Source organism: Pseudopodoces humilis, chromosome 1 (assembly GCF_049639895.1).
Source record: "Pseudopodoces humilis isolate 2021_Gansu_Grassland_sample_001 chromosome 1, ASM4963989v1, whole genome shotgun sequence".
NCBI classification, from domain to species: domain Eukaryota; kingdom Metazoa; phylum Chordata; class Aves; order Passeriformes; family Paridae; genus Pseudopodoces; species Pseudopodoces humilis.
Genome location: NC_142200.1, coordinates 64,531,898 through 64,806,425, shown reverse-complemented (window position 1 = coordinate 64,806,425; position 274,528 = coordinate 64,531,898). Strand labels below are relative to the sequence as shown.

The window sequence follows — 274,528 nt, the reverse complement described above, 5'->3', positions numbered from 1 at the left end:
TTGGGCTTCCCCTGCTCCCAGAAAGCAGCACCCTCCTGGCTTCTTGCAGGCCAAGCAGCCACCACTGGCTGGCTGGCTAAGGTGAAAAATCCTGAGACAGGGATGTCTTCTCCTTCAGTAAGGTACACCCTATTGCACAGTTCTTTTTGTGTAATGCCTCGCTGGTGCTGCTGGCAGGGCCACCCACTCACAGCTGTGCTCACCACAGGCTGGAAAACAGGCAGCACAAGTAGGCCAAAGGCAGGCAGCATCCTGTCTATGTTGGCTGCCACCCCCATGGACTCAGGACCCATGACCAGTGCTTGTCACTATATGGTCAGCTGCTCTTCTCTTCTTTAAGATCCTCTCTGAGTGGCAGCTGTGGTCATTCACCTTTAAAAAGGTCCAGACTTCAGGTGGGGTAGTGGCCAGGTTAACTTGGTGACCTGTGTTGGAGCTGTGGGGTGTCAGAGGAGTCATCAAGCCAACACAGGAGCTTGCAGGCAGCCCAAAGAAAACATTGAGAGTAGGTCATTCCTTAAGCATGTCCATCTCAGGGCAGAGTACCAGGAGCCACTTATCTCTTAAAAATGTGCAATTCTTTACTGTCACCTGGAGACTGATGCTTAAAATTCTTGTGTTTTCCTCCCTTTTGTATTTTTGAAGTATTTTGCTGTTATATCTCAGTAGCCAGCTCATCATACAGGTGACAAAAGGCTGCTCCGTGCTCAAGACAACTTAGGCCAATGTCTCTCACCTCTGCAGGCTGTAACATGGAGAGCTGGAACTTGGGGCACTCATGCTTCTCCTGGAGGAGCTGTGCATCTTTCCATGGCATTGCTAAGCACCAGCTGGAGGACAGAAGACATCACAGGTAGCCCAAGGCCAGTTTGGTCTCAGCATTTCCCTGGGGAGAGGGGATGGTCTGCACTCCATGCCCTTCCTCTTGATCTCAGATCCCGCCTGCCTGTGCACAAGCTCACCACCTGTAACCACTGCGGCTGTACAGAGGCAAATTCAATCTTGTGCTCTTTCTCGGCCTCAGTTAACATTCATTTATCCCATGCAAAGGGAACAGCATAAATATCCTCCCTGTGCCTCCCTGGAGAATAGCAGTTGCAGACATCCAGCCCTTGTGGCACATCCCTGGGCAGGAGTTTGACATTGCCCTCGGATCAGGCTCTGCTGGTGGAACAAGCAGAGGAGCACCTGGCCTGTGACTCCACAGTGGAGGGAGATGTGTGATAAGGGACTGGCCCTTGTGCTGCTCAGCATCATCAAGGCAGGAGCATGTCAGGGCATGCTGAGAAGCAGAATGTGACAACCCTGAAAAATGCGAGTTTGGGAAATACTGATGTATTCAAAATGAAGTTGCTGTGTCAATTTTTCGGGAAAGGAAAGTTACAGCAACAGTTCTTCTATTGTTTGTGAGCAGTTTGTGGTATCAGTAAATACAAAGTAGATACAGTGGTACCAAGAAGTGTTTGAGCATTATTAGATGTAAGAAACATAATTTTGTACTGAGCCATGTGACTGGGTGATGATTATATTCCTAAACCTACAAGACACAAATGAGTGCTTTATAAAAGAAAGGGGAGAAAGGTGTCATGCAAAAGGGGAGAAAAATGTCATGTTATCTGTTGGAATTGCTGCAACGTGATGAAAGTGATTTGCAGAAATACACACAACTCACCAAGAAATACTGCCTGTGTCTCATCCCATCCGTAGGAGAAGAAAGCTGGCATGTGTAAAGCTTCTTGATGAAAGTACTGAGCACATCCTCCTCCTTCTCCTGCTTGCCTGGTGGTATAGCAAAGCACGTTTAGCTTTCACTGAAATCAAGAGCTGGGGTCATTTAACATCTACCTGAAACATTTTGAATCTTGCAAAATAAGGTACTGGCAGGCTTTGAGGTTTGTTTTTTGGTTGTTTTTTTCCCCCCTTGCTGTGCAGGATACCTGCTAAAAGCAAGTGCTAGAAAGCAGAGGCAGAGGTATTTTCTGGTATTCTCTGGAGAGGTTGAGCTTTAGCTCCAGCAATCTGTGTTTTCTTTTTATAACAGCACCTCTCACTGTGGTATCTTACCACTTGCTAAAAGGTAATCTCAGAGAGTAAATACATGTCCACTCCTCTGAGTTGCCTAGATTGGAATTTGCCCTTTAATTCCATGTTCTGGTGTGATTGCTTATGTAACAGATTTTTTTTTTTTTCTTCCTTAAACTAAGGTTATAATTCCATGGTACGTACAATTAGGCAAACATTTCATATCATAAAACTACAGCCTGTGGGTGTGATGGGCTTTGGGCCAGCAACTGTGAACAGACAAATGTTTTTTGTCATTTTGAGGAGTTAGGAAATCAGACAGATCACACAGAGATGAGAAATAGTAAATGTGTTTAATTAAAAATTATTTTCTCAAGATGGTTTCAACAAAAATATTGAACATTAGAAATGTTGTTAACATCTTCCTCAGCATTACAAATGTAGGTCAGCAGGCCTGTTTTAAAAGAGTGTAAGGGAGGAATAGAAACAAAAGTGGATAAAAAGTTTCCAAAAATCCCAAGTGTGTCTCTATTTCTTAGGGAAGCCATGAGTTTAGCACACATGTTGATGGGGAGGGTGATACACTTTCTGTTCAGAAATAGGATTCTGCAGGCCCAGTTTGAATGGCTGCATGAGGGACATGTGCATAGCATCATTTTGGTGTCTTGTGCTAGGGTGGCTTTCCAAGGAGCAGTGGAAACCACCCATGAGCAAGCTGGTGAGCTGCCCTCTCTGATTCTTCACAGAAATGCTCATTAGACCAGCTTGAAAGGTTGGTACAGGCAGGGTGGGTCCTCTTTCTGGGCAGCATCTGTGGAGTCTGACTGAAAACAGCTCACCACTTAAAGAGTGAACCCCACCAAACCCTGGCAGGGTAGTTCCTTCTAGTACCTCTATTCTATCTGCTTTCTTCTACCTTGTGGGTGAAGGATGAAATTAGCTTAAAGCAGTGGATTACACATGCAGAAACACTGCTCTGGTCAGCCTCACCACTAGAAAAGTCAAATCTTTGGCTCATGGTGGAGGGGCTCTGTGTCTCTCATGTCCTTGATGGCTCGAAGAGCAGCTATCCCATTCACCTGGGATGAGCTATGACTAAGGCTGATGGAGCAGTTGGCATAGGGAGCAGCACCACCTCCCAGAAACAGCCAAGCCAAAAGGACACATGAGCAGATTTTCAGTAGTGTGAAAAAGGGCCAACACTGCCTTTCAAAGATGAGAGGGGTGATTAATTAGCTGCCCAGGAACCACTGTTGTCCTCTCTAAAGCAGTCTCTCCTTTAGAGCTGGGAAACACACTGCTCATTCTGCTTAATCACTCGTTTGGGGTACCAAGGTGCAGGCTCACCACAGCCCTGGGAGGAGTTAGGACTTGGGAGGGTAATGCCACATTCCCTTACTGTTATCCCAACTCTGGGCAGGTTCTCTGTGGGGCCATAAGCTGGTCATTTCTGTCTTTCTACCTTCATTTACCCAGTTGATTGAATGAATGGATGAGCTTTGTGGATTAGTTGTCTAATAAGTTATATTGCGCTTTACATACACCCCACATGATTTAAGCATCCCCATGGCACTTCAATAAAAGCCCTAGAGCAGCTGTATAATAACAGGTAAGCATATACATTTTGGCAGCCCCGCTTTTACAGATACATCTGGCTACAAACAGAATTTAATGTGACTTCAAATAAACCATGTGAAAACAAGTTCTTCCATTTGTCTGGATTAGCATAAGCTCTTCCTCCCGTCATCTCATTTCCTGCATGTTTAAACTACAAATACAGCTGAATTTCAATGTAATCCTCATGTCTTTACCAACTCATCTTCACTGACAAAAGCACATCATTAAGAAATAGTAGTGTAAGAAGTGGAGGGGGATGGACTAGCCTCCCATTTTTAAATGTGATAAAAGCAAACCCATCCAAATCTGTGTTAGTGAGTAAAAATTTATCCCCTAAGCACAACAAAATTGGTATTACAGAGCATACAGGCACAAGAAAAAAAAAATCTATCTTCAGGATTACCGAAGCATTTCTGTAAATTCAGGATGCCTTTCTCAGTTCATAAACACTTATTACATATAAGCAGACCCAGTGCCTGGAGAAAATGTGCAGTTTAACCTATTATTGATTACTTTAACAATCTTCAGCAGCAGACAGATTGTATTTCAGGGCAGAAATGGAGAAGCTGAACATGCAGCGCGTACTCTGGAGAGCTGCCAATTCTACCTGTAAGGTAACAAGGGCTTGATCCAAGCCTGGTGGACCTGGGCGAGGCAAGTGGTCATAACCTGATACCCTGATCAGGGTAGCATTGTGCAGGCAAACTGTGCATGTTTGTTTTGGGGATGGGGGTTTTTGGGGCTGGTACAAGATGAGCTGCTGCAAGAGACATTTCTTTAAGACAAGGATGAGTGTCTAGAACCTGAAGCAACTTATCACCTGGAATTTGTAGAGACATCCCTGAAGACTGACCCAGCTGTAGCTTGCTTTGCCCTGGAGAAGTCTGGGACTGTGGGAACTGCAGCCAGATGTACCACCAATCAGACCTGAAAGTGATAAAAGCGACTTCAGTATAGAAACCTAAAAATCACTTTTCAGGAAGATTTTGAAAACCCCTCTTCCCCAGTTTAGATACTCCTCTCTGTTATTGCCTGTCCTGCCTTGGAGAAGATAGTGACCACTGAAAGAGATGGTTACTGAAGGCACAGAAATGTGTAGCTTGATCATATATCCACTGCCACAATAAATGCAGAGAGAAGCGTGACATCAGGGTTGGCCTGGTGCAGCTTTTGTGCTATGGAAAGAGGAAATACACAGGGAAACCTGTGGCATGTACACATTGTTAGAGACACCAGAGTGGCCATACTGAGTCAAACTATTTGCCAATTTGACCCAGCACTGAGTCTCTGGGACACACAGTGGACACAAAAGCAAGAGGGCAACAGGTTATGTCTGTTTTCCCAGAATAACCTCTCAGCCTTTGAAAATTTGCAGCTCCTGATTCAGAAGAGTTATTCTGGCATTTAGAAGCTGTAGATGGTGTTTGTGAATTCACCCAGTTGTTTTTGTTGCAGTGTGAATATTTTACCCTGTGTCTGTGAAGAACTCTCCTTTTGCCAGTTCTGCCCTAGCTACTCTCTGGTGTCACTGCGTCCTGTTGGGACATCAAACTCATGTGGGGCAGCCAACAGTCACTCCTTACCCATCCTTCCTTGATGCTTGGTGGACCTAGAGCACATCAGTCCCTGGACATGTCCTTCCCTGGGCTGAAGAGTTCTGGTCTCTGTGGCTGTTCCTAGTGTAAAAGCTATTCCATAGTTCTGAGTATCCTGGTTAACCCATCTCTGAATCTTTTCCCATCCTCTTGTTTTTGGGATGAGGACAGATGTGCCCTTTGTGGAGCAATACTACATTTATGAAGAGCCAGCACTAGCACCACATTCCTTGGTGGTTAGCAGGGTGAGCATACAGGTCATTGTTGCTGAGACCAGTCTTTTATCCAATACTAGTCACTCTTCTGAAGATGTCTACCACCTCTGCAGCTGAGAACCAGAGCACAGCTGGGCTACAGGGCACGCGCCAGCCCCCAGCAGTGATTTTGGCAGGGGGGGACAGTTGTGCCAGCCCTGTTTTTCCTGGTTCAGAGTTGATTGCAATAGCAGATCCCTGCAAAACTGGGCAAGCTGGGGACAGGACAGAATTCAGAGAGGGAGGTTCTTGAAGGATAAACACTTCTGAGATCATCAGCCTTTTCCTCACAAGTTTAATACTTGATGGTATAACAGTAATCTTTTGTCCCCCAGCATGCCAGTCCTGTGAAATGAATGAAACATCCTTTTCATGTTTCCCAGATTCACAACAATGAGCTTCACTTTTGCAGGCTGCCCAATCTAATTGCCATGCCATGCTGGGAGCTTACAGCCAGTTTCATGGCTTTGCTGCACATCTTCTCACCCAGCACTTTTCCAGCATTGCTACTTCCTAAACACCTCCAGCCCCATCAAACAGCTACATGTGTTTCTTCATTTCTTCTGGGTGTATTAGCTTGTGTTGTTCAGGTTGGGTTTTATTGCTATATCCTCCAGATAAGGCTGCTGCCTCTATGATAAAGTTTTTGCCACCTACTATGAGATTAGCTTCAAATTTAATTTGAGAGCTATTCATCTCCTCTTGATTCCTACCATTAAGAACAATAAAAGTAGAAATCACAGCTGTGATTCCTAGAACCCTTCGGGTACCTGGCCTTATTTCAGTATACAATTGTTGATTGTTCAGTTTTATCTATTTACAGTCCTTCAAGTAGTGTTTGGTAAACAGAGCAGCTCTCTGACATGCTATTAATCACCTTCTTTGAAATGACTGTAGAAAAGATATTGGGCCAGGAGCCAGCAGTTTTGGGATCATGTTAACGGTTTGCTGTCATATTTCACTTGCACTGTGCAAAATAACCCAAGATGTCCCCCACTCAGGGTATTAAGTATAAAGATTGCAGACCCTGTGATAAGGGAAGATTCTCAAAAACATTAATCTGAAGGGAGCAATTTGGTGGGAAATAAAGGGAAAGAGCATTGTCAAATGACCTGTTCCTGCACAAGGATAGCATTTTTTGAGTGCATGCACTTTTTAGGAGGAGCCCTGTTTCCCCATCATTCTGTCATTTCTACAAATATTGGGGTGCATTTGGGTGGTTTTCAACATCTAGAGCTTTCAGTTTATACAGATTTAGAAAATCCTTAATTAAACAACAGAAGGCATATTATCCTGTCTCCTTTCATCAGCTTGGTACCCATCAACTACAGCTGGCACAAACCAATTATCCCTGTGGCAACCACAGCTTTTGACAGCTCTTGACACAGACCATTTTCAATTGGTAGGCACCCCATGCTATTTTTATGCTTCTGCAGATGATGGATGGCTGCACCGTGCACCTTCTTCTCTTGGACTTGCAGTGCTGTGGCAGTCAGGAGGGGGCTTTGGGATTGCCCTTCACCGACAGCAGCAGCCAATGCTTCCAGGGCAGTGGTCACAGTGCAGTGCCACCCTCATCCTTGGGAAGTGGGGTGTTCCCATCAGGCTGAAGCTGATGATCCAACTTCCTCACAGCGGCTGTCATTCCCTGCAGCCCAGCACTGCCAGGGGCAGTGATTGCACCCTGAGATAAGCCTGTGTGATGGAACTGCCCTCCTGTCACACCCATTCCACCGTGCAGGCTCTGGGGTACTGTCTCAGACTGCCTCCAAAGCGCTGCCATTGCCTGTCGGCTGTGGAGCAGCATGCAAGGTGACGGAGACCTGTTGCAATATTTGAGAGAAAGGGGGAAAAAAACCAAACCGTGAGGTCTTTGAAGCCAACAACGTCAGTTCACAGCTAATTAGAGGGCGGCAGTCTCCTAGTGACCAGACTGGCTCTGCTTCATGGCCTGACAACAAGCCACAGATACCTGGGAGCTCAGGCTTTGGGCTGGGTATCACCACCCCACTCAAGGGCAAAGCTGCCCAGCAGTTCAGCAGTCGCCTCCCGTGCAAAGATTGTCTCCCAGCTGAAAGGGAGATTTAGCATTTTTCTTAGTTTGATCCATTTATCCTTCTCCAAGAGCCCAAGCCAAAAGCTGTTGACTTAAATGGGCTTTGCATTGGGTTTCCAATTTGTTGCAGTGACACACATATGAAATCATCCCAAATTTCCTCATGTATAAGAGTCTTACTTATGTTCCTTCTGTGCTTAGTTCTGTGATCTAACACAAATCCGAAGCAGGTAGTAGGAGATAGTTACTGCCTTTAGGACAGAAAATTGTATTTTTCTTTGCAACTTCTTCCCACGGATTTTTAGTCCAAATCTCTTCTCGTGGAAATCAATGAGCATTTTAGAAGTGAGATCAAGGAGGATCCAGAGCAGAGTCCCTCAACACTTTTTGTTTACCTCAGCTGGGCTGCAAACCTGGGTTACTTTTCTCTCTTCTTTCAACAGAACACAGTGTTGGCACATTTTCTGGATAAACCTGCAGTATACAGACTTTTAGGGAATCAATACAGAGATTTTCAAAGAGTCAAGAGTCGTGATTTCCCACACACACAGAGGATGGTTTGCTTTGGGTTTGGTTTTTTTTTTTTTAATGAAAAGCAGAATACCAAGTAAGAATCTGAGGAGTAGGAGAACAATTGTATTCTCAAATGCAGAACATCCCTAAATTCCTGGCATTTACCTTAAAAAGGAAATCTCTAAGAGCTTGAAGTTGGTATTTTATGTTACGTTTGTGGGTATTTTTTAAAAAAAAAAGCTTTTAGGAAAAATTTTCCCCAAGTATCTCCACAGGTAATTAATTTGATTTACCTTTGAAAAATTGTGTCTTCAGTAGAAAGATAACACTCAGTAAAGTTCCATATTTAAATTGTATCCACTTTTGTGAAGTTGGAAGACACCATCAAATGTTTGGATACCTCTTTAATACACTGGTAATTTAGTCTCTATAATTTTAGCCACTGGAGGGCTCCCCAATTTTTTAATTAATTTAGTAGGACACATAGTATGAAAGAATGGAGAGAGAACACAAAGCAGGGTGGTCCTAGTCACTACCATCATCTCCACAAATACTAAATTTAATGTGAATTCCAGGTATTCCTTGGCATTCCAAGGTATTCCTTGCTATTCCCAAAATACTGGGAGAAAATAATTTTAATATTTTTGGTAGAATAAATAGTCCACTATGAGTTGACCAACCAGCAAGACTGGGTGTAATTTTTTAGCTAGATAAGCATAAAAAATGAAGTTTCAGGACTTGGTAGCATTACACAATCAGGTAAATTCCCACAAAACTTACTCTAATATATCAATACGTTAATGTATCAGTTTTTCATGCGAATGGTATAATTATCATTGCAGCTTCTCCATGCTCCCAGCCTAGCAGCTCACCTCTATACTGCCACTTCACTGATACCCTTTCCCAAGGCAGCTGCTCAGAGAAACTGCCTTGGGTTTTTTAAACACAGTTATCTACACAGACATTTTTATACTGAACACGGCTGCTCAGCCAGATCCTAGATCTGGCTGCATGACAATATCCGTGCCTGCTCCTGTCGGAGACCTGGTGATGTTCTTGCCACAGATGACTGCAGAAGGATAAGCCAATAACCCCAACCATGAAACATTTGCTGGTGAGTACAGGAGGACAGGTCATGGGCAAGTCTGTCCCACTGGCAACCATGTCATCAGAACTAGGTTTGAGCAGTTTTTATAGATAGTGTTGCAATCCTCTCTGTCCCACTGACCTGCTAGCTGCCATCCTGATCAGACACAGACCCAGGGTTCTGGCATGGTTTGGGTGATGCAACTACACATTGGCTGGTATGTATTGCAGAAAGCAATGTGAATGGAAAACAAGCTGAGCTGTGAGACTCAGGCTTGCAAATCAAGGCACAGAGAATGCAAATCCTCATCAGTATGGATGCATTTGGTGCACCCTTAGGAAAGAGAAATTAGTGGCACCAATTGTTCCCTCAAATCTTGTCCTTCCTACTGCCTTTTTGCAAGCTAAAGGTAGCCATACCTCAGCATGGTGAGCAGCAGTGGTAGACTCCTTAGCAGAAAGGCATATTTGCTGCTAATAAAATATTAACCCAGATGAAGGGCTGGTAAAATATTTAAATATCCAACATTCCTCTACTCTTCAGCTTCCCAGCTGGCACAAATCACTACCATGATTTGGAATCTGATCAAACATGTTTCATCGGTACAAAGAGGCTAATTTATAAAGAAGGATTAAACCCTCTGCAAGACCAGGCTGGTTGGAGTTTCTCTTTCTCCTTTTCATGCTGTAAGGCTCTTAAACATTTTTCCACACAACGCTTTTCACTGACTTATCTTACAGCCTTTTGAGGCCACATATTTTAATTCAGAAACCTGAGGGCTGAAAATTCCTATTTATACATAAGGCAAGTTCTATTTTGCCCTTGGCCCTATGAACAACTTTGCAGTGACCCTTCAGCATACTTCGAGCTTGACCCATAGAAGGGCAGACAAGGTTACAGCAAGTCTTGAGACCAAAACAGGTGATGACCAAAGGTGGAGAGTCATGCCAAATGTAGCGCAGATATCTAGAGGTGGTGCTAATGAAGTTTGCCTGGGACATGGCAAGTGAGCAGAAACAAGGGGAGCACATAGCAACCTTGGCCTCAGGTAATGCAGGTGCACATACCATGGTGATGAAGGCCACATTTTAATTAGATGTGGTGTGGAACAGCATTGCTTTTTGTGTTAAAAGTGGGCTGCCTCGACATTTCAAGGGGTGCCTGTCAGCAGTCTGAAAAATGGGACAGAGGGGGAAGTTCCTGTACTTGCCCTGTTGTGGCTTTGCTGGTTGACCTCCCTCTGTTCTCTACTTCAAGCTGACAGAAGCCAACTTAGCTGGTACTGAAACAGCAACATCACACAGAAATGTCTTAAAGAAAAGCCATTGTTTCTTTGGCACAGGCAAGTCTGAGTCTTCTGTGGCATTTTGAAGAAAGATACCCCCCAAATTTTGCCATGGAAGCAGACCAAATTTGCAGCAAATAAATTATCTCAAAGGAATGCTGTGGTCTGAAAGGTGGATTTTTCACCTCATCCAGAACCAACAACCTACCCAGCTTACCACAGTGTCCTGGGACAAGATCCATGCCCCACTGCATTTCTTGTTCTACTCATCACCGTTGCAGAGCTGCAAACACATAAACAGATGCAAGCATCTTCCAGACATATGCATTGATCATTTGCTAGGTAAAGTAATTTAAACAACAACTTGGCATTAGACCTTTCTTGGAACTTTAAAATCATTAAATGTTCAATTATTTCCTAGGAAAGCATTGAAGAGGTGCAGTTAGAGTCAGCTCTTCAGCTGCTATCAGTGAGCTGCAGAACATGGCATTTACATACTCCTGGCTTGGATGCTGGCAGCTTTCCTGTCTATTATTTCATTGGGTCTAGGTGCAGATCATGGCAATGATGTAATGGTTTGTCAAAGTGGTTTTTATTATTTGGTTTTAAATTTACATTACAAACACCTCTTAAAGAAGATCCAGTTAATCTCCGCTTGGCCTGTTGCCTGGGAAATTTTCTGTGTGGTGTTTAATATTAAATATAACACTTGAAGATTTCTTTATTTTCTGAAGTGTTTATAATTATTTCTGTTTTCGTCACAGTTTGAAATTAGTTATTTCATGAGTACACAGGTAAGAATGAGGCTCTTCCTATGCTTCATGCAAAAATCACCATTGTTTTGTTAATCACTGCAAAGATGTTGCTAATACAATAGCCTGCAGAAGATGAGAAAGGGAGAACTGAAAGGTTTCTGTAAGAATGCCTAAAGAAATGAGAGAAACATGATACAGCTTTCAAACACAGACAAGGCTTCATTCTTTCTGTCTTGTTTGATAAAAAATGAACCACATAGTGAATGCTGAAGCTTCATGTTACTCCTGTCAAACCTTTAGTAAGTGGGTGTCCAGGGAATTAGATCATAAGCAGAGGGAATATTCCTCTCATTTGAAAGGTTTCTCATTGTGTTTATCAATTTAACCACTGATTTTAAGAAGGCAAAATATGCTATTTTCAAAGGGATTCAATGAAGTGATATCTGCCTGACCCCTTTACAGGCTACTCTGAGAGACACTTATCCTATGTATCAATGGAAATACCCAGAGAGAATACATGTAATATAATTATTCATAAAAGAGGGCTAGATCACCAAGCAGTTGCACATCACTTAGGCTGAAAATATCTTCAATTAAGGTAGGAATGAAGTAATATCACATTTTATGCAAGTTCCCATCAATAAGCCTGACACATGTCAGCTCGCATTTAATAACATATTTTACTTCTAATAATTCTCCTTTTTTTCCAGGTTCAAAAAATATCGAAGAAGGCTCAACTGTTCACAGAAATGAAATGTGGTTGTAGGAGGAATTAAGGTTTCATGTTTCAGGGCACAGAATAATCCCCTTCTGAGGAGGTAAGATGCATTTTCCTGTTTGGAAAGGAGCACCAACATCACTAGGATGCTTCATGACCGGACTCAGGAAATGGGAGAAGTGGGAGCAGAGGTTATAACCAGCTTGACAAGTCCCATGGTTCATACACCTCCGTTTCTGTCCCCAAAATGTTTGGGTCGCCCTTTCTGCCTGAGCCAGTGCTAATTACCTCACGTAAGTAGACAGAAAGGGCCATGAAATTCTGGCACACAAGTGTTTCCAAAGCATTAGGTTTTTTCAAATTAAGTGAACAAAATGCATCTTCATCCTGAGTAGCAAATAAGAAGAGAGACAAGTGAAAAAAGCAAGGTGTTGGAGATGGGCTAGGACTGGGAGTCATCCTGAGTGGTGGGTTCTGGGCAACCAGGGCAGCATTTCCTGCCCAGGCAACACCACAGCTGGTGATCTGGAGAGACAAGGCTCTTTGCCCTGTCCATTAAACATCCTAAACATTTCTCTTTCCCATTAAACATCCTAAATCCTGCTCTGCACAGGTTGCTGAGATGCACTGCATGTAATTCCCCCCACCCCAGCACCTGGATCTCAGTGTCTGCAGCAAGGAGAGAAACCAGGCTGGGAAGGGAACCAAGAACACATAGAAGCCTTTCCCACGGGGAGCCTCACTTAATCCAACCCCACACAAACACGCTCAGTCAGGAAACAGAAGGGCTGCAGCTACTGCCAGGCTGCTCTAACAGCAGTGTAATCAGAGGGAAAAATTCAAATCCATCCTGTGGCAGCTCTTAAAAAGAAGCTGCCAGGCTGCAAGAGCAGCAATGTAGGCAGCAGGAGTTAGAAACATGAATTTCCATGTCAGCATCTCAGGCTTCTCTCCCTCCATTATTTCCCTTAGTGAAAGGGTTGCAAACTGGGATTCAGCTCTTTAGGTGTGCAGTGCCATTTTGGGCACCCTCAGGCTGCAGAGGAGTTTGCAAAGCACTGGCAGGCCCTGGGACAGCCACTGGAGGCCAGGTGGGAGGGCACAGAACATCTCGAACAGCATCCCAGTCCCATGTTAGTTAGGCAACTAACTCAAGGTAAACTCAGAGAAATCACAACAGAAAATGGATCTAAAATTAAAGGCATGAAGGGCAAAAATGCAATGAATTATTGTCAAAACTGCTCTCAATTTAGTTTCTGTAAACATAGACATAAAAGCATATTTGTATAAAGAAATAAAAATAAAAAGTATTTCATAATGTACTATTACCTATTATGAGACACTTTAAATCAAATGAATGGGAAATACAGTGACTTCTGCATAGCAAACACATTTGCTGAGACATTTTCTGATGTATCTTACTAGTGCTGCCCTTCCAGAAGAGACTTAGATTTTGTAAGCTGTGTGGCAGGAATGATTTTGTTATTCTCTCTGGCCATTTTTTTATGTATTGGGATATGCCAGCCCTATGTACAGCCTGGCCTCATTCATCTCACAGATAGAAAGTTACTTTTTAGTTCCAGTGGCAGTGCTGTCAAATTTCTTATGATTTTAAGGTATGGGAAGAGTGGGAGTAGAAATTGAGCTTTTCTTTCTGTCTTGCTTAAACTTATTCATATTGATATACTTTCATCTGTAGCTTACTGGTATTTCATAACAGACCACTTCTCCCCGTGCTCATTAAAGAGAAAATATGGAAACAAGAGAGACCAAGGAAGCTACAAATTAATGCTGATGAAAATGAAGAGGACAGAGGGTATTCCAACAAGTCTTTCCTATCTCTCCCAAGATGTGCTCCCACAGAGAAATAATCTGACCCTTCAAACTGCAATCTAACAACTGCAGGATTCCTTTCTGACTACAAACTACACAGAAAGCCCCAAGTGTGACTCTTTCTATACAGCCTTTGGGAATGTGATGATTTCTTAAGTAGACACTGTTTGCAACAAGTCACCATGTCGAGGCAGAAGAGATTCTCACTGAATGATTTATGGGAATTTACATTACATTTCATATGGCATAGCTGTAAATGAAACTAACCACAAATGTAAAGAAAGAGAAAAGTCTTTATCATGTTGAAATGAATTGCTCACACATGAATCGTGAGAAAATTATTAAGTACCAAGTCAACATTTCTCAGAAATCCAGGGTAATGCAAAATTTTAATTTTCTTATATCGCGGTTCCAGTTTAGAAGGATTTTCCCCCTTGTATGAAATGGCAGGATTGTCCTTGTAAAAGACATTCGGGTTCCCAGCAAACTCTGTTGTTGCTTTGTTCACCTCCCTTTCCAGTCTCACGAGCTAAACAAATATTGTTGTGTGTATTAACTCTGCTCTCATTGGCATGAGCCAGTTTACTTCACCTGTTCAGAAATCACTTAGAAAATGCGAGTTGTCTCTGAGCAAAGGCAGTGGCTTTCTTCTGTCATTCATTACACCACATCTTCACGGTGGGCAGAGGCAACGATTTCAGTGTTTATCCTTCTTGAATAACATTAGAAGTCTTCATGGTCTGCAGTCGTGAACTCACCTCTGTGCAGCCTCTGGATACAGATATAATGAATATACCTGTATTTACTGACCTGTAAACTGGCTTTAAGATACACCTGGATAACCCCTCGCAGCTGTCCTCCATTGCTGTTCTCAGTTATATCCGCCTGGTTAGGAACAAATGATCCTGATTTCTCTGGAGCCTTGGGATCTGGTAAATGAAGTGTGAATGTGATTTCGCACTAAATGAGTCTATAAAAGTAATGATTTAATGCATGACGTTTGTTTATACCTTAAAAACATCATAAACCTTTGCACAGATAACACAGCCAAGGCCCACAGGGGCCAGTGTGTTGCAACAGGCAAATCTAGGGAGCGAAGGCACAGAAACGGGACTGCTGTAAGGCCAGCAGGGAATTCCTGGAGAGAAGCATGAGGGCACACATTGCATTCCAAATGCCCTGGAGCTGCTGCCAGCATTCCTGTGAGCTGATCAGCAACAGGCAGAGGGTGCCTGCCCAGCACCTCTGGACATCTGCAGGCAGGACACAACAACAGCTACTTGCCCCTTCAGAGTGGGCTGAGCTCTTGGTATTTCAAAAAAATACAGAAATGACAGGGTGTCAGGCACAACCCTGGAAGAGGAAGGAGACACAGACATGGAAATCAGGTTCCTAAGGAAAGCTCCCGGTTGGGGATTACTTGCACACCCCTCCTGGTTTCCTAACTGCAGCTGAAAGATATAGCGTTTATTTCTGTGGAAAACACTGCTGTCCTTCTTGGGGGTTCCCCATCCACATCAGGTGCCTTGGCTCCAGCAAAAACCTTGGCAGTTCAGTGCCAAGGAAATCAACTCTTGGGTTTACAGGTGGTGGTTTCTCTGGTCTGGGGCTCAAATGGCCAAAAGCTAAAAAACTGGGGAATATGTCACTCAGAGTTTAAAACTGCTGTGGTTCTGTGGGATATACATTATTTTTAGTGTAGAGGATATATTTTCATGGGCAGTGCACATTCAAAGAGGTTCCCGTATGAGTTCCTTTACCACAAGTCATTACTTTGTTCTGATGAAACGTGGTATACAAACAGGGCCTATACAAAATCTATAGTGAGAGAGGGCAATCCTGTAACTGGATTTACAATAAAGAAAAGAGGCAATAGGAACACCAAAACAACTCTTTAAAAGTCTCATAAAGCAAACCAGATTGAAAATCGTTAGTGATAATACCAATGTAATTCCAGTTTAACTCTATTACACTGAGAAATTACCAATAAATGACAAAGAAGTGCTTGCTGCAAGCCAGAATGCCGAGACAACAACAGATTTTTTCATCTTTTCTTGCATTATCTATATACAATACTGCTCAGCTTCTTAATGGAAGCAAGGTTTGAAGCTGATTTTGCTTTGTTCCAAATAATAGTAACTCCTGTTGGTGTGGTATGATTGCTAGGTATTTTTTCTTGAATACATACAGTCAGTTCCTTCTACCTTTACATTTAAAGGTGTTATTGATAAAGACAATGTCCCATAAAATTGTATTGTAGAATCTATGACTACATTTGAGTTCACACATTCCCTGGATAACAGTGTAATATATTTGTTGGAGGTTCAGTAGTCACAAACATGTTTCTCTCATTACCTGTTGGCAGATTTGTTTGCTGTGTACCACACACTATTTGAATGCCTGTCTTACATTTTCTGAGAGGCTGTGTATTTATTTTAGCACACCTGTACACACTGTCAAGCAGCCAGATTCAGATGGAAATTTCTTTCACATCAATGGGTTTTTCTTTGTTTCCTTTTTTTAATAATACTTGAGAAAAATCCACAAGAGCACAGCAGTGTAAAATGGGCATACATAAGCACATGTATCTAGTCAAGATTAGAAAACAAGCTCCCAAAAGCATTCAGAAGGAAACAAAGAGACAAGGCTACCCTTGAATCTAACTGCAACCCCTTTCAGCAGTGTGAGCAAATACTTTTCTGAAATATGAATATTTCCTCTTTTCCAGGACCAGTTAAGAATGTTCGGTTCTGCTCTGAAAATTGCCTGATATTGTATCTAATTTATCCAAATCTAATTTCTCCATCACAGATGTCATGTGTTTGCTTCAGGAAAAAAAAAATGCAAGCTGTGCACAGAAGAACTCTGAACTCGGAAAGGCTGCTCTTGCGTGCGTGTGTGCAGACCTGCACGTGTGCTTGTGTGTAGGCAAGGGGACATGGCCAGGAAGGCAACCAGATAATCAAGCAGTTGGGGAAATAGGCCTAAGTGTCCTTAGTCAGACCTTTGCAATTTCCCATCTCCCATCCCCACTGTCACCAGAACCCCCAGGGACTCGTCAGAGCAGTTCCCCCACATTGCAGGAAGCAAAGCTTATCTACCACAGACTGCCAGGACAACTCCCCTCCAGGCTGGGGCAGTGTCAGGACCTGTGACAGGAAGCCCACAGCAAACCTCATAACCCAGACCAAAGGCTCAAGCCAGGATGTAAACAGAAACTGGTTATGAAATCCAAGTCTGAATTTGGTGGTTAGTGTGAGTTCCATAACCTAACGCTGCTCAAAAACTGGTCCTTGGAAACTGGATGCCTTTTAGAGGTGCTAATAACACCAATACCATGGGTTTGATCCCTGTAGTGGCCATTCACTTAAGCATTGGAATTGATGGTCCTTGTGGGTCCCTTCCAACTCAGACTGTTCTGTGATTCTGTGACATGCACAGAAGCTGACTTTGAAGGATAAGACTCACCTGTCATCACTTGGGATGCATCCCAGTGTAGTGCAGCAGATGGGCACGAAGCTGGGTAGGTTTTTGATGGAAAGGTTCAGTTCATGAGGGCAGGGGTGCAGTGACCCAGCACCAGATGCCTGTAGCCACAGTCATCCTCAGGGAGTAAGGATCTGTGTGGCCCAATCAGAGGATGACTAGGCAGTGGCTCTTCTCAGAATGGGGTTAATCCTCTTTAGGCTTCTGATTTTGGCCTGATGAAAGCTTTTCTGATGGCTTCACTGGCACCATGTAAATTTCCATCCATTGGGCTAAACAGGGAGGGAAATGTAGTATCTCAAACAGCCGCCTCATGTTGGAGCCCATTTCAAATATCCAGGTCTTGGTACAGCCCTAGTTGCTTCCCTAGGTGCTGGGGAATGGAGGAGCAGAGAGCAGTGGCTGGTAGCTGCTCCAAGAGTTCCTGTGACCTGGTCTAACCTTCAGTACGGATGTCATCCATAGGTGGGCTGTGATAGATCATGTGTAGGGAAGGCATTTGAAGCAATCTTCATGTTAAATGAAGATTTTTTTTTCCCCCTGTAATTACCAATTATCATAACAAAGAAACTGAAGGGGCTGATCAGATTTGTGTTGAGAACAGTTTTGTTTCCACCTCTTTTCTCTTGTCTTGGCAATAAAGCATACAAAGTACCAGGGAGGAAACTTTCTTATAAATTGTTGAATTATAACCAAGCATTTTGGAGGTCGCTTATATATCTATGTATACATATATATGTAAGAAAGCAAAGAAAAGCATCAAGTTGACAGACATGATTTATCTTCACCTTATGACTAATGTGTATTTTTCCCTTTCTGTATTTTGCCATCATAATTTCTCTTACACTCAACTGCCTGCCCCTGCAAGCCAAGTTAACAAGTCAAAATCCTGAGCTCCTCAAAGAATCCTAATTACTGTGCCACCCCACCACCTGGGGCAGAAAGTGAGACACATGAACTCTGTGATGCCTTTGAGTTTTACCCCAATTACTATATAAGCAATAATGTCAGAGTGCTGCAAATACAGATGAGGCAATACCTGCTTCCTCCTTCTGCTTTGCTTGTGATCAAAGCAATCCCAGTTTCCACCTTGACTACTCTTAGGACCTAATACAGCACATTGTATTGCTGTGGAGCTGCTGCTTGCTGGCCTCCAGTTCTGGTTTTCTGGAAGTGCTGCATCAGCTGCACTGGTGCACAGTAGCCATGCAAGTGGCTGGTCGGTTTATGCAACAAGGTTTTGGTAGCAGGGGTGCAAACATCAGCTTCCCATGTGGTGCCACCAATGGGGCTCTCAGCAGTGCCAGGAATCTGGAGGATCCTGGCACCTTTGGCCAAGCCAGGTGGAATCTAGAAACATTGAACTGTGAAGTAGTAACAGCCCTCCATGTCTATATTTTTTAGAAAGAAGAAAAGAAAACCAACCATATAATCAAAGAAACATGGGTGAATATGCATTTTTGGAACCTACAGACTTTTCTACTTACTTTTCTTCTTTATCCCTCAGGTATTTGAGTTGCATCAAGGATTTCTTTCCTTTCTCATCACTGATTTTTCCATTTCTTTTTGTGGGTAATTTTAGGCCCACAAACTAGTTTCCCTTTCTCTGTCTAACATTCAGTATAACTTCAAATCATCCAATTAACTTCCTGTGCTTGTCTTCTTGTCTACCTTGCCAGTTCACCATGTTTGTTCTGGGCTTTTCTGACTTCTCACGGATGTCCTGCTCTTCCCTGCCACTTCTTACACTGGCAGTTAAAATTAACTCCTGCCATGTACCTTACCTTTCTTTCCCCTTCTCCTCTCCTGATTCTTGTAAATCTACTTGCCTTAGGGCATATTCCTGTGACAGAAGCTGTCCCTCTTCTGTGACCCTCAGCATTACATCTCATGGGCTTCCTTTGATCAAAGTGTCTCCAGGGGAAATGGCTTCTCTTCACTGTTCTGTGAACTTTAGTCAGAAAAGCTCCAATCCACACCTGCTTGAAGAAATTGAAATAATTTGTATATGGGCAGCAAGAACACTGTAAACATCATCTTTTCCATAGAAACGTAGACCAGCGAATACAAAGTTGGAAGGTAGCTCTGCCCTTGCATTATTGGGAAAGTGTGCACAAAAGGACACGTGATAAATACTTACAGCTCTGTAATGGACTCTGGCTACCACAGGATTTGCTTATTTTCCTGCACTAATGTACCCTCTCTGAGGAGCTGAGAATGAAATCTTGACTGGGCATGGGTGCATTTATAACAAACTTTGTCTTCTTGTTTGTCTGCAGATACTTATTCTCAGGCAATTAACTTTCCTAAAATAAGTTATGAAATTTGAGAAAACATCAGTTTATTTGGCACAAAGGATTAAACCCAAAGAAATTAGGCACTTTTTTAGAGTATTTATCAATTTAGCTGTGTTTTCTTTTGAAGATTCTTATTAAATAGTAACCACATTTGAAATGTAGTCTAATTAAGAACAATTCATGAAAGAGAAGGGTAGAGAGAAAGCTTAGACATGGTTGGTAATTGATAATAGTTTTTTTAGAAGCACATTCTAATTCTGTATCATTTGCCACAGCTGCAGAATTGAAATATCTGAGCCTTGACTTCTATGTAAGAAGTAATGCTAACTTCTATTCTTGCATAGGTGGTGAACAGTGTATTTGAACTTATTTTGGTGTCTGACCAGCAATCCCTCCACATGGCTGAGTGGCTGTTCCTTATTTACTACATTCCCTTCAGATGTATCAATTTTATATGTGAATAAATGTCTTCCTTCTGCTTCTGAGATTTGAGACCAAGAGCTGCAAAGATATTGTGAAATACCGACTTCAAGTACTTTATCTGTTTTAGACAAAAAGGATTTTAGAGCTTGCTCCAAAGCCTACATCTCTGTATTTCTGCAGTTCTTTATTATTCTTACTATTCTTCCAGGGCTACTTTGACTGCTCAAAAAGTTTTACTATTTTTCACAGTTATTTTCCTCTCTTCTTTCCCATGTTTCTTATAACTTGCACCCACCATTATCCCCAAGTCTCTTCTTTTAGATCATGGACCTGCCTTCAGGGCACCACAATTAAAAATATAAATAGAAGGGAAAACCTTTTATTTTTGGTGGCATGTGGAAGTCATCTCTTTGGGCATCCTACATATTATTGATGAATGACATCTCAAGACCACCATCACATTTTTGTTGGTCTTACTGTTGTTTGTGTGTTATAAAGCATCCAGTGTGGTGTTTGGTTGATGTGACAAAATCACTCTAAAACACAGCACATAATACAGTAGGGTCACTTATGACAGAGTGATGACACTGTCTGTTCCTGCTTCTCTTTTTCCAATTCCATGCTAACTCAGGTGCATTCATCAGGACACTATACAGCTATTTTAAGAGATTTTCTGATAATTCAGGCTGGGTTTTTTTTAGTAGATGATCTTTCTCTTGTAGGGACAAAATTTCAGTGTTTTCTAGACTTTGATGCTCATCTGAATTCAGCAGTAGCTCAGAGTTGAAAAAAACAAATCTCTCTAGAGGAGAAATATAGCAAAAAGAACTTCTCAGCCACCCCTTGTGTATAGCATCTAAGCAAAATCAGGAAAAGCAATTGGAAAAAAAAAAATACTGTGGTCTACCTAAATATCTCTACTAAAATAGGCTGCTAAAATAGATGGCATTTTCATGCACAATATATGAAGTGATACTGATATGGAACTATTTTGTCTTTCCCGAGGGAAAATGTTGGTAAGGTGAAACAGAACTTTTCCATGAAAAGGTTCAATTAACTTGGGATATTGATCCAGAAGGCTTACTAAGCCCAAAATTGATTCTAGGAGGTGAAAGTGACTGAGATTCACACCAAACAGTACTTAATGATTAAAGTATTCTCCTGAGATGCAGGAGGCACAAAGTGAAATCCTTACCTCTCCTTTTAGGCTGGTAATTATTTGGCTAAATATATAAAACATGGTAGTTTCATTTGGGATGTAAAGCTGTTTTTTCATAAATCAGTTTGTCCAAGAAGCTGGTTGAATCATGGTAAATGCAGGAAGACTTAGTCCTGTGACCATCACATTCAGCCGATTTCTGTCCACAGAGTAATTTCCAGCTTATTGTTTGGATTCTCTTGTCTGTGTTCTCTTTTCTAAGCAAGGTGGTTTTCTTCTCACTGCTCAGAATGGAAATTTCAGACTCCCAATTTTTTAAACAAAGAGCAAATCTCCTCAGTTTTCTGGCCTGAGCCAAGTTAGATCTGTGTAAATGGCTAAAGCCACAAGAATACCACATTCTTTTGATGTACCCCTGCACAAGACTGAACCTATCAAACCTGAATAGCATAACTATCTTTTATAAATGTACTTGAAGTGGCGTTTCTGTCTCTCCCATAATACTTCAGCTATCTCACTTTTTGCTGCTCCTCATTACTCACAACAATTTTTTTGTACTGCTTTCCATTTATCCTCTGGTCAGAATGAAATCCAGGGCTCTGTAATCCTTTCCCACATTGGATGCTCCCAGTATCACGTGTGGCCCTGGGACATATGTCCAGAGAGAGCTCTTGTAGAAAGTGCACAGTCACAGGGATGCCCAGGTGTTGGCAGTACATGAGAGAATGCATTTGAAAACAAAATGGGTAAATGCATTAATGTAAAGAACCTGCAGTACTGGGGACAAACACCTTCCACGAGCTAATGATCTCTTGTCTAACGTGGCAGTGATGCATTTGGTTGATGTGCTCCTGCTTGTCTTAGCTAAGTCCTCTGAACTTATGAACTGAACCTTTGTTTTCAGTGTTAGCATTACCAGACTTCAGGATGGCATGAGTTGCTGACATGTTCAGACACAGATCTGTTATTGAAAAATGTGCCTCTCCCTGAGCCTGACTGGTAGTCATCATGCATTTCAGAGGTAAATAGCACCTATGGTGAACACTGACTGAATCCAGCCAGCAGGAGCAAAGAGTGTTTATTAAATCAGCATTTGTGCTGAGGTGGTTGCAGCAAAACCAGATAAATGAGTTCCATTGTCCTCTGTGGTGCCTCTCTCAAGATCCTTTCTTCAATGTGCTTCTAAAGCCCTCAATTATTATAATGACGCACGTGATCTGTCTAATTTGAAAATTAATATTTAACCGCATTGACTTGTTTGTAGTTGCATAACAGACAGATCCTGGATCCCATTTTGACAATGGCAAATGAGAACAACAACAAAAAAAATGGCTTAGGTCTGTTTTATAAGACTGTCATCTGAAACGGTATTTGTGCTTGCATTTTTAGAATGGGGGAGAAAACCTTGTTATACAGGAGTGGAAGTCTCCATCCTCCATTTTAGAGATCTAGGATGAAAGATCCTAAAGCAAGCGCATGTCTAACTGTACACTGTCTGTGAACATAAATCCTACCCTATATTGTAGTAAAAATCATGGTTCCATGCCTGGCCAGATACCAGGTGGTGGAAATTTTCTACGTGTGTTAACATGGAACTAAAGTCTAAGGAGTTATGCCTACTTGTACATGCATAAATAGAGAAGTTAATTTCTGCTTTCTAAATACTGTATGTAAAATAAACAAACAGAACTACAGCATGACTACTCAGTGACTTATTGAACAGCATATCAGAAAAACAGGATATCATAGTCCTCGTTAAAGTTCTCATTTATCATAGCAGACTTTCATCAGATAACAGGATGCTGCTGTGCCTTCTTCTTCATATTCTTCTCTAAAAAATCAGGACAGATACCTGTCTTACAGAGTTTTTGAGGCAAAGATTTGCTATAAGTCCGTAGATCACTTAATTAGAAAATGCTGCTATTTAAAAAAATGCGCAATCAAAACATGTAAAAACTGTAATTTACATCAAGAAACATAAATAGTTTTTTTCAGAAATATTCAAAACTCCTATAGTGCTGAAGTTGTTGTGAGGATAGATCTAGGAGTACTTTACAAAACCCAGATACTGTGCTGAGCAGGACAAGTTACAGAAGTTTCCTTATCTCCTCATGACTTTGTTTTGAAGCTAAAGAGGATAGTGGTAGTGGTAATTGAACGTCAGAGTAGGATGCACTCAGGGATGAATGCTATGGCTGTCCCAGGGTACCCAGAGATCAAATAGCATGGCTGATGGCCTTCACCAGCAAGTACAGCCTGGCATCTCCAGTGAGAGCCCACCTGTGGCCTAAAGATCAGCAGCTGAGCAGGTTGTCATTATGGAGAAGAATCGGTGCTTTTTTCATAGCGCTGCTGCCCTGTAACCCCCATGTTGCTGCCCCTGGGGCTCTGTGCACCCTTCTGGTCACCTAAAATCATGCAGAAGGGGTTCACAGTGATGTTGAGCATGCAAATGTGATGGCTGGGGAAGGTAAGCATGGGTACAAACAGCTGGGGGACAGGTCACAGTGAAGTTATAGGACGGCAGAGGGAAGATAAAATGGGAACACAGGAAAGCTGTGCAAAGAAAGAGCTCAGGTGGTTGTTCCCTTAATTAGGACAGGAGCTCACTGCCACAAGAACTCAGTGAGTCATTCCTAAGATAATTGAGCTGTTGTAGGTGGCAGATTCTGGAAGAGATACAAAACCTGTTTCAGACCACAAGGCAATTTTGGATCACTGAGGGCCTACACCTAACATGGGTGCTGTTCACTTCAGGTTTACACAGTTTTAGCACAAGCAAACCACACTCCCTCAGCTATGACAAGACCCTAAACTGGAAAGGTAGCTGGAGCAATCCAGACAGATCACTATATAGCAAAAGCATTTTAGGCAATGAAGATAAAACTCATGTGAGTAACAGAATCAGCTTTTGTCATTACTTGCAATGAAACCCAGGTGACTCATCTACCCTCAAAAATTTTTTTCCATGGTACTCTCAGTGTCATTTTTGACTGTTAAAGGTTCAAGTGAATCATTTATGAACATATTCTGGCAACTCAGCCAAGGGATATTCTTCCAAGCCCGGTTTCTTGATGAAACAAAAATGGAAAACTAAAACCTGCATCGGATCAAACTAGAGCTTTTTTCAAAATTTCACCTCAGCACAGAAAAATTGAGTTCAAAAATCTCCTCTGGTCTAGGGCCAATTCAAACTTAATATCTCTGCCTGTCAGAAGGGATAACATATAATTACCTAGCTCACCCGGGTATTGCAAAAATTAGTTATTATTTGCATAGAGTGGTTGAATAATTTAAGAATCTTCATCTCAGCTCTCATGAAAGATTGTCTTTCTAAAGTAAAAAAAAAATTATTAATAATTTCAAATTGTTAGTAGAGGAGAAGACAGGTTCCAGATCATAAGCTGAGTAATTCAGTGATGCCCATAAGAAACAGGCAGGTACCAGGGTATAGATGGGATCTTGTCCTAGGGTGACTTTATGATGCTTGAATCCCCAATCATCTGTTCTGTTTATGCTGGCTATTAAGTTCTGCACCTTTAAGACTGGCTCTGAGAGCAAAGAGGGGAAGGAGAAGCCACAGTTTGTCTTCAGAAACTGCACTTGCTCCTCCACATCCAGCTCCTGGACTGTGCTGTCTGCAGCATGGACAGTGGGACAGAGCTCTCCTTTGCTTTTAGTTAGTGTTTTTTTAGCTAGCTGAGGCAGAGAAGTTCCCTAGACTGTGGCTTTTCTTTTTCTTGGAACTGATCAGCTCTGCTCTGGACTGACAACCCAGACAAACCCCAGGAGCTCAGACCTGTGGCTCATTGGGGCCTGGGCCTTGACGTTTTCCAGTGCAGGAGGGACTGATAAGAGCCTGAGTGTGCTGAACTACACACAACAACAAGGACTTTCTGAATTTACCATCTCTTCAGAACAGTGAGAGATTTTATTGTATAATATTATTAATTTTTTTATGTTTGTGAATACTTTGCTTGTTAAATAAGTAGGTTTTTTCCCACTCTTCTCCACAGAAATCTTTTCACAAACTAGTAAAGAGAAGGGATGCTTGAACCTGCTTTATAGAGAGACCCCTTTGAAAGTTTCCTCCTAAATCTGCCCTAAACCAGGACAGATGTGAGGGACCAGATAATCTTCAGTAGCAGACCTCTTCTTGTAGGATTTGGGACCTATTTGTCCTTCAGATGGTAGACAGAAGTATTAATTAATGAAAACATCAGGAAGCTGCTTGGGTTTCTGTTTACAGTTCAACTGCCCTGCACTTTTATCACAGCTTTCCCTCATTTCTTAGTTAGCCACACCTAATGGAGCCCCTTTGCCCCCTCTGATCTCAAGGGTTGCCTGTGCCCCAAGTGCAGTGAGAAAATGCACATCTGCTGACATCCCAGGATTTTGTGCTGCTTTCACCTCACACAGCAGAACTGCCGTGACAGGGAAGCTGTAATTTGGTTTTAGTATTTAGATTGCACTTATCAAAACAGTTCATTTGCATTCACAGTCTAACCCTTGATGACAGCTGATATTTGAAGTCCATTATATTTGAAAATGTCTTGTCTGTCACTTGCAAGATAGGAGAAACAAGGTGTTCTGTGTCCCCAGAAATTGCACAGCAAAAATCTCTTCTGTCCACTTACTTCTTCAATTCAGCAGCTTCATGTTTCCATCCACTCTGATGGGGGTGGCACATCAGGACTGAGCACAGCTATGCAGGAAAGACCTGCTCCAACTGGTTTTTAAGTGCCATGTTGCAGTGCCAGTAGCTGTGGTCAGGACCCCATGCTCCATGCTCCACACTCACAGGATGAGGATGCTGGGTCCGCATTGGGGTTTTTAGGATAGGGATTTTCCAGTTAGAGTGTTAGACTTTCCCAGATACACAGTGTCAAGGAAGCCTGACTAGATTTCTTTCTTGGATTGTCTGATTCAAAAGGAAGTACTCAGAATTCAAATTGTTAGACACTTCTACTATGATTTATTTAAAATTCTTGTATCCAGGTTTCCTCCATCCTTAAGACAAGTGACCCTTCATTCACACAGGGTGTCACCATGCTTTTTAACCAGGTGAGATATATTACACAAGGCTGCAGATATAGTGCCTTGTATAGGTTGGCAATAAGAAAGAACTATTACAATCTCAGTGTAGAAAGTTTTACAGTTCTATTTTGTTGCCTGTGTGTTCATAAGCTACCTAAACACCCTTAAATCACTACATAAAGGGTGAAGGAAAGAAGACTTCCATGGACGGGACTAGCATGAGGACAGGGTGTTGAGGAATCTTCCTGAGGTATGGGAACACGAGTTTGATCTCCTAGGCTTGTGCTGTCTACTCCAGTATGAGTTTTTGTGATTTCACCTTCACTTGGGTCTGTAAAAGTGAAAAAAACAGTAAATACAGGGTTTTCACTTTTCCTTCCTAGAGAAGACTCACAGATATGGTTTGGTTTCATCATTCACACATTTTATCAAAACAATTTCCTGGCTTGGAGTTTCCTGTCTGAGTTAGGCATGTATCATCCCATTCCATGGCATAAGTATTCCTGTAGGAGCATAGGGTTTTACATTGAGTTTTGCTCCTCCTTCCAGGACTACTGGAAGAAATTAGAAGATAGATAAAATAGAGAAGCAAAAAGGGACATAAAAAGGAGATAAAAATGAGCTGTATGCTCACCCTGTTAACCACTAAGGAATATTCCTTCTTAATTGCATAAGCATTAGTTTTATTATCTCATTGCTTCTCCCCCTCTGTCTCCCTTTAGCTTTGTTTGGAGTTGGGATTAATTAGCATAAGATGTTAGAGCATACGAATTGCAGCAAACTTTTGCTTTATTCCACAGCTGGGGTGGCCAAGGCACTTAAAAGCAAATTCTCATTGATGTTTCTGGGAAGAGGTTCAGAAAGGATTTTAACCTACATAGTTTTGATGTGTAACAGGAACTAAAGGAAAAAGGATTACATTAAAAGAAAAATATATCCTTCTCTACTCACCCAATCTTTCAACAGTTCATTTCAGTATTTATATAATGAAAAACAATAGTTCCAGCAGAGAGGGAAATGTACTATGAATTTTCCACTTCTGCATATCTACCCCCTATGGTAAAGTTCATACCAATGACAAAGAAGCTACTCAAAAAGAACAATTCTGGTTTTTTTGTTTTGCATTCACAATACCATTTATAACTAAAATCCCTCTGAACCTTATTAAGAAATTAAAGCAAAGATTTTTGCTTCAGTTTCTCACTTATATCAGCCCAAAGGCATAAATAAGAAGCTTATGCTTACATGTGCATCTTATGCATGTAAGTGTCCTTGGGTATCTGCATTCACATGAGAGCCCTAGGTCTGCAGGAATATTACCAAAAGATGATACAGTTGTGAAAACATCAGTAAGAGTACCTTTTGAAAAGCAACAGTTCCTGAATGTGTTCTCGCTAATAAGTATTTGAAACTAGATTTCAAGACTGGAAGCACTTTTCTTGTGAAACTGGGTTGGTTACACAGAGATCTGTGTGGCTGTTGGAAAAGGAAATGGTCCAAATGTACCATTCCATGAAAGACCCCCTTATGCTCTTCCTATTCTGATAGATGTTTCTTTTTTTCTTTTTCCCGAAGCTATTTCCTTCCCCTTCCTTCTACCTATGAATGAAAAGTATGCTCGTTAAGAGCCGTGAGATCTACTTTTCTTCATTAAAAGTAAATTAAAAAAAACACAAACCAGAATTAGAGCTGCATAATGCAGTCCCCATCACATGATAAAGTACCACCAAAAAGAAATACTGTTATCAACCCTGTCTTATATTCATTAAGCAAACACTGCTTGAGATGGTGCTCAGATTTTCCTCATTTTTCTATTACATGATCCATCGGACTTTATTTTCTTGTGATTATGGAAACAACTGAACATTACACCTATAAGTTCTAGTTGCTTGCTCCATCATTTTCTTTTAATAGGTTTCAACAGCAAAGAGAAAATTAAACCAGGGAAATCTTGTAACAGAAAATGAAGAATACCTGATAATGTGCATTCAGCAATTACTGAGGAGGAGGGGGTGGCACTTTGTAGCTCTGTGTAGCTCTTTTTAAGCTATGCCTACAGGGCACTTCCACTGCACTGGTACATAGGCATGCAATTTGCCACTCACTCATATTATGTGAGTGACAAACTCACATTTCATGTAGAATACCAAAGCAAGACTTTGCTTTGGTACATGCTTACCTGAAATGCAACAGGGACTGGGTTTGCAGATTATCCAACAAATGAAAATGGACTTAGACTTCAGCAAAATTCCAGCAAGAGCCAAAAGGCTATCTCTCACGTCTTGCCTGTCACTGCCTTGAAGGTGCCTAGGTCCACTGTGTCTGACTGAAAACCTGCACATGCGCTGGGCATCGTCCCGTGCTCCTCTCCCAGCTGGGCTAAGTGATTGTGCACTTTGTTTCTGCTAAAACTTAATACAGTTCAGGAGATGAGGATGCTTCTGTCCATGGAAAGGAGTTTAATCAGAACAGGAAGGATGCAAATGCCTGTAGTGTCCATGGGGGATTCAGCTGAGAAGGTGGCTTTGATTCAGGAGGACTCTCAAGACTGCCACAGGATTTTAAGCAGAAGCTGCAAAAATAAACAAATGTACCAAACCAAACAAAACCCTACTGGTGAGAAACTCCTACTCCGCTCTGGGTTTCCTTTAAGACATGGATATAAGTCACCATCTTCCCCCATGATAATGTTCTAGATGGCAGATGGAGCTTCTGCCCTATAGCCCTTGGTAAGTGCCTTAGTCTGACTCGACTGCTGCTGCAGTATGCAAATTTGGCTGATTGCAGGTGACTTGCAGCTCCCCAGTCAGGCTAGCAGCTAGTGCTAGTAATTCAACAGGATAGGAAGAATAGGCATGCAGGTCTCTCCTCAGAGGCAGAGAGCTTCTTATATATTAGGTGCTGCAAAGGTCACATTTAGCTTTTGGTCCTACTGTTACCAATCTCTGGGGCCTCTCTAGAAGCTCAGTACTACCTTAAAGGTGAAATTTAAGTTCGCTGCAAGCAATCTGCAGCAATATAAAGAAACCTGACCCTAAAGGAGAGTCAGGCATATGTAGAAGATATATGTGCAAAGCTCTGCAGGTTATGAAAGGACTCCTTGGTTCCAGCACAGCAGCTGGAGATGAGCTACCACCATTCTGTTTGTTCCAGGACAAAGCCTGGTTAAGCTGAGCTGCCCTCAGTCCTTTTTCTTGATGGAGGTATCGTGCTGCAATAAATTTATATATTCTGTGGAGGAGAAAATAATTCAGCTAGAGATTTGCCTGAATTCATAGTAGCAACTGCATGCTGATTTTTACCTCTAAAATTGTCCTTGTTTTAAGATCTACCTAAAATCATTAAATGAAAATCATCTGGTCTTGTAGCTGGAAGGAACGTCGTCCTACCTTCTTCATGAATAGAGAGGACTTGGCTGTTTGTTTCTGGAAAATGTCTCACACAAGAGAAAGAGTCTTATGTCAAAGTAACAAAGCTGAAGGTAATCCTCGGCTCAGAAAAATGTGCCATGAACTAACTCCACTCAGCTCTTCAGAAGACAGAAAAGAGGAGTTTGTGCTAAAGCATCTTGCTACAATACATATCAGATTGTTAATCTCACTTTGGTGCTGAATGCAGAAGCAGCATTTCAGTGCTGCTGACTAAGAGGTAGAACAGCTCTGCAGATAAGCAGCCTCACGCTGAGAATATGTGTGACCACCCCACTACCCTGTTCTCAGATACTGCAAGAACTCTCTTTCTTAGGCATATCTCCAGGGCTTCAAGGACCATTTATGAAGACATTCCTTATAGAACTGCCATGCTTTTCAATTTGGGAGAATTTGCTCCTTTGTTTTCCCAAGTAGGGAATTATTAATGCATGTTACTGTAAGAAAAAGAAACAGTCAGTTCAGAGCATACACGCACCCTTTCCTCTGCCACTGGCATTCATGTACGCATAAAGGACTGTTTCTTTTAATCTCACATGAACACAAGTTGTTTGCCAAACGCTGGCTTTAAAATCAGCCTGTGGTTTTGGGCAAGTACCACAGCCAGATTTGCTGTGAGTGTTGTAGCTGCCTAGAGTGCCTAATGGAGAAGAAACCAAGACTTCAGCACAGCTCCCTCATCTGCCTCTCCAGTCTGTTGCAGCTGTAGCTGTATCCTGCTGACTGCTCTGTTGCTATGCCAGCTTCAGTCAGAGGTTATCTGTGTGGTAATACACAGCTGCTCACAGGCAGCAGAGCTGCTTTAATAGACTAATACAGAATAAATGAACAAAATAAACATAAGTTGTTGCAGGACTGCAGGACACTTTCAGGAGCAGCACAGAACTTGCCACTCAGACAAATAACCTGTGCCGTGGCTGCTTGCTCTTCCTGGGCATGGGCTTGCTGTCCAGAGTTTATTGGCGATGCCAGCACATCCACATAACATGCAAGGAAAGTTATATGTGTGTGTCCATGCGTTCCTGCCCTGGGGGCTTGGTTTCCAACCTAGTTATAATTCATTGGGATGTTCTTCTCATACTCTGACCCCCAACGTGGTCACTCCTGATGATCTCTGTGGGTCTCAGGCCAGTGCCTGTATAACACATGAGAATTAAGGTTCTGCCTTCTGGTCATTGCCATTTAATGTTGTGTTGGTACCTCCACTAGACATTACTGTCCTAGTGACAGAGGCAGTGCCACTTTCCCACAGCTCCAGCAGTTCAAAACCCCAAACCACTGCTGATTTCAGCTTGTTCATATATTTTTAGCAGCAAACTGCAGTGGATGAGGAGCAGAGGTACTCACTGTTCTGCTGCCTTAGCTGGCATGCAGTAACTCCTGGGAGGTGGCTGGGCATTATTCCACCTCAAATTCCCCTCCAATATGAATCCTTGTGCAGTGGAATAATAGAATTCTTGAGTTTGGAAAAGATCTCTAAGGTCATCAAGTCCTACCATTAACACAGTTCTGCAAAGTCCATGTCACTATACCGTGTTCCTCAGCGCCTCATCTACAGGTCTTTTAAACACCTCCAGGACTGGTGATTCAACCTCTTCCTTGGGCAGCCTGTACCAATGCTTGACAAACCCTTCTGTGAAGAATTTTATCCCAATATTTAATCTAAACCTCTTCTGCCACAACTTGAGGCCACTTCCTCTCATCCTTTCACTTGAGATATGGGAGAAGAGACTGACCCCCACCTGGCCACAACCTTTTTTCAGGTAGTTCTAGAGCAATAAGGTCCCCCTGATCTTCCTTTTATCTAGGCCGAACAACCCCAACTCTCTCAGTCACCCCTCACTATTGTGCTCCAGACCCTTCAGCACCTTTGTTCCCTTTCCCTGGACACACTCAGGTACCTCAACATCTTTCTTGTAGGGAAGGGCCTGAAACTGAGCACGGTGCTGAGTACAGGGGAAGAATCAGCAGTGGTCCTGCTGGCCACACTGCTTCTGATACAGGCCAGGATGCCACTGGCCATGAAAACTGCAGGTGCCCAGGAAAGTCAGGTTAGGTTGGTTTTGGGTTTTTTTAGTTGACAAAATTACATCTTAATAGAAAAAATAGAAGCATCTAGTGCCTGATTTTTAACCCCACAGCTTTCAGTGTGACCCAGAGACACACACTGGCTCAGGCCACACAGGTGGCAGGATGTTCTCTCTTACAAAGTTTGTAAGACCAGCAGATTGATAGAAATTGCTGCTGTTTCTCTGTGCCCCACTGTTCTTTCTCTTTTGCTTTTGCATGTGTGTTGGCATTCTTTTATCCTGAATCTTTTCTGCAGTTTCTTATACATGCTGGTGCCCAGTACAGCATAATACAGCTTGATTGGCTCATAATCAACACTTCATAATAAAAATCACGTACTATTGTCTGATATGTTATAAGTCAGACAGAGTGGAGAATAATTTAATTTTTTTTTCTCTCTCATACTGAGAAATTTGAGGACACTTTGGCAATTCTGCTATAATGCTGTGTGTCACTTTGGAGACCTTCAGAGGCCACTGCATTGCAAATAGCTATCAATTTGTGAGACTTGAGTAAGTTTTATGTAGAAGTTTTTGCATATAGCATAACTGCAATAAGCACCAATTTTGCCTATAAACAGGTACTACTTCCCATTCTTTAGGGATTTCTTTGGTAGGAGGAATTATATTAAAAATAGACACTTTTAGTTTTGCAATTATCTCAGAAATCAAGTCTAAAATACAGTTTTAAGGCTAACCCTTTACTGACAATGGATTTTGCATCAAATTTTCTTCTCTGTTCTGTGCAGACTATTTTTAAGCATTGTGATATGTTATTGCTCTATGAGGTCAGCTGAGATTTTGGAATTAAAGTCCTTCACTGTGTAACTTTCCAAATATTACTCTCCATTTTCTTGTCCTTCCTAAACTACAGGCTGCCTTCTTCATCAGGTTTTTATCTTCAACAATCAGAAAATACACTTCAGTGCCACGAAGACTCAGCACCACAAAATTCAGGTATAGTCTTGATGGTGTGAAGATGTGTCAATCTCTTTTCTTAAAAAAAAAAAAATTAAACTTTAAACAAAACATACTTACATTGGAAATTTGTACTAAAATAAGGGAAACAAACTTCTGCCTCCCTCAAGAAGGCTGCATTACTTAAAAGCTGCCATTACCTAGGCAGGCAGAGGAGTAACTTACCCACACTGCACAAAGACTACAAAGGCATCTCACTGAAAGATGCTCTGTGCCCAACACTTTTGAATGGGGTATCAGCAGACCTTTACCCACCAGTTCCCTCTTGAGTGGCACTCCTGTGGCTTCTAGGAAAGGTATTGAGCTGACATCAGACTTTAAATAGTTTAGCCCCAGCTGGCAATTAAGAACCAGGGAACTGCTCTCTCACTCCCCTTCTTGCCCTTCCCCCAGTAGGATGGGGAAAAAGAATTTTAAAAAAAAGGATAAAACCTGTGAGTTGAGATAAGAACCCAGTTTAAGAAATGGAAAAGAAAAAAAAATCATCCTACTCATCATCATAATGTAACAAGAATGGAGGTCACAAAACCAGAAATGAATAAAACCCAAAACCATCGTGCAGTTGTTCACCACAAGCTGACTGATGCCAGACCCTGTTCCTGAGCAGTGATCAGCCCCTCCCAGTAACCCCCCAGTTTATATAGTGGGAATGATATTCTGTGATATAGAATATCCCTTTTTGGGGAAATTTGGGACAGCTCTCCAGGCTGTTTCCTCCCAGCTTCTTGTGCATCTCCTCCCTGGCAGACCACGGAATGCTGAAGTCCTTGACTTGGGGTAAACACTGCTAAGCAACAACCAAACCATCAGTGTGCTACCATTACTCTGATGCTAAACCCAAAACACAGCTCTGTACCAGCTACTAGGACAAAAATTAACTCTATCCCAGATGAAACCAGGACACCTGGCTAAATATAATGCAGTAAGGTGAAATAAGAAGGAAACTTCTCTTCTGGACATTTAGTCAGCAAAAGCAACACTATAAGGATCATCTAAGAGGAAAAAGCCAGACACCAGTCATTATGGCTTAGCATTAATCAAAGAGCAAAGCAAAACTGGAGAATTAGCCAAGAAGTGAAGTCATGCTGAACAGCACAAAGTCACCTTCTAGATGAAAGCCTTATGCAACACCACTGCTAGTATGTCCCATGCAGGTGGCATGGTTCTCCATGTCAGCATCCTATCAGATGTGGTTTTTCTCTAGTCTTGTACAGGTTAGGCATTAAAAAGCCTCTCATACACCATGAACAGGACTAAGCTGGTCCACAAGCGCTAACATGACAGAGATTTTTAGAGAAAGTTTCCAAAATTTCTGTCTTGCTTTTAGAAATGGCCAGCTTCTGTCAGATAAGATTGGGTCCCTCCTTTCTTCAAACAAGTAAATACAAACAAGTTAGTCCAAGGCAGCATAAAAACCATCTCATCTTCATATTTACTGTCAGACAAGCTAAAATAATTCTTTGTACAAACACTAATGAGGACCTGACTGGTAGGAGGAGACTTAGATGACAAATAATAAATTAAAAGTCTAACAAGGAAGAAAGGCCTATATAGACTTGTCTCCCCTGCAATTAGGGTGAACATGCAATGTAGGAGAGTCTTGTACCCCATTTTTTTCTCAGTTTCTGCTGTGCTTAGGCCAATTTTTAGTTTGGGTTAGGAGCAGTGTAGTCCCAGTTTTAGAGGCACACTAGCTGAAGCTGTCCCTTTAACTCAGGCAATACCATCTACCTGTGCTATTCATCTCCCTTAATGATTTTTGGCTTTGGCTGGTGGCTGAGCAGAAAGAGCCTCACTGAATTAACTCATTGCTTTTGATACTCTCTGCAGAACCAGGCAAGATCCTGCTAGATCTGACACTCACTGGGACAGTCAGCCCACTGCTGCCTTCAGCTTCAGAGCCATCCTGGATCATCACCAAAGACCAAAATCAGGAGAAATCCATTATTTTATTCCCTATTACAATTAGTTAAGTTACTAAACCAAATGGCATGTACTTGGAGTTGTGCAAAGCCTTTGACACTGCTGACACTGGACAGGTTGCCCAGAGAAGATGTGGATGTTCAAGGCCAGGTGGGATGGGGCTTTGAGCATCCTGCTCTAGTGGGTGGCATACATCTTTATGGCAGAGGGTTGGAACTAGAACACCTTTGAGCTCCTTCCAACCCAAAACATTCTATGATTCTGCAGACTTTTCTGGCAATGTCACAGCATAAAAAGCAAGAAATCCTTCAGAAGAAGAAGATCCATTCAGTAGTTGTCTTGTTCAGTGCTCACCAGGCAAAGAAATCTCTATAGCTTCAGGCCACATGGCTTGGCTCAGCAGTCAGTTTTCTGAGCCACATTTAAAGGTATTGATAACTAACTATCTGTCACTAGACATTAATTTTGGGGTAGAGATTGTACACTGGAGTTTTTAGGAGAATGCTAATATTGTAGTGGTAGGGGAGGGGGAACCTTTTGATGCCACAGGAACTGAAGAGAGAGAAATGAAGCCAAAATATTACAAACCAGTAATGAATTTAACAAACCAATACAATCAAGTGGAGCAAAAATCACTTTAAATGGCTTTGTATTTGCATTCACCATCAAGGTCTCATTTATTGCAGAGGAAAAAACATAGTGATAATTTTTTTTTAAAATATAAGAATAATTTTTATAAATGTTATAAACAGGGATGGGCTGGAAGATTTCAAAAACATTTCATGATCCTGAAGTCTGGAGCTCAATTATTTACCAGCAGTGGTACAAATTCTAAATCTCACTCTGCTCATCCAAATCACTTATGAGAAGGACACGGTTTACAGTAAATTCCTTTCCCTTGGAGCTCTGTCCTGCATTGTCCATCATCTGCAGATATGAGAAGTGGGCGAGATTTCTGGAAGCACTGGGTTCCTAAAGAAAATGATTATGCATTAGGTTTTCAGAAATATCTAAATAGCTTGTAATTTATTTCTGCAGATTTCAGCTCACTGTGATACCTCTGCAGACCTCACCAGATATGTATTTGAATCCCAAATGTCTTAAAAAATATACAAAAGATACTGCAACCACATCTCCCAGCGTGTGTTACTGAGCATTTCATAATTTATCTGCATTTGGGAAATCCTTTGCATACATTTTAAGAAAATATATTTCCGTGAAACAATCTCCAGCGATGAGATAAGTGCATTTCTGAGAAACTGTAAGAGAACATGGGCAGATCTGTGTCAAGTAGACTGCTGCCTTTTCATGGGGAAAAATGGTACCCGTTTCGGTTTCAGGCTCAGTGCATCTCCTGAGCTACAGGGAGTTTCTGTCCAACCAGTAAAAAAGTCAGCACCTCTTTTACAGTTTTAACATAGGTAAACTAAGCCTAGATTGAGCATTTATGCTATTCCAGCAAGTTGTAATGTACGTCAGTCTGTCAGTCATGCCCCCACACAGATCTATTATTTCACTTGATTGCCAGATACAAGCAATTTGAAAACAAATGCTCCTAAAATGGTTTGATTGCTCTTCTTGTAAGTAATCAATTACTCCTTAACTGATTAATAAATATATGATTTTTTTGATGTCTCTTGTACCGTCTCCCTCTCTGTTTTGTCCATGTGCTCAAAGTATGCATCTGCCCTATGAAAATGCCTTCTCCTTGCAAACAGCACAAAATGATCCTCAGCCAGCAGCTGAGATTGCTTCCAGCACAGAGTAACCTAGTGACCTTTGATAGCCAGCTCTGATCAGCAAAGGCCTAGAAATCCCTCTGAGCATGGGAATTGTTGGATTTCCGATGGGGCTGGGATAAACGCTATTCATATCAACCTGCTCAGCAGCTCCTGAGGGTAACAGGGAATATACTTGATGAAAGATAGTTGGTGAATCAGTCATGAACCAGCTTGTTACCACAAATGAAAAGATAAAAAATTCATGTTTTTAGGATGTGATCTCCCCTGGGACAAAAGGTCATACCTCAATGGACCACTTCTGCTAAGTGTCTGGGAATAACCTTGTATAGTTCTGGAGAGTGCCATTTCTATGTCATTTCAATCAGATCTAGGACTGCATTGCTGCTGAAAATGGTGTCCTATTTCCTCTTCTGACTTGGGGTTTCAGGTCCCTCTGCCTGACTTGTAGTAGTGCAAATAAAGGGGCAGGAAAACACGAGGCAGGGAGAGGAACTCTTTCTGACTGGGGTTTGCCTGGTGCAGAGCAATAGCCAGGCTGCCAGGCTGAAAGGACAGCACATGCTGTCTGGTCAAATACACAAAGAATCACACTGAAAGCTTTCAAACTGCTAATAGCACAAAATAGGCGTAGCAGAGATCTCCCTTCTGCAGTGAGCACTCCTGCACTGTCTAGAGGGAGTCAGCTGCAAAGGCAGAAGTTGTCATGGCAGAGAAACAGAAGAGCAACAGCAGCATGCTAGCACCGAATTCAACTTTCAATAAAGGGGAACTGGTTAAGCTTGATGTCTTAAAATCAGCTATCTTGTTGTGGTTTTGCCTTTGAAATCTTTGGTGTGGGAAAGAACAATAGGTAAAGTCCCAGCTACACTCAGGAAATGTGATGTTAAACTATTGTATTTGAAGGAAATTAAACCATCCCCTTCTCAAGTACTGATCCACAAGCACACTCAATTTCTGCCCTTCTACTGCACAACTTCAGACCAGATCCATATCTTTCCAACTCCTCTGTGTGCTGCTTTCTCACTTCCTTGTGTTGAATCTCTGCCCAGCATTCACCCTCCAGGGTGAAAGACTTGTGGGAGGGAGTTTAGTCCTGGCAAAGGGTCACTGAGAACAAGCACAGGGACAATGATCTACCCCTCACAAGGGACCGAGTTAATGTGTGCAAGCAGCTCCATGAGAACAGCCTGCAGCACCTTTCTCTTCATCTGGAGCACATCTGGGCAAGGTAATTTAGTAGCTGAACTGTCTTTCTGTCTTCTCAGGACAAATGCCAGTGCAGAGCAGTTTCATAGGATGCAGTAATTCAGTGGGGTGAGGGTGCCTGGGCTGCCTGGGCTGCCTGAGCTTTCATACAATCACAGGGACAGTCCCTATCTGCCTAAGACTTGCTTTGGAACAACAGAAAGCACATCCAAGCCTTAGCAAAACATGGCCTGCTCAGCCCTCTCCCCATGGAAAGATTGGGTGCTTAAGGCATCATAACAGCCTTCAGCAAAAAAACAAAAACAAAACAAAACAAACCCCCCCCCAAAAAAAACCAAAACCACCCAAACAAACAACTAACCAACCCCACAAAAATCACACACAAAACAACCCCAAAACAGAATAAAACCCCAAAAAACCACTAACCCCTCCAAAAAAACCCCACAACACAAAACACAAAACAAAAAATCCCCAAAACAACAAAAACAAAACCAAAAACAAACCCCAAAACCAAAATAAAACCAAAAAAACTCAAACAAAAAACCTAACTGTCCTGGTTTAGGGCAAATTTAGGAGAGAACCTCTGAATGGCGTCCCTCCAGAAAACAAATTCAAGTAGCCCCTCCCCAAATTGGCTCAGGAGATTTCCTTGGACAAAAGTGAAAAAAAAAAAACAACAAAACAAAAACCCCAAAATAAAACCACAAACCAAAAAAACAAACAAACCCCAAAAAACAATTACCCATATTCCAGAAGGATTTCACCAGGGAAGTCTGAAATCAGCAGCTCAGATGCTCTTTCTACATCAACATGTAGAGCTGTTATAGAAGTTGTTAAGCTTTCTGTTACTTGTCCTGCTCTTCTGCTGTCACTTCCAGCTTCAGGAACTTGCTGAGCTTTCCTGTAATACATCTTCTACCAGAAACAAGGAGAAACAGGAAAGCAGCTTCAATCGAATATAAAGGTTGAAAGCTGTAACAGCAATGCAGAATCTCTGATGCTGGTTCTCAATCCAAGGCATGCATTATCTTGCTCTTCCCAACAACCTTTTTCTTATTCCTACCTGCTGCTGCAACCATAGCCTTGTTTACCATTCATTTAGTGCACAGTCTTTAGGAGAGGATGTTTATGAGAAAATTTGTCTCTCTTCATATGCATAATAAAGAATAAATTAATAACTACATTAATAAAGCAACTACATTATTATAAGGTCTTTTTTTTATTGCTAACACAAATCATGAATGTCCCTCCACCAAAATTATAGCACAGAGCACAATTCTTACTCATAGCTCAGAACTTTCAATTATTTTTTCAATTTATAGCAACTTGCCTTCTCTACCTTCTATGTCCCCAACAATTCTATTGCCTGCAGACACTAACTAGGAACAAAGCATGCAGTACAACTTGTAGAAATCACATTGCTACTTCAAAATTTAAGTAAAGCATTAACAAAGTTATACATATCAAGAGGTGAGTTAGCACTACATATTCCTTCTCAAATGATTGTTTAATTAGTCCTCATCAACCACCAGACTTCCATACCAACAGCTGGTATTGCTTTCACTATTACTTCCCAGCAGGTATTGTGAATGATGACTACAGAAATCCTGTGACATTCAGAACTTTGACATGATGAAAATTAATCTTCATTTTAGAAACACGGGAGCAAGCAAATGTGAATGTTAATGTAATTAAAGAATTGCCAGTTGGGGAATGTCGGGCACGAGGCCTGAACTTACGACTAACATCACTTTTTCATGGCCGTGATGCATGTGTTTAGAGAGAAGAGCGATGTACTGAATTCTAAACCATTTAACATTTGTAAATAGGTGTCATGTTCACTCTGTGTACTTGGATGCAATTCCAAATTAAGCCACCAAACCCTCTTCCATCTTATAAGTGGGATATTTTACCTGCCTTCACTTCTACATGGTGCAGGTGTGCTAGTCCCAGTGCTGGAGCTGAGGGGAAACCCTAAAATCTGGAAACATATTTGGTTTTCCACATTGTTCTCTATTTTGATCCTATAAGTCAGAAGGGAATTTCCTCATCCCAATTTTCTTTGCTTGTGGCCAGCAGGAGAACATACTGCAGAAAAAAAAAAAAAAGACATTTCATACATATTAACCTAATCTCAAGCACAAGGAGTATATTTCTTCTAAAAAATCTCTTAATGTAAGACTGTAACAACTAATACTATGCAATTGGGCTAAAGAAATCCAAAAAACCCAAAATGATCCTTTCTATATATCTACCAACATTTCTGATTTGGCACAAGGAGACAGCACATGAGTGGGTCACAGGATGTGAGGTATTCAAACACTGAAATGCTTGGAAACACATGATGCCTGGGAGAAAATTTATTTCCATGCTAAGTGTTTCACAGGCATTTATTGCATACCCAACATACTGAACTCAGCCTTTAGACAGACATCTGCCCAGAAATACTGGCCATTACCTCCTTTTCATTTTATTTCAGGCAGAAATTAATTCATTAGCAGCTGAAGATACTCAACATTCATTTCCCAGCCAGGAGAGGCCTAGTTGAAAATAAAAAAACTGCTGCTGTCTTTCAAGGTCAAAGGCATGCTGTCTCTGGGGTTAAATGTGTAACTTTACCAAATATTTATCTTCTTTCCCCCAACCCAACCTTATAAGTCTATGAAGAACAGGGTGTGTAAAAGCCCAAACTGGAAATGCCACATCCCGGTGCTCAGGAGGACCCCAGATATTCAGTATGTTGTGAATTTAGGTCATGTTTCTCTGATATACTTGCCTTATAGGCAGCAGCTCTCTAGTCTTCCCTCCCAGTCATAGCTTGGCCCCTTGAGCTTCAGCAGAGAAAGAAAAGTGGACGAATCTATCTCTTTGAGACTGAAAATGGGATGTGATTTCCCTCAGCCAGAAAAAACAGGGAGGTCTATGGACCTTAGGCCCAGTCTAACTTTTCTCTTCACTCCTTTACCTCAGGGAGGATGACAGCAGTGGGGAAGTGCCTGCCGTCAGGTAGCCTGGGGCAAGAGTAGGGCACTCACACCCTGAAGGGACTTTTCTTCTCAAGGGGCTTCAGCACTGACTTTACCCCTCAAATTCCTTGGTCCACTTCTGTAAGGAAAGGGAGTGCAAACATCACCTCTCCAGAGAGGAGGTGGAGGGATAAGCAATAAGAAAGAGACTGCTCCCACCAGTCCTTGAGGCCAGCCTTGAGGAGAGGAGACAGAGGACCAAGGACACCCTGGCCATCTGTTCAGTTCACTCGATGGGCACCAACAAATTGCAGTGGGATGCACAGAAATGGAAACACCCTTCATCTACTCTTCCATGAGCTATGTTGTGGGATCCCTCATTTCTCCTCCATTCTTCATTTCTCAGGAAAATGCAGGAATGGACCTCATCTTCTGCAAAGGGCAGTTTACCCCCTCTCAATAAATTTACCTTACTTGTAATGAGTTTCAGCATACCTTCATGGAAGGTTTACATGCACTTAGCTTGGTCCTCATCTTTTTCAGTTCATTAAACCAATAATGAAGATGAAGCTCAAGTACTAGGACTGCTAGTGAGCTGATCATGGCTAAAGTGGAACACCCATTAAAGCCCAAACTAAATGCTTCAGGTAGACTTTCTAGTTATGAAACTATCAATTTAAAGATTTCACCATCTTAACAAGTCCTGTTGCTTTCATGTACGTAATAAAAATGAATCCATTAAACTTCAACGTGCATATCCCCAGAAAGAAATGAGCAGGAAAATTTTAATTTTCAATCAGCATTTCTAGTGGATGAACACAATTAAGTACTGTCTTATAAAATATCTGTGATAGCTTAAGGGTGTAGAGTAAAACTACATTAATAAATGAAAGAGCCAGGGAATGAATCATAAAAACTTACATATAAACCACTGAATTCTTCTTTAAGATAATAACTCAGGATTAACCTAAACACATGCACATATTTGTGCGTACATACCTATGTGCTCAACCTGCATTTCAAATCCTTTCAAAAACATCCACCTCTTTTTTAACCAGTGAGCATACATACAGTGAGTTGTGTGATGTTATTACAAGCAGCAAGAAAATGCAAGTAATCAAAACATTATGGTAAAATATTTATAAAAATTAATTTAGAAATATACAAATTCTGCCCCATTTCCTATTGCAAAGGCTGTTCCACAAGGCCAATTGTAAAATCTTGCTTTCCATTATGTCCCCCATGTCTTCTCTGGGCAAGCTCCAAGCTCTCCATGCATCCTGGACAATCCTGGCGGAAAAAATTGTGATTTAGGTGAACATGGGACAAGTAGTAGACTTGTAGAAGAAGTCAAGACACAGCAGCTCTGGGGCTGCCTGGTCACAGAAGTGGGAGAGGAGGAGAAGCTGAAAGAGATGGGGCAGGAGCATCAGGAGCCAGTGGGTAATGTTTTGACAAGCAGGAAGGATATAATGAGAAATAATCTGCAGGGATGAAATCCTAGGACAGAAACAATGACAGATATAAGAGAGATATTTAATGTTGGACAGGAGCAATAGGAAGTAGACAGGAGAAGAGGACCAATGTCCCTGAACCAAGACAAGAGTGGGGTAGAGCATGGAGATCAGATGAAGATTGGATGGGATTCACCAAACAAATATGTGGATAAAAATCAAGTAATGAGACTTGAAAAAGATTTCTGTAGATAGGTCCAAAGAAAGAAGATGTGTTATAAAGTGGTGTTATAAAGCAAAAAAAAAGAGATAAAACATATCTCTACATGCAAATTTATTTGGGTTTCATTGCACATTTTTAAGAAAGGTGGGATAAATTTTTCATTTCTATTGAACATTTCTATTGATTAACTTTTTCTTTCTCTTTTTAAAGTATTTTGGTGCATATAATTTATCCTCTGCACACTCCTGCAAACACATGTACCTATGTCACAAAGAAATTAACTGCTGAAAGATAAAAAATACTAGCTAAAAAAGTGTTAATGAATTCTTCAGAGCTTTGAGAAATGATGAGTTACAACCACCAAAACAAATATACTCTATGCAGAATGTTTTTAAACTGACTTTCACAGAAGACTTTTCCCAGACATATTTATTATAAAATACTGTGAAGTGGTTTGTCTGGATTTTGAAGAACAATAGCCTGGAAGCTAAATCATAACCAAGTCTGTAATTTAAAAAAAAATTAAAAAAAATAAAAAAGTGAAAATAAACCATATTAAAATTTGTTTATTACATTTCTGTATTCTCAAAATGTTTTTTACTGCGTATTTTATCTTTCCTAATGGTAGATCCACATTTTATTTTTCCTATCTGTCAAAACTATTTCACTTACAGTATTTGTAGCTTAAACACTTTCTCAATGGCGGCAATTGTATTTCTCTGTTGTCTCATCATCTGCTCCCATTCAGGTATAAGTTTTAGCTGTGGCAATGTAAAGCTAAATGTGCTTGAATATTGTTTCAGAAGATCTATGGAGGCTTTAGATTCCATTAAAAGTTTATTTGTTCCACTGAATATATGTAATATTTCAACAGTGTGAGAATAAAATTCATATATGCAAAAATCAGTATAAGGGCTGCTAACAGTATTTGGCTCATTAAGAGTGGATTTGAAATGAGCTACTCAAAATTACTATTTACCTTCATTTTAACTGTCACAGAATGCTTAAATTTTAAAGTCTGTGGCTTTTATTGAATTAAATAAAGAATAGGATGTCTATAAACAAAAAAGATACTTATTCTTTAGTTGAACAACAAATCAAAAGTTCATGTTCAGGTTCTAGCGGTGCAGAAAATAGAAGCAAATATATTTTATGTTTTATGCCATATACAGCAAGAGAAGGCAATTTTTTTCCTTCTTAGCAAGTGCATCTGCCCATTCCTGATTGAAACGGGCACATACACCTAAAATGTGCAAGAGTGGCAAATGTCACAGTTTAATATTTAATAATCCTATGATCAGACTGGTTTTATACATCCTGTAAATGGAATCAATTTATCACTCATTACATTTTTATCTGATATCAAACACTGGGGATTTATTTCAATACTAGTTGATGACGAGATGATGTCTACCATTCTACTGCAGACTGCAGACAAAATTTGGGTCAATCTTTAATGGCTGATAGAGATCAGCAGTCTGATACTTGAGAAATTTTGATACTGAACATAGAAGCAAAGTTCCACCAAACTCTGCTCAAGTGAGGAGGAAACTTTACCACTCTTATCTGGTCATCAACTGTCAGAACAAATTATCAACACATGATGGAATAAGATTTGGAACCAAAATAGCAGAAAAACCAAATATGAGAACATCTTTTTTTTTCCTAGTTTTTAGTGCTAGTTAGTCCTTTGCAAACTTATCTCCCATCAAGGCCTTGTATGTGGAGGTGTCTTCCCTGGAGTAAGTCTGCTGCAAGTGTTCAGAGGACAATATGAGCAGGAAAAGGACTGGACATGGGGCATGTCCTGACAGCCCACAGCAAGATTAAGTGTTCCCTGGATGAAACATTCTTCTTGAAGACCTGAATTTTTTCTAAGTGTTGCATTTTTTGACAAGAAAATATGAAATCTTACCTTCAGTCAAAGTCACTTGTGAAATTCTGCAGCTCTGACTCGCCCAACATTGGCTCCTTCAACCTTGCAGTAATATTGCCTGAAACAAGAGCTCCACAGGAATCACAAAGGCTTTGGAATAGAGTGCTATGCTCCTCCACAAATATCACTAAAGCCAAAGGTGTGTGTGCCTCATCTCAGACAGCCTCAAGAGCAGACCTTGTGGCTGAAGTATGGAAATGATCTAGAAAAAGCTTTTGGTTTGATCTCTTCTCTACCACTACTTCTTCCCTGAGGGAGTTCTCTGTTGCAGTTATCTTTGCTCTTTTTCACTAGCAGGGAAATGTATGCAAAATCCAGTCCAAGCAAGATGTTTGGACTGACTGAATATTTGCAAATGATCTGCAGAGGAAGCAGAATTGCACCATACTGCCCCTTCAGATGTGATTTTGCCCTGCAAGATGTGGCAATATCACATCTGAAGCCACAATTACAGCACAGAAAACACAGAGTAAAGGGTACTTTGTGTTTCCAGGGAGCTGAGGACAAAACCTTAGCTCCTGAGATGATGCAGACTATGGCTGAACATAGGCACAGAAAGGGAGCATCAGGCAGAGAAGGGGATTATATGGTTCAACACAGAGCTTGAACTGAACACTGGTGTCTGAAACAAATTGATGTGGAGGACCCACATCCATCTCTCTACAGATAAAATTTGATAGAGAAATTGTATTCCCACCAAGGATGGCAGATGGGGAAAAATATGGATGTACTTGTATAATTTCAAGAAGGATCTGACAATTATTAATGTCTTCAGATAGTATTTTACATTTATAAATCTCAGTATAAGCTGTATTTAATTAATGATAAGTCCTTAAATACACTGGAGTTGAACTAATGCAGCTTAGAATGACTGATGCATGAAGACAGAAGAATCATTAACTTTAATGAATCATGTTTGGGACAGTGGATGGAATAATTATTAGAAATAAACATGGACAGCATGTGACAGGTTGGTAAGATAAAAAATTAGTCACCTAACAGAAGCTTTTTGGTAGTATTCTGGCTTCTGACTGTTTTCCTGGTAGATTGATAGCCGTGGGGTGAGTTGAGGTTTCAGTGTGCAGCCATAAGAAGATACACAGTGCTTGCTCATGATGTCACAGGCTCTGGTTTCCTCTGTCTATTGCTAGTACTGCCAGGGCACTTACTGATTCCTGAGGGTTTTAACAGGTGCAGAATCAAGTTTATGAGTAACCATTACATCACTGTTACTTTCAGGTTTTTGGATTGGGACATATTGGAGCACTACTAATTAATGTGTATCATTTTAACATCACTGATGTCAACATAGCAGAATCTAAATGAAAGACCTGAATGAAGACCATCACCAGTTCGAGTAGATAACCATGATGATTCTGTGGTATGAAATTAGTAGAAATGAAACTGTTGCCTCCCCAGTCAGGCTGAGAATGATTCTCCTCTGGGTAGAACAGCACTTCAAAAGCTTTGACCATCCATTAGTTACAGGCACTGCATCCTCATAAAAACCCTGCAAATCACTGGCTCTGTGCCCTGTATTGCTTTTCGGTAATACCAGACACTATCTCAATGTAATATATTTACAATTGCATTTTGAATATATCTAGAATGACTGGTGGACAGATCAATTTTTTTGATAAAAGTGACTTTTCTATATTAAAAAATATATCTGTCTAAGCAGTCTGCATTTAAATTTTTCTATAATATATTGCTGTTAAACTTTCTGTGTCTGCTTCAGTGTTTATAAGTAATACCATTATCCCATGACCTGATAAGCACTCTTCATTTTCCATTAAATTTTCTCATCCTTAGCCCCTTGAATTGAGGGAAATGGCAGGCACATCTGATTCAGAGGTTGCTAGCAGAGGCTGTAGCTGAGTATCAAGTCACATGAGCACTGATTACCCACCCTTGCACCCACGGGTGCCTGAAGGGCTCCTCACAGCCCTGCTGTTTAAGCTTCCTTATCTCTAATGAGGCAAAAGCTTGGTTTGACTGGCATCCGTTACCGACTCCAGAATTCTTGCACCAGGATGAAAGTCCTCAGGTTGTTAAAAAAAACCCCTTTCCCAACCACACAGTTTTTATTTAACTGCACAAAAAGCCATGGCCTACACCAGGACAGCAACGTCCAGATATAATCACACTGATTGCTGTGGTTAGACATTCCTATGTTTCAAACTTATATGCAATTACTAATAAAATCATAAAGCATCTTGATACCATTCTCATTTATTTAAGTGATCTACCACCATAAAAAAATGTTTATTCTTTCAGTCATGTAAGATACAGGGGCTTTGCTCCTTTGTGCTCACATCGATTAACTACCCCCTGCAGAAGCAAACAAGAAGAGGGCACAGCTCTTGCTGTAAGTATGGGTAGCTTGGTAGCTATGGTAGCAAGACTTTGTAGAGTGAGCCCTGTTTTGGAAATAGCAGTGCATAGGTTACATGAAGCAAAATAAACACAGTTTTGCTTACTAGTAAGCTGCTGTGATAAACAGAAATGAAGAGGATTCCTTCATTCCTTTGGGAAACGTGTATCTTCTTCATATTAATTACGCTGACAGTAGCTTATTAATGCTGTGTCAGCTTTTGCTTACAGTTTTCACAGAAAAAGAAAAAAGAGAATTATTACAACAGAATGTGAATACAGGCATTAATTTTTTTGCTCAGTACATGTTTCAGTGATTATTTAAATAAACAAATGAAGACACCCTCACCATTATAAGATAAAGCAGAAGAACTGAACTAAAATTATAACAGAAAACTGTCAAAGCTACACATTTGGTGCTTGGGGAATGCATAATACATGTAAGATTTTCTTTGTGGAATCAGAAAATCATCTTACTCAGTTCACCTTCAATCTCATTTTCCCTGGTGAAGTTTCATCTTAATTTTTTTGAGGGGACATGAAGAGCTCTAGGTTCTTGAGAAGGCACACTTCTTGCTCTTTTGCTCAGCTATGAAAATCGTCAAAATATGTTTATATTATAAGGATACAGAAAAGTCTGTATTGGTCCCCTACAAGACATTTGTGTTCCATAGCCCCAGGGAGACACACATAACCCTGTGCCCTAACACAGCAGGAAAGGCCTGTACTGAGGTCATGCTGTAGCATGTACACGCCTGCCAAAGTGAGCAAGAAACACGGGAAACTGCCTGGGTTTTACAAATACAACAACAGCAATCTGTTCTGTTTAAGAGACTGAAATGCTGAGGGGAGGGCTAAAGAAATGGGTTGTGTTTTAAATAAAAAAGAAACTTAATGTTTGATCAGATCTCTGTTCTAGTATATGTACATAACTCTGGTCTTGCCTAATTTTGTGTGTAGCTGTATCAGCAGTTCCATCAGGACCCTAAGAGAACAGTGGAAAAAGCTGGTGTGCAAGTGTGTTACACCATAAAAACCTCCTTTCCAGTTGTTTTTCAGTTTAGTTGATTAATCCTTATCAAACTTCTTCAACTTTTATTTTCTCTCTCAGGAGTTTGTTGCTTAGCTCAGTTGGTTAGAGCATGGTGCTAACAATGCCAGTGTTGTGGGTTTGATCCCCATATGGGCCATTCACTCCAGAACTGCATTTGATATCCTTGTGGTTCTCTTCCAGAATAAATATTCTGTGATTCTGTTATCCTGATTCAGTCCAGATGGGAATACCAGGGATCTCAGTGGCATGTACTGCACTCACTAAATTTGGATCTTCAAACTGAAAATGCAGTAATTTTATTGCAGTCTTCCCAGCCTGGGATATTAATCATGCATTGTTTGTGGGGGTTAGGACTTACTGCTTTGTCATGGAACAAAATCTAAAAATATAAGTACCAGTAATAAAACCACTCCGGCTGGCTGAGACGTGCTGCTGAGGTTTACTGTTGGAGGGACAGGGAAAGGCCGCTGGGTCCAAAATCCATCACCCTGAGTTGTCCCTGGCATGTTTCCCTCAATACTCCCAGCACCACGGTGAGTCAGCCGCCACTCCTCAATTGCCAAACCTACGTCAGCCGCCTGGGGTTAGTCAGAGAGGAACATGGGGAGACGTCTGTCCCTCCCCACACCACTGCCATTAAAAAGGTTGTGGCCTGAATATGGAGTGCTGCTGCAGTGGAGAGGTGGCCAGGCCTCGGGAGGCTCCAGCAGATGATGGTCCACAGCTTCCACAGGGCCTGCTTGTTCTTAAGTGCCACCATCCTGTCTCCTGCCTGTGTCACAGGGTGTCCTGGTGACAGGACAGGGTCAGAGATTTGGGGGTGCCATCGGAGGTGAAGAAGGTGTCATTCTTTGTCCAGGAATAGGCCCTTGTCCCAGGATCTGGGATCCTGTGAAACCTTTGTGTTGTGCTGTCTGGTGTGACAGGGTGCACCTCCACCCCAGCAGGGCAGAGCACTTTATGTCCACCAACTTTAATGATTCGCAGGCTGGCACCTCTGCTTCCCAGGAGATTCAGGATGATGCTTCTGAGACCACGGGGATTCATACCCAAATCTCTGGAAATCCAATGGGACGAAGTTTTCTAAAGAAGTGGCCTTTCTCTAGAAAACACCTTATTATACTGGTGAATACTCAGATACCTTTTAAAAAAGGCTGTGAAAAGCAATAGAGGAGGAGGTGTGTTTGCACACATATACTTATAATGTAAAACAGATGTTAAAGACCATTATTTGATCTCATGCAAACATTTAAAATGTTCCCCTAGAAACAGACAACCTTCTCTTCTTTGGCAATTAAATGCATGTTTGGCTGCATTCCTATACATTGAGAGCATCTATTTTTCGTCACATAAACAACTGAGTTAAAGAAATAAATTAAATTGAATAGGAAATGATTCCTCACTTTTTCTTGTATTACTTATAATATTCAGCAAGGAAACTTCCCAAAATCCTGTGTATGTTGCTGGTGTTGTATAATGTTTAGAGTTTTGAGAGCCTTGTTATTTTAAGCATATACAGATATAAAATAGCAATATAGTGATACTGAATATTTGCCATTACTGTAGATGGTTTTTATTTATAGAAATCCAACTGCCTGACTCCTATTTTACTCATATTTGGGTGGATGCTCTGTCACATATTAAAAACAATGACCTGATCATACATCAAACAGATGGGTTCAGTTCTTCTAGGTCTGGATTGACATTTATTGCTTGTGGGAAATACAGCATGGCTTGTCAACAAAAGTTTTCTTGCCTTAAGTTGCCACGTGTATCCACAGCATATGGAAAAAGGGAAAGGAAGGGATAATTAAGGACCACATGCCAGAAAGTAAAAAAATATTAATCTAGCTAAAACCTCAGAAAAATCCAATGGTTTTAAAGTATAAATCTTGACAAGTCAGGTCCCTTCAATGCTAACATATCATCAACGACAACTGTGTCCTGAGTGGAGTCAAAAAGGGGAAAGCCCATAGAATACTTGTATTTTTTTTTTTAGACACAGAACAATATGGTCATCAGGCAATAATCAGCCTGACAGTAATCATTCTGGCTACATGAGAGGACTTTTCACAGTGCAATATGAAAAAGGCTGCCTTTTGATACTCAGTATTTAGCCTTGCCGTTGTCAGGGTGACTGGAAAAGAGCTGTGTGTAGAGAGGGAATAAAAGAGAAGCAAAATTATAAAACTTTTTTTGAAGAAAAAATCCTTCTTATAGACAGAAAATACTGGCTTCAAATCATACCAATCATGAAAAAATTTACTAGAACTTAAATTTAGGGTAAAAGCTGAAGTCTGACATGACAAAATGTTTACAGAATGATTTTCTTTATTCTAGTCAACATTAAATGAGAGAGAAAAGAAAATTACTTGAATGAAGGAAATGAGGGAAAATAACATGTAATGACATTTTTGAGTGACTTATCAGTTGGGCCACTCCTCAGATCTCATAGCTCCTAGTCTGTAGGATTTCACTTACTTCAGTGACCAGCACGGGCAGGCCTTGTGCAGCAAGTTTCACAGGTATCCAGCTGTGAACCAGGGGCTGCTGTGCTGCTGCCTCACTGCTGGGTGTCCTACCCTACTGCTGGCCTAGTGCAAGACTACCCACTTGAAAAGCTCTAAGGGCCCTACACCCTCCCAGAGAGGCATTTCCTTGGCTTCAGTTACTAACTTAGACCAAAGACATTGTGTTTAAGGCCCAGTGCTGTGGCACATGGATTTGAATGAGTCATGTAAGTGAGTAGGGCCTTGTTTTATCCCTCAGCAGTGGTGAGGGGGAAGAGAAACAGTCTCGCATTTTCCCATTCATATTTTAAAAACCTAAGACATGATATAATAGACCTTCTAGAATTAGGTAACAAATAAAAGGATTGAAGTTTTAAAGTGAAATACCAAAGCTTGTCTATGCTAACACTGAAATCACCAAAGAAATTTAAAAGTATTCTACTTCCTTACCTCACTTCTATATCATATTGCTGATTTGTCTCTATCATGTCTTGTGTGTTTTTCAAAAATCTCTGCTCCAGGATGGACTATTCTGTGGAACTGCTTCTTTTAAAACACAGCTTTTAATCTGTGATAAAAACCAGTTTGTGGGAAACCTGCAAAGCAAGTTATGCAGCAAGGGGAACAGTCCCTTCTGTCCCAGTCCATCTCAAGGCCACAGATACTGAATGAAGTCCTCAAGGGCTGGTTTCTCTGCTGAAGAAGACAAGCCAAACTCTTTTTTGATAACCATGAACTGTGGAGTCACTACTGCCAAAGTGCATCCATCAGGATGGTCCCTCTCTAACCAAAGGAGCATGGCAAATAAAAATGTTTGTCAAGTGCAGCATAAAGGCCCACAAAACAAAGAATAACTCATTTCATGTACAGCACTTGGTAAATAGCCTATTAAACAATAAAAGCAACAAAAATTTATGTTTATCCATAAACTAGGTACTATCTGCTTTGTGTGCCAGTTACAGTTTCCTGGGAATAAAACTGCGGTCATGCAACAAAAGGTTTTGTTATGTGCACACAGGGATGACATCCCTTCTCTTTCTACCATTGTAGCTCTCTACTTGGCAAGCATCATGGCCCTTCAGCACTGCCTCCCGTGTACCCTCATGTTATATATTGCTGTTTTCTGACTCAGCACAGGACATGCAGACAATGCGGCTCACTGAAGGAATAAATAACGTAAGAAGGTTTTTTCACCAAACTGAAGGAGAGACGGAAACAAGCACAGAGAAACAGTGCAAATTCGCAGGGAGCTACATGTGACCATGGTATTGCCAGGTGGTTGTTGATATTGTCCTCAGATAACCTGTGCTTAGAGGGGGCTGAAGCCATGTCCAGTTCCTTGGGAAATGAAATGATGTAAGGATGTAAGGAGCACAGGAAAAGAGAGTCAAGTTTGGTCAAAACAAACTCAGGTTACTTAAAGCACATGATTGGTTTTCATTTTTGGCTGAAACAACTCACTGAAAATGTGTTATGTGATGACAGAAAGAGGGAAATTGCCATCTGCTGGTATCCAATACAGCCAACAATATTTTCCTATCCAAGCACCAAAACTGCTTTTGTGCCATATATGCTTGAGCAGCTGGCAATCGTAGCAGAGCAACAAGCTGCTTCAGTGCTTTGACACATGGTTAAATGAAAACAAAATGAAAAAAAAAAAACCGTGAGAAGACACTGGAGAGTGATTAGAAATTGGCAAGTTGTCAAGCACTAATCTATGTCTGGACCCCAAATCAGAGTGGTGGGTCAAGTGGATCTGTGGTTTGGCTCACTCCTTTCAGAAATGTAAAATTCATCTTCCTTTCACCATCCAGCTAATACACACTGGAATCACCTACAACCCAACAGATTTAGCACTGTCTTTGTGTTTATGTGCACTTATGCTCCCAAGTGACTGGTATGAGGAACTGCAGCAATTTGCCGCTCAGCCCTGAAGAACACCCTCAGCTGCAGGGCAGGAGAACTGCGGTGTGTTCCTCACAGGCAGCCGTGACATTCATTGGTACTGTGACATGAGTTACTGTGAATGAGCAGGAAGGCGCAGATACCTCTGCAGTGTCATCTCTGTGTCTCCATTGGTGTTGGTTGTGAATGACATGCAGGAAGAAGGCAGATGAGACCCTGGAGAAGCAGCCTCTGCAAAGCCAATGGATATGGAAAAGCCATGAGGTTCTTACTGTCACAGACAATGGACCAGTAGATGACACCTAGTATGCCTTTCCTATTTCAGAAACTTTTTTAATTTTAGGGCAATCTTTATAAGACAAGCCTGCATAGCCTTGCACTTTTTGATAAATGCTATAAATAGCAGGTCTGGTTTTGTTTTCTTTTTTTAACAATGCCTGTGGTTTTGCTAGCAAGTCTCTGAAGTTTTCTGTTTGCTTCTGCTGCTGATATCTCAAATCGTCAGATCAGGAACCTGTGTCTGTGTCTGTGTACTGGTATAAGCAAAGAAACATATAAGCTTCAGGTGTGAACTTCCAGAGCTGCTTCTTTCTCCAATTTTAGCTGTCTCATAATATATGTTTTCCTTTTATCCTTCTCTCAATTCCTCATGTCACTTAATGTGAACTTCTTTTCTTTGAAATCACAGTATCACTGAATTGGTAGGGTTTGAAGGGATCTCTGGAGGTCACCCAGTCCAATCCCCCTGCTAAGGCAGGGTCACCTAGAGCAGGTTACACAGGAATATGTCCAGGTGACTTTTCAATGCCTTTAAAGAGGGGGACTACATGACCTCCCCGGGAAGCCTGTTCCAGTGCTCTGCCACCTTCAGTGTAGAGCAGTTTTTCCTTATGTTGAGGTTGTGTTTTAGTTTATGGCCATTGCTCATCATCCTGTCACTGGACACCACCAAAAATGTCTGTTACCATCCTCTTGACAGCTATCTTTAAGATATTTATATGTATTAATAAGATCCCCTATCAGTCTTCTTTTGACCAGACTAAACATCCCCAGCTCCCTTAGTCCCACCTCTTTAGAGAGATCTCATTGGCTCTGGGGCCTTCACTGGACCCTCTCTATTCCCCCCTTGTCTTGTGCTGAGGAGCCCAGAACTGGACACAGCACTCCAGATGTGGCCTCACCAGGGCCAAGCAGAGGAGCAGGATCACCTCCCTTGACCTGCTGGCCACACTCTTCCCAATGCACCCCAGGATCCCACTGGCCCTCCTGGCCACCAGGGCACTGCTGGCTCATTGTCAACTTGCCAAGCAGCAAGACTCCCAGGTCCAGGTCCTGTTCTGCAGAGCTGCTCTCCAGTAGGTCACAGCCCAGCCTGTGCTGGGACTGGGGCTTTTCCTCCCCAGGTGCAGGACCCTGCACTGGCTCTTACTGAACCTCATCAGGTTTCTCTTCACCCAACTCTCCAGCCTCTCAAGGTCCTGAATGGCAGCACAGCCTTCAGGTGTATCAGCCACTCCCCTGAGTTTTGTACCATCAGCAAATGTGCTCAGGGTACATTCTATTCCTTTGTCCAGGTTGTTGATAAACAACTTGAATAAGACTGGAGCCAAAATTGATCCCTGGGAAACACCACTGACACCTCCAGCTGGATTCTGTTTTGCTGATCATGACCCTCTGAAGTCTGCATTCAGGCAGAGTTTGCCGATAAAATATTGTAAGCAAATTTGCTCTCAGAAAAGACAAGCTACAAAAGGCATAACCTGGAAAAAGAAACCACCACTTCTTTTTCTTGCATTTGAGAAAGGAAAACAGAGCCTATTTTCAATTTTTTCAAAGGATGATATCACTTCTTGCTTCTTTTATGTTTTGGAGGTTTCAGAATATCTGGGGATTGACTATCACTGATCAAAAAGGACAGTGTGTTAAGAGGGGTGGTGGAGGTATGTGGTTTCCCATATTTTTTGTTCACTGTATCACATTTTCAACATCCTGCTGCAATATGGCTTTTTCTAGCTGATGCACACTGTTAAGTACAGTTCCACTTGGCAGCCTAAATTCCTTACTAAACATGAGTACAAAGTGCAGCTATATCTGGCATTTCAATTTCTATTGTGGAGAAATCTCCTATTGACACAGAAACTAAAGAGAAGCTCCCTGTGTCTAAAAAAAAATAAAAAATAAAAAAAATAAAAAGGTTTTCATCTTCCTTGAAGAGCTGGAATAATAGAAACTTTCAAAATACTCCACGGCCTGTCATTTGTAAGACTCATCTGGGTGTGTGTTTCAAACACAGTTGGTGTGTCTCCTCCTGTTCTACACTGCAAACTCTCAGAACTGCAGCTATTGGAAAAGGGGTCGTTTTCTGACAGAATATGCAGCAGAGATATTTCAATCGCTTAAACATGGGCTCCTATTGCCTTTTTGGATAGTACAGAGCATCTTGGATAGAGAAGGGGATATCCATCTATTAGGACTATCAGGATATGACTCAAACCTCACAGGAGACCCCCACACATCTGGGGAAACAGCTGAGGACCAGGTAGTTTGTAATACCTAAAATGATGCAGGATCTGTGTGGAGAATGGAGCCAAACCTTGTAGTCTGCACTATGCTCAGCTACTTTTTTCTTTCTTTCTAGAACTTACTTCCAATGTAAGAAGTAGGCAATGCTTTCTGTGCTACCTAACGTATGTTTGTTTCCAGTAATTTTGTTTCAGAAGCCTGTCTGTCATTTTTGGTTTTCCACTTGGACTTACAGATGTTTGAAATATCAGCACCTAACCCTAAGTTACTTGCCCTGATCCCTACAGTCCATATATCCTCTCTGTGCTCCACAAAGACAGGCACTGTCAGCTGCTTGAGACCAGAAGGAAGAACTGTTAAATGAAACTACCACCAACTGTATGAGAGAGAATTTGGCTAGGCTAGACACTCACTTCAGGTAGTTCCAAATTAAATTAGAGGTATCTTCCAATTTGCTTAAGACAAATATTACAAATAAACCCTTCTGTGCTCTACTTCTATCCTGAATCCTGGTGTTTCCACAAGTTGCAACAGAAGATTCACTCTTCAGAAGCAATCAAGCCCTTTCCTCATACTTTGGGAAAGTCCAAAGTTCTTTGCCTTGCTAACTTCATTATAACCACTAATAGCACATTTAAATACAACAATATAAAATCTTCGAGTCCATTAGTTAAGGAGGATGCACTCACATCTATTCAAACACAAATAACACAGTGCTGTCTCTGCAAGTATTGATTAGAACTTGAATGAGGAAAAGAAAATGGATCTTGGATTCCTGGAATTATATGAAATGCTTAATTTAAAAAAGTCTCATCCATAAACTGAAAGCTTAGTTTTCATTTCTTGAGATGCAAATTATTTTTAGTAAGCAACAATGATGGCTGTTTATTTAAAATGGTTATTCCAGCAAGCTTCTTATGATTTTAAGGTTTTCCTGACTATTAGAAGTTGACAAAGATATATGGAGATTTGGGCAACTTTTAGGCTTCCATGCTTTGCTTTATTTACCAGTGGAGAAAGTGAAATTGTGAGAAGATCCTGAACATGAACTACTTTGAGAAGAGATGCAGGGCTCAGGTTCACAGTTCAACTCTATTTTCCATCTGTTTGTTCCAGGGCTGGGAGGCACATCCAGCTGGGTAAAGTGTCTCAGCTCACACACAGGTGCCATCTGGAGGCATATTTAAAGTTTCAGCCTCCCTGTACTGTGGGAATCAGTTGGATTCCTCATCAGCTCTGAAAGTGGTGCCTGCCATTCCAGTGTGGTGAGATGCCTTATACCAGCCTTGATTGTTTAAGCATTTTATTTGGAAAATAATTTGTATTTACACTTGTGAATAGATCTGGCCTACAAAGAGCTCTTCTGCCATGAATTATGATCCTGACACAGAACTTCAATGTCCATAGGAGCCTCAGACTGCTTTTCAGCCCATCTTTAAGCTATGAGGAAAGATGATAAAGCACCAATGATAGAGTTGGTCTTCTCTGCTCAGAGAAAGTCAGTAAATAAAAATGTCTCAAATAAACATTCCAAATAATCATTGCTAAAATAAGAATAACAAGGAATTAAGACAGCATGATTATTTGTAATGCATGATTTTCATTTTTCAAAGAAAAAAATAAAAGTCATTTGCCAAATATATCCAATTTTATGCAACAGATAAAATTCACACCTATACTGTATAGTATAAGAGTTACCCACAGAAGTGACTTTGGCCCATCAGTGTGATCAAGGCTTTGGGTCACTCCAATAAGTATATCATAATTTGTATTTTTCTCCAACCCTCCTCTTTTTTTTTCTCATATGAGTCTGCTGAAAGTTTCAATTTGAGTGATCCAGATGCTTGCATTTGCAGTGGGTGGTAGGATGAAAGACAGCATGTGTAACAAAGAGGCATTCACCTGTCTGAAAAATCACCTGTACAAAAAGCCAGCACATAACTTATGCTGCACTTGTGTAGACTCCAGCTCCATAGGTGGAAACCTAGAAACCCTTAGCTATGGACAGGGAGATCCAATGTTAAACAGAGTATTCCCAAATAGAGCGGGAAAGACTCCGTGGCAGACGAAACACCATTCACTTCAGTGGCTCCATAGATGTAGGTAGAGAAGTAAACGTGCACAACTCAGTCAGAGGTGGAAGCACTTCACAATGCCAGATTATTTGTGAGAGGGTATTTTTATAGTACCTGTCAAGTGAATTTGGCAGGATACAACACTGAACATGGCTCAATCACTTAATTACCTACCTAACCTAACCATCTAGTCAGCTTTGTAATTTGTATGTCACTAACTTTTAATCATACAACATCTATGCTAAGATGCAAAGGAAGAGAAGAAAATACCTTGGTGCCCACATACTGGTGGATGTGCCTCACCCATTTTTTGATTTAGCAGATAGAAACACAATATGCTAACCCTTCTCTAACCCCTCTCTCTAATAGTAAAATTAATCATTCCTTGGGGAAAATACCCAAGCTTTGTCCTATTCCTCTTCCCTTCCTAGATGATCCTAGTGTTACCCTTATCATGTCATAGATTTACCCAATACAATCATTTATTTGCGAAGTAAACGTTCTTAAAAACACACCATACTCAAATGATGATAGTCAGGAGCTGATTCTGGCAAGCAATTTGCACTCAAAGAGCAACTATCTACATAACTACAAACTTTCAGAATAAATTACCTGGACATAGAATCTGGTTCTCACTTTACCTGCAGCAGAAATTCTAGGATGTATGTCAAAGTAATGGGAGGAGACGGGAGGAGACGCAAAGCAGCTAACAGCTTATAGATTAAAAACTGTTTCTAAATTCCCAGCAATAAACTCTTTCCAAAAAGGTCCTCTCAGGGAAATGGGCCTGCCTTTTACTTAATATAATTATCTCAGAGTATGTCTTGATTTTCTGTCTTAATAAATGCTATACTGGCAAAGGCAATCAGAGAACTAGCACACAGAAACATGATACCTTACAGGAAGCTATTGCTAATAATGGAGACCTTTCAGAGGAAAAAAGAATAGGTGTACCATGTGCAAATGCACTGTAATGTGGAATCAATGGAATAAATATACCCAGGGATACCAAACATAAAAACTGGATAAGTCTGTATGAAAGCAATGTGTTCTGTGTGATTTCTAAAAATAATCTTTGGTGTTACCAATTATATTTGAGGGCGATACCAAGCAGATAAGCAGCTGTGTCAAAATTATCCTTCTTCCCATGTATTTTTTTAAACACATATACTCCTCCCTACTATAATAAGTATTTACACACAAGATATGTCACTGTCCCAGTACGACTTGACTGTACATCAGCTATGCTACCAAGTAAAAAGGGATGTGGAACAGAAGCAACCTGATAGCAGGCTCTTACCTTTGTGCCAGACACATAGAAAACATCTCCCCTAGCTGATGTGTATACTGTATCATTTTCTCTCCACCCCATTATGTTTCATGCTTCAGTTTTCAGCAGGCCCTTCCTAAATCCCACCCTTGCCACAGGCAGAGCAGATTATTCCGCCTCCCCATACACTTCTGAAAAATCCAATTCCTCCTAGCTCAGAGGAAGTGGTGCTGAAGAACCAGCAGTGAGACAAGAGTAGAACATGAAGTATAGACTAGGGAGGCAAACAGCGTCAGGTATAAGACTGGGATGAGAAGGGACCCACTAAACAAACCACTTGGATATTCATTTATGTTAACCTTTGCCAGCAGCCAAGCATCCACCCAGCGACTCTTGTTCCTCCTTCTCAACAGGGTCAGGGGAGAAAAAATTACGAAAATGCTGGGAGGTTGAAGTAAATACAAGGAGATTGCTTGCCAGCTGCCATCACAGGAAAAGAAACCTGGGGATAATTAAGCTAATCTATTGCCAATTAAAATAGATTTGGGTAGTGAGAAACAAAGGAAAAAAATACCAAAGCAACCCTTTCTGCCTATCTATATCCTACTTTTTTCTTAGACTCAGCTTCACTCCTTCATAACTGATTCCTCATCGTCCCACCCCAAGCAGTGCAAAGAGTTGAACTGTCCATGATATGCCCATCACTGGCTGATGTACAGCACAGGGCAGTCACTGGCTGTTTCTTACCATGTTTCTAGGAAGGTTTTGAACAGTTAATAGATAGGCATCTGTGCTGGTAACACCTTGCCACCTACACCCAATCCATATTGCCATTGGTTTTACTTAGTGTTGTCAACAGCTGAAATCCAGCTTAACTGAGTGGTAGGTGGAAAGAGGTAGGGCGTTGCATTGCATGGCTCTAACACAGTATTCTCTCTTTATGGAGAGTATCAGCTTATTCTCCCTTGCTGACCTTCACTGTCATTAACACCCATAATGCCAAACAGCCACTCAGCAGCCTCATACACACAATTCAGCTTAAAAAGAATTTAGGAACTCATCATCTGCTTTTTGATTAACCTTACTGTGCCTTTGCAATGAGACCTCTCATTACCATTACTGTTCCCTGGCACAGAACCCAAAGTGCCATTTGCAAAGATAGCTGTGTCTCAGTCAAGGCAGGGTGAAGCCAGAAAACAACACAAAACAACACTTAAAAAGTGCCGAATTTGAGTTTATTATGAGCAACATATGCAGAATCCCCCTGAGTCCTGGAAGATGGAGTCGTCCTAAATCCCTTCTGATTTGGTGCCTCTGCCTCCACGAGCAAATACAAATAACTATTACTTCTTAAATGAAGCAGATGAGAATTTCTTGGCTTTAGGGATCTTGAAAAACATACCCTAGCTTTCCCAGTGGAATATCTCCACTGGTTTATTTTTTATTAAATGAGCACTAAAACAGAGATTTATATTTACAGCATCTGTGTAAATTTTTAAAATAAACATGTACTGAGTAGGAAAGCAACACCTATCATTATGAAAAGATTTGCATTGTTACAAAGCTTTCCCTCTAAGGATTTCAAGCCTGTTTCATTTGCAGTCCCTGTAGCTTATCCCTGGGGACCTTCCCCCTGTGTAAACCTGACGGAGGTTGGAGGCTTGGCTGGGTTACCACTGAGACATGGGCAAATGTAGTTAGGACTATGCCTGGATGATTTTGATTTATAAAACTAGGTTGGAAATATTCATCTCTCTCTGGAGGAGTGAACAGCAGCTTGTCACTGCTTTTAACATCCCCCTTTCTGCGTAGGGGGTAAATACATTACATTGGATGTTGCAAGGTGAGCACTTAGAGTAGGGAAATACATTTTGTTTCTTTATAATATGTACATATCCTTACTCTTGGGTGAGCTCCTGGGACAATGTTACTTAATTCTAGTGAAATATTTTCAGGTTTTTCCCCTTGCAGCTACATCCTTCTCCACAGCTCATGTTCACAAGTACTCCTGGTTTGTAGACTTTAGAAGTCTGTGTACCCTACACACTGTGAGTTTCCTCTGTCCTTCTGGTGCTGTGGCTCTGAGTTGTAACCAAATAGTGCGACACGGGAGAGAGGATCTCACTTCCAGAGACAATGACTCCTGATTCAGGCTTAATCCACCCCGTGAAGGCATTGGAGGGAAAACATCACCTCCAGGCCTGGCTGAAGATACCCTCTAACTTTCTGGCAGTGGTCCTCGCAGAAGGAGAAGAGAATCTCCCGCTTCAGGATTTGTACAGTTTATACCACTCACACTCTGCTACCTCTCCTCTTCTTGCAATTCTATCCAATGAAGATGGCTGTAAGAAAAAAAAACAACAGCTGCTGAAATTTTGCTAATTTGATGTCCTTCATTGATTTATTGTTGGTGATTATAAAGACTCATTTGCCATAGCACTGATATTAGAGATATCTTTTCCTGAAGGAAAGGAACTTATTTGAGTCTTTTTAATATTTCTGCCCTGCCTAAATCACCAAACTTGTTATAAAGATTTTATGTAGATTATTACCAACAACATTAACATTTTAATTATTCCTCTGTGAATTCCTAAAATGTTAATTCACCACATACTGCTGATTAAAGAGGGCACAACTATGAAACTAGGCAGAGACTACAGTCCAGTATCCAACAGAGTTTTCTGTTACCTGACAAATAAATCAGCTTTCACTTCTTTTTTGATACTGAATTGAAAGAACTGCCTACCTTGAGTCACCAACACATAGTGGCTTGTCAAAAATAACTTGGCGTCCTCAGGCTTGTTCTTAGTTTTGCCTAATAAATGTGGACTCCTGGATATCACTACATGCTCTTATTTCACTCTTTCCAATTCTGGCTTGGTTTGGAATCAGGAAAGCAGGGATAATTATCTTTGTGTAAGGTTTGAACTATAAACTGGACCATTAGCAATCATGGACGAGCAATTTGACTTGGATTTAACTTTAAACAGGTGTGTCATGTTGCATCCCAGTGCACTGGTTTCCAACTCAAAAGCCAGTTTCATTTTAAGGTATGTTTGTGTTAAGATTCCAGTTTCATTTACAAATGCTTTATCAGTGAACTTGGGAGAAGAATCACTACTGCCATTCTGCAGTGAACTGGCATCACCAAACCTCCCTTTTACCTTCCTGTTCAGAATGTGTCTCCAGCAGAACCAAGCATAATTGCTGGTGGCCTACAGATCTCCATAGTTCAGAAGAGGGAAATTTCCAGAGCCTGTAACCTTCTTGTCTCTAAGTAATGTTTCAAGATCTATTCTGGTCAGAAGGGTGAAAATCACACCTGAGGAGAGGCCCAAGCTCAGGTCTGAGACTCAGAGATGCACACATAACACAGTGTTCAGAGATTTTTGGCTCATGACTGTTTAACTATCAGGTGCAGAAAATCCACACCTGCTTCTGATATGATTCCCTTTTTTTGCTAATTATTATGATAGATTTGTGTGAATACATCTCCTTATGGTTTGCTGGTTTGCCACCCTATGTAGCCAGCTAATTTACCAAACTAGCAAATTTTGTGAAGAAAACCCCAACCTGCTCTGAGGCTTTTCTGCAAGAGATTGCAGGAGATGGGAAGTTTGGTTACCAGCTCTATGTAGCAGAAGCTTGCACTGCATAACTTCTCACTCAAAATCTCAAAGCTTGGTTAATCAGACTGCAGAGGCAGGTTCATGTTAGAAGCTCTCCAAAGCCTGCTTTATCTCAAAAGATGGACTGACTAGGTTGAAAAATACCATTAATGGAAGCAAAGAAAGAAGATAATGTACTCGAGAGAAGAGAACATCTCTTTGTAGACTTGAATGGCTGAAGTCTGCAGAACAGAACTGAACAAGCCCCTTGGCTTCCTGATCTTGGACAGATACAATTTTTCATAGAATCATGTGGTCACTTAGATTGGAAACAACATTTAAAATCAGTGAGTTTGACCACAAATCAAGCACATGACGCTAAACCATGTCTCTCAGTGCCATATCTACATGTCTTTTACATACCTCCAGGGATTTTGACTCAATCTCTTCCCTGGGCAGCCTGTGCCAAAGCCTGTAGACCCTTTCAGTGCAGAATTTTTTCCCTAATATCCAATTTAAACTTCTTCTAGCACAATTTGAGGGCATTTTCTCTCCTCCTGTCCCTTGGTACCTGGGAGAAGAGACCAAACCCCATTTCACCACAACCTCCTTTCATGTAGTTGTAGAGAGCCCTCCTGAGCTTCCTTTTCCTCCAGATTAAGCAATTCCAGGTCGCTCAGGTGCTCCTCATTGGACTTGTGCTCCAGACCCTTCTCCAGCTTCATTGCCCTTCTCTGGACACACTAAGCCAAAACTGAACAAAGAATTCCAAATGCAGCCTCTGAGTACACGGCTGAGTACAGGGGTTTAAGTGCCCTGCTCCCACTGGCCACACCATTGCTGGTACAGGCCAGGATGCCATTGGCCTTCTTGTCCACCTGGGCACTGCTGGCTCAAGTTCAGCTGCTGCCACCAGCACCCCCAGCCCCTTTTCCTCTAGGCAGCATTCCAGCCACTCTGTCCCCAGCCTGTAGCACTGCCTGGGTTTATTGTGACCCAAAGGCAGAGCCCAGCAGCATTTGCCTTAGTGGGCCTCACATCACTGGCCTGGTTCCATTGACCCAGCCTGTCCAGATCCCTCTGCAGAGCCTTTCTGCGCTCTGGCAGATCAACACTCCTGCCCAGTTTGGAGGTATCTGCAAATTGCCTGAGGATGCATTTGATCCCCTTATCCAGATCGTGGATAAAGGTGTTAAACAAGACCAGGCCCAATATGAGTCCTGGGGAACAGTGACCCCCTGATGTCCCACCAGTCACCACCGCTCTCTGGGCCCAGTCATCCAGACAGTTTTTAACCCAGTGAACAGTGCACCTGTCTCATGGACAGACAGCTTCTCCAGGACATGCAGTGGGAAATTGTGTCAAAGGCTCTAATAAAGTCCAGGTAAAAAAATCCATAACCTTTCCCTCATCCACTAGGTAGGTCAACTTATCATAGGAGACCAGGTTGGTCAAGCAGGACATCCCTTTCATAAATCCTCATGGGCTGGACCTCATCCTCTGGCTGTCTTGTGCGTGTCACGTGATGGCACCCAGTATTATCTGCTCCATGACCTTCCCCAGCTGATAGGTTTGGAGTTCCCTGAATTCTGCTTTGAACCCCCTTGAGGAAAGCTGTCACATTTTCTCACATCCTGTCAGCTGGGACTTCACCAATTAGCCAGGACTGATGGTAAATGATGGAAAGTGGCTCAGTGAGCACATCTGCCAGCTCCCTCCGTATCATCAGGTGAATCCCATCTGGCCCCATAGACTTGTGAGTGTCTAAGTCTCATGACAGGTAACTGATCATTTCTCCTTAGATTATGCTTCATTCTGCTCTCCATTCATCTCCCAGCTCAGGGGGTTGTGTATCCAGAGAACAATGGCCTTACTATTGAAGATGGAGGAAAAAAAGACATTATGTACTCAGCCTTTTTGTTGGCTTGTTTCCCCCCACATGCAAATTTTTCTTACTTTCCCCTTTTTTACTCAAGGTAATGTGAAGTTGTATTTATACTTGCTTCTAAAGAACTCTGGGATCCTCCAATGAGGAGTGCTGTAAAAAGTTCAAGGCACTGTCAGACTGGGAATTATCTAAATCACAGGGAATTAACTAAAGAAGATAAAGCTATTAAATGTTCTATAACCCAGTTGTTTCAGGGGAAATGTGGAGAGATAAGTATTAATGGGGTTTTTTAGAATATATGAGTGAATAAATTAAATACTGATAATATGTCTTTTGTCCCTTAAATAAGAAAAATGTGTGTCCAGAAAAAATAGAACCCCTTTTTCTTAGACATGAAATTACAACAGTTACAGAAAAAAATCCCACATGCATGTTATTCTCTCATAATTCCTAACGGGACTTGAAAGCATAGTTTGAAATTCTGTATTTTTGGTAAAGACACAATAATCTTTGCAAATTCATGGCAATGTTCCATATTTAATGGAAGCTTCACCAGACTCAATATAATGAATATATTTCTTTGACATATAACTTTGCTTTGCATGAGGAATATTGATTCCACTGGTCAAACACAGATGGTTTGATGAGAGCAATGGAAAAAACAAGACATGCACACATAGCTCACATGAAATTTCAGTCGGTTGGCTTACACGACTCTACCAAAAGAACAGAGGACTCAGTAAGCAGAATGATATCTGAGTTAATCTGTCAAATAAAAATAATTTTTATAAACCATCACAACAATACTGTAGGTCCCAACTCCCTTATAAGTACCTTCCCAGCAGAAAAAAACATGTAGTACAAATCAAGCAAGCAGAACCCTCAAGGCTCTATTACTGCTGCACCTGCTAAAGCAAATGCAGTCCAATTTTAAAAAGCATGTCGGCTACGGTACTGGCTCTCTTTAAATCAGTGTTCATATGCAGGTCTTCTTTAGGCTGCAGTCAGTATTTTACTGGTACCATAGAGATATACCTTTCTTACATAACCCTTACAGTTTGAAATTATGTAGAGAATCCTTATTAACACCTTATGAGCAAGATAATGGCAGTTCTTTGTTTAAGGCATTTATCTGAGTACCACGTTCCTCTTCTTATGAGGGGATTTAGCCCCAAAGCTGCCTGAGTGCCTCTGTTTATCAATTTCAATATGTTTAAAAAAAAAGACAAAGTAGTGTATCTCTTCTCACGAATATAACCCATTTTAAGATCACAGCCAAAGGACATATTTTAAGTCAAAGCTGTGTGTGATCCTGCTGAAACCTCCCTGGTTTTAATGGTTCTGCTGGAGTACCCTTATCTAGCAGCTATGAAAGCATAAGGCAAAGGTACTTATTGGGAAGCAAAGTTTGTAACTTCAGCTGAAGTGAGCCTTTGGCTCAGCATGGCTAAATTGGTCTCTCTGCATGTCAGCCCCTCTCTGCCTGCTGGCACTGACATTGCTGTGCTCCTTAGTGCTGCTAAGAGCTCATCCTTCCCCTCCTCCTCCTCCTCTCCCTACACACATGGAAGGCAGGAACATAGAAACTATAACAGAGGAGATGTACAACTGCAAATGCCTCTAATCCATTTGTTGTAAAAAGCACAGAGCAACCAAAATCCAACTTAAGCACGACACAGAATACAGGTCCTGGAGCATTTTGGAGTCTGTTTCCTTCTCTGCATATGAAGTCTCAACAGGCAATCAATTCACAATGGCATCAGGGGTAGATTAGCTGGTAAGCTGCCTGCTCAAGACAAAGGAGAAGCTGAAGGAATTGTGGCCACATAGCTAACACTCTAATAACTAGCATTTGTAGTAGCCTGACAAATATATTTAAGACCCCAGATTACTCTGGAGGTACCATGCAAGACTACCAACACCTAACTTGCTGGCTGCACCTTGCCCGTAACCCTGAGCAAGAGGACTGTGTAAAAGGAACTGACTGTACCCCTGGGATGCATGGTGTGGTCCTGATCCTCTACATATATGATGTAATCTGCTTTTTGGCACTGTTCCCTGTGCTCCAGCCTGGGGGAAACACAGTTTAGAAGAGTTTTTCTTCCTGCCTTCTGATGTCTGAATGCAAGGTCTAAAGAAAAGCCATTCCCACAAGGCAGGTTGGAATGCTTCTTCCTGCAACCCTCTGTCCCAGAATGGGGATGTATCACTTTGAAAACAGTCCAGCCTTTAGAGCATATCTTTTCTGGAACTACAGATGGAGGGAGAATAGTCTCAGCACTTGCAGAATGAGATTTTTTTAATAATAACTGAGAGTATGTTAAATTCTGGAATGGAGTTGGGGAATCTGATGACGAAGAGAAAAAACTGACACAAAGAGGGAAAACGATACAGCTAATGTATTCATAATGCAAGACTCAGATGTCTCTCCTGGGACAAAATGAAGATGAAACTACCCAAAGCAAAAGAAAGAAGCCAATTTGCATAGTAAGAATGGGAAAAGCTAAGTGTACAGTAGTGTGTCATACACTTTCAGGGCTCTAGTTGAAGTGTGGCTTGCTGTTTCCATTGGAATTTGCCAATTTCAAGTTCTATATGGAAGGAAAGAGAAAAAGAGGCGGCAAAAAAAGAGAGAGATGTCCAGGGACAATTTTTTTTTAAATTTTATTTTCCCATCTACAATCCTCAGCTTGCAGATGAACTTCCTTCAGTGACACGTGCCAATTCCAGGCCTCACTTTTGCTTCCGGCTGGGAGTAACTTGGCTGCAGATCAAACAATCAAGTGCACTTTCATTAATGCAGGGCTGAGCTGCCTTGCCATCGCTTCTAACCTTGTCCTCTGACACAGAAAAATTTCCCTCTCACCACATGCCCTGGGTAGCACAAAGATCTGCTGCTTGGCACCAGGGCGGATTCCTAAAATTAGACTCCATGTTCAATAAGCCCAATGGAGTGGAAATGGCCTAGGTATATTAGTAACACTGGCAATATAGAACTCATGGAGAACAGCTTTTTCAGCTTTGAAGCTGTCATTAGTGGAAAGGTCATCATGCTGTCTGCAGACTGAGCAATGTGACAGGTCAAACAGTTTAGCATTTTGAGAATGGTGCTCAGGAGAAGACCAAGTGTCTGGCATCCAATAGTGTCACTCCCTGTGGGCATTCCACTGTGGTGCTGGTCATCACTGCTCCCCATTTTCCCAAGATGACACCACAAGAGAGGCTTGGAGAAGACAGTCGGTGACCAGGGTAACACACCAGGGTAAGAAACCTCCAAGATGAGCTTGACAGCCAAGCACAGCACATTGCACAGCTAAGGGTATGTTGCTGTGGTACTCAGTAAGGGCATCAGCAACAGCTCACCTCTATGCACTGCCCTTGTGTGTGGCCCTTTTGCCCACAAGACCTACATTAGATCAGTTCATTGCAAATTTCAATTCCAGCTGGGGCTGAAAGTGTGTAAATTGTTGCACATGGGTAATGCAGAGAGATTCTCCACAGGTCCATTTATACCATGTGTTGATGACAGGTTGAGTAAGAGTCAGCAGTTTATGTTTATTGATGAACTGGAAAACTGCAAATATATTATGGAGATCAATGAATGCATCTATTTCACATAGCCCATTTCTTCTCTCCTAGTTAGAGGAGAATATATCCCACATATACTGTTCTCTCTTGAAATTATACTACCAGTGAGGGCCACTATGCAATGCATCTGATGTCCTGATAGTGCATACTCTCATTAGGCAAATCCCAAGGATAACTCAGAAGCTAATGAGAATGGTTACAGATGCATTAACAAGGTCACTGATAAGAATATATTCACAAATCACCTAATTAGGAGGAGGAAAAATCCAGGCAAGCTCTTTTATATTTCTGTTCTACAAATGACTCTCTGCAGCCAGCTGCTAGCTATTGCTTCTCTTTCCCCTACCTGTACAGATGGCTGCCAGAATACCTCTCCTGAGCCTTGAGACCTCAGAAAAGAGGAAGGAGCAGAAACTCCTGAGCTGTGGAATTTTGATCCAGTGAGGAAAAACTAATTTGTGATTGATTCTGAGACTACCTCTTCAGGCCTGCTTCTTTTGTACCCTGAAGGGTTGCTCACATACCCCTACTCCTCTGCCGAGTCAGTCTCATTCTGCACTCATTTTCTGTCACAGGACATTGATGGGGGTGTGGCACTCTTTACACCGAATGCAAACCCCACAGAAATTAAGGGAATTATTAATCGGTTTTTCATAAAATTGAACCTCAGTATAAGAGAATTAAGGTCAGTGAAAATCAATTCTGGCACCACTAGGAAATTTTGATTTCTCTGGGTTCTGTTTGCTTGGCTAGAACCAGGACAGAGAAACAGACACACTGGTATTCCTACGGGACAGAGTAAAAATCACATTCAGATCTGATTAAATGAATAGGATGGAACCTAACACTGACATAATGCTGTCATTATACAGGAAATATAAAGTTGACATAATCCATTCCAATTTAATCAAACATTCTATATTTCTACAAGGTCAAAATAAAACCCACATCAACTGCATGAAAATAAAATGTTTGAATTTAACCAAAATTTTTTAACTTATCTGAATCAGCATCTTTTGAAATTAAAAAAAAAAGAAAAGTGCTTTTATAAGAGTTTTGATGCTACAAAGAGACACAAAATAACAAAATGTCCTGCATCTGCAGCTGTGCTTTAGCTACTGCCTTACTGTTAATGGGCAGGAGATTTCTTTTACTCCTAATGATGAGAATTTACCTGTTAAAATATAAACTACTACAACCCGATTCTATTTTGGGTTTATCACACAAATAGTTTGTAAAATTGTGATAATGCATTCTATATGTAGTTACAATAATATGTATTCACAAATATAGAATATTATAAATACTGAATACACATATTTATAATAGTTGTACAAAACCTAGACCAAAATTCTAATAATATATTATAATATATAATAATATAATAATATTATATAAAATATATAATAATAAGTTATATTGGCTGTGTTTATATAAAAGCAGAATATATATGCTGACTCTAGGAGAGGACAAAGCCTTGAAAGCAGTGATACTATACAACCACAACATGGCCTTAAGATACAAATTTGTGCCCCTCTCTATTAATTCACTAAATTCTGCTCACTCTTGCTCGATACAGCAAATTTCCCTACTATTCCCCATCTAGTGAGGCAACTTCATTCTCTGCTGGCACTTTCAAGGTTACTCTCTGAACAAATGATACCCATGCTGTCTTTTCCTGACTTCGACAGAAATCATCTTGTCCTTCATGATCTGTGTGCAAATGTGTGAGCACTAATAAATAACAGCACTGCTCATTCAGACAGCGTCCTTCAAAGGAGCACTTTCCAATACAGCAAAATTAACATCAAACAAAACCCTTGCCAACTGGGATATAAAAGCTAAACCACACACTGACTGCCTGAGTAAGAAAAGAAATCAAGGTAAGGAATAAATGTGGAAAATTTATTCATACATTCTGAAAAAAATTAAGTGGAGGTCTTTTGTAGCCTGGTAGCAAACTGCATGGGGAGCCATGCTGCAATACAATATTTTTTTGGGTGCCCTGAGTCAGGTCCCCCTACCCACACAGGCAACACATGCAGACTTGTTTGTGGCAGGGAGTTTCCCTGTTGGGACAGAGGTTATTTTATCCTCTGGTAGCCAGGGAAGCACAGATACTGTCCTGAAATATTAAGGCAAGTCTTGCTCTCAGGCAGCTTTTAAGGCCTGCCTAGAAGGCAGGGAGGGGAGGGGAGCAGGGACAATGCCCAGAGCAGATACATAAGGAGCCAGTTGCTGAGTCTGCTCAGGTCTGGAAGAGCAGGCTGGCAAGACTTTCAGCTCCTGCTGTAAAGTGACTGGGTGGGTGCTCAGCTTGGTGTTGGTAGCCCAGAGGCTTAGGCAGAGAAGAGCCCTGAGGGTCTGTAAATGTGCTCAGCAGCTCCTCCATATTTTAGGTCTGACCCTGCTGCTGGCTGCAACAGAGCTTTAACACAATGGGGAAAGGAAGTTAAAAGCTAGCAAGAACTTACCAATTCAATGCTAGCACTACTTCAGAGCCAAAGTTCCAATTGAAATCAAAAGAAATCAGTAGACTAAGAAGGAATCTGGATATTTTCCATTCTCGAAGATCTTTATACTGCTTGGATGAGCAGTACATTTAAACTACCAAGTACATGAGTTAGCTGGAAAAACTGTAGAACCAAAGATTACCTTTAGAAAAATGCCAAGTGCCACAGGTAGTGCTGCTCAGAGCTGCAGTGGGTTGGTGGAGTATAAGCAGCCAGAAGTGTCTGCTGCAGCAAACACTTGGGTGATAAATGAATAAACAAGGGAGCCAGCACAAGACTCTGAGTGAAGCCCATCAAAAGGCAGTATTCAAAGGGAAACACAAATGAACAGCAGCTTGAGAAGCACAAACCAGAAAATAACAAAACACAGACAATCCTGAGTGTATTTTGGTGCTAGTCTTGAATGTCCCTCTCTCCACCCCTACAGACATCAAAAGATGATACAGGATTTAAAAGCTATAAGAAGCACATTCCAAACACGTGGCCCAGCTTTTCCAGCCACTGCCCCAGCCCCAGCCTCAGCAGCAGCTGCTGGCTAAAGGCATGCACCCTTAGGGGCAAGGAGGGGAGGACAGGGGCATGGAGGAGGCAGCTGGAGAGGCCCTGCCATTTTCAGGGGATATATCAGCAGCACCTTGCTTGGAAGAGTCTAAGACACCAGGCATATGCATATACAATTCTGCATATGATTATTTCTAGTTCAAATTAAAAGATGAAATAAAGTAGGAAGTTCATCAGTGCAGAATGAGACAAAGAATGAGCAATCATGCCTGACAGCCACAGGTTTGTGGAAACTTCATGAACTGTTGCTCTGAGCTACTTGCAGAGGTTTGCACCCACGTCCTCTCATTGCTACCATGCAGCTCCCATCTGACTTAATTTCTGGATGCCCCATTTATGCTCTGTAGTTTTAAAGGAAAATTAAGTATGTTGGAAAATTCAGACTTTGATCTCTGTCCTTTCCTGTCATTATGAAAGTTAGTGTATGTGCCTCGGTGCTTTCTATAAGAGCTGCTATAATCAAAGCTTTTCGCCTGGTTTTAGAATACAGATGTATAAGCCAAACAAAAATTCTTCATTGTTGTTGTGTTCTTTTTTTCTTTTTCTTTTTAACATAGATGTTTTAAACAATATTGGTTGTAAGACCAAGATAAGTAAGACCTCTCTTTTGCAGCTGGCATGCAATAGAAATCATGGATTCTAATTTAATCTGTTTGTCCAGCTTGCCTGATTTTAGCTAATCAAGTAGAAAAAACCCAGTAATAAAAGTTGCAGCTAGAGCATAGTCCTTCCAACTTACTATCTCCTCTCTTCCTAAAACAGTAATTTATTCCAATATATACCTTACAGTTTGAAGGAACAGATATTAATTTCTCCTGGATCTGAAGGAAAATATATTGTGCATTGACAAACCCTTTGTCAGCAGGGAAAAATTCAGACTGCACATTAACCCTAGGCCTGCAAAATACTGTTTAGAAAAGGGGATGTAATGTTCTTCATGTGTGAAAAACACCCTATTCTTCTAACTGAATCACGTTTATTTTCACAGACAGGTCAATATTTTATCTTGATTTGCCATATTTAGTGTTCCCAGAATGAAAGTGGGTAAAATAGAAAATCTCCTAATTGTCACAGATTCTGTGCGAAGCCACAATGGCTGTATGTCACCTTGAAAAGCAGCTTATCCAGTACAAGAGACCTGCATTCACAAATTAATGGAAATTATGTGAAAGCACCAAGGAGTGGAACACAGGGCTATTATTCACTGAAAGGAGTGACTCACAGTATTGCTGCTGGAGTAGAGCTCAGAAAAAATCCCTGCTCTTCAAAATCCCAGTTTTGGTTTCCTTTTGCAAAATACTGTAATTCCATTTTCTAATGAAAGTAGATTTGGCCTTCAATTCGTTGGTCTCACCATATTAAAAATTGATCAAATACAATTTAAATTAATATTTTATTCCTTTTATTCCCCATGGCCTTTCCTTTCTGAAGGTAGTTGCACTCTGGTGTCGCTTGCAACAGCAGTGTCCTGCAGGCACTGACCCATCCAGGCTGCAGGAGCACCCACTGTGATGTGATGGCAGAGCTCCTGTTGCCTGCGAGGGCTGGGGGAAGAGCCCCACACCCATTTTGTAATTCTGTGGTAGAACATGTGTGGGTTTGTCCTGATGTCATCTTGCCTGGCGGGTGCAGTTTGCTGTGGGCTCCCTGCCCTGAGGAATGCACAGTTCCCAGCCCAGGAGGCATCTTACAGGTTTCTGGGCTAGCCTCCTTCACCCCAGTGCATGACAAAATGAGTATCTAGATGAACTCAGACTGGAGTTTCCCAGCATTTCAGGGGACTTTATCCACTGAGCACCAAGCTCCAAGTTCATCTGACACAAGCTGCATGATGGAAAAGCTCTTCCCAGCACCGGGCCTCCAGCCAGTCAGGTGTGTCATCCAGGCTGCTTCATGAACCACAGCTTCTTGTGCCTAACCCTATACTGATTTCACATGGCACATATTTTTTCCCCCCACCAGATTAATATTGTCTTTTTTCCCTGAATTATAAACAGTGGGGAAATGCTCTAGTCACAGTAAAGTTATGCTTTGCAAATGTTATGTTGCATGTTCCATTGTCACTTATTAAAACCAAAATGTCTCTGGACTTCACGAATGTATGCAGCACTCAGAAGCTGCAGGCAGTTTTCTTCCATCTTCTGTTTAGAAATTCACTAACAGCTGGTGAAATCCACCTTAAGTACTGTGTTCTTTAGGCCCCTCACTGAAAAAAAGGACATTGATGTGCTGGTCTGTGTCCAGAGAAGGGCACTGAAGCTGGTGAAGCGTCTGGAGCACTAGTCCTGTGAGGAGCAGCTGAGGGAGCTGGGGTTGTTTGTCCTGGAGAAATGGAGGCTCAGGGTTTCCCTCACTGTATTGCCCTCTATAATTACTTGAAAGGAGGCTGTAGTGAGGTGGGGCTCAGGCTCTTCTGTCATGTCTCAAGCGAAGGATGAGGGGAAACGATCTTCAGTTGTGTCAGAGAAGGTTCAGTTAGATATTAAGAAAAAATATTCACTGAAAGAGCAGTCAGGCATTGGAATGACTTGCCTGGGGAGATGGTGGAGTCACCGCCTCCGGAACAGACTAGGCGTCTGGATGTGGCACTTGGAGATATGGTTTAGAGGTGATGGTGGTGGTGTTGGGTTGACAGTTGGACAAGATGATCTTGAAGATTTCTTCCACCCTCGATGATTCTGTGAAAGAGACTCTTTTCTTTCAAGTTGGAGACAGAATTTAACTGCAAATGAGGCAGAGTTTATTAAGCATGATTTGTCATGCTCTTGTAAAAAACCCAAGTTCTATATCAGCAAAAATTTAGTGTCTACCCATATGAAACACGTGCATGCTTCTCTCAGTCTTAAATGCTTCTACCCTTATTTTAGGATTCATATCCTAAGGCTGTCCACAGCCTCTTCATGGAGTAGCTACAGATCAGCCTCTGACTTTATCTCCTTTTTTCTTTTTCCTCCAGAGCAGGCCTTCCCTCTGCTCTTGCACTTGGACATACCAATTCTGGGTCAACAGGCTTTTTGTTTGGTTAACTCTTACTAACGGCACAGTGTTTTTGTGCCTCCCCAGATCTTCCATCTGGCTCCCCTTTTAAATTTCTGTGTTATCATATTTAATTTTAACTTTATAGGATTCAGCCATTAAAAAGAATTGTACAGTATAATCTATAAGATAGATATTTCACAAAATAAAAAGCTAAAATGCATCTCTCAGGAAACAAAAAAAATGTTCAAAGATGATATGGTCTCTATTTAAGCTATTTGCCATTTTTAAAATGTTTTTTCCTCTGCTGCAAAAACTTCACCCACTCTTGTATTCCAGCCCACGGCCACTGTGAATAGTTTGGAGCACCCACACACATGTTCAACTTCCACAGGTCTAATCACAGAGTCCTTTTCACAGTGATTTTCAGATCAACATAGATGGAAAAAAATAATGAAAATTTAAAAATCAAGGTCAATTCAAAATCCTGAAAATTTCCAGGTGGTTCTGCAGAAGTTGAGTCAGGCCCGACCATGAGATAAGCAGTGTCACAGAGATGTCGTGCTGTACCTGCCTCCCTGATGGGACTTTCCAGTCTTTGATCTTTGTGCATAAATCCCTGTGACATTGCCATGAGCAACTGACATCCACAGATCAGGCTTGTTATTTCTTTTTTATACCCTAAACTGTCTTATCTTTTTACCAATGGATGTAATTTCAGACGAATCAGCTTTAAAAGTAATGGCAGTCACTCTCTTGCACAGTGGGAGGAGAAATGAAAGATAAGATAGTTTTTCTCCTATCTGTCTGTATAATGACCATGAAAAAAAGCCTCTGAAATTAGCTGAATGAATCTTGGCACTTCTTTCTTGGCTGAGATCATAATTTCATAGTTAATTATTCTGTATCTAAATTCTCTCTGGTTGCAGTTTCCATGAACTTTTATTACTTTAGCAATATTCCTGGTTATCAAAAGTCTCAGTTTCTGTTTACTAAGGCAGCAATACCCACACTCAGGACAATGTCTTGGCTTGACTTTGGACTGTCTAAGTCTGGGGCTTCTTTTAAGTGTACAAGACGGCATGTGGGGTTACATATCTTTTCTAGTTGCATTGTAGCTATTGAACAGCATTCCTGTGGGAACCAATGAATTTTTGTTTCTCTTAAGGGTACAGTAACTTAAAATTAAATCTGAGGAACAAGTTTGGGAAGCATCTGTCTCCTCTTTGTCCATCACACTGCCAGCTGGGCTTTGCCATTCCTGAAATACCTTTTTCTCCTCTATTGATGAGAGATGCAAAAATTAAAAATTTAATGCAAAATACAATTAAATACTCAATCTGGAAAAGTGAAAGTGGGGGTTTTTCTCTTTCATGTATTTCAGATATGTACTATTTGCAGTAATAATTTTTTTTTAAAATAAAAAGTCTAGTAGACCTATGATTTTAAGCTGTGTGTCTCTAAAATACTGCAAGGAGAAACTTATATTTTCATGTGAGTACTAATGAATACATGTCAAAACCCACTTTGCACAACAGCTAACAATACAAACACTCCCCACCCCAGACTGAGTTTGCTTTTGAATTCTGCTGCAATGAACAAGAAATAAAATTTTAAAGTCCAATATTTTTTCCCCTTGCCCCATTCAGAAGGGCTTTTTCTCCTTGGCATTACTATTGGCTGAGTTGTTTTAATGGGGAAAAAATAATTGCCAGTGTGGAGACAATAATTCTGAGTAGCTGGGACAGGATCTTGTTCTTGAGCGTTGCTCAGGAAGGGCTCTTACAGTTTCAGGTGGATCTAGCTCATGGCTGAATGTGGATCTGACTGAAGGCCTGAGTGGCCACAGCCACTTCTTGACCCAGCTGTGGCTTTCCCACAGCTGCTGTCCTAAAGCTGTTTTTGCATTTTAAAAGGAGCACAGATAAGTAGTCACAGACTGGTGTCCCCCAGCAGAGGCAGCTCCCATTTATCCTTGATGTTGGAGGAAGCTGAGGGTGCTCCATGCACTGCAGGTTCAGCGAGTTAATCAGCTTTCTGCATGATTTACAGGAGAATATGTTTATCAGTGCTTGACACTGTCCCTACCGTGCACACTCTTGCAAGCATTTGTGTAAGAGCTCCTTGGTCGCTCGTCAGGTGCCAGCAGAGATTGTTTTGACAACACAGCTATTCATGATGATTCCCCCAAATGGAAACATTTCACAGCAAAGTTATTCACGCTCCGGGTGAAATTTCTGAGCACAACCAGCACACCCAGTGGCTGCTTCTTGAACCATTGAGAAGCTGTTCACTGACTGACAGTAAATGAGTAATTGGGGTCTAAGTGTGGCACTGCAGCAGGGTGGAGCAGAGAATTGAAGCTGGGTGTTTTCCTCTTAGATGAGTTTTCTAACCATTCCTGAGCTGGTTAAGAAATATTTTCACTTTTGTGAGCTAAATTTGCAGGTTTCTAGACAGGTAGAACAGGAAATATCTTGAAAGTCATGGGATGAGGTACTCTTTTTTTGCCCAGTCTCTACATCAGAAAACTGCTTTTCAGGTGATAAGGAAACATACTGCATTGTTAATATGACTGTAAAAAACACAGCCAAAGATGGATATACTAGCCCAGGAGCACAAATATTAGTGTCCAGTAGACCAAACTCATGCTGGGATGCACAGATGTGCTGCCTGAGGATGCACCTTCTCACCATGTAACTCCTCACAGTCTCTGAACAAGCTTCTTTTTTCTCTCTATGCAAAAATAGTAGCTTTTTTAAGGTAGTATGGCAGACAATATGGCACTTTATAATCATAGGCATCTTCAGAGTGCAAATAGACATCAACAGCTCTGTACTCCACACTGAAAAGTAAACAGACTCCAAGAGGACAGAGCCAGTTAAAAATAGTTATAATAACAGTAAAGTAGTCATAAATTAACATTATGGAAACTAAAGATTTCTAACTATTAAAATGGCAAAATTCTGGAACAGCTCTGCAGAGATACTCAGACTAGAGAAAAAATAAGTAAATGAATAAAAGAAAAAACCCTGCCAAAAAAACTAATGTTAGGTTACGAAACTTCATAAAGTTAACAAGCCGTAGCCCTTAGTACCACAGAGCTCATCCTTTTGTTGGGTATTTTTACCTCTTTTTCTGTCCTTGGAAACCAGCAAAATCCAAGTTATTTCTCAGTATTATTTGCTTTTTGCTCATTTTCTTCTTTTTACTATAGGGAATAAAAATGGATAAGTAAGTATTGCCAGCATCAGGTACAGGCATGGTGTTAAAAGTCAAGGTAACACAGAGAATGAACAATTTAAAAAAGCCTTCAAGAAAAATCATTCTTGGAAAATGGAGGTCAAGCATTCAAAAATAAAACTTCTTTTTGACAAAGTTATATTGGAAACTTTCTTGTTTTTTTCTTACTTTGTTCTCCTCAAAACCCTGTATGTTGAGGGCCCTACTGAAAATTAACTACTGGAAAAGACCCATATAGGCTGTTTTGATATGGAGTGAAATATTCCCAGTGCAGGAAGGCATTTCCCCAAGGAATGGCCATGCAGATGCCAGTGGTTTAAGGGTTTGCAGTGTTCTCCTAACCAGAGAATAACTTGAGGAATACCTACACAGCAAGGCAGGCAGATGCAGAAAAAGCCTTGCCATTGATTGGTACCATTCATGACCCTTGGGAGACAGAAAATATTATGTAGCAGGGAATGGTGTGCAATCCACAAATTTTCCTGTGTGTAGGGTTCCTGTGTTCAGTGTTTAAGCAGCACTAAGCTGGATGGTGGGAACAGAGCTGGACAAGAGCTCGTTTTCAGTGCTGCAGAGTATCTGAGAGAATGCTGGCTTGCTGAGTTGCTTGGCTAGTTCTTACAAACAGGAATTATTTTCCCATGTGTGCAGATTTTGGTCTCTTCTTTCCTCATGAACACACAGATGTACATATCATCACTGAAAGGCAACCAATGAACATGAGGTGAGAAAAATACAGCCGATAACTTTTGGGTCTCTTCCCTTATTCTGTCAAATGAAAAACTCAGTCAAGAAAGGGAACTGATAAACCTTTGAGACAGACTAATTCATTCAGCCCATCAATAAACGAAGAGATACACACACAGCCCCATTCATCCTGGTGCCCTTGCTGTATATTAATAAGAGATGTATTCACCCTTTCAGGGGCTGCCAATACATCCTTTCATTTTGTACAGTGCCTCATTCACCTTCTCCTGAAGTGCTTCTTTCCAGTAACATCAATCTAAGAGGCCATCAGCCCTGCATACTTGATAATTTCCAATTAAAACAGTAACATCTGCATTGTATAGGAGGAAAAAATGCTGGAAGACTAAGGAGGCCAGTTTCTAAGTTTAGCTATCAGAGGTGAATGTAACCTAATTTAAATGTGATGAAATTAGACTATTTGCCCTAATTTTCATGCATTTAGCATTATCTCAAGAATACTGATGAGGATAGAATGAACACCTGAGAGCAGCTGGCAGGCAGCACGGTCACTGTGCTTCATCACTTTCGGGGTTTGATTTCAGATGGAAAGATAGAGTTATAAAACTGAGGGATAGAGGTAGGCTATCTGGCTCTCCAGCTTGTTTGGGAACAAGAGAATGCCAGCATTCTCCCTTCAAAACCACACTGATTTCTTCTTTTTTTTCTGCTAGCCTGCTCTGCCTGTGTATTGAAATAAACTCAATACTGTTTATTGTTTTAGTGGAGAGGGTTGCTCTTTGAGAGGTGTTGGTGGGAAACTTGGGATGTGGGGGATTGTTCGCTTGCATTTTACTTTTTAATTAAATGGAGGTAGGAAGAGGAAAGCATTGCTCCTTGAGTCAGTCCATAAGTAGCAAAGACACTACTACTTCCATCTATTGGTAGAAAAGTAAAAATTATTTTACTTACTTTCCAAAGACAGGAATTACAAGAATTTCTAGTGCCATCTATGAGTGAACACAGAGAATTGCCAGTATTCCTATCTATACCTTATTTTACACACACACACACACACACACACACACAAATATAAAATACAGAAATGCACATTGCCCATCTTGCCTCCTCTAAGTCCACACAAGATCTTTGTGAATAAAATCCTTTCACAGCTATTTAATACACAGGCTTGAATAAATCCAGTTGGAGTTAACAAAACTTTAAAACTCATCCCCATAGTCTAAGGTACTGTCGAACCAGCTGGCATTCAATCTGTCATCACAATGCAAAGTTCTTAAAGGAAAGCCTAAAGGAGATACCTGTGCTCAAGTTTCTAAACTTCCTAAATGGCAGCAATTCTGGGTCAAATGCAATTTTGTGATACCACACTAAAGAGAAGCAACTTCCCACCACCCCTGTTGTAGTTCAGGTTTTTTTAAATACATCCTAACTCAAATCCAGCTGAAAACTACAAGATTCAAAATCCAGTTGTTGTCCTCCACACACCCCTGAAAAGACAAGCACAATCCACCAGAAATTCCCCCCTGGATATTACTGGCAAGCAATTTAAAACCTCAGAAATATAATTATCTTTTTCTGATACCCTATAGGTTGAATTTAAAACGCTTTTGAATACCCATCATTAAAGACTGTTAGAAGCAGGGATGTGGGATATCACATACTGTAATATTTCCTTTTTGGATGTTCCCAGATGTATCAATTTCAAAAAGTGCAACTTATGCCTGAGAGAGACTTTCTAGTTTATTTCTCCTCACCCATAGCTCAGTCTATTTCCTGTGCTTTTTCTCTCCAAAGAGGACAGTAGCAAAGACAAGTGGCAATCCAGAAAATAAAGAATAGTTATATTGGATTCCATGAGAGAAAAACATTGAGAAAAAGACTACAACATATCTTGAAAAAAACATTATTTTCCACTGGGGGAAAATTTAGGAGTTCACATTACAGCAATATTCATTTGCTGAACCTTCTTAACACAAATTTGCAACATAAAATATTATAAAGGCTGTCATAAAAAGTGAAACACCAAGAAAATATTTCCTGGTATTTTTTTCTACTATGGTTAAAAAAAAACAGAGCAGAACCCCTCATCAAGCAGAGCCTGTGAGATTAGCTCAGTGCCAGCGTTGCCTCTCAGCTCTCTGCAGGGATGTTCCTCGTGCAGCAGCACAGGCAGTGTGGACATTTCCATTGCAAGTTTCCACATCCATGTTGCCCAAGAGAGACTCAAGAGAGTCCAGCCACCTGGGCCAAGCGATGTCCTGGGTTCTCATATGGAAATAGCATCTCATTACACTGTGGAGAGATGTACACAGAAGTAAAAATTGCAATGTCTGCTCTGGTTATGGAGTTATTTTTAGTTTTAGTTTTAGGGGAATGTTCAAAGAAAAACCTTGTGGAGTATGACACAATTTCTACATTAAACAGTAAAGAAAGGGTATTATTCATTTTGTGCTTCCTTCAGTTTCTCTTGAGAGCAGAGGCCAAAGGAGACTTTCATTAGCTGAGGACTTGCATTTTCTTGATATCAGGTTCATGGTAAAAATACAGCTAAATATGGATTACCAAAGGAGCACTTAAACCAAAAAATATCCCCCAGAAACAGAATCCCAGCAAGAAACGTACGTAACAGTGCATTTCTCATCACTGGGAGGCATCCATGGAAAATGTGAGGGGAGTAGAGGGGGATGTTAGATCCATTGTATTTTCACCCAAGTATTTTCCGCTGGATAAGAACACTTTATGTTAGTTTAAAAATGACATCTGATTTATAGTAGACCTGACTGAACTAGGGACCAGTTTCCAGAACCAAGCACAAAGGCGAGATAAAAATTGAACTCCAGAATTTTTAACTTAATACATTTTAGTTCAGAGAATGTGGATGTACAAAACCATAAAAAGATATACATTTGGTTTTCAGTAACCAAATGTCTGCAAATTACTAAGAAGGGCGTGGTTACAGCAGAGTCTTTGACTGACACCCTTGTTTCAAAGCAGGTGTAACTTAGTGCGTAAGTTTGTAAGAGATGCTGGCACAGCACTGTGAAACACACTCTCCTGCTCTGTTCTTTCTCTTGTCCTTATAATCCTTCAGATTCTGTAATGTATGTATGTTTCCAGAGTGTATGTACCTAGATTTTGTCTTTATTCCATCACATTGAGGATCAGTTGGGAAAATATCAAGTACTCCTGGTCATTGGGCTTTCCACCCATGCCCTAAAGGCATAAAGTTCTTCTAACAAATCCATGTGCATCAGTAATTAAAATATAATTGCAGATAGGTATTTCCCCTACACAGAGACACTATTGCATGCCTCATCTTTCTCTAAGCCAGTTATTACAAGACAGCAAAAACTTTGATTTCTTCAATCAGGATTTATCTATCTTCTCACCTCAAGAGTCTGTGTGGATACACAGTGAGAAACAATGGCACAACTAATTGTAAATTTGTTATTTACGTGTTACAACAACTTCAGCACATTTCCAAGCAATAATGATAAGTAGGTTTTTAACAAAGGTCCTTTATCTGATCTGATTGCCTGAGAAATTACCATTCTTTCTGTAAGATACCACCATGAAAAAGACAAGGTCTGGTTCCTCAAGTGGAAGAGAACAGGAAGAGCTTCAATTTTCTAATGCACATTACTAGGCTAACTTTCATTTTTCTAAATGTTGATAAGACTTTGTTGGGGTTTGGTTTTTCTGGGGTTTTTTTGATGGGGTTTGCTTTGGATTTTTGTTTGATTCTCCCTTAGTGTTGGGATTTTTTGGGGGGGTTTAGGAGAAGAAGAAAGGACACACTTTCTTTGGTATATTAATAGAAATTTGGCTATGTTGTAATTTCATGTTATAGTTTACATATAGCCATTTTTGTGCATGCTAAACTGCATAAATAAAACTAATGAGAAAACATTTGATTAACAAAACAAAACAAAACATATAAAATAAATTTGATAAACAAATTTTGATAAACAAAACAAAAAATATAAACACATTTGAAAAAAGCTAGGAGAGACCTTCAGAAAATACATTTGCAGGCAGTGACTACCATGCACATTTCTTCACTGTAGACCTGAGCCCAGAAGATGCACTTTGGTTTTGCCCTTGAAAGTAGTGCATCAAGGGAAGAAAATTTCAATTAACTAGAAAGCAGAAATACAAGTTTTTAGAAAATTCTTCTGAGAGTTATGAAAATAAACTTTATTTTTCTCTTCTTTATTATTACACACTGCTTGAGTTGATGTAGAGTTATAACAAAATTGACCAGAAATACAAATCTCTACTAAAAGAAACAAGAAATACAGAGAAAATCAAATTAACACCTTTTGCCAAAAACAGACATTAGGGGACCAGTTTGTTTTTGCTTTCTCAATAAGAATATAATAGTCCTTTCACATTATCACCTGGGCATAAAACTTTTAAACGTAAATTGTGAAAATGCATCCAAAAAGTAACGAAATAACCCCCAAACTTCACAGAGCAGGATACAAAAGGCCTTCTTTGGAGTCAAACTGATGAGCTTTTTCCCCCATTTCATTTTAAAGTAAAATGACCCAAACCAAACAAAAAGAAGATGCAAGAGAATTATTTTTCCCTCCGAATTTTTAGTTTAGATATCAATTTCATTCCCCTTCCCACTCAAGTTCCTTGCTCAGCTCTACTTTTGACCTTTTATTTTTAAAACAAAGAGGGAAATAAAAAGAGAAGATTCATGCAAAATAAAGCTACCTAATTTATTAATGCAAACATTCATATTTAGAATCCTGGAATTGACCAGCATATAAATTTGTTCCTGACATTGAAATTAGAATGTGAAAGAAGGGTATCTCTCCCACTTGCTTGAGATTCAAATGTGTCATACCTCTGCACACGTCCTTCCCCTGCTCAGGCTGAAAAGGATGAGCAAGAGTAGTCCTATGAGTCAGTGTCTTCCCTGGAGAGCCTTCAACCATGGCATTATAAAGGTAGTAGTTTTGTTAGCTCAGTCACAGGAGTGTTTGCCTTCAGCCACTAATGATGGCAGAATGAGTCATTCCTTTCACACTTTAGGAAATCCACCCTTTCTGTCCTCAGTGGAGTCAGGTTTGGGGAGGAAGTTTGACCAATCTGTACCAATTTCTCCCCAGTTTCATATCCTTGACTGCACAGCTGGTTTGGCTCAGTCTCCTCCCACAGCAGAGAGCACTCCAGCTGGCTGCTGGTCTCGGCATGGAATAATAACCTGGTAAACCACTGGTGCCTGGACAAAGAACCTGCTGGTTCTGCCGTGGTATTTCCATGGCCCAAAGCAGTTTGAGTGGCAAGGGCTGGAGTACAGCAGTGGGGCACTCAACGAGAGTACAGCTCGCTGCTGTGCCTGTGCCAAGAAAATCCCTAAAAGTTAAGGTCCCTACACTGGTCTATTAACGGACTCATGACAGGAATGGACCAAATAAAAGCCTGTTGATATAAATCAGAATGATCTTATTCTTGTCACCAATACAGAGTTAACAATCATTTGCACCGGTTGCAAGACTGGCCTCTGGTGTAATGGATGACACAACACAGCTGCTGGGGAGGAAGAATAGATATGTCCTCCCACATCTTTATGAAGAAGCTCCATTCTTTAAAATGCTCCACAGATAGAGGTGACTCCTAAGAAGTCAGCATGCATCATGATCAAAGATCTCAGATATTCTGCTGGTAGGTGATCATTTTATTTTATCTTCAGCTGTCAATGTTAGTCAATTGTAATGCTAAGTAAGGTTGCATCACTTGCTTTCCTCAGGTATAAGGAATGTTTTGCACAGCTCTGCGCAAATTTTTGCTACAAGCTTTCCAGTAATTCTGAAGGCACACTTTGAATTTAAAAAGCCTTTCTACATCTAAGGGCTAGGAATGTGTTCCTCTTTGAACAGACCTGATTTATTCCCATGGCTGGTATAGCTGAAAGAACAGAACCAGCAGCAAATAGCTACATCCAGCTCAATTTTCTGTATATTAAAAGTTTGCTAGTTGTTTTCTCCCTGCAAACATATTCCAAACAGTTAGACAAAAGTTTTCAGGCAATAAGTCTCTTTGCTATGTGCTAGTAAAGCACATAGAAGTTGGAGCTGGATCTGTCTGCCATGAATATCATCTCCAAGAGCTATGAAAGCTGATTTAAGAGATGTCTGGCACTCCTGCAACAGAAACTAATGCTGGGATGACTTCTTGGAGTCACCATCCTCAAATGTTTCCTTTCCACAGCCCTTTACTGTGACAGATCAGACAGCAAAACCTTTCATTTCAGCATCTTCTGGCTTCAGCACTGCTATCTCAGCAGGATGTGAAGACAAGATAAAAAAGCCAGCAGTGACTTTGCCTGTAGATGGGTCAGGGAAAATTTTTGTGAAAACAGCTTACATTCCATCTGTAAGATGGAGTTCAATGACTGCAGTACAGACAGGACCCAAACTATTACAAATATCAGTAAATGGCTCAGACATTAATATATAGCAGATATAATCTGTGGGGTTTTTCCTTTTGTGTTTTTTTTTGTCTGCTTGTTTGGGGGTTTTTTGGGTTTTTTTGGCTTTGATTTTTGGTATTTGGTTTGGTGTTTTTTGTGGGTTTTTTTGTTTATTTGTTTGGGTTTTTTGTTTTTGTTGCTGTTTGTTTGTTTGTTTTTTCCTTTTGCTTACTTTATATTTAGGATTTAGCTCAAAAAGGATTTGCAAATGTTTCTTCACAGACCCATGACACTGGTTGGGTTCCTGCTCCAAGTACAGTATACTTTTCCAGTGATTTAATCCTCATGAGGGGCAGCAAAATGAAATTTAATATTTAAATTTTATAAGACCTGCCACTACCTTTTTCTAACTGATCCAGAAAAATCAGGGTACAGCAACCAGCACTGCACTGAAGTAACACAGAGCAACACGGGACTGGCCCAGCCTTTCCCAAAGCAGCACTATGTAGAACAAAGAACTTAAAAGAAAAGCCATGTTTCAACAGAGGTAAGTTTCAGAAAACAAATCTCAGATTAGATAAGCAAATGCCCAGCTCTTGATAGCTGAAGGTGAAAAGCTCAGAGACTCGGGTTGAGCTGAAAGCACGGTGCAGCTGTGCCCACCCGGTAATGGAAAGCAGCGGAGGAGACAGCCAGCACTGCTGGGTGAGTGCCCACGAACAGCCCTGCTGAACAGCCCAGGGACAGCAGGGTTTTCTGTGGGTGCAATAATGGTGGTGCAGAGGGGTGAGCAATCTCTGCCTCCTGCCAACCTCTGGCAGGCAGCTTACAGTGATCATTCGAGCCCCAGGGCAGCTGCAACATCCAGAGGGAAGCTGCTGGGGGCTTTTTCAGGGTGTCTGCAGTATAAATGCCCAGGACCTCATGTTCAAGGTGCAGAATGGGCAGACTGCCCACAGTTTTATGCCTGTTTTGAGTCCTCTGAGGATAGCTAACTGCATCAGAAGGGGACGCAGATCATTTCCACCAGGCCAACTCTGAGCAGCTGTGTGTGTTTGTGAAGGGATTTCAGATACAATGCTGCAGCAAGGATGACCTTGCCTGCTGTGTTGTCCAGCAAGTGAGAGCAATCTCTGAAGAGCCCATCTGTAAACGTGGCAGCCTGTGTCAACCTCCTCCCCCCTCCATGCCACAGCAGAACCATTGTGAGGATGGCCATTAGTTCAGGATGACATGCATTTGTTCAGCATGCATGTACATTTGGCTTCAGTCAGGAAGGGTATTTGCTTTATACCAAACTGCTTTGTAACAATAATTTGTACAGGCCCAACCTACTTGCACTGAAAGGGATCCAGGAACGCAGAGATAAAGCTGAAAGGTCTCTTCTCAAAGACACAATATCTGAAGAATAACAAAAGTATATTTCTGCATCAGTGGAGTGGAGGTCACAGACTGGAGTGTTTTCCATCCTCAAAGACTTCTTAGCCCAACAAAGAGGAGCCTTTTTATAGCTGTATCCAAACACAAACAACAGAACTGGGGAGTTTTGACCTGAATGAATGGACATGTGGCCAGTATTTTCCCTACATTACTAAACGGCCAAGAAAATTGCTCCTTATCCATTTCTAGATGCAGATAGGAAGATAGGCATGGTTCTGTCAGTGAACTCATTACTAAAAAAAATCACTCCTTGTGATTACTATCTTGCAGTTATCTCTGTTACAATCCTTTGCCATGTTGGATTAAGCATTCACAGCTGGTTCAAAATCTGTAGTGAGCTGCACAGTCACTAATTAATCAATATTAACAAACTGCTGTGTCTTGAGTCCCTTAAAAGGATCAGAGGAAAAGAGATAGCAGATTTTTTTGCACCACAGTGACTCAGGGCTACTGCTCTACGTGCTGAGCAGTTTGTATTTTCCAGAGAACATCCACACCTTTTCATTTCAACAGGAACCTCCAGAGAAGTGCTCCTTCAGTTGAGCACACACTCCACAAATTTCTCACATAAGCCTGAGAGAGAGGATATTTAAGAGTCATACACCTAAAATGTGCCTTGAATACTTGAAAAGGAGAGGTTTTGATGTGTGTCAAAATATGAACTATTCAGCCAGGAATTGTCAAAGTGAGAGCTTAAATCTTACAAGTTTAGCACTTCCACCTAGAAAAAGAAACACTAAAAGAAACTTGAAGACCACCAGTAATGTGGGAAAAAAGCCCTCCGAGCCAGTGAGGACAAGCTGCAGTGGCTCAAGGAAAAGAGACATAACCTTATTTGAAGAAAAGGCTTCATGTGTCAGGAAGAGAATAATTTTGGAAAGTAGAGGGACAACAATGTTTTACTGCTGTGACTTCCAAAATTTGGGGAAATTACACAGGGGAGGCAAGCATCAGGGGGCAGGGCTGGAGACACACACCTGTGCGGTGGATCTCTTTGCTGAGGAGGACCCTGCAGAGACTGCTGCCCATGAAGGACCCAAAACAGGATGAGGAGCAGTAGGTGGCATGGATCAGCAGAAAAAAACCTGTTGTGCACCAGCCCAACCTCATGGGTCACCTGTCACCTCAGAGGGACAGGGAGGGATTGAGTGCAACATATAGGGAAGTGGGGACCAGGAAAGGTGCAGAAAAACTGCTGGACTGAAGATCAGTGAGGGGAAAGGGGAAGAAAGACATTTCCCTCAGGGTTTGTTTTATTGATCAGGCCCTTATAATTCCCCTCATTAGCCAAAGTAGATCTTAAAATCTTCTGTTAATCGGAAAATAATTGAATTGAATTAAACTAAATTACAATCCATGAGTCAAGACTGCTGTGCTTTTGATGAGAGGACTTAATTTACTTGGCATTTTCACACAGGTCTGGGCTGCTTTTTTCCTTTTTTCTTTTTCTTCTTTTTTTTTTTTCAATCACCACAACGTGCAGATAAGGGATATTTCTTCTTCAGGGTAGGAATGCTCAACATGCCACACGTGATGCCTATAGAAGGGGACTGCAGGACGATGAAAATGTTGGCATTTCCTGGCTATCACTTCTGAGGACACACTGCCTTTTCCCTGCCACAGTCCAGACTGACCTGGGGACAAGTGGCAAAAGCAGCTGTGCTCTAGCCTGTTTCTGAAAACAGAGTGTGAAAGGAGGCTACCACCCTTGTTACTTCATAGTCTTGCACCTTGGTTGGGAGCAAACCATAAACAGCAGCTTTTCTGGCTGCACCACCCACACTTAGTGTGTGTGTATTTGGGAAATCCAGCCTCCTCAAGAGGCAGTCATGAACCTTGCAATCACAGCAAGAGGCTGGGTGCATGTACAGCAGTGAGACCCACTGCAGCCCATGAGGAGTAGCACTGTTGTGAAGCTGCAAGTGACAAACCCAGTCATCATCCACATGACAAGGCCCAAAGGAACTTCTGCCTCCTGAAAGAAACATAGAGCTTTTGGTTCACACACAAAACACTATCCTCTCCTATCCATAAATCGTCATAGCTCAGGAGAAACTAGTGCCTGCATAACAAAAGGATTACAGAGTGTTCCTTATGAGGTCAGGAGAGTCCAGAGAGTTTCAATCAGCTCTTTGATATTTGCAATCTAGGCAAAGTGCCAGGCCACTGGTTTAAGGATTAGAAAAAATAACAGAAATATTTCTTAAACTGGTTTTGAAATCTGCAAATGTTTTATGCAACAGGAAGACCAGGCTCCAGGAACAAGGCAGTGCCAGCAGCCTGTTCAGCAGCTCAGGAGATTGTGTCCATAGAAATATTTGGTATTTTTGGGTGGGACACATCATGGATACAGAAGACAACGTAGCTGTGCAAGGCCTTCACAATTTGGCATCAAGACCTAAACACTCACTTAAAAACGAAAGCTGTATTGATTTCAATTAAATATTACATGAGTGCTGAACACAACAGCAGACAAGAACACACTGAGCTCCATAAACAGTTTTCCACTGCTTGAAATTGAGTTCTATTTCCAAGATTTGCTGACGACACTGGGCTGTTTTGGGTATATTCCAGAGGAACCTGGAGAAAGGTGGAAAACCACAGAAAATGTTGTCACATTAAAGGCATGCAATTTGAGCTGTTTCCAAATTATACTAGGTACTGAATTGAGTACATCAGTTCAGACGAGACACCAACGTATTTTTATAAAGAATTTAGTACCAATCTCTGGACAATCTGCCTGTGGCAAAAAAAAAATAAATAAAATAAAACCAACAAAAAAATCCCCCCAAAATCTAAAAGGAAACAAAATGTTACAGAAGATAGGCTTTCAACTAGCTCATCAGACAAGGGAGCTAGTATTTAGCTAATCATTCAAATTCTGTTTATCTTCTTTTGAGCAATATAAGGCAGAATTTGATGACATCACAGAATAAGTGTGTGAGTTCCGCAAGAAGTTAGACTGATATAAACCAGTTTTTTAAATAGGCTACTCCAGGACATGTGGCTTTAAGTGCTGGCCATATAAAAGAATAGCCTTGCTTGGGAGTGGTAGTTGTCAGCACACAACATAAGATTCTTAAAGAAATCAAATTATATGAGTAGCTGCAGCAAAATTTACATCCCCACTGAGCAAATCACTGAAATGCAGTTCTCTCTGTCTTCAGAGAAATGTAAAGCATCAATGCTGCCTCAAAAGTTTCTAATCTGTCAGACTCAGGAAGGTTCAGAGGGCCCAGGATGCTGAGGGAAGAGATGTGGGAAAGGTACTTTTAGAGAAAAATTTACTTTGTCATCTGTCACCCACAAAGGTAATGGCCATAGGAAAGGTTCATCCATCTGCCTTGTAAAGTCAAGGTCCTTAGGTCATCAGGGATATGGAAAAGGCTTTCAGGGAGGAGAACCCTCTTCAGGATGGGTTCCATTTAACATATTCTTGAATGACTAGAAAAGATGAATAACATGTTCACGACATTTACAGATGCTGATTAATTAGAAAATGAAGCAAAGAGCTAACGTGCAGCTGAAAGACAGTGAGAAAAAAGTACTGGTGTGTGAGGCATAAGCATAGAGTCAACACACACACATATTTATTTGAGTGTGCATAACAGCTTGCAATGAGGGCTGACATGAACTTCCAGTGAGGGAAATTTTTTTCTGAATTACTGTTTTCATTGATATTGGACTCACTCTATTGAATGGCTGAATGGCTTTTCCATCAAGTGCAACCATCTAATATCTTTTACTACTGTGAGCAATACTGTTGATCTAGTTCTTTGCTTCCACAAAGGTGATTTTAATCAGATTCTTGATAATGTTTTTTCTTCCTAACTTCTTTTCTATCTTTTGTATATCTGTGTTGTAAAAGCAGTATGTGAAAGCATTTCAGGTAAAGTCCAAAAGGGAAAGGGTAAAAGTTCAAATTAAAACCTGTTAAATTTTACCTGAGAAATCAAAACTTTGGTTGAGATATGTCCTGGACACGACCTTGTAGTGAGAGGAGGAAGCTAAAGAGGTGTGATTCCTGCAGGTGAGCAGTGCTTGCAGTGACTGTTGGAGCCGGGTCTCTCTTCCAGGAAAACACACCCAATGCTTTCACTCTGACTGGATTCCAGATGGGGCTGCCCACTGGATGTGATAGCAGGGGAATGGCAGCCTAGGCCTGAATATCTTCTCACCTGCTTAAGTCTGGCAGGATGGTTCTTTTCTTTGCAGTTGCTCTGTGACCTAGGAAAGAAAAGTTTTTTATTTTTTACTTCTGAACATTGGGAGTCACGTCCATTCACAGAGTGCAAGTGCAATTCAACCACTGAATTATTGCTTATTTTCCATTGTTTCCTTCCTCTGGAAAAACAGCTCTGCCCCTTTTCACAAACTGCTTGAAAGTCCTGAGTTTGATTAGCACTGCCAGGTATATCTGCACAGTCACAAGGATGAGGATATGAGGCAACAGGGTCACCTGCAAGCAGCAGGGAGAAATATCTGGAACATTGATCTGTGCTATGCACTCTCACTGACCACATATTTTACACTCTGATACACTGGGCCAAGGAGGCCTCAGTAAGATAAAGACATCTCAAAACATCTCACAGGTTTGAGTGGGGGCAGATTTTTAGTTCTTGAATATTAAGGCTAACTGTATATAGGGTTGGAGGGTTTTTTCCACCTTCACATACTTCAATCTGAAGAGAAGAGGTTCTTCAGGAAAAGCCAGCAACCTTCACATACACACATTCAGAATGGGTTGGACAAGTTGTTTCAGGGGATTTATTTTCTTTGAATCTTTCTGTTTACAAATCCAGCCATGTATTCTAGGTTAGAGCTGCCCTGTGAACTGTCACAGTTTATTTGGGGCAAACCAATCACTCAGTCTTGCTAGGGCTGGGGCAGAAGCTCCTGTAGCAGTGAGTGCTGCTGACCTCCTGCTTCTCCCCTGTTCCTCATCTGGGGCTGCTCTCCCAGGTGACCTCTGTGCAATTCAGCTCTGGTGTGTCACAGGAAATGTAGGAAAAGGAGATGCAACTCTGCAATAGCTGGGTGACAAAGCCAGCTGATGATGTATCCAGGGCAGCAGGTCAGATGGACTGTGAATCAAATCATATTGGTTTTGCTGGTGTGGCCTGACTAGAGTCATTTAACACACTGGGTGGCCTATAGCACATCCTTTCCTACACCACAATTCTATATATTCAAAGTGCTATATATTCAAAGGGCCTGAAATTTCCCTGGCATAATTGTCACAGAAAAACCTCTTGGCCTAATGAAATCATTAGACTTTTATAAAATGGCACGTACAGTTTTACAAGAAAGCCTGACAATCTGACTGTAGGAAGCAAGAATTAGTGTGACTTCGTTAGCCTATTTTCAAGGTGTCACAGCAACAGAAACACATCAGCATGATGTCCTTGTAACTCCCTGGGTGTCAAATCAAGCTTCTTTCAGAAGGCAACATAAAAGCACACACCACCCTCCATTTGCAAAGAGAGCTTTAATGGCATCTCTGTTTCTCAAATAGTTTCAGACTGTGAAAACCAAAATCCCCAATCTTTGCTCTGATAATAGGGGTAAGCGCAGGAAAGCCTTTGTGCATATCTGTACTCAAAGCTTGACCTTTCTGGCTGCTGGTGCAAGAACAGACACAAGGTGAATGAATGGGCAGGAGCTTTGGTGAAACTCCATCTCAGCCAAGAGGAGTCACATCTCTCCATTCCTGCTCAGCTGCCTTCCCCTTACACCCAGCCAGGTGCCCTGTCCAGGAGGCTCTCTGTCCAGGTTCCAGGCATTGCTGGCTACTGACCTTGCTGCTTTATTGGTGTTATCAAACGCATCTGCAGCAGAGCAGGGCACGTCCCTCAGCCCTTCCACCAGCAACCACAGCATGGCATCTTACTGCAAGGCTGGTGTGCTGCTGTGGCAAACGCTGAGCAGCTGCCTGCTCCAAAAGAAAGGAAGCTGCGTTTGAGCGAATAGATCTAAACCCAAGTCCAGTAGCTCATTTTTGATACAATACCAAGATGTCTCACAGGCATTCATGTTTCACTCTCCACTGCACAGCCCTCGATGCAGTGCAGTCTCCCCTGGTGCAGCCAGAGTCTCACTGTGGCAGCTGCAGCATTGCAGAACCTCCCTGTGCACAAATGGCTTGGTTTTGTCCTGCCACACAAACAACAGCAGTCCAGGAGTAATATCTCCTATGACCACTGACAAACCAGCAGTGATATTTGTGACTAAAACCACTGAAGGAGAAGCATTTCATGGCTAATTTGTAACACAAAGTCCTTGTCTGCTTTGGAGTTTATAGGTCTTAACCACTGCTTGACCTCTGTATGGACCTGGGAGATGCACAGGACCCCAGCAATGTGGTAATTCCCTACCTCTCCTAGTTCTGACATGCCACATTTCCATCTCTCTTTCTGCAGGGATGATTACAATCCATGCACCCCATTTGCATTAGCCCCATCAGGCTATGTGAAACTTAGCTAAATATCAAATCCAGCTTCTGCAATTTTGCTTACCTAAAAGAAATAAAGCTGAATGAATTGAGGAAAAGGTAATCAGCTTACATTATTCTGATACAAAATACTTGAAGCTGATCTGGGATCACATATCTGGGTTACTATGTTGGTATTTAGAGTGTTGTGAATGTTGGGTATTGGGTGCCCCAGTAAAACCCTTAATAAGGGAAGTTGTGACTGCTGCTTGTTTTTAGCTGTGTGGCATCTGAGGTTCGCAGCTCAGTAACTCTGAGATCCCAGAGTCCAGATGCAGCAGTTCCTACATGCAAAAGACAGAAAAGAGAAGCATGCTGGACAACAGCTGGCCAGAGGAATAGTTTTCCAGAAATCATGGAAAATGTTATTCTTTAGGAGGACTTGATGGGACTCATACCACCCAAAGTCTTGCTCCAGCTGCTAGAGCAGGACACAAACTCAGGGTCCTGGTCATTTGTCTGACGCTGCTGTTGAACCAGCCCTGGGTGAATCAGGCAGCATCCATCTCTGCCACTCCACTGTCCTACAAAACAGATGGTGACTGCATTTTCCATGGCATTGGGAAACAGAAAGAATGTGATCATGTCTTTCTAGAACCAAAACTCAGATTAAAAAAAAAAAAATCTATTTAAAGATTTACTAGTGGAGATTTTGTTCTAAGTAATGAAAAATATCTGATCAAACATAATACTCCTTTGCAAATATTAGTGTAAGAAGGCAAAGAGAGCACAGAGTGAAACTGCTAATTTTTTGAAACTGCTTCTTGTGGAGCAAGAGACTCTGAAAACTCTTTAATTTCAATTTACCTATAATTAAAAGCATGGCCAAATAAAGCCCAGGGCACTTATATCTTTGCACTTACAAATCTGTACAAGTGCACATGTGACACGCACAAATATTTTTATTTGAACTGTGAGTCATAGAGAAATGGAATGTAACAGTCAGCACAAGGACAGCTGAATGAATTTTCATCAATCTCCTTGATAATGATGTGATAAATTGTCATCAGGGCTTCCTCCTGTTGCCAAAGAAAGCCCCATGACCCATCAGAGCAGTAGAAACCCCTGGCAGAGCCCCTGCCAGGTCTCAGCCTAGGTACTGTAAGTCCTTGGTCATATTTGATGAAAGCAGCTTGCACATGAAGCGTGGGCTTCATCAGATGATCACTGAAACCAAATTTGCTCCTTGGAAAACATGCACACATTCCCACAGTCCCAGGAAACAGTGGGCTACCAAAACAGATTGCCTTGGCTGACCTGGCCCAGCTTTATCCTAGCAGAAAACACTTATTGAAGATCTCTTAGACCAGTTTGCCAGCTTCTGCAAAGGTGAACACCTCGTGGCCTGTCCCCATCTAATTCATTGAATGGGCTCATAACTGCCCTGCCACAAATGCTGAGGGTGAGCAGCCAAGATGATTTTACCCACCTGTCTTCCTGCAAAAGGTGAGTGACCACAGTGCCCAGCTAAACAGCCCATGTGGAAGTTCCATGAGAAACCAGTGAATCTGCTCAGTGTTTTAACTCTGTTGTCTCAAGGCTTTTTCTTGCTTCCTTGGGCGTGAATCCTGTCACACCTACAGTTTCATGAGTCAGGAGGTGAAGTGCATCTGGCTGCTGGGGAGCTGATAGAAGTAAAAGGCTTTCCTTGAAGCATAGCTAAGTGCCAAGCTTTTAATGCAAAGCTGCAGCCTGCAGTGTGCTAACCACACTGCCCTTATGGGCACAGAGAAATCAGGCAGCAAAAAACAATAAAATGGTTTTATGGTTTGCCAGATAGCCTTTAAAGAAAAGGAAAAAAAGGATAAAAGCACCTGGGTTTAGTCACAATTTTGCCTTGAAAAAATGTGGTGACCTTCCTTTCCAGAGAAGGTATTATCTTCAGCTTTGGGAGGTGGGTTCTGGTGCAGGCTCTTTCACAATGCCCATGTTTGGTTTCTTCTCCCTAGAAACAGCATTAGTCCATGCAGACCAGGGGCTCTGTTTGAGCCAAGACACTGTAAAGATACCTCTGAGGCCAGTTTCTGATGGGGCCTCCAGAGTGTCCGGGAACACAGGCACCAGCTTGTCTTTCTTGCTTCCTCCTCATCTGCAGGAAGCAGGCTGGTGATTAGGCTGGGATCTGCTGTGGTCCTTGCTGTGCCATGTCGCTGAGGATATCACTAGGTGGCCCTGTTAGATTGTCTATTTCTGATGAGCAAGTTTTAAATCTTCAAAAAAATATTGTACAGTTAGGCACTGGAGCTTTTTGAGCTTTCTTTCTTTCTTTCTTTCTTTCTTTCTTTCTTTCTTTCTTTCTTTCTTTCTTTCTTTCTTTCTTTCTTTCTTTCTTATAAATCATGACATGATTATGGGAGCTTGCTGGGAGGTTTATTTCCTGTATTTTGACAGAAACCCTTCAAAACCACTGGGCTCAAAGGAATGAACTTTCAGAAGAGGTTTCTTTGTGGTTTGAGGTAACCTTTGCTCTAAAGTTAGTAAATGCACATAAATAAAAGAAGATGGGCTTTGAGCAGCTGATAATCTGGTGTGCTTCAGTGGAAAGGTAAACCAGAGGTTTGCTACAGTTTGGCTCAGTGTGAGGAGGAAAAGGACAAGTTTTTTCTCAAGTGGAAAGGCTGACACATTTGCAAGGACCACTTACATTTACCTGGGACTACACAAGGAAAACATATCAGTTTTCAATCCTGTCCTATATTCCTTGTCCTCTGAAAGGTTATTTGTGCTTCTGTGAAAGGCCATTGCAACATTCAGGTTTTCATCGCAATCCTTTCCAATTAGAAAAACCAGGAGTGTTTATACAGTGAAGCTTGTAACCACTTGTACAGCTGCAGCATGAAGACAGCTTGGGAGCGAAACAATTTGTAACTACAAAAAATCCCACAATCACATTTCCCAGCACTGAGGATCTGGAGCAAGGCTCAATGTTTCATTCCTTGTACAGCTGCTTGGCTACTCAGCATTGTGAATTTTAAGGAGAGCACAGACTACCACCATATTGTGTTGAACTTCTTTTGGGTCTGCTGGGAGAAGGGAGACATAAAAGGTCAGAAATGAAGAAATTATTAGTGCCTGGGAGAAATAATGGGAGCAGAGGACATGCTGCATGGAAAAGAGTGATGCAAGCTCTCAGAAGTGGTTTTTGAGTTATTGATGATTTATTTCCTGCAAGCAGCCACCTCTGCTACCAAAGAGTGGTTGGCACTCCACCAGTCAAGGAAAACCCAAAGACCAGTTTGGCTCTTCAGCAGTCTCAACACTTGAATAACACTTGATAATTGCTGTAATTCAAGACTGTGCATGCTCCAGAAGACCAGCTGCCACAACAAAAGTCATGGAGATGAGAAAAACCAACCAGCAAAGAAGCCCACACTTCTTCAATTTATTCACCAAACTAAACAGCGCAAATCTTCATCCTCAGCAAGGTGTCAGTGAAGAGGGGAGGGAACAGCTGGCACATTATAGCCAGAAAAACAGTGCATCTAAAAATGCTCACTGTCTTTACACAGGACAAAAAAGCAAGGGGTGGGTTTTCTCCACTAGCATCAAGTCAGCAAAGCCACCAGTGACATCTGCCAATGTCAATGGAGGGAAATCTGTCCTGGATACTGCAGAAATGGTGGTGATTGCTCTTTGTATTACAAAACAGCATCAGCCCCAGTAAGAGAACAAAGCCCAAGTTCTCAAAGCAGAAGATTTCTGTTCTGAACATCCTGACTAACAAAAACAAAACTAACAAAAAATGAAAGGTTTGGCTTAGGACTCAAAAAGACCCCATCTCTTTTTTGAAGCCATTTGACTTTCACATTTCTCTGGGAATTTGCTGGGAGGCTGTTAGGAAGACTCATTGCCACATGTAAGATTAGGCAGCCTCTGGGATCCCTTCCTTTCCTAAGGACACAGCTTCCAACCAAGAAGAGCTTTGAGATGAACCCATGACCACCTTGCTGATTATAGCTGGCCATTTGCAGGGCTTTCCAGGGGTCATTTGCTTGCAGTTGAATAAATTAAGCCATCACATTAAGTGGCAGAGACCACACAACATCTGTAAAACCTGCTGTCTGAGAATCCCCTCTGCTCACCCATTGTTGCAAGGAAGGCTTTGCAATTAGAAATAGCGAGGAAATTTGGCACAACAGGAGGCATTTCCCACTTAGAAATTCTCATGATTACATGGGATCAAGTGGTGTGTCCAGCCATACACAGCCACACATGGGATGGTGACAGAGTTCTGTCTCAAGCACTACAGAAGCCAGCTGGCCTATAGCTGTAAGCTCTACAGTGACATGTCATCTTTCAGCCACTGTTCTTAAACTTGAGTGTGTGCCCCCTGTGATGTGCCAAAATGTTACATGCAGCAGAAATAGAAATTAAAGGATACTTAATACAGGAAAACCTCCCAGAGAAGAGGTTTCTGCTGCATGCATTCCTTTATTCAACAGCAGCATTTCTCATCCCAAGAATAAATCATCCACATATTTCTAAGCACAGAGACAAGCAACAAGGGCTTTTTACATCTCTCCCAGCCTTGTCTTCTCCATACAACAGTTGTTTTCAATTACAGCCAGCTTCCATCAGCATCTCTCACTCTCCTTGCTTGCAAGAGACAAGTTAGATACTGACTTTGTATTTCCACCTTAGTTGTTCTCTGGGTTGTGGGGGAGGAAAGGGAAAGAAAGAGAAAGTGAATGTAAGTGAATAGCAAGAACTTGCCTTAGATAAAATATTCAGATCTTACAGTGAATAATACATGGCAATGGAAAATATTTTTCCAGCTATGTGCAAGCCCAGTGCACTGTAGCACAGACCATACCAACTTGGCTAGCAGCACCTTGCAGAGGACCAACAGAGGCAAAAAATTTTGCATAGATTCTGTTATTAACTAAATTCCCCTTCAACGATGCAGCAGACACAGACACAAGCCATGCATACACTCACACTGGCATACACATGTTCTTTACATGTTCTTTACTCCAGCCCCAGCACTTTGGGTGCTGTGTTCACACGCAGCAAAACAACACTAGAACTTTGAGAACTTCATCAGAGGTTTCAGCTGGAGCCTGGGCTGCTCTGTGCTGCTCATCAGCAGGAACTATCCCCAAGATGATTAACAGAGGTTTGCTTTGCAGCTGCCATATCACCACCACTCTGCACTCCTGTATGCCCCCCCCTCCACTTTACTGGTGGCCATAGCAACATCCCCAACACTGCCTGCAGTGCCAGCTCTTCCCTCCTTTCAAGCAGCCTCCGCTCTAGGAAACGATCCTCGTGAGTAGCAAACCTGTGTTCTCCACACTTACAGGCTTTTAAATCTGTGACCATTTCCCAGCAGGATTCTGGCATTCAGCAGGTGCCAGTGGACCTGCTAATGCCCTGCCCTCCCCTGCCCATCCCACCACTGCCTGCTGCTGAGGAGCTTCCCAGGAGTGTAACACTGCACACACCAGGCTCAAAGCACAGCTGCCTTATTTGCTGGCAGCATTTCACAGGCACCCTCTTGGAGCCACTTCTGCCCTTCACAGAGGGGGTGAGCCTGGCCTTGCTGCAGCTCTGCTCCGTACACTGGCCCAGAGTGTCTTGCCTCTCCTCTCTTTGTTCCTCTCTAACCAGAGAGCTGATTAAATCCTGGCAAGTCCCTTTGTAAGAGCTGCTGAATCAACCTGGGCACCAGCTGTAGCTGGGAAAATGTCATCCCCCTCCACTGGATAGGAAAATGCTTATCTAAGGATATATTGTAACCTGGGCTGCCTAAGCATTGGTTTTATGGGTGCCACAGTGCTGTGGGAGCTGCTCATCTCCCTGCTCTGACAAGTTGCAGATGTTTCCTTCAGTGTTGTTCTAGTTTCAGGCACAAAGTGCACAGAGGCTGGAAAATAAGTAGCCCTAAGGGATTTTGCGAACCCCCCCACACCCATTTTTTTTTGCTGCCTCAGGATAAACTTGCACCCCTGGTGTCTCAAGGCACTGTGTACATCTAGAAACCAGGGAAAGGAAAGGGGGAAGGAGAGAGAACACAGAGGCCCTCCATTCCCACTCAAAGGCCCTGGGGAGCAACTCAGCACTTGTATAAATGCAGGGACAAGGGCCTGCACTGCTCAGCAGTAAATTTGGGTAATGGCCATGCCAGGCTGAAACTGCTGCTCTGGATCAGCTCTATTCACAGCATTCCTCTTCCCAATGGCTGCTTGCACAAATGTTCCAACAGGCTTAGCTTTCTAAGCACTTACTGCTGCTTAAAAAAACAAAAAACCACAGACTGTCTCTAGGGCTTCCAGAAGCACACACACAGCTAGAAGGAAAGATTTTGTTTACTTTTTAAGCCCTTCACTGCTTTAAGACAAAATTCATTTATGCAAGGAGATAAAAATGTTGCTTATTGCAGGCCAGCGTATTTCCAGACAGAATGAATCATTATTAGCCTTTCTGATTACTAAGTAAACAACCTGCTTAAGTATTGATCATAGATCTACAATATTGCTTGGATTCATTTTAACTTGATACATTAATGTCAGCTGCTGTGAGACGCAAATACAACAGATTCACTTTCCAATTGCTTGTCAGAATATTGTGCATGTGCTGCTGCAGTATCCCAGGCTCAGATATTGCATTCCTCCCCTGAGGTCTAACAAACAAGACTTTCAAGAGGGCAGCAAATGAATTTCTAGCCCGAGGGAAAATGTTTGATGAAAAAAGTCACATTGTTAATAGTTTTCATGGAAAATGAGATGAAAGTGGGGTTGAAAAAAAATAATACTGGAGTGGTTTCAGCTGTAAGTGCCACTGAGGGCCTGATAAGAGCTGTACCTTGTCATTTTTTAGACTAGTCTCTTTTGCACACTAGGGCTCCCACTCAGGCTCAACACAAAGCGTTCCTCACTGGGTACAAGGTAGGAAGAAGACTGCTGCTCCCTGTGGGCAATGTCAGGAAAGAGAACCTGCCTGGTAAAAGCTAAAATATAATTCAGGAAGCATTATGATATCTGGATTGACTAAAAATCATTATTTTTATTGGAAGAATTCTTTCTCACGGTGAGAAGTTCTTTACTCCTGTGAATAGCTAGCACTTTCCACTATAACTGTGAAAGCCCAATTTATCCAATAGAAATGTCGATGGAAATAATTTGGGTCAGCTTTCAGAATACCACCTTGCACTTTGAAAACAACAAGCACAGTAGCCTTCCTGTCTTATCCATCAGGAATCGATGGCAGACAGACCAGGTGGATTGGACAGCAAGTGGGTTTTAGTGCACAGAGCTGCTGCTCAGCTCATGGCTTCATCACCAGTTGAGGGAAAAGATGTATTGGGACTTTAAACAATCACTGCATGCATTACCACACTGCCCTCTTGAAAGTGAGGCATGGTGCCTACAGAAACCCACCTGTATTGTTCTTGGATTCATTATGAGTAGTAAACTGATGTGCAGAAAACCCCCAACTACAAGCCACATATAAAATCCAAGCAGTCCTAAAGTACCAAGAGATTTTGCAGGAGCCCCTGGTGAGGCAGGATGCAGCTGAGGTAACCTGCTTCTCCAGCCCCCTAATTGCCTTGATCCATTTTCAAGGAAGAGGATAAAATGTCACGATGACATATTTTACTTGAGCTAATCAATGCTGCAGGCTGCAAAGCAAAAGAAAACAGCCCCATTAATTCACAATAACCTTCTTCTGAAACCTTTTGGGATTTTATGCTTAGCTGCTGCTAAACAGAGGAGGTTAAATAACAAAACTGCAGAACCACTTGCTTTGCTTCTCACCTCTGGTGGGCAGCTTTCAGAGCAGGCACAGCTACAAACCAAATGCTGTGGTATGATCCAGACCAGACACAGCAGCTCCCTCAGGCTTCTCTGCCAGCTGCATTGCCAGTGCTTGCATCAGTCACTGCTGGGCTTCCTCCTCTATCCTCAGGAAGCAGCAGCAGACGTGGTCTGAGGAGCAAGGGAGCCTGCTGAGGGGTCTGCACTGAGCTAGAGCTGGAGCAGCCTTAGGGCTCAGGGCAGCTGGAAGGCTCAGGTGGTGAGCAGGACATGTCAAACCATTCACTGTGTGCTTCCTCAAGGGCCTGCATGAATGAAGCAAGTCAGAGCTCTTGCTGTGGGATGTTAGTTTGTTTGGAGGTTTGGACTTCTTTTGTTAAATATGAACAGAGGTTAGGGCTTTTCAGGGAGAAGGTCCCTTCTTTCCCAAAACTGTCCTCTTGCCCTGATACAACCAGGCTTTCCCTGCCTCACTGCCATACTCAGAGGCTTCTCCCATCCCTTTGTATCAGGCTCCCTCTGTGCTCCATATCATGTGTGCACTGAGAGCCCAAAGAAAGCCAACAGCTTTCCTAGGATTAATTTTTAGCAAAAAATTACTACTTTTTAGCAAAACTTACTAACTTACTATTACTACAACTTACTAGTTTAATTATTTTTTTATTTTACAAATAAAATATATTTTTAAAATTTATTATTTATTTTACAAATTTATTTATTATTTTAAATTATTTTAATAATTATTTTCATTTATTTTACAAATAAAAACACTCTGAGGAAAGCTTCCCTTTAAAAAGAAAACAGACCAATAATCAAAGAGTTAAACCAATTGGTTTCAAAGCAATTGGAATACCAAAAGCTTGATAGGTGACACCTGTGGCTGGACTATTATGGAATAAGTTTATAGCTGTTTAGAAATGGCAAGCAAGAGTAAAATAATTAGTTTGGTATGTCAATGAATAACTTTTAAAAATATATCTATTGTTTTTAGTCTGACAGGACACAGGATAAACTTTGAAGTCTCTACTTAGTAAGGAAAATGAAAGAAGCAGCCTGGGACATATGAGAGGTCTGCTACAGGTTATCTAACAAGCAGCATTAGGTATAGATTTTAATTTCTTTTCTTTTTTTAAAAAAAAAATCATTAGCTGAAGACTTTTGTAGCCTTTTCCCATCTCAACACAAAGCTATTAAACAGGCAAGAGAGTCAAGAGGTGCTTGGGATACCATGGGAATGATTTTCTGCAAAGTTAAAGGGAAGAGGGGGGTTCGGAGGACGGGTAGCTCTCTGAAGGAACAGTATTAAAAGCACACACACGCTCTGCCAGTGCGGAGGAAGCATAGCAGGAGAACAACTTGGCTCTGCTAGGAGCTATGAAACAACCTGAAACTTGAGAAGAATAGGAAAATAGGACATAGTGGAAGTTATTCAGGAGAAGTGTGATGGAAGAGCATGAATTTATGAGGGTAAAATCAAAGGCTAAAGACATAGAACAGGCCCAGAGAACAGCAATATTTCCAGGAAAGTAGGTAAAATAATACATTAGCAAGAAAACAGAGATTACTACTTGGTGGGAAGGGAGCAGCTAGCCCTGAGGAATGGAGCAATGCATTCTACTTTGCACTGAAAAAGACACATCCACTAGGAGTGGATGGGCAGAAGGATAACACCCAGGGAAAGGGTCAAAGAGCCAAGATGATACCAGAAGAGAACAAGACATAGAGTACTGTGGTAAGGCAGAAAATGCCTGAAAGCTTGTTAAACTGGTTAGACCTGAGAAAATGTACCCAGAGTGCTCATCAGCCTATGGGAGAACTTCTTGTCATGAATGACAAGAAATTTTTGTTGAGCACTTGGAGAAAAAATGTCACTGGATAATGGGAAACAGAGGAGCAAAATGGTCCTTAAAATAATTACCTAAATGTCCAGTGATAACAGAACAAGTGGCTTCAATTGCAATTCCTAGAAAAGCACTGGAACAACTTACCTAATTATATGTGAACATGCAGCAAAACAAACATGTTACAAGCAACCAACACCACCAACTCATTAATAAAACCCACATCAAATCAATCTAGCTTTTAACACATTGCCATACCAGAATATAAAATCAGAGAGAGGCTTGTGGGCTTGGTTTGGGGATTTGTTTGTGATTCCCTCGCCATCATTCTGGGTTTGAGCTGGTTTGGCTTTTTTTCCACATCCATCTAGGTTTGGAAAGCAGAAATAATTGGTAAAACAATCCCTCAGGGGACTTTGGTAAAACAGGAGCTTAATAATGTGCCATGAAATGAGATCTCTTTAAATATTTTTCTTTATTTGTATATTTTACATTCCCTTCTTTGTATGTCTAGCTATCCAGACCACTCGTGCTGGCTCCCCACCATGACACAGGTGCTACGAAGTATTTCTTTAAACAGCACAGTAGGAATAAGGTTTACAAGGAAATCTGGGGATCACAAATGCCAGATGAATGTAAATACGCATTTCTGTGTGCACATGAAAGCGTACTGCAGTGGCATCCAGAGCTGTTTTAAAAATAATTATGTGCATTAGTCATGGGGTTGAGCAAGGAAAGGTTTCATAAAGGCAGAGTTGTCAGCCTCCATCCACACACAGCCGAGTGTGGGGAGGTGCAGGCAGAGATCTAATACGTGAAACTGGCTGATAATTACCTTACACCACCCAGCAAGAAAAATTAAGCTGTGAAAACCATACAACATATGTGAATTATCACCCCACATGGAGAGTGGAGGTCTTGGAGGACAGGGACACAGCACATCAGCCCCTGGGGCAGGGGCTGGTAAAGAGATTCTCAGTGCTACACCCGCCTGAAGAAGGACTTTAAGGCCTAGGTAAGTTCTGATGAGGGGCATGAGGCTGAGAGATTTCAGGGATCCACAGGACAAACCTAGTGGGTGGCTGCAGGCTTTTCCTTGTGAAGGAATGCGTGCAGCTTCCAGGCCGTGGTACCAGGCTGTGCAGGCATGGTGTGAGGGGCAGCTGACCTGAGTAGGGGTCTTGATGGCAATAAGTGATGGGGACATAACAGAAGAAGATGGGAGCACCTGGAAGTTGTGGACTTTTGTTCAGAAATCTGGGTACTTGAATGCTGCCAAGACACGAAAAATCACTGGTTAGCTTCCTCTCCTCCTTGGGTTACCTTGGCTCAATACACGTCATCTAAATTAACCAAACAACTGACAGCCACTGGCCACTGAAAAAACCCTACTAACTAACCCCAACTTTCCAATTGTTCCAATCCAAATAATTAAGAGAAAAGTAACTAACCTTTTCAATAAAAACTCTAAATTTTCCCCTTTTCCTTTAGCAACCTCCTACAACACATGAACACAACTAGTGGCTGCATTGCAGACACCATCTGTTCCAGCACAACAGCAACTCACCCACTTCTACCCACTCAGCATGACCAGAATTTAGCAGTGCATGCTGCATGTGCAGGGGAGGCACATGTGTTGTGAGTGGTGGAAGAGAGCAAACTAGGATAAGGAAGGGACAATCACTGCTAGAGGGGGAGCAGAGTGCAGTTCTGGAATGAATCCTTCTTTTTGACAGGATAGCAAGCTGGCCACACTCAAGAAAGGTGAGAAAAATTATCCTGGGATAACCAAATGTTTCACCATCTTGTAAACCACCTAGGACTGATGCAGCCATCCAAACCTGTCGCTTCCTTGCCACCAGCCACAGCCAGCAATCCAATTATTTTTAGTGTGAAAATCCTCTAGTACTGTGCTTCACAGAGTATCTTCCATGGGTACAGCATCCCATGGAATATGGGTAAATCATTTTGGTAGTCAGCCTGGGAATTCTGGCATCAGCCCTGGCATAGGCAAAGTACCACAACTTGGCCCTCAAATTTTCTTCCTGCATCCAATAGGTTTGCTCTGTGGCAATGAGATTCTGCACCCAGCCTTGGGAGAAAGATACAAATAACTGCATCTCACAGGGCTGTAAAACAAACTTTGCTTGTCAATAAGACACTTGCAGTACCTCATTTGTGGGGAGCTATACAAAAATGTATCCTCTTCTGCTGAACTTCAGCTCTTGCTACTTCTCCCCATTGCCCCCCATGGGGAATGCATGAAGTCTACCAAGACCTTTATCTGTAAGAATTTTAAGCAATTAGCACATTTCCATCAAGGAGCAATTTCTATGAACAAGAGGAACACACTGAGAACAAGGTTATACCAAGGGTTCCAATTCTCCTTGCAGAAAGGGCTCTGCACTGTGGGCTTCTACTCAAGGCATGTTGCCAGTGCTGTTCTTCCAAGTTTCTATGACTTTATGCTCTCTTGCTTGCTATACTTGGATAATCCAGATTCCATGTAGTATCTTTCTTTTTGCACTTGGATGCTTGGTAATTCCATCAGTTCACACAGCTAAATTTCTGCTCTTTAAATATCTGCTGAAATTATAACTGTCTCATTTCTGTAATTGAGCAGTTATTAAAGAAGTTATTTTTTCCCCATATTTAACCCTTGTATCCCACACATATTCCTTATATACCATTGCTTAATTGACTGTGCATGTATAAACTGTTTTGTCTCTGCTCTGAACTAACCTGAAAACTCATTGGATGTGGGATTGCATTTGATAGTTATTTGCTCAGCATCAAGCGCCCTAACTATATCAGATTACAAACTTGAATAATAATTGGCTTGATTAGGGCAAAAAGCATGATAGGTAAACCAATGCTTGAATATACACTGAATGTAATCATTGCTACATAAGGCGTTTTATTTTCCCTATTCTCTGCCATCTAAACTCCCTGAAATACCAGAAAATCACTTTACTAAGCCATTGCCCTTAAAATAATCCTCAGTCTACATAACCTTGTAATGACAGAAGAGTAAACAGTTTGTGCAGATGGCAATAAAGCAAGCAAGATTCAGTGTTACTTGAAGTTGTAAATTATGCATGTATTACAGGAATCGACAAAAGCAAAATCCTATGCATATAAATAATAAAACCAACTTATTTACAGATTTTTTTTCAATAGGTTGAATCAAGTTTTTACTTCAGTAAAAAAATTAATCATACGCTAGAAAAAGCCCACTCCTTGTTTATACATATGATGTATATCACCTGAATAGCCAGCTTCATTTTAGACTGACCCTTTTTAATACTGCTTATGGCTCAGATGTCAAACTGAATGCATGTGTTCTTTGCCCATTTTTGGAGCTACTTTTGTTATTCACTTAAACTGTTTTCTCTTTCTATATATGTGCTCACATACACATCTCTCTCTCTCTCTCTATACACCCCCTCCCTATCCTGTCTTGATAAAGAGATAATATTTGAAAGTAGTGCTATTTAAACAAATCTTTAGGACTCCTGCAAGAGCACTTGCCAAGATGGAGTTTCTTAGTTATACAGCTGAGGAGTTTTAAGCCAGGACAGTTCTGAGCAGTTGCTGCTGTAAGGGGTGAAGTTAAATAACAGAGGCCAAACAGTAAAAACCCAGCATCAGGCCATGAGAGAACAGATGACTTTGTAGGAGTGAAGAAACCTTCCCACTCCAAAGAGAGCTCAGACTTGCTATGGAACTCCCTGCCACAGGGACTGAAGACGGAGAGCCTGTTTCCCTTAGTAAAAATCCAAGGGAAATGGGGAGGAGGAAGAAGCATAGGAAGCTCCTTGTAAATGGTTATCCTACAGTTTTCAGCAGGCCTAATAACACTTGGCTCTTGTAGGTTTCCTGCATAGCATCTAGGCTATGTTCAGTCCTAACCTTCCTTCAGCTGGAAATTCTACTTCTCAGTTCCTTCTTTACTTACTGAAGTGATAGAGCAGGCAGAGTTATTGAGGTAGCAGAGGTGCAATAGCACAGTACTGAGAGCTGTTCTCATGGAGGATGGAGGACAAAACAACATCCTCTATTCAAAATGCAGGTGTCCTCAGCAGTAAAATGTGAGGAGAATTTCATGTAATAGTCTTCCTAAAACTACAAAAGCCCAAAACAAAACAAAAAACCTCCAAAACAAAACATGAGAATCACCACAAAACAAACAGAAAATCAACCCAGTAGCACAAATGAAAATAACCCAGCCCTGAGTCTTCTAAAAAAAATAAAAATTAACACTCACAACCAGTCAAGAGGCAGCAACAGGTAACTTCATAGACAAAATGTATTTCAGTTTTTGGCACGTTACCTGAATGCCGGAGTCACTGCATCCTTTTAGGCTAAGTAGTATACAGAAGCAAATTGGGCCCATTTGAAAGCAGCAAGCTTATGCTATCTTGGAATCTGTACAATTGAATGCAAAGCTAAAGAGCTACTCTATATTTCCATGACATTTGTATGAACATGCATGGGCAGAGTTACCCAGATCAGAGCTGAGGACTCTCATGCTCAAAAAGGACAAACCACTTAGTAAGGAGTAACATTCACTATTTAAATGAGAATTTATTAGGTCCAAGAGAATAGGGCATTTGTACTGACACAGAAAGCTCTGAAGGCCAAAATTACACTTAAACAGGAACAAACCCATCAGTAGTCAGCTTTCCTATTCCCACAGCACTTAGCTACATCAAGATATACAGTGAGGGTTTTCACACACCTTTCCACTCTGTTATTACCATCTGACACCCTGGTTAACACCACCATTTGTGCCAGTGCAACTTGACTGTCCCTGAGCAATTAACCCTCAGGCTTGAGAGACAGCTAGTGCTGAGGAAACCTTTTCCTATCAGTGCCAATTAACTAATTTTTTAAACTGTAGCTGATGCACAGATGATCTAAAAGGCTCCCGTTATAAATGATGTTGCATCTTTAGTGAGTGGGTGCTAAACTCAGTGGAACAGGAGTAAATCAGAACACCTTTGCTCAAAAATAGAGAGTTGCAGAGCTCCCCAGCAGCAGTGTCAGGTCACAAGGGTACACGAGTGTACAGAGGAGTCTGGCCTTCTGTCATGCTCCAGCAGAATATTGGTGCCCCTTATTCCTGAAGATGGACCTAGGAATCTGAACTGGCTCTGAACCCAGAGACCAGCAGCAATGACCCCAGTCTCACCAAATGACTTTCAGTTATTCTCACGGTGTTCATTTTAACAAATTGTGACCTTTGAATTTTGCCACTCAAAATGAAGAAACAAGTTTTCTTAGCAGACTGGCATTTGCACATGCCACCTTTGCATACTTAAGTACATGAAACCCAGTTTAATTTCATTATACTAGGACTGACAAAAAAAAAAAAGTGAACTTAACCGAATTTTGCCACTCAAAATGAAGAAACAAGTTTTCTTAGCAGACTGGCATTTGCACATGCCACCTTTGCATACTTAAGTACATGAAACCCAGTTTAATTTCATTATACTAGGACTGACAAAAAAAAAAAGTGAACTTAATCACAAATCAACATGAAATCAGATATTGATAATTGTTATTACATTAGTTAAAATATTTTACTTTGAGTACTACAAGGGAAAAAAGCTAAATTGAGTCACTGCTTCAAAATGTTTATGTCACTGAACTAAGGCATGAGAAAGCTAGACATGAAAATAATACATATACTGGGGAATGCCATTTGACATTTATATTCCCAGTTGTTACAAATTTAAGCAAGGCTGCTAAAAGGGAGGTTTCTCTTGCCTGCTCATTGGTAGTCTTTGGAGTTACAAAAAGGCACTCCTTCCATACTCTGGCTCCCAGATGGAGCACCTCACTCCTCTGTGGGGTAGCCAGTACTATAAGGATTTTAAAGGATTGCCTTGTATGGAGGAATGGAACACCTTCATGTCCAAAAATCATGTGTAACACTCAGCAAGTTAAAGCCCTCTTTTCCCCTCTAGTAATCAGCTGTGATTCAGCTACAAGTTTGGAGTTTATTTCTGCCTTATCTCCTCCAAAAGGCCCTTTTTGCACCTTTTCTTGTTATCAAGCTGTGAAGATACCAGTACATCTTTCCATAAACTGCTTCATTTGGGATTCCAGAAAAACCTTCATCTTGATAGGTCTCTATGTACCTATAAGAGATTCCAACATGCACACACATCCCATGGCTGAGATGTCCAGACAGTTGGTTTTGGCCTTGCGCTTCCTTTCACTGATTTTATTGAATTCATAACTTCATCATGAAGGGTTATTGGCCTCAAGCTTAAAAAGACTAATCAGTAGGCAGAGCCATGCCTTGTAAACAGCAAAAAGTGCTGGCTAACAACCATCCCAGTTCTTAACGAGATCCCAAACATATTTTCAGGTCAATGCTCTATCCATCTGTTAGTGTTTCATTCAATGTGTTCTCTATTTTAAAACTTATGAACTTGCATTTTAATGTGCATGTAAACAGAAATAATTCAACAGCAGCACCACTGGGTTTGTTGTGAAAAAGTGACAACCACCATGGGGCAACAGACGGTGTAGAAGATTACTCAGACATGCTTGGTGAGTACCCTGAGAACACATGAAATCCCAAAAGGAAGGACAGGCTGCATATTTCATACATAGGAGCAATAAAGAAAATCTGCACTTGAACAAAAAAGAATATATGAACAAAAACAGTTATGTGGCCTTTCATGACACGACTGCAAAGATTTATTCACCTAATAAATCAAGACAATCCTCTTTCATAAAACTTGTTGGAAGTGAAATATTCATAAGGATTTGTGACTAGCTTGTGACTCCTTTTTTTACTGTGGTACATAAAGCAGACATTTTCCATACAAGCTTGATTGCTTAGATAAAATTCAAGTTGCATCCATGTGTGATTTCTTAGATGATTCCCATCAAAAAGGTCAGTAACTTTTTAATGCAATTCTTATTTTCTTTTTTAATAAGCCACAGTAAAACCATATAGGCAAAAAAATCTTTTATTTCACCATTAGCCGTACAACCAATATGCATAAAATGGTGGCTGTGTTTTGTTCAAAACAGTTCCAAACCCGAAGAAAGCTCTACTGAAAACATTAACCAAAACCCTTTATTCCTATAAAAATAATAAAAAAAATTACACATTCAAGAGGTGTCTACACTTTTAAACAATAAATTAAACTTTGTAATATCAACATCAATTTACATTTCAAATGATTTAAAAGAACAGAGTAGGGTACAAAATAATCTCATTCCTTACCTTCCAAATACATCAAATACATTCTTTTATTCCTTTAATGCACTGGCACCTAAGATCTTAGAAGAAACTATAGAGTGCTACAGGAAAAAAAAAAAATAACCCCCCCCCAGCCAGAATCCTTGGATATTACCTTCTAAGATTTTGCTGACAAAAACACTAACTGAACTTATATGAAAATACGAGTTTAGTGACTAGAATAGTGAAATCTTCAAAACTTGCAAAAAAACCCAAACAACTTTGGCTTTCCCAACTGTTATCTAATTTATTCCAGTATTATAAACACATTTCCATATCAGCTGTAATCAAGGTCAGTTTTAATCAGTACATCATTTGTGAGGATGAGTGGCAGGCAGGCAAAAATAAACCTTTTATGGGATCGTCCCCATTATATACCTTGTATCTCTCTATTAAGGTTACACAATGAAGTGTGAAAACCTAAATAAATTATGTTTAGTGCTCGCTGCAGAGGTCACTGGAATGTAAGCACTGATACCTGTCATTTATTTTGCAAAACCTGGATTAGAAATAGATTTACATTTGAGTGTATATTGTAATTCCCCACCTAATTTCTACAGGCAGTAATTTAATTCCTGCTAAACCCCAAGTTTTCAGTCATGTATGCAAATCTCTGAATTAGAAGGGCCTGACCAGGATTAACCCAAGTGCTGCCACACTCACCTGCTGCTTAACTAAAGCAAATGAAGCCCTCTGTAATTAACACTACTGGGCTGAGCTTTTTCTTTTTTTTGGAATGGAGTGCTTTGATATTCTTGCAAACCCATACAGATACACTGGATCTCACTTTGAACTAGACTGCTCAGGTTAGATAATAAAAATACAATCAATTTAGGCTGTGGATTTACTGTGCAGGATTTCAATATCTTTTCCCAAGGAAGGCAGCCCTTTTTCCTTATTCCTGAATCAGGGTCACAACCAACCACGTGCAAGCAAGTTGACAAATAATCAGGAATTTGGGCTGATGATGCACTTTCTGTGCTTTAGTGGCCATACAGCACACTAGCTGAGAGCCAATTTGCTTTAAGACAAGCTGCACCCATTTCTAGCAGCTAACCTTTGTATTTCTGTATTTTTGCAGAAAACTTATTTTTTTTTTCCTTTTAAAAGGTATGTTTTGTACAGAATTTGGCAAATAGTGATTCCTTACTTGAAGATTCAGATCTTAACTTTTTTTTTTTTTAATTTTTTTTTTTAAAGCATAAATTCTAGCTTGGTGCAAGACGATTTCCTGACGCTTGGGAGAGCAAGCTCCCAGGAATATTTACAAAATGTTTATTCTGCAAAAGGCTGGTAGAAATATGATGCTACTCTGGCTTAAGTTGGTAACTGATGTTAGGTAAGGGGTTTAATAGCCCTAACAAAACATCTGCTTCCTCTTAAGCATGCAGGGAAACCTCACCAGTTACCCAGCCACATGCAGGTTTCATTTATGTCTCAGAAAAAGACATAAAATGAAAACAGCCAATATAGTTTTTAAAAGGAAAATATTTAAGATTTTTTTTGATACTACTTAAGAGCAAAAACCAGTAGATGAGGAAAATGTTCCGCTTAAAATTATTTTCTAGGTGGGTTTGACAAAAATTAAATCCTATGGCCAACAGTATGGCTCTTTACTAAAAAAATTGTTCCAAGGGAAATAATGTGTTTGAAACAAGGAAGTGTTTTAAAGGAAAAAGAGGAAAAAAAATTCATATTTCCCACCCCTACTTTATCTGTTAAAAGCATTTTGATGTTCACAATGTTTGATTTTTTTCCTTTTAATATTTAAGTTAAACCCAGGTCTTATCTGCCCTGAAGAAAACATTTCTTACACCCTTTTCCATATATCTTTATGATTTCTACCCCTGCTAGCAGCACTGTTTAAATTTCTCTGAAAGGAGATCAGTTGAGACTTGTCTGAACACCACACTGCCTCTACAGCAGTTGAAAAAAAAAAAAAATCTTTTCTTAAGCAACAGTAAAATCACTTCGCCTGAGACAAAGCCAGTTTCACACTTTCACTTTCCTACACTTGTAGGAAACCTCAAAGTGATTTTATAAGGCAAAACAATGACATTTCAGGAAACAAAATCATGAAAGACAAGTAAACACAAGTCAAGACAGTTAACAGTACACTGAAGTGTTTCACTAATGTCTATTAAAATAAATGCTTTAATATTTTAAATACATCTTTAATGAAAGGTTTACCTGCAGCTAAGCCCAAAATAAAGCACAAACTAAGACTACTCTTATCCAAGTAGTCTGCAAGCAAATGTCCCCTCTTGAGATGAATTTGACTTAAAAAAAAAATAAATTTCATGGTCTCTTATAGTCCATACAATTTGTTTTTTTCCATAACATTATTGATCCTCAACATTTGCTCTTTATATGAGTCGTAAGAATGCTACTGTCACAGAGCCAGTGTGAGCTGAAAAATGGTTAAATCTATTGATATTATGTGGAACTTCTTCCTTTTGATTCAGAGAAACTTTTTTCTTTAGAAAGACAGGCTTCAGTGATTGTAGATGCTACTGTTTGAAGCTTATACAGTGTTAAAGTACACTAAAACTAAATCATATTGCATTAGACATACATTTAAACTGTTAATGTAAACTACGGTTAAAACTGACAGCAATTTGAGACGGCTGAGCACTATCAGTGTCAGAACTTAAATGCAAGAAACCCATATAATCAAAGCATTGTTTTATATAATGAATTAATCATTCACTTGGCCTTTGAACAAAGTATTTAATGTTTACTTTCTATATAGCTTCAACTAATAAATGCTTTTAACCAAGTAGACTGGTTGCAGGTTACTAATCAAAATACAAACATTTCCCAGCACATGTTCTCTGGAAAGGCTGAGAGAGTAAAATAAACTTGCACTTAAATGCTATAGGATAGAAAAATAAAGCCATTATCAGTGAAATAACTATGTTTAAATTATAATTGACTGAATATTAACCATGTGCATCTATTTTCAACATTTATGCATTTACTCTGACACAAGAATACTGTCTACAGGGAAGAGCTTTTTTGTAAAAAAGTATCATATTATACTTGTAATAAAGCCAATGCAAGGTTGATGATACAGTTGAGAACTGTAGTTCTTTTAAAATACATATATATTTAACCAAGTACTGCATAGTAGGAAATATGAGGGTAAAAAGGAAAACCAACAGTTAAAAAAACTGAATATATATGAAGACTTATTGCTGAATTCGTGGGTACACTTTGACTGCATATAATTTAGTATCAACAGGATAAGATACTACAAAGACAGGATAATTAAAAGTAAACCCCCGGATTACAATTTTTTCTTTTTTCAAACACCACCACTGTTCAAGGTTTGGTTGTATTTTAATGATTTGTATTTCATACATCTGATTACACAAAAGGAATTCATGGTTTAGGGCACTGTTTTTCTTATTTTTAGTAAATTGCAAGACCTGACCCTTTCACCTCTGTCTCAGAAGTGTTCCTATGTGAGATTCCTGTAGACGCGCTGAATAGGCAGTTAAATTATTTCCATATAAAATATAAAGCCACTAAGTTAAAATTTGTTTAATTCTGTAGAAATAAATGTTAGTGTATTTCACAGTGATGAAAACCTCAAGAGTTTATTGCTCCCTCTTCAACCACCACCACACCACCAGATAGTTTGAATACTTATTTTCAGGATCATGCCAGCACAGGAGAATCTGAGGGTAAAATGTTTATGAAGGTTATACAGAATCTTGTCTTCACAGCATTTTCTACCATTTGCCAATTGCTTGACAAATAAAAACTTTGTGGTCACAAGTTTTAACTCCCCCCAAACCCCACCCCCCCAATCTAATCAATTAAATCTAAGTCTTCGTGATTTCTTAACTTTTGTCAAAACAAAAGCTGGCGTTAAGATGTTTTCATAATTTCATCTTGCTTTCATTGCAAGATCAGATCTAAGGCATACTTCATTCAGTGCAAAGGCATCACACACTACAGAGAGAAGACAAAACCCCTTCAATTCTCCCCTATGGACCCTACAGGTACCTGTGCAAAACCCAGCAAGACTGAAATAAAGATGGACACAATATACAAGATATGTGTGAAGTTAATATTTCCTCAAAGGCATTTAAAGAAAACAAACAAATAAGCTTACAGAGATTACTATTTATATAGCTTTGAGTATTCTCTCTGTGGCCAGCAATTTCAGTCAAGTTATTAAAATCCAAGAGCTCCCCAATGGTATGACCAAACCCATCCAAGTTTACCAGAACAAGAGCAGCATTTGTTGTCACAATATGACAGTCATCATTTAAATGCACACATACTGACCCAAGTCAAGCCTATACCATATATCTTGAGACTGGAGTTATACAAGAAATACATTTACAGTGCTTTGGTAAATACATATTAAACACGAAGAAACATAAATAGCAGTTGGAATATAGGAATAACCTTGAACACAAAAAAACCGTGAGTACTTCCATGAAAGACACAGATGTCACAAAGATGCTCTAAACATTTTCTTAGAATTTATTTTCTTGCCTTTTCTCACTTCTTGACAAACTATTAAATGCAAGTCATGCCAACTGCAAGGGATGACTGAGACCAGGGCAGAAGAAAACTTAAAAAAAAAAAAAAAAAAAAAAAAAGATATTTTAACAGACAGGCACACACGTAACAAAGCTTCCCAAATAACATGTGCATGTCCACTATCATTTTACCTTTGGATTCACACATATTGAGATACCTGGTGCAATTTAGCAAGAAAAGAGCGAACCAGTCTTTTGCCTGCTAATCTATGCCCAATCAAGCAAGATGACAATCATCCAAAATATTACAGAAAACTCCAGTTGAAGTGAAATTTGGAATGCAGTATCTAAGGATGAGCACAAACCTAGCCACCATTCAACTTAACAAAGCCAAGAAGGTTTCCATGTTGCCATCTACTCTGCACATCTCAATTGAAATTCTTTCAATCAATAAATAGTAACCAGGTATCTTCTTCAGGTATAGCTAAAAATGTAATCTTGGATAAAGGACCAAGCTTACAAAAGTCAAGTCAGCAATTTAGCTCATCCTATGTAATCTTTCAGTAACATGAGAGATGCATATTGTACAGCTGTGATAGTTTCTATAATGAAACTCCAGCTATAAATGATAATATCCATAATACAAACCATAATTCTGAAATACATCTGAATATGTGTGTGCATATATAGCTCTCTGAAAAAAAAAAAATTATCTAATTTTCTCTTTTATACATATAAACATCTGGCTAATATGCCCCATAAATTTTTTCCCTATTTAGAACTAATTTTTTAAATAACAAAGTTTTAAACAGTCCCTTAGAATATTTTTCAAACACTATTAAAAAATGAATAACTATCTCAGGTTAATCAAAAAGCACACACAAAATAATTTAACATTATACAAATGTGGTTATACTGTTCAGAAAGTCCAATTCTCTCATCTGAAATGAAATAGAGACCAGTGTACCTTAGGGTGAATTATTCATCAATGTACAAATTCATTTTCTCTTTCCATGTAAATCTTCAGGTGAATTTAACTGCATTTCTGTATAAGCAAGAAACACAGTAAATCTGGAGAACTCTTGCAAAAGGGAGTCGTGTTTCGCTGGATAAGAGTGCTTTTGCTGGAGGGCAGCAAGTCAACATTTTATCACCATCTGAACACTAGCAACACCTGTGCCCTTGTAAGCTTCACACCTTGAAATAGCAGCAACATATTTGATGGGTTCAGTAGTAATTTTTCTTCCAGTATTGGATTAGACTACTCTGCATATACAGTAAGTCAAAAGTCTAGTACTTGTGTGCAATATTAATCCACATTTACATCTGAGAACTCATAAATACACATGGAAACAAACATGACAGAGAATTAAACCTCGTTTTAAGTTAAAATATTTTCAGTCCACATACAGAAACAGCAGTGGAAAGTATAAAGGAGACAGCAGAAACAGAAGAAAAGGGGTGCAATAACTAAAACTGTAAGAAGTAGGTCCCTGTCAAAAGGGCAAGTTGCAACTAAAATTGATCAACAGAAGATGTAGGCTGTACCACCTGCATAAATGCCTCAATGCAGCATTATTTTCACATCACATACAGTAGATGTGATTTCTAAGCAGCATATTATAACAGCTGGCATACTCACTAATAGATTTACGGTAACTGAATACTAAATTTCTCCAGCTCAGTGTTCAGTAGGTATGCATAAGCCTTTAAAGCTCTTCGTCAGCCTTTTAGTCAAGGTTACAGTTCTGTGGATATTTAGTATCCCAAAAGGAAAGTTACAAATATTCACCTTCAATGAACTTTCATATGATACAAATATATTAAATACCTTCTTAAGATGACTTATTTCAATAATAGTTTTCTTCTTGCTATTTCAAAGGAAGCACAAGGAACTTCGTAACTTCCAAAGTAAAGGGTGTCTTAAGGCAGTAAAAGATATTTGTTAAGGTTTCCATGATTGTTTATGGTTGTTTATGTGAATAATGTATATTACACACAATTGCCGTCATATATCTATGTGACTTTGTTACACTGTACATGATTTAGCAATGTTCTTGAGAAATTTAAAGTGCCACAGTTCAAACATGCTCATCTGTCTTTTCACGGGCTTCTAGTCCATTCTAGTTGGTTTCAGAAACAAGCCCTTGCTCTACTTAAAGAGCAGGTTTTTTAGGCAAAAAAGGAATTCATCCTTCACTGCTGTGCTAACTGGAATCCAGTGGTCGAACCAATCCTTCTTTGTAAACACGAAGAATAGCTTCACAAACAAACTTGTATTGACTCTGTGTAGGAAAGAAAACACAAAAACATTTATGGATGTTCAGTCAAACTGCTGATTAGACAGCATTATTGAATAGGACTAACAGTTCCATGGCTTCCTTTTTTCCTGAGCAATGACAGGAGAGGAGCTACAAGGATGGGAGGAGAAAATCCTACTCTCCTGTCTGTGTCCACAGTAAACAAAGCTGACATTTACTCTTCCTTGAAGGACAAGCACTAAAAATCACACACCAAGGAAAATACAGTTACCCAAACTAAAAGAATACATGCTTAATTTTCAGGAAATAGGAATTATTTGTAAAAACTATGCATGACTTTTGACTAAGTTTAACTTGGTATTTACCTTCTTTATACATCTCATCTATTTTGGGGTGGGGGGGGGGGGGAAGAATTGTTAGTTATATGATTATTACAAGTATTTTGAGCTTGCCAGTCCTGCAGTTACATATTACTGTGCACATTTAATTACGTGACCAAGGCCACATTTAAACTTGCCATATAGGATCTATAGGTGCAACTACCTAACTGAAGCCCCCCTCCCTTTTTTTTTTTCCAAACCACCTACAGTACCACAGGAGTCACTTTATTTTCAATTTTTGATCAGACCACATATCTCTTTTTGTAACAGAAGGGGATCAAAACCTTTCTAATTAATATTTTTGAAGAGCAGCATCCACATTAATTCTTCTGTCACTCAACATTTTGATCTCAATTAGATCTTAAAATCTTAAAAAATTAGAGTTTCTTTTCTACATTATACTATTACGAAGACTAGGTCTTCCATGACCTTGTAATATAATTATTTGTTAAAAACAATTAGCCTGTAAGCCTCTGCCTAAAAAGCGATACAAGGAGACATTATCCGTAGGACTAGTGCAGAACTGAAAGTCCAGCTAGCCTGAATAAATTTTTAAGACTAACACAATCCTGAGAACACAAGATGATTGAAATTTAAAAGAACTTGCAAAGATCAAAGCATCCTCACTTCTGTCAAAGTACTATTGTCAAAACCCCAAAATGAACCCTTTTCTCCAAAGTTCCATGTCATATATTCAGAGAAGCAAAGCTTCACATTTTTTACATCCCTTTGTCCATCTTTGAAATGTTCTCCCAGCTGCCCTTGTATTGACAGTTCCCATCAACTCTTCTGAAGCATCTGGAAACATTCTCCCACTATCTCCCAAAGAGAAAGGCTAAAAGATAACATTTGGACTGTGAAGGACCTTAGGTTGCCTTTGTATACCAGCAGTTAGGAATGTTATTCTTGTCCATAACATAACACAACACACTTTCTTTTAAGTACAGAAAAACTTAAGGAAAACAAGAAGGTGGAAATGTGTTTTCTGCATCTTGATTTATCTGGATTTTCTTTCAACCTTTCAGTCAATTACTCCCACCTTCAATATCACTTTGTTCTTATTTCTTAATTACCTTCACTTGTCTCTTCATTGTTATTGTCATTTCCATATTTCTACTGCCTGAACAAGCCAGGTGTGGTATTTAGCTCTCTGTTCAATACTTCTGTTAACTTGTGTGTTAACAAGTTACTGAACAAATAAAAGAATGAGCACTTCAGCATTGCTTCCTCTGACTCAATCTCTGACTACTTGTTTTCTTTACTCTTATCTGTTTCACGTATTCTTATTGCTCACTCTACTAGCTACCTCTATTATGTACATCCTAAGCACTGTATTCTGCATTGTCCAGATACCTAATTTCTCTTTATTGGAAGAGAAGGATTAATCTTTCCTTTTTTAAATGAAAAGCCATACAGTTACACCAACTTTGTTATAGCTTCATCATTTTGGTTGAAGTTCTTTTGCTGCTCAAGATAACAAAATCACTGGTCTTTGAGAAACTACAGCATTCATATGATTAACAACAGACTCTAAACTGACCAAGTAATAACTCTGATCAGCCCATTCTTTTTGAGTGTGCCCTGTCACAACATGCATCTAGCAAATCATTATCACCTTAGAATTGGAGCACACACAGAGTGTGCCCCACAGGGCAGCTGAACGTGCTTTAGGCAAAGCTATTAAAACTGAACAATCCCTTTATTACAACTGAATAATCTCTAATGGCTTCTCCCAGAAATCCTACGTGGGATATCAAATATGAACAGTGAGGCTAGGTGGCATGCAGACATGGGAATGCAATAGAGCACCCAGGATAGATCCAAATATTAACATGCAGCTCTCTGGTATTCTGTTTTCTCAGAGCTGAGTGCTTGCTTCTGTGTCTCATTTACAGCACAATATGCCAATTTTGCTCACTGGCTTTTCACAACAGTATCTACCTTCTTCAGAAATAACACATGAATTTAGTTTCACAGTATTGCTGCTACAGATCATCCCTCTCCTGATTGTGCTGACAGCAAACTGCATAACACAGCAAGCAAGGTAAAGAATCCTATTTTGGATATTCATTTTCCGTACCAGGAGTCTGACTGTAGCTGTATTTATTACTATTCCCTGTATTCTTCTGTTATGTCAAAGTGTGGAGTGAAAGGACAATTCTGTCTGATTTCTGTTGTAACAAAAGGGATTCAGTCTTCTGGCAAGCTGAAGTTTACTTCAGGTTTTTACATCTGATTCTCAAGAAGAGGATCAATTCTAGAATGCTGAAGCTTGAACTTGTTTAGGTAATTTTAGAAACTGAGGGGTGTAGACAGGTGCAACTGCAGAAGTTAACATTCGGCTTCCTTAAACTTAAAGCGAGTGTTCTTCATCTCATGACTACCTTTGTCATCAGCTCAGCTTCTACTTCAGCAGGGAACAGGCAGGGCACCTTTCAAACAACTGCCTTGTCAACCACACAGTCCAGATCCCCTTCCAGAAGAGTGCACTTCTGCTGCAATGAACGTGAATCCCAGCAGTACGCACGCACAAGCTCTGCTCACTGAGCGCTCTAATGGTACACAGGCAGCTGCAGATTCTGACACTTTCATGCCATTTGATGATGCAAGATTTCCCCCACATCTAGTCATAATGCTAATACCTGCATTCATTAACCTGCTAATGAATAGAATTTGTCTTTTAAGTTTTCTGTGATCAAATGGATTTGATTTCAATGCATTTTAGGCATTTTCTTTGTAAGATGAGACAGAAATGCCCAATTTAACTGTGTGGCTTTCTATGTCTAAACACCCTTTCATTTCTCATAGGGCATTCAGTTCTCCAAGATAACCCACACTCAGAATTTTTGTCATCCAGCCTCTCCTAAAGGAAGAACAATCTCTCATTCTTCATCCTTCTCTAATGTCAATATGTTCATTTCCAAAGCTGACACAAATTTGCTCTCATGAATTCAAAGTTGCCTCACTTTCATCTTAAAATCACTGTCTATTTTCATGTTTCAGCTACTGAGGCTACACAACTTGTCCGTATTTTTTTCCAACTGAGTAGTGGCAAAATTAAAAAAAAATCCGTAGTACATTCTTATGGAATTTCTGCTCTAAAGTGGCCTTTCGAAAAGCCACTTCCTTCTTTTCAAACCAGACCACAAACACTTTGATTTTACTTTCAACTTAGTAACTTCCTATAGTACTCTGTACGAGAAAAAAAAGCAAAAATTTATTCTAGGTTCTTGAAGAGAATTTAGACAAAGGACTGTGAACAGATGATCAGTACAAGTCTGACTTTGGGCATTCTAACTACTTACAATGTATCAAAATCAGTTATCTTTTCCTGGCAAGATAAGAAATATTTTAAAAACAGATAAATACATACCTCATTAGCAAAACAGCCTTTGCCACCATGCTACATTATGCTAAATTTATGAAGTTTGAAACACAATGACAACTGAAGATTCAGACTACTAGATCCTTTAAAAATATTTTGGACCTGTTTTATAACTTGACAAGTGCAGTAGATATACAGAAAAATATGCTTCCTCTCCATCACTTACTGATGTTTGCACCATCATAGCTCTCTGGTCTCTCATTTTCCGTACAATATCCAGTGGATAAACAGGCTGGTTCCTTTCAATTAGGCACATGGCTGTTTCCATAGTGACCAACACACCAGTGCGACCGATTCCTGCACTGTGAAATGCAACAGGAAAATAGTCTATAAAATTAGGTTATTGCAATGCACCAAATTCATATCACAATTTTAATAGTAGGACAACCTTGGAAATTACAGGAAGATCATAGTAAAATTCAAAAAGAGTGCAAAGTTTATTTTTACAGCAACTTCAGTAATATTTTCTGGTAATTACTGAAAAGAAAATATTTTTTAATATAAGTAAAACTAAAACCTCACCTAAAGTAAAGGCATTTTTAAACAATTAAACTGTTCAAACTTCAATGGTTTCATATTTTTGTCTTAAAAAAGGTCAGATCTAATTGACTGCTTTTATGACACACACTTGAACAGCAGGAAAAGAATTTTTGCAGTACCATTCAAAATGAGATTATAACAGTGGTAGAGGATAAAAACCAGAGAACAAATTAAATTGCAGATTATCAGATCTGTGATAATTATGTGACTAAGCCATTTCACCATTTCAAAAGGTTGCAGGAGAAAGGGAGACAAAGTAAACTCATCCTTTAGATATAACATCAGTGTTTCTGTCTTCAGCAGTAAATGCTCGTATTGCATGGTTTAGCATTTTCATCTAATTCAAGGAATCTCCTGTCCTGAGAAACTTTTCCCACCAAATGCTTATTCTAAGGCTGAAGCAGATCTATAATCAGAGTTTTAAAACACAAGTACCTGCAGTGAACAAGAACTGGCTCATTCTTTACTCTCTTTGGCCTCATACAGGTCACAAACTCCAAGAAGTCCATGGAGTCATCAGGAACGCCATGATCAGGCCAAGCTACGTACTGGAGATGGGTGACGGTGTGTTGCTGTTCTGTCTAAAATACAGTAAAGTTTTCAAACAATGGCCAATGTTATGACTCCTGTATTAATGTTTACTAGATACAAGTCATATTTTTCACAGCAAGTGTTTTCTGCAGATGCAATAAGAGGTAGATGGTGTAGAAAACATTTGTGATTTTAAAATTCAGTGTGAAGTATGGACAAGTAATAATTCATAAGGCATAACATTTTCTAAATTAGTGAAGTATCAAGTTTAACTTCTGTGAACTAAGCATTTTAATTTTTTGATTTACTGTCTGTTAACCTATGACACTTTGACATCATTGATTCACCTGAGCTAAAATGCTACAAGACATAAGCATAATAGTATTATACTATAGCACAGAACTGCTTGGAAAACTGAGAACAGCAGAACTACTGAGAACAATACTAATATAACAGGGGGTTAGGGCTATTCAATCTATTGCAAATATGTGCGTGCACACTTAGAGATTCAGGTATAATAAAGTTGCCTGCAACACTTGCTAAGTCTGGTTTCTATTAGAAAAGAGTATATATACATATATATCATTCATACACACATTCTCATTGTACATATATGAATGACATCTGTATGATCCACAGGAGGATACTCTTCTGTATGGAAGCAATATAATTAGTTAAAAGATTCTGTTGTACAAAGAGTTCTTTTTTTGAATCAATTATTCGTAAAAACATCACGGTTTTACAGAAGTTCTTTCAGTTTAGCTTTTTGTTAACTTTGATTATGAAATCTCTCAATCATCTCTGCATTCAGATTGGGCTGAACTGTTATGTTACAGATGTAACTAATGGTTAGGGTGGGAAGAGGCTCGTGAGCTCTGCTGCATCATGCAGCAAAGATCTCAGTCCTTACAAACTGCGTCCCCATGTTCCTTAATTCCTTCCCCATGTTTTGCAATAGCTAACCCGTTACCGGCATTTATTTTCTGTCCATTGCCAGACTTCAAATTTGGCAGCCTTCTGAAATAAAACTCTCCTTTTTGGCTGGATTAGTCTGTAAAAGCTGGCCGTTCCCTAGTGGTCCACACAGGAATGTTTTTGTGATGCTAATGACTTTTAAACTTTTTTCCCCCTTTTCTCTTATGCTCACAACTGCTGAAATATAGGACATGTTTTAAATGTCTTCAACTGCTTGTTTTCCTCTCCCACTTGAGGGTGCTCCACTCCCAAGGAACAGGCTAATAGGACACAAAAGATGGAATAAGTACTACCTATGTACTAAGTAGAGTTTTAGGGAATACATTTATTCCAGTCAGAGCAATTTCAGAAATTTACAGTTGTCCACAAGGACAAAAAAAAAACAAACTACACAGCTCATACTTTGCTTCTTAAAAGCAGAGCCTGAGCAATCAACAATTAAAAAGGGCCAGCATAAGACCCACATGGACAATATAATCTAACATTAATGACCAAGCTCACCACAATACAAGTTACATCAGGATCTACCATCCATGTCATCAAGAGATGCACAATGACCAGGATCTCCGCGTGAAAAAGCATGTATGGCCTTTTGTTACCCAGCTCTACTGAGTAGAAAAAGTTCACCTTGACCAAATGATTATCATTCACATTTTTCTGAAATGCCACGGATTAAAAAAAAAAAAATACAAAAACATGTCTAAAAATGTCTTTAAAAAGTCCTTTAAAAATCTGCACATGCTTCATCAAAACCTCTTCAAAAGGGAAATGAGATAAAGAAGCAATTACATGTAACAGTTTGAGCTCATTCTCTTAAATTAGAGACCTCTGAATTACAGCATCCTGGTGAAACAAAGACTTGACTAGTTTGAAAATTATCCAAGACAGAGTACCCAGTTGTCCTTCACGTGCTTCAAGAACCAAAAGCTATACAACATGGATAAGTGCCAGTGGCACACCTGAGAAACACTGACAGTCATCTGTAGAAGCAAGAAGTTATTTTTCAAGCTCAGAACAAAGGAAAGAACTGACTTAATTTTTACTTATCAGTGCTTCAGGCTCAAATAGAGTGAGCTGCATTTATTAAATTGTTTACAGACATCAGGTACAAGAAGTATGTTACATAAGACTTATTCAGAGTGAGAATACACTAAGAACATGCAATTAGCCCTCAGAGCTGCTGCTTTTGGTGTAAGAATCTCCAATTTCTGTTAGGTGCCCTAATCATCCTTAGAGACCAATATAGGTGTTTGCTAATTATTCCAGGTATGCTTCGAGCCTCAGTGTAGCCCTCTAATTATTTGTGCTTCAACACTAGCAGTTTTGATTCTTTTGTTGAGTTCTTCTGGGATGATTCAAAATGCTGAAGCTTGACTATTCTGTCACTTGCTTTTCAAAATGCACATTTTAAAACACTTTATGCTTTATTAGCAATTTAAACCTGACGTAAGCAGTAAATATATTCATTTATATTAGAATTAGTTTTTCTATGTCTAAGCTTTTATGTCTCATGCAGGAAATGTCAAAGCAGTACTTTGATGAAGTCGCAATTTTTAAAGCTATTTTTAGAATTTTTTTTCTTTAAAAAAGTAATATCTTCAAGTCTAGTGAAAATCAGTTTTTTAAATACAGAAAATGTCAGCCAGACAACACTCCACATGGAAATAACTTGCATTAAAAGATCACCAAAGTTACTAAAATCTAGCACTTATACATGCAAAAATGCTAGAAGTATAGTTACTGGTCCCATAGTTAGCCCTACAGTACATGTTCAGCTATCAATACCTAGTTTTAAACACTATTCCTCCCAGCTCTCCCTCCTTTGTATAAACCTTGTAATGGAAAATAAGTAGCAACTTCTCATTATACTCATGTATCAAACCACTATTTTCTGCAACTCAGTTTAAGTATTTTCCAGAATTTTTTCTTTTTGCACACAGGTTTTCAACGATAGTCATCCTAATGATTGATAAATGTATAATATTTCTTCATAAAAATCTGGCTTTATTTGTTCTGTTTTATGAGTCTTAGAGAAAGTGAGCCAGTAAGAGCTGCTTATGGCTTGGTTGCTATTTTTGCTTAACTTGACCTTGTACACCTTGCTATTCCAAAACTATTTAATGATTTTTTTTTTTTTAATTCCTGTGGACTGATTTCAGTGGAATGCATGGATTTGATATTTCTCCAAATCAGTTTAAAAATTATGGATTCAAATAAATTAGCCCAGACTCCAGTGACACTTCGGGATTATGTAATTTTCCCATTTTATTGTCAGCCCTTTGGCCAACATTTAGCTTCTTCGTGGCATTGATCCATATTTAATTAGTTAGGAACTGCAGAAGTCTAAGACATCATGTTAATCCTCAGCTGTCTGTTGTTTTGCTTCTTCACTGTCATTACAGTGAAGTTGTTCAGCAAAAAATTCTCCAACAAACCTATGTACTTGTCCCTACCCATCCTGAGCAAATTTAAGATAGGTAACTGCAGCAGCAGCTTCATTGTGGTTAAGCTAACATCCTAGATTTTGCTCAGAAGCACATAATCTTTTCCAGTGAGTCTGTCACTGGGGCTGAAACTCCTGACAAAGAATAGGGCTGTCACAGGCAGTGCTTCAAATGGCAGCTCTAACACTTGCAATATTGTACTGACAAGACCTTCAGCCACAAAAATATCCATTCTTCATCCTTCTGCAGTTTGCAGACTTGCTTATTATAATTACATCAAAAAGCAAACTTCCTTGTTTCATTCTCCTTAAATGATACACTCTCCCTGATTAATAAAAGATTTGTGTGCTCTTCAGAAAATCAACACACAGAACTTAGAATAACAGTAATCATATAGATAGTACGAAATTTAAACTTGAAATGTCAGCCTTAATTCTTACTTATGTTAAAAAACAAGCAATTGATTTTACATTTCAATCATTTCAGTTAATGTCCTTTTTCACAGAAGTTATAACATAATCTTCAATAATGAGACAAAACAAAATCACAGTGTAGAACTACGTTAACTCTGAAATGATCTTTTTATCTTCCAAGCAGGAAAAGGCACGCTCCTTGCCAGTGAGCTTCACAAATATATCTTGAAAGCTGAGTCTGAATGATCAGAGTTAAAGCCAAGTTTCTAAAGAGTAGATACTCTGGCAAGATGCATTTGGCACGTCTTGGACAACTTTTCACACGTTATTATGCTGCTGTACACACTTGCCATAAAACGTCTAACTTACTTTTGTTCTTCGGCTCTTTATATTTCAAAACCAGTGAGATTTAATGGCAAATCATATATTGCAAGGTATTTATGTCAAAGGAAATGGAATGAAATTTTGTTTCAGGCTTCTTATGTTATTTTGTCAAGGATCATAAAGAAATACGTATCTTGATTTACAAAATAGTGCACTATGTGATGAACTCTGCACTTTCACTACATGATTTCTTTCATTTGGTCTGTTTGTTCTGGTCCCCAAACTGTTTTGAAGCTTTTTTTAAAAAATGAAAAGCCTCAACCAACCCCAAAACGCCTCAAACTTAGTGCTACAGTATAGCTTTCAATCTTTGTATTGAAAAAAAAAATGCAGGAAATTAAACCTTTTTCATTTTATGAGACTTAGAAAGGTTACAAATAAATAATTTGAGTGACAATGACTAAAACTTTGGGTACATATAGTTGCAGTACTACTTTTATGAGGTTAATTTCTTCTGTGTTGACATTCAAGTTTATCACTTACAGAGGAATTGTCCAAAATACAGAAACAAATGTCATGGTCCTCCCTGACTGAGCAGTTTCTCATACCTAGAAAGAGAAGTACTGTAAACTGTCTTAACTGAAAAACCTTTAAGTACTTACATCTGACATCTCACATGTTTATGACTGCAAAGAAAAATTTAATCACACTAAAACAAATTTGGATGCACTGTCAAGTAAGAAAATGTCAAGTCACAAACATATGAGATTAAAGGATTGGTCATCTTGCTGTAAGAACATTGATTAAATATTATATTTTAAAACAGATTTTGCCTTTTCCTTGCTTACTACATACTATTACTACTAGGTAACAGTAAAAGCTACTTAACAGTACAGAAGTCTAAAAGATAGACTGCAAATTAGCCTTTGATCAGTATACAGTGATTTCTTACACATCTTATGATAGCATAAACCCTTCATCTTTTTAGAAAATACCTGTGGCCGTAGAATTTTGGAAAAGAGATGAAGGGGAATGTATAAGAAATGCAGGTCAACTTAGAAACAAAATCCAAACTTCAACCCCTACAATTCAGGTTATAGGAAGTCCAAACATGACCTGAACACAGATTTCACAAAGATAAACAAAACACTCTGTTTTGCCTTCTCTTTGTTTTCTAACTCACTAGACATTAGCATGAAAGTATTAGCAGTTATGGAATATAAGTATTTTTCATAAATTGAACACATTTCAACTGAGATACATATGAACTTTTTTCTTTTTTGAAATCTGACTAAAGACAATGAAAAGGAACTGGTGAGATTCTGCATCTTCTCAAAATAACTTTATTATGCCTCACTTCTTTATTAGTTGTTCTAGCCGCATGTGTTATTAACCAAGTGACACATATTTCATCCTTGAAAGAGCAGAGTTACTTAGGAAAAAAACTCTCATTATCAATCAAATCATTATAAATCAAAGTACTTATGAAGAATCAGTGATTGCAAAACCATTTAAAGAAAAGCACTAAACTTCCTTATGATGTTACTGCAGTACCTGTACAGCATAATTTATTATAGAACTTCAAAAAATGTGTCTTTGAAGAAGCTCTAAAGAAATAATCATACCATGTTGATCCACATAATATAGGCGTATTCTATTTAAAAAAATGTGTGTGTGTGTATATGGGCACACATCATATCCACACACAGAGATATACATTGCCAAACACGTAGTCTTTATCTACACATCTATAAATGTATTCATTCTTCTTATTTGGGGATAATTAAAGGCAAGGGGCATTTACCTCAATATTTGTAATGACCATTTTTCTGACAACATAAGCAATTGTGCAGTCTTCAGAGTGGCATCTGACACGGAAGCAGCCATATTCCATGACGTCTGGTGGATCAGGCCAGTACTGATGACATTTGGTCTGTAAAGACAATTAGGCACACGTCAAGATTGTTGTATACAAGGCCTTCCGTTTCCAGCCTTCCTTCCTATGTTGTGGTTCAGGGAATTCAAGGAGTGGTACAAAATCTGTTTTAGTTTGCTGGTGAGATTTGCCTCCATCCAAATTGAAAAATAACAGGACAAAATAGCCTAAGTTCTCCATAAACTTCTGCTTTAGGGATTTAAAATAAATATTCAGGTAAATTAGAGGCATGATGCTTTGTCCGCTGATTTTCTTAATTTCTAGAATGACTTGTCATGGCATAATGTGTGAGAATAAAGATGGATTTATTCTGTCTTAAGAAGTGCAGGGGTTAAATTTGAAACTAACTTTATCCATCTAATAGCAGGTTACAGAAAAGGAAAAGCCACACTTTTCTGAAAGTGAGCAATGAAAGGACAAGAGGCAACTGTAAAGAAGCAACAAGGGAAATTTGGACTGATGTTGGCAAAAAAATTCCACAAAGAAGGACAAGCACAGAAACAAGAAGCTCTATGAGAGTGTGGGATCTCCACATGTGAAAATAATTAAAACTTTGATGTGACACTGCAACCTGCACAAAGTTCAAAGTTGTTTTTGTCTGTAACTTTTAAATTGATACAGAGTAGCACAAGCTGGAATTTTTTAAAAGTTAGAATTTCTTAATTTTACCTTTAATAGAACTCAGTTTTTAGAGGCTTAAAATCCAGATTATAACCATTATGCCTGAAAGTTTTACTGTGGTTTATCTTAACTACTTTCCCCTTCAAATTTAAAGCAAAACAATGTATCCATTTCTGAAAAAATGAACAGTACTCTGGAGAAAAAAAAAATCCTATCATACAAATCTTAACAGCATTGGAAAGAGATAGTCTGGAATGTAAAACCTCCACGGACTAGGAAAACATTTGGAATTTGCCAATGGAGAGATTATTGACAAGAAAATACATCTTTTTCTACATCTGAAAGTTCACCCACAAACTGGGCAAGTTTAAATAATTTCTGAAAGCAAACAAATCTCATAAAAGTGTCTGGCATACTAAGGCACCAGCAGGATGATTAAAAGTTATCAATAATTGCCTTGAAGTTTCTAATTGACTGTATGAACTCCAGACTACTACTAATCTGTGTTTCTCCTCAATACAAGGAAATGAATACACCAATAGAATCAAAAGATGAAGGGAGCATTTTTATGTCAGCTGATGTTCAATAGTGTCTGCTTCCATGAGCAGCTACATAACATGACCATGGTTAGAACCTAATTGTTGCTTAACTGTACCTCCTTACATCTCAATCTTTATGCTGCTTAAGACTTAAAATACTCCCTTGTTTTCAAAAAACACTGGGTTTTGACTGGGATGCCAGATAAATTTGGTAATGTAGGACAGATCACATACAAAATACAGATAAAGGCTACAGTGAAGGAATACAGGAGACACCACCTTCTCCACCTCATAAAAAATCCAACTGTCAAGTTTTCAGTTTCTAAAACTTCAAAACCAATACCTTCCCGTTTAATCTAAAGACTTAATCTTTAAAATTACAAAGGACAAACTAAATCAAAATACACCAGAATTTTACTGTGCTATTCCAAAATTCAAGGAGAGACAGAATTAATCTAAAAATAATTAAAAATTATCAAAGCAATTATAGGAAGGAAAATGAGATGTAAATAAAAATAAGCAATCTAAATTCTGACCACTAGTAGATACCACAATGGCAGACTCATTTTTACAGCTAAACTACAAGGTTTGCTCAACCCATTCAGTGCTTCCAGACATTTGCTGAATCTTTTGAAGAGAAACTGCCACATGAAGGCCAATACTCAGGGAGAAATACAGCAGGGCATAGTACCCATCTGACCAGCACAACAGAGTGAATGCAGATTTCTGTTTATCAGGAAGCTGGTTTGTTTGCAAAGCAGCATAACAAAAAGGAAGTTGAAGACTATCTGCTGTGTCTAAGTAATTCAGAAAGCCTGGCCCTCAGAAGAATAATTCAACAGAAGAAGTTGGCCCTTTTTAGGGTTATTTAACCATAACAATGGAAAAAAGTTCAAAGGTACAGTACGTCTTCAGCATACAAAGGACCTGGGTACTTACCCGTCCTCGTTCAGTGAGAGTTGTTAACATGATGATCAGTGATAATTTGTGATCCCAGACTACTTGCCAGAAGTGTGCACATGTGTGTGGAAGAGGCCCCTGAGTAGCAATGTACCGGTTCACAATGCCAGCAGAAGGAATTTCCATCTACAGAGGGAAAGAAAAATCCTACGTTAAGTTCACACTCACTACTCAAGTACTTTTTTAATTCGGTGTTTCACTCAAACAGGAAGTTTTGACGGAAGATTAAGGCAAAAAGCTAAGTAGTAAGACAATCAAGATTACAATTTGTTATATAAAAAAAAATTAAATCATTAATTTCAAACAGATGTAAAGCAAAGATTCTATAGTCCTTCATGCTGAACTATGAGCAGAGGATTAATAGTGAAAATGTACTTGAAAAATTGAAACTATAAAGCTTTCTATATTTTGTAAGGAATGATGGCAGGGTATATACACCAAAGGTATAGCAAAAATTGTTTATTGTCTGATACTAAATACAGGAAGTTAATAACTGATTCTGTAATTTAGGTACTTAGCTTATGTATCTGATAGAAATATATACACATTTTCCCCTCTTTTCCCTGACTCTCAGACTACATGTGATTGATGAGGGAAATCAAGTCTCTAATTTATCTTCTGGATCCTTCATAACATAGCCGGTAGGTCATAAATGGTTCTAGAGGGAAAAAACGGCTTAGTTTCATGGAGACAACCTCAGCATTTGAAGTATATGGAAAAATGAAACAATTTTTGCTGGTTAAAGACTGTGCATGTATCACAATGTATCACTACATGGTAGCACCCACCGTGTATTAGGATGGTTACCTGTTTCACAACAGACGCTATTTTTTAGGTTGTGAAATTTTGCATCTTTCACACTTACAAATCCCACAAATTAAAACAAAATGTCCTTATTCCCCAAAAAAGACAAATTTTGTCTGCTCTAGTAATATAGAAAGTGAGTAAATGCAGGTCTCTGTATGACTTACATTCACATAATTTGCATTAATGTAATCTTCATCTCCTTGCAATATTATCCTTGTGGCATCATCTGCACACACACAAGAAAGAGGGAATAAAATTAGCAATTAAGAGACATACTTCCCCTCTATTAAGTTAAAAAAACCAAAACAACAAAGTAAGAAATTGTAGAAACACAAATGGCAGAATACAAACAGAATAAATTATGTTTTAGAAAATAAAATGACCAATTACATTACTTCAATTATATAATAAAATCTTCAATCAGCAAGTTCAAAACAGCAGTTTTAAAAAGCAAAATAGGCAGAAACTATATTTTAGACTCACAAGGTAGAACATCTTTGTATCTATTCTTGTCCATATTCTGAGGTACCTTTGCACATGTAACAGCCAATCCTGGTTTCTTTCTATAAAGTTGCTGCAAAGTAGAATGAAAAATTATAGGATTTTGAGGGATGTGATTCTGCTATACACACACTAATTACATTCACACAAAAATACATAGACTGAAAAAAACTCCATATTTTCTTTAATGTTTTTCCCATCCTTCTGCAAAATTTACTTGAGAGGTTTTTGTATTTAACATGACAAGAATTTCTATTAATGTTAGCCAATTAGGATAGCTAGAAGAATTTATAGGAAAAAAACAAAAAACAAAAACAGCATGTGAGCATCATTGAAATATACTGTTGCTCTACAAGTTTGTGTTTTGATTTTAAAACTACAGACCAGAAGGACAACAGTGGTTGAGGGTGGAACAAGGGAACAGTGAATGCATCAGAACAAAAAAAAAAATACCTGCAGACTTATTCTCTGGAATAAACTATAATACAAAAATTTCAGAAAAAAATTTATTCTCTGGACTAAACCTATCCATTTCAATCCTGCAAGTACCTAAAAACCCAAAACCTCAATGTATCACAATTTCTTAACATGTGACTTCTTTGCTTTTGGGCCAACCACTATGTTGCAGACTTTATCTGGAGTAAATTTGGACATATGAAATGGGATATATATAATGTGTGTATAACCAAAATTTTGAAGTTGGTGTTAGTTTAATGGCTGGACTCTATGATCCTGGAGATCCTTTCAAACCTTAATGTTTTTTGTTTCCAAGTACATCAAACAAGACCAAAAAAAAAAGGCACAGAGGGGGAAAAACAACAACAACAAGGAAAAAAACCCAAAAAAACCCCAAAACAACAACAAAAAAAAGCAAAAAACACCAAACAAATCCACAAGAATTGTAATTAAACAACTATAGCTTTCGTGTATTAAATATACATGAAAGCACCTTACAACTGAGTTATTAATCTGGCTGTGCCAGAATTTTGCATCCTTCACTGAACACTTACCAAGGAGCTCATTATGTCTTACATGTTTAATGAAGATTTTGAATATTGTTCCATATATAAAATGGAATGAAACAAATAGGAGGCTAAAATCCCCTATTTTCTGCTTGAGAGAAAAAGAGTGACACACAAAAATAATTATTCTACTGAGATTTGTTGGACCTTAAAATGCTGTATCACAGCTCACTGCGCTTTTCAACTTATACAATATAAACAAGCCATGTGAGAAGAGAATTTGATAATAGATGTAATGGAAAAACGTTTATCTGTTGTAAATGAAGTTCTGCTTTACTAGAGCCAGGTTGCAATTTCTGCCTTTTTTACGAAGACAAGGAAGAATAATTTTAAGTCAAGTAACCATTCTTGAGATTCATTGTTGCCTGGCAAACATCCATTTGCTACTGACAAACTTCTTAACTTCTGACTAAATGGAGGAAGATATTCTGGAAAAACTTGATTATTCACAGTCTACTGGCTAATTATTTACTATTTTACTAAAGTGAATGAGGAATTTGAGTCACCAAAGCTGATGAGGAGACACTGCCATTGCCTCTGCTTCTGAAGATCACTAAACAATGAACGCAAAGCAAGAAGGCCACTAAGCTATCCCCTTTATTAGATTTCAAAAAGCTTTTGTGCTTTTTCTGTAAAATTGTTCTATAAACAGTGCCATAAAAAAGGATAAAATACAGGATCAAATATCCTATGAATATTAGAATATCATAAAGGATAAAATATCCTATGAAATTCACTACAGGAAATTTGTGCACAAATTTACTTCACAAATTTGACAATTATGAAAGTATTGCAAGGTCAGTTCACATTTCAATACACACTTCAATAGCCAACAACTTAATTGTAATTGCTGCGTTTCATCCAGTACTGTGGATTTTGGAAAGCAGTTATGAACTATTGTCTATAACTCCTTAAAACCAGGGGAATTTTAATTCTCAGAAGTCATAGAAATAAAGGAAACCTCATATAAAGAGTGGTTATGCAATAAACAATACCACAGCTCTTCAGCCATTACCATTAAATTTTCCAGCTTTGAAAAAACAGTGGAGAAAAATATCAAAAGGAGAAAAAAATTATTGCTGTTCTACAAGTTTTCAGTGACAGAAGGGGTTACTTCAGAACTCAATGCAAATTTTAAAAATCCTAATAAACTAGGGTTTTTTTAAGAGCTACTATAAATGTTTGCATTTACAACAGTAAGGTAACCACAAACATACATACTGCACTCCCTTGCCATTAGAAAAGCAGATGAACTATCCTTTGGAATTTCTTACACTAACACTGAAGGAACTAATTTAATAAAATATAAAACAGTTTATTAGTTTTCTATGACCTTCCTTGCTAACACATTGAAGAGCATAGAAAAAGAAACAAAGTACAAGACTGATCTCTGTCAAAATCCCACTATTCTACTCAGTAAAACAACTGTAAAAAAATACTAATTTAGTGAACTTTGGGTACTTGAGCCAGAAACATATTAATTGAAACACCTTTTTCTCAGATGGTATTTTGTGTAAGTCTTAAAACTAGTTCTCCCCTATTCTAAGTAGTGAAGTGTGAAACTGATGGGCAAGTCAAATTGTTGCTCTCTTGAGATAAGATTGAACAGGAACAAAGAGATTTGTAACTAATTACAACCCCTCCATTACTCTCTGGTTACAGCTATTGTCCTACACTAACAGCATTACACAGTTGAGTATTACCTACCTCAAACTGAATAAGGACAGTCCCACTTTCTAGCCCTCTTCTTAGCTGCTCCATAGACTCCTCCAGTGTATCACCACCATATTCAGAACAGACAGGAAGAATAGATTCTGGCAGAATGTGGGAATCAGCTTCATCTTCTGATTTGGTCTCCACAAACTGTTTAATTACTGAAAGATGTGTATGAAGTTATAATCCATTACATGGAGCACAAATGTGTTTTTAACAGATATAAAAATTTACCAGCTTGAAATAACAACAGAGTTTGCAAAACTTCAGAAAAGGAAATAACAACACATTAAATCACACTTCTTTCTGTACTATATTACTATAGAAACTATAAAGAGTAAAATGTCCCTATAACCTTTCTGAAAGAAAAACTCCAAATACCTGTTTATGAAGGCAAAGAACTTGAATTCCTAGCACAAGGAGGTTTTTGCAACCTTGTCTTACAGAATGAACTGCTAAAAAGGCAAATGAAATACAACATCCACCATGGTAAAAAACAAGGGAGTTTTACCTAAAAAAAGTGTAGATCATAATTAGTGGATTATCTCTACAAGAAACTTCTATAAATTTGGACCTCCAACAGCAAAACAAATGCAAAAATCCCTTCATCATACTCCTTTGCCATTAGAGAAGACACAGAATTATTGTTTGCAATTTCTTATGCTAACATTGAAGGAACTAAAGATGAAAATAATTATTAGTCAGTTTTCTACAACATTCCTTGCTACTGAATAACATGACAAACATTAATGAAAATCTGCATAGCAGTTCTAACCCTATGAAATGTATCACCAGACATGTCCAGCTGTGGTTATTCTCTGCAGTGATGGGAACATACTGCCAAACTTCGGAAAATGGGGAGCTGGTTATGCTCACGCCCATAAAAATGACTGGTATGGGGCCACTGGTTATCTTTAGACAAAAGCAGATTTCTCTTATCTGCAAGTTGGAAGAGGACTAGAAAATTAAGGGAAAACTAAATGCTGCACAAAGCCAGTGGAAAACAAAATAAAGAGCCCATTTGTCTTCTTAGAAACACAAGTTCTAAATAAAGCCAGTGTTACAGAAGTTACAGTGTACATATCACTTAGGCTGTTTCATTCCCTCCTGCTTCCTAGTGATGCATAATCCCTTCAGATTTTTATGTCTTCATGCAATCAGAAACTCCGTAATTGTGTAATTGTGCTAATGTCTTACCATACCTCTTTAGGAAAGCAAATAACAAATTAAGAGTTTGACATCATCTGAAAGCTCTTGGGATCTACAGGTGTTTAAATATGGAGCAAGCAAAGACAAGCTGGATGAGTTACTAATTTTTAAACATACAGGCTTAAGACCTTGCACATTTCAAAGACTGTCTCCTCTCTGCAGGCAGCAGTTCTGCAAGCAACTAGCACAAGTTTATCACAGTACTGTCACAAATGTCTACTGTAAGAATGTGGTGAGGAGCAGCTTATTTGGCTTGTTTCATCACTTTATTGTGCAGGGGAACAGCCCACAAGTTTTTGTGAATATGCAATTGGGAGATTTTAAAATTATGCTTTACTTATGAAAAAAACCCAACACCCCACATCACCAAAAAACTCTTTCAAGGGACAATTTATTCTCATAGATTTTTAGACCAAAAAATAAGAAGAAATTCTGACTTGCTAGATTCTTTGTTGCAGTGGTAATAACCTATATAGTTGAAGATACTTGTACTACTAATACAAATTTAGTGAGGACCTACTTTTTGCACAGACCTATTCCAAGTGCACTGAGAACATGTTTATGCAAACAGAAGTGGGTATACCACCAAGCATAAGAACAACAGTCTCAAAAACAACAGAAGTGAATAAAATTAGCCCAGTTACCTTTCCTCCTGACCAAAAGTGCAAGCTCTCTTGTGTGAGATTCTCTGCTGGCTTTTATGAACATGACCACCTGGTCATGCGTATGCTCTGAGATATCTCGGCCATTAATTAATACTATCTGATCACCTTCATTCAGCTTTGGAATGCATTTATCAGCCTGTTACAAGACCAAAGAAACACATTAATGTCATCACAACCAGTTGGGCAAGCAGGAACATAGCAGGATATTAAGTACATCGTGTAAGCAAAGTCTTCACAATTCTCCTGACAAAGTTTCATACTCTGTATCAGAGGATCTATCCAAGGTTTCAGCTCTAAAGCTCTCATGCTTCAAAGTCTCTCCACGATGATAAGGAACAGTTCAAACAGCATACTGATAGCTTTAAAAGGAATTCAATAGCTTTAAAAGGAATTCACATTAATCAAACAGCCATCATCAGATTGCTCTCAAAGATCTGTATTTCAGACTCCAAGCCTCAACAACCTCTGAATTTCTGGAGAAAGTGTTTTGGGCACATACGATAATCCATCTCACTTTTTACGCAGTGAATACTAAGAAGTATGATTTTCATGAACATGATTTAACTAACATGACATTCCCCAGGCATGTGCTTTTTAAATTTAAAAAAAATCCACACACATTTCATATCTTTGTTATTTTGCAGAGTCTTGTTTAGATTTAGATTAACTGTTGGACTCCAGGGTTTGTTTGTTGCTTTTTTTCCATCAGCATTCTCAGTATGTTTAGCCCTATGTCCAGCACAAAGCAATTAAAGCTATGGCCAGAATATGATGATGGTGATAATGCTACAAAGATGTCTAAGGGACTAGAGCAGCTCCTGCATGAAGGAAGGCTCAGAGAGCTGGGATTATTTAGGATAGAAAAGAAAAGGCTCAAGGGGATCTTGCAATGTACATAAATACTTAAGGGGAAGGCAGAGAGAAGATGAAGCCAAACTCTCTGCGGTGCCCAGTGACAGGATCAGAAGAAAAGGGATCAGACTGAAACAGAGGAGGCTCCATTCAAACATCAGGAAACAGTTCTACTGCTGTGGTGACTGAGCACTCTAGTAGCTTGTCCAGAGTTATTGTGGACTTCCCACCTTGGAGCACTCAAAAGCCATCTGGATATGGTCCTGGGCAACTAACTCTAGGTGACTCTTGAGCAGAGGGGATTGGACAAGAGGACCTCCAGGACCCTTCCAGCCTTCTGTGGTTCTTTAATAGGAATGTGTAGCAGTCTACAATCTTTAAGCGTCAAGTAATCCATCAATTTTATTTTCATTACTATCCTAATCTTTATTTTGTCTTTGGAAGCCTCCAGCTACACAAGAGTGATACATATATGAACACTTAATTTCATTTATTGTGTGACTGAGACATAGGCCTTTACTGTTTTTATGTCTTCATTGATGCTCCTTGTATTTCCTTAATAGCCAGCACAGGTTCCCTGAGCTTTATTCATTCAACACCATTAGCCCTACCAATCAACAATTACCAATCCCCCATAAACAAGATATTAAACTTAAATCCAATCGTGATTATGCCCTGCACCGATGGCTCCTAATATATTGATATTACCAACTAATAAATAAGAGATGTAAAGGAGAAATTATAAAGAAAAAAAATTCAAGATAAAAAATGCAGAATAAAAAAATAGAGGCAAGAATATGAAGAAAATAAATTGGGAGTCATTTGTACCAGCAAACAAAGTTATAGAAAAGGAAACTTATGACCTGTTTTAGTGCCACAAAACAGAAAAAGAAGAAAAAGAAGCAAGAGAAAAGAAAGATGCACGCAAGACGAAAATATCCCATGCAGAAAAGCTGACTAAAAATTTAAAGAAGGAAAAGTTGCCCTCAACTTTTTCCATAGAAATAAGGAAAGAAAATAATGAAGGATAGGGAAGATTGACAATGATTTATAAGAAATGTAAACAGAAAAAGAATGGGAATTAGGAACAGCCATGATGTTCTTCAACGCTGCTTTAACTAGGTATTCACAGCTCCCCAAAAACACCTGTGACATATTTTGTTCAATTTACAAAGGCAGGACTGAAGAATGTAACTATGAACGACTGGATAATTTAATCACTCTTAAATATTATTAAGTTATTTTCTCCGAAATATAAATATTTGAAAAGATAGGTGATATTAAGACCCTATCAAGTCAGTCTAGGAGAGTCAAGACGTCAGCAAGAACTTGTAAGCAATGGTTTCTGAGCTCCTATATTTGCCTATACTCTAGATTTCTTGGCTGGCTGCCATTAGTCTCTATTACAGATGTAGATTAATACCTTTGCTCAAACAAACTTTGTTCATCATGTGATATGTTAACGCATCAGCTTTCTTATTTGAATCATCTGACTATATAAAATATATCTCAAAGAAGAATTAATTCCTTCTGTGCAAGCACAAGTTATAGATTCTTCAGAGTCTGAGCTTTTCCAGGCAATATATTATGTCAAAGGCTCTCTGTCCTATTGATACACACAACGTGCCATTTTATGCTAATCACCTTATATTGCTCCAAGAAGCATGAAGTTTTTTTTTCCATTACAAGCTCTATTAACTAAAACCATAATGACCTCTTTAGCACCTGAGAGCATTAATACTATTTGTGAAAAAAAAAAAAAATCTGTATAGAACTTTAATTAAAAAAACACCCTAAAACAAACAAATGCAATAAATGGTTGTTCCTTCACTAAAATGTGCTCTCACAAAAATTTTGGCTACTCCATCCTACAATTTGCCCAGCGTGCTACATTGCTGCTTTATTAAAGGATTTTTTTAGAAAGAACTTTAGGATGCGTAAATGAAAATGCTACCTTAATTTGGGGAGTAGATTTGCTTCCCCTCCTCTATAAAAATTGCACATCTTTTTCTAGGAAAGTGGGAAAAAGGTGACCTACAAACCTGAGATATAATCTTAGCAAATAGTAACAGCAAATAGCATCCCTGAAGGCAATTTACAGAGTAATAAGTGAATCTAGAGCACGTTAAAATAGCAGAAATGAAGGTGAAGCATAACTGAGCTAAAATAACATCAAAATGCATTTCATACACCTTAATTTGAACTTTGAAATATCTACATTTCAATGAACAGTAAAGAACAGGTAAAATTTTCTTTATGGAAAACAATATAATCAATGTTAATACTGCTGTTCTCTAAAAATAAGTATATTATCTTCCTCTTGTTAGAACATGACTTGATTTCCCTAAAACTGCTACTGAGTATATTATATTGGATAACTTGTTTCCAATTTTTTTCTGTGATCCTGGTAACTTGCTGACTTGATGGTTTACTAGGCTGGAGAGATAATTGATCACTCTTGTCCATGCCTATGACACCAAAGGGAGAATGAAGTGTTTAAAGTTAGAAGTCCAGCCCTTTTTCCATTCAAGAGAAAAAAATACAAATCAATAGTATCCAGAAGACCATCTGAATCTGTCAAATGAAATGACTGCCTCTGGAGAAAGATCTTTCATTCTCTGATAGCAAAATGAGTGTTTGCCCCTATATAATTTCAGAATCTCAAATCATCCTTAATATTTGCTAGGTTGACCATGAAATATCTTGGGGACTGTTTTATTTTCAATTCCTAGATGTAAGTTATAATTTCCTGCCAAACATTTTTTCAAATAATTATTATAGTTCATAAAGAAGTTCTATGAACTGTGTAAGACAGGCCAAAAATCATAAATGTGACAAAAAAATAACTTCTCAAGCAATCTGTTTTAGCTTGATTTGCATCATGACATTTAGATATCAGTCCTGTGACTGCTTATCAAATTTCAGAATAGTCAGAAGATTCAGAGTGCACTGTATTTTTAGGATTAAGTCAGTAATATTTCCTAACAAGTCTGCATTGAAAGCATTTCATGAGAGTTAGGAAATATAGTTTGAAAAAAGGCAAATGAAAAAAATGATATAACATTTGTCCTCACAAATTTATGTAATAATTATATAGAAAAAAAGTTTAAAAATATTTTATATTCCTATTATCATTTCACAATTCAAAAGAAGAACTCAATTACTCTACTGATTCTTATAAACATCTCACCTAGTCTATAAATAGTTCCATAAGCAAAAAGTCCATATCAAAATAGGAACAGAGCAAACATACACCCCCTCTCTATGCTCACTCTCTCCTTCCAAGTACTCTCATCCTATAAATAATTTTAGCCCTAAGAATTTCCTCAGCCTATTGTGGCTTCCTTAGTCAATAACAACAGGTTTTTTCCCCCAAGTATTTGTTCTTTCCTCACCACACACAAAATTATTTCAACCACAGCATCCTTTTTCAAGGAGTTTCACGGGTGTACTCTCTTCCGTGCGAAAAACTATTTCATCAAACACGAGGAACCTGACCTTCACAAACTTACTTTAGTAGTTCATACTTCTGCTGGAATTCCTTTTTCACAGTGCTTCTAATATTACAGGTCCCTACTACATCTCCCTCAAACCAGATATTTTTTCCTAGGGTGCAGGGGCCCAAATGATTTACTTCTTCAATAAATAATGTTCCTTATCTGCAGTCCTTGCCCCTCATCAAGCATTTTCCAGTTCAGGATGCACTTTTTGAGATGACAGGAGAACACAAATATACTTTCTACTTATAACTTGTTTGAATAACTCTACACATCTTTTAATCTCTGGTTTAAGAAACCACCGGTTAAACCAATTCCTAATGAGAACAGCTCTGCTGCTATCTCATACTAGTTACAGGTGCCCAAATTTCTATGTGCACAGACCTTTGAGAGGTAGAAGGAGTAACAATGGAAGGGATTAAAAGCCTCAAAAATTTACTTACAGGTGATCCTGGAGTTATTCTTGATACCACCAGTGGCATTTTCTGATCTACTCCACCCTACAGGAATGTCAAATAAATAGAAACCATAAATCTATCTTTAAGTGTAAGCAGCATTTAAAATAAGTACTTGCTTATTTTTCTTTTTATATTAATTTTTTTGTGCTGTGTCATCATAGGCAGGGTTGGTAGGACTGAATTTTCATCATTAAATGGGGAATTAGGGGGTGGGTTGTGGTGTCTTTAAAATCTACCAATTTCCAGTAAACTAGATTAGGCGTCTCTTTCAGACCATACATTTTAATAGGCATAAACAGATAAAATATAACATTTATTGTAACCCTGTGCTTGAAGCAAGACTAATTTAACACTTGAACTTGCAAGACAGTTTTCTTAGATTTTGTGACAAATGTGCAAGAAATCTAGTAGAATCAAAGTTCAAGACAATTGTACTCCCTTACTCTCCTCACATCACATTCAGTTGCTGCCCCACCAATAAATAGCCAAGGGTGAAATGACCAAACTCTGCTCTAATTTTGATAACATGGCAAATTTACGGTACTCTGCTTAAAAGGAATTTCAGTGAGGGAATGTAAAACATTTACAATGGTCAATTATCAGTAGTAATTTTCATTTTCTTCATAAATTAATTTTTAAATTTTCAATACAATTTCTAATAGATAAAATTAAATGGAACAGCACAAACTATTTAAATTGTTTTATAACACAGAGGTCAAATTTTCCAAAAGTTGATGCCTTAAATTAGGCTTTTGAGTTAATATTTCAGCAGCCAAATGTGCAGTGTGCCTTGGGTATGTGCCATGCCCATAATATATGCAATCGAAAACCAGAGAATTATTAGATGCTTATTTCTGTAAATGTTGCTTTAGCTCTTAAGGATTAGGCTGCCACTTCTAAAAACTCTCAGTCTATAGGTCATTCCTGTAAAATATACTGCTTTCTCCAAATCATTACGTTAAAAAAATTTAATCACAAAATAATAAAAAAATATATCCATAAAGAATTTAAAAGTAATTAAAAGACAGCTGATTTACCTTTAGATTAAATCCAAACTTCCCTTCTTCATCTGGTATGATACGCACCAAAAGTAAATCTCCCTCAATTAGATCATTCTGCAATATATAGCAATAGAAAGAAAATGTTCTCATTTTTAGAAGAAAATATCAGCAAATTAGGAAATCATACTTCCAAATTTAGATGTGCTGAACAAAAATACTCTATGTAAATCCACCTTTGAAACATGAAGAGGATATGTTTGTAGAATATACCTATGGTAATAACCTTTTAAAGAGTAAAAATAGCAATGTAGATCTCAGTAAATATTTTCTGGTTGCTCTGTCCTAACATCATTGCTCTCATTTTAGCTTTCCTTCCCAATTGATAAATCCCATTACAGTTTCAACCTGTTGTCATTAAAAGCTGAGGTGCAACACATGAATAGAATTGATTCTACTCCAAGAACTGTGAAGTGACTATTTTCCCCTTGACTTTTCTCCTTTAAATAGGTGTATTTTTACACAACAGATCCACAAGGCACAAGAATTAAAAGGTGTCAGCAGCTAATTGACATGTTGGAAATGATAGAACTATTTTAACTAATTTTAATTAGTTGTTTTAATTAATTGTAAGTGCCCACTTTTAGCCAGAACCCCTCTGGAAGTCCCTCTGAAACTGGGGAAGGCTGGGGAAGAATAATCCACTACCATAATGTTAGCAGGGAGCAGCTGCTCTCCAGCCAGGACAGATGGATGATGTTCAAACATCCTTAAGAGATGCCTAGGATAAAGCACAGTTGTGCCTGCTTTTCAGACATATAGCAACTTGAGTTAGCTGATCTTTTCCTTTGGAAGAAGCAAGATTTAATCATGTAAGGGTTTCTATTCTGCTAGGAACTTCCCCTGAAGCTTCTGGAAAGCTGGACACTTTGGAAATCCATGCAGTTGGTAAGCTTGTCTATCACACAAGCTTGGATAAATGTGAGCAGCAACACAAGATCTATTTTCATTACTGCATAAAATCTGCCCATCCTGATATACAGCCACCACTTATACGCATTCTCAAACCACAGATCCAAGTCAAATTCACTACTAGTTCTGACTGTAAAAGCACACAACTGAACATACCTTATCACAGTAGTACTGACTGGAATCTTCCGTCGAGCTACTTTTTGTAACGTTGTCATACGTTTCTAAGAACTGCTTATCCACCCCTTCCAACGGGTAAGAGCCAGAAATGTTTCCGACTCCGTTGGGATACCGAGCCAAGGCTTTAGGTGAGAGACGGGTCAGAGAACTCTGCGTTGGACTGTTTCCCAATACGTTCCTTTATTTTGAAAGGATAAATATTACAAAGGTACTGTTATCCAGATTTTTAAATTATAAGATTTTAAAAGCGCAAGTTTTTAAGAGTAAAAAGATTTAACACCACTTCTTAGTGGAAGTGCAGGGAAACAGGATTGGAATGTGATCTAAGCCTATCCTTTGATCAGTGGACATCCAGAAAATAGACAAAAATTCTGGAATAGCAAAACCATTTTAAGCAAAATATTTGGATGTTAGCAGTGAAAGGCGCTGTTGCAGCAGTACAGGAATTCACAGTAACACATGGAGAAGGCTGAACCACAAGGGAAAGGCAATTCTATCCATGAAAAATCTTTTGCTGTGATGCCACTCTCATACCTGCAAAGCACTTTTTTTTTGTTTGTTTGTTTTAAGACTCCTCCTTCTTACAAGTGCCATTTCAACCTTATCCCTGTGGGAGAAGGCAGTTTTAAGAAAAGCCAGGGTAAGTTGTCAGAGAAATAGGAAGTGAAGGGACAATGAAAGGTTTAATTGCAGTTGAAGTGTTGCATCATTGAGGTAGTTATAGCCACACAAAAGGACCCAGAATTAACTTAGGGTACAGATTTGGCATTCAAGAGCTTTAACATTCAATGATAACCAAAGTCAGTAACTAAAACTCTTAAATCTGGGAATTGGCAAAGTTGCCTGATGGTGCTTCAGGACTACCAAACATTCATTTAGCTACATTCCCTCTTATGAAAATGATGACATACAGATCTCTCCCTCATACAACCAATCCCCTTCTTTAATTGGACCAAATTAATGGATATCATACATACTAACTGCTCCATCCTTATAAATACTACCTAATGTGAAAATATCTGTCTTGGGGGAAGCTCAGGTATAGTGACAACAAATTTTGACAGTGTTAAAGTAGCGGAAGTACATTTCTTGCCAAGTAAATCTTAGCTTTAAAATTTGTAAATTCAAACATTCTTATCTGCTTTGGTATTTGTCTACATATGTGAGCTTTTTTGAACCATTTCCAGCAGCCATTTTGAGCTGTCAATGAAGAAGTAATTCTACACTCCAAGGAGTGTAGCTTTTAACATACAGGACCTGTATTGCAGTGAACTTCGATATTGCAAACACTTGTTTCTTGGCCTGTGAAAATCCGATTGCAACAAACGCAAATGTCCTGAAAGATGCCATCAAGCAAATGTACTCTTGCCATAATACTTCTGATTTTCAGTTGGACTATGTCTACTTGGCAATGGTAGTGAGGTGTTTCATGCAACAGTTGCAGAATTTTCAGTTACTACAGAAAGTGGCACTTTCTGAATGCATTCAAAGTTTCAGAATACTTTGAAGTAGCAAACAATAATTACACTGTCAAAATTCTGGTTTTATCTAATAGCTTCCAAGACTCTTCATGATTCTGATGAAGTCAATGTTAACCAAGTAGGAGCACTGTGTATGTAAATACATCCTAATAAGTTTTTCAGAACATAGTCCAAAAAACCATTTCACTTACAAGTTGAAATTACAGCCCATGCACTGTTTTTTTCAATGTAGAAAAGAAATCTAACAATACCAGAAAAATATGATTATATATTTCAGTCAATGTCATCTGGCACTACATAGTCACCACATAAAACTATTTCTTGCATCATTGAACTTTTGCAACAGTTTCTAACCAACTTTCTTAGCAGTGATGATTTATTACAACTTAAGACTTTCCAAACCCTGACCCCAAAATTTACTTTTCCCACAAATAATTATAATCTTCCTTGATTTATACATTTAGTTGTGTCTTTTAATCATACAAAGCCACTACTTTGAAAAAATCAGTTGAAGTTATATATTTTGTTATTTGTCTTAAAGAGATAGGAGAAAGTGTAAAGAAAACTTACTTTGGTGATTCTTGTTCAGATGACCTGGTAAAAAAAACACAAACACAAAAACAACATTAAATTACCATGATTTAAATCTTCAAGAAAACAAGAATTAAACTCAAAAAAAAAAAGGGCATAAAAGTCAAAAGGTGTGCTCATAATAAATTAAAGAATACTTAACCCTATGAAAGTCTGAATCAGATAACTAGGGTGTTTATGAAACAGTCAAAAAAAATCCCAGGGTAGCTCTGATCACTCACTTCTGCTTTTGAAACAAGCACAATACAGGCACCACACATCTGCTACTGCAACACAAACTATGCAGGAGTTAACACAGGCAATTATTTGCCAGACACACTACATACTTTTAGAAAACTTTAGGTGTGGATTAAAATGACTACAGATGTCACCAACTATATTTTGTAGAAGTCAAAATGTGGCAAGATCTTTATGTTTAGGTAGCCAGAAATGAGCACAGGTGGCTTCAGAAGCTTGACATTTCCAATGCTTATTTTCATGATGTGAGAGCAGAGAAGGTGCTGACAGACAACTTTGAGACAAAGGAAAATGAAAGTATAAGTGGCTATAGCAATGAGGAAAATCTAGAATGGAAAAGAAATCAAAATTTGCAGTATACACCATTTTCCAATGCATTCAATTAACTTCATCAAAAATCACCCGAAACAGCAAGCTAAATAATATGACATAAATTAAAACAATAGCAGTGCTACTAAGACAAATTTCAAAGTAAAAGTTACCAAGAAAGGTGCTTAAAAAGCGAAGTTTAGGGCAGATGGGATAATTTTACAAATTCATTTAAGCAGTGACCAAAAATCCTGGAGTGGTGTATGTCCATGCTGGAAAAAAAATATGTGAAGTAGTTCAGTTTGAAAGTAGACCTGCTGAATTGCCAGATTATAAGAGGCAATTCGCAGTATACAGTTAAATTTTCAACTCATGCTTTCTAAATCATCTTTAATACAAAGAATTATGTACATATTTCACCAAAATGACAGTAAAAGTAGCACCAGTATCAGTCTTGTTAAGATTCCTTGTATGTAATTTGACAATATCAAGAAATTCTTCCTTGAGAGGCAGAGATGAGATCCCTGAGGAATTTTGGAGGTTTGAGTTCTGTGAACTTTAAATACTTTAAAAACATTAAGATTCTTCCCCTTTTATTGTGGTCATGCCTAGCTTCTGACCTCACTGACATCTGTCCCCACCCATAATACCTCTGGTTCTGTTTGTCCACAATCCCCAGAGACTTCTTACCCTCCAAGGGTAAGCAGATCCTATTGGAATGGAGCAGGAACTCACCTGCTGCCTGACCAGCCCACATCTAAATGGGACAAATTCTGAACTTGGACTTTAACTACTCAGTGAGAGGAGAATGTCACCTCAAAATTTTGGCATTTTTTTCCTTTCCTAGTCACTGACTTCCACTAATCTTGAGAAACTTTGCATATTCAAAGACTAATTTTCTACATTATATTTGATTGCATTGTCCACATATTCTCAAGTGGAAACAGAGGCAGAGGGCCTGTACAATAACATAAGCCTTATTTCCTTAGGAAGTCACACTAAAAATAAAGAAACATTGCATTTATTTTTGTTAAGCTAATGGATTTCCTCGTAAGGCAAAGAACAATGAAACTGTACATATTTTTTATGTTTTGCCACAGGAGACCTACAGCTCTGTTACCAAGTTCTGTGCAGAACCAAAATTGCTCTGCGTTAACCCTTTTAAGAGTCTTCATCAAAAACTTACAGACATAGAATTGTGATAAAAATCAATACAATGCCCCGGTTTTAACATATTTTCTCCTCTTTATCTTCCCAAGACAAAAGAGGTAGTTTGAGAAAGAATAAAAAAACAACTCAGGCTTTCATTCATAAACCTTCTATAAACTTACAGTAAATTTTTCATTATCTCTACCTTTGGAGACTTAAATGTGGGATATAAATTCTTAGTATTATTTGATGAAGATTTATTTGTTGAATTATTGCACTTTAATTCAAACACATTATCTCTAAAAGATTTACTGAAAATTCTGTAACCTTTTAAATTGGGAAGAAATGTGACCAAATATTTGACCAAGAAAAGCAACCAAATTCGGTGTCTAAAAGAATTCATCAGAGACAGTGCAGCTGTGTCTTCCTGAAGTCCTTACTAGGTCAGCATGCTAGAGCTGCAGAATTTTGCACTGCAACACAGTTAAATAGTATTTCTAGCATTTAATTACTCAGAAATATGATAAAATACCTTAAACATCAATAACTAGATTATTTTCTTAGGCTACACAGTGTTACACAGTTTACTAAGCCATATTCCTCATTTCACAACATACAAGGACTGTATTTTAAGTCAATGAAAGACAACACTCACCAGACCAGCCATTCAACTTTTTCATCAAGGAAGAGAGATCTTCCTTGCAAGGAGATTAAACTTTCCATTGCTGCAGCAAACAAGCAGACACTTCAAAACCTCAAGTAATTTCTTTTCCTTCCTTCACGGTATAACTAAAATCATGCCATTTCAATCTTGCACTCAGTATGGACCAATCTATTGATAATTATCTTTTAAATATAGGTCTTTGCCCTGAAAAGTCTAACTCGCCTCTTCTGTCAGAAGGACAGAATGGAAAGGTCTTAAAGAAAGACACCTCCTCCTCATTTTGGTGTGACCTACCAGGGAATTCTGCTATTCTGAGAACCAAGGATGATAAATTACAGCAGAATAAAACCCCGAGAGAGAAAAGGGTCAACTGAAACAATAGCACTGTAGCAAAACTCCCCCTTTACAAACAACTGAAGGAAACATCTGTAGATTTTGCCCTTGTGCAATTCTTGAAGTTCTTAAAGCTTCTCTCATTGTAACACCTGCAGGGTTGGGTAGATCAAGTATGCCAGCACTTCTATTATCACCCCTTTTCTGCAGACTCACCATTAAAAATGGGTTTTTTATTCATAAGCAAAGTAAGTGGAAGGTACTTGCAGCAACACCTTTCTGCTGCCTTTCAGAGGAATTTATACACAGAATATACCAGCATTTCCGTGAAGAGAATGACTGTGTAAAGTAGCATAAGTTTCTTGTACTGCATAATTAAAAGGACTAGTACAGAAAACTTGAGGACTTTGTGGCATACACAAGCTTTTCACTGATTTCCTTTAAATACCAGTCATTCACATTTCCTCTAAAGGGATATTTTGTTACTGAGCATTGACTCTATTGACCATATTCCAGTTTACTGGCTTGTCATTAAAGTTTCATGTGTTTTGATACACAACAACTGCTTGGACTGCTGCAAGGTTTGCCTTATCACAAATTAGCAATTCAACTTTGAGACTTTCCATTTGGATGCAAAATTATTGCTTTTTGAACTGGCAAGGAAAGTGTAGTATTTGAATAAGGATATATATATACATATATATATAAAGAAAAGTTTACATCTAAGCAAAATATATATATGTACTATTTTCATGTGTATTTGTGTGGTAAAGCACATAAAACTTAAAGTCTATTAGTAGTAGCCTTAAAATTCTGATTTGAAACTAACTGAAACATTCCCAGCTCTACTGTCTAGTATTAAGATATTTTCTTTGAGAAAGGCTGAACTACACAAACAAGGACAACAGAATTTTGTGAAATGCAGTGGGTTTTGGAAGAAAAAAGAAATTATCATATCTGTGTATGATTAAGAACTAAGGATTTATAACAGTTTAAAATATGGGAGGGTGGGTTCACATATTTGCAAGTTTCTACCAAAAAAGTAGCTACTGGGACTTGGCTGGATATATCTGAAGAGTACTTTTATCAACAGTAAAGCTTTAAAAATTTTTCTCACATGAAAAATCATATTTTAATTAAACTAATTATGTGTTCCCATAGTACATTCATCAAAGCTCACTATGCAGCTACAGTTTATTGTCTATCAAATGCTAAGCTAAAAGAATTGAACAAATGCAGCATCCGTTCAGGAAATCTATTTTCAGTGCAATACCTTCACCAGATGATGCATCACACTCACACCAGGAACATATGTGCACTTCCAGAAATTCATAGCACAGTGTAAGTGAATTTCCTTTTTGTATATTAGTTCATCATTTCATTTCCTTCCCCTCCAACTCTGGGGCTGCACACATTATTCCATTTGTATCACTAGCAAAAGATAGTTTTACAATGTAAATTGAAAGATGTTTATAACTCTGAAAGCATTTCAGATAAAAGTTTATGAAGGAATATATTGCATTTATAACAAGAGGAATTGTAGACTCAAAATAATTTACACTGGAAGGGAAACTGAGAGGTCACTTAAACTCTTACTTAAAGAATAGACATCAAAGCTAGATGACGGTATTCAGGTCCTTGTCATGTTGTGTTTTGAGGTTCTCCAAGGATGGAAATAACCCCACCTATTTGCTGATGTGTAAAAAGGCTTAAATAATCAAAATGTGATATTTTCCCCCCCCTCCCCCATTATCTTTTGAGCATTTCCCTCGTTATAACTTGCGTCCAACACCTCATGTTTTTGCTCTGCATCTCCAAGAAGAGTTGGCTCTATATTCTTGATAATCCTCTTTTGGCAGAGCAAGGCAACAATGTGACCAACCCCTGCTTGACTCCTCCAGCCTTCTGGTTCTTGTGCATCATATGCTTGCACCTGTGAATAACTTGCCAGATTTATCTCATCAATCAAAGTATGACTCTAAATATATGATCTCTATCATCTCACCTGTCAGGATGCCTTTCTTGCTGACAGTTACTATACCTTATCACTTAGAAATATGCTTTATAATAATCTTTCTTCTAGTTAGACAGAAAATTTCACAGCTAATCTTTTCAGTTAGGCCAGCAAATCTACTCTAAAAAAGTACCAAAACACTTGTTCCTACACAATCTACTCTTCCAAACCAGACACATTTGGTTTATTTAATTACAAGGTGAACAGGAGAAACTGAATACAATTTGGATAACAAGACCCTCCACACAGCTTATCAGGTTACTTTTCCAAGCCAATAAGCCAGTTATTTTTTCTCTTTAGCACCTTGTATACTATGCTGGTTTTGGCTGAGGTAATTTTCTTCACAGTGTCCAGTGTAGGGCCCTGTTTTGAATTTCTGCTGAACACAGGGTTGATAACACAGAGATGATTTTGTTATTGCTGAGCAGGGCTTACACAGGGCCAAGGCCTTGCCTGCTTTTCATACTGTCATGCTGGTGAGGAAGTTTTGGGTGCTTGGGAGGAGACACAGCCAAGACAGGTGACCCTAACTGACCAAAGGGATATTCCAGACCATATGACATCATGCTCAGTATGTAAAGTGGGGGGAAGAGGGAGGAAGGAGGAGAATTTGGAGTGATGGTGCTTGTCTTCCCAAGTCACTGCTATGTGTAACTATCTCTTGGAGATGGCTGAACACCCGCCTGCCCATGGGGAGCAGAGAATGAATTCCTTGTTTTGTTTTACTTCTGTGCATGGCTTTTGCTTTCCCTCATTAACTGTCTTTATCACAGCCAATGGGTTTTCTAGCTTATACAATTCTGATTCTCTCTCCCTGATTCCACTGGTGGGGGAAATGAGTGAGTGGCTCTGTGGTGCTTGTTTTCTGACTGGGGTTAAACCAATGCAAATTTATATATTCTTCCTAACAAGTACCCTAACCATTCAGAAAAGTGAGTTCAAAAACAGGAAAAAAGGCAATAAGAGGGCAAACAGCTATATTAAAGCTCCCAAACTATTTCATCTATGATATAAAAAAAATAATTAAAAATATTTTAAAAAGCACAAGCCATTAAACATGAATTAACAAGGTCAAAAATAATCTTTTCTCCTCATGTAAGGGAAAGAGGAAACAACTCCTGTACAGGTAACTTTACTAAGATTATCCTGAACTGTCAAAATAAATGACTGTTTGTTTCAATAACCCTTTGCATGTAACACCTTATTTTCTTAAAGAAACCTGAGCTTACTAACAGTCAGTTAAGGGGCAGGTTCTGGCCACAACACAGGTTTTCCCACAAAGCCAGATGAAAACCTTAAATCCATACTGAATGGTAGAAAACCACTGTGCAGCCTCCCACAGCTAGGTTCTTGGAGGTTAAGAGCATTAAACAACAGTGTTTTTCAGTTTTCATTTCTCCTCATTTGTTTGTTTTCATTTCTCATTGCCTAGTGAAGGGGGAACATCTGTATCACACCTCATGCACACAAAGATGCTTGAGAAAAAGGAAAGGAACAATGAAAACAAGTCCAAAGATCCATAAAATAGTACTTGGTTATATTTGCTTTAAGTTTTCATGGCAGACTTTGGTATTTCAAGTTCACCAAGAGTTTAAAATGTGTATTATTGAAACATTTTCAATTAAATTTTTAATTTACACCGAATACCTTAACATAAAGACACAAGCAAAATTGTAATAGCAGTTTAAATTTTCACTTATTTACTTGAGGGTAAAGGGCAGGCTAGTTTATTTTCAGGTGTTTTTTTCCCTTCTTCTAAGAGTTCATCTATGAAGAATTCTACACATTAAGCTGCATTTTATGTTTTTTTTTAAAGCTACCAGTGCCAAGAACCAGACCTTGCACTGGGGATGGCCAGTGCAGCCTCTCAGGAGAAAACCTAATACCTGATAAAAGATCAAGCATGTCAGAGTACATGATTCCAAAACATAACTAGTCTACTGCCCCAGTTAAAACCAAGTTTTCCTATATTGTGAGTAAGATTTGAAGGTTACTGCATAAATCAAGGCTGTTTTGGAATTTCCCAACCTGATACTGAAACAAAGTCACATACTTCAGTAGGATTATTTTATTTTTCCTGTACCTTTTCCCCTTAAATGACACAGTAGCATACAGATCAGAGTGGTGACAGGGAAAGGAAAATCAGCAAGGATGACTTGTTCCTCTACATCTGTGAGTCTCCCCTTATTCCAAATCTGGAAACTGTAGTGGTACCTTTATCAAGACAGACTGCAACAGTGGTAATCTTCAAGCACTGTACCAGACAAAGTAAAAATTGCAGTAAAAAAGAATTTTCTGGACAAGCACATCAGTCTGCCTTTAAAAATAACCAGCTGCGGCATAAACCTGTTAGACTGAAAGAGAAACACTTTTCTCAAAGGCAACATCTTCTAGGAGCTTTATTGAGGCTGCCTATCAGGACACCAGAGGGTCTGGATAAGTTGATGCCAGGTAGCATGTTGATATGACCCAACTTTGAAAAAACTTCCCATATTAAAGCAACTTTTCCACAGAGCTAACTTTAGAAATAATAAAGCCTCATAATATAACTTACTTTGTATCTTAAAGGAAAGCCAGTTTGTATTCATCACTATTCCCTAATGTATATCTCAGGGTTTAAGGACATCTGAACATGTAACCTCACAGAAAAAGAGTTTTCCACTTTGCTTAAGATAAGAAGTTTAAAAAGTCAGTAGCAACAGTGCTTCAATGAAGAGAATGCAAATTTCTCAAAGAAAACATCTTCAGAGAAGCCAAGACTGTGGAAAGCAAATTCTGCCTGAAAAACAGTTATCAAACAAGTGAACTTACTAATTAGTATGTTTTGTCTCAATGCTGTTTTTGAAATAATTTTTAGAAAAAAATAGTTACGGTACCATGTGCATATATACATGCAGGCATAGTATAAACAGAGTGAAAGAGTGTAGTTAGAAAACAGACCAGGTTACCTGCTCTGAACTGGTGAGGGATAGCCATAAGAAAGTGATGTACAACAGGGAATGCAACATATGAGACCTCAGAAGGCTAAGTGTTGGCTCCCTGTCTGTGCTAGCACTAATTTTTCACTGGCAGTAGCATTCAGCTGAGATGTTCAGCAACTGGGCAACAAAAAGGAAGAAGAACTGGAAGAACTGACAGAGGACATCTTCCTCACAAAGGCTGGAGAGACCCGGGCTAAACAAAAGTTCGCTTGATATCCTCTTCAGCACTATCTTTCCTGACAGGAAAGATAAACAATGATTCGAGATATTTGGCTTAGATAGGCAAACCTATTCATGCCCTACAAATGAAGTTCTAAATAACGTATGTTAATTTGGGATTAGAGCAATTTTTTTCTATAATACAGATGCAATAGACAACTCAAGTATTTTCTGCAGACACTAAACTGAAGGAGAAAATTTGCTTTTTTTTTACTGCGTCTGAACCTCAAGTTCTTGACTGTGAAAGTAACTTACATAATCTGGGTAGTAGGAGCAAAGCTGCATCTAGCACTGTGCTCAATAGCTTGCCCTGGCTTTTTGTAGCTCAGCTGTGTGCATGGTTTGTACAATTTTCCAGTTTTCTTTTTCCACAACCTGTGGTACATACCTCAAATTTCAGTTAGAAAGCATAGTGTTTACACAAAGCACATTTTAAGAACAATTATTATATCCTTAAGAGAAGCAACACAAGAAATGACAAAATACTATCGACCCTCATTTCCAGCGTGTTCATTTAGAGGATTTTAACAGCAAACATAGTTCTAGATGATGACATGCTGATATGGTACTGCATCTTCAAAGAAATGGAAGAAGAAATATTAACAACTGCTATGGTTTATGCTCTCTAAACTAAGAGCTGTTCCACATAATTTGTTTCCTAAATTGTGTACTGTTTCATAGAAAGAAAGTAGAACTTTATTGATTCCTATATGTGAGTAAATAGAGCAAGAAGAAAATCAATTATTAGGAAAACAAATATACCCAGTATTGTCAGGAAGAATAAAAAGCTGTATAGGGCAATAAATGCAGGTGTATGTACTTTTGCCAGCAGTGGCTGCTTCTACATTTCTCATACCCAAGGTTCCAAACGTGCCTTGGCAGGATTAGGAAGGCAGCAAGCTCTGTACATGAGTTTTATCTATGATTTGCCTTAAAAATCAGTCTATCACAAAAGGTCAGTTGGAAGGTAGGTCTATCCTACCTTCAACAACAAACCACTCGTTGTGACAAAAAAGTGAAAAAGAGAGAAGACTACCCCCACCCCTGCAATGCTGATGACAGCTGGAAAAATAAGCCAAGAGCCACATTCCATGCTAACTGCAGCTTGCAGAGTCTTGCTTCAAAAACAGTAAATGAAATTGATGTTTACAGAAATCAAGCTGTTGCAGAATTATTATTATTATTAATATGAGGTCACAAACATAACCATTCAGTGATTAAATGCCAGTATTTACGGCTGTTCGCCAGCAGCTCTCTAAAAATGTTTCAGATATTTTTCATGCCAAAGCTATTTAGTAGTTATAATTAGCATTAACTAACACCTTTATTAACAATCCCAGTGGGCTTGGCATTAAAAATGGTCCTCCTAAAGACAATGTGTATTAGCAGGACTATGGGAAGCTACTCTTAACTCTCCTCCAATGAAAAAGGAATTGGAAATCTGGGGGATTTTTTATATAGCATGTTTCTATTATATCAGTTCAAATCCACTGAAGACCACCATGGCAAAAATGGGTAGTTGGCTTTACAAGATTTATCAGTACACTAAAAGGCGTTTTATAGTTAGTGTCTGAATACTCCCAATATGTGGCAAAAGTGTCCATATTTAATACTGAGAATATGCAAGGTAAACCTTTTTCTTACCAAACAGATTTAGCTGATAGGGTAAGATTCCATCCATCAATAAAGCATTCATGGAAAGCAAGATTTTATTACACATACATACTTAATTTCACTTTGCATCTTTCAACAAGGGAAGTGAAAAAAGTAACTACTGTAAGATTGCAAAAAGAAAAAAACTGGAATGTGGACTAACAAACTCCAGTGTAGAGATTTTTTTTTTTTTTATGGCTACCTTGTATTTTATCTCAATTGTTAAAAAGGAAATTATTACTGACTATTTTACTTCACAAAAGTCTAACAGTCAATACAACAAAGGATCATTCGTTCCATTCTTCTTCCAAAATACACAAATTTAATTAATCAGATTTATGCAGGTATTTTTTCATTTACAGTATCAAATATTATAAACACACTCAAAAAAACAATAATGTATTTGGGATAAGTCATAAGAAGAAAAGCAATGGTTTATATGAGGTAGTAGCAGTAAAAATCTCCACAGTGAGTGATATTACTCAGACTCAGCAGAGTCACTGAGGCTCAGAAAAGAAATTAATGTGCTTTTTTCAAATTTAGAACATCCTTTTATTCATCGTTTGAGAAAAGGCATAAAGGCAGGCTTTTCCACTCCATTCTCAGTAGGCATAAGATAACTGAAACAGGAAGGAAAGGAAAAAAAACTACAGGGGAAGAAAAGAAAAAGGAAAATAAGAGAGGTCCCACAATGTATTAGCTGGCAGGACACAATTCACCAGTCACATAACACAGCATGGCAACTTAATTTTCTGCCTACAGCTTCTACCCTCATCATCTCTTCTTGTGTCTGTCTCTCAGTATTTTTACTCAGATAATGCTCCTAAAAGCGTATCATCTGTGAACTTTAAAACACAGCAAGGACATGGTTTCCTATGACTATTCACAACATCTAAAGCCCTAACTTTTATGTATTATCATGGCTACTACTGCCATTAGTACTAATAAAGAGTATTAAGGTTCAGTTGTTTTCTAGTCAGAAATATAGAAAAATGAAGTGACAAACTCAAAATACTTAATATACTCAAAAGAGTGACGAAATCCAAATATGCATACATGTCAATTTTTCCTTTCTTTTACTGAAAATTCTCTGCTGTAATGCAGTAATAATATTATTATAGAATTTAAAGAAAATAGTTTCAATCAGAATTTAAAGCTATATTTAGTACCTGCACACTGTCACAGAAGCAGGTGAGTCCTATCACTTCCCATTAAGACATTGCTTCTCAAAATAACACCTTGCCTTAAAGTCACTAGGCGTGACTAAAAACCATTTTTCTTTTGTAATGCTACACAGGAACATGCATTTGAATACACAGCATTCTCCCCAGCTCCAAGTTTTGAAGTAGCTGCTTTCTTTTTGAGACTGAACAATTAATGATTTTGTACATTATTTCTGAAGCTGTGATAATCTTATTCATTAAGAAATTACTGTAGCCATACATATTACGTAATACATGAGCCAACAAATAATCAGAGAGCACAAAGACAGCTTCTTCAGCTCCTGGCAGCAAACCTAGCAGTTGTTAAAGCACTGCAGAGAATAAAGTTGGTCCCCAAGGAATACAGCCAAAAAGCAGACACTGCCTTTAGACAAGCCATCGACAGCTCCTCTGAAGATGAAAAAGATGGATGACCACCAGTATTATGATGTTCTTGTGTATACTCAAGTACAATACCTCTTCCAACTGACAAGGCTGAACTGATAATGTGGAATGCGAGTGAACTCTTGAAAAAGTTCACTTAGTCGTTCTCCCTTCAAAAAAGTTTTTGACAGGTAGGAAAGGGTTGCAAAAGCTACTAGGAAATAGGATATTACAGATTTGAAGAGACATGCCTTAGTAGTTCCTCTAACAGCTCAACTACTGTGTACCGTTTAGGGATGAAGGGCTGGTTTGTTTTTGACTTGTCATTTTGTGTCATGGCATTTGCAGTATAGCAATTGATCAAAATAAAGCTTATGCAAACAAAACTATTTGAACTCATTGTAACATTACAACTGATTGTGACTGTTTCACACTACCGCTCTTTTTTGAGGGTTTTTTGTTAAAAAAAATCTAAATCGGCAATAGATTGTTTGCAGAAGTCCTTACCTCCTCTGTGGACTACGGTTCTGAGAGAACTCTGAATCACTCTCCTTTGATGTTGGAGAGCACTTATATGTGTAAAAAACATCCTCTGTTTCAGTAATATAACTAATCTCATTCGTAAGGTTATCTACAGATGAGTGTCGTGGTTTGCGGATTTCGTGACGTAGTCTAGGACTCCGCCTTAAAAATACAGAATACAAACACAAGCAGAAAGATTAGAATATGTCATGAAACTTCATAGAAGAAAAAATTCTATCCTATTGCAGTTATTATCTGAATCTTCATAACAGGCCAATAAATCTCACTTCAAATAATCAATTTTTAAGCATTCTGTATGGTATACTAGGCAATTATGCACTGCTAGGTTCAATACACTGAACTATTTGATGTTTCACCCCATGTAAAATGCAACTTATATTATTCAGGTTTTAATCATAGGATAATTCTGGTTGGAAGGGATTCATGGGGGTAATTTAGTCCAATCTTCTGCTCAAAGCAGGGTCAACTAAGGCCAGAGTAGGCTGCTTAAGACTTTATCCACTCATATCTCAAAAAATCTAAAGGATGGAGACCACATAACTTCCCCAGGCAATGACTGTCCATTTGGTGAAGCAGTTTTTCCATTATATTCTAACAAAACCTCTTTTGTAACAATATATACTTGTTGCCTCATCTTCCCACTATGCAATAGTGAAAAATCCAGCCTCATCCTGTAGCTGGCCTCCTCTTAAGTAATCCTAGGCTGTTATTAGGCATCTGGGAAACCCCTGCTCCTCCAGAATGAACATGTGCCACACTGTCAGCCTCTCCTCACAGGGTAAGTGCTCCAGCCTACTGGTTACCTTGGAGCTGTTGGTCTTTGCTGAGCTTGGTCCTGTTTGTTTCTCTCTTGTATTTGCAGACAAAAAGGGCTGCAGCATTCTAATAAAATCTAGAGGATGATGAGCCAAAGGGGGCTACCACTTCCACTGTCCTACTATGTAAGACTCTGTTAACTCTGCCAGGTTGGACTTCTTTACTGTCAGGGCACACCAGATGGCTCCTGTACCACTTCTGCCTATAAAGATTACCAGTTTTTCTCCAGAAAGCCGCACTGCAGACAATACTGTTACACTGGGTTCTTACTTCCCAGGACACTAAGTTTCTCTCCATTGAATTTCACACATTTTCTATTGGCCCATTTCACCAGATTATCGAGATGACTTTGGAGAGCAGCCCTGCCCCCAGGCTTATTGACACCCCCCCAGTTTGGTGCCATCTGCAAACTTTATGATCAAGTTCTCATTGCCTCCTCCAGGTCATAAAGACATTAAGTAGGACAGGTCCCAAGAGAGCCCCTGTAGTCATCTACTTTTTATTGCTGTCCAGTTAGAGTGTGACCCATTAACAACTCACTTCTTAGTCCAGTCATCCAACCATTTTAACATATTTTTTAAACCACCCTGTTGTCCAGGTATGGATGTCCAGAAACAGTGTCTTAACTTGGGTATAAGATTTTGGCAGACAGCATGAAAGCCTTACTAAAGTTGAGGTAAGTGATACCCACCCTTCTGTTGTCATATATATTCTCAGAATAAAAGTGTTTAAATATGTATGTACACACTATACAACTATTCTGCTGGAGTACATACAATTAGAAATGTTAGGAGGCTAGAAGGTGTGGAAAAGGCTGAAAATGGATTTACCAATTGGGGGTAACAGGAGGTGATCGAGAAGGAAGGCTTTTGGTCTCTAGGTGCTCAACTGATAAGGATCGTCTCATGGATGGGTTCCAAACCATCCCACCTATCACTTTTCTGCAGAACTGGTTGTTTACAGACCTGAAAAGATATAAAACAATTATATGTGAGTTATCTTGCATAGAAAATTTAAATGAAATAAAATATGCTTATGAAAGTCAACTTCATAATTTAAAACGTCCCCTGTGCTTACCCCTCCTTATTTATGCATTTGCATTCTCAGAGACATTTGTTGTCCCTCATTTGTAACAATAAAAGTGATTGTTAATCCCTGCTACATTGCTAATCACAAGCCTGGGTAAAAATAACTTCTTCTGAGAATTATTTTTAACCCAATTGTGTTTAAGAAGACAGAAGGGAAAACAGGAAATTCACTATGTCCTACTGGCACTAAACTGAGTGTCTGACAAAATAGAGTTCAAATACAGGTAATATGTTCTGAAGCTTCCTTGTTAATTAATATTCACAAAGGGGTAACAATTCAGCAAGAGCTTCACTGAGCACAGGACAACTTTACCCATCTACCGGCCGCCTCATCGATTAAGAGCTACACCAGACAACACTCTATTGTGGAAGGAAGCCACTTTTGAGTGATGTACTCCCTATAGAGATAAACCACTAAAAAATATCTGAATGAAAATAGGATCTCCAGGTCTCGACTGCTTCTTGTGACAAGAATTTGACAAGTAAAGGGCTGCACCAGGATAAGAACCACAGCTAGGAAAGCAATAAAAGGATCTTAATAGTGAAAATACACAGCATAAAGAAAATCTTTAAGTAGACTGAAATAGAGATAAATTAACTCTTATGCATCATTTTATACAGCATTCCACAAGCCAAGGTGAGAGATAAGCTGCTCATCCTTGAGTTTACAGGCCTAGGATTTCTCATAGAAGAAACAGTTTATTAGTTACAGAGAAAACACCTTTGGCTTATTAAGCCCTGAGCTGTACAGTACGTAAGGGTCAACTGGGATAGCAGATGTAAGGACCTTGCTTCAGAACTGAAAAGTCTCAATTTGACATAGCAAAAATAAAAAATAAAAATTCATGCATAGTAAACGAAGTCCATCAACTCAGGAGAAGCTTTGGCTATACTACCCATTTTATTTTTCTGAGACTTTTGAATACTATGACAAGGTACCAGCTACTCATCTTCTTCAGAAACAGAGTTCTTTCAAAGAAGCCTTACATAGGTGGAGCAGAGGGAAAGACTGGAAAATGGGATGCATTATGAAAAATGCATTGTGAAGAACTCCACATTAATCAGCTTTTTTACAAGTGGTTGTTGCATTTTCCAACACAGACAACTTGAAGTGCAACATAACTCACATGATAGAAGCCAGAACCCTAAACCCAAACTCTAATCTTAAACCCCTGATCCTGACCACAAAATCACTTATAGGGTATGTCTCCAGATATTTCAGTTAAGGCAAAGAAGATAAATAATCTCCTGAACTTCAAGCAGCTGCCCTTCAGATGCCAAATATCAGCATATTTCCAAGCAAACATTCTGGGAGGCTGCCAAAGCCTTCCTGGGATGGGCTGTACTATCTTGAAATTATTCTTCCTTTCTACAATCTATTACTGAGTCTATCCTCGGTGAAAAATATGGATACATTTTTAGCTTTTCAATAAGTAATAAGAATGTGGCTAGGAGAAGTTATTCAGCATTCAGTCCAGAATTTACCTCTCACAATCTGGGAGATGTTATTCAGTCTGCTCCTTGAACAAGGCTTACAGGTGATTTATGCAACTCAGCAGCCTAATTTAAATGGAATGCCTCTAGTACCTTAAGCTAAGAGAATCAAGAAGGGCACAGGTATATGCAAGTAAGAAATTGTACTCAAGTGCTGCAACTATTTGAACTGATGCAATAAATGCTAGGCTATCTGCCTCACAGAACTATAGAAGAACATAGAACAAGAAAGCAAAAAATTCCATAGGAAAACTTGTGATACTTAAGATGGTAAAACCTGAATGTGGCATCCTTCAAAGCATGAAAAGAATTATTAAACACAAGTCAATCTTAAAACCTCCAGGACTGCACAATGTGGTCGGTGGAGTTTTTGTGCGCACATTTGGTTTCATGGTTTGTTTTCATGTTTTGTCTGTTTGTGCTTGTTTGATTTATACAATGCAAAAATTTGTTCCCTTTCACAAGGGATAATGCAGAATCTCTTTTTTGGTTGTGTAGCTTCCACATGAGTTCAGAGCCATCCTTGAAAAAGAACATGGAAAATATTACAACATTCCACAATCATAAACAAGTGGGAAAGTAAAAATCTTCAATATGTGAAATATGACCTCAGAAGTTACTTTTTCACAGTTTTTCTTAAGCCTTTTGAGAAAATAATTTGCTGAGTTCATAGGAACTACTCAGAGTTTTTTAAAATTACTGTTGCTTCTTATGTAGTTAAGCAGTCTTTCATAGCAAGGTTTCTGAGCTACTTCTTCCTCATGTAGATCCTAAAATTCCCAGCTTACTGCTGGTATAAATAAGGCCAAAGAGGTTATCACTAAGCTGATTGAAGGTATCTCCATAACTGATTCCTCCTCTGGAGATTCCTTAAAAGTTTAAGTAAGCAATTCAGCAGAGACAATGCCTCAGAGCATTGAAATTACTTGAAAAGAACTTTTTCTTAGCAATTCAGATCAGCAATGAGAACTGTTCTGTATGCTACAGACTATTAAGAAATTCTAACAGCAGATTTGTCAAAGATAAAATGTTTGGTAAAAAAATGGAATGATACTAAACTGGTACCCTTTGGAACTCATACTGTTTTCTTTATTAACATTACAAAGGCCATGCAAAGCTTGTGCATATATATCTGTCTGTAGAAGGATCAGGGTTTTGAATCTCTTTGCAAATTTGAAAGAAAAAAAGGACCTGACAATCCAACCAACCCTGAGAGTCACCTCCTCAACAACACCACTACAAGAAAAACAAGGTCATAAGAGCTAATTCTAAAAATTTGGATTTGTAAAATGTTAGAAAATAAAAATACTGTTTGTACAGCTACTTTTTTATCATGATCTAGAAAACAGATCATCCAGCTATGATCTAGTACTAAGTGAAAACATGGAATTACACTCCATCAGAAAACTTAACATTTTATCAGAATTCCTACTGTTGGACAGCCCTCATGGATTAATTGCTTCATTTACAAGCAATACCACTGCACTTGGTATTAATTTCTGCAGTATCAAAAGAGACGCCAGAGCGCGAAAAGCCAGAGAGCCACCAAAGTCAGAGAAGCTATTTGGAGCATGTTGGTATCATTCAGAAGTTTAAGCTTATTCAAATAGAAGACAGAAAATCAGTCTGATAAATGTAAAATAAACTGTTAAGGGAACACAGTACAAAAAACTCACAAAAACACACTACCCACAAACAAAAAGAAAACAATAAAATACTTCTCCAAAAATCATGAGAACAAGCAGGTTTCTAGAGAGTCTATAGGTCATCAAAGGGTCAAAGAAACCCCCAGAATCTCACATCCAGAGATGATAATGACACAAGACTTTCTTCTTAATTCACTATTAATATTAAATATTTTTTATATGTTTCATTACAGAATGTTTTTGGGGATAGGGTAGGTGGATTGGGATGGGATGGACGAGACAATGAAGACACAGGACATGACACCTTTGTAGCTGAATTGTTGATAAAAGTAACAGCAGAACGAATCAACAAAACGGACAAAATCACTGTGACTGATACTTATAAAAAAAGTCTAAAAGCCACTAAGATAAAAGAGCAGAACTACTTGAGCAATACCTCCCACTTCAAAAATCACACAGGATGGCCAAAATAAAGGCCAACTGCAAAGAAATGGAGTCATGTCAAGTGACTGGACAATAAACTGGCAGCTTAACTTTTATGGTGATAGGGCCCAGTTACTCCATACAGGGAGGAATAATCCCAGCTTCATATTGGAAATGTACAGGCTCTAAAGAATTACTTTTGGGTAACTAGATCTTAGACAACACTAGGAAGCTACCAGCTCTGTAACTAGAAGAATCCAATGAGGCAAACAAAGACTTAGAAGTGTCACAAACGGGGGAATTTTGAATACCTGAATGGGAAAGTTTTTCAACCTTATGTCAGCAATAAGTGGTTGGCATGATGCACTCTAGAAATTGCCCTAACATATTAAGCAGAATGTGTATATGACACTAATGGCTAAACATTTCAAAACAAATCTGTTCTGCAAATTCTCTTACTGGATCATTAGCTACATGACATTTTTCCTTTCCAGTGTTTTTATACTTCAGACTGAAGCAGTAAATTGAAAAAATAGCAGTAAAATGTATATCCAAACACCTCTTGAGGCAATTATAAGAAAAGTTCTACTGCAATAGATCACATTGCAGAAAGTGAAACCACAACCATATAACTTGTCAAATGGTTCATATATACACTGGAACAAAGCTATGGACAGGACTGAACTCTGCCACTACAACTTGAGCTACCACTGACACAAATCTTCCCATTCCCATCATAGAGCAAAACATGCTTTCACACAATACTTACTTTGCTGGATTTCTAGAACCCAGAGTCCAATAATGTGATAATATCTTTTTTTCATGAGGTAGTGACTTCTTTGCCTGAAAAAATGTGTGATGCTCTACACAAGATTTCCAAAGATTTTTGCATGCTCTGTAATTTAACATGTTGAAGGCAACAATATGCTCTCTGGATTCATTCTGTAACAGTAGGGAACACCATGTTTCAACATATACAAGTAGATGAAACAGTAAACAAGGTCATAAAAAACCAATAAAATTATTTTAAGCTTAAACATGAAAAATACATTGAGGCAAACAAACAAACAAAAATCGGCATACAGTAGCTGGAGATGGCCAAAATACCTTTGTGACTAAATGAAATTCCAAACTGCAAAATGTGCACTTTATAAGTTAGTGAAATATTTAAGTCTAGAGCCATAAAGATTTTGTATACATGAGTATCATGTTATACCAGTAAATATATTTTCAGGTTTCCAGTCAGATTTTGACCTCCTAAGACACACAAAATTCTTTAAAACATTCCATTAAGGGTGCAATGTCAAAAGTTAAAAAAACCCCTCATTCTTTGAATTCAAATGCTTCATGTAAGGCTTCAATTCAATAATGTTCTTTCAAGCACCACAGTACACAAAAAAGCATATTCTTGACAGTCGTTCAGAAGAAACTGAAGATGTTAACAGTGATCTTTCTTGGGGGAAAAAAAGTAGTTGTGATGGGACAGGAGCTGCTGCTACTTCTGTTGAAATCCATTCCTGCTTGGATGATAATCTAAGGCCACCATGAGGAGGATCAGAAGGCAGCAGAATATAAAACTTGCGTGTCTTGGTGCAAACTCTTACAAGTAACTTCAGTGCCAAAGTGCCAGTGAAACATGAGTGCAACACAATTGTGTCACCAATGTTTATCCCAAGAGTTTTGTACAATAGAAAGCTTTGGTTAGTGAAGTTATTGATGCAAAGAAAGTGGAATGAAAGCAAAGCAAAGACTAGAAATAAAAGTAACATGAGACCTGAGTCAATTGCCAGCACAGCTCAGCACTCCAATGAAAAAAAATACAAGTTTTCATCACTCATATGTTCCAGCTCCTCTAAATTATGACTGATTTTGACATCTCAACATATAATTAGACAGGTAACCTTTTGCTTGTTCACAGCAACAATCTTGTTGGAAAGTAACTACAAACCATTTTGGCTGGAATAGTCATTCTGTTCTTCTTATTTCTAGGCTGCATTTTACAAATGCCACATATCTGAGACCAATCCTGCATTTTGAAAATCACTTCATGTCTAGTCCAGAGAATCTATGGCTTCAGACATGCTTTTAAGCAAAACAGTGAGACTCTTGAGAGAAAAAAAAGATTTGCCTCTTGATTTTACATAGGCACTGAAAAACATTTAACTGATTACAATCTTTCAGGAATATTTTCCCTATAGCTATTAAAGCATTTAAAAAGTATATACTTTTCAAGATGTGGGTGTCTTATTTGAGTCTCTTGCATACTGTAACCAATTCATCTTTGTCAGTGCACCACAGTTGCTTCTAAGTAGTTATAAATTTACTCAGTAAAATAAAGCAGGAAAGCATAGTGAAATCTAAACTCAGAATTTCTTGAAATATATAAAGTATGTATATTAAATGAAATCACATTAAATCACAATGACTTAATGGCAAATGCCATTTCTGATATACTCCCTGTTGGCTGAATACCACTTGAAGGGTTTTACTACTCCAGCAGACAAATAAAAATAAATTTATAGATATTATTGTTGGCCTGAAGTGCTGGCCTTTCAATTGCCACAAAAATTATTTTATCCAAACATCTCAATTACATTGAAAAGCTATAGTATAAAGATAAAGAATTAAGTACAGCTGATTCTGGTTTTTAAATTTAGGTTTGAAAACAGTAATGAATTCTGCTTGTTACAGGTGTGCTTTTCTGTTGTCACAGAACCTTCTTAGCAGCCTTTAAGTAGGCTGAAAGTTTTAACATTGATTTAAGTTATGAAAAATATTTTGAGAAGTCTCATAAAAATTTATTCGATTTTGACACTAACATAATCTTTTGTTAATAAAAATCTGCCCCACTAGCAGGCCACTAAAACTAAAAGTCATGCTGTTAAATCTGTGTACTTTTTTAAAGGTGAGCAGAGTTCTAGTGGGATACAAGGATCGAATGCCCATCATACTTCTCAAGTTCTAAAGAAACAGCATTTTAATGATTATCAAGAAATGAGAATTAGAGAAATTTGAAGCCATCAAGGTAAAGGGAAAAATTCCACATAGCTAAAGTGTCTGGCTAGTACAACATATGGAAGAACTTCTGCATCAATTGTATGCCTATTCCATTAACAAAAATCTGAAAATATCTACAGCATAGAAAGTAAAGATATATTTTAGTATGCACCAAATGTATTTGGTTTTAGCATTAGATAGGCACATTGAAAATAAAATTTCATTTCTGAAAAGTACAAAATGTTGCCTGTAAACAGCAGAGTTCCTATTCCTACCTTAAATCCTGCACCCTTCATTAAGCCTTGATTAATGTCATGAGTTTCTATAGCATCAGACATTCACCGATTCATCAGTCTTGCTCCCCAGTCTTTATTATTATTCTCTTCAGTAGAAACACAAATACTGTATACTCCTAATCAAGTAGTTGATCAACAGACTGGAGCAGTGGAAGGGTAAAAGAGAAGGCGAGTAGCAGGGAAAAAGTGAGATAAGGTAAGCTGATTTTTCAGAAGTGGCAAGTAAGAAAAGAAAAAATGAAGTAAATGAAATAAAGAGAATAAATCAATGAAACATGGCACATCCCAGGGGACTGCAAATTCATTACCTTTGAAACTTTCTGTAGATTTTTGTAAAGAATCTACATACAACATACAAAATATAAAAGAAGTAGCATTCTCATCATCTTTAGTCAAACCTTGCCCAGGAATATACAGTATCTGCTCTGTTTTCTCCACATTCTTTCATCTTCTCTACTTTCAGATTCATTTACCTATTTACTTCTGTATTTTCAAGCAAAAATCTGATAAATTCAAAGACTGACACCAATGCAGCCATCTGCCCTCACACACCCCTCAAGCACCCCACTGTTCTGGTGAAACCCCTAGGACTCCACTCCCCTCTCTCCCACTGCAGGCACCAGCAAGCTTTTCCAAGCAATACCACCGGAGTACTGCACACTTGATGCCCTACATTTCAAGCAAAGGGGGCTGACAAGGATGGATGTATCCACAGATTTAGTGGCACACCTGGTCTGCTTTTTTATATGTACTGAGAAGAAGTAAAGAAGTCATGCAGCTGGCCTTGCTTTTCTTACAGTTCTGTAGCACTTTATGCATGACAGTGTGTGCATTACTGTCATCTCTGCACGTTATGAAACAAAGAACTATGATCACTTTAGAGAAGGTAAGCTAAAAGCATCAAGAGCCTTGAACTGTCATCATCTTTCAAATGCTTAATTGAACAAATTAAGATTGCTGCTCTCTTTAAAAGTGACATAGGTCTCCAGAGACTAAAATTCTACTTTTGACAGCAGTCTTTATGTAATGAACACACATATTCTACATTAAATCCACAGATTGTTCTATATTGACACTTTATTCTTCCATATCCAAAAACCACTGTAAGTACATTCATTTACAGAGAATCATAGAATAGTTTGGGTTGGAATGAACTTAAAATCATCAAGATCCAAGCCCTGTTTTACTAATAATTTTCAGAGAGTTCTGTTACTATGTTTATTCTCACAGACACATTTGGAAACTGCTGTCTGTAAGCCTGTACTCATCTGTATATTTGAAAATATTTGGATTTTAAAATTACTATTTATCGGTGAATTTTTAATCCTAAAACCCAGGAGAGAAGTTACTAATTGCAAGTGTTTACGCTTACAAGTGAGTAGAATGGCTTATCAGCCACTCATTTCTTCATGCAGTGAAATATAAATGAACAGACTACATATAAACAATACATTTAGAAACTTAAGAGCTAGCAAAAAAACCTTAAGATCCCCCTACAGTGTGTAAGGACACATCCTTTGCATGCTGTGTGTGCGTGCAAGCATTAATGCTGTACCATTGTCTATGGATATTAACTTTGTTTAAAGGTGAATCCTGAAAAGTAACATGCGCATACTCGCACACTCCTCAATTTTCAAAGAGCCCACCAAACTGGGAAAAAAGACATACAGACATACAGAAAAGAAAAAAGAAGAAAACATTTTCCATATGGGTAAAAAAAAAAAGGCCTCCCTAGAAATCTGTGTTCAGTAGACCTTCTAATCTATGTGGGTCAAGAGGTGGTCTTGTAACACAGTTCCTATAAATTTAAGAGCTTGTATACTACCAGAAAGAGCCTTCATGAAGTTTAGGTACAAGTTAACACTTACCTTTTACTATGTTCTCAAGCTTTGTCCTCAACTGAATTAAACTATTTATACATCTGCTGATCACTAGCTCCTGAGAATTTTTTTTCTGCCATATTAAATAATCTATGCTCTTTCTAAAAAGATATCTTCTTTTTTTCATATTGTGGCAACACAATAATAATCAGAAATCAATATTTCCTCCCTCATTAAATAGACTAATTCAACTGTTCTGCAAAGAGCACAAAGCAACCAACAGAAGTCAACTCTTAACAGCTGAAAAGTTTTACATTAGTTTAATCAACTATCTTCACAGAATTTGCCAACTCCTAAAGCTCCCTATGTTACAATTACACACAGCAGGAGGTATGCTGGTCTCCTTTTCAACCTCATGTTTTTCAGCTGTAAAGCTCTCCTTTCCTGTAGGAACCTTGTTTTCTTCCTGAGCTAGGAGCCCCATAAGCTGAAGGGACCTCACAAACTCCCCCTAGATGGGATAAGCAGCTGTTTAGTAGATTTACTGCATTAAGGAACTCTACAGGGCAGGAACAAAGGCAAGATCAGCAGATGATGATGAGAAAGGGGGAAATGTGCTATGTTAATAAATATTGGAGAAAGGATGGAGATCTGAATTTACCCAAAGTCTCCAAGGGAGAAGAAACCTTGATGAGAAAGATACAGTCAAACAGACTGAAAGTGGAGGGTTGAAAGAGAAACAAATAGAAAAAGAAAGGGAATAAGCAGACTTACAGTCTGAATAGCAAGATCAACAGTTTCAAATGCAAATTACCCCAACAGAGCCTTTTGATCAGCAGTTTGTAGGTTATATTCAATATAAAATACTGAATATGGTCACTTGAGCAAAACAAAATTAGAGGACTACTTACATGTTTTTGCCGTTGCTGTATAAAAAACTTTTTCCTTTTAAAGGAAATTTTTAATATGTTCACCCTAAGAGAAAGAAACAGGCCATGAAATATTGAGCAATGCTTAGAGTGATAAAACAATGAAAAATAATACTGCATACAGTACAGAGAGCCTGAAAGATTATAGCTGTAAAATATTCAATGAATAATATGCAGCCATCTCTTGTGCTGAGTGGCAAATAGATGTCCTCGTTTAATCTTTAAATAGTTCACAGCAGTTCTCTCCCACCAAATCTATTCTTGCAGCAAAAAACTTGATGACATCTTCTACACTAAGCTGCACAAATGTTAAATGTGTCAACTTTTGTATAACTTTAGAGTCATATGACAACTGTGACTAAAGGAACAAAATTTAAGACCTTAATGACATGACAAGGTTGGTCTTACAACAACTGAAACTTCACAGAGGCTTTGCAGAATTGGTTCCATAATGTGAAAAATGTCATGCACTTGTGTAAATCACTAAACAAAACCTCTAGATAAAATCATTATTTTAGAAGGATGAAAACTGTAAGAATGAGTATTAAAATATTTTTCACTTCATTAACATTGCTATGTAATTTATGTGGTAATTTTGGAACTGAAAACCTTTTTTAAAATATACACAGTGCAAATACATATTTTCTAAGGTAAAAATTACAACTGGAATCAGTGCTCAAGCAATTTTCATTTTAATATGCTTCTCAGTTTTGCTAAATTAAACAAACTTCTACCTACCTGCACACCCTCCCACAGCAAAACAAGATTTATCTAAAATACTTAAATTTTCTCTGCAATAGTTCTACTTTGGTAACTGAAACAAACGGAAACAATTTCTGGACAAAGAAATCTCTGACTTGTGGTAAGCTGGAATCTTACAGAGGCCATAAGGAAACCTATTTAAGGTCTGATCAAGTCATATTTGCCCCCCCCCAAAAAAAAAAAAAAAATCATGAAAGGGTTTTGTGTGTTTACTGCTAAAAGATGCCTAATATTTTCGTTAACTGCTGCTTCAGAGGATATTAGACACCAGGTATGAACTATGTTGCAAGTCCTCTCAGTTTGGCACAGTTTTTGCATCACTCTCATCAAGTGGGATGACATAAAACTCATTCCCTCACTGCTCATGGGAAAGACACTTGAGTTACAGAGCAATGTCCTTCATGGATACAGGAAAGTATATTTGCCAGTTACTAACAAGAATATTCATGGTATTATCTATCCCTCTTCCTGCACAAGAGGTGGAAAACAGTATGTGCCGATTTCAGAAAATGCTTTTCTCCATCAATTACAGAACCACAAAGAAACAGGTATTTCAATGTTATTCCTTGACAAGACAAATTGGCATGAAAATTAATGGGAAGTTGAAATCATATCCACCTCTCCTGTTAGGCCAAATCTCAAAATACTTGTATCATTTGACTTGCTCCCTCAAACATCAGTGATCTACGTTGCTCGTCTATAAGTTCTTGATTCTGAACCACCTGACAGTCATAAATTTTCAGTTGTACTTACTGAGCTGCAATTCATTGTATATTAATTCTTTCTTGATTCTAGTGTTACTCTGCCTGAACTAGTACCACTCAAGCTTTGTGCTTCTGGTTCTTTCTTACCACATTTCTTGACTCAGATTAAACTTGAACAAACAAGATTTTGGAGTTACTCTCAGATTGCACAGTTGCTGTCATGGTCTGCTTTTACCCCAGCATGAAGGCAGCAGAAATGCAGGACACAGAAAACTAACCATGGAGATGAAGCAAAAAAGCCTCCCATCCAACAACAAAAGGAGAAAGAGCATCCCAAAGTACCAAAACTCTCTTATTCCCTCTCCTCTACACCCTGCTTTTTTAATAAAAAAACCCAAAACACAAAAACTGAGAAAACAAAAAAACCCTCACAAAACCAAAACAAAACCAAAAAATCCCAAAGCCCCACCAAAAACAAAACCATGATTCACTGCATGACCATATAATCACTTCAAGCCAAATCAGGGCATTAAGGCACTTTATTTTGACACTCTCCGAAATGGAATATCCCTCTCAATTCCATTTATTCTTCTTCAAGTACAACTAAACCTATTCAGTTCAGGCATGAAGAACACTTGCTACTCTGGCATTTTTGTTTAAGAATAACTAAAGATCATTTGCAATGTTATGCCCACAAACTGATTGAATGTTCACATCTAGAAAAATCTAGGAAAAAATCCAAGAGATTAAGGTGCCAAAGCACTTAGTCTTAATAAGTTCTTGAAGATGTCATACCCAAAAAGTATATTAATGGAATGCAGTTACTGTTACTATAGCTGGTGGCTCAGCAGCCCTTCTCTCTCACCAATAATTTGTCCAGTGACTATGCAACATTCACAAAAAATAAAATGCAGGGTTTACCTAAAAAGCACTCACTAGTTGTATCATATTAAGAATGATAGATGTTTTGGGTCCCATCTTCCTATCATTCACAAGCATCATAATAGATTCATGGGCCACAGAATCACTACTTTTTGATTAAGCTGGCAGTCCTGTCCTAGAGCTTAGTACTAACAGCTGGCACTTGTGACTTAAAGCAAAGAAAAAGTTTCTTTACCTGTAATTCTTATACTTTGCCACTGAAGAAAGGTTCTGACCAATTTGTTATGCAAGATACTTCTTTTCCAAGTTTTAACTAGCAATGTATTATGCATTCCTCAAGCGGTTTCTCTGAAATTTTCAGAGCAGTGAAAATGCATACACAAAATAGCATTTAATACCTAACTTTAGTTGCTGCTGATATAGTGTTTGTACATTTTTGCCATTAATATTTTACTTGCAAAATCAATTTGGAAGTTACCACAGAACAGTTAAGCACCCTTGAGAATAATTCTGCAGAGTGTATAAAATACTGCATTAAATCCAAAGCTATTTTTTAAACCTATCTTGACTTGCATTGCCGCTGACTGATCAGTCAGCTCTTTACGTAGGCTGCTTTGATTGAAAAGTCTCTTTTTGCCAAGGCAGAACTCTCTCACTGCCTCTGCTCCTGAAAACTTTTGGTCCCCTTTGACTACTACCATATGGCATGGTTGTATTGTTGTCATCCACTGCAGAGTATTTTACTTAAGAGTCTGGAAAGAGTGCTTTGATGGTGTCTGCTGCCACCTTGAGTTCTAACTCGTTAATGGGGGAGTTTGCACAGTCCATAGGAAAAGGCACTTGATATAAATGGTGTTACATAAAGATCCTAAATAAATACCACTTCAGGCATTACAGAAATATATTCTGCTTTGAGATCTAAAACAAAGTGAGAATTCATTCTACAAATACATCCCAAGCAACTCCACTCTGGTGGCTTTCAGCATTTGCTTTTCAGTGTTTTGGTAGGATCAGGGAATGGACACCATTCCTGCATAAAGTATTATGATTAACTCATGCAAGATGCCAGAAATAAAATGTCAATAAGTTAGCCCCTGTGTAGGGAGCTTTTACTTTCAAGATGAAAATAAATTTTTAGAGAGAGAGAGAGATGGAGGGAGAGAGTGAGTGATTGAGTAGGAGACTTGGAACAATTGCGTTAGCTGTCAGCAGAAAATATTACTGCCTAAAACTCATATTTTAGAGTGGGAATTATTTGAACTGAAAAACCTGTAGATTTCATTTCCCTCAATTTTTTTCTGTAAATGAGAATAGGCTCTTGTGAAAAATGTTTTAGCATCTGTGTTTTATTCCTCTGTGCTCTCCAGGAGTAAAAGTAGCACAGGAAGTTGTAGATTCCTCCTGCCTGTGTGCTGTAAACTACCTTTCCCTTCCCTAAAAATTTCATATAGTCACAGATTTTAAAATGCCATTACTCTATGTTTTTCAGGAACAACTATTACCCATTCATATGTTACTTAGGTCAACTAAGTTGCCAGAACAAGACTGGCAGAAGACAGAAAATGTGCCTCCAGCTGGCAGTTTTTAAAACTTGCAGTGGTTCAAAGAATCTGAGAGGCCAATGTATGAAAGAGCAGCACTCAAGGCACAAAGATGAAAGATAAGTCTTTCATGCTTCAATGTGCATTAGAAATGGAAAAATACAAGTTTTCACTGTGCTGCTGTATGAGAGTATTATTATTGATTTATATTTATCCAAGCTGATTGCAGTATATCCCAGGGAGTTGAAATGCAACTCACAGCAAAGAAAACAAAAAGAAAAATCCAGAGACTATGCAGTATATTTCCCTCTAGAATCTTAATTGAAACAGATTTTATTGCTTTCCTATAGGAAATAGCTGTTCAGTTGGGTTCATAAATGAAAGGATGGAATGACACTAGTATTTAAGGAATACAGCTAGGGAGCCTTTATTTTTTTGTATAATTAAGGGCCAAAAAGCAAGTACAACCAATTGGAATGCATTTTTCTGTCATAATTAAGAACACTGTACTATCTTACTGAAAATGTTAATCAGAAAAATTGTTGCAAATTCAAGAAAGAACTCATGTATTACGTGACCAAGCTATAGTTTAATCAAGCATAAAAAAACAAGTTCATACTTCTTTTAAAAAAGAAAGACTGAAAAAAATCTTTCTGATCTAATCCAAGTACCTTAAGAAAATGCCTGGCCTCCATATAATTTCTAATTCAGGTTATAATTTTTAGTATAGTCTAACTAATAAAGCCCAAAAGCACTTAAAAAAAATTACAGCTTATGTAACTTCTCTGTCATTCACATTAAAGTTCTTTTGCACATTATTTCTTTGCAGAGCTTATTTTCTACAGCACAATCATGCATTCTAATGTTTTATGTATCAGAGAATAATGTGAAGGTCTCTCACCTGCTTGTTAATATTATATACTCTTACTTGATGAGATTTTAAAAAGTCTAAATTATATTATCCTACTTCCTGGAAATCTGAATATCTCCAAATAACTCATTTGACATTCCTATTCCAAGAAGTATCTTCTTGCTGAATGCCACATTAAAAGTTCAGACTGAATTAGGGGCTGAGTTTTAATAGCAATACTGTTTGGTTTTGTTTGTTTTTAAAGAGACATATTATTGGGAATAACAGCAGCAAATTTCTAAGACCACAGGGTCCTCCTAATCATGTACTCATACCTGTATGTATATTAACTTGATCAATACTTCACACAGTGCAAGGACTTCAAAAGTCTTAAAGATTTAAAAGCCTAGGCAAGATTTCATGTTTATCTAAGCACAAGAAAATACCACAATACTCCATAAAGAACAAATATATGTATTGTAGACTTCTTTGGAATAAATGTGAAAGCACATGGAAGTAAGATTGAAAAAACTGGATGTATTTCTTTACAAAAAAGGAATTTACCAGGGATAGAAGCTTGTACAGATGAGTTTTCTATATACAGCAATTCCACCGGATGCGATCCCAATCATAAGATCTAGATTATGGAGATCCTACAAAAGAAAAATACAGTAAGAACACAGATGCAGTTTGTTTAATTTACATTTATGTATTAATAAATTTATTTTCAAGCTTTCTATACCTAAATTGCTACACTTGAGGAAAAAAATCAATGACAGTTTTGAGTGTTGATTTTTGCGCATCTCTTTCCTTTGATGTGATCTATTACACATTTTAAATATTATTCATTCATTAAAACAAGTTGTAATGTTCATCCTACTACTCTGGCTGTTCTGTGGTTTGTATCAAGGGTAAATCTGCAAGTCTAGCCTTATTAATTTCAGGAAAGAAATTGAAGCACTGTCCAAGTTTAGTCAGGTAAATGTCACAGAATTTTGGGAACTGAGCAAAAATTGCCTGATTATATGCCATTTAAAAAGAGAGAGGAAATAATTCCTTATTTTTTCCTAAAAGATCTTACCAAGAAAGACTGCACAGGAAGTGACTACAATTTTGCATATGAGAATATGTTGGAGAAATACACATGAGTATTTCATGAACTAAATGAAATCCATTATTAACTAAGCCAAAAGCTGTGCATTAGCTTAACACATGCAACTGGAAAAAATAAAATCATAAATTTACAATCCTTTCTAGGTATTGAGATACTCAAAAGAAAACACATTCTTCCATATAAGAAAACATTTGAAGTAAAAAAAAAATAAAACAAAACAAAACAAAAAAAAAAACACCAAAAAACAAAAAACAAAAAAGCAGAGAGGAGGATGCTGGATGGTCATTTTGAGCCTAAACCTAGACTGACGTTAAAGAAGTTACAAATCTTGGCTTCCCACTTCCTACGAACAATACACACTAATGTGTTATTACACAGATTTCTAAATAGAGCTATATGCATACATAAATCCACATGTAACTAAAATCCATTGTTTAAAATATCAGGTTTGACTCAAAAGCAGTTTCAGACTGTTTTTAAAGGACAGCCAATGGTAACAGATCCTGTTCAAGCCTTCAGTAGCACAGTTGCTCCTCTAGATGGTACTCTGGGCTCAAATAATACATGGCTTTCCTCCATGTCCAATCCCAATTTCTTTATATTAGTAAAGTACAGGAAAATACAGGTAGCATGTGCTCTGACAATACTGTGGGAAGTCTTCAATAAATCCTTTAAAAATAGTTGAATAGAAGTGTGACACATGCACGTGAATGAAGTCCAACCTAATTTGCAAATAATAATACAGGAATCCAAAACTGACATCCCTGTATTTTAATACTTGGAAAGAACACTGCGGTATCCAGGAGATTAACTGGCTATAGTTTGCTGTTTCTGCCATGATATGGCCAACTAAAGCAGGGTAGAAAATTGTATTATTCCTACTTTGAGCTTACTCCTGGTTCCTGTTTTTAAAAATCAATATTGTGAAGAAAAAAACAGCTTTTAAAGTAAAAGCTGAAAATCTACATGATTAAGCAGAAATAAAGGATTACCTAAAATATTTGATAGGGATTTATTTGGCTGAACTACTCTATTTTCTCCAGAAAACTTTTTCAGAACAAAGTTCATTCCTCACCCTCCTCTGCACCAACCCAAACCACTAATCTGCCATGTTATTTGTTATTATGAATTCTCTTGTGTTTAGCCTAAAAAACACAAAATCAAGATGCTGGAATAGCATAAAGAGAGGTATAATGAGGTACAGTTATTTCCCTTTCAAAACATCATGCTGTTAAATTGCACAACGAAATAACATGCATATATTTATAAAAAAAACCAGGTAACATGAAGAAGATAATACAGAAGTCATGAAGATAAAAAATTATCATGTCAGGCATCTAGCTAGTTAAGTACTGATTCATATTTGATTCAATTTACAATTACCATCTTGATTTTTGTAGATATGGAAATAATATTGATTCGACAAATTTCCTATCTTCGACTCTCTGAGTAAAAATGAAAGATGAGTGAACAGCAGATTAATTATTGAGCAGATGGGATAGAGGTCCAGAGTGAAAAGGAGATTAGGAATTCAAGAAATATCAATATAGTTTTAAGATACTGAATTCACTCTCTTGAGTCTCCTAACACTATTGCATTTTTTAATATTTTAGCAGTTCAGATTTTTCATCAGAAAAAAAATCAAAAGTGTCTGCAGATGAAAACTGAGCTCAGATTAGAGTTGCATGTTTACTAAGTTGCTAAAAAGCAAGCTCACACTTATGTTAAATATTTAACTTTGTATCATAAAACAAAAAAATGAAGGAAGCTATATATTCATCTACTCTTCAAGAAACATTATCCAAAAGTATCCCACTCTCAACCACCAGTACAGGAGCACCAACTTCTTTAGGCCCTTAGTGTAAAAGCCAGCTGTTACCTGGTTATGCCACACACAATCTAAGAGGAACAAGATCATAAGAATCCACAGAGATAAAGCCTTTCACAGACACAGTTTAATTAGCCGCTGCTAAATCTGGTCAAGGCACAGGGATGTGACTCAACTGGAAGGATGATTTAAAAGCAGTACTGAGTGGGGGAAGGTATCAGGAGGCACTGTAAACACATCCATGCCAAAGCAGGGACAGGACATAGTAACCTCTGTGAAGAAGCAGCTTATAAACATTCACTGCAAACTTCTTACAGGCCTATGGGAGCGAAGACCAATCTCATGTTGGCTGAGAGGTTTGCCTCATGGCATTCAATCCAAACAGTGACTTGCAACTGATGTTTTGGAAGTACAAAACCACAGAGACAACCAACTACACACCTACTAACAACTTCCCTTCTCAGCTTCATGTCATTTACAACTAGAGGATTTCCTGGTTTAGAAGCTTTTATGTTTAATGGACTCCAGTGACTGCCTAACTGCTCCTGATTGCTATTTCATTTTGGGCATCCATTAAACCAGAAGTAATGTTTACAGTTCAACTGCAGCCTTATGGAAAAAGTTCCTTTACTTAAACCTGTCTCTTTTTGGGTAGATTGAAGATCCCTAAATCTTTTATTACCAAAGGAAAAAAAAAATGAAAAAAAAAATAATTGTTGCCTATTCACATTCTCCATGCTGTTCACATGCTACAGAAGGCTTCTCCTTAAAACATTCATGATTGTTATCCTTCTCTGTACTTTTCTTTTTCCATTACCTACTCTGAGATAAGGAAGAGATAGGAAGAATGAAGCTCAACATCCAAATGATATCACAACTCAATTTGAAAGGTGGCATGATATTATCTGGTTTGCTTTCTATTTCCTTCCTAGCAGCTTCTAAATATCTAGATGTCTAGTTCAACTGCTAGAAAAAACAGATAACTTCAAATATTTCTTCCTTAAAAAAAATGAATTGCAACAAAACCATTCTTTTGAATTGAAACAGGAGCAAAATGGTCTGCAGTAAAATTTCATTTAGCTGAAAATGTCTGAACCCAGTCTATCTTCACTACTTGGCATGGTATGACCACTACTGACATCCTTCATGCACTTCAGTGGCCTGCAGCTCAGGAAGAATAATGGAAACTGGAAGAGCTTTCAGAAACAACATCCCATTAGTATTAAGAGACTGGTCACATAGTGGAAGTCTTAGCACTCAAGTTGGCTTATCAAAATACTAGGCTATAGTAGCAGTTAAAAGGCAAATACGCAGTCGAGTTAAGTGCATATAGTGATCTCAAGTGTAACACTAAGAGGTTCTTCAATAAAGTAGAAAGGTGACAGATGACCCAATGGACAGACTATACAAAGTCAGATTTAATAATTTCCTTTCCTTTCTACTTTTCTCCATTCTTAAAAAGAAAGTATCTACCTTTTGAGCACTGTGTTTCATGAATATGAATGTAATTACGGTCGCTTCATAAAGAAGTATTTTAGGAATTCCTAGGAATCCAATGCAACACCCACTTATTTGTGGCAGCATAAAGAAAAACAGGAAGAAAATATGCTGAAGAAAGCAAATTACTCGTTCTATTCCTTCCTCATCATTAAAGAAATTTATGAATTTTTCATTATAACTCTCAGTGTCAGGATTGTTAATAAAACTCAGAAAAACGTTAAGAAAAGTAGAAGTCATCTTCACCTAGGAAATCAATTATCTGTAGTACACTTCCTTTATTTTTTACACTACAACCCTTATACCAAAACAATTAACTATAGCATAGAAGCACAAACATTAACGTATACGCTATAATGCAAATAAAAAAACATGTTGGGGTTTCACTTCAGATGAATAGTGTAGTCAAAAAATTAAATAGCAGACAGTGAAATACTAGGACATTTTTCTTATTAATGCACACCCTGTATCTAAAAGATTCCAGATATATTTTCAGTGGTCATCTCTCAAGCTGTTAAACAATTCTTAGATTTAGCTTGGAAACAGGGAACACAGGAATTGAAACAAGAAGAAAAATCTCTTAAGAAGAAAAATATTCTTAACACTCAAGAAATTAGTGCTAGAAATTTAGAGAAATAAAACTCTTAAAACACCTGCCAACTAATAGCACTAAACAGAGCATTCGTTTTCTTTCATGCTAAAACACACAGAAACCTTTGTAAAATTATTAAATAAAATATATTGCAGTAATTAGTTTATCTCAAAAATACTTTGTTACACTTTTTAGGGGCTCTAGCTTATTTGGTTGAAATTCCAGCACTTATATCACACATAAATTATTGAAAAATTATCCAGCTCTAATTAAAAATAACACATGATACAGTCAACACTGAAATGTTACTTTTTTTTTTTCTGCTATGAATTAATGTAAAAAAAACCAAACATATAAATTTACTTTCTAAGGAAAAAATTACAATGTAAACATACTCTACCACTGTGCAATTCCACTCCATAGAATTCAAGTGTTCTTGCTATATTTATATAGCAGGACTCTGCTTCAGATTGCTTGAGGCCACTAAAAGAAGGGAATAAGAAATATATATGAACCACAGACAAGTCAAAAATAAAAGGTATTATATCATATTCATTCTAAATGCATAAAACCAGAAGAATGCCAAAGACCAGCGCCTGAGAAACAACCTCCCATTAAGTAGTGCTATGATTTCTTTACTAGTGAAGGCCCTGCTGAAGTATTCTCAAAAAACTGAGTGAATTATACATGAATTTATTACCTTAGCCATTCTGGACCAGATGTTTTTAGAAAAATCTTTGTTATCTGTTATGTTCAAAGGGATGGTGATACAATTTCCCTGTAAAATCTTACTTTTTAGTAAGAAGCTGTATCTGTAAATATTGCATATTTCATAGTCCCTCAGAAAGAAGTCATTTAGAAGAAAGAAGCACAAATGTACAAACAAAATAAAGGGGAGAGAACAGGTTAAAAGTTAAAATTATGAAATTCACCAAAGAAAAGCCATCCAAGTTTACCTAAAATATGTAAGCCCTAAAATATTTTTTTTCTCCTGCAGCTGAGACATACAAACATTTGACCTTCTTGTCTTGAAGAAAGCTTCTGTAAGTACAGGTATAAACAATTCTTTGCTAGGTGAGATTCCAAAACAACATGCATAAAATTACATTAATCAAATGCAATTTAGGTACAACCTGCAAAAAGCTGACATGACATTGAGTTACATTAAGAAGTCCAGCATCTATTACTTCCAATTAATATCCCTCCTTTTAAATGCAAAGCCATCAAAATACAATGCCCTGAAATACCCTCACTAGGAAGTATTACAACATGCTGCAGAAAACTGCAATCTACCTTGAACCGGAAAGCCAAGGCCAACGTGGCTTGAGGATGCCATAATATCAAGAAAAAAGAGAACAAATATGAAAAAAGTGCTGTTTGTCACAATCCTGAGCTTAACTGGTTTCTCTGATCTACATGTACACTGACTATTGTCACTTTGATTCTGAAAAACTTTAGTAGACCTTATCTCTTTCAGAAAATTACAGAAGCAAACCAATGTGAAATGGCCATTGTGTTATATCAAAGGATGCTGAATATGTTTGCAAGAGTACATTACTGTTATTTTAAATAATTTCATCAAGTACTTTGTTCAGAAGGTCTATGGCACACTAACAAAACATGCCTGCAAATTTTAATTCTCAATTTGTATACTCCATCTACACCAGACCAGTCATGCCTCGTGTCTTGAAGGGCCCACAAGTATCTCAACACAGACTTAGGTATTTTACTCATTGTTGTTACACCCTCCTACTTAATTAGAGGTGAAATGAAACCTTCAGGTCCCTAAGCAGATGGTAATTATTCAGTGAGATAAACAGGCAAGAGGAAACGTCTTGGTGATCCAGTTTTTATAGTTGTTGATACCCAAGGACTAACAAACCTCATCTGGAATATAAACACACTATTTAGTTTCAAATACATCCTTCTCTTCAAACTGACGTCTGGATCTAGCAAGCACCATGAAAACCTCACCAATTTGGACAATAGCTGCATCCTAAGATCTCAGGCTGCTTATGTAACTAAGCAAAACAGCAGGAAAACCATGTTGGAACCAACTATCTACAGGAAAATCCCCCTATGGATTTAGGGATGAACACAGAAGAAAAATTTCTGAAGCTACACCAGGGCAATATGACAATAAATGCTTTCTTAACAAGTACATACTATCCACTGAACAGTGTGACACAGACTTGAACAGGAAATACTTCCTCCGATTTTGCAAAGCAGCACAAAATCTAGGTAACAAAAACCTTGCACTGAGTTACAACACATAACACAGCACATGACTTCTCAAGTCTGTATTTCAGCAATTCCAGCCTTTTCCCTTGTGAAGTTTCTCAAAGGATAGATACCAAAGAATGAAAAAAGGATAGATGTTTATAGGGTTGACTTTGCAACCCTCTAATCTAAGAATACCAAATTTAAATAACCTATATGGTTTACAGCAATATTTTTATTCCAGATTAGCAGAAATCTCATTCCAAATCAACAACATTCTCTCAAAAGGTAAAAAAGCAAACTCTTCCTTTCCATCTTTCCTTCCCAGCAGCCCTGGTGAACACCAGAACCATTCTTGTCAAATATGTTCTTAGCACTGATCTAGTGAAATTCATGTCCAAGACATAAGTGTTCTCTACGAATGCCCAAGGAGTACACAAGAAATACTGCCAGGATAAACAGTAATTTGTCTGCCTCTCCTTGCACTCTGAAGTAAATTTGCCTTAGGAGCTAAGTTTCAAAATAGGCATTAAAACAATAAAGAAGCATTTTTCCAGTCCAATCTACTCAGTATTTTTATTCAGATCTTCAATTACTAACATCGGTTAATTCCAATACAGAAGTTAAACTTTTCAACCATCAAGGCCTCACCCCACCAAAGACACTCAATGAAAGCCCTGATATCACTGAAAGGACTAAGAAGAAAGGAGTCTTTCCAACAGACCCCACCACACTTTAGTCTGGACCAATGCTAACTTCCAATCTTCTCTGCAGAACATAACCAGTTTTATATCTCTTGTTACCACAGCACTAAAGGGATGAAATCAACCCAGCCACTCCGAGACTCTTCAGAAACTTCCCTCAGTGGCCTCCAAGATGACTGCTTCCCAAAGACAAGCAGATTTATTCATTCCTATCAAAAAGTCCCCCTCAAAAAACTACTGAACCTACTGGAAACAGTAAATTAATATGGAAGGAATAGAGGCATCAGCTATTGTGTGCCCCATCATGAACTGTTTGGAAAGCATTCCAGACTAGTATCTCCAACAGAAAGAACAGCTGGAGTTAAGAGTTCAATGGTTATCTTCTTTTGCCCCATAAATGACAATGCCTATTCTGGATGGCTAGGGAGCACATGTGAAGTTCAGAGATACTTGCTACACCCACTAGCAGTAAAGAAATTAGAGGGAAAAGTAAGAGTATTGAAAGATGAGAAAAAATAGCTGAGGGACATTAGGAAGAGATGAAAATGGAAATATTTCAGGGTATAAATCACAGAAACTAAGAGAGTGGGAAATTAGCTCTGCTGCAGTTAAGACACAGACAGAGAAAACAAGTCTACAGAGATTTGGATTTCATTTGCTTACAGACAATTTCTTAGATTGCTATATTTGCATTCAGCTTGCAAGTATCTGATCAACACCACTAATTCCAAAGCTGCAGTCTTACAGGAGACAAATCAGCAGGGTCAGGAAAAATAATTAGCAGCGCAATGACTGGAATAATCTGTTGCAGTCTTTGTATTACACTCTGGAGAGGGGAGCGAAACCACAAAGTTAATTGAAGTGTTTTGTGGTTATGGCATTTCTTGGAGTATTTTTCCACATATTTAAACAAAAAAAATCTATAGAATTTGAAAAATTATCAAATATCCTTCATGCAGCAAACCCCTCAAACATCTAGTATAGTGCTCTAAATTGTTGCTTTTAACAATGTTTAAGGCTAACTAAGCTACTGGAGTTTATAACTAGAAATTTATTTGAATGTTTCAACACCTTAGCATCATACCCTGAATATAATTAATATAGCACCTCTATGATAAACCCAAGTATTTAATTTAACATAAGCTATATGAAATACAACTGCCTGCTGTAATGAAACTAAGAACTTGAGAGTCTTCCTTTTGACATTGTTTTTTTCTTTAAAAGCTCAAGAGGTGAGAGAGAGCTAAAACTTCACATTACCTGTGTTGCTCATGTAGTGTTTCTACTTTGGTAAGAAAATCCTTGTTCTGCTCTGGTATAAAGTTGTAATTTGACAGATATCCTGAACAATGTACCGAAGCATTATAGTCTCCAAGTTGCGCTGTTAAGAAACAAGAAATACATATACAAAGTTTTCATAGTTAATTGGATTTTTGTTTAGAAAAAATTCCTTCTCATTAGAACACAAACACATATGGGAAAATGCAGAAATTACCAATTATTTCCCAACAGACAAGAAGTGTTGAACATAGGGAACTGTATGACCTTAGCAAGGTAAGATTTTTTCAAAGCACACTTACCATAACTATAATCTCAGGCACTGAATGACTCAGTACTTTATTTAGTCATTCATGTAGCCTCACTTTTGCATCAAAAGCTGTAACAGCACTAGACAGATGTCATGTGCCATGCTGACACAGACGAGCAGTACTGTAACATCAGAAACACCAAATTGCTTCAGTAAGAAATGGCAAATGAAATCAATTTGACACATTTACGTGACTAGAACATATTAGATGTCTTCAACAAGATCTGTTACTTAGAAAGCATCTACTTCTCACAAATTCAGGTGGAAATTGTTCTGCTACGGACTAGGGCACTGTCCCAGAAATTCAGCTGAAAATTACTTAACAGAACATGTGAAATAACTGCAGTTTGACACATAACATTACCAAGCTGCTACATAAGTAAGTAACTATAACCTATACTAACTTTCCTTCTCATAAGTAATATGGAATAGTGATTATAAAGCCTTAAAGTTTCCCAAAAGTTATTGGTATGATTTGAAAATTAACACAAAAGAAGGTAATTAATAGGCCGCAAACAACTGAGCATTGAAAGCTCCTCAATTGAATCAAAGTTCAAGAGCACACTTTTAGGTTATACTATCAATAATATTATCACTATTTTCCAGAAAATTAAAAAAAAAAAAAAGTACAAAATTGCTATTTAAGTGATTCAAGTTGAGGGGCATGAGAGGCACATCAGAAATAACTTATACCTAGTAATTATGCAGGATCTGTGATGCACAGGATAACTAATAATTGCCACTTACATATATTCAAACTCCATGATTTATATGGCCCAGGAAATAGAAGTACAATGATTCAAGACAATTTCCAGGGAAATGCAGTCAAAAGCTAATGTAGTTGCACACCTAATTGTCAGCATCAAGAGAAATATTTCAATAAAAAAGGGAAGGATAAAGAGTAACTAATTTACTTTGAATGCATATGTTCTTGTACACTTAGTTCTTTCTTTTTAAAGGTAGCCTAAGCTTTAAATTAATTAGCAAATAGCAGGCAAAGGACTAAATATTTACCAGGAGAGCCAAAACTCACATTTGAACATTACTGTAAAATTTATGTGAAGAACAAAAAAACAAGAATGATAAAAAAACAAACCAAAACAAAAAAAACCCCAACCAACCATGACAGAAGATGCAGAAGTATCGTAAGAAACTGAAATGATTTTTAGGAATAGCCACATATATTGACAAAAGTCCAAGCCTGCCAGTGCTAAGTCTAAGGCAATGACAATAAAAGCGAAAATTAGGAACTTTCAGAACTAACAACAGAGTAAAATAAAACTCACAATTTCACAATTATAGTAGTTGATTGAGAATCCTTTCCTTTACTAGTCATTTATACAACCCATCTTTTCTATGAAACGATCTACATCTTTAAGGTTTGTTGCAGCCAGTTTGAATTCCAATCTTGCCAATGGGAAAAGACCAGATTGCCAGAAATAAGATAATATAGTTTTCTACTTCAATTTTCTTTTCAGCAGGAAAAGATATTTTTACTATAATTTTACCTTCTTTAAAGGGGACAACTGTTATTCCTTCATACCTTATGAGGTAGAATATTTTTTCTAATCTTCTAAATAGGCTATTCTGTTTTTTCCCCTCTTGCTACTAGCTACCTGAGGCCATGCCAACAAGGGGAGCAATTTAGCTTCTCCAACTCCCTAGCCAGCTGTTACAGTAGAAGAGAAACATCTTGCAAGACTAATGATCTTGTGTAAGATTTAATTATCCAAGTAGGAAAAATAGTTAGGACATATCAAGACATTGGCAAGAATAATAACCTATGATGCTTCTCTCTCTTCACTGGATTTCTCCAGAAGAGAGCAGAAGGGCAGGAAATATTAAAGACATATTTCTAATCTGAGTTCCTCCTGACATAGGTTAAAATACTATTATTTTTATACTCTAACTTTCTCTTCATTGAGTTAGTATCTGCTGACTCATGATCAGAGCAGAAACTTTCTCCATTCTAGACTACTGTTGCTCTTCAATTTATTATAACTGCCAAACAGTATAGAGCAAAATGAGGGAAAGTGGAACCAAGGACAAGTCAAAAAACAATGAAATCCCTGATATTTGAATATCAGAATGTTGTATTTTAGAGTTATATATCTAATATGAAATGCTTTAAAAAAGGAATGTGATGGACCATTCATTTAGAAGGCCATATTCAACAAAAAGAGGATCTTTATTTTTTAATTTCTAGTAAAAGAACAGTTCAATAGCCAAGTAGCCATGTTAACATGCCAGAAAACTAGTTCTACAAACTTTCAATAAAATAAGAGCCATAACTGCTTGAAACACAAGTCTTGAGATATATGTTTACAGAGCATAGGATCTGTCTATGCCTTACTGAAGGCTAAATAAGCCATATCTTTTTCATACTTTTTTCAAAAGTCATTTGTTCAGATATCCCTCAAGGTGCAGATGACATTGTTCACCAATTCTACAGACTTGGCTTGCAAATAATAATAAAAAAAATTGCATGCAAAGTAATAGCACCAGAATCTATTTCTGCACATGGGCATATCAAGTAACTTCAGATACAAGAAGGGAAATGTAAAAATGGCTCATTGGCTAACCATGATGAGAGATCAGTTATAGTTCATATGGACAAACTGACCCAAAGGAATGCCTACAAAAGCTAGCCTTTAGAAACTGGTTTAATATCAACTTTCTATAGACCTGAGAAGTACACCAGAAAAGAATCAAGCAGTTTCATACTGAATTTGTAACTTTTTTGCAATTGTAATACTTTAGTTCACATGAATAAAGCACAAAAGTGAATTGAATTGCCTGTTTTAAAAAAAGGATAATTACATATAAAGATCAGGTTCACAGGGGAACAGAATAAACAAACCACAGGAAGAGTATTGCATATAAATTGTAAAAATCCTCAGGTATGAAACTAGTCCAGGATTAAAACATAGTTAGGATCACATGACTGGCCTCCAAATCAGGACAGCAATAATGACTCATATTATTGAGATGAGGGTGAAATGTAGTATTAAAGGCTAATGATTAATTTAACTTCATATGAACACTGAGGTACAAAAAGAAAATACACTTAATCTAGACAGTTTAATCTGTTTAGAAATTCTAAGTGATTGCTTCTTGGCACAAAACGAGAACAAAAGGAAGATGAACTTCCTAGCACAAACTGTTTCTCAACAGTAACTACAAATTATTCACGTATTAAAATGTTTCTGGAAGCAGAAAACAATCTGCAGAATTCAAAGAACCAACATGAAAATGTAGACAATTATTAAAGACAGACTAAAAAGGTACACTGAAATGAGCAAAATGACACCATCTTGAAAATGGTTTTCAGAGAGAAGTTCTTAAAGGACCAAAACCCTCAGAAGTGAAAGCTGAGAGGAGGAAAGGTGTTTCAACAAGTGGAACATGTATCCAAACAAGGATGTGAACACGAACACTAACCCACTCAGTCCCTAAGTAATTGTGATGTCCCTACAAGACAAGTAGAACTAACTATCATGGGAGTTAAAACTAACTTGTTTTGTAAAAGGAAATAATGCTTCACACTCAAGAGCCCTGACAAAATGTTCAGCCTAGGCATGACTGTAAATAGCTGCTTATGACCGCTTACAACAGCTGGCCATTTTGTGGTAAGACAGAATGAGAAATTAGGCATTAATAAAAACAAAGGAACATTTGTAGAGGAAAAAAAAAAAAAAGAAAACTATGCATTCACAATGGTAGTCTCCAAGTTATTTACCACTCCAGAATGAAAAATGAGCCAGCCATTGTAATGCCTTTTAATAAAAGAACTGAAAAATAAAAATCAGCAGCTCAAAACCCAGACACAGTTAAACAACAACACAAAAAAAATAGTCACAAGGAAAAGGATGAAACAAATTAGAAACTATAAATTATACTGAGTTGCTGTTTCTGCATCTCAAATACAACACATACTTCAGAAACCATACAGACACAATCAGGAAAACTACTGAGAAAAGAAGTATAATCCCAAGTCCAAAGAGTATTCATTTTGAGAAAGTATTGGGGTAAAAAAATTGAAGGAATAGTTATCAGTATTCCCAAAACATTGTGAGGCTTTGTCAAACCAATACATCTGGTCCTCTGCCATATATGTTATTTCTCAACATTCACCACTACTCATCTGAGAATCAAAAAGTCATTTAGGTTGGACAAGACCTCTAAGATCATTGAGCCCAACCCTTAACCCAGCACCGCCAAGCCCACCACTAAACCATATCCCTCCATGACACATCTACACATTTTTTAAATACCTCCTGGGATGATGACTCCACCACTTCCCTGGACAGCCTCTTCCAAAGCCTGACTATGCTTTTAGAGAAGGAATTTTTCCTAATAGAGAACATAAACCTTTCCTGGTGCAACTCCAGGCTGCTATCATGAGTGTAATACTGTGTTACATGGACCTTGACCTTGGGAAACTCTTCTTTCCCCCTTTTTAGTAATGCTACACAAAAATATTTAATAGGTTCATCCAACTTAAAAATACAGAAGAATAGCATCAAGTCTATGAGGCACTGCAGAAAGTCAGCTCCTTAGCTACAGCACAGCAACCCAAGCTGGGGTTCTCACTCTGGAGACTGCACCTTGTTTAGAAGTGTTACAGTTCAAAAAATTATTTGTGGCTTAATGGAAGACCATCACATAAACAATTCTTGAAGCAATGATCTCCTGAAGTACCTAACACAATTGTAAAATGTAATTAATGCAAACCACTCCAAAAGAGCTGGAAAGTTGCTGTATATAAACAATCAGAATACTCTTAGAAGATCTGTTGTACAGAGATGCAAGCAAGCTCAGGAGCAGCAATCTAGAATTCAGTGAACCACATGGAAGGAAATGGGAATGTATTTTCAATTAAACTCTCCAAGCTGATTCTTGTATTGGGAGTTTCATCACCATTACACAGATAACATTGGAACTGTAAGATATGATAAAAGGTGCCTTTGACTGCACAGCACTGATGCAAGCTTCATAAGAACAGATGTGACATGCACACAATCCTCAGACTACCCAACACACTAGTAACTAATTTCATACAGTAACTAATAACTGGAAATTTAGCTCAAAGTTCTCTCTATTAATCTGATTTTGATTCTAAGGTACAAGAGTTAAAGATGCCCTGGAAAGAAGGAGAAACCTGGCTATCTGTAAACAAATCTCTCAGCTTACATGAGATGTCCTTCTGAACACTATTTCACTTCAAGACAGTATGGGCGGGGAGCACACACAGAAAAATGTCCAAATGCTAACCATGCAAAGAGAGAGGTCTCCATAAACTAGGAAGTCTGAGGGGTCAACCTAACTTCTATAAAGTGGGGCAAAATGAAGGCAAGTTAGAAGAAAGAGTCAGGCCTCACTATGGAGCTGCTGTTGATGTTTCTCTAAGTCTTATAGCCCACCTATAACTCTGGGATATCAATCTTCTGACATTCCCAAAATTCTACCTCTCGTATTCCCAGTTCCTGAGAGAATTTCACACTAAGTTCAGCTTCCTTGACTCTTCATCATCATCAGCCTTCCTTCCCTTATAAGAGGTTAAAGTCCATTTGAATCCCTAGCAACCAGTCAACCCCTTTCTAAACAAAGTCCCAAAGACATATAGCAGTGTGCTAGTGATGATTCCTGGTTCTCAAAGCAGGGCTGAGAGGAGCAGTATCACAGGAGAAAAGAGCAGCTGATGCTCGGGAACAAACAAATGCTTAGAAGCATTCATAACATCTTTGCTGGCTTTATTACTGTACTTCAGATTCAAGTCCCAAGTCACCAATAGATTTATAAACATAAGAGCATATTCTCATGAAACCCATGGGACTTCTTACATACCAGTAACTGGGCATTTAAACAATGGCCTGGAAATGGCAATTTGCAACATGAAGTGATAGAAAACACGTGGTGCTAAATCAGCTTTGTGACATTTGAAATTTAAAAAAATGAATAGTTGTACTGCATAGATATCCTTATTTGGTACAACTTTCCTATATTACACTAGTAAAAATACGATTTATCATTAAGATTTTTCAGTATGAGTGTATCCTTTCAGCTTCACAATGGTGAAATTATTTGAAATGTACATTAAGTTCTTCTTAAAAAAAAAAATTCAAAATCTACTGACTGTTCTGTCACAAAGCACATTCCTGATAATACACTAACAACTTATTCTTCAAGTGTCTGAACTATGTTCGTAATCAGGTTCAGTCACATGTTATTCACAGTATTCACACCCACTTGCATTCCCCTGTAACTTAGCCCCACCAGGCAACGCGAGGTGTGCTGCAGCAGGGCAGAGGGACATGTCAGAGCTTTATTTCAGAACCAAAAGCCTGTGCAAAGGGAATTACAGCTTCCCAGCAGCACAGCAGATACAACCAAAAATTATCCCCTTGCAAAACTCAGACAAAACCTCTGAAGGCCAGCTATTAAATCAGTACATGGAAAAACTTCAGTTAAGCAAGAGCAGAAATATCAAACACCAGACTTCATACCCTATGAAAGAGATCTGATTCAGCCCTCCCATCAGCAACAACTGCTACACCTTTTAAATAAACAACCCACAGGTTTGTCAGACACCAAGGATTTCCCCTTCTGCACACAAGGGAAGCTACAAAAGGAGAGAGCAGCCTGAAAGCCGCCAAGAAGTGGCAGTAAATAGCTCAGGTAGAATTGATTTATGGCAACCTTAGACAATGGATTTCTCATAAGCAGCTACCTCATATACCAAGAACTTCAGCTCTCCTTACTAAGTATGACTAGAAATTAAAACACTAATAGAAAACTACTTAAAACTATTTCAATTGACAGGACCTAGCAAACATGACTCAGTAAGGAGACCGAAACCCTTAATTTCAAAAATGTCTTTCTTATACCATCACCTCTAGGTAAAAGGAAAAAAAAACCAAAACCAAACAACCTTAAAGGAATATGTCATTCTATTAATTAAATCATTCCTTACCAATACAGAGAATAAATATCAGTGTCATAAAAACAGCAACAGAAAGGAAATCAGATAGCAAAATAAGGCTACTTTTGGGTTTTTTGTGCTTTTTTTTTTGTAATTAAATAAAAAAAGAAACAAACAAAAAAAAATCCCCACCACCTGGTAAAAACAGCACTATCAGGAGTTAGAAAAAACAGGTAAGTAGCTCGATGGGAAATCCAGAATCCACCATGAAAGACAATGATTAAAACACACTAGTACTCTTTGACAATCTTCATTGTCCTTCCATAATTTTCCTTTAGTACAGATTACGGCATTAGTGGTATCCTAGCTTAAGCACTAAAAAGGGAGCAGCCATAAAACTGAAGGGGAAACAGGAACAACTTTGGGATTTGGGATACACTAGATTTGGCATGATAAATTTCACTTTGTGGTAGAACCTTCGCATTCTTCATTTCTGAGCTTTAGCTCAATAAGATCACCAATAGTTCATTTAGCAATCCTAGTGGTGCAGAGTGTATCAGCCTTCAAGTGCCATTACTGGGCCTCAGAAACACCAGAGCAGGATGCATTTCTTTTGGGTCCAAAACTGGGACTGCCACATACTATGGAAAATTTCAACGGTTTTAGTGAAGCTTGAATCTGATTAGTTTTATTTTATAAAAGGGTGCAACATATGACATGCTTAAACATAAAAGCAAATGTTTCATAGACTCTTAGGATTTCACCAGATACTAAAAGCTTATCCCATCCTTCTTTGAAAACCACACTTTAATTATTTTAGCTTGGTTCCTATTTCAAACAAAAATTACCTCAATTGTTTCTGTGGGCCTTGTTAGCCTTTCCATTAAAGAAATGAGAGCCAGCCAAATAATTACACAACTATTCTTACATTCTTTCCCCTGACTATTATAACAAATATGCAAACTCCACTAAACCCTCAACCTGTTTCTTTTTCTTTATTTGTTTAATGAGAAAGGTCTTCCTCCAGCTGTTTTTCACTGTCTGTTGAGGATGCTTGTGAGGAATTGTCAGACTCCAGTATGGTTTTCTTACAGAAGATGTTTTTCTAGTATCATCATTTGAAATTTTTTTTTTGCCAGTCAAAGGCAGATGAGAAGGATCTAAATTCTTATATGCAGAGTCACCTTAAATGTATTGCAAAGGGCCAATTTTACATAACTAACAAACCAAATTCCACGAAACAAACATTGTGTAAGAACACTACAGTTTCTTAATCATGAGTTTACCTTCCTCTTATCTGTTCTCTAGATGACCACTTATTCCCTTGGAATGCATTCCCGTAGCTATTGTAACACACAGTCAGTTTCACAGTTTTATTTCCACTGACAATGCAAACCTGACTTTTTTGTCAGCAGTCAGAAGCACACATAAATAGCAAAATTATTCTTGTATCAACTTTTTTTTTGACAGGCGTAAAAAGTATTCTTTTTATATTTAGACTGTTTCTGGAGGCTGCTTTAATAACCTGTACCTGCATACTGAATACTTGGCACAAAGAGATAAGGAAAGAAATCTCTCCTGACTTTTCAGTGCCAAACAGCCAAGAAAGTAGTTGGTCAAATAAATTTATTAACAAAATAATGGTTGTTTATTACTCACATTGTACTGCATATGATGCCAGGACCACAGCAGAATTAATGGGGCATGACAACCTGGAAAAGAGGGGAAATAATTTTATTTAAACATGGGCTGTATGCATGTCTTCTTGAAACTGTCTCACAATTAGTTTGATATGCAAAGACTAATTCATCTTCAAAGAATATCTGATTTTTTTCTCACTAAGTTTGATTGTTAAAGCACATTACAACTGGATATTAAACAGCTCCTTAAGTGAATGGAAGTAACTAATCGGAAAAGGACACACTCAGATTTTTACTGGATGTTTATTCAGGAAAGAAAAAGATATTTTTATGGGGCTCTGGATATTACTTTAATAGCTGCATTATGGTGTAGTTAAAACTAGACACAAACACTGAAATTACCCAAATGCCAAGCACAAACACAGCTCTGATCTTATGGCCAAAACTGACTCTATAATAGAAAAAAGCCAACACCTTTAGGCAACTGACATTTGGCAGTAAATACTTGGACAATGCTTTCCTTTTTATTTTATTTTATTTTTTTTATGTACAAACACACAGAAATCACAGCCAAATAAACCACTGGGTATATGCCCACCATACAGGTAATATAAACCTGAAATAAGGAGAAATGATAGCATGAACTGCCCCTTGCTACTCCTGATTACTGCACTAGGTAGTGGGTGCCCAGACTTGGAATTCCATGCCTGGCACACCAAGCCTTGCATAAATATCCCTTTGGCTGATGTTGCGCCTGTTGATACATGCATCACCTACAGCTTATTCACAACAGACTTCTAAACTGTTCTTAATAAGTGAGCTATGAGAAAATTTGTAACGTTTCCTGGCAATGTGATTTTCCTTTAAAACAATGTTTCACAAGGCATATTTATAGGATAATTGGGATAATTTTACAGCAACAATACCCTCAGGCAAAAGGCTTTTTAAATTTATTTTCAAAAGAATTATAGAGAAATTGAAGATTCTTCTTATTACCTTCCTTCTGCAATATCAGTCTTCAACTGCAGAAAGAATAAATGCCTAGAAAAGATTTTTTTGGAAAAGAAACAAATGTGCATTTATTTTTAAATGGTATGATTTAAATAGCTACATATATTCATTTTATTTCATTAGATTTCCCAGCAAACTATACAAACAGATGAACAAATATTAGTGGCATTTACAAATATGCAACCATACAACCCCTTTCTCTCACAACATTTTTAAGGATCTTTGGCAGTCTCTAGTGCAACTCCAGGGCCAGAGTATTATTAATGTTACAATTAACACTACAAAAACCAAAACACTACTACAAAACTGGGCTCTTTTTCTCCCTGGAATACTCATCTTGAATGCAACTTGAAAAAGAAATTTTTCTAAAATAAGGCAAAACACCTCAAATCTCAATCAAGGTTGACTGTGAGATCCTGTCTAGGAGATAGACTCAATGGAGGTTGAGACATTTCTCTAGCAGCATATGCTGACAAAAAGCTCTTAAACAATTCTCTAAGAGCAGTTCAGTCTTCCTCTTATTAGCGTGTTTGACAATGTTAGTTTATAGTGATACTTAAGAGTGGTCACGTGAAGAACCTTAAAGAGCAGATCTTAGAATAATTTCAGTTTTAAACTGCAGAACAGCTTCAAACTACATGATTAACAAATACCAAAACAGGTCAAAAGCTAAATTTTCTACAAGAAATATAATTTCACATGTTGTACTATTTATATTCCCAAGTCACTAAAATTAATAAACAATGAAAGTGCTACAGAAATGTCAGGTTAACAGCCAGATTAATGTGTGCCTTCAAATTCTAAACTCCAAATGACAGGCACTGAACAAAACAAGTATTCAATTAAAATTTTCTGACAAATTAACTGAAAATTTCTTGTAATACAAGCATCCCACCACCCCAAAAACTCAGGTTAAAAAACAAAACTTTAGAAGTCCACAGTAAACTGAAGCATTATACATCTTTGCATGTTACAAGTAAAAGGCAAACTAGAAAACAAGAACTGTTATCTGTTCTTTCCCCCCAAAAATAAACCCCACCCTTCCACACCCTCAGCATTAAATCTACTACACATGTTCAAAACTGACTCAGTGTTTATACAAAACTTCTAAGATAGACAGACCCAGGGCATGCAGATTCCAAAAAAATTCAAGATGGAAATAAACATATTTTAACACCTACCATCTTTGTACTAACCTATACTCCAGCTGTATCCTGTAAGCTGAACTACTCAGAAACTATTCATCATGAGCATGGCATCAAGCCCTCCATTCCAAATGTATTCAATACCAAGTTATACAAAGTTATCTATGTAATGAAGCATAATTTGCCAAGCTGCAGTCATGGGCAAGACACATTCTTAGTTCACAGAAGCAAACAGCAAACAGAAGTTACCTTGTTTGTTCTTGCTGAAGTGTGTTAGGATCAGGTAGAAAAAACCTTACACGAAAATGAAGCGTGCAGGGAAAACCTCCTGCAATATTTTAGAAGAGCAAATCAATCATTACTTTAAAACAGAAAGAGCCTCATATTTTCATTTCTATTTTTACAGAAAAATTACATGAACAATGACTTAGAAATCTCATGTATGTTTTTCATGAAACTAAAAGAAACTATGAGAAGTCCCTCCTGGTGCCCAACACCAACTTTGAAAAAAAATACTGTCAACTATAGTAATGCTTTCATTTAAAGTACTTTGCATATACTACTTTGCATAAAGGCATTATTGAGTTTCCTTTGCCTGCTAAGTATTAGAAGGGAGAAAAGCACTAAATATATTTAAGGTGCCCCAGCTGGGATAACGCTCAGTTCTATCTTACATATAAGTACATTAAATTACAGAAGTCCAACATGCTACTTTTGTGTATGAATTGAAACAAAAATGCATGATCTGTAGCACAAGGTAGAAACGAGAGTGCTGAAAAACATAGCTCAAGTGTTACACAGCACAAACTGGGACAGTGCCACTCAGGCCTCCTAAGCTGCTCTCCAGCCAGGGTTATGCCAGCTTGCCTGTCCTTCTTGGTAAGCATTCTGTGTTACCCAAAGCTGTACAAAACAAGATATACTAGAACAACAAATGCACCTGGAAGTGTGTGGCATTGTTTTTCTGGTTAATTGTTTTTTAATAAAAATGCATAAATTTGGGGTTTCTTATTGTACGTGTGACAAGAAATTGCCAGAATCTATACACAAAACTGGCTATGCCTCCCTCAATCAAAACCCCTTTTCCTTTGCTTCCCTCTCAGGAGGAATTCACTGGCACCACAATATGACTATTGCTTTCATGGCCATCTAAGCATGTCTAATACTGCTCAGAAACCAGGTTTAGCTGCTATTATAGCATCAAAGTTAATGATCTACCAGGTCTTATTTCCACCCAAGTAGGAGTAAGGAGAAGTAGAAGGATCTGCTGAAATGACTTGCAGACACAAGACTTGAAGAAAAATCTACCATCTGGACAATATGCATTTGTTCTAGTCATAACATAGAAAAACAGAACTTCAAAGTTACAATCAAGATAGTAAAAACAAATCTTACCTTTTAACTGTTTCCTAATAGGTTTGCTTGGTTCAAGCCATCGCTGTGAAATGAAAAACTATTAGATGGATTAAAAATATTTGCAAATACATATTGTTTATTCATGTGCATGTGTGTGCATGAATATGTGTGTATACATGCATGTGTACATATTTATACACACATATACATGCACACACATTTTTTATTTACTATACTTACAGGTGAATCTACTGAATTCTCATTTTGCTGTAAACCAAAATATTCCTTCTCTGTCACACCCAGCTGATTATAGGTCATATCCAACAAAATTTGTCCAGTGTCTTGTTTCTGAAAACAAGAAAAGTTGAGAAGTGATACTCTGCAACACTTATACATTTTAAGACCCAAGTAATTGAAATTAATTTGATTTGTTTTTTTTTTTAATGTAATTCATGAATAAAAATAGCTGCTGACTCATCAGTTTGAAGTTTTTCAGCAATAAGAACTTTATTCTGACAAAGGTTTGGGTTTCTTCCCAAAATACTTTAGGCATATGAAATTTCCTAATATGAACAGACATGTATTCCATCTCCTGATGTGGGTGCAGCAAATTAATTGTAAGCAGGTGACCCCTCCCTTGCCCACAGTGGGAGCAATGACCTTCTCTGGAGTGGCAGCCTGCAGGGATGGCTTGCAGACATGTGGGGCTGCTGTGGCCCCTGCTGTCACCACAAAGCAGCACAATGTGCTTCCACATCAGCTAATAAAAGACAAAGCATACACTAAGATGGGAAAAAAAAAGAGAGGGATCCTGTGATCCAGCCATAAGATCCCATACTTCAGCCTGCACTCTCACCTCCCCGTCAGTGTCCTCATGCTTCCACCCAGCCATCCCATTTTCTGCCTAGATGTCCCCCTTGACAGGAATCACAGAACCGGTGCAACACAGTATCAAGCAGGCAGCAGAGATCAGAAGTCTAAGATAATTTCCTCCAAACCGAAAAAGAATCTCCATGGCATGGCGTTGATGACAACAGATTAACCAATTTCTGTCAAAGAATACTGAACTGATTCTATAAAAAAACCCACAGAACACGGAAAGAAAAAACCAAGCCCCCAAAAAGATTGCAATCCTAAATATGCTAATAAGTAGAAAGCTTGCTGTATGGGGTTTGTGTGGCTAGATTTTGGTACCAGGGAGGCACCAGTGCAGAGATTCCCCTGCAGCCCACGGTGAAGCAGCTCTGTCCCTGCAGCCCATAGAGTCCCACAAGACAGCCAGAGATCCACCTGCAGCCTGTGGAGGATCCCATGCCAGAGCAGGTGGATGCTTGAAAGGAAGCTGTGAATCAAAGAGAAGCCAGTGGTGGAACAGGCTCCTGGCAGGGACCTGCAGACCCATGAAGAGAGAAACCCACACTGGAGCAGGTTTGCTGCTAGAACCTGTGACCCTGAAGGATTGCACCTCAGGGAAAAGTGATCCATATTGCAGCAATTTGTGAACTGTGGCCTGTAGGAAGCCCATTGAAAGAATCTGTGGAGAACTGTCTCCGGTAGGAAGGACCCCATGGTGGAGCAGGGGAAGGACTCCTCTTCCTGAGCAGCAGAAGAAACCAACTGTGGCAAACTGACCAAAATCCCCATTCCTTGTCTCCCTGTACCACTGCAGGTGAGAAGGTAGAGCCTAAGAAGGAGGGGTGAGTGGTGGAAACGTGTTTTTAAGACTTATTTTACTTCTCATCCCACTCTGATTTTCATTGTAGTAAACTCAGTGATTATCTCCAAGCTCAGTCTGTTTTGCCCGCAATGGTATTTGGAAAGTGCAGAGGTGTATGGCATCTTAGATCTAGATTTTTATACACAGAATTTCTGGACAGAGAAAAAATCAGGCCAGTTTGCTTTTTTTATTGAAAAAAGGAAAAATCAAAGAAAACAAAGTTTCCTAATTAGTTTAAGATTTTTCCAAATGTCTCTCTTAAAAGCAGAAATATCTGCACATATAAAAAACCCAACCCAAAAAAACCCCAAACCAAACAAACAAAAAACTCAAAGGAAAATTATTTGAACTGCAAAAGACAAGCACTTTATTTTTGAACAAATTTCTTTAAAATTCTTCTCTGGTTTTATTAATGTCTGATTTCTTAAGAAAATTTCTTGATTTTTTTGAAAATAATCTCTTGAAACAAAGGACTTAATGAACAAGCCACATTGTGGGTGGCCCATCTTGCTCAGTATGTAAGAGGGTTCACTTAAAAGCCAATTCAATTATTTGATTAAACTTTTTTTATAATAGAAGAGCCCAGTAAGTACTTTCAGAATACTTCAGATTTTTATTATTTTTTAATAGAGAACAACACTGTTGTGACTGAGTGCTTTAAACAGCAACATATTCTATAGTCTTCCCTTACCTCATAGGAGCATTCTTCCTATTTAAAAAGATGGGAAAAGAAAAACAAAATTTCAAGCAAAGGACACCCACTTGGCTTATCTTATTTTGGAGGATGGAATATGAGCCAACATTTTCTACTGCTAGAGCAAAACTCCTAGCAGCTCATCTCTGACTGGGATGTTCAGTGTTACCACATCAGGCTGTTGGCCTCCTGTGAAAAGCCGTGCCCATTTTTCTGCAGTAAAGTCACATGTAGAGGAAACAATGTAGGCAGCTCTACTATTGAGACTACCTTTTCCTCTGCAGCAGTCTCCCATCTTATTTAACTTCCAGAGAAAACAGTTGAGATTTCACAATAAATGTGTGTCCACACAGGCTGTGTGGCCATGAAGAGCAGCACTTTTGTTCTCCTACACCAGCTGCACATTCCCACTCCCCACTTTTCAAACAGGCTGCTGGCACAGCCAAACCACAGCACTGATCAAATCCCACTTTTTCTGAAATAGCATAGGCCTAAAATCCAGCTTAGAAACTCAACTGTCAGTGACAAGTAAGGGCCATGCAACCATGCATTCCTTGTCACACAAAGCCACAGCACCATGCACCTGCCAGGTAGCTCTGCCCAACACCATCAGTGGCATTGCCTCCACCATGCAGACTGAGATTTATCCATCAGATATTATCCATATATGTACACAAGAGCAGATGCCACCCTCTGAAATAATACACATCTCCTGACATCAGTCAACTCATCAGCACTGACCATATTCATTTCCCTAGGGCTCTGTTTTTATAATCAGAAAGTTTTTAACACTTCCTAGTGTCATTATGACACCTGCACAATGCAGAAGCCTAATTGTGCACCTATAGTGTGCACTTTTGACAGCACCTATACTAGTTCCTAAAGTTTTATTATGACCAAAAGCAGTAATTACAGGGGATGGGATAGATACTTTGATGAAAGAAGGTGTTCAGGAATATCAGGTTCATTTAGAAATGGGGCAGGACAAGACCATAGAGGCCAGATTCTTCTGCTAATTTTTAGTCTGAATTTCAACACTTCTTTCTTATTCCTTTTCATTTTCTTTCTTCACAACAGCTCCTAGTTACTTTATCTCGATTATCTCCTAATTCCTTTTTCAATTTCCATGCTTCCAGTCTTTAATCCCAATTCAGATGCCTTCATCTTCCGTCTCCCCATCCCCCCACAATTCCATTCCTGCCTCTCCCCCAGCATATATGAATTGCTAAGCCATCTCATTCTTTCCCTGTTCCCTTGCTTCCAAGCTCCCCACTATGACATTTTTGCTCAGCAGCCACAGTTCTCTCTTTGCAATGTTCCCATGGGTCTCCTAAACCCAAACCCAGCTGCTCAGCCAGCAGTAGTCTCCTCCACCTACACACCTATTTACTTTTCTTCTGCCTCTCCGTATTTCCCAGAAAAAAGTAATTTCCAGCATTACTTTTATGTGGTTCCAGTTCTTGCCCTCTAAAAGCATCGTTTTTTTCCCAGTGCTTAGATCAAGCACCCAGTCAAAAAATCTAAGCTAACTAAAAAATGTTATTTTAAATTGTTCAAGTCTTGTAAAAATTCCCAGTTATAAGGGGGTTAGTTTAGTTAGATTAGGTTTTCAAGGAAATGTTTATTTCCTTAACTTTGGCATTGCTTTAAGAAACATTTGAATAATTTTTTCAGTCTATATACCTAAAAATGACCACATAGCTCATGCTGCACAATCTTCAATTTACTTAGTAAATTAGCAGTTTTGAGACCGAGGTGTAAAGTGAGGCAGGCTAAACATGTCACATCACCACTTCTGAATTTTGATATCCATTCCAATACAATTCATAGCCACAGCATATTCAAATATTACAATGTGTCAAGGGCTTTACAACACATCCTATTTTCACTCCCCTGTGCCATAGGAGGGCAAAAACAACTTGAACACTGCTCAGCAATTCTGGACATTAGAATCAAGTTCTCCTCAACCCTATCAACCATTAGGGCAAATATTTAAGGCACTGCTAATTAAGCTCCTGTTTTTCTACAGTGAAATTTAAAAAATAATGTATTTTCCTCACTAGCCTGCACTGCTATAATGACACAAGTTCTTAAGATAACCTTAAGAATTTTGAAGTTTTTACTGAAAAGAAACATTTTCAAGAAGTTTGCATATTTCCACCTGAAAAGAACTTTCCATTTAATTCACCTTCATGACATCTACCAATCCCTATTCTGAAATGTTAGAATAAATGCTTTGCATCAACCACCTCATAATCACACACTATTCACCTCCATTTAAATCTGTCTTCAAATCAATTACACCTTATGTTGGACAGGCCAAAAACTAATACTTAAAGCAGTCATAATTAACACCTATTACATTATAGCCATGCCACAACAAGTTTGTACAACATTTAGGGAATTTAAATTAGTCAAATTCAATTTCTAGTAAGTTAAACAACTGTGAAGAGAAAAAAGCCCTTCTTTATTTTTTAATGTCAAATACTGCCTAGAATCTGGGGTGATCAAGACTCACTGCCCTAAAAGCTGCATAAACTTACAGTAAAATTGTTAGTTCCTGGGACTAAAGAGGTAAATATGCATGGAACATTCTGTATTTTGTTAACTTCTACAAGGCAAGTGGTACAAAGTGACAATTTAAGAGGAGAGAGCAATGTAAAGCATATCTCCCTGTCTTCTGCAGAAGCTTTGCCTCCACTTCCTGGTAATGATAGCCTCCCAGTTAAGCACCACCGAAGCTTTTGCAAATTCAGTCTCACTTCAGACACAATGCCCACTGCCCGTCATGTGCTGTTTGAGGTCATCCTTTTCTAATTTAGCCTGTAACACTCATTCACAACCAGACAGCCTGTGTCCTTTGGTCCTAAAAGATGCATGAGCCTGAACACAGTGCTACCACTTTCTTTTAATTTCCACAGTAATTTTATACACAGTTAATTTGCTCTTCTGCTATCTCTTTTCTCTATCTGTTTATCTGTTTTCTCTTCCTGGAATTTATTTACCCACCTGATTCTCTTATTCAAGTGTGGAAGATTTTGCTAACCTAGAATAAACAGAGCAGGTTCTTTCCTAAGGTCCAGTCTTCTGCAGAGCATCCTAGTTTTACCTTCTATGCCTGCCTGTAGAACTTCCCTCTTTTGTCTCCAAGTGGCCAGGATCCACATGTGACATTCCCTGGAGGGCTGCCTCAATGCCAAGACTAACACTGTTAATACTTCCTTGACACTGGCTGAAGATTCTTGCCTGATGCATGAAAGCACTCACCCTTTTCAGAGCAGTAATACATGAGCAGCTCAGTCTGCAAACTGCCACCGTTCTCTATTGTTTGCAACTGAAAATTGAGCTAAAAAAAACATTACCTCATCTCATAAAAGCTATTAGTTTACACTACTGATTTCCCTCACTGCAATTGCTCCTTGTTCAAGATAACCTGCTAACCTCTATTCCTGTATCTTTTTGTTGTTAATAAGGCCTCAAACTTAATATTTTTGATTTTTAAAAAAAGTTTCAAGAGCAACACATTAATGAAATCTGACAGTCAAGAACTCACTTTAATGTCCTTGCACTATTTAATATCTCCTTTTCACCAAGATCTACAGCCACCTCCTCAGCCAACTCCTGACCCATCCCATAACTTTTCTAGATGTCATACACTTTAGCACAGTATTTTCCTGTATAAAGGTCATACAAAATATTTATCCAAGGACAGAGTTTTAACCCACTGCATTTCCTCTGCCTCACAAAATGATTTAAAACAAACATATATATGAGGTTAGTCATTTCAGTTCTAACTTTGGAAAAAAATCTACCCTTCACTAATTCTTTTCTTCAGCATTTATTATGAAGTCATGCCCCACAAAGGGCTAAGACTAACAAGCCTGCTGTAGGACAGATCACTTTCTCACTGTCCTCAAAGGCATCATCAAATTTCATACTGTCTTACTGCTTTCCAGTTGAGTACACTGACCTGTCTCAACATAAAATTAAATATTTGTTGCCAGCCTGAAACTTCATACAGCAGTTCTTTCAACATTCAGGGACACAGAGTAGCATTGAACCATTTTGTATTATCAAACAATACTAAACAATACTGAGTAAGAAAACTTGGTGACATACATACAAAAATTCTGCATCATTGCATTTTTCTATGAGTTGTTTAAAATTATAAAACTCACACCCACAATCAAAAAGAACCTCTAAGACTTGTATCTCTGTCCATTATTTTAAATATACCGATTGTAACTGTAGGTGTTCATTTTAACAATCATATTCCTTCTCAAATACTGGAAGAAGAAACTTAACTGAGGTGGAAGGAAAGGAAAAACATTCCTTACAATTTGAGCTTTAATTCATACAACTTCTTGAATTATTACAGCCTCATTCTTTCATTTCTAGAAGAAAAAACTATTACCAATAGCCAACTAGTTTAAAAGCAAAAATCACAGTAATAAAGACAAAAGCATTAACTCAGATAGACAATGAAATTCAGAAATGATCTGACTCTGTCAGTTTTATCCCTTCTCAAAAGTCAGTTTACTGGAGAGACATGCTTCCCAAGTGGTCATTCCTGGTAAATGGGCCAAAGTAGAGCAAAACCAGAAAATTCTTAAGTTTAAATCAAAAGTTACAGACGAATTTGCACTACTACACAATGTAATATATATAATATAATAAATACCTATTAAATATACTCAAACATGGTATATGAGAAAATTCTGTATATATGAGAATGACAGCTAATATTTTCTCCAGGTGAAAAGCCTATGCATTATAGTCTTAAAACATGACAGAAGTGACATTAGGAACAGAGGTGAGTTAACCTTACCATAAAACTGAAACACTCAAAATTTACTGTGAGGCTTCAAGAAAGCCTGGATGTAATTAAAGTCAGGTGCCACATTCAGGCCTAAATGCAGTCAAGTCTTAGTCTCAAATGTGGTTTGGAAATAATATTTCCACCTCTCAGCTTCCATGCACCTTCTATTCTTTGCCTGGATTTTGGACATGTTCCATCAAAGTACTGAAACACATAACAGTGGAACAAGAAAGGCCATTTCAGCCTTGCATAGTTAACATACTCTTTGGACTGTAAGCAATGTAGCGGAATGTGTCTGTCTGTACTCCCATGTGAACTTTCTTGATAATAATGACCTAAAACCAGCACATACCACAGCTTATGCTGATGAACTCCCTGTGATACCATGAATCCAAATTTCAGATTCACCAAAACTGTAGTATAACACTTTTAAATAAAAACATTGAACAAAATATCCAATCACTTTGCTACTCTGCCAAAGCAACAAGTCCAGGAAGAAAACAGCACTGCTCTCTTGCAAATAAGCCTTCATTTACAGCTGGTCAGGATACAGGATACCAATATTCTTTTGGGCAAGTGATTAATAAGAACAATTTTTCAGAGAGGAAATTATGCAGCTACCTTCACGTTTCTCAACAGAGAGAAAGTTCCTCTGGTTATATTCATATGCAAAATCTACCTTCCTTTTTCCTTTGTCCAGTTTTACAATACTTAGTTTTTATTCACCCTCCTACAGACAGAACCACTGGGAAAACAAACATCTGAAGTATCATATGACAAAGAAGAAAGAAACCTATAGGTATAACTACAAAAGTGCCATGACATTTGGTAAAAAAAATATTGATGAAAATCAGTGCTGTGGGCTCTATAAAGATCTTGTTTCCAGAGACTGAAAAGAAAGTTTTATCTCTAGTCTCCCTGCTCTCTGAAAGATCCAGTATTTTGAGATACCATAAATGTACTACCATCATTTTAAAGATGTTAGAACTAGCTCAAAATTCCAAAATATGTAAGTTCTTCTCAGTGTTTTAAGTTTAGACTATTTAATCAATTATTTCTATCAAATTTAAACCCACCTAACATTTTGTAGTCTTGAGCATATACACATTGTCAACAAGATAACAGAAATAGAAACATAGGAATATCCATTTGTTTAAATTTATAATTTAAATTTATCTTGAGTTTCTTACCCATGACATTTCTTTTCTTTAATGTTATTTTTATATATAATCTCCTTATGACTTTGAAGGAAAGAAATCCTTTTGCAGCAAGAATTCTGTGTTCAGAGAGCTGCTATATTATAAAGCAATGCTCAGTTGTTTTCATTCCACTGTCATTAAATTCAGAGAACTCTCCAATTCCACTTATGCTATTAAATGGACAAAGGCCAAGCTTCAAGTATTCTGATTTTCCACTTTTACTTTCTACTCTTTGTTGATGAACAATATGCCAATGAACATAAAGCATACTTATGTATATGTGAATATTAGCCTAATGTTAGTTCAAAGTGTAACATCTATCAAACTTCGAGCCTTCACAGATCAGAACCAGGTACAACTAGACCACAAACAATCCTGAAGAATTCCCAGTCTTAATTTTCCACTGGTAATACTGAAGTTCTTTTAAAGAGAAAACACTGAACTCTATGCTTTAGAAGAGGTGATCCTGTTCAGGTCTAGTTCTCCAAACTAACAGAGGAGAAAAGTTCAACATATTTCACCAATAATTGCAAAAAGAGAGAAAGCAAAAAACCTAGAAAACTTATTTACAATATCCACAAGACATAGTGAGTATTTTATCCATGTGTCTTGTATCTATGTCTAGTCACTTCAGAAAGCACCTTCATTTTAATAATGTACTAGTACATCATTTAATATATTCCTGCTAATTTGTCTTCTGGGAAATTATGCCATGTGATTCTTTAAAATATGGAACTGTTAATTAACATGTCATCCAGAAATTAATTAAATGTGGAGAAAATCATCTTGATATGAGAAACAGTTTCTCTAAAGCAACAGAGAAAGACTTCACAAGAAGGGAAAATCTGTTCAGAGCAAAACTTATTGTCCTTCAGTACATGCCCAGCTGATTTCCAGAATGACCACAGACCCGAGTTATTCTTGTTCACAAACATAAAACTGAAATATGTCGGCAATTAAAACAACACACAAACACAGAGTCAGGCAAAAACTTCACAAAGCTAAATTTTTCTGCTAATGTAAGCAGAACTTGGATACAAATTTTCTGCAGCTAGCTTCAAACCCTTTCGAAAAATGGCCCTTATGACACTACCAGAGTGCAGCAAAGCCTATTCTTAGGCCGATATCAAGGTTAGATATTCAAGGAAGGGCCATCCTCTAAGAAAAGTGCTGCCTCCCTCATTACCAGCATGACAGCTCAGTACTCAAAGACCATAAATCTTCTGTGAAAACTCTTCCTTTTTTTAGTCCATAACACAGTGGGGAAGCCACATTCCCTGCTCCTCTTAAGTAGAGCAATAATGAGTCCTACATCACCCCTATGAGGTTCAGCATCACAGCTGCAGTAAAGGAGGCCCTTACAAACCCTGGATGAAGGAAGTAACGAGCAGTGGTACCCTAGGGATATGCTGAAGGTAGGGAGAGAAATCAGTTGGGCTCCGAATTTTGGAAAATCATAGAACGGTTTTGGTTGGAAGGAACCTCAAAGATCATCTGGTTCCAACTCCCCTACCATGGCCAGGGACACCTTCCACTACTCCAAGTTCCTCAAAGCCCCATCCAGCCTGGCCTTGAACACTTTCAAGGATGGGATGGCTGTTACTTCTCTGGGTAACCCAGAGCTTGACCACTGTCACAGCAAAGATTTTTCTTGGGAAAATAGAACTTTAGTGTGCAGTTTTAAATGTCCTACTAGAAAGCACCATGTAATCTAAGACATCTAAACAATACAGCTTCCTCAGCAAAATGCTTCTTGTCAAACAAGGTAAATTGGATAAATTAAGTATCATACAAAGAAATACACACAAATCTTACACACAATTTACTTAAATTTATTCACAGTTTTTCTTCATGGTCAGATAATTCTATTGAAAGTTGATTGAGAAGCGAAGCTGTTTCCCTTGTTTTCATTTAAAAATGAATGGATATTTCAAATCAGTACTAAAGGTATTTAAAGGTATTTAGTACTAAAGTACTAAACCTTGGAGAATAAAATACACTAAAAATACAGAGTATAAATCTCCATTAATCCCATTTCCTTCCCCACACCCAAATAAAGAGACTGTACTGAAGTACAAAAGACTGAACAGAACAGTCCTACTGAGCCACAATGTCTTCACTGTTTACATCATCTTTGCATTTCTGTAAATATGTATTGACATCACCACAGGAATTTATAAGGCCTCCTTCTTTCAGGAGGAACCCTTTTTACCAGTCCTTTGAAGCTCCCAATTCGGGAGCTCCCTTTAAATATGAATTACTTATTCATAGTTGATAATGATCACCAGATCTGTTTCTTTGTGGTTACTGTATCATATAGAAGACCTTTTTCCAGATACAATCTGCATGCCACGATTTTATGACACTGAAGTCCATTGGCTTGAAAGTAAATTAAAACAGCACTTTTAAAACCCACTTCATAAGCAGTAAATCTGCAATTTGTTACAGCAAAGCTACATCTTCAACATCTTTTGGAGATACAATGCCTCAGGGTCCCATATTTCATCTGCAGCTTTCAAACAAATTTATATGTATTTAAAAAGAAAGTAGTTTTCCGAACTTACGTTGACTTTGAAGCTTTGTACTGAGCCATCCAAAAAGTGGACGTTACAGGTTATTTCTGATCGGGTTTTCTCTTTTGGTAGCTCTGATGCTCGTATGTTATTTATCCTCCCACCTAAGGCTCGTAAACGGGAGTTCATAACTATTGCTGAATAACCTATAAAACAAAAAATTATGTTTAACGACAGTTTTTATAATTCTCTATGTTAGCTTTTCAGAGTAACTCACAACATCACCAAGACCTCATTATACCCCAAGTTAACAAATGCTTCTTATAGGAAAAGAATAAGGTGTAAAATTAACCTGTTGTAAACCAGAATGTAAATGCATAAATATAGAGGGGCTCTCATTGTAAATGTGAACATTATCAAGAGAATCACAGGTAATCCCTCTAACAAATACATATTATGCATTGCAATGGTAAATGCTATACAAGGTTAGGCATGACCCACTGCCTTAGTTTAAGTAAGTAAAAAACCCCAAACAGCTACTATAAAGTAGGAAAACAATGTCAAGACAAGTTTTAATCATCTGTAACTAGGAAACCCCTTACATTACCCCATTTACATTTCCTACATATTTCTGCATTTACAATACAAATTTCACAATAATTCTGTTTACTCTCAACTGACAAAACAGTCTTGAGTTAATGCAAATCAGGTTCTATCAAGTAACACCAATTCAGGAATATATACACAAACACCATATGTAAGGCAAGCAGAACTAACCTTAAAACATGTCAATATTTTACAGTCTATCATACATAAATTCATGAAGCCAGAAATTCATACCAAAGAAGAACATGCCACAAGATAAAAGTTATTTTGTTGCTTAGGCTTTTTTTTAAAAAAAAAACTCCTTCCTCAAAACCAAAACTCTGAAAACCAGTATTTACAAATTAAAACAAAAGAACATCCCATGAAATAGAAAAAGGCATTCATTGAAATAAGAGGTGAATTAAATTCAGACAAGCCTGTAAACATTTCAAGGCTCTCTTCACTGGATCAGTTTACCAATTAACATCACAGCATTTAAAGCCAGTTGGCAAGCGAAGCAGAGGATAGTTTTCCAGGTTAATTACCATACCAATTACCAAACCATACCTCACTTATAAGGGGACAGCTACAAAGGGACTTGCATAATACGAGTGTTGCATAGACTGCTGGCCAAGCTAGATGGCACCTATATGAGTACTAGTTTGCCATCTCCCCTTTTTTGTGTATCTGCCTTAAAACACAGGCTGGCTTTTCTTCTATGCAGCTAGAGAAATGGAACAATTTAGGAAAAAAAAATAAATCACTTATAATACCAAAGCATTGCATCTACTACACATCTCTTTGAAAGGGATACATGAAAGGCACAAAGAGCCATGAGATGTAAAATTGTATAAAGTGGTCTTTTTGGGGCTGCAAAGCAGCCAGTGATCCATCTTCATTCAACTATGTGTAAACTATACTCAGAAGCAGCTAAAACAATTGCCTTCTCACAGACAGCTCAGAAGTCAGACACACATTAGCATTCAACACTTCCAACAATACTCTCATGAGGTGTTTTGTCAGCCAATTGATAGTTCACCATTGTATATTCTCTAAAATCAAAACTGTAAGCTATCACGACTAATTTTTTAGCCAGCATGCATTTTTATTTATTTTTTTTTTCCTCAGAAAAGGTGTGATTTGGAGGTTTTAGCTGTTGGTTTTCTCTGGCTCTTTTCTTTTGTTTTGTTTTTAAAGGAGGAGATAAAAAAAAGAGGTCATCTTTAGGAGAATTACAAATAATATTTCCATAAAAAACACCGAACACTCCTACTGTTCTGCAATTTTTCTTGATATACAGTCTGCAGTTAATGATAGTATTTTTATTTTTTTTTAATATGCAGAAAATGGGCTAATTCAGGAATGGTTACTGTTAAATAAAACATACAGTTATCCAATTATCAAGAGTATACAAAACGTTGACAGCAAGCTATGATTGTAGAGGAAGCCTTCAATCTCACATTTTCCAATTTTCTAGCAGCTTAGTTTTAAACTATTTATTCAGCACTGTGTTCATCTTTCACCAAAAAGTGACTACATGAGTTATACTACAAAGTCTTTTCTACACTCTCCACCTCAGCTCAGGCAAAAAAAATTGCTTAGTATTTGCAGAAATAGCTCTCTACCCTCTAGTCCACTGATGGGTAAGTAGAAGGTTATCCTTCACTGTGGGCCAGCCACTAGATGAGAGAGAATGCTTTGGCAGCCAGATCCAAAGCTTCAAAGACTGGCCTTCAAGGCTCAGTTCACATTGCAATGCGTAACAGTCTCAGCACACAGATTTCTGCATTCCTAGGAAAAAAGGCTATTTGACCCTTTTACTTATAAGTCCCAACCTATCTTACACTTCTACTATTCTCTTTCTCTATGCCTTAATTGTATTAAAACTTTGTCAGGCTTCAGCAGAGAGCAACAATCACAGGAGTCTCCAGAACTCTGCTCTTGATCTACCCAGAGAAAAGGAACAAACAGTGTTCAGCCCCTGAAGCCCTAGCGCAGAACATGCTGCAGATTGAGCTACACTTGGAAACCCTTCAGACATTTTGATACCTAACCCTAATCCCTCTCCGGCAGAACATTATTTTTTCAAGTGTTACAATATAGCCAGATCTTGCTACTCACTTGTTTGAGCCTCAAATGCAGAAGCCAATAAAATAGCATCAATAACATTTATACACATACGTGCCTGCTATCCAGAAAAAACAAGAAAAAAATACCCGCAAAACAAGAAAACTCTTATACCTGAAAAAAAATTTACCTGAATAAACCAAATTGATGATTTTTATTTAAGTGACTGTGCATAGTAGCACAAGCAATTACAGGTCTATTTCATATCATGGTCCCTCTGTAGGAAGCCCAGCGCCTGTCTCCTGGATAACCTAAGCTATCCAAGAACCAATAGTAACACATATTTACATACTGCAGTTCACTATAAAATTAGAGGTGCTTAGTTTGAAATTTATAGTCTTGCGCTAGTTTTTCAGTTACCTTTGGTTTGACACTTTCAGGTGATCTGCTGGATGCTGGGTTATATGCCCAGTAAGTTGGAAATTCAGCATGAGAAATTCAAACCTGCTAGTGTGACCAGTTTGCATTGGGTTCACAAATGAAAATTTCTTTATTTTTACCATTTTATGTAAAATCACACCAGGAACACAGAGTTCATAGTTTGTGTTTATGGCATCCAAAGAGCCCCAGCTGAGGCTGTCCTTGACCAAGCCAGCTGACCACAGGAGCTGTGCCAAGACAGGGACAAATGGCTGAGTGTTTGGACACCACAGCCATCAGTCAATGGGAGCTCAAAGGGGACTAATCAAGCCCTAGGAAATTGCCTCCAGCTGGAGTCCCCAGCAGAGAAAGCCACGCCTTCTATTTCCCACCTTCATGGCCTTGAGCACCACTGTGCAAAGTGAGCTTCTCAGGGAGCTCTGTTACAGGTGTCACACTGCTGGAACCTGCCCGCACCACTTTGCATGTCCCACCTCAGCGTGCCACATGCTCAGCAAGTGTCAGCAAGGGAAAAAATTAGTGAATCCCTAGCCTAAAGGGCAAGGGAAGGAGAACAGGAGACAGATGAGCAGCTGAGTTGTTGGCATCTGCTCCATGACTTTTCATCCATAAGTGAGCTGTGTTTAAAGCTGTATTTTAAATAGGGCCAGATTATTGGAATGGCTTATGGACCCCAGTGCAACATGTAGAAGCACATGAAGGAACCTGCAATGGCAACTGCTTTTGGGGAAAGCAGAGGGGCCACTGAGATCCCCAGCACAACCAGAAGCCTTACACTTCTAAGACTAGGGCTTTTAAGCCCTAGCAATCACCCTCCAGCCCTGAGCAACCAGAACCAGCCATTACATGCAAATGTCAGTTCCTGTTTGTAGCCTCAGGAAGGAGGCTGATTCAGAATTGAAACCAAACTTTAAAAAACCTGTAAGAATTTAACATTATCAACAAGTCAATACTTTAATACTTTTTCCCCTTTCCCTAAAATAAGCTTGTTGCCTAAAAAAATCCAGGAAGTTGGGAGGTATATTTTAATTAAACAAACAAAACCACCTCAAAACACAGTTATTTTCACAGTTATAAAGTATAAAACAAACATGTGGAATTCTATCCCATAATGAAATCATGCAGTAGGCTTACAGGAGAAACAATACAAGTACAGCCATGAAAAGAAGTTAATGTTTTCCAAGTACATTAAACACTTTTATGGACAAGTTTGGTTATGCATGCCTTCTCCTACAGTAACACTGCAGTCAAGCAGAACAAAAATAACATGTTCTCCTCATCTTTTGTATTGAAGACTGACTTTTAAAAATACTTTTTTTCATACCAGCATTTGATTTCTTTCCAACTGCTCCGAAATTGTTGTTAAAAAAACTTAAGATTCCATTATCAGCATAAACCATTAACTTCTTTTTTACCAGGTAACTAAATCAAGGGCAGATTTGCTGAGTATACACTCAAGGACCTTCCAAATATAATCACACTGCGTAGAACTGTTAATGTGATCATTTGAGAGGTTTTTTTTTTAAATAAATCATTTATTTGATACCCATTTCTTTGGGTAAATAGGGATAATTTACTCCTGTAAATGGTTGCACTCATGTTTTTTCTAGAAGACTATGGCAATAAGTCTTAAACTGAAAATGTTTGCCTCTCAAAAATCATATATACTACAGAATCTGTGGGAATGTCATTTACAAAAGAATAGTACTTCCAACCCACTTATATTGTCAGAGTGACCACCTTGGCGAGGAAGGGAAAAGCAGTCATAATAAAAACATGACCGAGTTTTTTGTATCCTTTCAAAAACAGTTACATTTTATGTTTATCTGTTCCTTTACTTAAAAGATACAAGATAAATGAGGTGGGAAAGGAAAGAGCTATAAGAAAGTTAAGGTGCCTTTGTAACAATGTATATCCCTAAGACAACTGATACAAATTCTCTTCAGTATGCATCAACCATGTAGTTAAGAATTATTTACACACCTCAAAGCCATATCTATCATCAGTGCACCTTAGCAACGACTAAATTATTCAGGCACATTTTCCAAATAGAAGAATTAGGCTTAACTCACTACGTATGAAAAATAGGTTCTGCTTTCACCTTCTGCAGATTAAATGCTTCCTCTTTTCTACATTCCCTATGAGAACCTAGATGCCTCCCTATTAATAAAAAATTCAACTCTTCAGCTTCACTGGAAAATCCCAAGAGGTATCGACCACAATATAAATTACCAGGCATTACTAAAGCAACAACCAAAGACAATCTTCATTTTGAGCAGTGAGCGCCAGTCACCATTTTCTCCTTATTTGTAGTTATTTCCTCACAAAATTTTCCTGATGTGTTCATGTAAGTTATATAGAAAGTAAGCGTGGAAGCCAGAAGCAACCTGATGAAACTTCACATCACTTGGAAAAATAAAAATAAAAAGAAAAAAAAAAATCAAATGCAAAGTAATTCAACCATAAATAAAGAACAAGCATGAAAGCCTTAAATGATTAAGCCTTAGATCGTATAGTATAAAAATACCTCCAAATTGAGATACAAAGAAAAGGCTTGTTGCAGCATAGCTTTCCTTACAACAGGAATAAAGGTTAATATCATGTTGAAAGTCGCTGCATGTGTGTAGATACACCCACAACTTCCAAAGCAGTAGCTACAAGTTTTCAAACCAATGCTCTTTAAGGAGGGCAGCAATATCATTATAATAGAGACTCTTCACACCAAGGTTAAAATCAACATTAATAAAACTAAAGATTTGGCTTTCTTAGATTTGTTTCCAGTGGCTGACACCTGATATTTTCAAGCACAGCAAAATTATTTATCTGCAGTATAAGTAACTAATTGGTCCAGTAAAGAATTCTAATAGTGTTATCAAAAATACTAATAAGGCTTAAATCATTCCAGTTATCATCTTATGTTTTCAAGAAAAAAACCAAAAAACCTATAGGCAGAGATTCTTCACAGAAAATTAGTTCATATAAGCAAAAAACATAAGCATTTTGAAGTTAAACCTCAAACCGGCATAACACATATTGCCATATGCCAGCCCACAATTTACCAGAACCAGTACAGAACAGAGCAAAGAGAAAACATCCTTCCACAGTAAAATGTAATGATACCTCTTCTTCATTTAATAGCCCTTAATGCTGGAGTTCACCCATAAATAAGCCTTCAGGGTAGACCACATACAGTGCAACACCTCTATTTGTTTATTTAGAATGTACTTCAAAGCATTTTAGTTTCAATGAAGGTAGGTACAAGGAAGAAAAACATTCTAAAATAGTCTAAAAACGCAAACCAGACCACAAGTAACTGTGAATACTCTTTCCTCTTCTAACCAGCACAGAATTGGAATCCAGCTTTTTATTTCACTTTCAAAAGCCAGTAAGTAAATAAACTGGATTTGTTCCTATGTCTAGAAATCAGGTACCTAACTATCTACAGTAGTCACTGCCTCTTAGAAGAGAATCTAACATATGCAGGTGAATAAATAACTATAAGATGCTAGATGCCTAATGAGTGCATAAAATTGAGTAATTAAGTGATTTGCAAGCCTTCCCTGCAATTCCTTTAGCTTTTCATTATAACACAACCCTGGTAAATCCATATTGCAGTGTTTTCATGGGAAATCCAGCTATTTAAAACTCTAGATCCAGCAAGACCACATACGAATGTCAAAAACAGACCAGAAGAGATGATGGGAGAGGAAATATGCCTTTTAGTTCTAGTATTTTACTGTGCCCTGACTGACACGTCGCTGAGATCCCACTAAACCAGTATCATACTGAAGGTAATGCAAGCAGTGTGAGCAGGTGCAGTATCTGGTGCAGAAAAGCCACGACCACAATAAGTCACCCATCCTTATTTCAGTTCTGCTGCCTGGCACCTACATAACATTCATGCAGCTGCACAGGGGACAGCATTTCTGTTGGGGACCATCTTACAGTGGCAGAGTAAAAACACTAAGTGACCAAATTATCCTTAAAAAAGAGAAAATATTCACATCAAACATTTGTTTTATATATATATATATATATATAAATACATATGAATGAATATATATATATAAATACCTATGAATGAATATATATAAATACATATGAATGAATATATATAAATACATATGAATGAATATATATATACAAAATACATATGAATGAATACATTTATAAAAATACATATGAATGAATATATATATTACATATATATTAATTCCAAGATGAGTTTTAGAGACAAAGATTCCGTATCAACTTTTCTGAGACCCTCCTTTCTCTCCTCCTCCCCTTTTGAAAAATGTGTGCTTTACCTGCAAAGATTCACCAGAAAGATTTTTACCCAAAGAGCCTTAAAACAACTTCAGGCATCCATAACAGTTCTTGCTGTTAAGACTGAAAAAGCAGAACAGGCTGCCATCACAGGGTAATAGAGATTATTTGACCAAAATAACCATACTCTTTACATAGTAATAGCCTTTACATGGGGGACTGGGGGTTAGAAGGATTATCCCAGCCTTTCAGCAACATGTCCAGCAGCAAAGACTGCTTATCTGAAAACTTAATCTTGAAATCAGATAACCTAAAGGTAACTAAATTCTAGAAGAGCTTATTGGTGGAAAAACAATACCGGCCATCAATTTCAGTGTTGTTCAGATCCTGTTTTTAACATTCTTTATTCCAGCTTCTGAGGGAAATATTTTGGTCACATTTGCAAAGGATTAAAAAAGATTGTATGAATAATTCCTCAGACTTCAAAGGTATAAATCTGGTCATGCCAACCTCACAAATTTTTTATTTTTACATACATACAATAAAACCATGCAGGTAAGGCATTGTAGGATCAAATGGGTAATTTCAAAGAGAATGAAGCATTATTGCTAGACCTGAGACACAGGATTACCACAAGTACACAGACAGTATCTACTGCATGCAAGAATGATGAGAACAGAAAAACTAGTGGGAAGAAAAAGCAAGAGACCTGCTCCCTACACAGCTAAAATACTGTGAAATGCAGATGAGAACAAGACACACTTATAATGCTTGCGTGTTTTTTGCAGTTTTAGTGCTCATGTCAGAGATCTTTACGATGTTTATTTTTAAAAAAACATTTATAAAATAACACCTTCAGCCAGGGTGTTGAGGGCAGCAAACAGCATGCTGCTTCACTTCCTGCACCCTGCCAATCAAAGCGTTCAGGAACTCTATGGCTTCCTCTATTGCCTGCCTCAGCTTTAAGTGGATCAGAGAACAAAAGAAAATCATCTCACCAAAAAATACAAGGGCTATGACTACTTTATTTCCAAATAATGCCTTTGGGAGGTAACAAAAAATGTTGCATGAATTCAAAATAAATACTGCAATAAAAACTGCAGAATGAAAGCTGAAGTTCACCTTCTCCAGCATGGTAGTGTCTTACACTGACAGTGCTGAAGAGTGGAAAGGAAGACTGAGTCAAAGTGAAAGCTGAGTACTGCAGTGCCCAGCTATCAACATTTCCCAAAAATATATGAGTTTATATAGAGTAAATAATTTATGCCTTCAGATTTTCAAAGCCAAGTAAGTAAGCATTCACCACTGAAATTTATAAAGACAAGTAGCTACAATATTCTGAAATCTTAGTTATCAAATTAATCACCATACCAAAACTGAAATACAAAAAAGACCTCAAATTCCATTAGCAATACACAGTGTCATTAAACTTTTGTATGACACATAACATGAAATAATGAAACAAGAACAATCACGTCAATCCTTCTGCCAAGTAAAGCTGTGATATTTAAGCAGAATTGTAACTAACTGCATGATAGATTCAGGAAGAGATATAGAAAAATAACCAAAGCTCTAAAGATTAAAACATATTTTCAAAACATGGTTTTAGAGGGAAATTCTACTTTTTTACTATATCCATAGTATGATACTAATCAAACAGTCTAGAAACTACTAGTTCTACTGGTTTTAAAAACACCTTAAAGTAAAATAGGGATTATTCACATAAATCTCACACTATCCACTATGCTTGCAGGTTAATATAAATCTCTACCTCCTATAGGGTAACATAAACAAATACATACATATTTCACTTTTGAGAACGTTGCTGAGAGTGTCAGAAAACTTCAAGTCCCCATGTAATGTTTGCTATGGGACACATGCTCTTTTCTGATAGCAACTTTGAACTGTTGTCCTCCACCTATGAGTTAAAAGACTACTGATCTACACTGAAACATTTCATCTGCCAATGCACCATGATGATGGCTTACCAAAAAAAATAGAAAATCACAAATTGCAGATAATACTTCTTATGAATAACAGGCATTTAAAAAAAAAACCCAAACACCAGCTTTCTGAAACAATTCTCTCCTCATACCTCAAACACATTTTTAAAGTATTTTTTCCTGTATATATATATACCAGACAAGTAAGAGATCTTTTATAACTTTTACCTCAAATTAACACAGTACATTTTGCATGTCAAAGCTACAGTTATTAAAGATTTCAGTCTTTTCAACATGACTGATGTCACTGTACCTCACATTTCATCCTCCTTCTTAAAAGCAAAAGAAATTCAAGCTATGTTTCAAGGAGCAAGAAAATAGTCGACTGTAGACAGAACAGAGTGCAGACTCAACCCAAGGCTGTGAATATAAACATTCACATTCTATTTCTGATGTTGGCACTATTGACATTTCGCGAACCGGTCACTTTCCTCCTCTCCAGATTGAACATGGATCACGACAGAAATAATTGCCAAAGTATACTTTTCAAAACTTTGAAAAAGCAGGGGTAGGTAGCTGGACTGTGGATACACTTAAGAACTTGTTCTTCTACAGAAGGACTGAATGGCCCTGAAATCTGTCAGCTCAGAAAGATGCTGCTGGCAGTGGTGACTGACATTTGTTGCCAAGGGGGAAAGAAGGAAAGAAAACACCTTAATCATGGCTGTGAGAGTATTAATGAATACTAATGTCACAAAAAGCTAACTCAGCTTTTAAAGAAAACAGAAATTCCACACAAAATTCAGCACTGAATTGTTGAGAAATAGCCTGAAATTGAGAAATAGCCTGAAATTACAGATGACTGAAGTTTCCTTCGTGCATGGGCACAGTTGAGTAGCGGATCAAGACCTGCCACTCTTGCCTGGTGTTTTCCACTGTGGGCAATACTCAATCTGCTTCTCAACACAACAAAGGACTGTGTAGCATTCAAGCTTGGGAAGAAAAGGTCTTGTCACTGGCAGCAAACAAACCCAGTCCATACTTTTTGTAAGAAAACATTTCAGGTCTCAGAAGAAAATCTATCTTTTGAATTGTGTTTATGAACAAAAAACTCTTCAGAATTACTATGAATTACCTTTCTGAACCCAGATATTTATTTCAGAACTTAAAACTTCACAGAATTGTTTCAATACATTCCTGTTTCATATATTTTATAATCCACATTCTGCCACTAGCTTTTGAAATATATTGTATTAAGCATGACAGAAGACTTCTGTTATAAAACCTATGGCTTCAAAAGGTCCCCAGAGGGCTTTGGAACACAACACTGGCAATCTGCAGGTAACCACAGAATAGCACTGAAAAAGATAAAACGGTAAAATAATCAAATCACAGAAATTCTTCCTTTAAAAGAAAAAGGAAAGACACAATAGCAATCTGAAAATTGAAAGTTATGTTATGAAGGGAACTTCAGCCTGTATGGGCAGAAAAAAGTACTTCTTTTAGAGACTATAATTCTATAATGCAATTTATATTCCATTTAGACTGTTCAAAATGACAAGTTCAGGAGATCCCCAAGTCTCGCAAAACTAACTGAAGAAATTACACAAAGTTCTACCTCTTGATCTTCAGAAAATAATTGAAAATGTGCTGCAGAAGTCTTGCATCTCAGAATCAAAACCTAAATGTGATAAAATTAAAACACCTTTTGATACTTTGATCATAACTTCTTACTTTTACATATTCAGATTAACAAAACTGAAGATGTTCGTGTAAGAAGTTTACTTGCCCTGTGAGGGGATTAAGGGAGAAGGAAAAAAACCTCCAGAAAATTTACAACTTCTTACATGGGCATGTAGTGATAGGAAAAAGGGTAATGACTTAAGTTAAAAGAGGAGAAATTTCGTTTAGATATTAGGCAGAAAATCTTCACTATGAGGATGGTGAAGCACTAGAATGGGTTGCTCACAGAAGCTGCGGATGCCCCACCCCTGGAAGTGTTCAAGACCAGGCAGCACAGAGCTTTGAGCAGCCTGTTCTAGTGTAAGTTATTCCTGCTCATGGTAGGGGGTCTGGAACTAGGTGATCTTTAAGGCCCCTCCCAACTCAACCCATTTATATGATGATTTGTAAGTCAAGAAGAAAAAGCAAACACACACTGTGGAAAACCAGTCTAGGAACACCTGCATTTTATAAACAATTGCCAGAGATTAACAGCTTACTGCCATTCTTTCCTCTCCTCATCTCATCTTCCTCCCCCATTTATGACTAACAGAAATATTGGCATTTTAAGCTTACCAAAGCACACCTCTTCTCCCTTTTCAGTTTGTTCCACAGACTTCAAAACATCTAGTATCACAAGAATTTATTATCAATAAGATCAAACTGTTCTCCGTGACCCGCAGTTGCACTGACTGCAGCTCTGTAGCTTTTGCACAAGTCCTCCTCCTCCTTCTGTGCAGAGAATAGGCAAACAAACAAAAAAAAAAAAGCAACACTGCCACCCAAACTGGACAGACATTTTTTCCAATTCCTGCATGTGCTTGGACATCCTCACTTTAAAAGAAGAAAGTACTTCCTCCACAGAGTTAAGACAAAAAATAGAGTAAACATACTGAAGTTCTAGCTTGCAAACAATTTATGCTTTCTGGTTTTCCATCAGTATTTAAAGTGCATAAATCAGCAAAATCTAAACATTTACATCTTCACATCCCTGTTAGGCAATTTTTTCACCACACTACGAGATTAACACACACCCTGTGACCATGGCGCACCACACCAGAAGGAGACCAGTCCAAAAAGCACTCACCTCAAATAAATGCTCCTGCATCTTCCCTCCACTACAAATTCAGTGGCAGCTATCTCTTGGTCATTTTCTCCCTTTAAACACATTAATTAAGCTCCCAAAGAACCAAAAAATCAACCTCCCAGTCAGGATTCAACACAGCTTTGGTGCTAAGCTCAGGCTGGACAGCCATGTCCCTGGCAGCACAGATACCTCCCTAGACCAGGGAAGGCAGAGCATTCCTCCACCATCACAGGCTGGGGTGAGTATACTGGGCCAGCTTTTGGACAAATACCTGCTAAACCTTCTGCCATGAGGCCACCAAAGAAGAGTGAGCGTGAGCCATGCAAACCAAACTGGAGTTTGTGGGACTAAAATGGAATGGATTAGAGCGAGATTTTGTAAAGGAGTCTGGTAAAGAACTGCTTGCTCTTGAGTGAAGTACAACTTTGGTTTTATTGCAAAACAGGGTAGGGGGGTTGTTTTAGGTTTTTTGGCGTTTTTTCTTCTCCAACTGTCCTACTGACATATAGCACTTGCACAAATAATTCAAGCCCATTTAGGTCATTTTATTCGTTTTTAACACAGCAATCCAGCAAATGGACATTTATAAAAAAGCCTCCTTTTGTGATCTGAAGTAATGCAAGTCTCTTTCAACCTTGTATTTACAAGGTTGTTAAAACTCTCATGCACAGCCAAGATCATATAATTTACAGAATTAAACCATCTCATTTTTGAGAAAGCATCCCTATGTATCAACTGCTGCTATTTTTCAGAGTTTACAATTCAGAGGCAAGTTTGGTTTTTAAGTTTCAAATCATTCAGTGCACAAGACAATGGCAAGCATTTTCAAACAAGCACACCAAATTTTGCCAAGTAGATCTGACATTCCCCAAGCCTTTCTATTTCAGTTTTTGTATTCCTGGCTGACAGGTAGAATATTTATCTACTTCCCACAAAGCAATCTTGGCATGCTGTGGCAACTGATTACAGAGGAATGCAGGCACTAGGCCAGTATTGCTGGTTTATACTGAAATGGGAGCAAAAAAGGGAGAGCTCTGCTTATAGTGCTGAGATCTGGTATCTCCACTAGTTTCCTCTCTGCTCAGCACTTTTGCAAGAGGTAATGGGCAATGCCTCCCCACAGGCAAATTCCTCAAAACCTAATGTAGAAGGGTTGGGAGAGGTAGAGGGGATTGACTGAAGCATCTCATCAGTCAAAGATCATAGCTCATCATTAGAGCTATGATCACAGAACAGCTGGAATGAAAAACAGGACAGAAGTCCACAACTACCGTTTTTTTTGCTTTCGTGTTTCTTTCATGACCCAGCAGTACACCAGAAGTGCATTTTAAAGGAAAGGCATCAAAACAAGGACTACTTGAAAACAAAGTACCGTATTTCTAGTTTTGCTGAAGACTAGTTAATTGGCCAAAAACAAGCAGTACAGCAGATCAATGACAAACCAGCCTTTTTTCCTGGAAATAACTGATCATCATGAGAGTCTTAAAGGAGTAATTAATTTGAAATGGGTTCTTCGATGTCATCAAGCTTATTTTACCTTAGCAACTGAATAAAATAGATTAACAACTTTATTTTGAAAGCTATTAGCTAAACCTTTATATAGATCTCTAATATTTAAGCTGATGCTGTAATCAGTAACAAAGGTAATGACCCCTATTCCAGATTGCCTACCCTAAATTACACCTAAATAAAAATACTCAGCTTAGTTTATTTAATCTTAATTGCTTTCCTAGTGCAAAATGTACCTTGTTATAAGCAAGTAAGTGGTCTGCTTGCCCACGAGAGCTTTCTGAATGTCACATCAATATTTACACATGCTGAATGCTCTCAGCTGCTACCTGATCTTTGGAATCAAAGTACAAATTCTGACCTACACTACATACATTTTCCTACTATTAATAAAATCCAGTATTTCACCCAAGCAAGTTTGTACCTTGCGAAAATGGGGTGGGGATTCAGCTTCAGCATGCACTGAAAATTAACTGCTAAATCTAGCCAAAACTTGCAAGGTATGTAACCTTCAACCGGCTTAAATTCATGCAGCAGCATAGAATCCCCTTCTTGAAGCAATACAAGAAGAACAGAAATTCTTCCAAGTAAAGGCAATTTGCAAGAATAGAAAGAATAATTGGTAGAACAGTTCTGATGGGGACTGAATGCAATGACAAGCTGGCTTCCTACCCTGAGCCAGAAAACACAAAGCAGCCAAAGTGAATCACAGCAGCATGTTTGGAAGGCAGGTCTAAGAGAACTTCATAGCAGAGCTCTGGCTGGGAAACACTTGAAAACCTTGAGGAAAAATCAAAAAGGGAATGCCTCCTGGTTTATTTCTTATCATATTCATGAAGAAAGAGCCCCCCTTTCCATAAATTCCAAAAGCATTATATCAGATATGTTCAAAAGTAAAAATAAATCAGAAGTGATAAGACTAATTGAATCAGGAACTAGTGCAGGCTCTGAAGAATATAGGGGGTTTCAAGTAGAATAAGCAGAAGACGAGACGAGAAAAAAAAGTACTGGATGAATAAAAGCATAATGGGATGGAACAAAGCAAATGGTAACACAGGTAGGAGAACCAAACAGAGACTGGAAGAGGAAATTAGATAAGATAGTGAAGGGGAATTACTTAGCAACTTTAAAAAAAACTAATGAAGTTTGCTCCTGAAGAACTAGATAAGTGTCAGGCAAAAAAGAAAAAATATGTATTTAGTATTTGTACAAATTCCTATTACCACCATTAAAAAGAAAAAAAAAAAAAAAAAATTAAAAAAAAAATAGGGGTTAAACCATTGATTATTGTGAAATAAAATATGGTGTTTGGGGCATTTTTTCTTCCTTGGGGTTTTTTTAGGCAGTCATGCTTGCTTGTTTTTTTTAAATGTCCATTGAAGTTTCACTATCTTTTGTGAATTTCCCTTCATAAATGTTAGGCAGTATGATTACATGCTGAGTCTGAAGTGCTTCCTTGACAGCACCTTTTTTGTCTCCCAGCCAGTCTCAAGAAATGTTATCTGCACAATTGGGGGAGGAGACAGATGCATCTCATTCAACTATCTGGCATTCTCTTACTACTGAATTTGTCATCTTTTTCTCCAACATGACCCAAATCATTCATGTACAGACAACTAACGGTGACCACATACACACATTAACTTCTGTGCCAGACATGCACTACTACACTTACATACAGGTCTTAACATTTGGTTTTACAGATAAAGGTTTGACCTGCTACAGTATAAAACCTTTTGCCATCATTCACTTTTAATGCTTCGAGACCAACTCCCCAGCTCTACCTTATTAATATCTCCAGAAGGAGAGGGAAATGGAAACCTCAGAAGAACAAGGGTGACAACTCTTTCTGGTGGTATTATTACAATCATCTTCATAGACTGTAGTAATTACTTTCTTCTACCACAAGCTTTCAGTATGCAACAGTTTAGCAAACAAATCACCTTCCTATCTCCAAGAACTTTTTGCTCAATGACCAATATTAAACCATGAGGGAAAAAACTGGCAACACTGCCAAAGATGTCCAAAATTAAACAAGTACCATAGTGCACTAAGCTTGTGAGAAAGAAATGTTTATTCTTACTTGTGTAGATGGAATCAGAGGAATGATACTGTAATTTTCTTCAGAAAAAAAACAAACTGTTTTGATCAATTAATCAAACCCTTGGAAAGCAAGAAGAGCAGAATATCAATGTAGTTGAAGTAAAATGAAATCCTTATGAGGCTGTAACACTTTTTCCTAAATTTAGAAGTTCAACTACTACCAAGTGTTATCAAATCTAAGAAATTCAGTATCAAAATACACCTCTCACTACAAATGCAGTAAAGAAAGGATTAAAAAATTCAAAAATGTGTATTTCAAATGGCTACTTTCCTCTGGTTTTCAGCCATGCAAATCTCCAAAAGAGGCTTTAAAACTGAGCTTGGAGGAGAAGCCTGGCTGTGCTGGGCCCCACTGCCACCCCCAAGAGCGTGGTCGCAGGGCCTCCAGCCCAGCGCACCCTGCCCACTCTGCCGCGGTGACACCGTCAAGCCGCCCCGCGCTGGCAACACGGAGGTCCAAGCTACTCATTAACCAGGGCTGGGCAGGAGGCTCCAAAACCTCGCCGGGACATGAGGGTGTTTCCAGAGCACCTGCGAGCTGAGCTAACACATCGAGCTCACTGTCCTCTCGCCTGGAACAAACTCCAGGGGAAGCCTGTGCGCTGCCTGCCCTGAGAGAGTGGGCTCAGAGCTGACAGTAGGCGGTCAAAACCACCAGCTCCTCTATTCCAGGACTAATCCCTTTGACGACCTTCTCCCTCCTTCATTGCCCTGTAAAGGGGAGCTGTCACCTAAATTATAACATTTGTAATTGTGCAAACAGTAGTTAATTATAAATCCAGCTATCGAGGGAAAGGTGACAGCACACCAGTGCCTGGAGCAGAGCTGTTTGAACACGGTCTGTGATGGCTGCAATTATGCTAAGGAGTCATGGAAGAATAAGAAACTTCTACATCAAACATCTCTTCTTGAATACAAACACCTTGCTGCCCACTTCAAGAGCAGACCCTAATGTGGTTAGGTGCCAGGAAAACAAAAAAACTAGGGCTGATCTAAGTGCAAAGAAAATAAAGATATGAAATAATTTAAACAAATAAAAATAATAAAATAATATTAAATAAAATATATATGAAATATATAATAATATATAATATATATAAATATATATTTATAAAATAAAAAAATAAATAAAATAAATAAAATAAAGTAACAAAGAAAAGAATAAATCATTAGCAACAACAGGTAAAAAATAAAATTGCAGTTTTCATTTAGAGAAATACTGAACTTGTAACTGCTTTCCTCCCTGCTTGAAATACTTTTACTAGCTTAATGAAAAGAAAAAAAAATTAAAATAATCTAAGGAGTCATCATTAACATAAGGATATACTTTACAGGCTTGTAAAGAATATCCATATATACATACTCCTCTTCTATTGCAATGTTAAGCACTGGAAACAGTGTCTAAAACTTGCTAAATATACTCAAATCATAATTAAACCAAGTAGTCCCTGCACCTAATTTTACATGCAAAACAGTCACAGGTTAACATAAAAGGTTTTGAATATTTAAGTATACTTTCCCATGGAGTAGCTTACAGGATTTTGTTATCTCCAGTTAGAGATCCTTAAGTTCCACTCTGAAAGCTTGGTCTAAATTTTTAGGTTTTCTGCAGTACTGTACAGATTTCACATAGTATACGCACAGACATCACCACAGGTCTCAGGATTATTTCCTGAACCAGTAGACAGGAGAATTACCTTGGCAAAATTTGAAAGGTTAATTTGTAATGTCATACAGGGAATGCCAATAGATTACACTGACTTTGTAACAATTTCTACAATGAACTGCTGGGACAAAATCAAAGGCCAACCACTAAAGCTGGCCAGTTTGGAAAACAGACAGACAAACAAATTTAAAAAAAAATAAATAAAAAAAAATCCACCAACAGAAATTCCCAGAAACCAACTACAGACAGGATATGTCTACCTCAAAGTGCTTTGGAAGACATATAGCTCCACCATTTATAAGCTTGTCTTAACATGCTCAATTTGTTCTGCAACAAACATATCAATATCTATGTTATTTTCATATATGTGCATATACATACACAACACGCCGTCAGCCATAAAATCTTCATTCAGGTATTCATAATTTACATATAATCAATAAATTGGGGGAAAGTATGTGCCAGTAATAGTCAAATGCTTTCTGATTAGGTTTGAAACTAGATTTTTAAACACTACTCAAGCAGCTTGGTATTCATCAAGCAGACTCCTTACAGGACGCAACCTCACTAAGAGCTCTTTCTGCTCTCATATAAGTAAAAACAACTGAGTATCAGCATTATAGCTATTTCTCTAATATAGAACAACAATGTAAATTCTTTAAGTAAGTTTATCATTATGTACTGGCAACAGTATTGCATTGGCAGACTGATTTTCCAAATCTATTTTCAACGTTTCAAATCTATTTTAACAACGTTAATGTAATTTCCATTATGCTACCATAAATATTTTACAAAAACTTGGTCATATATGACCTAGATCACAGAATCATAGAAAAATCTAGGTTGAAAGGGACCTCTGGAGATCATCTGGTCTAACTGTTCTTGAAAGTAGGGCTTTAAAACAGATTTTCCAAGGTCCCATCAGGTCAAATCTTGAATACTTCCAGCAAGAAAGACTTCAATACTTCTCTACATAATTTATTCCCAGAGTTAAATAGTTCTCAAAGCAAATATTATTTTTTCCCCTTATATACATCCATCTAATTAAAAAGAAACAAAAACAAACAAACAAAATGAAAAAGATAGTAAATATAAACACACTGCAAATAAAAGTGGAATAACAGAATTTAATGTCTGCAGAATATTTATTTCAAGTAACCACAGGTTTATAACAAATGTAACTGGTTAAGTCCTATATTTATAATTAAATAACTTGGTAATATATCGGTGATCCCTTTGGTGAGTACCTCTGGCACCATCCACTATCCTAAGAGTCACACAGGAATTCCCGGATGCCTCTGAGCATGCACCTACTACTACTCTCATCTCTTAGGATTCCAAGCTGCCAACTCTCCAAGCCTGAGCCCTTCCCCTCTTTTACCAGATCCCAGGCCTTTGTGAGTCCCTCACATTCCTCAATAGTGCCAGCCTTGCCCAGCTGTCAGACAGACAATGTAGAGAGCACCAGTGTAGGTAGTGACTGAACGTAAGCACCTGCTCACTCTCTGGCATGAGGGCAGAGCAGTACAGACATCTGCAGAGCCTCACACAGAAGTCCCAGACCTAGGGCAGGCAGGAACTTCTTCATATAGTACACAGCTTGATGTCTTTAAGACATTATACATATAAAATGTGTTGAAACCAAGAGGACTGAACATTACTGGTACAGGGATGGACAACCAGCACACTTTTTAAACAGCAAAACTCAGGAGTGGAGTGTTTATTTGACCCAATGGGGCGTGAGGTCAGCTGACAGCACATTAGAGTTAAGTAAGAAGAAACGCAAACTTGCACCTCACTTACTCGACACACATCAAAAGGGATCTCAGTGGATGGAAAAGAAGGACATTATGCTGTCTAACCTTATCTGCTGGCGAGAGGCACATTTGCTGATTGCCTTGAAGTTGCCTCTAATCAATCCAGTAAAACAGGCTTTTTTATTACCCATGTTCAGTATCACCAAGTTCAGTGTAACAAAGTTCAACTTTGCCTTATAACATGGAGATGGTTGTAAAGCCAGTTTTTCTCCACACTGACAGAAAAAGCAAACGTGCTTCAATGAGTGCTGTGAGCTGTCTCTAAGCAAGACAGACCATTTCACAGCTCTGGGTGCTGGCACGTGGCAGCTGAGGACCACTGGTACACACAGGACTCCTGCAGTGCTGTGACAATGCACACAGCTGAGGTGACGCCTTTGCCAACACTTTCTTCAGAGCTTCTAAAACATTAGGCCTACAATCTACTGTTGTAAATAAAGTTATAAGAATAAACACAGTGTCTTGAGCTTAGAAGTAATTTTACTTAAGTAAATAAACTAAGCCTTCTAGTCCCTAAAGGGGGACTACAAAAGGAGAGGGAATCTTTTACACAAGCACAGTGATAGGACAAGGGGGAATGCCTTTAAATTAGGAGAGAGTAGATTCAGATTAGATATTAGGACAAAATTCTTGCCTGTGGGGGTGGTGAGCAGATGCCTCATCCATGAGTGTTCAAGGCCAGGTTGGACAGGGATTTGAGCAACCTGTTCTAGTGGAAGGTGTCCTTGCACACAACACAGAGGTTGGAACTTAGTGATCTTTAAGGTCTCTTCCAACCCAAAAACCATTCAATGATTCTACGATGATAAGCAGCAGAGGAGACATACTATGCTTGGTGTTTACATTATTAATGTGTTTATAAATGTCTGGGGGACAGAACGCAGAGGGACAAGCATGGGCCAAACAAAAAAAATCTACTTTTTCCTTCAGTAAACGAGGTGATAATAAAGCTGCAGTGCTGGACACTTGGGAGACTAAGCAACATGCAGATTTATTTCCTTCATACCCAGATAACACAACTTGTACTTGTCTTTGGCTGCTTACTTTGACACCCAAAAGAAAAATTTTAAGCCAGTTGTTTTATATTGGGAAGATTTACTTCCTGGGTAATCATTAAAGTAAATAAATAAATAAATTAAATAAAATCATTTAAAAACAAAAGCAAAACTGAACAAGGATGACCGTAGTACACAACATGACACTACTCCAAGTCAGTTCAAGGTAGCACACACTGGTTAACAAGTAACAGAGGTTGTAACTGATAATAGTAACAAAATCGCTTGCTCCTAAAAGTACTGAGAGTACTTGGTGACAGAGCTAACTTTAGACCTCTAAAAAACAGACTCTAAAGGCTTGCTTTTAAGACCACATTAATTAATATCTGAAAATTCTACTTTCAGAGCATGTTATCCCTCAAAACTTCTTTTAATAAAGGGTCAAATTCCTTATGCATAAGCTAAAGAAAATAGGGAACACATCATGACAAAGCTTGGTTTCCTGTATAAAACAATCATAAGCCCTCTGCAATCCTTCTGCTCCAAGAAGATGGAGGGTTGTTTTGAAGAAACATTTTTTATATTATGTTTTCAGAATCAAGAAGTTAGCACAAATGAGAAGTTATTCCAGTGATCAATTACCTTTATCAGAATCATAGAATCATTTAGGCTGGAAAAGATCTCTAGGACCATCAAGTCCAGTCATTAGACTAGCACTGACACCACTAATCCATGTCCCTAAGTGCCACATCTAGATGCCTTTCAAATATCCCCAGGGATGGTGACTCCACCACTTCCCTGGACAGCATGTTTAAAAGCTTGCTAATTTGCTTGGTGAAGAAAATTTTCCTAATTCTGAATATGCCCAACTTCATATTCCACTGCATCGTTTGATTACCACAAGACCTTTGATGGCTCACAAGTCAGATAAATTTGTTTAGAAACTAAGTATAGTTAGATGAATGACACTCACAGCAATGTAGTGCTATCTCAGGACCTAAAGCCAATACATATTAACATGTAATAAACAGGGTTTACCAGTCTACCATGGATTTTAAACAACTGTGTAATCATGTTCTTCTGTTCATTGTGACAAGGTGAAAAAATTGTGATGCTGCAACCTTGTGCAATCTGCTCCAACAAAAGTATGATGCTCCTGATTCATTCCAGGGAAATACCACCTGATCTATGCAGGGCACTAGCAAGAAGCAGAATGCTGTTGGCCAGTTCAGGCTCTGTAACTGAACAGTAACAGGACACATGCATGATACATCAGTTATTTGGTACCTTTGGTCAAAGGCACCATGTATCACATGAATGAATTGAAAGATTAAATATTCATTTGAAAAATAACAAAGCAGTATCTGTTCAAAAAAAGGCACAAGACAAAAAAAAAAACCAAAAAAAACCCAAAAAAAACCAAAAACCCACAAAACACACAACCCACAACTTTCCCCACTATTAAACACTGAATCAGTTCCTTGTTACCAAGAGCCACTGTGCTTTCCTTAATCCTGGAGCTTTATCAGCTGCCAAGGGCCAAAACACCAGTTTCCATAATATAGGTACCTTTTCTCCAGATGTGCATTTTCAGTATGAATAGAAAGCACACTAACCAAAGCTGGAGAATAAACTTAAAAAAACATGGAGTTTATTGAACAGAAAGCTACAATTAGCACAGCTGCTTTACTACAAGAGTATTCTGGGGAGTTCTAAAATATGTCAGGGATTTTTGGTTTCTTGTCATATCAGTAGTGCTCCCTGAATGGTGTGGTCTCACAGAAACTTCCTACACTTACTAAACTTTCTGGCAACTACTTCAAAGAAAAACTGTGTTGATAAAGTCAAACAAATCTGAAAGAAAGGAGGAAAAACCTCCATCGTGGCTGCAAATATAAAACTCTACGCCTACGTGCAGTCTTACTAAAAGCTGTTAGTTTAATATACACAAAGTACAGTATCACAAGTACTTTCACAGGTTAGGAGTTGCCTAATATTTGCACATCTTAATTTTCTCAGTGATACCTCAAATTGTCTGTACTTTTGGAGTAAACCAGAAAGCATTGATTCCACCCCAAACTGTTCTCCACAATTCCAAGTTAAAAACAAATACTGGAATATTATCACTGGCTTGCAATGGTCTATGAAACAGCCATCAAATGCTGCATACTTCTCCAAGCAGCCTATGCTGTCTTGTTCTACGATTGCATTTTTAAAATTGTTTTGTAAAATACAAGAAAAACTTAAGTTTTTTAACTAAGCAGTACGGCTTTTTAACTTAGCATGTATGGCTAAATTCTTAGCAACCTTTTCAGGCACCACACAAAAAAAACTACACTTACAAAATCATGCTCTGAAAATAAAAAGGTTTATAATCATTAAAACAATAGGGTCTTTCTGTAAAAATATTCCCAAAAGACATGATCTCTTTTCAAACTAATTATTAATAGAATCATGAACAAGACAATTTTTAGAGTGGCTTATGCTGTACCCAAAAATCAAGCTCACCAATGAGTTTCCATCAAGTGAAAATTGTGACATCTTTTTTAGGCATCTGAGAATGTCATAGATGAAAATGGCAGTGGGCAGAAGAGATACTAAAATTGCAACCAGGTTTACGCTATTATTAATAGAAGGATTGTTCTGATAAACAACTGCACCAACTCACAAATTGAGAGAATCAAGACTTAAAATTGTGTTAGGCATAGGAAAGGGTGGAAACCTTACTCAAACAGCGGTAGTCTAGGCAACTCTATCTAAAAGAAAAAACTATCAGAGTTCAATAATTTTATTCCCTTAAAGTCTCTTGATAATTAACACAATCCACTGACACACTGAACCCAAAAATAAGAAGCCAAGGACATCATAAAAGCTTGAACTATACCATAACTACAAACTTAGTGCACTCAGTAAGCCAGGATGTTAGACAAATATTTTTAAACAAGTTTCCTAAGTGTTTTAATAAATCTTTACTGATATACAGATAAATATATATAAATATGGGTAGAAGCATGTGCAAAAACTAGAAATTCTCTCATCCTACAACAACCTCTGAAACCCAATAAGGACAGCTTCTGCTCACTAGTTGTACAAAGATGTGTTTCTTTCCTACAGTAAACATGTACTCATATATTCTGAAAGAACAATGTGAAGATAAGGCAAGCTGCACTTTAACATGCACTAGCTGATCTTCAACTTGACCAAAGTACAATCTGTTCTATCTACAGGCTCTTAATGTGTTAATTAGAATATCAGCAACACAGTCAAGAAAATACCTTCTTCCAGACAAACCACTAGCATGGAAAGTGTGGCAAAAACAATACCCTGCATGTGCTTAACTTCAGGTACATGCTCACATTTGACTCAGTCAGAAACTGTGCCTCTATCTACACCCTTCTGGCTCCAGAAGCACAGTCCTTCCCCATCTATGCAAAAATATGCAAAAAAAACAAAAAACAAAGGAAAAAAAAAAACCCACAAAAAATTGTGAAAAGCATTTAGACTGGCACAGAGGTAGAAACAGAATACAAATACACATACATACAATACCTGGGATAAAACCCTTAAGTTTAAGAAAAAACCCACACCAAAACTGAGCGAAACAGCAGAGATCAGACCTCCGCATACTCAGGCCAATCCCTGGGGAACACCCCATGCTGAACAAGAGGATCCATAGTCACAGAACTGTAGGCAAACAACACAAGAACAACACTACAGTACGAAATCCCACATGTATACAAGTCACAGCTCCGGCTCCCAGCTTTGATTCATAAAATGCGTCATTCCAGCGAGCGTATGTGTATCACATAACTTGCTAGGGAAATAGCCATGGTTACTCATCACAGCTTGGTGTTATGAACCGCTGGCTTTCCATAACACTGCACACACCAGATTAAAATCTCTCCGGGGGTGGAGGGAGAGGATAGCAGGAAATCAATGAACAAGATGTCAAATCATAACTACTTTCATACTTCAAAGTACAAATAAAACAGCATTTGACTTAGTAGTGAAATACTTCACTGTTGATTTCAGCTGCTTACAGCTGCTCCTTCTCTAGAACTATTTTTTAAAGTCTTGCTCAGGCTAAGAAAGGAGGAAAGTCTGGTTCAGAATAAATAATAAATTACTTGAAAGTAAAAGGGGATTTTTGCATCTTGCTATAAAAAAACTTAAAAGGCAGCTTTACCTTGTGCACATGCATGTTTAATTTGACCTTTAAACCATATTGTTGAGGCACAAGCCTTGGTTAGTACCACTGGCATCTGTCAGAATCACCAAAATTAGAGCTACCACCAAAACACTGCAACTGTATTTGCCAGCTACAAAGGATGAGGCATTTTATGATTTCACACAAATTTTACCATTACTTCACCTTCAGAAAATATAAAAGTGAAGCATATTTTGTATTGTCCACCTTTACATCAGAAAACAAAAATTTTATCTTGAAAGGCTATGTGAGCTGAAAGGAAAAGTTCACAATTAGTTTTATATTACATTACAACAGAAGAACAAAAAGTTGAAATCACTTTCTGTACACAGTTTTCTTCTCACAGAGAACTTAAAAACATACTGATTTTATTTTCACCTTAAATAATTACAAACATCTTGAACTGCTTGTAAAACTTTACCTCTCACTAAGATAACACACATATACAAGTTTGAATTGAAAGCTGGCTTTTGCTTCACTTTTTATTAATTTCTATGACCAACAACACTTAATATTAGTAGGAGAGTCTAAAAAACAAAACAAGTGACTGAACCAAGAATCCTGAGACTTAGTAGTACACAGTACTTACTGAGAATAACTACCTAACCAATTTCAGAGTGCACCAGCCACCAGCTTGAATTAGTAGAGATAAAAGCTGGTTGTTGACAAAGATGATAGAGGAGGTGACAAGGGTTACTACCTTGACTCTTGAAACATACTCAATGAATTGGTCAATACAAGCAAGCATGCAACTTATTAGCTTGGCTGTATTTTGACTTTGTGATGCAGGGAAAAGAACTCATTTCACTTTTGGCAAAACAACACCTTTCAAAAAGCCTAATACTAATACTCCTTCAAAAAAGGGATTGAGATCACTTATCTTGAAGAGTTCCTCTCAACTCCAAATTCTGAAAAATGCAGTTTCCTCAGCAGTGTTTTTAATCATAATTCAAAGCTTGGGACACTCTCTCTCTCTCCCCCTAACATATGTTGCTGTGCTTATATCAAGCCTAAACTTGCCAGGAGAGGGAGCTGATGAAATTACAGCCAATATGACAGATTAACATATGCTCATAGCATGCACAAGCTCCACTGCTCCTGGGATTTCTGTTTTATTTGTAAAACTGCATTACTTGTCTAATGCTCTGTAATCTTCACGTTGAAGAGACATTTGCAGAAGTTTAACAGAGGGAACTTAGTCAGAGAGACACATCAGACAAGACCACTCCTAATGATTTTAATTTCAAACAGAGCCATTAGGATAATGTGCTGGTTCAGACTGAGGGACCTAGAGCCCACAGAGATTCACTACATCCCTTACACAGTGATATGCTCTCCTGTTAAATCGATGGTGACAGTTCTTGGACAGAAGAACTATATTTATTAAAAGGAGAAGTATTGTTATTGGATTGAGACACATGCTGAGAAGGGATAGTAAGAAAGTGTGAGACAAGAAGTGAACCACAGAACTGTGACAGACAAAGCCAGAGGAACTCTAAGACGGGTGAAGAAGCAGGTATCATTCTGCTTGTATCTTCTTCAACTTTTTTCTGGAAACTGATTAAACAATACCTCACATGTTCCTGAAGAGTATCAGACGGGTAATCTGTATTCCATTTTGTCTGGATATCTCTAACTTGTAAGCCAAGAATATGTGAGACTCATGAGGTGAACAACAGTACAGCAGTGCACCAAGAACCTACAAGGTTTACAAGTATCTTTTGATTCCTCCTGACCCGAAAGACAGGAACCCCTTGTTACCATTACTCATGTGTAATATTTGGAAATCTAAACCAAAATCTATTAGACAGGCATGACCAGACTTCAGCATCACAGTGACATCAGCACAACTCAAGCAACTGAATTATGTACAAAGTATCAGTGTTCTCTGCAGGGAGAAGGCTCTTCAAGACTGTGAATGCAGTTTGATAATAGGAAGGAAAATTAAGACCAAAAAAAAGCCTTAAAAAGCAAGCTTTTAGGCAATGTTTTCTATAGTATCTGATTTCATATCATTTCATGAATGCAGGGATATGAAAAGAAGAAGGAACAAAAAGTCCTATAGTGGGCATATGATTAAGTTTCATATTACAATGCTAATAATATAAGTTAGAACTACTCTATGAGGTTCAGTATATGCTGATTGAAGGCAATGGTATCTTAGGGTATGGAGAGATCAGAATAAATTATCTCAAGGTATGCCAGGATGAAACCTGCAGCACATCTGTTACTCCACTCCAGCTGCTTGTTTCCCTGTTCTTTCTCCTTAGTTAACACCTCAACAGAAGAATAACTTACCTCCCACAAATTCCCACTTGTCATGAGGAAAGCCCACATACACCTTCTGATTTCTAGGCTTTGAAAACAAGAAAACACTACAGCTCATGAAAAGCATCCAACTCCAAGACAAAACTGCAGGCAGAGCATTTCTAATTGATACTGACACTTCCCTTGCCTGGATTAAGTGGCCTAAATTCTGCCTCTCTCTTAAGAGACAACCCTAATTCAGAGTTACTTGATTGATTCCTATTCAAGTCAGCCATCCCAAGGTATGGGATGCTTCCACCAGGGGCTAAAATGCCAGAGCTATGGGTTCTTATCAGTGTTGTGCCAAATCTTCCTTGGTAACTAACGTCATGCACTTGACACCATGGAACAAAATGCACACTGCACTGCTACATATAGGTAGTCAGAAGAGAAACCAATGCTACAAACACCAACAAGGATGGAAGCAAAATAAATATTTTTTTTCTTAATATACTCAAAACTGTAGTTTTGGGAAAACAATTGAAAAATGTTGCCCTCTCATTTTCCTGTGCAAACTTTTCAGTAGATGAGAACACAGTGTTGCCTCTGACAGAAATCAGTTCTCAAGTTCACAGTTATAAAACTTAGGGAATGTGTTTCTCAGTCAAAAAACAAACAAAAAATGCAACAACTAAAACCAAACGCACACCACAAGGTTTCTATAAAATTTATAATGAACATTTACTACATTTAAAACGAGATTGGTGGCTGTGGTAACATCACCACTAAACTACATTTTACATTTACATGGTCAAGTTTTAATGAACAAATACCCCTATGCATAGGTGCCAGCATGGCAAATATTATTTGTGAATGAAGTGACAAAACAGAAGAACTGCTCACTGTACTGGCATTTAGCCCACCTCGGAGAATTTAACATTAATGACTTCTGTGCACAGGACTTGGTGTTGTACCTACATAAGGTTACTCTTTCAGTGTCTATGTAAACCTATCGTTTACCCATCAGTATAAGAAGTAGGTCACAGCTTAGGAAAGGATGCACAACTGTCTCTGCTATAATACTGACTACTAACAAAACAGTCCACCCAAGATCTTTAGAAAACAGCTGATATTTTAGACTCCTGGATTGGATGAAAACATGTTTTATCACATGGTAAGTCACGAACATATTCAAGAAGATGATGATTCTACCACTAGCTTTTTTGTTATTAATTTTTTGTTGCTTCTGTCTACTGCTTTAAGCATATTACACCAATAATACAAAATAATTAGTTGAGAAGCAGTTATGGAGCTTTGCAATTTTATAGCACATCATTTAATTATAGTTTTATGAGGATCTTATTTTGTACTGAAAGCATTTTGGAAGCATGAGGGTAAAGACTTAAGTATTGTAAAGTACATGTGATATGACCCAAATTTATATCCTAAAATAATGAATTGTCCTGGTCTTAGAATATGCAAAAGTTGATAATGGAAACAGAAATGCTTATTAAGTCAGAGAGAGAGATGACAAGTGTTAAGAGGTCTTCCAGGAATCCACTGCCAGCAACATTAGAGTGTTTAATGAAACAAAATTAATCTTATCATCACAACTTGGACCTCCAAATGAGCTGTTCTGTTAAGTGTACTTTGAACTATGCAGTGTTACATTTTTTCTCATGAGCTAGAAAACAAAAATGTATTAGGTATTTGTACCAACCTATCAAGACATTTTTGCCACGGGACAATGCCAGAGAACATCACCATCATAAAAATTTAGCATTTGTATTCCATTAGTGAGCAAGCCTTTCTAGATACAGTAACTGAGCAGACCCTTCTTCCCTACAGTTGTTTGTTGACTGTTTCCCGTAAGATCAAACCTACTCCGGTAATAGGCACAATTTGCTTCTTGTACAACTAGTTGCGGATTTTTTTTTTTTTTTTAAAGTGAATATGCAACTGCCCTCCAAAGCTAAATATTCTACACATGTACATTCACTTTTTATAAGTAATCTTTCAATGCAACACTGTGCAAAATTAATACTTCAGTAATTTATGTGTTTCTACTATAAAGTCAGTTAGTGATAAACAGAGTACCAGTACAAATATTTAATTGCATTTAAGAACAAACTTGTTCTGTTTTCTGTTACACAGGTATTAGGACAGTAGCAATTTGTGTGACAGGGTGAAGAGTACCACAAGGGAAGCAACCATCCTAGCATGGAAGACAAAAAAAAAAAAAAAATTAAAAAATCCCAACTGTATCTTTGAAAGAGAGGAAAGCAAGGAGCAACAGAAGGAGAGACTGACTAATTATTTCAGATGAGTTCAGTCGAGAGAGGAAACGAGATGTGCTGAAAGATGAATGAGAATTTTATATTAAAAGCAGTATCCTATTTTACTGCTGTTGCATCTGTTCCGTAACGCCAGTGAGGCAAATAGTTGTCACACTTGGCATATATGGATATATTATATATATCTTACAGACATACTGGATATTTTTGTATCTCCACAGGGCAAGTCAGCACCCAAAATGCTGAAAAGTAACCGCTGTGGAGCCCCGGCAGCCTTTGTGGTGGGTCGGCTGCAGATAACTAGTCTGTGGTACTGTGGTATCTCCGGGCTTTGGGGCTCTGATCCCCCGGCAGCCCCAGCCGGGCAGGGCCGCCCTGCGCCCGCAGCGCTCCCCTCTCTCCTAAACACGCCCGAGGCACTCGGAACTCGAGAATACTCTGAAGTCGGGTGCTCTGCCAACGACTTGGGGAAAAAATCCGGGAATAGAGAAGAAGACAAACTCACCCTGTCTTAACAGGCAGCAAAGGCGACTGCAGAGGGGAGCCCGAGGAGGGGACGGGACCTTCCCCGTGCCCTCCCCCGTGCCCGGCGCTAAACGCTCAAGGCGCGGAGCGGATCAGAAAACGGAGGGACAAGGCGGAGCGGAGCAGCGCCGCCCCCCGAGGGCACGGCGCGGCACGGCACGGCACGGCTGGCCACGGGCTGACAGCCCGGCAGACACGGCCGCGCACCTTCCCGCTCGCTCTCCCCTGTCCGCCCGCACCAGCCGCCGGGAGCAGCGCTCGGCCCCGCTCTCCCGCGGGGCCCGCGGACAGCCAGGCACCGGCGCGGAGCCAGCCGTCCGCCCGGGCACTCCGCCGCCCCGCCGAGGTGCAGGAGGAGGAGGAGGAGGAGGAGGGAGGTGCGGGGGCGGCCCCGGCGGCACCGCCGCCCCCGCCACCCGAGGCGCCCCGGCGGCGCCAACTTTCCCCGCGCCCCGCTCCGCTCCCGCCGCCTCGCCCGGTACCTGCCGCGTCGCCCCGCGCCGCCGCCCCGCTCCCCCAGGGGGCGCAGAAGGCCGTCACGGCCGTCGCGGCCGCCGCCACCGTGCGGACCGAGGAGAGCAGGTGCGGAGCGCGGGACCACGGAGCCGATCCTAACCCCGCTCCCGCCGCCGGCTGCGGCTCCTGCGCCTGGGCTGGGCGGGCGCGGCGGGGCGGGGCGCTGAGGAGAGCCCGCCGCCCGCGCTCGCCCCCTAGCGGAGGGAGCGAGCGGCCGGGCCCGGCCCCGGTCCGCCGCCCGCCCCGCCGCTGCTCTCCGCCTCGGCTCCGCTCGGATCCCTTCGGCGCTTTCCGCCGTTTCCGCAGGGAGAACGGGAGCGGGACCACCGCAGATGGCGGGGCTGGGGCTGTTCCCTCGCTTCCCTTCCCGCCCCGCTGCAGCCCTGGCGGGGACTGCCCCGCCGCCACCTGTTCCCGCAAGGCCGTGGTGGCCCCGGTCCGTCCCGGGTCCCTCACTGCCCACAGCTGCTCCGCGCTGGCAGCGCGGCACGAGGAACTCTAGTGGCTGGCTCCAGAGGCTGCCACGAGCTTGGCACACCGCCGGCCGGCGACCCCTGCCAGGGGACGAGGAACCGGGTGTCCCTCGTGCCATCGCCTGGGGAAGTAACGGGGCCGGCACAGGAGGTGCGAAGTGTCACCACAGCCCGCAGCTGGCTGCACCTCGCCCGATCGCCTTCCCCCGCGGCGGGAAGGCCAGTCTGGCCGCCGGCGAGGCGCGGCGAGCTGGCCGAGGAGCGGGGATGCGTCTCCTGCTCTCCTGCTTCCCTCGCTTCCCTGCTCCCCGCCGGGCACTGCGCTGCCGCGCCGCCCCGAGGGATCAGCTCAGGTCCTGCAAGCGGAGTAACTGTGTCAGAGCAACTTTACACCCGTGCTAATTAACTGAGGCTTTCTGCGGCGCTAATTAACTGAAGCGGAATACCTCAATGGCCAAGCAATCCCCTGGCATGTTTTCTCCAGTTTTAAAGAAATTTCCAGGTGCTTGGTCCTTGTGTCACAGTTGTGCTAATGCGACTGTACGTGAGAGCACTGAAACAGTCTGGGTTGAAGTATTCAGATAAACCCTCCAAAACTGTGTGAAACTTGGATGGTGTTCTCCTGATCTGTTTTGGCCCCTGCCTTCAGCCATCTCTGTTGACCCAAATGCAGAGTTTGGAGTAGAGAGAGTGAACCGATGCGCCAGAAGCTCCCTGCAAGAGACCCAGATCCAGGAAAAAAACCACCAGAGACAAGCCGGAGAAAAGCATATCAGATGATTCCTTGACATGGCTGTATTATTTCAAATTCCAAATTGCCCTTCCAAGCTTAGTTCAGGGACCTCTGAACTGCAGTACACAGGATAAGTATGTCTGCTGTGGAGAAGGGGCATTCTAAAATGCAATTTAGCTCTTGCCATCTGCTTATCTGTACTGCTCTTCTAGTGAGCCATTTCTTGGGATGCCAGGTTCTTGGCTAGTTTGGAGAAAGCGGCTTGAAGGAAGCAGCTCTGTTGAAGGCAGAAGAATGGGAGCCAGCTTGAGCATGTCCACAGAGTACTGCCTATCTGATTTTGAGTGCTGGGAGGAGTGTAGCTATGTCACAGGTTTTCCCACCAGGTACAATGCCCATTGCTGCTCAGCACAGCTGATTCTTAGGACTTTGCAGATTTCCTATAGGCTTCTCTGTCTTATGCTCGTGTTCACTAATATCTACCCTGAAAAGTGATCTATCCCAAATGTTTGAGGAATCCATCTAATAATCTAATCTCCTGTCATTTACTGAAGGTACATAATCTTCCATGCATTTAAATCCTAGTGGAATATTGACTGGCTTTATTCTATTTAACTGCTTCTTCTCAAAGTGAGAATTAGTTCACTTGTTAAGTCTATGACATTACTTCAGGATGTGAATTTATTTAACTCTGGAACAATAATCGTGTTAAAAATCGTGTTAAATTGCCATCCTGAATCAGCCTGTTAGGTCAGTGTGTTTCCACCAGAATGTCTCCTACTTAATAAGTGAGGATCAGACCCAGCTAACACTTAGTGTCCTATGGAAGGAAGTTAAATTTTCTTTGAACTGATACTTGACATTTTCCAAAATACTTTGCAAGCAATAGTCATCGTCTTTTCCTTTAGAGATAATACAGGAAAACAGTGCTACATAACAAATACAGAAATTGAACACGACACCATGGCCCCAAGCTGCTGCTCTCCATATTGAATGTTACTGCATCTTGCCCTTCACAGTCCCATTTAAGGGACATGTAGGAGCATTAATTCAGAGGCATGAGAGCCTATCCATTCCAATTAATCACAGTCATGGCCTGATGACTTTAGAGATGAAATACGATTGTATCGGGCTTTTGATTTGGTGGTACAGTTCCTGGACTCAGGTCCAAATCTGTGCAGCAGACAACTCTTTCATTACAAACATCAGAAATTCTGCTGCTGGGCCTTGAAGGAAATATGTAATCCCAGTCTTTCCCTGAATTAAAACTACTATGCATTTTATCAAGTGCTATCAGTCATGGCAGTGAAGAAGGGTAAACCCCCATTTTTGATTGGGAGTTGCAGATTTAATGTGAACAGACCACAGCTTTCTATTGCACACAATTACTTTCAGCTCCAAAATTCTGTACTTGGAAAGTATTTTCCAAAATTCCTAGACCTTTTGGAAAGGCAGAGAATTCTATAGTGGTTAAGAGCATGGGAGTGAAAAAAGAACTTAATACCTAGGACTGCCACGCATGGGATACCATAGAAACACTGTCACCAAAAGATAATTTCCCCCTCCAAATATGATATCAGCTTATAGCAAACACTTGTGTATATGAATCTTCTACTCACCACATACTTGTTAAAGTTATGCTAAATTAGATAAATATTAATTAATTTAGTGTAATTTATTTTCCTATCTCACGATCAAAAATGTGGACAAGATACTAATTCCATGAGAATAACAACCTCAAGTTAAAAAGAAAAACCACTACTCCTCTCTGAAAAAGCCCCCAAACAAAAAAAAAAAACCAAAAAAAAAAACAATAAAAACAACAGGGTAAAGGTTGTGTCTGTTATTTTCACCTTTTGTGGTTGAGGCCCTATCATTTTCTGTAATTACACAAACACACTCTCTTTTTGCAGGATCATTTCCCATTCACTGCAGGTTTCAACGGCTGCTTCACCCTTCACTGCACGTGTTAACTCCTACAGACTGGATGTCTGCTCTCATCCTCTTGAGTATTGAGCTGAAGACATCTAGGATACAGTTTTTCAACTAAATTCCTGAGTGTTTTTATTCACACCTCTGAGCATTTCTTTAAGTAAAAAGAAATCACAACCTGAACCTCAGGTCAGTTTACTCAGGAAAAAAAAAAAAAGCTCAGTTACTGATCAGAGGGAAAAAGTCCAGCTGGAGTAACTTCCTCAGTATCACCCAGAAGTGCTGTCATGGTAACAAACATCTCTGAGAGCAGTTTGAGCAGCTGCCTAGCCAGGGATCAGGTCCTGATTAAAACCAGACGAGGAAAAAAACTGTGAGTATTGTTACTTTTAATATAGATAAGTTCTGCAGTTATGTTAGCTAGTAGTGATTTGAGGAAAAGTGTGCAACTGTAAAAAGCTGTCGATGTTCTATCCTGAGAAGTGTTAAAATGCAGGGTGGATGTATCTCTGAGCCACTTGGTCTAGTGCAAGTTGTACCTGCCCATGGCAGGGTGCTTGGAACTAGATCTTTAAGGTTCCTTCCAACCCAAACCCTTATGATTCCATAAAATATGCGTGCACACACACACATACAGATTTTCAGAACTTAATCAGCCAAATTTTGGAGGAATTCCTTCATGTCAACAAAAGAGTCCTTGCTGTCAGAAGCATGGACATGCTGAAGCTTCTCAAAAGGTAGTTACAAATAGGGAGTTTGTGTCATTGTTTTTGATCAGCAATTCCTTATCTGAATTCTTCTTGAAAAGGCAAAATTATGATCAGTTCAGTCAGAGGCAGAAACTCATGATGGGAAACTTCATCCCAAATAATTACATTCTGGTACAGTTGTAACAGAAGCAGGATCTTTATATGAAAAATACTTGACATCTGAGCTGTGGTCACTCTGCCTTATAGATAGATCTGCATATGTGAGCACAGAATAAACTTCTCTCCACTTCCAGAGACACTGAAATTCTAACCACCGTCTCCTTATCTCAAGTTCAAAAGACATTTGAAAACATAAACCAACTGTAGACTTCCAAAAAAAAAAAAACCCAAAACCCTAAGTGGCTTAAAGTATGTTAGCATTACCACAAAACACCAGTTTAAGTGAATACAGACTGGGAGTGTGAATACACACAGGGAGTGAATGTTCCCAGCAGTTAGACAGTAAATTGTCTGGCCAAAGTAATTTATATGCTTGCACCATCTTCATGGATATTGTCCTCCTCCCACACTTTGGCTGACATTTCTGAAAGTGCTTACATTTACTTGCAAGCATGTATGAAGCAAGTCATGTGCTGATTAGTGAAATGTGTATCGTGAAATATTGGTTAAACAGGGTGGAAGGGTGCCAGAAAAAATTGATGCTGGAGATATGCCTTCAATGTTGCACTTACAGTGAAAGTTGTACCAGACTATAAAGAAGTATTTCTAAGGGAAAGAGTGAAAGTATTATCAACTCAGGAATTTAAACTTTGATACATTAAAACATGTAGCTAGGAAATTACTTTGCATGTCCATCTATAAAAAAATAAGTAATCGTTTTTATATCTACTTTGATTATCTGATCAGTAGTATACTGAATATATATTTACATGAATATTGGCTCTTCTGTTACTGACAAATATTAATCTCAAATTATTGTTTTGGCATAGTATTCCTTTACTGCTCCTTATGGCCATTCAAAGGTTTCCTCTTATCAGTAATATATAATGATTATAAATTATGAAAGAGGGAGACATATTGCTGGAACTCACATATTAATTTTTTTTTTATTCACCTATAACAGTATTTCCCCACTCCAGGACATGTCTTTTTTAATCTCAAAAAAATATGATTCATAGGAAAGAAGTGTCAAATAATTTTTGTTTTGTCTAAAATTTGAAAATGTTTTACATTTAGCAATTAACCATGAAAAACATATTTAAATGAATCTTATTTAAATCAACCCAGCATATATATTTAATATAGCTGCACAAGAGAAGCAACATGGTACTATGCTAATATCCTGTAAAACATATTTAGTTCCTTTCAAAATTACCTCTCCCTGAAGTAAAACAGGAGCCCATTTTAAGTTCTGCATCATTAGAATTTGAGATGGAGCATTGAAGAGAGCTGTTTTAATTGAAGCCTAAAAGATATGGAATTGAGCCTTTAGGGAGTGTTGGGCACTTTTCTCGTTGTTCTGGTTGATTGATTTGCATGATGTGGGTGGGGAATGTTGTTGATCAGGCTGTCCATTTTAATTTTGTACTGGTTGTACTTCAGCTTTAAAGTGAGGGGCAAGCATACAAGCTTTAGTACAGACACCGTGCTGCAGGCCAAAATAAGTAAAATAGCACTATATACACTCTTGAAAAGTGTGATATTTAAGTCAACTCAGAATATCATATGCTGCAATACATTATTTTTAGTCTTATGTTGAGTGCCTTTTCTTTTTTCTTTTCCTGATTTACATGTATATAAACAAGGCGGAATAAAAGTCTTTAAACCTGACATGTCACTGTCCTGGTTCCTTGAGAAGTACTGTTCTGAATTTAGCAGACAACCAACAAGCATTAATGATGAGACTTGAGATGTCCCCTAAAGGAAAAAAAACCCCCTAAAGCTTATTTTGCTCTTCTGATTTACATTGCAGGGTATGCCAGATCTGGCTGCCATCCTATGTCTTACCACTGCCTAGTGTCCTATAAAATCACTCTACTTGGGAGAGGCTGGATCAGTCTCCTCATTTGTTGCTATATACACACCTATTGCAATCAGACTTCTTTTTAAAAAAGGCAGAACTCTGCACTTCTTGTCTTTTGTGAACCATTTCTACCCAGCATGTTTAACTGGGTAACTGTTCCTGCTACATTGTTTGTGATACTGCTGGGACCATTGTGAAAATCAAAAGCACATTCCAACAGATGACACACAGGCCAATTAGTGACAGTACTAGTTCTGCACTACTTGGTGTCCTATATGAATGGAACAAAAAGCCTTCCCTTTTGCCTGTGTTATCATACAATGGTGTTCATTAACGCTCAAAAATGGAGGAAAAAACCCCCACCACCAAAAAACAGGTCTCTTTCCACCCACTCCCCACCCCATGACAAGGAAACTATGTTTCAGGAGATGAGTAATAGAGCTGTTTTTTTTCTAAAGGTTAAAATCAAGGCAAAAAATAAAACCTTAACCATTCTTCTATTAAGAGGTTCTTAATTAAATGTGCAAATGCCTCAATATTTTTGTATTCAGTACAATTCAGTCCACTAGCACATGGGGTTACAATGTCCCTAAGGGGAGAAGACATAAAGAATTAGGTCTGGAGTCTGGGGAAGTCAAAAGCTTGACTAGACTAATTGATTTTGCAGGCTGATGTTTTAAAAACCTATACAATGAAAATACTAATGAGTTCCTTTTTTGGAAGGATGAGAAGGAGTTCTAAATTTAACTATGAACTTTCAGTAACTTTCAGTAACTATGAGGTATTTGGTATTTAGGTATCCAGGTATTTAGGATATAAAGCAGCTGGAGAGATTATCCTCCTGTGAGCCCTCCAAACATGTCTCAGATATGTCTCGTGCTATTTGTTGTGACAGGCACGAAAAAGCAGAGTGTATCAAAGAGCTTATTTCTGGATTCTAATCAGGAGCACGTATTCTCCAAGCTGTGGTTTCACGGCCCTGCTACTGCAAATATGAGTGGGTAGGAGTGGAACTCAAGGGACATAGACTGTGCATTGCCAAACCCAGGTGCAAACCCAAGGTTCATAGTTTGTTGTCTGGTAAACATTAAGGGTTGTAATGCACAAGTTTTAGATTTAGTCTCTTCAGACTTAGATTTAGATTAAAATCTCACTCTAGACTTTCTACATACCCATGTTATATCTGACTTTCCATGCTGTTCATACTTATGAACCAACTCTCATGTGAAATTATCTGATGCTCTGAAAAGACTGTCGTCATTCTATGGATTACACACAGAGAAAAATTGAAAGAGATTAATTGAAAGGTGTTAAAATAATTCAGATTTTTAATTCTGGCCTCCTGTCAAAGCCCTCAACTACAACATACCATTTAATATTGGAATATTACATATTCCGTGTCACAAAGTTATCTTTCTGGAGTTTACTGAACTGTGTTAAAATGTTTGCCACTTTTAAGAACAAACATAACCTCCTGATTTTCTTCCTCTTTGTTACAAAACTATTTCTTAATGTCAACATGATTTCTCAAAAGCTAGACTTTGAGGCAGCACAAAGCTATCCGGACAATGGTGTTAAGTTTTCCTCTCCCTGAATCACCTTGTGGTGGAATTTGCAGCGAAGCTGTTGTCCTTGCAAGGCAAAAATAGGAAAATAGGCTCTGAGGTGCTACTTTAGATACTTAGATTGACTCATTCCTGTCCAGAGTAAATAGGAACAAAATTTATTATCCAGGTCCCAGCACTGCAGTCAAGTGCTCTTATTTCTAATTATTCCAAGCAGAGTGAGGCATGTTCTTCCTGGAGTGACCAGGTATGTAAGTAACCTATGGATTTTCTTTAGTCAGAGAAATAGTCTAATCACTATCTCCTACTTTCCTAGCAAAAAAGGAATTGATATCTAGATTAGACATGTGGTAAGAGTGACATCTGATGGCTCTGAAATCCTCAGGATGGTGGAGGAGGACGTGCTGATTTTTAAAGGGTCACATATAGGTGTTTTACCATTTTATTAGGAAAGGTAGGAACAAAACAAGGATTTTGAATGCCACTAAGCACCTAGTTCTACTGGGATCTGCAGTTTTTGGTGCTCAGATGCATTCAAATCCTGTGTGGAGATAGTTTGCTGATGTGGAGAGTTTTTGTACCCTTAGTTGACTACCATCCCTATAATAAACAAATATACAGCACCGTCACATGTTCTTCCTTTCCTGCCTTCCACTCCATGTGGAATTTTTATAATTCTTGAATTGCAATATGACATAATCACCAACATTTCCTCTGTCAGCACTATCTCTCTGTAAAGCCTGATACCTAGCAGAAATTGTTTTCAAAGAAGAGCTGATCTCATTGCTAATGCTTGTCCATAAAGATGTTTTGGCATAATAAAATTCTGTATAAACTGGTGTGTTTGTTATTGAAACAAACCTTAAAGATTTCATATCTATTTGAAAAGGAAAAGAAAAAAGATAGTAACTTGATTACTGGATGAAAATGACAAAGCAAAAGAATTTTGGAAATTTTCTGGTAGTTGAAAGACTATTATAAGTATGGAAAGAAAAAAATTAAGTTGATAAGAGTAGGATATTTGGCCTTTATGCAAATAATTCCTGAGGCTTCTCCTCCAAACCTTTCTTTATGAGTCAATAGCTCAAAGTAGCACACACCAAACACTGCTGTAACCTGGTATGCTGCTGTCTGAAAATTTCAGATTAGACTCTGTTAAAAAATTGTCAAAGAACAGACCACAAAATAAAATGAGGGTGGGGGTAGGGAGGGGAAAGGGAGGTGGCAGTGGCTGCTTACAGTGGGTTAGAGGCTGCTGTTGTGGTCAGAGAATTATTTGGAGCAAAATAGCTACAGTTACAGGTAGGGAATATAAATGGAAATTTGAACGAAATATATACAGTTATATGACCCACTAATGACTCCAAAAAAGGGCATAATATGAATGACTCATGGAATTAAATATAATTCCCTCCTGCAATAGTTTTATCATCAAACAAGGCTGCACTTGAATTAAATGGAAGTGAGGGCTATATGATGGGGTCCTACAGCTATGCATCAGTGACAGCAAAGGCTACACAAGTTTTTTTCCATTATAAGCAATATAAGAGAGAAGCATTTGCAAAGGGGTGACTCAGATCAGAGGGCTTTCAGTTTGACTGTGATACACTAGCTCAGATAAATGCACTCATTATTTTCTATAGCCTGTGACCTTTCCTGATTCATAAATAGCAACATTTATTTTTCTGCACAATATTTATTTTAACACTGTTACTATTGATTTCACTGTATTCCATCATTTGTTCCATTTGTAGAGTTAGGCTCACTTACTAATATAAGATCAGCAGCTTTCTAAAGGCAAAGAAAATAGCAAAGTCGTGCTGGGATTTTAACAACTGGGAACAGAAATAGCCTTTGACACAATGCTTTTAAACTATTTTTTTTACTACATGAGACAATTTGTTTTTAAAGAACTGTGATGTATCTTACAGACACATGTCCAGCAAAGCATAGTCATTAGAGAAGTAAAACAAACATAATGACCTCTGCTTTGCTGGCCACCAAAACAGCACAGGCAAGGAAGTGAAGAATTTTACAAGGTCCTTCAGAAATATAAACCCAGAGACTATATTGCAAATGTTCTTCCTATCATTTGCACCGCTGTCTCTGAAGGTCATTTCTAATTTCAGTCACAATTTGCATGAAGTGAAAAAGTAATTTAGATACACTGCTAAAAGGTTTGTGGGTTTAAGGGACCATATATCGCTATAAGAAGCTTCTGAATGCTTACATGCCAAAAAAAGTTGCACAACTTCAAGAGATATCGTTTGCATATTTGAAAAAGTGAAACTTCAAAATAATAATAAAAAGATAACCAAATTTTTTTCTCATTTTCCCTCTCCTGCATCACATATGCATATTTCTAAAAAGATAAGAAGAATGAACTTCATTGCTGCTCTGTTACAAATGTCTGTAGAGACAAACTTAAACAATTATTCACTTCTCAGAATAAATAAAGCAAACAGCAGCTTTCTTTCCCTGGAAATTTTGGCATCATTTATTGATACGAAACCACAAAGAGCCTCTGGTATTTAAAAGCTATTAGGAACCCAATCCAGCCAGCCTTTCTTCTGTCTACAGCTTGAATGAATTGGCTTACTCTTAGGAGTGAATACAGGATGAGAGCATTGGGTTTGCCCCTTGGCGTGGGTGACTGCTGTGCAGCATTGCCCAAGCTCATCCTGTCAGAGCAATAGAGCTCAGAGTTTAAGCTTCCCTACAATCCCTGGTTTAGCACAAGCTTTTTATAAGCTCTCTGGTAGCCTGTTAATGGTACAGTTTACATTGATTATAATGACACCTAAGAAATAATTAAGGGGGAATATTTAAACTGTGTCTGAATTTAACTTGTTCTGTGTTGTTATTCAGATCATCTGGTGTGAATATAACCTCACCTTGAAAACATATAGGTAAAGGTAGAAGATAAAAAAATAGATAAAAGTAGTATAGAAATATAACAATATTCTATGTGAGATGGGGGCAGGTCTGGCTGATTTCTTCCTGTCAATACCAAGACAACTGTTACATGCAAGGGATTCTTTGAGTTTGCATGTTCAATAAATTCAACCTTGGCAACTGTGCTGACAACCAGCAGTAGGCTTATAGACCATAAATCCGTTAAAAAAATCTTTTCTTCCATCTATTGTGAAATTCGGGAAGTGCAGCTCAAAGAAATGGAAGAGATATGGCAGGTCTGAAGCAAATGCTGAAGAGCTTGTGATCTCCCCATGCTTATTTATGTGATGAGTCCTAACAACAACATCAGCATTTCCTGCAAGTCACATTTGTCTGTGAGTCTTTGGTGATTTGTGGCAGAAATGGCAATGCATCCTTTCGTCTGTAACCTGTACATGACTTTTAGGAGTTTCACAGGTCTATCCAGATGTCCCTTGCAGTTAAATATCTTTGTGTCTCTTCCTCACACTGAGGTAATTGCCACCATGGATGATGTGTGTTATATGTTTAGACATATACTCATGAAAATATAGTATTTTTAAAGGCATGCAGTTTCAAATAACCCACTTCCATAATGTTCATAACTTAGTGCAGAATCTAATAAGATTTGTAGTCCATGCTAGAATAGGAGTATTTAGAATATAAATTATTTTGTAGGATACCAACTGCAGAATGCTATTGCCATTAACTTTGCAATGCCAAACTTCATGCAACAGTTTGTTTGATACCCTCAGTACCAAGTGCCTAGATATTAATGGAACTAGCACAGATTTTCACTTCAAAAGCATGCAAGTGTTCAGAACTAGTTATTTACTTTTTATAGTTAAGATCTAGAAAAAGAGTCTTAAGTAGAATATTATAGCTCTAATATTTTGATGGACTTATTATAAGGAGTGGTTTTAGCTAATTATTATTATTTATTATTACAAATTATTAATTGGTAAGTTTTCTTAAAGAATTATTTGAAGAAATTGACAGTGGTAATCTGTATAACACTGGAGCAAAAATTATGCCATTTTCATTTTAAGGTATACTTTTGAAATATCTTTTGTGCACTTAGTGTAATAGAGAGCTTGTTTCAATACAATATTTCACACTGAAAATAATATTTAGCCAAGGGTATAAAATATTGTCTTGGGGTGACTTTATGATACTGGTATCCCCAATCGTCTAGTTTATGTCATATATTAAGTTCTGCACTTTTAAGACTGGCTTTGAGAGCAAGAGAGGGGGAAGAAGAAGCGCGCAGTTTGTGTTAAAAAAAAAACATCACTCCTACACACATCTCGCTGGCTTGATTTTCATTAACATTTTCAGTCAGGCAGCCCTTGGTAAATATTAACAGTTCATAACCATTTTAGTTTCTTTTAAATATTATTTATTTCTATTCTAATAGAGGGTGGGAATAAGTAGCCCCCCTGGTGACAAAACTAATCTCTTTGTATTGAAATGGATATTAAAAAAAAACACTTCATGTACCTAGGGACTCTAAATTGCACATGCCCAGGTGCTTTATTCTGTGCCCATAGAAGTCCCATGGAAACTGAAGAGGACTGTACATATGCATGAAGTTAAAACAAATTTCTAAGCACTTGTAAGCTTCAGGGCGAGTTTAAAAAAATAATTAAGGAACCATCATTTTATTGCCTTCATATTTCCAGTGAAAAGAGCAGCATTTGGTATATTAATTTTATTTTTATTTTTTTTTTTTTTGTATCAGATAAAAGTGCTCTGTAACTCTGTACATCAAAGGAGAAAAATGAAATGCAGGAAATAAAAATCACTGTCAGCCCAATTGTGTAAGAAGTTTTCTATGGAACATGTTTTTTCAATATCTTAAAGGAACTCCTCCAGATTGTATTTCAGGGACAATATGATAGTTTAGACTTAGAAAGTGACACCAGGCATCTAAGAACTGGAAAGCATTGCTTGTCAGTCACTTCTGAGGACGACTTGAAAAGGATTACTGCAACAAAATAAATTGAGCATGAACTCAAATGACTTGGTAAAGCTGAGTCATAGCAAATATTTCTATGATGCTGACTGCCTGAGAAACCAGGCCTTTCTGTTTCATAATGGCACAAACTACTTTTTAAAACAGTCAACGGTGCTGGTTTCCGGTAATACAAAAAATCTGCCTTTACACAGAAGACAAATTTGTGATTTAGTCCTCTTTAAAATGCAGAAGGACCATACCTGCCCACACACTGTATTTTTTATTTATTTTGTCATTTGCAGAAATGTAACATAAGGATAGGGCTTGAAAAAATAAATAGCTTGAAAGGAAAAAAACAATTTGGCCTATAGATGAGTGGGGTTCCAGATGTAATTCTAGGGGTTTTTTGCTGAAAGGAAATGACCCTATAATTAATATAAGATGTTATGATCAACCAAATAAAACTTTCCATTCTAAAACTGAAACATGGGGGTTTTTGAGCATATGGAAGTGAGGAAAACACTTTTAGTACGGTCATACATTTAGCTGAGAATGAGCAAATAGATTATATTTAAAGCATGCTTTTTCTGGTAACTGGGAGTGAGGCTCAGAAACAAATCCCTTAAACCACTATTATTAGCCATCTCAGAGGAGAGAGATATTCTATCTGACTCTGCCCCAGTTTGAAGACCTCTCAGCAATTTGAAGAAATTGAAGTAAAACTATATGAAACTCATTTGTCCTAATTTCTAGGGCCTAGTAAAGAGATCCATATTACACGTCTAATCTAAGGAATGATGCTTTAGAGGGTTAGTCCCCTGCTCCCAAATATAAAGCTTTCTTCCCACCAGCTCTTCTTCTTTGCCCTAGAGAGGCTGTGATTTTATTTTATATTTCCAATATAAATGAGACTCTATCATCTTAATAGAAGCTGGGAACATTTAAAATTCAATATACAGTTTCTACATAATTGTAGAATTGTATTGAGGCACAGTTTGCAAGCACCACTTTCTTTTCTTGTTGCATTAATTAATTTGACGACAATCTAGGTGTGGTCTCCCAATTTACATTCAGTTAAACAGATAAATAAAAATATGTCTTTTTGTATTTTTTTGTCTTTTCATATATTTTTTTTTTTTTTTGTAATAACCTTTTTCTAAATACTCTTCAGAAAACTGCTGCCTATGTTTTCAGTACCCTGGAAAACTGATGGAAATTACCAGAAATGTGTGTCAAGTGGAAAAGAAAAAATTAGGAAACCTGTGTGAAATGGTAGTATAGCATTTCCTATGATGGCACCACAAACTCATGAACTTTAAAGAAAAAACCTTAAATGAAACAAATCCCATGGTGTCCTGAGTGGTTTTGAAAGAGCTTGAGCCAGGAAAACCACTAGTCTTTAACAGCCAAAAATACTGTGGATTTCTGCCAACCTTGTCTTTCTAGGTTTGTGTCAGTCCATATTTTCCCTGTCTTTCTGCTGGCTGCTTGCTTTCTTAGTACCTTAACTAAAGGGTAAGAAATAAAGCTCTACTTGGCTAGCAGGTCATGCTGATGAGTAAAAGCAGTATAAACTGCTTTCTTGGAGGCCAAAAATACCTTTCACCATGGAATCATGGAATTTTATTTAAATTGACAACTAGTACTTGTAGCAAGTGTCCATGCTAAAAAATAATGGTCTGGATACTTGAGGCACAGAGAAGTCAGCAGAGCTCAGGCATTACCTCCAATGACATCCAGCCAAATGGATACACTGTCCAAGGTAGCCACAAAGTTTACGCATCTCTATCGGATTCTGAAGCCTAAAACTCCAGAAAGCAGACTTTGTAGAGAGAAGTTAAATTTCATGAGATGAACTGATAGACCAAGCATACAATCTCTGCAGTGTATGCCAGTTGCATTACATCCTTCTAAACAAAAATTACATCACTTTCATTTCTGCCTGCATTGTGGGGATTTTAATAGGTTATTTACAGTGCATGATGATTGAAAAGAACAGCATACAGCTCCTGCTCAGCCCTGCTCGCTTTCTAGCACTACAAGTAAAGAAACAGCACAACCTCATTTTGGATGCAAAAGGAAATATCTGTTGAATAAAGTCAACACTTGAACTGAAGAGAGGGTGTGAACAACAGTAGACAGGTATCTGTGAGCAATTTTGAGCATGAATATGCTGGTTGTGGGAGAGGAGTGCTGCTTTGCAGGTGGGTAATTCATGGATGAGTCAGGAACAACTCTGGTGACAAACCTGCAGGAAGTGTAATTCGCATAAACCCTTCACACTTAAACTGCCTTCAAAAGAATGTGTCTGCAACACCAAATACTCTGACTATCCACAGCCAATAAAAGTCTTCACAAATCAGAGAGCTGCGATCAGTCAGACCACGAGAGCAAAGCCTGTGAAAGTGGCCTCTAGTTACTAAAAGAAAGTCACAAACAAAATGATCATTCTCAGAAACAGCTGTGGGAAAAAAAACCAAAACCCACAAAACAAAACAAAACAAACAAACAAAAAAAGAAAACAAAAAAATCCCGTCTCAGAGTTCTAGCACTTCTAAGAGTTCATAAGGTTATGGAAACGCTGCTGCAGGTTTTGTTTCCTTTTTTTTTTTCCTCTCTGAAAAAGGGAAGAGAGAATGACATAAACATAGAATTAGCTTTTAACCCGAAAAGAACGAATTCAGCAGCATAACAATAAGGCGGTTTCCCCCGTTTCTGTCGGAGGAAGATGCTGATGTGCTTCTGCACAAGTCCTGTGCCGCCCTCTGGTGCCCGCGGCCCGTCTCCGCTTCCCCGCCGGCAGCGGGGCAGGGCGGGCCGAGGGGAAGGAGAGGGAAAATGCCATTGTTGCGGAAGGTGCCGATCCTGCCCGTGCTGCTCCCTTCACCTTGGGTGGTACTTACACAGGCTTGCACCTCCGGGGAGACGCATTCCTTCCTCGGCTGGAGGTGCGCCCTTTGCGTGAACCCGGAGCTGCGTGTCCCCCGTAATCCCGCAGTTTCCTCTTTCTTCAGCAAAGCAGTTTTTATAAAGCTCCAGATTTGCAGCACTCAAACCTTCTGTAGAAATGCCCCAGACTTGAAGCTTTCAATCAAGCAAGAAACTGTAAACTGGAAGTCTGGAACTCTAAGCAAGCAGAGCCTTTTCTGCATCCAACAACGCCTTTGGAAGAGATCCACGCTGCTGTTTGCGTTGCAGGGCAGCCGACCAGCCTTAGTCATGGGCCAAGAACCTGTTTACACTAGTTTGCAGCGTGGTAATAACAATTTACGACTTCTGGAAATGAAGGGGTTTTGATTTGGGTGGTTTTTTGTTTTTGTTTTAAACTATGTGACATTATCTGTAAAGAAAACAGTGGAAGTCCCAGATGTATTAGCCCTGGTAAACTGAGCTGAGAGTTTGTTGCTGCTGATGCTCCCGTGGTTTCTGGTGTGTTGACACTGAAATCATGTGCAGTAACAGCCAAAATAGTTAAACACAAAGTACAAATCCCCTATCTAAGGATCTCATTCCGTAATTCCATTTTTCCTCTCTCAAATCCTTTCTGATGTGTACTGCAACCCTCTCACTGCATAGTTCTTTTCAATGTCATTTTCAAAAGTTTTGCCTTTTTCTTTACAGAAAGCAGCTTGCCATTTCCCAAGGATGCTCCCAAAAACTCTGCTGCTCTTCTGCCACTTATCTTTGTTATGATGATACACTTTTACAAGTGTTTGAGCCTTACAATATAAATCAAATTAGATTCTCTGCAGAGAGGAAGCAATGTAAATTAAGATGAGGGCTTGAGAGACATGTTGGCTGCTGGAAGTCTTTGGATGTTCAGCAGCCAGCAGAGCTCAAAACTGAGACTGAACGGAGGAGATGAGTTAACATCAGAGAGGGGAGCCAACAGCTCTGAAAGAAAGAGGAGGAATAAGAGTGTGACCACTGCATCATACAGCATGTTCCCATCTGTGTCTGTCACGGTGGGAGGAGGTGTCTTATTGAGCAAGCCACGCTGTTTCTCGTTGACTGTAATTACAGATACACCCATAACTGCACACACAAGCTTATCACAAGGAGCAGTTCACCTCCCTTTGGACATGAGCAATGCTACTATAGTTTCTGTCACAGGCAGTACCTTTATGCAGGTGGAATTTGGTAGAATTCTCCAGAAAGCTGTAAAGTCTTAATTTTAGTTTTCTAGCTACAGTGGTAATCTTGCCTAAATTATTCAGTACTGTAGCTCAGATACCAGTTCTGGGTCATCTCATGTAATAGTGTCCCTGATTCCTGTCAGAAATCCCACAATGATAGCAATATTTTTGGAAATATATGGTCATAACAGGAAGTTATACACACAATAATCCTGTCCCTATCTCACTACTCCTTGTACACATACAGAATCTAAGGAAAAAGAGCAGCTCACAGTCACATACAGATCACCTGTGTTTGGACAGTGCCACGTGCACTGAGGCTGCGAGGCCAGTTGTCATTCCATTAATTTTTCTGGTAGTTCTGAGGATTTGCCTCTTCTGCAACCCTGATGGGGTTCAAATCCTAGATCCAAATGAGGCATATTTTAAAAACAGACAAACAAGCAAACATAGGTTCCTGTATAAGCCGAGAACAGAAACCTTAAGACCTGCAAGTTACAACTTCACTTCTGGTGAAGTTTGGATCTGTCCTACATGCCTATAGCCAATGTCCGTGGCTGTCATTTTTCTAGTCCTAGCTTTCCCCAACTACTGACTCAGTCCTCGGACCTCTCCTGGTCATTTCCTACTGTGGTAACCATTTGGGTCCTTGATGAAGCTGCCAGCGTGCATAAGGAGTTGATGGACTGGGGACTTAGAGTCCAATCCATTTCTTCACTGAAGGTAAGAGGAAACTTCTTCCTGACATTGCTAGAAGTGCAAAGGGACTACATAGATCTAACTACAGCAGAATGAGGAGTCTACAACCCATGTGTTCCTTCATAGCTTTCGTAGCTCCCTGACACTGGATAAAGAAGTAGCTCTCCCTCACCACTCAGCAATAAAATCACCATAGCCAAGTAAAATTAATATTTTTTGTGATATTCTGTTTCATTCTGTTAATGAAACAGGTGGATCAGTAAAGCATATCAACAGGCTTGATCAAATACTTCTAATACTTAGTGGTATTTTCTAGTTTTATTTTCACGTTTCCCTGAGATAATGAATGGGAACATTGTAAATACATGCACAAATTCTCAACTGAGGTGTGTTGCATTAATTTAATATGGGTTTTAAACATGCTTTAATGAGCAGTTTGGAGGTTGCTACCCCACTGGCTTCTAAATTTTAGGCTCAAGATCAATTTTATGCTCTTCCAGTTTATTCTGAGGTAACAGTAATTACTCCTATTTTTAGGGACTAACAGTTTTGAAATTAACATTTATTTGATGCTGAATCTTCCTTCCATTAGTTTCCAAAGTAGGAATAAGATTTTCCCCACATGCATTTGGCTGCATTAAACCTTAATGAGAAAAACGAAAGAACAGATCTTTGCGAATTCAGTTAGCATTTGCTAGCACTTCATTAACTAATGCCAAATGCAGGAAGGAAGCAAACTTTCCATTCTTTAGGAAAATTAATGAATGTTCGTGTATTATTATATGGAAAAAATAACATAGGAAATATTATAACAGGCAGAAAGCGTATTATTCCATTCTGATACCAGAGAAGGAAAGGGGAAGCAAAATCTGACTTCAGTTTTGATCAGCTCATACAGTTACACTGTTGTTTTACAGTAAAATTTGCATTGCAGTTTTTTCCAACAGCAAGGGAAAAAAAAAATAAAATAAAATCAGGGTCTGGATTTTCCCTTTGCTTTCCCTGGCTGTAGCAAGCACTACCCGTGGTAGGGGTGATCTCAGCTCTTCCCGCTCTCTCTGTGCTTGCAGACCCAGTGAGGTGCTGGGGTGTGCTGGCTGGCTTGGTCACACTGTGCCCACTGCTGTATTTGAGCTCTGAGTGACCTGCATGGATGCAGCCAGCCCTGGCTGCCCAGTGCAGTGATGTTTTTATCCACAGTGTCATCTAGAGAGTCATGCTGCAGATAACCTAGTACTGGGAAGTGTGTGCCAGCCTCTGAATAGCTATGATCTCCAGAGATAAAACCTTCCTCTGCTCCCAGTTGTCACAATCAACCAACAACTGACTGGGACTCTTGTTGGCCACAACTGTGTTAAAATCCAATGTCTAGTGCTGCTGTGATGACTCCATGATGATCTTGCCTTCCCACTGGCCTTGGGACTGGTGACTGGGCAGTGAAATGCCCTGCACACATGTAGGGCATATTGGGTATATTCACCCATATATATCTCAGCATCTGTATACAACTCTTTGTAAAGCTGAAATACTAATAGTCACACTATCCAAAACAGAACTACAGTTAAGTATTGAATATATAATGCTTCTTGAGATAAATAAATCTTGTGAGTCACAGGGAGTTCCAATAGCAGAGGCTATTAAATTCAGAAAGGAACAGGAGTGTAAATGTCATGGCCTTTTGGGAACTGCAAGCTTGAAGGAAGGTGCCATCACAACATTTTGTCCTTTACCTCTTTTTTTCTCTTAGACTTTTCCTGAACCTCAATGCCTTTGTGCTTATCTGAAAGGGAAATCTGCAAGAGCATCATACACTGGGTTCTCCAAACTCATAAGGCTGTAATGCTCTCTGACCGTGTTTCAGGATCAAAAAGCAGGACCTTTTATCTCCTCACCGCAATACGTGGCCTGATGAGAGTAGGTGCAACTTCATTTCAGGGGCTTTAACTTTTTCTAGTTTGTTTTGGTGCTAAATATCTTTCAATCACAGCAATAAGCAAAATATCCAGCATCTTGTGATAGCAAATCCCAAAACTACTGTTGTGGAAGTTGGACCTTCAAAATTAATCAGGGTAAGATTTCATTTATAATTTTATTTTTCAAACATAACTTTCAGTAATCTGCTGATATTTGTATTGGTAAAGATGTTCAGAGTGTGCAGTTGCTCAGCTGGATTCCTACATTACCTTAAGAAAAATAAAAACTGGAGGCAATTGGTAAGTATGCTTGAACATGGAGATTGGACCAGATGACCCACTGTGGTCCCTCCCAACCTGACCCATATTCTGAGATTCTGTGAAATATCACCCTGGGAAAGGCTGCTCACCAGAGAAATGCCTCTCTGCTTGGCTAATCTGCAACTTGTCCACAGGAAATACTCAAACTAAGCAAGGTAGCAGATCACTGACTGCTGGGCCGATACTTCACACACAGGCTTGTGGGCACTCCTGATGGTGACTGGAAGCTATGGCTTGGTGTGGCCTTGCTCAGTCCTGTGAATTAGGGACACATTCTCTTCAGGCTTGGGGGGGGCCTCCTGAAGATTTATACTTGTTGCTAAGCAGTAATCTATGTGAATTTGAAGAGTCTCTTTGGAGGAGAATGATGGTTTTGGTGCTGTACAGAGATAGTATAACCCCGTGGCTTTTTCACCTCTAAGACAACTGGAATATACAAACTGATGGTGCAAGCAGCAGGAAACTAGCATTTAGCCCTGTACTGCATCCTGTCCTGGAAGAAAAAGGGCATTTCTAAAGGTATAAACCTTTGTAGGGCCAACTAGCAAGGAAGCCTGTAGTTTCTTCCTCTTGCTCTGCACCTGCCTGGGCCCTGGTGCTGGAGGTAATAAAGTGGGAAAGGGTGTATGAAGTGCCCTCCAGGGCATGATAGCTCTGAAACCTCCAGTATTTCTCCAGAAAAAGAGGGAAGGGAGGGGGCAGAACACACCTTCAGCTTTTACCTTTTCTATATGCCTTGATCCACAGATGAACTGATGTGAAATAGTAGGGTAGCCTTAAAAGTACAGTTATTTTTTCTTTTAAAAATAGATGTATTTATTTACACAATGAGTCCAACACCGATTCAGTGGCAACCACAACATTACCAATGGTCACAAAGGTAAAGCCACAGCTTAGATTGGATGTACAACTAACATAATGCATGACAACTTTATTGAAACCAGTGATAATTTAAGTGGCTTTATCCTATATAATACGTGGAAAGAAAACCTAGTGGCAAAGCCACTGGGAAAGAAAGGATGAAAGAAAGTTTGTTACCTTCACTTTGCTTCACTTTGAGGTTTTGTTTCTGGTTTGGTGGTTTAATTTTTTGTTTGGCTTTTTTTTTTTTTTTTTTTTTGCTTTTGCAGGTTTCTGCCTGAAATTAAAATTGGTTAATGAAGTTCTTCACTGCAAACTGTAGGTGCTCAAGGAGATTCTAATAAATGAAGTCTTGCATCTTAATCAGTTTCAAGCATATGAGAAAACTTTGAATAAATAAAATATCCAAAAAAAAATTTTTAATTATGCAGGGATTTTCCACAAAGTTAAGCCATCTCAGATGGGAAGGTGGCTTTAAATACCTGGTGGTTTAAGAAGGACCATTTCCAAAGGGAGTATTAGAAAATTAATCTTTTACAGATATGACATTCATGGCACCAATTAGTTAATGAAGCTGGAAATCAGCACAACTTTAGTATAGAAATAGATAAAACACTACTAAAACACAGGCATCCTAAATAGAAAATCTGATTTTTTTTTCTTGGTTATACCAGAGTAAAGCAAAAATTAGACTTTGGATTATAAAAACTTCCTGAAAAATAATCTTTTCTATCTGCACAATTAAGACCGTGAGATGAAACATACCTTAGGCAAAAACCCCTTGGTTTGGGGGTTAAGTTAATAAGTTTTAACTTATTGTGGAGTTTCAAATCACCTCTGAAATAACTGGAGCTGTACTGATAAATCCCACCAGAACACCTGACCCACCCAAGTTTCTGTGCATAACTGCAGTTTGATACCTGCCTATTCTATGGATGTTTCAAAACCCATGTGGCTTCACCTGAAAATAAAATGAGCCAAATCCAAATTCTTCAGACATTCTCCTTGCTAACCTGCCCATCTCAGTTATCCTGTTCTCTGCTTCTGATTTCTGCATTTAATAACAAGTCTGATCATCTCAGCCGAGTTAAACAGCTCGGGTTTTTTTGGTGCAGTAGCTAATCCATCTTTGTGCAGCCATGCAAAAGTATCACCGAGAACTACCACAGAATTTATGCCTCAGCAACAAGCCAACAGAAGCTGTGAGAGTGGGTAAAGTGCCTCTGAACTCATGTCCATAGGGCATAAATCCAAGCTGGAAAATCCAACCAGACTTCCATCTGAGTGGGAGGAGGCATGCTTAATTTGATTAGAAAGTGGCTAAGGTGCCCATTCCTGCTACCACTGCTAAAATAATAGTAGGTGAGGGCAAAAAATGAAGATGACACATTTGCAAACCATCTAAAAAGCAGCAGTCCTCAAATTTACCTGTTCCACAACCTTCCAATGCCTTTACAACAAGGGATGTGGGTTTTCTTATGACTGTTTTTCCAACAATAGAAAATTACTTGATGTCAACTTCTGTTTCTGAATGGCATGGACCGAGTTGGGTGGAGGAGGAAGGAGCCAGCCAAGAGGAAATTTGAGGCTTTTTTGTTTCTCACTGTAAGCAGGTATGCGGTGACTGTACTGCTTCCAAAGGCGTATGCTGCAACTCAGCATTAATAATAGCTCACAAAAATGTGGCTAAACCTGTATAATACACCATATGTAGTCACAGCACCCTGTAGGACAGCACCCATTATAGTGCGACCTCAAGATGTCTAAGTAGTAAATCCTGTGCCCTCTGCAAGTCCACCACATTTACAACCTATTTGTTCCCAAAGTCCTCTGTCTCAGAATGAACCTGCCTAATAGAGGCAGCAAAAATCAGGGTCATGGGATTTCCCAACAAAATATTTTTACTGGAAAATTCAATTTCTGAGAACTAAAATGGTTCTCTAAAGTGTAACTGTTAAAGAACAGGGAAATAAGGCATCCTGAGAAGATACTCAGTGGGCTCTGGTGCTCCCATGTCTTGTAATGCTTGTAATTACTTGTGGGATTTTCAGTTAGGTTCCTGCACAGCCTTGCCACATATGGAGAGAAAAATAATCCCCAAGATTTCTGCTGCAGAGACAGGGGGCTGGTAACCCTGAGGTTTTATCTTCACAGAACCTTAGCTTTAGACTCTGCAATACGGGGCTGGAAAGCCTCAAATCCCTGTTGATTCAGAGGTTTCTAGACGTATCTAACAGCTGGTCTCTCCTCTCACTAGATTTTAAAAGTCATGTGGCAGCAACGGAAAGTGAACTTTCAAACTCAATTTTATTCCTAAACAAAAGATTTTAACTGTTTTCAAAACTTTTTTTTTTGTTGGATTGATTTTTTTGGGGTTATTTTTGTTTGTTTGGGTTTTTTGGGGGTATTTTGGTGTTTTTTTGGAGGGGGTTTAGTTTTTTTGGAGTTTTATTTTGTTCTGCCACTATGGAGCATTTAGAACATATTTTTCTCTATTTGTCTTTACTCAGAATCTTCAGCTTGCCAATAAAGTGTATAATTTTCACCAGCTTTAATCAAAGTCCAAAAATAGAAAGGAAGAAGGAAAATCTCCCAAACTTGTAGTACGATCCCCTACTTGGGAAAGCTGTGGAGCTTTCCATCCTAACAGCAGAATTGCATCATTGGTTAGAAAGAGCAACACTCAGAATGGTTTTGCATTGAAAACACAGATGAATAGAAGAGTTATGGCTTTTGTCATCATAATCAGAAAACAAAGAATTGATCCTGTTACTTACGTAAGATAAAAATTTGTATTTCCCTGCTTTTCATTTAAGTGCTTTCTTTGAATCTTGGCCACTGAATAAAGAAATTAGTTGAGAGATTTCAGATGATGTGAAAATAACAAAAAAACCACACTTTTTTAATTCATTGAAATGTTTTCATTAAACAAACTCAAATTGTGACCTTTTATTCAGATTCACTAAATTTTTATTTTGGAATATTGTGAAGGATGAAAAAGTTGTCTGTGATACACTTTGGTCTGGTGTCCTAAGAAAATAAGGATTACATTATCTTTGTCTCAGAGTGCCTCTGCTTTCCTGTCCTCCTTCCCACACCCCCAAAAGGTTTTGAATCTAGTTTTGATGAAATGTGTCAGAATGTTCTACAATTCTTACAGTCTCAGCAAAGTAGGCTTGTGAGTAAAGCTGGAAAAGAAACACTATTAATAGATCATTAGGGGTATAAGAACAAATATAAATCTTATTAAACATTGCACCAGAATTTCTCATTATGGTCCCACCACTAAAAAATCAGCTCATTAACAGTGTTGGGGAATTCAGGCTGTCTGTGTGATGGTCTTCTGACTGAATGCAAAAGGCGAATCCAAAAGTTTTAAAGGAACAAGAAACAACAAAATAGAGACAAGGATAAGGCTCTGAAGAAACACTAGGGAAGACAAATATTCAGGAATTTCCTTCAGCTAGGAATGGTCTAAAAGGATGTTTTCTGCCCACATTTGATCACAGAAAAAAAAAAAAAAGGAAAGAAAAAAAAGAGTCCAAACTATCGTTATTGAATCCAGAAAACTACTGAGGCCAAATGATCAGCGAGAATTATGGAGAAGTTTGAAGTGCAAAAAGACAGGCCCTGAAAGAGAAGAAAAAGCCTCCCTGTCACACAGAACATTGGTCCCACACAGTGATGGAGACCTAGGTTGAAAAGAACAAACACATGCTTTCAACGTGGAAAGCATCCAGAGATAGAACAGTGGACCCATTTCATCCATTTTTTATAATGTGTTATGACTGTGAATAGAAAAATCAGTCATGTTTTGAAAAAATTCTTCACAGATTATTAGTTAATCACTTATATATCTTCCATAGGAGTGGCCTTAAACTTCCAAATGCAGCTGAGCTTTGCTGTGAGCTGGACAGGGAGGGTATGGCAATACTGGGATCCCTAGTGGTTGCACTAGGGGGTCATACAGCCCAAGGCAGAGGAAGAATGAAGATCACACTTGAGAAGGGTTTAAAGTAGGGTTTTAAAAATTACTGTTTGCACTGCAAGCCTGAGGGAAACACGGTGTAAAGCCAAAACCCACTTAAAAAACAAAAAGCCCCCAAACTGGAAAAATAGTCTTTGAATGACTGACAGAGGAAACAAGAGATTTTTTGGAGCAGCTTCCGGTGAGTTCCCACCTCACTGTTTTCTCTTCAGAGCAAAACCCCCCACAGTAAGTAGCTCTTAGCCAGGTTTGCAGCCTGTCTGTACTAATCAGAGGGATTAGGGGCTCAGTACAGAGGCAGGTGACAGTGTGATTGCCTGTGCAAGACAAGAAAAACAGCCAGGGTGCATTGAGTGCTCTGTAGCAGCTGCCCCATGACAGTATTCCCTCATAATAAGCAAAAGCAGGATTAACTGGTCTGCAATTACCACCAAGAGGGTTAATTCACTCCTTTTAACATAAACATAGATCTAAAATGAGATTATATTACATCAGAAACAAGGCAAAGTTTGAGGATATTTGTTGAAAATTGGCCTAATGACTCTTTTGTCATCATAATTCACACCTTTCACCTTGCTAATATCCAGCAATTGCAAATTGGCATACTACCAGAAAATGAAAGTAATATCTTTCTCCTGTCCTGCTTGCTTTATCTGCTCTTTCCCCTTCTTTCTTTTGTACTTTTCAGACACAATGGACTTTCTTCTAAAAGCTGCTAGTCATTTCCAATTTGTAACCACTGTACAGCCAGCTGGCTGTTGTTTGTATTTAAAACAGAAGCCTTTTTTTTTTGGCTAAGCTAATGACATCAAAGTACCTGTTGAACTCTGTGCATTTTACTGTCCCTGGCTGACAGCAGATCACACCAAAAGAAATCAAGATTCCTTGTCCTACACCCACCCAGGACACATGACCTACAGGCATTTTGTTGAAGATAACAAGGAAATCTGGATGTACTAATTGATATAAAAGTTTTTGTAAAGCTGGCACAGAGCCAGTGGCCTGACCCTGTCTTTGTAGAGACTCAGAAGGGAGCTCAAGCCATGAGCTGGTCTGCCCATGTATAGAACATCATATGAGGGGTCTCCTGCCATGAGCATCTCCACATGGTGGGCAGTAGGTGGTGGTGGTGTGGGGATGAAACCCTGGAGAGGCAAGGAAGGAAGGCAGCCCAGGCTGTTTTGAAGGTGGTGCTGAGCTGGGCTGGGCTCACCTGGTCCCCTCCCACAGCAGACAACCCAGAGCCCTGCAGAAGTTGTTATCATCTGCTGCCATGAGTTACTCAGAGAATTTCTACTCCCTTTAGTCCTCCAGCAGATGTCTTGTGGCTCAGATTCAGGAAAATCACTACACCCGTCTTGGACACAGCAGACAGATCTTTCAGTGGCACTAGAAGCAAGGAAGGAATTTGCCATGCCCTTATAAAGACAATTATTCCATGTACCCAGAGTCACATGGACTACAGGGTTAGGAATTGCCCTATTTCAATTAACACAGGTAGGCTGTGCTGCCACTGTGCCCTGAGGGTGATGGTAGCATCTCCTACACCAATATATCTTTGTATTCTATAGTTTGTTATTTATTAAGTACTCCTTTCCAGAAGAATCATCAGACCGGAGAGGAGTCCCCTTTGCCAGGAAGCTTCTCTCAAGATTCCAGCTTCATGAATCAGATTTCTGTTTAACTCATTTTTTTCCAGTACAAAAACCAGTAGATTCATTCCATGCAGACAAGTAACAGCAGAAAAGGATGCAAGCATCTTTCAGGGGGGAGTAAGCTAGCATATGAAGGGAAGAAGAAGCTAGTATATCAAGTCCAATTTAATAGCTGTCTTTTCTTCAAGCACACAGAACTTGCCAAGTAGATGCACTATGCTGTCAGGTTTTTAGCTTTCTCTTCCTTATCACACTGTTAGGAATCAACACTCATGTTTTGTAAACATCTGCACCCGAGTTTAGGAATGAATGATGGCTATGGGGGCAGCAGGAAGAAGAGTTTTATTACAGTGCTGACATGCTCTCAGCGGATATGGGGGCATACTTGAGTCAAACAACATCTCACAGATCTGTTTTCCTCCCATGGCTAAGCAAGATTTAATCTGTTAGAAAGTTTGGTGGAAATCTTTAAAAAATATGTGGTATGAAAATACCAAATTGTGAGTCTGAGATTAAAATACAGCCTTGCCTTTTCACGGACAGCCTGAGGCTCATGTTATTTGCTTACTCATCACAGTAACCAGTCTGGTGCATCTTTCCATGTTTTCAATATTAGATTATCTGAGGATATAAAATCAAGTTGGCAGAATGAGTCATCTGATATATTATTGCATACTAAAGAAAAAGCACAGGAATGTCATTATATTTGCCTACAAAGAACCACATGTACCTATGAAGTTGTAAAGATAATAAGCATGAACACAATTACTGCTCTGTTTCGTGTCTCAGATATTTCTTTTATATAATTTTTTGTTAATATCCTATAGTTGGCAAAATACTTCAGAGAAATTAAACTGATGAATACTGTTGCATCGGCCTCATTAAAAATTCAAGCAAAAATACCACAATAGCAATAAAAGTTATTGTTAAAAAAACCCCACAGTTTCAGCTCAATGGTATCAAATACAATTAAGAAAATGCCATGTTAACTCCAATGTTAATAGGAGTACAGTTCAGATTGCTAAAATGCTTTCTATTTTGGACACCACCCCCCCCCCCCCTTTCTGTAGAGCTGAAAAAAAAATTCACTTTATACATATATGTTATATATTACTAGCTAGACCTGTAGTAGATGATTGCTGTCTGGCAGTTGCTGTTGCTGCTACTCTTTTACACAGTAGAAAAAAACCCCAACAGCAGCAAAGCAAATGAGAGTGGTGTACAATTAATTGTCCCTCTGGAACCTGGAAACCGTTGTCCACTCTGCCACAGGGAGCCTGAACTTTCTCCCACTCATTTTCCTGTCATGCCTGTGGTATAACAACTTGACAGCTCTCCACAAGTTTTCTGTCAGGTCTGGTTTGACATGGTGGGCTCACTTTGCTCCCCAAGGAACACTCCTCTACATGTTGTCCTGTGGGGCAGGTGAGCTCAAGCTACAGAAGGTCATTCAAAAAGACACTTGGGGAGAAATCTGCTCATCTTTCTCCTCCAGAGCACCTTAGCTATAAATACCATAATACCAGTGGGGCCCTTCAGGGAGAGTTGGAGGGAATCACACCAGGACGGTGGTCTGAGTAAAACTACAGGACCGATGGAAAGTGTTGCCTGAGGTTCACCAGGTAACAAAGATCGTGTTTCCACATAGCTTTGGATTGAGCCTTTGCAGCCTTCAGCTGAGTCCACAGGCAGTGGGAAAGACTGGCATTCTTCCCCACCAGCAGCATTTTGGAGGTGAAAGGCATCCGTGGAAGGCTGACTGACTAGAAGTCAAGTGCTCGTTAAAGCCAATATGAGTCCCTCCCACAGGACATAGTCTTTCAGGAGCAGGCTGCTCCATGGGGGTCTCCCATGGGTCACAAGTCCTGACAGCAGCCCAGCTTCCATGAAGACTCCTCTCTCCACAGGGCCACAGATCCTGCCAAGAGCCTGCTCCCATGGGCTTCCCATGGGGTGCTCCAGGTACATCCACCTGCTCTGGTGTGGGCTCCTCCATGTGCTTCAGGTGGATCTCTTCTCCACCGTGCTCCTCCATCGGCTGCAGGGGCACAGCTGCCTCACCATGGTCTGCAGGGGAACCACTGCTCCAGTGCCTGGAGCACCTCCTGCCCCTCCATCTCCACTGATGTTTGGTCTGCAGGGATGTTTCTCTCACATATTCTCAGTTTTCTCTGGCTACAGTTGCTTTTGTGCAGTATGTTTTTCCCCTTCTTAAATACGTTATCCCAGAAGTTCTGCCACTGTTGCTGATGGGTTCAGCCTTGGCCAGCAGCAGGACATTTTGGAGACAGCTGGCCCTGTCTCTGTCAAACGTGGGAGAATTGTCTAGCAGCTTCTCACAGAATCCGTGTCTCTAGCCCCTTCTCCAGGCACCAAAACCTCATCATGCAAACCCAATACAGCATTCCACTCTTCTGGCCTCCCTGGGGGAAGGGCACACATCTACATAGCTGGTCATCAGTCCTCATCCGAGGTCTTCTCCTTCCATGGCCAGGAGCAGAGCTCTCTCTGATCACCAGTGAGGGGAAGCTGATGTTGCAAAGGAAGAAAAAAACTAATGTAGAAGCGGAAAGGAAAAACAGCAAACTATGATACCAAGATGTGGAAGGAAGACAACCTGCCTGAGCAGTCCCACAACATCCTACAAACAAATGTCACAGGCCAAATCCATAGGTTTTTTTCACAGAAACCATGACTACTAGCTATTAAAGAAGATTTATCATTCAATAGCTTCCTGTCATCTCAGATAGTTACAAAACAAGAAAGATACAGGTGCTGCCAGCCCTTCCTGTGTCATGACCATGGTGACTGTCACACTGCATGCATGGGGAATGCCAGAGCTCTGGAGAAGCAGTGGTCCCTCACTCCTCCTGAGGGTCATCTCTACAGATAGGACAGCACCTTCCTACAGCAATATGCTTTTTTTGTCCCCCTGGATAATTTCTCTCCTGTGAAGCCTAGCAAAATTGGCCAGTATTGCTTTCTCTGAGCATGAACTTCTTGTAGAATGGTTGACTAACTCCTTCCTGAAGCTCTGTGATTGGAAGAAAAGGTATGCACTCTTTCATTTAATAAGCAAAATAAAATTGAATGAAAATGAAAAATATTTTTAATGAAAGGTGGTTGCTTCTTTTTTTTTTTTTTTTTCAATAAAAAAGAATATTCCAAGAAAGAATCGTGTCCCAAATAGTTCTGATAAACTTAAAAACTTCCACTTGAAGAAAAAGACTTACTGGAGAACATTTCTGAGGTCAGAGAGAATTCTGTATTTATTAGCAGGCAAAAGTTCAAAAGATTAATCACACAGAGTCTTTGATATTTTATCATGCAAAAGAATAATCCTGATAAGCAAAACGTTTTGGCAAGAGCACCCCCACTGTTGAATGATGGTTACTCTGTAAGAGGGAACAAGATCTGACTTGTTGAAATGGCACTGCAAATTCAGAAGAAAAGCAGGTTTTACTGAACACTGGTTCCAGACACTTCTGTAGGTGTTTGTCCAATTTCTTGGACTACCTCTCACACAGCACAAGTAGGAGGAATGAAAATAGAAAAGCCATCTTGTTCATGCCATTTATTTTTCCTCTTTCTCATTCCTGTTGGCTTTAACAATGGGAAAGGATTCTCTAGGGGATCATAAGGCCGTTTGTCTATGAATCACAGAAAGCAACAGGCAGCTCAGTGAAAAACCACTCTGGGGGAAAAGAAATCCAAACCACAAGCCATCAAGGTGGGTTAGTATTTCCGTCCCTGGTTTTGCAAGGGATTAACTATTAATAAAGATTTAACTAATCTCTGCTTTGCCTGTACAGCTGAAATACAATAATGGCTATACATCTTGTAGATCTGTTGCATTTCCTCCATGGCAGGTCTGCAATAGTGAATATAGCTCCAGGCTGCTTCTATATTACTGAAACTCACACCATTCTGCTTTTCTGACCCTTTTCCTCCATTATCATTAAAAAGAAAAAGGAAAAAAGTGGTTTTTTCCATGCAGACTGCTGTCACTCTCCATGCCCACCATATATTATTTTCCTTCTCTTTATCTCAGCCACAACAGTACAAACTGAAGCACAGATAAAAAGCCTGGAGCTATCTTAGAATGCTCGATGTCACAAGAATTACCTAACTAGCCAGCTTCCCTTTGCAATCAGATTTGATATGATACCATGGCTGGTAACTCAAAGTTTTTTTAGTTCTGACTTTACTTCTGCCTCTCTCTTGTTTACACATTTTTTGTCATCTCTAGAAGTTTGAGGTTTATTTTCTTTACTCCGATTTCATAAATGTTCTTATGTTTTAGGTTGCATGAATGTCTGAGGTTTCTAGAACAGACTAAACCTTGGTTTTCAAGGCAACCCGCAACTTCTTGTGCTGTACTAAAATTCAGCCTTTTAGCCACAACCCATAAAAACATCACTATGGAAAATTTTTATTGATAGCCTTTTTTTTCTTTCCTGGTTAGGAGGTACCTCAAACTTCAGGGCAACTTAATTTCTAGCCTAATGAATGCTCCTAGTGCTATTAGCTGTACCACAGCTTCATCCCGGTATCTCCTCAGGGTGGGAAGAAGGGCAGGGAAGGCGGGCATCCATTGTCTTTCTAACAACACCAAAGGAGCTGCAGGGACTTCAGTCACAGGTGTCTTGGAAACAGGCCAGCTACTGTGTATGGAAGCCAAGTGAAATGCAGATGGCAGTCTCGGTATTTTGAGCTGTTGTGATCTCATAATATGATACCAAATAAAAAAAAAGGGAAAAAAAAAAAGAAAACAAACAAAAAAAAAGAAAACTAACTACATCAGATTTTACCTTTTCCAGTTCTGGACAAAACATTATCAAGGGCACTTTTGGCTTTCATCTCTCTTCAATTAATATGTACCTCCCTAGCAAGGTTTCTGTGCAGCAAAAACAAATGTTAGAAGAAACCAATCTAACGGAAACGGTTTGGCTTTTGGAGTGTTGGGACTTTTCATTATGGTTTTTTTCCTTTTCTTTTTTCTTTTTTTTTTTTCAATCTCTATTTTATTCTTTTGTCCAGAAATTACAAAATCAGTTCCCAACTTGGAACACAATTGTTTATAACAATAAATCATTTGACTTCACTGTTTCAGTGCCATCCAAAATGACTTTGTAATCTGGAAAAAAATAATTGTCCTGAGGAGAAAGGGAGCAATGGACATTTCCCAGGCTTTTTTTGACCTTCTGAGCAAGAACTGGAACTTGCCTAGTGGTTTAGATGCTAATCTATCTACCCAGTGTGTGGGTGTGCTCTGAGTCACAGCCAAAATGTGCACTCACTTCTAAAACAGGGCTTCCTAAATATTTTTGCAAGGGTAGCTTTTGTTTAACTTTCATTTGGCAGAGTCCCACATTGGTAACAGTTAAAAGCTCAGGAGGAAAGACCATATGTTGTATGTAGAGCTGCTAAGGAAAACTTCGAAAGTTTTCAAATCTTTTTCTCTCAAACTGAAGAGGACTCACCCTTCTCCCTAACATGACTCAAGATATTTCTTGTTTCTCGCCCACTTGCCAGAAAACCACATCTGTCAGACTTCAAGTGTGCAACAACTGTCTGTCCACAGCAAAGATAAATGTCTTTTTGTCTGGGGTTTTTTCAGTTGTTGGGTTTTTTTTTGTTTGTTTTGTTGTTTGGGGTCTTTTTTAGTGTTTTGTTGGGGTTTTTTTTGTTTTGTGTGTTTGTTGTATTTATTTTTTAAACCCATACCCAGCTACCAAAACTCAAGGGGCATTCTGCGGAGGGTGTTCCAGGCAACTGTAACCATCTAAGTCTGTGCACACAGGATACAGTGGCCATATACAGGCAGCGGGAACTGCAGAGATTTGTGCAAGGAGAAGTAGTTTTTTGGTATTGCTCTCCCTATTACATAACTGGGAACGGGGATAATGAGCATGTTTCAGTCAAAGCATCAGAGGTGTTACGAATTGCTTTCTCTCTAGGAGGCCCTGTCATTAACCCAGTTACTCCTGGTAATAATACCTGCTGCTCTGCAAATAAGCCTGAAAAATGCACTGGAGCCAGATTCAATAAAGGGCTTTGGTGACTCAGCGCTAAGTTGGCGTAATACCCCCTATTTAAGATCTCAGGCCTTTGAGCAGAGTCTGAATCCTGAGCAATAGATCTATAAAGTGCACAGAGAGTGTTAGGAGCTTGCAATAACAACCTCAAGCAGCTTAGCATGTACCTGCATAGACCTAGCCAATAAAGCTGGCTGGGTGGAGAGAGAGAAACCTTAAAATCCACATGTCAGACCTGCAAGGAGATACTTGAGTTTGGTTGGGATCTACAAACTGGATCCCTTCCAAAATACAACCTTTTGGGCTTTTTGCCTCCTTTATTTATTTTCCTTTTTCTTTTTTTCTCCTTCCCTTTAGAGAATTGTGCAGGCCTTGTGCTTTTTAATGTTCTCTCTTTGCCACATTTGCCACACAATCATAGGAGACCCTGCTGCTAAAGCAGTGACCTGGGAATTGGATGTCCTAAGTTTGGTTCTTTGCTTTGGCTGCACAGTGTGTGTGGGAAGGGGGCTGCTATTCCTGCCCACCCTCCTCCCCGCCAGGCTCATGCCATTAGCAGCTCTAAAGTAGGTCAGTCTGAGTGGGCTGGAAAGATGTGCTCTTCGTCCTTCCTCTGCAACTGTGCAGGAAATATTTCAAGAAACACTAGTCCATAAAGAGAAAGAGCATCTTAGGCAACTGAGTCAGGTTCCCTCATACTTAGGACCCTCACCTGGAATTCTGACCCTTGTCTGTGCTTGGTTTTCTGTGTTTTAACCACTGAATGTGAATGACAAGAGAAAGAAGTCCCACCAGGGAAACTAAAACTCAGGCCTGTCAAGCTCTGCTTGGAGTGAGTAACCAGCACCAGGCTGGTGGCATGGTTGAAGTGAGACTGCCTGCTGCCAGAGCAGCCTCTCTGCAGCTGGCATGGCTTTGTCTCCAGAGACTGAAAAGATTTGAACATCCTCTGTCCAAATTGGAATGAAAATCTCCAAGTCCTCTGAAGTAAATACTCGGTCTACTGTGAAGTGCTTGGGCAGAGAAGAGGAATTTTGCATTTTGGCAGCAAAAAGCAAGAGTCACTGCACATAATAAGGTGGGAAATACACCCCTGAAAGCTGAGTATGGTTAGAGTACACTTGTGGTACCAATTGTCCCTACAGTAGGCTTAGTTAGGGGTAGGTACAAAGTGACTCTTGAATTACTCACTCAACTCCACTAAGACTGGGATATCTCAGGATATGCACATAGAGCTTCGAGATCTTGGTAAATTGAAGAGCAAATAAGTTTTTGAACTTAATCACCATCAGCTTTGTTGGGATTTTAGTCTTAAATGTCTCAGCTGGGTCAAGTCCCAGGTCAGAAAATCTGGTATGGATTTGACACCTTACTCCTTTTAAATGAGCAGCAAGGGATAGAGTCTCCTGCAGACTGCAGTGCTCCAAACTCCACCCCTCTGGAAGGAAACACCATGAAAACTTTTGTTCTCAGTTACATCATTACAACTTTGACAGCATAACTGGACCAAAAATATGATAATAGGATTTGTTTGTGGGGATTTTTGCTTTGTTTTGTTTTTGTTTCTTTTGTTTTCTTTTTCATAGGCAAGGTTATGCTATGGTATGGTGGGAAATACAAGTAGACACCTCACTACCAACAGCTTTATGTGGCCACTGCAGTAGAGCCTCTACCCCTAGGGATTCCAGTACAGCAGAAACCTCGCAGAAGTGATTGAAGAAAAAAATATCTCAAGAGAGCCAGAAACCTTCCCAGACCCAGGACTACAGTGGGCCCCAGCTGTGCCATATGATGCCTTTGAGATGTGACATGTATGCTGAGCAGTACTGCAGACATATTCTGAGTCCATTTTAAACTTCCTTCTGCTGTTTTCTCCATGAACAGTTTTCCATTCTTGCAGTTAGCCTAGGCCAGCCTCCCACTGTCCTTCAGAGCCCATCTCCCTGCACGGGGAGCTGCACGCCTCCAGCTGCTGGTAGCATTCCCACCCTCGTTACCACAGCAGCACAAACAGCAAAACATTAAACACAAGGATACTGTGTGGGCAAAGTCCCTGCATCCTCCTGAGGGTTCCTGAGCAGCCTTTATGCAGCTGCCAGGCTCCTGGAGGAGCCTGCAGAGTTTGGGTGTTTGCTCCATATCTCCTTTTCCAGCTAAGCCTGGCATTTTTTTGGGATAACTAAGGTAATCTGTGCAAAATGAGTAGTCAGCAGTGGTTATACCAAGTTTCTGCAGAGATTTTTAGTGGCCATTCTCCTCAGAGAGAACATAACTTAAACAGTTTCCCCAAATATACTTCTCTGCAACCTTTGACAGGTACATTTGTCCATCATGTATGTCTGCCTAGGCTCCACCCTTGCGTTGCATAAGCCCTTCTTCCAAAGATAATTCACCATGCAGGAATTTACATGGCAGTATCTTTCAATGTGCCTCTGAGTGGAGAAGCATGAGAAGAGCATGTGTACTGCCTTTGGCTTGTTTTCAGTTTATTTGTTCTTCCCTTGGACATATCTGATCTTCAGAACTTCAGGAGTGATACAGACTTCATTTCCTATTAGCTGACTACAGCTATAGATTGCATTGACATACACTCGTGTTAATTTGGCAAGATATCAAAAAATCAGCCAAAAAAGATGACAGGCAGCACAGTTCCCTGGAAAACAGATTTCCTTAAATAAATCTTTTGTTTTGACAGTGTGACAGCTCTGTTGAAGAACTGCATCTGTATTGGAACAGTATATTTTGATTTCTCCAAGACATGCAATCCAACTGCACATGACTTTTTTATTCAAAATGTGCATTTACTGGAGATTAAAGAGAGTGTGGTAGATAGATTAGAAATTGATTCTCTATTAGGTTTTAAAAAGGTAGCTGCTCATCAGGAGATAACTAGGGCTGCTTTTCTTGTGATCCACCTGAGACCAGTTCTTAATCTGGCATGATTTAATATGTTAATCCACAATCCAAACAAAACGAAAGAAAAGAAGTCTTTTCCGGCAAATTTGAGAAGTGGTTTAAAAACAAAGTGATATTGTTAACAGGGAATTACCCTGCTTTGAGGATGATCATTAATTTGTCTAAGTCTAAAAGAATGTATTCTGACATGATCAAACAAAAAATTTAAATTTCCAAATTAAAAAAATGAGAATGAGCAAGTGTCTGGGAAAACTGTTTCGGATAAAGACTTTTTAAATACTCCTCCTAGGCAATCACCACTTTTTTATCTTCTCAAGACAGAGAATGGATATTGCCTACATCCTCTCATCAGCACACACAGAACACCAGAGGGCTGCTCTTAGCAAGAAAGAAATATATTAATTTTACAATGTTTTTTCAAATCTGAAATCTAGTAAGCCATCCTGAAAGTGTGTTTGGCATTTCATAGCTGAGAAAGTCATTCAAAACAAGCAAACAAACAAAAAACCCAAATCTTCATTTCAGATGCAATTTCTGATTGAAATATCTTTGTTTGGTTCTAACATAAAGGTAATTTGCTTTCAGAATAATTGAAAAAAAAATTATTAACTGTGTGACAGAAAATTAAAGTACAAGCACAAAAGTGTTGGGGTTTTTTTTGAGGGTTTTTTGTTTGTTTGTTGGTGAGATTTGTTTGTTTTGGTTTGGGGTTTTTTTGTGTGTTTTTTGTTTGGTTGGTTTTGGTTTTTAATGAAGTTTTAGACCAGTGTATTTTTGTTATATGCTCTTCTGGAGTTAAAAAAAAAAAATCTATATTTGGGCTTTGGGAATGTATAAATATTGCCTAAAGAAGCAGCTTAACATAAGATATTCCAAATACATTAAAAAATATGAAATATTAAATAATAATAATGCACAGGGAGAAGAACAAAAAGATAGCTTCTGTTATTTTCCTTGGAAATTTACTTTTGCAGGCAGCTATTTAGGAAAACCTAGGACTATCTCACATAGTTTAAAAGTCTGTTTATCCCATTCTAGGAGCAACTACATATTTGATACACTTTTTTCTTTCTAAGAGAGGTAAAATCCATTGTAATGGCTAATTTACCTTTCTTTTTCCTTTGAAAGCTGCCTCTGTCAAGAGAATTTCTAATGGCTTCAACAACGTTTGCTCCAAATACCTCATGAAATAAGGCTACAGACCACAGAAAATCCCAGCTCGTATTCCCTTCAAGGGAAGCAAAAGCATTCACCCATAGACTGAATAACATGGCACTACAGCATTGGAACATCATGGTTCTTTGAAAAACATGCCACATGACTAACTACAGGCTAATTTTTCAACATTGTGACCATCCTGGTGTGTCTTGGAGGTCAAAAAAACCCAAACAAAACCCAAACCACAAACATCTTAGTTTTCCCTTGCAAGACTTTTAGGGAGACAAATGGCATTAAGCAGAAAACATGTGGAAATGCGTCGTCACAGATAGCTACACCTTTGATTCAGGTATAAAGTTATGAGTTTCTTGTTTACTTCACATAGCAGCAGGTGGAAAACCAACAGCTCCCAACAAGTAGGTCCAGACTTCCAAAGACATACCATGCTCATTTTGCTTAGCAGAAAAAAATTCTTACAAGATGTAGGTTTTTCATTATAAGCTTAAATCTACAGCAGGCTGACCTTTTGGATCAATCCAAGACATCACTTAGTTTTGAGCTGAAAAGCACCACCCACTGAGGCATAATTTGACCCTTTACAGCTAGAATGGACCCATTCAGCACCCTGTTTGCCTTTTTAACAAATCAGATACACACCCTACCTGTTCTGGGCAAGAGCTCAACACTGTAAATGCAGCGAGGCTGGTCCTCTACATAGTCCTTTCTTAAGCCCATGGGGTAACTCAGTTGGCTTCAGGAGGGTCACTGCTAATTCATGCCACCAGAAGGTGTAATTAGTGGACCCAGCTCATCCATCCTGAAGGTATTACATGGCTTCCTTCCTCCTATGGATTTAGTTCCTTTGGGCTTGGTTTGATTTCTCTATGCAATTTTTTCAGCCCCTACAGTGCTGCGTGTCACATTTCTGTGAATTTGACAGCCAACCTAAGACAGAGAAATCTCTTTCTCTCACACACATGCAAATACAATGACACACAGTAAGAAGTTAAATTTCATACACAGAACTGAGCAATTTGAGAGGTCCAGTGACCTTTTATGTCTTCCATAAAAGGCAATTGGGTGATTTTAGCCCACTGTGACTCCCATTTTCTATTTAATGTTAAAGTGAACAACAGAAAGGAAAAAAAAAGAATCACTTCAGTAAACAAAAACAATCAATCATTTATATTGTTGGGGTTACAGCCAAGCTAAAAATAAAGTATTGTCATCCTGCTTTTAAAAAACCCTGAATAAGACACTAGGCAACAGAAAGGAAAGTATGGGTTGGTTGTTTTTTTTTTTTTAATAGCACAGATATTTTAACTCCAGGTTTCATTTAAGCTCTGTACAGTCAGCTGGCTTTGAGCTTCTAAGTCAGCTCAACAGGACACTGTGGTAAGGATGATTTTTATCTCTCCTGCCCTTTGCATATACAAAATAGGGAGCAGAAAACAAGACAAAACTGAAAGCGTCTCTCTACAGGTAAACTGTATCTTTGCTGACATCCCTGTCCTATTCTGCTTCCAATAACTAAAACAAAGCCCTGTACAAAGTGGTATTTTTACAGAACAGAACAAAGACAATCCTTAAATGTGGAGTAAGTTTTAAATAACCTCCTTGTGAAGATGCCAAAGCAAGTTAGGCCATTCAAAAAGCAATATTTCTTGAGTTGAAAGGGAGAAGGTTTTTTTTTTTTGTACTGAATTTTGTTCTGGCAGTGCACTGAAGTGGCTTCAGGACATACCAGTTCCATTTCTACATTTGCTTAATATTTTGTTCAGACATGTTCAGCCCAGACTTAGTTACCTGACTTTATTGTAGTCAGCTACATTTCTACCTTTCTGTCATACTCATCTTTGGCATACTGGAAATCTGACTCGGTTATTTCACTAGTTTTTTAAAACTTTCCCAGGCATTTTAAAAGCCAATATGTACAGATTTTGTTTGGTTTGTTGCCTGTATTATATTTTCTGGTAATAAAAACAAAATTTCTGGTTCACAAGGAGGTTCTGTGACAACATTGTTTCGGGAAGGACAGATGGATTTGGGTATATTTCCACTGTACCCGAATCTAATTTGGATAAAATACCAGAAAGTGTGCCAATGTCTTAGGAAAAGAGGCATTGCATTGTTAAAAAAGCCTAAACCGTTGGTTTTAATCACACCGTGTCTTTCTTTAAAATGCTTTCTTTGCACTCCAGTCTGCTCCTTAATAAGTTACAAAATCAAAGCTTGTTGTTCATGTTCTCTACCACACAAGCAGCTCCACGCCACAGCGCTTTGCAAATACAGGCAGAAAGTCAAAGATTAAAGCAAGTTTCTTCAAGAAGCTTTTGTATCAGAGCTGTGCATACAAGCATCCTTTCTTTTGCTTGCAAGTACACTAATCATATTTCAATTGCATGCCTACAATATAAAGTTAATAGCTTCCTTATTTCCTTCTTTCAGCATTTCCCCTCTACTCCCTCAGTCTTTTCAATTATACAACCTAGATAATTTCTTCTATTTCCTTCCTCCAGTGTCCTGTTTTCATTTCTTATACAAAATCATATTTGGTCACTTACACTTTTCTGGAGGATAAGCACACGATAGCAGCATCTCTTGCTCCACCATGGTGCCGTCTGTTGCAGAGGTCAGTGGTGCCTTGAATAGCGCTTTAAGAAAATGTTTTGGAAAGCTAAGCTCACTCATGCAGGCTTCTGATCTTCTCCAGTACTCTTGGCTTCTCTGTGTGCTGTCACATGTTATCCTCCCTCCTGAGAAACCTGTGAAACTGGTCTGGCAACACACAACTTGTGTGTCAGAAGAGTTTTAATTGATTCATTGCAACAGGTACCCACCCTCATTAAAAAAAAAAGCTGTTGAAAGGAGTAGTCTCTTAGCGCCTCATTTGAAATTACAGAACCTGCCCAGTGTCACAGCTGGTGCACTTTAAAGGGAAACTACTTGCTGGGTTTGCGAATACAGAGGAAATTATTTCAAATCAATCTTAACGTGGCAAATAAACCACAAATAGCGGTAGAGTTTGGATGCTTCTGAACTCTGAGAATGCAGGGATCCTTCTGCTGTGCAACAAGGTGGTGAGGGCTGCCACTGCATCTCTCCAAGGCATGATGTCCTGTGGGACAAAGCAGCTCCACGTTGCTCTGCAGGGTCCTCTGTCTCCATGATCAGCCACTCTGATCACTACTGAAGGGCAAAAACTGTGTGGGTCTGATTTCTGAGGAATGCATCTCCAGGAACATGAGGTTATTGGTACCTCAGTGCTTGCAGGCAGGGTTCCTCTGTGCAGCAGCCATGGAGGTTGCTTTGCCTTTCAACAGCCCCTGTCTACCCACCCAAGGTTCAGTGAGGAGCCCCCAGCACTGTCCTGCAAGCCCCTCTCAGATCAGTTACCATTTACCTGTTACCCCTGTGACCAAGAAGAACTGCAGGTGGACCCTGATTCTTATCCTGCATCAGCTTCACGTCAGAGTGCATCTTGTAGTACTCCCATAGCAGCTCCCTACTGCTTTTACAGGCTGGTGATACCATCTCCAGCTGAGGTTGTGGTTAGCAAGGGAGCAAAGAGTAGGAGACATGGGATTTATGCCTGACTCTGCCTCTAATTTGTCCTGTCACTTTGGGCAAATTGCTTTACCTCTTGGTGTTTCTGTTTCCCCATCTCTACCACGTGCATAATTATAGCTCACTTTATTTGGGAAATGCTTTGAAATCTCTTTGCAAAATGCAGTGTGAAAGAGGAAGCTATCATTATAGGACACTTGTTAAATATTGGGATGTGGCAGACAATAAACACCAAGCATATGAGATTTTATGCACATAAAGTGTTTTGTTTTAAGAAGAAGTTTGCTTTATTGTAATAATGATTTTAAAAAAGAGATACTCCTACACATTGGCATGAGCTCAGATTCTATTTTCAGAGTGGAATGATGAGAGAAAAATCTAAATCAATTCTCACTTCTAGGAACACTACGCCCTCCTAGAAATAGCAATTCCACTAGAGGTTCCTCAGTGGAAAATTATATAATATGGCAATTTCCTGCTTTTCTCTCACCTAGGTTAATAAAAACTCTCATTTTACAGCCTGTGACTACTTACATTATACTCAATAGGTCTAAATCCTTGCCCTAATTTTCTTTCTCTCTCTTTGAAAACTGAAACCCAACAAAGCTTACAAAGATTGTCTTTTAGATAATTTATGAGCAGGTAAAATTGAAGAGATTGATACAAAGTTGTGTTTTCCAGAGGTTAAATTCATTCATATGGGAGCCTTGTATTTCTTTTAATACTACAGTGAACAAAATGAAAGAGTTGCCCAGACAAGTTGTGGATGCTTCATCATTGGAAGTGTCCAAGGTCAGACTGGCCAGTACTTTAAGGAACCTGGTCTAGTGAAAAATTTACCTGCCTGTGGCAGAGGGCTTGGATTAGATGATCTTTAATGTCTCTTCCAACCCAAAGCATTTTGTGGTTTTGTGCAGTGCTGCCTATTGAGGAACCTTCCTCAATGAGAAAGATTGTAAAGGGCACAAGAGTGAATTAATTTTCCCCTGGACTTTAGAGCAAATAAATTTTTACCTGCTTTGCTTGGGAAGACAGCAGTGGCCAGGCTGTGAGAAGAGCAAGAGGATTTGCCTTGGCTTTCCTGCCTGTGCTTCTGCTGCCATAATCCATGTACTTGCACTGTGAGACTGAAAGCATCTCAAACAATGGCAACGTTCTTGAGATGATACACCAAGGACTCATAAAAGCTTGAAAAGTAAAACAAATTTGAAAAAGCTTTCAGAAATTATATTGTTTGTGTGGTCTGTGAAGACATGCAGCTACTGCTTTTTCCCTCTGCATCCTCTTTCTGTAGGACAGTTCTCAATAGATATTTATTTATTCACTATCCTGCTTATACTAAAATCTTTAACATGGGTAATAGCCCAGAGATTAAGTTGGGCAATGCTGAACTGAAGATAAGTGGATGTGGAAAAATAGCTTTTGTGAAATGCCTCTCAGTTGTACATGAATACTGACACATTCAGAAAGCTTACTTGAGTCTTGAGACATAATTCTCTACATGACTTAACATGGCCAGCCAGCATTATTATAGACCAGGACAATAATGCATATAATAAATGCATAACCTACTTGCTTCTTACTCCATAATCCACTAACTTCAGACTCATGTTCTAGGATGTCCTAAGGTTACTGCACTG

The 274,528-nt window shown here is 38.8% G+C and overlaps 1 protein-coding gene across 4 annotated transcripts; it reads right to left on the bottom strand.

Annotated features, from left to right (window-relative positions):
• Positions 1 to 111,918: 111,918 nt before the first annotated feature.
• On the bottom strand, positions 111,919 to 272,108 carry PTPN3 (protein tyrosine phosphatase non-receptor type 3). Of its 4 annotated transcripts, none has more exons than XM_088056510.1 (27): positions 271,886 to 272,108; positions 203,371 to 203,525; positions 192,618 to 192,725; positions 192,417 to 192,474; positions 191,271 to 191,349; positions 189,862 to 189,906; positions 188,885 to 188,937; positions 179,976 to 180,096; positions 176,187 to 176,274; positions 171,325 to 171,413; positions 166,004 to 166,067; positions 160,749 to 160,921; positions 156,159 to 156,293; positions 154,477 to 154,653; positions 142,804 to 142,827; positions 140,732 to 140,930; positions 139,643 to 139,720; positions 138,591 to 138,647; positions 133,778 to 133,934; positions 131,919 to 132,085; positions 129,172 to 129,262; positions 128,853 to 128,914; positions 127,861 to 128,007; positions 125,630 to 125,758; positions 119,574 to 119,719; positions 118,765 to 118,900; positions 111,919 to 114,857 (listed from the first exon to the last, which is right to left on the bottom strand). In XM_088056510.1, exons 1-27 carry the CDS (start codon positions 272,010 to 272,012, stop codon positions 114,780 to 114,782), a joined length of 2,943 nt encoding a protein of 980 aa, XP_087912636.1. In that variant the 5' UTR covers positions 272,013 to 272,108; the 3' UTR covers positions 111,919 to 114,779. The 4 variants fall into 4 exon arrangements, with proteins under 4 accessions (XP_087912636.1, XP_087912641.1, XP_087912648.1 ...); XM_088056515.1 differs by having other exon boundaries at positions 192,417 to 192,459; XM_088056522.1 differs by lacking the exon at positions 271,886 to 272,108 and adding an exon at positions 233,276 to 233,395.
• Between the last annotated feature and the right edge of the window lie 2,420 nt (positions 272,109 to 274,528).

Coding starts and splice junctions, on each gene's coding strand:
- PTPN3 (XM_088056510.1), bottom strand. CDS start 272,012: ATGAGTGAGCTTAGCTTTCCAAAACATTTTCTTAAAGCGCTATTCAAG. Junction 132,086..133,777: donor ACTTTTGGTCAGGAGGAAAG/GTAACTGGGCTA, acceptor CACATCTTTCAG/TAATTAAACAGTTTGTGGAG. Junction 118,901..119,573: donor CCAGTTCTTGTTCACTGCAG/GTACTTGTGTTT, acceptor TGCATTTCACAG/TGCAGGAATCGGTCGCACTG.